The sequence below is a fragment of the Opisthocomus hoazin genome, chromosome 4, assembly GCF_030867145.1.
Source record: "Opisthocomus hoazin isolate bOpiHoa1 chromosome 4, bOpiHoa1.hap1, whole genome shotgun sequence".
NCBI lineage: Eukaryota > Metazoa > Chordata > Aves > Opisthocomiformes > Opisthocomidae > Opisthocomus > Opisthocomus hoazin.
This window is the reverse complement of record NC_134417.1, coordinates 8,296,539-8,584,896: the sequence shown is the minus strand read 5'-3', so window position 1 is coordinate 8,584,896 and position 288,358 is coordinate 8,296,539. Positions and strand designations below refer to the sequence as shown.

At 42.7% G+C, this 288,358-nt stretch overlaps 1 protein-coding gene across 2 annotated transcripts; it reads left to right on the top strand.

Moving 5' to 3' along the window:
* The first annotated feature begins 137,889 nt into the window (after positions 1-137,889).
* On the top strand, positions 137,890-245,235 carry EPHA4 (EPH receptor A4). Of its 2 annotated transcripts, XM_075417840.1 has the most exons (19): positions 137,890-138,021; positions 138,748-138,815; positions 143,198-143,861; positions 180,051-180,206; positions 195,540-195,878; positions 216,349-216,473; positions 217,633-217,792; positions 219,731-219,842; positions 225,014-225,072; positions 225,858-225,971; positions 226,152-226,337; positions 230,316-230,377; positions 230,913-231,122; positions 233,629-233,778; positions 236,262-236,455; positions 238,968-239,123; positions 239,405-240,285; positions 242,807-243,408; positions 243,916-245,235. In XM_075417840.1, exons 1-17 carry the CDS (start codon positions 137,928-137,930, stop codon positions 239,517-239,519), a joined length of 2,964 nt encoding a protein of 987 aa, XP_075273955.1. In that variant the 5' UTR covers positions 137,890-137,927; the 3' UTR covers positions 239,520-240,285; positions 242,807-243,408; positions 243,916-245,235. The 2 variants fall into 2 exon arrangements, with proteins under 2 accessions (XP_075273955.1, XP_075273954.1); XM_075417839.1 differs by having other exon boundaries at positions 242,807-245,235.
* The last annotated feature ends 43,123 nt before the right edge of the window (positions 245,236-288,358 follow it).

Genomic DNA, 288,358 nt, shown 5'->3' with positions numbered 1-288,358 from the left:
TGTTTCTGTTTCCTATCTTCACTTATGGACCTCCAATACTTTTTTTGCCTCATATTTTTTTTGGCATCTTTGCGCACAGTTGTGCTGTGCTTAACATGTAGTGAGTGGTTCCTCTTTTGGCTGGCTGTGGGTAGGGACCTTGCTGTGGCTGGTTCTGGTTCCTCCCTTTCTATCTGACACTGCCCTGGAGTGAGATGGGTTTTGCAGGAATTGTCTTCTGGAAGGAGCTGGATCACAAAATATAGAGACTACAGACTACCTGTATTTATTTTAAAGAAATAAGCTTCTAAATGCTTCAGTCATTCAAACTGAGCTATTACTGGTGAACAAGGCCATCAGGCACAGTTTGTGATGATCCTGCATGGTTTGTTAGGTATCTTTGCAAATGGGCAAGATTTGACCATGATGTATGATTTAGCTGCTTGTGATGTGGTGATGTTCATGTTAATGATTTTTTTTTTAAAATGCAAATCTGGGGAAAGAGTCTTACAAATGTAGATGATTACAAGTTAACCTGAAACGTGTCATGAAAAGATTGTGGAGTAGGACTAGGTAGAAATTTCTTTGTGTCAAACAAAATAAGGGTTTGTATTGCAGCTGTACTTGGGGCCCCTTGAGGCTCCTGTGCTAGGCAACATATAGGCACTCAGCAAAAGTATGCTGCCCTGTACTGAACATTTCAATTCAGAACAAGAGAAAAAACAGAAATAGTGATGTGATGTGAGACCAGAGGTCCAAGGAATTACTATTGCTGTCTAAACCCGAAGAGAGTAATAACACTAATAAGTCTACATCTGATAAACCCCCTTTGAACTGAAGTGATAGAAACCTGTGATTTTGCTATTGAAAATATTTGCTGCTGCCAAATATAGGTTATCTGGTGGTCATGGTGATGAATTGTGTACAATGATCATGATTTAAAAATCAGTATTCTTATCCACGCTGGGATTTTCTCTAAGTGCTAAAGTGTGAAGCATTGTAGAAAGTACTGAGTTTGCTGATGACACAAAACTAGGAGGAGTGGTAGATACACCAGAAGGCTGCGCTGCCATTCAGCATGACCTGGACAGGCTGGAGGGCTGGGCAGAGAGGAACCTGATGAGGTTCAACAAGGGCAAGTGCAGGGTCCTGCACCTGGGGAGGAACAACCCCGTGCATCACTACAGGCTTGGGGCAGAGCTGCTGGAGAGCAGCTCTGTGGAGAGGGACCTGGGAGTGCTGGTGGATGACAGGTTAACCATGAGCCAGCAGTGTGCCCTGGCTGCCAAGAAAGCTGATGGGATCCTGGGGTGCATTAGGAGGAGTGTGTCCAGCAGGTCGAGGGAGGTTCTCCTTCCCCTCTACACTGCCCTAGTGAGGCCCCATCTGCAGTACTGTGTCCAGTTCTGGGCTGCCCACTTCAAGAAAGATGAGGAGCTACTGGAGAGAGTCCAGCGGAGGGCTACGAGGATGGTGAGGGGACTGGAGCATCTCTCCTATGAGGAAAGGCTGAGGGAGCTGGGCTTGTTGAGCCTGAAGAAGAGAAGGCTGCGAGGGGACCTAATAAATGCTTATAAATATCTGAAGGGTGGGTGTCAGGAGGATGGGGCCAGACTCTTTTCAGTGGTGCCCAGCGACAGGACAAGGGGCAACGGGCACAAACTGAAGCATAGGAAGTTCCATCTGAACACAAGGAAGAACTTCTTCCCTCTGAGGGTGATGGAGCACTGGAACAGGCTGCCCAGGGAGATTGTGGAGTCTCCTTCTCTGGAGGTATTCAAGACCCGCCTGAACGCAGTCCTGTGCAGCCTGCTATAGGATACCCTGCTTCGGCAGGGGGGTTGGACTAGATGACCCACAGAGGTCCCTTCCAACCCTGAACATTCTGTGATTCTCATGTACAGCTGTAGTGTACATTTATACATCTTATTTCAGTGGGCTCTCATACCACATATATAAAATATCATCACCTGGGTATAGAATATCTTTGTATTATGACAAGGTACATGCCTTTCCCTTCTGTGCCTTTTAAAGTTGTGTCTTGAACAGAATGATATTTACCAAAGTTACTCCAAATACAATGAAGCTGCCAGTAGATCTTTAGCAGCAGAACTGGTGGCATTTCCCCCAGGTGACTCGGGGCTCTAGCAGACGAGCTGAAAACCATGCTGCATGCTCAGGAGACAGGTTTCCTGTGTCACAGACTTGCTGTTATGAGCAGCACTAACAGGCATCCTTTTCTGCCATCTCTGCAGAAGTATGACACAACAGTCTGCCCCAGTCTTACAAAGAGCCTTCTCAGAGACATGCCCAAGCACTGGTGGTGGTTGTGGAAGAAACCTTACGTATCTCCCACTCCAGATGAATAGATAACCTGCAGGTGGGAAGTGAGTTTTAGATTCCAGCACTGCTATTTCAGTGCATAGCCTAAACACTCCAAAGACTTAATCCATGTAGGTTTAACGCACGCAGTATTTAAAAGAGCTAGCACCAAAGGCATTTTGGTCTCATTTCCAGGGTTGCTGTAAACTCACTAATTTATTTAACTCTTTTAAACTGAGGTTGCAGACTGTAAACAGTCATGAGCATTTCCTTACTAATTTCAAGTTCCCTTTGGAGCCATGTCTGCTTTTAGGTCTAAGTGCTGCAGTAACACCAATAACAAAGATAAGAAGATAAACTCTGCAGTAAAAGTGTGATGTTCTGAAGGCTGGGTGCAAACTATCAACAGCTGCTATCCATAAGAAATGCCATGATTATACTATCAAGCAGATTTATGGTTCAATCCAGTCTGATCAGATACCTGAATAATTTCAGGTATGAATAATTTTTCTCTGTGGAGTGCACTGAACTCTCAGAATAGGGGTCAATTTTCTCTTGCCTTCAGAAAGCAGAGGGAAAAGCACTGTGCAGTTCGTAGTATGCTGGAGAAAGGCTGCTCTCTAGTGCTCAGTGATGGGGTAGTTCTGGGAAACGCTGGAGTCACGTTTTCTGTGCATTGCAGCAGTCATTGCTCTTGAATTTGATTTAGGCTTATTTGACATGCAAACGCGGTATCAATTTGATGGAGGGCATTTCAGAGCATATATTTGTTGAGACTCTGAGACATTTTGCTCTTTCGACTTGATTTTTGCCAGCTACTTGATACCAAACCATCTCTGAATGATTAACAGAAGTTAAATCCTCCTGCGAGTCTCAACCAGTTGCTAGAATGTGACTGGCAGGTGTGGGCCATGCCAAGATGGGATTTTCTTTTTTTATTTTTTTTGAATAGGAGTAAGCAAAAAGAAAAGCAAAATGTCACATCATTCCTGTGAATGTTGACAGGGATTAAAAGTCCTGTGGGAGAGCAATCGCCTTCATCAGGGCAGGGAACAGCAGAGAAACAGAACTCCAGTGGAATCAGAAGTTCAGCAGTTCTCGCAGCAGAAAATCTGTTGCATCCAAAGACCGAGATTATACTTAGTGTAAGTTTTCACTTGCGTCTCTGCGATGTCCTCTGCAGGACGCGATTTAGTTTGGTGCAAGCATTTGCTGCTATATTGATGGCTGTAAGCTGATAATGAAGAAACAAGTTACGAATAAAAATGAGAAACGATTATCAAACAATAGCCATAATTAGCACACAGGTCTCAGATTCACGGTTTCCCTACCCTGTGTTGGGCCAGAGGACACTTTGAGGCCCAAGCAGAAATTAGGCTGAGTTTAGTGGAGTGATGAATTGCGCACAAGGGTACATTTGCCTTGTCCTTATTCTAACAGCACATCAGTCTACTTCTCCCATGACTTCTCAGTACCACTGAATTATCAAGTATTAATTAATCTGATGATGCTTCATATCATACTTGATGATACTCCATAATACCTACTAGATAAATTGAGGTAATAGCTGTGGCTTCTGTATCCAAATACAGGGACACAGAGTTGTAGAATGTGGGATTGGCAGTGGCAGACCATCCCTGTGAGATATTGCCTAAGCTGTAATGAAAAACCTCCAAGGACAGGCACATCACCATCTCTTGGTGACCTGTTAATTATCCTCACCACTGTAAAGCTTTTCCTAATGACTAACTTAAGCCGTCTTTGCTATACATTAAGCCTGTTACTTCCTGCAGATGTAAAGATCAGTTTATTCTCTCCCTTTTACCAGCAGTCTTTGCAGCAACATATCAAAGACTATCTGAGGACTTGTTCCATGTGTTCCATGTTCCAGGGCTTGATCCAGTCAAACAATCAGGATGAACAATTATGCGGTTCAAGTCAGACAGCCAGGTTTATGTACCTCACTAGCAGACCTACTTACCGAATTAGAGTAGTATTTAAAACTTCCCTTAAAGAGAAAACTCTGTATGGTTTTAATGGAAAGGACACACCCTTTGTAACTGATAGTGTTATTTCTTTTTTCACCTTTTTTTCTGCTTTTCTTCTTCTTACTATTTTTCCTCTTTCTGTTTTTTTTTTTTTAGTTTTTTAATACCATGTACCAAAATGGTAAAAGACGTGGCTAAAATGGTCATTGAAACTGTGCTAATTCTAACACTTTAAAAGGTGTCCATTCTGAAAGGATGTTAGCTGGAGGAGTAATGCTTTTTTATCTGGGATGTCAGATGTGTGAGGTCAGGTATTAGAAGTTAGAGGTCAGGTATGTTAAAGAGATTAGCGGTCTTAGATGAGACTGTAAACATGTGTGGGATCCTGTCTGGTAAAGCCAAAAAAAGAGAGTGGGTTACTTTTTAGGACAAGTCAAGGAAACCTGTAGATTGATCCAGAAACAGATGTGCTGTTTGCTTTAATTTTGTTTGTTGGCTGGAATACGTTAAAAACAGCAAATCTCTCCTTTTAAAAGAATAGAGCTCATCAAACTGCAGCTTGGTTCAAGTGAAGCAAAATATTTGTGTAATGCAGTGTTTTCCTGGCTGCTGGCCATGCACAGAACAGAGGAATCACTTTTTGATCCTCTCAGTTTTTGCCCTGCAGGCTCTGAAGGTATAAAGACACATGTAACTCAAAAATGTCTCTATCTTTGAGAGAAGAATCCACAGGGAAGAGCTGCTTCCGACTGCTTTCCTCCCTGCTTAGAGCGGAGACGGGTGCTCCTGGGAGTCAGCCAGGTGCAAAATCTCAGTCCGCAGAGCTCTGTCCAGGGGGAATTCCTGCTGCTGACTGACAGCTGGAAAAGCAGAAGGCAGCAGAGGTTGCTAAGGCTGGCCCTCCTTCTGAAGGGAGCCCGAGGAGTGTGGACTTGTTGGGTAAGTAACATGCAGAACCAGAGCTCTGGGAGAGCACGTCTGAGCAGCTGCAGGGAGTATAGAGTATCTTTACCAAAACAGCACAAATGTTCTGCTGAAATGAGTTGACTAATAGTTTCCCTCTGTCCTGGTTTCCCACACAGAGTCAGCTTTTTATTTAAGATTGTGTGGCCTGGCTGAAGTTGGCACCACTCATCAGCAAGGCTGACGCTTGTTATTTCTACACTTGTAGAAAGTAAGTTTACCCCTTGCTTACCTTCAGGAGGTGGAGGGTGAATCCGATTCTCTTCAAGCAGCTCAGTTCAGCTCAGGCAGAGAAAACAGAGGACCCTCTGATGCTACTGGTACCACAAGTGGTAGGTGGCAAAGCTGCTGTCATTGATGGCTTTGGTGGTGTGTGGGGTGCAAGTGTTTTTTTGTAAACCATTTCAGTAATTCTTCAGAATCAGGGAAGCTAATGAGCAAAGCTATTTGTCTTATCAGAAGGACCAAAGGCCTGGCTTATCTTAAGTAGGATATGTGATACTTTTCATTCTCATTTCAAGGATGAGAGAGTATATGGAATTAGTGGATGATGACATTAGAATTAGCAGTTCTATGTCTCAGTGAGTATTTGGTGGGAAAGTGCCAGGAGGAAAATGTTTACTTCTGCTGTAATTAGAAAAGCAATCCATAGAAAACCTGAAGGTATCCAGCTTCAGATTAGTTCCAGGCTCTTTTGTTGCCTCTTGAAACCATTATCTGTCCATGGAACAGAGTCCAAGGACCCCACTTAATTCTCCATGTGTCAGAAGTGTGGCGAAGCAAAAACAGTGCAGAAACCGTGGAAGGTGTGTATCAGGAATATCTTGGCTTACAGTCGATGTAACCTAGTAACCTTTTGCAGCCCATGGGGAAAAGTATGGGCAAAAGGGGAGGATAAGGGCATACCATAGAGTGAGTATGGACTACAGGGATTTCTGTTTCCTTAGGCAAGCTATAACAGCATTTGCCAAATGTTGACTGGTCTGATTTTGTTACCCTAGTGTAGAAAGGTAAACTTCTTCCATGAGAATTCATGAAACAACTTTTGGAAGGATCTCCTAGGCAAACGTAATCATATGCCACAGTTTGATTCTTTGCCGCGGAGCAGAGATTAATGTGCAGCACCATGCCAGTGTGGAATGAACATGCTGCTTTGCGAAGGATGCTTTCTCTTAACTCTGCTCTCTACAGTGTACAGAGGGCTTCTTAAGAACGGCAGACTCTGGTGACGCACCTGACTGTGGTGAACTGTAAAAGGAATCTAAAAATTCCGTAGTAAGGGGACATTTCACCTAACTAAATCAATAGTCACAATGGTGATGTGTATGTTACCCTTATTTTGGCCAATGTATATAGATTTCGGGAGGAGATTGCTCCCAGCTGACTGTGTTATCTGAGCACACGAAACATATGTTTTCCCTCTGTTTAAGCAAAATATGCTCATAAGTTAACCCATAGAGTAAAGTCTTGGTTTATGCTGATATCTAATCAAAACCCTCTGCAGATGCTGTCTTTGAATGGACTTGAGATCATACCTTAGTATCATCAGTAAAATTCATGTTCTGAAAGAAGGATCTCACAGAGTCAAAAACCCACTGAAGTCTAATCTAGCTCTTAATTTGAGGGTGCATACAGAATTTGAATGCTGTACAAGACTTGTATTCACTCTGTGAATAAAGCATATATAATATTTCTGCCTGGTCCTACTAAAGACTATTTTTTCCACCTCCATTGCTAAACAGGAAACAATCGGTCAATAATTAGAATCTAGTGTTTAACTACTGAATGAATGTGTATCAAGACAATTTTTTCTGTTGAGTGTGGCCTACAAATAGGGCTTGTGATTACACAGGCCATCAGAATCCATAGCTTTTGCTTTATTAGATACTTTCAAGTTGATATTTTCTGTTTTAATAGAGCATAAAGGTCAATTGATTTAATTTATGTTGACAGTGGAGATACGGTTTAATTTGCTGTTCAGTAAGATATTTAAAAGTGGTATAATTTCAAGGAGTAACTACAGCAACAGAATTCCAGATGAATTGGCATAGTCTTGGTATTTTTGTCTTGCTTAAACTTGCACATATTGATCATCTTGTGCATGTTAAATACCAGCACACATTGCAACAATTAATAACCCTGTGTTAAGAAGATGAGAAACAAAATGTAGATGCTTTTTGGTTTTAGAAGTAATTGATGCAATAAATAAATAAATCCTCCAGAGACTCAATAACTTCTTGTAATTTGAAACACATTTATCTGGAGAATGTGCTATTTGCACATTTATAATAGATGAATGCTTATTATTTTAGACAGGCAAGTTTTTGGCTCAGTGTCTATTAGAAATGAAAGGGCCATCAATGTCTGTGATTTTGGGGCATTTTTCTTCTATACTTGTGGGGTTTTCTTGTTTTTTTTTTTAGCCTGTATCAATATGGAGAGATCTTCTTCCTTCCTACTTTTCCAATTAAATTCTAGATAGCTTTAAATGCAATCAGAATTAGTACAATTTTTGAGAAGCAAAGCCAAATGCACATTTTCAAGCTAGAAAAGATGTGAGCCTTGATGCAATGAAGAGCTGCTCAATTTTTTTTTTTTTTTTTTTTTTCTGGATCAGGGATTTTGGCTTAACATCAAGAATCCTAATATGTTTCTACACTTCTTCTACAGCCTGCAAAATTGGGAAGGAAATTCTTAAGAATGAGCCCTGTGAACTAGCAGTGTTGTGGAACAGACATTTTAATTTTATACTTCTTTCCTGGTTGGAATGGTGGTTTCACACTTCTCTTTCAGTAATCAGATTAAACAGACAAAACCAGAAACACTATTGAGGGGTGCAGTACAAAAGCATGACCCTGATCGGACAATTCTTAGTACAACAAAAGCCCCTGCTGCATTCTTACTATATAAGCTAAAGGCTAGCTGTAGTTGTGCACTGTACGCTGGAAAGCTGTCTGTGCAAGTATAAATATTTTCTCTGTATGTTATTTGGAAACATTTGTATCAAGAGTAAAAAGAAGTGTTTGCCTTGGGTTGTCTTCATAAAGGTTGTAGTAGTTTGTTCTTTTATTTTTGAGTTAATTGCATCTAATTCAAAAGATTTTGTTGATTGTATCCACAATTCTGCTTTTACCATGTAGACATTTTCTTATGGAAATGGTAGTTTTTCAGTGTATGAAAGAAAATGGAGGCTGATGGCAAGAAGTGCACAGATTCCTCTGAGTTCACTGAGAGGAGTATGGCAGGGTGTGCTGGGCCAGAAGTTCGCTTTGGGAAGCTAACTGATTGGGAAGAAAATGGTCTGTTGCTTTATGGGACTTAAAGTTCAGGAGTCATGATTCAGTATAAGGTTAAGTCAGTTCATCAAAATGTCAATGAAATACATGGATTTAAGAAATGTCAATTGCTTGTTTTTCATGAAATATCAGAGCACAACACTGTTTCAAAAACAAGATATTCACCTTTTCTTGGCCTGCAGTATTATGCAATACTTAGAGAAAATTAACCTTTTAGTCTCCTATTTTGGGAATGCAACAAGATAGCAAGATCTTTAGCTTTTTCATAGACCTGGGAATTCCAATTAATGTGTGAATTTTGTAGCATGATACAATAATTGTCCATATATATTTTACACATATGAAAAAGACTGCGGTGCAGTACAGGATAAACCATGATTCCAGCTCAATAGCTGCATGGAAACATTTGCTGGAATTGCACAAACTCACAGTAAAGAATCAGGTGTCATCAGTGGACTTCTTCCAACAAGATTCATGTGTCTGAATTTCCTTTATGTTGTGCAAAGTACATTTGCATCAGCATCGCGTTCATGATTTTATCTTACTAGTACCAGTGACCACACCAGGTAAAAACCATGTTTGAAGGATCAAGCCCTTAGTATCTCTACTACTAGATAGCCTGGGGTTGAGGCAATGTTAGTCCCAGTAATGATGCTGTTCTTTTTTTTTTCTTTTTTTCTCTTTTTGGCTTACTACTGTTTTCCCTATGCCTGAATCACACGTGTTAGGACAGCATTGTCTAATAAAGTTAGAGGACATGGATAGGGATTCTTACTATTTTCTTCTTTTTTTTTTCCCACTACCTACAACTTGCTGCATTTAGAAGCCTCTCTGCCTTCATTTCTCTATTGCTAAAGTGGCTTTTAATACTTCCACCAAATAAGAGAAATTTATATAATGTTTTCTAAGTGCTTTGAAATCTTCAAAGAAGGGTGCAAAAAGAACTTGAAATGAGACAAATTCATTTTTAAAGGGATCCAACATCGCCTGTATGATACAAAGGGTTATTTTGAAAGCTGATGGTGGATGCCTCCTGCTGCTGCCTACAGGGAATGCACATCACTAAGATCTATGAATGTTTATTGAATTATAAAATGAATTTGCAGTGCAAAACTGCACTGGCTCATATAGCAAGTGGCTTCTGCTGTGTTTCAGATTGCCAGCCTGAGCACACTGGCACATGCAGGAGATGTTTGAACAGTCGTGAAAGCAGGGACACTTTCAAAAGAGTTGTCTGACTTTTCACCAATTTCTGTCAATAAAGATGCCTGTATTGCAAAAAACTTGTAATATTGGAGCGAAACTGGGGAAGAGGCAATTCTTGCTTTCTAGCTTTGGGCGCCTTTGGTAATAGCTGTCTTATGAAGTTCACTGGCTAAGCTCACAGTAGAGGCCTCAGTGTTTCCCTCCATCTGAAAGTTTTTAAGGCCTTATTGATAGTGCTGCATCTGAAGGGCAATGCAATCCCATTGGTTTGAGCTCAACATTTCCAGCTGACTGCTGGCAGCACAGCCATGAGGAAAACTGCCAGGATGTAATTTGTGTGTTGCTCCTCGAGAGAAGGAGACCCAAGACATGAAAGCAACAAACCACATATGCACCAAGGGCATATAGTCCAGAGGCCAGACTAAATCTGATGGAAAGTAAATCTGAAATACATGTAGCGGAGATGTCAGGAGGCCAAGCACCAGCGACTTTCACCTACTGATCCATTACTAGTGTGCCACAGTACTTGCTGATGTGGACCTAGCCTAATGCTACTTAATCTGAACAAAATCTAGGACAGTTTGGGAATGGTGGATGAGAAACTATGTTCTTGTCAGTGCTGCATGAATGTTATGCAAAGGATAGAGAGGAAAGCATCTAAAAAGGTGGTTGTTTATTCAACCTTTCTCCTCCATGAAGTCAGGCTTTCAGTAAACAAGCCGCTGAGAGAATCACCTCTATTATTTATAGGGTAGTTGATTTTCCAACGTGTGCTCTCACCAACAAGTAGAGATACACAAAATGACTGTATTCTGGTGTGGCTGCTTCTCCTGTGTGAACTTCAAAGATAAAATGCCATTTTAAAAACAGGTTAACTAAGTAGGTCAGTATTTATTCCAGGATGAGCATGTGTGGTCTTTAAGACAGCTGAAGAAATTCTTCTTTTTGAAAGTCTGCATTTTACAGCATTGAAGAGTTTGGCAATGCTGGTTTAGCACAGTTCCTTTTTAAAAGCTGCATACTTCGGTGCTAAGGGGATTAGAGTTGAGCGCACTTTAATGAACACCTGTGAAGAGAGTGAACCTGTTTAAAAGAATAGACATGCTGTGCTTCAAAGTAATCCACAGAGAGAAATATGGAGAGCCATTTTAGAAGAATACTGTGCATTTTAACTAACTAATCCAGTTAAAAGAATAAATTTTCAATGTACAGAAAGACAAAACACAAGAGAAAGCAGAAGAGAAGGGCTATGTTATACAGCTACATCTTTCTCTGCTCCATTTTTTGTTCCCAGTCTGAACAAAAGCAAGAACACTTTGAACCACCTACCTGGAACAGATATTCAGGGTGCAATTTCAGTGGGGTTTCTCAGTAGCGATGGGATTATGCATTTAATGGGTGTCAGTTGTGCTTTTTAGCTAATAGTTGTTCTGATCCCTCAGGAAATGAGAAACTTTTGAGTGAGGATGTAATGATCACATTTGCTAAGGGAGAAGTAATAGAATTTTTGCTGACTGCTTATTTTCTCACTATTAATGCTTCCTTATGATGGTAATGAAAACGTTGAAATATTCAGCTGATGAAATGCTTTATGATGAAGACTGAGCTGGTCTTTTGCAGGACTGAATTTGTGACCCAGTAATGACTTTAGAAGGCTGGTGGTAGATGGCAACAGTGGTAAAATATTCAATGAATGGCATAAAAATACTGAAGTGAAGGTCTCTAAGGCTCTTTTCATAGTACTATCTTGTGCTGAATGTCTTTTGTATGAGAAACAAGTAGAACCTCGTCTGCCTAGGCAATGCTGCTGGAAAGACCCATGTATTGTGGTAGGAAGACCAGTAATAAGAGTCTGTTTTTCAAGATTTTTGTTTTTAATTAGATGCCCTTTAACAGTGCTGCTCTTCACCCAGCAGTTCATTCCTTCTGCTGTTGCTGATGTACCAAAGCTTTTCCTGGAGTGGAACCTTTTCACAGATGTTTTGATTAAAATCATTACATCATCGTGGCCTCCCCACATAACTTTTTGCATGGAAGGTATTCTGTTTCTTCAAGCGTAACAAATGTGCAGAGATATCAAGTGAACACAAGGATAAGAAAATGAAATTTTGTCCTTTGTTACCCTGACTCTCTGAGCCTTCTGAAGCACTTCACAAACTCTAGGCCCTCCTTGAAGGGAGCGTTGCTGTTTCTGTTTTGAATACTGGGAAAGGGGGAATGAGGGGCAAAGGAACCGAGACCTAAATAAATGAGCTGGACTGGAGCTGAAGGCTGACCTTCCACTTCTGCACAAGGCAAGGAGAACTGAAGCTCTCTCCTATGTTTGAATGCACAATAGAGAAGGGAATGGGTGCAAGCGAAGACAGTGTCAGATCTACGTCTGGTTCTCAGCGCAGGCCCCTCTAATTCAGTTTAACCTGGTTTCCTTGGTAAATTCTTCACTAGTAGGGGACTGGAGTGATGAAGTTGTCCCTTGTCAGCACCTCACTGGGCTGTCACGCTCGGGGCGAGAGAGGGTGCCTGTGCAAAGGGCGTGAGGGTGCCGTGCCCCTGTAACAGCCCTGCTGGCGTGAAGCAGAGGGACTGCTGTGCTGCAGCCCTGCGGGAACCCCATGCTCTGCTGCGCAGAAAGGACCGCGCTCCACTGCGGAGACCAGCTCAGGGCGGAGGCTCACTGGCCCGAGAGCCACATCCCTGCCTTTCTCTTTGCTCATAGAAACAGTGACAAAACAAGAAGGCTCTTTGAGTTAGTGCTGAAGTGCTGCAGGTTTCCTCAAATGCAGTTTTGAGTTGAAAAGAAGAATTTTGAAAGAGTTTATCTATTTTGCCTACAGGATCTATTGCCTTTCAATGCTGCAGAGTGAAAACATTGATACATCTCTTGCATCTGGATACATTGATGTCTCTTAGAATACTTTGTAAAAGGAATTTCTGCTATGAGGACCAACTCCTTCAAAAGTGTATTTAGAGTGATTTAAGAGCAGATTTTTCCCTTATTGTCAGGTTTCTTTAAGCTATTCAGATGAGACCCAGTTCACCAGACACAGAAACAAAAGAACAGTGTAATCCAGAAATGTGTAAAATGAAGGGAATGAAAGTCTTTTCTTAGTCTGTGTGGAATCAGCTTAAAATGGGCCTAAAATAAGTAGGATTTAACTGAAGTACAGAAGATCAAACCTCAGAACAAATTGTCAGGTAATTTTAAATAAATCCTCTTTACTCCTTGTGCTAATAATGAGACTGCTCTGGAAACCTGGATCACTGCTGTTTCAGAGCAAACATCTCTTTATCCCTATAGTTGCTCTTCCTCTCACCTCAGCACATCAAACTTGAGCAACCTGTAGTGTGGTGTGACTGAAAAATGTCCCCTGGAATAAGGAAACAGATCACAAAGGTAATTTGAGGTCTCCTGCTTGGTAACTTTCTTTGAAAGGGGGAAAAAAACTCAGTTTCCATACTCAGTATGGGGGAGAGATCCTCTTGCTGAGGTCGAAGTGTGCCTTCTACTAGATGCCATTGGCTTTTATTTTATATTTTTAAAAGGTGTACCCTCCCCCCTCCCCCCTTAGTGCTTGTTAAAAATTATGTAAATAACTTTCAGCCTTCCAAAAATGGGGGCAAGAGTGGAGTTTGGTAGAAACCAGGGAAGAAAATCACGAATATGATCGATCTCCTTGAAACCTTCTTTCTAGTAGAGGAGAAATTCCTTGCAGAATGTGAGGGTTCAGTTTGTGCCGTTTGGGTGCTGGGAGCACAGGGATAGTCTTGTTTCATTTCCAGTCATCTCCTCCTCTCGCCTGGGCTAACGTGAGCACCCCGGGCACTCGCTCTCCTCTCACCAAAGTCACCCGCAGGCAGCACAGGAGGCCAAGTCCTGGGTGCGTCTGATGGCAGGGAGGGATATGAAGTGCCATGGGTAAGTTAATTTGCATGTCAGCTGCATGTTACAGGAAATTAATTACACCTGGTGAATGGCAGGGACAGGTTGATTAGCAGCCCTCAAAAGCTGAGTTCAACAAACTTTATCAAGATTGGGAGTTGTTTGTGCTTGGTTTAGAAGTGAATCAGAGATTTGTGTAATCATTTGCTGAAGAGCTTTACTTTGTGCAAGTCTGTGAGGTGGGGATCAGAACTAGATTTCATAAACTGTGTGCTCAGGGAGCGCAGCAGAGGAGAGCAGCGTGTGCTCCCTGTGGTAGTGCCACTGCGGAGGGGCTGCTCTGGAGAACGCGCAGGTCGGAGTCCCGAGGGGCTGCCGATCCCACCCGCTGGACAAGGTGTCATGCCCGTAAGGCTGCTTTGTGTTGCACGCAGTGCTCTGACTGCTGATTTTCTCAGTTAAAAAAAAAAAAAAAAAAAAAATCTGTGTTAGTCACAGCCAGCAGAAGATTCAATATATACGAATCAAATTTTTTGAGAGATTAGCAATTATCAATGGGGAAATGCAAGAAGTGGCTGCTTAATGTAGATTTTTGGGATTTTTTCTTTGGGGCAGCAGGGCGCGCAGAGGGGAGGTCGCTTTCCAGCTGTGGTCTGAGACATTTGGAGGGGTTGCAGGTTTGCAGGTGGCGAGGTGTCTCAGAAGCTTGTTTTCCCATATGGTTTGACAGCCAGTCTCTGACCGGATACCCAGGAAGGAGATGTTCTGCGGAGGCTTTCGAGCCGCTCTTCCCATCCCTCTCTCCCTCCTCTCCCCCTTCCCTTTTTTAGGGGAGAGGCTAGAAACGCCTCAAGCTGTCGCGAAGCGGCCACCCCCTGACGCGGCCCCGGCCGCTTCCCGCCTCCCCGCGAGGTGGCAGCCTCGCGCCGCCGGGAGGCGGGCGGGGAGCGCCCTGCGGCCGCCTGCTGCCGGCGCGCGGGGACCCTGCGGCGGGGCGCGCGCGCGGAGCTGGCGGTGGGGCAGAGCGAGGGGGAGCGGGGAGACGCCGGCTCCGGCTGCGGCCGAAAGCCCCGCGTCGCTCTCTGGAAGGTTCTGTAACAGAGCAGAAGTTAAACGTTTGGCAGGTGCTCTGGGTCTCGGCAGTAGCGTTGGGTTTGCTGCTGGTGGTGGAAAACGCCTTACCTCTACGCAAGGGGCTTTCTCTCCAAGAGTGGGTTCAGCTGGGGTTATTGTGGGTGTTCTGGCGGTTGTTAGGAGATGGATGCTGGCGAGCTGTTCGGGGTTTGCTGGTGCTGTTCGTTTTCTGACGTGAAGCAGTCGTTTTGTTGCAGCGTGCGGCTGCGTGCCTGCGCTGCGCGCCGCCGGGCTGGGGAGCAGGGCCGCGCGGGGGCTGTGACCTGGCCCCCGTGTCATGGTGCGGGTGTCGATTCCCCTGTCCCTAAGGACGGCGAGGGGCCAGCGCGAGCTGGGCCCACGCGCACCCCTCACGCGGCTGTGGGTGCCCGTGGCGGGGCTCCCGCCAGGGCCCGGGACAGGCCACGCTGGCTGGCGTTCTACTCTGCAAGTACTGCCACTGATGCGGCCAGGCTGTGACTGCTGAAGGGGAGCAAAAGGATTGCAGTCTCACCCTTACAGTATTTCTGGAAGTATTCTACGTATTGCAAGTGTGTGTGTACATTTTGGTGTTTTTTTTAAAAAAAAACAAAAACGCACTAACACTGTGGTGATTTAGTGCTGTGGTTCAGGACCAAGTGTTCAGAAAAAACAAATGTAGCTGTTGTGATTAACTTCTTGAAGTGAAACTGTTACTAACCAGGAAATTTTGATAATTATTCTACCTACATGTCTATCGTTTAAAAAAAAAAAGCCCAAACAAAGCTCTTCTGTTTTGCTTACAATATATATATTTTCTGACATTGCCTCCTCCCCTCCCCCATTTTTGCCAAGGTAAGTGAAGAAAAGATGTTATGGTGGTTCCTGCCTTCATATGTAATAGCGTAGAGATTTTTGTCAGTGAAGATTTCCAAGAGTCTTACGTTTACATACAAATACCTACTTTTTAGAGATTTTGCCAGTGCATAATTCTGCATTTCTTTTTTTAAAGTACTAAAAAAAAAGAGTAAGGAGAGGTATTTTCTGGGCTGCTGTTGTTATAATAATTCTGTCAGGGGTGAAGGAAGAGGCTGCAGAATGAAACTTTGATGTAATACATATGTTGTGCCATACATGGGTGCATGAAAGGAGAGGATTTTGCTGCTTGTTAACACAGTGAGTCTCTCGCAGGTGGCTTTTGAAAGTATGATAAGGTTGGTTTACTATGTAAAACATGAAGTACAGGGTTGTTTGACTAGGCTGCTCAGAGTTTATCTGGGACCTCATGCAAGTATGGAGGAGGCTACATTCTAAAAAATGAGTGTAAGGGGAATTCTTTGTTTATATGGAAAAATACAGACTTAAAGGAAGGAAGAGCATTGGGTTCTGCGTGAATCTGGCTATTCTCAGGCAATAGGAGTGCCTAGAGGATAGAAGTGGAGGAAAAGCAATATAATCTTGCTAGCATGGTGTTTTCGCCGGCGACTCCCTGAGTGTTTGATTGTCTTGCAACTCAGAAAGCTGAAATGAACTTTCAAGTAGTCTTGTAGACTCAGAATATAGAAGACTTCACTTTAGAAGATACATGCTAGAGTTTAGCCACAAATCTTCAGGCTTAATAACCTGGAAGCTATGCTTGTTTAAAAGTTTCCTTAAAGCTTGTAAACTTGCTCTTCCAATGAATGTAAAAGAGGAGCACTGGCCGAACCAGGGTCTGGCTAAAACCAGTAGGCAGAATCTGCATCAGTAATACGGGTTTGAATTCAGCACCTAACTTGCAGCACTCGATAGTTTGGAAGAACTGGGAACAGATTTGTAGAAATTCTGAAGGCTTAATGCACAGGGAACAGTGCAAAACAAAAAGCTCACCTCACCTCATCTCTAGCAAGCAGATGCAGGTTCTCCTAAGTACAGCAGCTGTGCCTTACTCTGAATCCCAGTCTTTATCCTGATCTCTTTCAGGCTTAGGCATGGCAAAGTGTTCGGATGATCAGTGATACTGCTTGATGAAAGTGTAATTTTTTTTTTCCTTAGTTGTTTTTATTAGGTGTTGGTTTTCTGGGGCTTTATGAGTGTGTATGGTAACTTTAGCAGTCAAATCTCTTCTCCTGGACAGTTGACTAACTGCTTGTAATAGTCATGTTTTTCTATATGATAAAGCAAAATATCTGAAGTTACTTTGCAATCCAATGTACTCAAACCTGTGCTAAGGAACTGACTTCAAGTTTTGTCGACAAATGATATTAATTGACTTTGTTTTGTTAGATAGCATAAATATCACAACTGTCAATAAAAGCTTGAAAAAAACCCTTGAGCTGAAGCTTAGCTGAACTAAAACAGACATTAGGAATGACTTGGCTACTACATGGATTTCTAGCTTCCATGGTTGAAATTTAGGCTATTCTGATCAATTTATCTGGTCTCTAAGTTCCTGCCTACCTTTATTTTGCCCTATCAAGAAGATACGCCTAAGCCGCCTTGGACATGGAACTCTCTGGGACAAAAGTATTCCTGATGTAGGTTCATCAAGTTGGTTGCACAGACGAGAGAAATACCTGCGTTTTCTTTCTGCTGGTGAACTTAGTACCTGGATGCACTGTTATTTGCATGAAGTAAAGCAGCAAAAGGTCATTGACTTTAACACCCTAGAAGTCTTGTCTGATCATGGTGGAAGATGCAGTTTCACATGTCAGGTACACCTGTCATTAGACTTGTGTAACTGACTTTGGTCCAATCTCTTTCCTCATGTTTTATCTCGGCTCATACCTAAACTCAGCAGTCAAAGACTGCCAGAGCTGGCCAGTGTCTGCAAAGTGCTTTGGAAAACCCTCCTCTCTCAGATTCACTCCTCTCCAGTAGACCAGCACCACCACATCTGCTACCTTCAGGGCTTGATTTTCAGTTCATGCTTTTTGTCATCAGCGGAGCAGTTCTTTTGTTGTGTTAGTTAATACAAATTCAGCTGACAAAGTTTTGATTTTTGGAAACTGAAAATAAGCCTTTCGGCTGTTAATAGATATTTTTACAAACAGAAGGACAGGCAGACGTGATTTTCAGCTGAGAGGGATTGCACTGTAGCTTTAGAGGAGAATATTAGAGAAACATGATTTTACAAATGTATCATACAACAATACACTAATTCTTTGTATGTATCCAGAGGCCTCAGCCCGAAGGTGGCTGAAATTCTATACCATAATTGCATTCTTTCAAAATTGCAGCTATAAGAGACCATAGTTGTTTCCAGAGAAATGTTAAAAATGGGATGTGCATTTTTCTGTACATACGTTGCATATGTTAGCATTCAGTCATAGATTACTTCATTAACCTTTGCTCTTCAGAAGCCTTGGAAAGGAAAAAATATTTGAAGGAAAAATAGATTGGGGGGAGCAAGCTGGAGGGATTTCATGAAAGGTCAAAATCTGCCAACTTAGATTCCCCTGCCCCCCGCTCAACCAAACAGCTCCTGCTCCATGTCTCCACAAAGAAACAAATAGGTCTTGCAGGTGCTGCAGAAGCAGAGGTTGTTTCAGTGCTTATTCCTTATGTTTGTTTTCATGTCTTTTATAGTGCTCTTGCGTGATTTGCTCACTCAGATTTTTTTCTTGTTCTTGAATGAAAGTATAGTAACAACTATAGCTTTTTGTTTTAAAGACAGTGGAACAAGGGGTACCTGAGTTACTTGAGCCTGAGATGCCTTTAGCATTGATAGCTCATCAATGCACCTAGTTTTGATTTAGCTGTGTCTGTTTTTTTTATTACATATTTTTGGTGTTGACCTGATAACAATAGTATACAGAATGCAGCTAAAGTCACTCTATATTGTGGATTCAATTTTAAAAGTGACTTCTCATGGCCGAGTTATAAGCCTTTGAAATATGGGATCATAACAGAAACAGTGACAGTATCTTAACAGTGTCTGTAGTAGTGTGTGTTTCTCTAATGTAAACAAATGGTGTTATTGGGCTCTGTTTTTCCACTCTCCCTGCTTTCTTCCGAAGATGGTTTTATCATTCATTAGCAAGAAAACATCATCTTTGTTGCTTAACCTGTGACAGGTTTTTTTTTTTCCCGTTTGAATCTGGGGTGGAACAGGACAGACAGGGAAAATTTATGTTGTACCTGTTCCATCCTTTTTGTAGCTTATCCAGAAGACTTCACTGCTATCTGATGCTATTGCGTACTTAGGTTCAGTAAGTGTTAAAATAAACACTTTCAATATAAACCTTGAAGGAAACAGTCTTTAAAGAAAGTGTCATGACAGTGTAATTGGAAGAATGGTCATTTTAAGATGCTATATATCTAGTGTGTTGTAATGACAGAAATTAAACCCTTTTCCATAAAATACTATCTCTAAAAACCTGCTGCAGTTGTATGGAGAGATGAAGGTAGAAGGGGCATGTCCTTTTCCATTTGGGTGATAATATTGGGGCTGCCCATAAACTTTTCCTAGAAAAGAAGGAAGAGGACAGAAACGAGACAGGAGCAATGATCTGCAGACACGCAGGGGTGGTGCCTGGGCTTCCTTCTTTGTGCGTTCTCCTGGCTGTGTAAGTACCCAACAGAGTGGAAGCCGCCCTTACTAACTGCAGGATGTTGCTTAGCTTCCTGTAAATACTGTTTTAATTGAAGTGTGTCTGGGTATTCATGTGTTTTAAGTAGTATTTTCTCTTAGAACATCTACCACACACTATTATTAACTGGCAGTTGTTGTGGATTCCTGTTCTTCAGCTATTTCCTTTAGGTAAAAATGCAAAATGGTGCTGCCCTGAAGGGTTATTTAACAAGAGTTTTAATGAAATAATAGAAACATTGCACTCTAGTGATTTCCCCCATGCAGGGAAGTGTCACAGTCCATTGGTCTTTCCCAGGAACATTACATGAAATTACACCTATTTTCATTACTCAGCTCAAGTACAATATTGTTAAGTAAATATTTGCACAAAAATGTGGCCATCCTAAGGTGTGAGCTGTCCCACAAGGTAAATAATTAAAGCATGTGCTTTATCTAGTAGCAGAAACCAGTGCTTGATACAGGTTTGATCATTTCAGTTGTCTCTCTGTAATCCATAACTGTCTTCTGCAATTATTTTCATCGTCCAGCCAGGCAAAGATAAAAGGTAGAACATGCCTCTTTCGCCTGCTCCCAGGGAAACTCTGTTATCCTTCAAGGGTCACGTGGCTGTTGAAAAGCCAGTCTGAGTGGGAAGAGGCAGCCCACAAGGACAAGCTCAGAATGAGCAGAAAATGAAGTTGTTACCAGACAGCAAACTGCAGCCCTCGGTTCTTATGAATATTTGAATGAGTAACTAAAAACAGCTCAGTGGACTCTAAGCAACTATGACAGCTGAAACTGCCTGGGAAACTAGCAGTCTACAAGGACCATGATGAAAAGATCAGCTGTCACGTTTCCACCTATACCACCACATGTATATTGTAAAACATGAGCCGGTTCATAATCCCCAAATATTGTTTAGAAAAAAATCTCTTACCCCCTATGAATTTTCATAAGCAAGGTACCTACGGAATCTGTCAAGAAATTTTAAATTCATTAAAATACAATGATTTCTAACAATCTACTTGAGGCAAGAGAATAGCCACATTTTCTAGACGTTGAAATATTGATGTTGCTGTTGCTTATACTCATTGAAAATTGGCCCTAGTGAATCTTTCATGAATACCTTTCAGCTAGTTCCACGTGGAAAGAAAGAAGATGAGAACAGTTTCGCTGACACTAAAACGTTCTGAATAATCTGCAACAAAAAAAGAGGGGGTCATAATCGTAATAAGCAGACTAGCTAAAGACTGGACTTTGTTTTATAGCAGTCAAAAGGTGTATAGCAGTCCTCAAAAGAACAAAGCAGCTTTATCTCTTTTATGAATAAAAGAAAATAGAAGGAAAAGTCTGTTACACTAAAGTGCAATTTTCTGACGCTATTTTTTTTTTCAATGCATGTTATAAAGCTGTGTTTAAAGATGTATTTGGTATGACCTTTCTGATCATATAGACCACAGTTAATGTGTCCTCTGCTGTGTAACTACCCAGCAGTACTTCATAACATGAACATTCCTCACTCAGTTGTTTTCACTGGGACTGCTTACGCAAGACAAGGTTGCAGAATCAGTTTGGTGTGGTGTTTAAGATGTTGGCTTTATAATAAAACTGACATCTTCCTCACTTTTTTATTACGATTTCAAGTTTACACTATAAATCTGACTTGAGAACCAGATGAATTGTTCTGATAAAATGTAACTGGCTTGCCGTAAATGAATAACAAAGAAAGAAGTATGATTTTAAAATAGTAAGATGAAGAGCCTTTTTAACAAGAACTGCACTTACATTTGTAAAATGGCACTTCATTCTGGCACTTGTGCCATTTAGTGGCAATGACATTGGTTTCAGTGTAACATCTGCAGTGCTGGAATAGAGTGCTTTGAAAAATTGTGGACTTCCCACTAAAGGAGATCTGTCTAACCTGTTCTTAAACATTCATGAAGAATGATGGTGGAATAATTGTTCCTGTAATAATGAAACACAGAGATTGACTGGCAGAACTCTTGAACTCCTGCCCAGACCTCTTTTCTATGAGCTCAGGAATTAAAGATCCACAGCTGAGTCATGTTTCTTAAGGGAGTGATGGCGGAGCAAACTGGAAGGCTTAGGTCGGATTCTACCTATTCTGTTAATACCATCAAGTAAACTTTGAAATTTCCCAGAAAAAGTGGAATAAATCAAAATTCAGGCTACATGAGTTAGCTACAGACCTGGCTTAAAAATTGTGTGCACATTTGTCTTTCAAATTTTACATCTGTTATGATTTTTTTAATTTGTTCATTTGATCTTTTTATTTTGATTACATCACAAAAACCTTACCTGGTTGTGATTAACTGGTAGAGTGTATTTTGCATTTTGGCATAGTTACTGCGTTTTGTTCTATATTGCATACAGAAGGTCTTGAAACTTGCTCACATTTTTCCTGTGCCTTATGTTTTTAGTAATATTTTGTTCCTGCGAATCTGATGAAAGATGCTGTAGACAAGAGGGATGATTTTACAAGGAAGAAGAAAAAGAGAAAAAAAGAAAAAAGCAAATCAGGAAAACCAGAAGATCTCTAAAACTATTGGAATTCTAGAGAGCGTGCCACTATTTGGGCCCATAGCACAGCAGATGTGTAAAGGGCAGTTTCTTTATTCCCAATACTCTTGGGTAAGTATAGAAAGATCCTGTGCTTTGCAGGCTGCAGTGATCTGCTCCTCTGCTCACATGTTAGTTTTGGACTGGTCTCTTGGACTGATCTCTTAAATGACAAGGGTTTGTCATTTTGGTTATACCTTTATAAACCAAAGTTTTTATTAAGCACCACAGACAATAGGCTCAAGGAGGTCTGGAATGGAACAGGACTTGCCTTGAAAGACCTGTTTGTAATGCAGCAATATCGAAAAACGAGCCAAACTGTTCTTGTGAAGGATGGCTGTAGTTCCCGTCTGTACTTGTCTTAGGTTCCTGACTCCGTGGGGAGCGTTAAAAGGAAATGCTATTTATCCTCAAGAGCTGAGGGCTTGGAAAGCTCTGGCTCAGTGCAGAGGCAGGAGATGCCAATGGGCATCCTAAAGACCTGATGTCCCCAGTGAAGGATGGGGCAAAGACAGAAGTGTGATGCTGACTTCCAAAGGATGGTCCCTGCCCTCTGCTTCCCACCACAGCCAAGAAGTCTGAGTCAGCAGCTCAGGGCTGCTAGCCACTAGCCAGGGCTACTGTGGTCCCAGTTACACTTCTGTTTATTCCTCTGTCTTGTTGCTGACTACTGACTTGTTGCTAGGCGCCCTTCTCTGGAGGCAGGCTCAATGGGGTCCAGAGTCATCTCTGCCTCTAAGTTTAAATGTGCGCCACACGGTGCAGTGAATAGGCCCAGAAAAAAATCCACATTGTCTGGTGTGGGTGGGTGGGAAGATGCTGCCTTTGAGGGTTGCGTGACTGAGACTTCATGGCCTGGCACTTGGTGGATGTGGGAGCTTGAGGAACTGAAGTACTTTGTGGCTATGTGCTGGCATGCATGAATAGCAGTAGCCGAGTCCAAATTTCACAGCCTAATTTGCCAGTGTCATCTGCTGTTTAAAGAGATACAAATTGTCTTGCTTCCTCATATTACTCTCACACTTAGAACTTTTTCATGGCTAAACATGATAAAGAGTTATGATTCAGACAGTGGCATGTCACAGGCAAAGGGATATACTTATCTGGCTGCTACCTAATGTTCTCAAGTCCTCTAGTTCTTCTTTCTCCTGTCCCTGCCTTTGATTTTAGTAGGAAAATAAATAAGTAAATGTGAATATGGCGCAAGTTCTGCCCTGCAGCTAGCATCTGTTAAGCCTCTGAAAAGAGACCCAATAAAAAGTGCTAAGATTGATCAGATGATTCCCAGTTTATTTCTGTGTGTAAAGCAATAGTTTTCATCAGATAATAGACATAGCTATTTTCTTTTTAGGTTTCCTAGGTGGGAATTTCAAAATTAAAAAAAGAGAAAGTTTATTTCTCGTTCAACCTGGATTTTGCTTAATGCAAATGCAGCCACTCTGAAAGCAGAATGATTTCTAGCATTGCTGTTCTGTCTGGGTCTGTAAACAGCCATAAATCTTCTCTTCTCCAGAAACACTATGTCAAGACTAGTGGCCAAATCTGGTGGCTTGAATAGTCCTGCACAAAAAAACCTCTGTAGCTGTCTTGATTTTTCCAAAATTCATCCCTTCTCCAAACCTGGAAAAATCAAGCTCTGCAAAAAAAGAAGAATCATTTATTAATCTGATGATACAACTCTTTAAAGACCACCAGACATCAGTGTTGCAACTTTATGTAAAGATTCTTCATTCTCTTAAAAGCTACAGATTATTCAGTTAATCAGCTGTGGGTCATTTCTTTTATCAGTATTTATGTCACTGCCTACATAGAGGACTGTACCCCCAAAGAGACTGTTTTCTCGATTCACATTACTGTATCAGCTCTGACCCAAGTTACAAAACTCTTTAAAGAATTAGGGAAGATATATATTCCTGGCTTTTATCTGCTCAGCTATCTTTCAGCATCTCTTTAACTGCGTCAGCCCAAGCACAGCAGGTACAGGTATGGTTAGCTGCATGCGCACTTTGATGGATGAAGACTGGAAGGAAACACCAACAAAGGCTTGATCCATTTGCAGGTACCTCTGTGAGTCAAGGAGTGGTAGGGTGAGAGTTTGTTGTGATGTGCAGTGAAGATGAACTCTGTAGGGAAGCCATGGGGTATCGAATGGTTTCTTGCCGCCTTGTTCAGGCACGTGAAAGGAGTCTTGCCTTCAGCATTGCTCAGACTGGGTGAAACATCACAGATCCCAAACCTTTGCTGAATTTCTTGTAGGCAGAAGTGCACTAAGTACACAGCTGAATGTCTGCCACAAATAAGAAAGTATTTGAAGCTATTTGTTGTTGTTTTCTAGCATTTTGGACAGCAAAGGAAGCTCTACTTTAATCTTGATGCTCTCCCACTCTCACCTCTCCATTACTGATGTTCAGTTTCCCACCAGGAGGTTGCAGGCAATGTTGATCAGAGGCTGTGGCTTCACAAGTTGTAGCAGCAACAACAAATTGGTCCTTAAAAATAGTCTTTCTTTCTGTTTCATGTTTTTCTGGGAAAATAACTCTTTGCTTAATTTTTTTGCTTCCCGGGTAAATGAATGCACCAGACTGAAACTGGTTGTTGTGCACACAGATACCTGAACCGCTACCTAACAAAGGCTTGCGTCAATGGGCGACTTTCATTTAACCATGAAAGAAAAGAACCACTCCCGAGATCGTAGTGTCTTTCCTTAGCATTCTGCTGGAGAAGGGTCTGTTTTGGGCACGCATTAGCAACCTCTTCACCTACAAAGATTTGTATCCTGCTCTCCACTGGAGAAACATTTCAGCACTTACCAGTGACTTTGGAAGTCATTTCCTCTGAGGTTTTCTGGCTTTGCGCACAAAAAACAAGACCTGAGAATTGTTTCATTGCTACTTCCCCCCCCCCCCGAGTAGGAGACAATAGCCTGTTTCCTTTTGTTATCCTCTTACTAAAGTCTAGGTGGTTTTGTTGTGGTGGTGGTGGGTTTTTTTTTTTTAATAGCTCACAACTGAAAGCTTTTCTTTTCTCTCCATGAGTCTTCACATACAGTGGGGACTTCTGTTTTTATGATTCAATTGTATATTTGCCAGTGTACAATACTTGATTCTTCCATAGAAGTCAGTCACTCAAGGCTCATGTCTGAAGCAATGTAATTCTCATTAAATAAGATGATGTAACAAGATACGTATATCATAAATCTGCTTTCTATGGAATTTTTTTTTTTTAGGATTTTATTTTTTTCCTCTTCTAAATGTATAAGGAAATTCTGCTAAATAAAAGCCTTATTTTCAAAGGTATTCTTTGCAGGTTTTTAAGGACCAGTTCAGAGTCCCCCGAGTCTGAATGACAGTCTTCATAGAAATTAAAAATAAACAATGCACAATATAAAGCCAAACACATTCTATGGAACCCCCTGATATGATTAATATTCTCAAAGAAAGTTTGGGTCCATCCTCTTTTCTGACGATAAAAGGGAGACTGATATGTCTGTTAGAAAAGGAAATTGGGTCATAGTCCTGAATGGCAGCTTTCTGGAATACTGAGAATATCATATTCTTTAATAGTTGGTATATGAATGTATGGCATTCAGGGTGCTTTTATCCTTTTCTTCTTCTCCGTTGGAATTATTTCATGACAGTGTTACTGAAGACACTTGGGAGGGGAAATTATTCCATGAGAAGTCGTGTGGCAGTGGAAAGTGAATAACCTGAGGCAAAACAAGAAAGAAATCGGAACAAGTTCAGGTTGGGGATTATTACTTTGGGAATTAACAGCCGAGAGCAAGGCAGTAGTAAGGTGAAAACAGGCTAAATATTTAAGAGCTGCAGTCAGACCATACAAAAAGACTTGTAGAAACATGGCAGTCCTGGCATGTTAATCAGGTTTTTGCTAGGACTGATGGAAATGCTTGTATAGGAATGATAAAGAATTTTTTTTATTTCGTATGATGTATGCCAAAAAAAATGAAGCTGGTTTAACAATTGGTGTAAAAACTGATCCAGTTAAACTGGCATGGATCATTAATGTCAGTGTATTTAAATACCTTAGCTTTTTCTGGCAAACAAATCCAAGCTTGTTTCAATCCTATTTAGGTGCATCTATGTTTACACAAGTTAACTAGTTTGCCTCTTAAATTACTGGACTAAATGGATGCAATCATTCAGTCTTCAGTGCTAAGACTGGCCCTCAGGAATCCCAGGCCCCGGAGGTAAGAGAGGAAGCCTACAGAGAGGACGACTTTCCCTTGGTCGAGGAGGACTGTGTGAGGGATCGCTTAAGCGATCTGGATGTCCACAAATCCATGGGCCCCGATGGAATGCACCCACGAGTGCTGAGGGAGCTGGCGGATGTCATTGCTGAGCCACTCTCCATCATCTTTGAGAGGTCCTGGAAGACAGGAGAGGTGCCCGAGGACTGGAGAAAGGCCAATGTCACTCCAATCTTCAAAAAGGGCAAGAAGGAGGACCCAGGGAACTACAGGCCGGTCAGCCTCACCTCCATCCCGGGAAAGGTGATGGAGCAGCTTATCCTGGAGGCCATCATGAAGCAAGTGGAAGAAAAGAAGGTTATCAGGAGTAGTCAGCATGGATTCACCAAGGGGAAATCATGCCTGACCAATCTGATAGCTTTCTACGATGACATGACTGGCTGGGTAGACGAAGGGAGAGCTGTGGATGTTATCTACCTTGACTTCAGCAAGGCTTTCGACACAGTCTCCCATGATATCCTCCTGGGGAAGCTGAGGAAGTGTGGGCTGGATGAGTGGTCAGTGAAGTGGATAGAGAACTGGCTGAATGGCAGAACTCAGAGGGTTGTCATCAGCGGCGCTGAGTCTAGTTGGAGGCTGGTGACAAGTGGTGTCCCTCAGGGGTCAGTACTGGGCCCAGTCTTGTTTAACTTCTTCATCAACGACCTGGATGAAGAGTTAGAATGTACCCTCAGCAAGTTTGCTGACGACACCAAACTGGGAGGTGTGGTAGATACACCAGAAGGCTGTGCTGCCATTCAGCGTGACCTGGATAGGCTGGAGAGCTGGGCAGAGAGGAACCTGATGAGGTTCAACAAGGGCAAGTGCAGGGTCCTGCACCTGGGGAGGAACAACCTCATGCACCAGTACAGGCTTGGGGTGGACCTGCTGGAGAGCAGCTCTGCGGAGAGGGACCTGGGTGTCCTGGTGGACGACAGGTTAACTATGAGCCAGCAGTGTGCCCTGGCTGCCAAGAAGGCCAATGGGATCCTGGGGTGCATCAAGAAGAGTGTGGCCAGCAGGACAAGGGAGGTTCTCCTTCCCCTCTACACTGCCCTGGTGAGGCCTCATCTGGAGTACTGTGTCCAGTTCTGGGCTCCCCAGTTCAAGAAGGATGAAGAGCTACTGGAGAGAGTCCAGCGGAGGGCTACAAGGATGGTGAGGGGACTGGAGCATCTCCCCTACGAGGAGAGGTTGAGGGAACTGGGCTTGTTCAGCCTGAAGAAGAGAAGGCTGCGAGGGGACCTTATAAATGCCTACAAATATCTGAAGGGTGGGTGTCAGGAGGATGGGGCCAAGCTCTTTTCAGTGGTGCCCAGTGACAGGACAAGGGGCAATGGGCACAAACTGAGGCACAGGAAGTTCCGTCTGAACATGAGGAGGAACTTCTTCCCTCTGAGGGTGACGGAGCACTGGAACAGGCTGCCCAGGGAGGTTGTGGAGTCTCCTTCTCTGGAGATATTCAAGACCCGCCTGGACAAGGTCCTGTGCAGCCTGCTGTAGGTGACCCTGCTTCGGCGGGGGGGTTGGACTAGATGACCCACAGAGGTCCCTTCCAACCCCTACTATTCTGTGATTCTGATTCTGTGATTCTGTAATCCTGCTGGTAGACCCATGTTGTAAAGACAACAGATCTGGCAACTTCAGCTCTAGAAAGTAACCCTGATGGTTTAAACTTCTCCCTTACGTGATACTAAGTATGCCTGTGTTCACACGTTGGGTTTCTCAGGAATGTGATGTTGCAAGGTGTTTTAATTTGTTTGCTCTCTGCCCTGAGTAGATGCAGGCCAGCTGCTTCACTAGCTGTTGTTTCAGACCCGTCCAGACCTACCATCAGCCTGGCAAGGTACCAGCGGGTGCTGGGCTGTGTGCTGCATTCTCCTCCAGCAGCAGAACAGCGTCAGGGTCGCACGCTTGTGCTGCTGCCTCTGCTCCAGGCATCTGTTGGGTGCTGTGAGAGAGACCGATTCCTACCTGGTACAGTGTATTACTGGTTCTCCTCTCTCAAAGTTGTGGAAAGGTAACATCAGGTGGCCTTCCTTACAATGCTTTTGTGTAGGAGGCGAAGACACAGGCAGTCAGAAGTTGTGTAATAAACAGATATGCCTTCTAATGGTGGGTGCTGGTAGAGGCATCCAGCCATTGCCCTTGTCTTAGCTGCATTGCGTATGAAGAATTGTAAGAATGAAACATTTCCTTACCCTTTAGCATTTTCTAGTTGTAAGAAAAGTAGGTTTCTTCAAAAAGAAGAAACGTGACTCGTGCCTTTATATCAAAACCCAGAGACCTTCAAGTGCCAGGTTTCAGGAGGTTTGGAAATGTAAGTTACTTGGGATCTGGACGGTGAACAGTTCATACCAGATGTAATGTCATCAGCGCTGCGGTGTACAGCACACTGGAACTTCACGCTGTGAATGGTAGCACAAGTAACATCTGCCGCATAAGGGGAATGATGCGGTCAGTGAACCAAAGGGAGAAATTCTGTCTGTACAGCCTGTGCCCATCTGTAAGGACTGTCATTCTTGATCAAAAGGCTGAATTTTCTCCCTTCATAGACTTTCTCATGTTATAAGTGGGCATACTTTCTTTTGTGTAAAGGGAGAAGTAATACCAAACCAGCATATCCTTGTTTATGAATTTTAATAGTGTCGGTAAGAAAAACATCAGGCAAGCAAGCTAGCTTGTGGCTGAAGAGTAATCTAGTACTCTGTATACGTGATTCAGTATTACATATCCAGTGTTTGAATCTAATCTTCAATGTCTTCCTTTTATGTGCAGATTTCCTAAGTGTGACGGTGGAACTGCTATTTATTGTATTTTTACTCCTTCAACTCTAGTACCATGTGAATACAAACTGCAGTATTCAAAATTGTTTGCCTTTTATCACTTACTGTTAATTGAGTCAGTTCTTACAAAGATTGCAGATCAGATGTTCTGTCTTTTTGAACATTAGTTTTCTGTGGGAAGAGTGAAGGAGGGCAAATGACATTAGATTTAATTCAGAATATTCTCACAGTGACTTAGTCTTGCAGCAGCATTGCTGAGTACCTGCTAAAGCAGTGCTAAGCCTTGTATGTGTAATGGGAAGCCATCAAGCAGCTTGTTACAAGATGTTTGTTTGCATTCTACGCTAAACAGCTGTAAATAAACATCTTGCAACAAGACCATGTTTTTGTCTTTAATTCGGGAAGGAAGAGAAGGAGGAATTCAGGCTGTTGTCTTCAGGCTGCTTTTATGGTACAATCTGCCCTAAGTGATGTACTGCTGCATGTGCCTAGGAGCAGACCAGAGCACACTCCTTGTCTCCTTTCTGACTTCTTGCAACTCCAGTTCCCTCCAGAAACCCCAAGAACTCCTCACCTTGTTCTGGGGAAGAGTAAGACATTTCGCCGTTTTCTTTTTTGGACCAAGATTCTCTTTTTATATGACCTGAATTGATATTAAGGGAGAAGATGACTCCAAGGCCTCCCCTGTTGCCAAGTCTTTGCCAAACCCCATCTGTGCCTACTTGCAGGGCTGAGTTCTTGGCAACCAGCCGTACGAACTTTCTTCTTCCTTCTGCTGCTAGTCTAAAAGCCAAGCACAATGGAAAGAGATCACTTTTTCCGTATCTTTTTATTGCTTTTTAGATCACATGGGGATTTCTGCTTTGCCAACATCACTGAAAAAATTTTAAGAGCTGTTAATTCAGCCGTAGTTAGTATTAGGTAGAACTTACACTGTGATGTTCATTCCCTTTGCTTTTCACTCGCCTCCTATCCCCCCAGGGTAAGGAAAGTGACATTCACAGAAAAAGAAAAGTTAGGTCAAAACTACTCAATTTTCCACCGGAGCTAAACTTGGCTGCACAAGTCCTGAAGGACAGGTGTCTACTTTCTGGAAAACAAATGATATATTGATTTCCTATTAAAAGAAAGCACTGACAGGAACTTTCAAAACAAAAGCCTTCTTTCAGTAGAGCATTTAAATATGGGACTGCTTAAACTGCAGAGTCTGAAGTGCTCTGCTGGAACAGCCTTTCAGTTGCCTGACTTTGAATCCCTGTGTCAGCCTTGCCTCAGCCCTCACCTGGGCTTTGCCCTGTGCTCGGAGGTGCACAGAGGGGCCACCTGTCACACTGGTAACATGCATTTTGCATACCTGGGCAGACTGCTGAGATTTTGAATTTCTGAAGAATGTCAGAGTCCATTGAGGGTTTTCTTTCATTTCTCTCTTTATTTTCTTTTCCCTTCTTCTCTCCCAGTCACATACAGTGTGAACTTCAAGATTCATTTCAAGTATTCCTTCATTTTGCGAGGACAGGGAAGAGGTTAAGGGAGTTAGTTTTTTGTAGAACCAATTTTATTTCCTCGTTTTCTGCTATTAACTGCTTACATGTATTGCAATGTTCATTTTCCCAAAATCCCAACCAAAATGTTTCCCGGATGAAGGCAAATGGGAGTAATGCATTTTTGTTTTTTAAATTACTTTCTCAGATGAGTAGCAGCAGCTGTGGTGTTCTTTCCCATTGAGACGGATATTTGTATCTTGGTGTATGGTTAGTCTACTCATATCTTTGTACATGTGCAGGTACAGTGGTTACTGCTAGTGTAATTGATGACAGTTAATTGCTGCTCATCCTGGAACAAAAAACAGGTGACTTTACCCCTTCCTAAATTTATTTTTTTGTAATTTGAATTGGCTGTACTAGCACTGTTTTCTCTGAGGGTTGATTCAGCTCACAGTAGTGTTCCCGAGTGACTTTGCCCGCTGCGTCCCTCCCAGGTGATCCCAGCTGTGGATGCCTTTCCTTCTCCCGGCCGTTTGGGACGAGGGGCCGGTTCGTGGCTGGAGCTGTTGCTTCTTGCCCCGGAGTGGAAGAGTGACACACTGATACAGTGACTCACAGAGAAAATATCTTTCAAGTACAGGAAATGAGGAGACAAAATATCAATCTTTTCCGATCATATTTGTCAAGAGCTGTATGAATAAGAGGGAGATGATAAACTTTCAGGTATTTCTAATTTGAAAAATACCTGTAGGACTTGCTCCAAGCAGACTGATATTTTACTTATGATTCTCAGGAAGTTATAAAACACAGCAAAGCGATGGCAGTAAGTTCCCAACAGTTTCTTAAACAGATGAAAGGATGCTTCAAAGTCTATTTATTTAGACGGTTTCTCTTTTCATCTTTGTTGAGAAGGATGAAGTATCATCAGCATGCACAGCTTGTGAATTATAATCTTTAAAATCACCTTAATCCTGCTTTCTCATGCACATGTGTTTACTGATATACTTTAAAATGTAGTGCCATAATAATAAAAAAGAAAAAATAAATGAATAGGTTTAGAAATTGTTTTAACTGAGAGGTCCTAGTTTCAGACATCCATGTCCCCACTTTTTTTTTTTGTTTAAATCCATTATAATATAAAATATATAATGTCAATTTGGAATGCTCTTACAGTTCTTATAGTAGTTCATTTGGAAACAATTCATAAGTTGTACAATTTTTGTACTACTTTGCACTGTGCTATATGCAGTAATACTTGAAAAAGTGATGTCTCTAGTAATGCAATTCAACTTTTGAGTTTCACATGTATATCTGGGAGATCTTATTTCTGATCCTCCAAGTGTATTCATGATAATCCTAATCTTTAAATTGATGGTGGGAGGAAGGCTTTCAGGTTTGGGCATCTTTTTTATTCTATTTGGGGATGTGCTGGTGGAAATGACAGGGAATGATTAATTTGTATAAAACATTCATTCTTAAGATCTGAGTCATATAAAATTAAGCAGGCATTTTTAAAAGTAATTTCTGTAGTTGTTCCAGAAAGCATTCATCCATTCGCATCTGCAAAACAAAAATATTTTTATTTAAATTATGTAACATAACTGTAGCAAAAAGTGCCTTGATGTTCTGGCAGAACGTGGACTGCCACCAGAGCTACCTGCCTTTGCTAGTGAGCTGCTCCCACTTCTATGCTTGTATGCTTATGAGCAAACTGAACAAATATATGTGTAATAGAATGTGGTATGGCTGAATCACAGTGTGTAGCCAATAGCATGGTATCTATTATGTCCAAATTGTTATAATGTTATTTCTTGTGTCTGAAATGAAAAATAATGTGTGAACTCGGGCTTGGTCATCTTCAGAAATTGGAATACTATATGGCAGGTAACTAGTTTAGCATTGCGATGTTTTTGAAGTCACTCAATGTCAGATATACTAGTAAAAAATCAGGGTAAAATTTGCAACTGGAGATGTGTCAGAGTTGGTTTCTTAGAAGGTCTATTTGACATGTACATTGCCAAACTGTAAAAGAATTTATCTAGCCTAGGTATAGTTTAGACTGAGCTTGTTAATGGCTGGTGTGCGGCAGTGTGTTCTCACCACAGCAGCAGCAGTGTGGAAGCAGTCAGGGTGGCATTATTGAAACAGAGATAAACCGGGGGGGTTGGGGGTGTGTGTGTGTGTGGAAGGAGGAGGAGAATGAACTTGGTTGTCGTTACACACACAGACATACAATTTTCTCAACCCCACTTAGCCAAAAGCTGCCTGGAGCTGTAACGTTCTACATGTGTCAAGGACATAACAGTTTGGCTGTATTACAAATAACATCTAGAGTAGCAGAAAAGTGATGAGGGCAGGGCTGTGTTCTCTGGTAAGCTTGTTTTTTGCTTTGAGTGCTTTCCAAAAAAAAATTTTTTTTTTAAAGAGTGATGTAACCTGTGGTAGGCAGATTAGCAGGCATGTGGGAATCTTCTCCAAAAGGTTATAGTAGCTCATTTTCCCTCTGTACCTAAAGAATCGTGTTGTTGTGCCCAGATCTTTTCCTTTCATCTGCTGGCCCCTCAAGCACTCTTAAAAATGCTTGTTTCCACCTTCCTTTGTACAGTGTCTGCCTTCCTGGGCTTTCTGCTGCATACAGACGAGCACAGTTTATAAAGATATAGAGCCCAGCGACTATAAAGGAGATCCCTCTGTCAGTTTGGCATGCTTTAAAGGATTTTGGGCACCCTGAAGGGAAGATTAGTGGAAGATTGTCCAAATTGCAAAGGTTCTGAATTCTTCTCTAGCAACCATTTTCTTGCATAGGCTTAGAAAAGATAAAAGAAAAAGGGAAGTCTGTTTATGGGGGAAGGTGATAAATGGGCAGGAACTGTGAAATTCCCTCTGTATACGACACTGATTGCAGGCCATGCGGAGCCCAATTGTTCCGTTCAAGACCTAAGTATCTGTCCCAGCCCTTTGACACCTAAATCATGAGCTTTGAATATTTTGTGCTTTGTACTTGCACAGAACCTGAAACCACCACGGAGCCCAAATATTCAATGGGGTCTTCTTTCTCAGTGGTGTTTGCTCTACCTTTAATAAAACAAACTATGTATCTTTTCATCTTCCATTGATTACATGGATGCTTTCTGAAGACACCTTATTTTGTACTCCATCTGTGAATTATTTTCTCTCTCTTGATAATCCAAACTAACATCTGACCAGTTTCTCTTATTTTGCCCTCAGGGTTCTGCTCATTCGTCCTCTGCCCCCGGCAGTGATGCTTTGGCATGCTGAGGTGCGATGTTCCCCCTGATTAAGTAACTGGTCAAATATGCAGGGAAAGGGCCAGGATTACTGGTTTCCTTTTATTAAGAGGATGCTCCACTGCTTGCTCCTTGGGCTTTCAGGGGAACTTGTAAGGTTGCTCGCAGGCCTGGGCCCGTTGTAAGTGCAAAAGCTGTAGTTAGCAGCAAGCCATGTCTCTGGAGGAAATGACAATCAGGTTTACTTGCTGGTGATTTGATCCAGTGCCTCTTGGTTTAAGTCATTGCAGCTTGTTATCATTCCTCTGCACTGTATGGCTCTTTTTGCCATCGCTAGTACATATGTCTAACTTCGTGCTTGGAGTGACAGATGGGTGAGGAGGACGACTGGGGCTGCTATGTCCAGGTATTTCTGTACGTGTGCTGTATAGCTCACTCGTAGCAGACCTCAGCCTTCCAGGGAGCACTGGTCTCACTGTCACACACTACACATATGGTTAACACGTGTACTATGAATGCGATGCTTTTTGGGACACGTCAGGTCGCCGCATTCACATGAATCATCTGTCTAGCACAAGCACAGTAAATCCACTGCTTCTGGACAGGCTCGGGTGTACTGTGTGTGCTGTGTGCAGGTGATCTGTGTCTATGCTGTAGAAATAGCTGAGCTTTCGAGCTCTGTGGCAGACCCTTGTGCAGGCCAGATGTCCAAAAGTCCCAACCAAATGTCAAACTCTCAGATTTTATTGGGTCAAAATTTTCCCCTGGGAAAGCTGGCTGTATGACAGGAGGTAAAGTATCGCTTATAGTTGTGCTGGGGAAGGGAGATCTTTGGTGCACTTGTTTTGCAGACCTGGAGCACAGATAAAAAGGAGCAAAGCTGCATATGGTAGGTGTTTTGTAAGAATTAGTAATTCTAAAAAAGCTGATCCTAGAAAAATATTGTAGGGCTGAACTGCAGGACGTTACTACAGGGGTTTTTTAAATCACTACTGAAAAGTTGCCATCCCAGTAAGAGTTCTCTGAGCTAACAGCTTCTGCTTATAGCTACTACACATCCTATTCACAGTGCTGATTTATTTCAAGCATCATTGCTTGTTATGCTGCGGACAGGAGCATAACCCAATTTACTACTCACCAGTTTTGTAAGAGGATGGGAAGTTAGTGATGCATAAACTTGGCTTTGGCCACCTGCGCAAGGAGGAGTCCTTTTTGTCTCCCTGGGATCAGCAGGGAGAGCTTAGGCTTCTCTCCCTCCCACTTTCACCATGGTCATGCTCACCCTGAATAAAATGGTGTGAACCTTTTCCTAGTCTGAACTCAAAGAAGTTCAGGCAAAACATGACACATTGGTATATGTGATGCCTGGAAGAAGTGGAAAAGTGTTTGTGGTTGAAGAAACTTGGGCCAATAGCTGAGAAGCCATGGCCTCTGCATTCACAGCCATGCACAAACTTGATGAGTCTTTTATATACTTTCAGCAGCTTCAGTATTATCTCAGGTGCATTTAACTGTACAGCAGTCACTATAATTTACAGTGGCTACGAGATTCAGCCAAACAACCTGTTTTGTGGTTAATCTATTCAGGCTTTATACCTACAGGATGTTATCTGATGTTACTTAACGTAGTTATTGCCTGTGGGAGATGCTACTTCTGAGAATACATTTCTGGGTCACTAGATATTGCAAGGATACACAGGATTAGAGAGTTAACCAGCTATGTGTCTACAGTATCATTTGTTCCTCGTCTCAGCAGGTAATAAATAGTTTCACAAAACACAGCAATGGTCGATATACCTACTAAACCATCTGTTCAGGAGTGCTCAAATGGAGTTGGTTAAGTAATTACCCCCTAGGCGCTGTTTATATTTTAGAGTATCTGCTTGTCCTTTAGATCCTTAACCTTTAGACATACCCACATAGCGATGCCATGATTTATTTTCTTTGTGTGGTCTTGACCTTCTCCTGGCAGATTTAACATTACCTTCTGCAAGAATGTAGCTAATGCTACAGAAAGAAATGACTATATATGAATTTTTGTACTTTCCAGCTGCTGCTTTTATATGTGAATTTTCGTAATCTCTGCTATTAAGCTATCAAATTCAGACCTAATAATCCACTGAAGCTGGACAGGATTTGTGCAATACTGTAATGTAAGAACTGTGGTTTGGGATAATACTATTCTAAATATGCTAACTTTCCTCCTTGCCTGCCTTTTCTTTTCATCTTCTCTGCTATTGGCTCTTTTCCTCAAGTCTTGAAAAGCTGTAGAAATCACGTTCTTAGCAAATGTTTTCTGCTTAGGAGCCTAGACCCTCTGTATTTGAAATTGAGGGAAGAAATCTTATAGACTGGAATAAGACACAGCAAAAATAAAGTGGGGTTTTTTTTGATTGTTTCCTGTTAAATTAATAGTGCAACTGCCAGTGGGTAAATTTAGCTGGGTTTACAGTATCTGAATGCCCTACATTTCTAACAGAAATGCACCACATACTGCAACTGCATTAGGTGGCCATAATGAAAAACGACTTGTGAGACTCCACTCCTGGCGGCCTCAGGAAAAGGATACTGTGGTTTGGGAGAGGCATGAAGAATGGGTTAGCTTCCCTGCTTTAGAAATGCTGATCCCTTACAGTTCACAGCTGAAGCGTATACAGACGGGGCCATGTGGGAACACTTGCCCGACTGCTGTCAGTGGTGTTCTGTTCTTTGGATAAAGAGAGAGTTTTAGTCCCTTCACTGGGTGCTTCCAAAGTAGTGAGGCAAAGGAAGATTGTGCTGTCAGTAAGACAGCTTTACAGATCTTGTATCTGTGTGTTTGCAAAGAAGTTAGAACTGTTTCATATATACTATAAATAAGCCCTATGATTTATTTGCTAGGGTCTTAACTTGCTTTGTGGCTTCAACTTTTTAGTCACAATAAAGGTTTGATAGCCTTTAAATCCATATCTCTGGGCTGCTTAGAAAGATTGAATCAGTTGTGACATCTGCAAAGTAGTCAGCACTCTAATAGTCAATCACTGGTGCAAGACCCTTTGTGCCTTTCAGTAAAGATTTAAATTTTAACTATTTTTAAAAATGTTTATAAAAAGAGAGGTTATAAAATGCCTGACAGCGTGTCCTTCTGTGTTCATGAGGATTTTTCTAGTTCTGGGCCTGTGCTGAAGGGAAATCTAACTGAGGCCCTGGTCTGCAGTGGATATGCCCCAGGGCTGCGTGATTTGCTTTTGGGAGATGTTTCTAATAATCTTTGCCCTGATTTTGTACTCGTGAAATGAAGGGTAATGATATACTAGCCTCTCCTCTTTTATCTGTCCAGTAAGAGGCACAAATCTTATGTTACCTGCTGGGGGCTGCTGTAGTTGCAGAAAAGAACAGCCAACATCTGTAAGTTTTAAAATTTAAGCATTTGCTAACTATATAGAGAGCTAAAACTATGAGTCATGAGCTGCTGTTCACTTTCAGGCTTGTTTAGGGAACTGGAGATGCTTCAGCACTGGTAGTGATGGAAGCTACCCCTGTTGCTTGGTTCCCAGTTCGTATTTGTTGTTTAACAAAGAATATCTAAATTCTCTAGTAAGATGTTTTCTTCTCTGTATGCCTTGCCTTGTTCTCAAGGACAGTCTCTGTATGTTGGCACAGAAAAAGATGACGTTCTGGTTGCTCTGTTGCGTAGAAACTTCACGGGATTATAGTCTGAGAAGAAAGTGTATTTATTATGGCATCTTTTTCATCAGTAGATGTCACAGGAATGCACAAAGAAGGTCAACACCATTATCTCTTTCGCAGATGGAGAAACTGTCTCTGTATTATTGCAAACAAGGAAGCTGTCTGGCCTTACAGACGTTGCCTGGAACCTGCTCTGTAGCCCATAACTGAATTTGAACTTGCCTAAGAATTTATTCTTTTCTGTTGCACCTTTGGAGCCCATTTAACCTTTTTAAGAGATTATTTCTCCAACAGTAAACATGAAATATTATTGCAGAGATTGCCACATCCTTTTTATTAATTACATTTGAGCTTTATTACGTGAAATTAAAGTGGTTTAATTAAGCTGCTCAGAACTTCAAAATTGGCAGTATTTTCCTACCAGTATCATAGTAGCCAATGATCAGAAACAGTGTTAAAGTGAGGGTTCCGTATGTCTGCTTTTTCTGAGTAATTTTCTCTTTCTCAACACAGAAATTTTCCTGGAAGAAACATAGGGATTATTTTTTCATGTTTATCTGAGCTCTAAATGTCCAGCAGCCTCAGTAGAGAAGCATTGTGGGGCAGGTGAACGATGGGAAATCCCACATCAGGCTACTCTCTGCGCATGCTGAAACATGAGGCTGATATGCTCTAAGCAGCTGGAGCTTTTCTGCTTTCTATTGGTGATTTTTACACATGACTTACGTAGAAAACTGATGGTTTGTTTAGGGTTGGCTTAAGACACAGCACTTTAAATGGAGAGTAGGAGACAAGTAAGATTAAAAATGCAATTGGATATAAATATTGGTGTGAAGGTTAACCACATTTAGCATTTAAAGGACAGGTTTTGGAAAGAAAATTAACTTTCCTGCTTCAAGATCCAACCCAGTCTTTGTTCCAAAGGTAGGACTTGCTTCAGTAGCTGCATGACCTCGCTTTTGCCTGATGGAGGCATTTACACTTTCTCTTCTTGAAAATCTGCCTTTGAGTTTCGAGAATAAAACATGGAATGAGAGAACCACCTGCTTGTCTGGTCCTTTCTGAAGCCATTTTCTTCTCTGTGCATGTGCAGGTGCATGTGGAGTGAAGGGAAGGAAAAACACACGTAGATGTGAAATACAGACAACCAGTTAGTGGCTCTAGTCTTGGCCTTTGTAGCTTAGTTCACTACCTATAAAATGATCTTTATATTTTTTCTAGCTATGGTAAGCACACCAGTATGTTAATGCATCTCTTCTCTGTACAAGGCTGTGAAAGTACAGCTATATTTGTTACTTATCTGGGGAAGATACGAGTCCCCTCCCTGGAGTGGAAGCCAGAGTAAGGGAATCTCAAGGAGGAGCTCATTTTGTTGAGGAAGCTGAGGCAGGCACAGGAGCAGGGAATAAATCCAGGAACTGACTCAGAGTTTCTATTTTCTAGTAAGGGATTCAAACCATAAATGATTTAAACTCATAAAGTTTGAATCCCAGCCCAAATCTCAGCAAATTTTATGCTGTATTTCTCTCTTGCGCATTTAAGATAAGCAATTAGTTTGCAACAGCATGATCTCTTCTGTCTGCTCTGAGACTACTGAAGGAGCCTTCACAGAGCCCATCCTTGGTAAAACATCTCTGTTACCACCAATGCTGTTTATGTATCATGTTCCTGTTGCCTGCCTGTCTGCTGCCCCTTTGCCCCAGAAATGACCTGAGAGCAACTTTAATTTTAATAGTAAATGTGAAGTAGCATGTAAGGAGAGTTGGGGACTTTTGTGAGGAAGGGGCTGTGTACATGTAAGAAGAGATCATTGCATCTGAAGCCTGACAGCCTTTTCAAAAGGTTAGCAAGCATCTCCCACTCACGCTTACAGGGAGTCTGCCAGATTAGCTATTTCTGTCCTGGCATATCTCTAAAATCATAATGACTTTTATTTAGCACTAATGTGGGTGCCTTGAACATTTCTATGGGACTTCCACTGTCAATTCAGCATTAAAGTGCCATTAAAGCAAAATGTTACTGTAAGAAGCAGTATCTGCCAAACATTTCTCAGAAGAGCACTGTGCTTTACAAGATGGGTAAGCATTCACTCTTTCCCATTTGCATGTAAAAGTCAGAGATAAGTCTTTTTATTGATTAGACAAAACAATAGAGATGTGTGAGAACTGTTGGTGAGAATTTTTATGCCAAGTGGCATATCAGTATATATTAATTTGCTGTTCATTGGACTACAGTGACCAAGATGAATCTTCATTGGTATTCAGGAGAACATAATGTGAAACTGCACAGGAATATTGGACACTTCCTATAGAAAACTGCCAAATTGGTCAGACTGAGATGGTGACTCCGGGCTATAAAACTATATTGCAGAATTCTTCTAACAACTTCTAAGTGAACTGTGTTTGATATTTCTATGTAGCATTGACTATATCTTTATTCTGAACTCCCTTTTCAAAAGCAACATTAACAGTTAGACACAAGCTGCACTGAAAGCTGATGGGGTTAGGCTCCCATGTCGCTTATGTGACTTCAGAAAGCTTTAGCTGAAAAGATCAAAATGACCAAAGAGGGCTCATGTTTCCATAGGAATCTTCTGTATTCTGCATCACAGAACCTAATCCTGCAAAAGCAGTGTAATAAATCCTAAGATCATTTTACAGCCCTCCTCCACTCTGTTTAGACAATTTACAGCAGAATTGGCCAACCGATAAAGACGGGAAAAAGTAAGCAATAACATCAGTGAGGTTGTGAAATTGACTGAATAAATAAATCCTGCTCTCTTTGTTTGCAATCCTGATGTTGCAAGCTTTGAAGTTTAGTGGGGCAATGCTCTCCAGCTTTTCTCTGCATTGTTTTAAAATAAAAGATGGAATATCTCACCCCACAGCAAACCTATGAAATATGTGACAAAAGTGTGGGCTGACAACAAGCAAGATGTGGAATTTTAATATGAGGTGTTTAGGTGGAAAAATTGTGATTTGTTAAAATTATTTGCTCTCAGTAGGAGCTAGGAAATTATAAGATTTCTTAGTTTGAAATTAGAAATTTGAGAGAGGATAGCTGCACAGAGACCTCTGAATGACCCAAGTGAGAAGCTCGCCTGACTTGTAGAACTGAGACCTGCTCTGCCCAGTTCAGGCTGGGAGTTTGAACTCTGGATCTCCCTCATCCCAGCTTTTGGCTAATTTGGTAAACTGGTCTTTCTCTTTTCTTTTGCGGAAGAGGTTTGAAAGGTCGCTGTTAAATCCGGTTGTGGGAAGGGAGTGTTTTGAAATCTTAGTTTTGTGAGACAGGAAATCCCTTTCCTCCCTACCTGTAAGTGCCTGATGGGCCTGCTCTCTGCTGAGCTGATGCATTGCGAGGATTGGAATGGGAATATCAGACAAAAGAGCCTCTCATGTTTTTGATAGCTCTGGAAACTTCATGTTTTCTACCCTAGGAAGAATACTAAATGGGGTTCTTTTCTCATGCCGCTACAGCATTCCCAAGGAAGATTCATGATTGGATTATGTTCCTAGGCATTATAAATCAAAGCTAATGGCAGAGATAGGTTGATGGCTTGAAGTAAGTGGAAAAATAAATTGAGCAATGAGAAGGTCTAGGGCTGAGAAGACATAAATATAAAATTTACACCACCCACCCCCCCACCCCCCGAAAGAAGGTGGCAGACCTTCAATTCTTAAAACATCACTTAAATACACAGGAAAGAAGTCTGTTATATGTGGTCTTTGCTCAAGAGATGGCAAAGTTGAAATCTGGGACAATGCAAAACCTGTGTGAAGCTTTTGAAGAAGCAGAATTTCTGTGTTTCCTGAAAAATAGAGAGATATGTAACATGAAACATTAATTTTGAAAGAGAGTTAGGCTTTTTCAGGGAAACATCAGAGGACATAAAAATCTTTGTCAATATCAGATTAGAATGAAGCATTAAAAAAAGAAAAGCTTATATTCAGTCTCATGGGGTTGGACTGCCAGAGCTGAATGTCTCTGTTTGGCCTTGATAATTGTTCTTTTATCCTTTGTGCGGTGTTGGTGTGTTTTCACCCATAGCCTGCTGCCTATGTCCCAGTCCTCTCAACTACCAGCTCCCCTGGCTCAATTCTCAGCTTTGTTCTGCTTTATGACTCAATCACAGACTGTAAAATCTCTGCTGAGGTGGTGATTCATCACCTGAACACACTCCCTTTAAAATAAAGTATCTTTTCTGTGATGCAGGAAAGATTAAAAATTAGTTTTCAAAGTAATTCCAGAGGTATTTTCAGTCTAGATATCATTCCTTCTTGTTTTTTTTTTGTACAAAGCTATATAACAGTCTTTAAAAAGATAAAGAATATGTAAAAAGCTATTTAATTATTATATAGAATGCAAAATAATACTCCTAGAAGTAAATAATTTAATTCCAAATGGTTGTTGGCACCAGTCTGTTTTGTTGTTCAATAGCTCACTGTTTCTGATCTCATTTATATTGACATGCATTATAGCAACTTCTCTGAAGGGAATTGAGTTATTCTGAGGTGCAATTGCCACAGGTGAGGTGAGAGTTAGGATGTCGGTACAGCCATGAATGTGTTTTATTTGCCTCTTCTGTAATGAAAGGGGTGCTCACTCTGTTACTGTGCTTTTTTGGATGCGTTTAGAAGAATCTGCTCTTTTGTTAGTGCTTGTGAACGAGAGTCTTCTGTTGATTTTAATGGGAGAAACATGGTCTCTCTGATAATGAATAAAGATGGCAGAAGACATATCATTTGCTACAGAGCAGTTTTCTTTTGGAGAATGCTGATCCCTGATGAATTAGTACCGTTTGGACATGAATGTGGAAAAAAAGTGGTGATAGCCCTTCATTTGGTGAACCCTCTTGTTTCTTTTCCTGGTGTTACTCATGGGATGGTTTCCCTCCAGTCAACTGAGGAAAAACTGCTGAGAGGGTAAGAAGTTTTTAGAAATGGTGTTTGTCTGCATGAGGTATTCTGTGGCTTTTGTAACCAGGTACAGTCTGCCTTTGACCAGTGAAAAGGTTTGTTACTAATGACTACATAAGCATTGTAAATAATCAAAACCACTTCATGAATACGAATTTCCTGGAATACAGGAAAGAGAAGCTGGCTCTTCCAGCCTCAACAGCGTTAACCTGTTCAACACATACCAAAGCTGGGTGACAACCAGCTGTGACCTTTGCCATGACACTGCCAGTGCAGGGCAGAGAGCGTGCTAACCACAGGGGAGCGGAGCTGGCCTGCTTTGCTGCTGCCTCTGCGGACAGTCGTTTTTTCCACTGCTGTTACCTAGGTGTATTGCATGGCTCAGTTCAAAGGCACTTCTTAAAATAATGCTTGTGCTAATGCTGGATTGAAAATAAGTGTGTGTGTGGTACAAAAAGGAGCAAGGAGTACATACACAGGTTTTTCTGATGCTTAAGTTGCTTTTCCGAGTCTCTCAGTGGAAAATTACCCATGGTTGTGCTGTTCTTTGATTTCTTCAGCTGAGGAGGCTGCTTGTGAGTTGAATGAGAAAGGTGAGCTGAGCTTAGGAAGGAGGGAGAGAGGAAATTCTGTGTTTGTATAGCTTTGAACCACTGCATACTTTCTCCTGCTCCAGTATATTGTGTATTTTGAGTAACTGGGGGCTCTGTTGCCCTACTAATGGCTAGAGATGCAGGTGCATCCTAGTGCTGAATTGAGTCCAGTGATCTGTGCACCTTTTTGGAAAACCTGCAGCATTTTCAGAATGGCCCCATTGACATTAATGGGGCTTTTGGTGAAATAAACTTGTATTCATTGTCCAAGTTCTCTTTTTTTTGGATAAAAGTAGTTTAAGGACAGTGACCGGAAGAAGATGGAGTTTCTCTTCAAGAACTGAGTCTGTGGCACTACTGTGGTAAATAATTGATGTAACATGAGGAGAATCTACAGTTCTTTCAAATTGTTTACACCCTGTGAAATCACAACACAGTGACTAAAACTGGCAGAAATTCCTAGGTTCAGTATATGTGTTTCACCTGCTGAGGTTGATCTGTAAGTGTTATGACTTATGGATACTCTCTAAAAGACGTGAGAAGGCATAGAATTAGGATAGCCTTACACATAGAATTAGGATAGCCTTACACAGGTCTAACAGTATTCTGTAGATTTTCTCTTTTTTTTTTTGTTTTTCTTTTTTAATCAGAGATCTGTGTTTTGGAAAAGCATTTTACTAGGCTTAAGGAAATGGGTTCTACTCCAAGCTCCCTTCAGTCCTATGCTGGACCTTGATAACTTCATTACACTTCTATTTACTTACCTGTAAAATGAGGAATGGTGATTTTTCTTTTTATTAGGTACTTTGAGATCTAGGATTGAACAGCCTTTAAAGAGTTTTCTTCCTGGGATTTTTAAACAAGATTTTTCTTAAAAACAACTGAATACGAATGAAGGATAAATGTTTCTTACTTTTACTGTTCTTTACTATGACACCCTAGAATAGTGTTGCAAATATTTTTGTTTTCAAGTAGTTATGTTTGTGTGTTTTATGTATACTTGCAGGTTCACAAAAACATTATTGGAAAGAGTGGGTTTTTCTGTCTTTGTAGTGATGGTGTGATAGCAAGTTGTACTCGCTTCTCCAAAAACTGGCACTGGTAGATAATCTCACATTTCTGAGAGGCATGTCCTGACAAAGCTCTGCAGAAGTCAAGCAGAGCTAAGACCATGAACTACTGACTGAGAAACTGCCTGAAAATCAGGGTGAACTGCCACTTATGCAAGCTTTTTATCTGGCCTGGAGCATTTCTACCTTCCGTCTCGCTCCTTTGTGGCCACAGGAATTCACAGAATCACGGAATGTTCGGGGTTGGAAGGGACCTCTGTGGGTCATCTAGTCCAACCCCCCTGCCGAAGCAGGGTCACCTACAGCAGGCTGCACAGGATCGCGTCCAGGCGGGGTTTGAATATCTCCAGAGAAGGAGACTCCACAACCTCCCTGGGCAGCCTGTGCCAGTGCTCCATCACCCTCAGAGTGAATTACCAGGGAGCAGGGCTGCAGCAGCATCATAGGCGGTGGGAGCACAGCTATCCTCAGTCATATGGCCTGGGGCAGGGGGACGTTTCCTGTTTTCCCATTATTATTGTAATTGTATTCTGATCAGCCCTAACATCTATGTGAAATAAAACTAATTGTAAACACCTGACAGCTGTAATGGAGCCACTAACCAGCCATCAAGGTAGCCCATTATGATTGGCAGCATTTTTCTGATGGCCCTAAAAAGTACAGAGCTGTCAGTATCATCTTGTAGTCTTTCCAGGTGCAGTACTTTAGGAATTAATCTGACAGGAATTACAGTAGTATTATACAGTGGGAATTTAATTACAATATTGATTATACATATGTATTTATACACTGCACAAATCGAAAAGCAGCTGCAAGGGAACCTGGAGCTACCAGTTTTGCTCGCTGTTTACAAGACTGCTGGGTTGTTGGCATGATTGATTACCTTCACAATAACCTTTCTGTATTCCAGAGTGCATACCCTATATACGGAGAAATCTCTGTGCCCTGAGGGAGGTCGGAGCTCGTAATGCAAATGTCAAATAATTTTTATATTAAAAGCTAAATAAAAGGCCTGAACGATTTTTATTAGGAGCTTCTTTAATGAATTCACTGTCCTTTGAACTGAAACAATTTCAGTTTCAAGCACAAACCCCCAAACCCGTATTTTATAATCTCTGAGAATTTTCTAATCTAGATTTGATAGACTTAAAACTGTTTTTTTTGGTTCTTATTTAATCTTTCAGACTAGAAAGCTTTCTTTTTAAGAAATGCAAACAAAAGAGGAGAAAATGGACCTTTAAAGTTAAAGGGTGTTTTTATTTTATTTTTGAGCTATTTATTGACTTGAAAACATACAACGGGTTTATTATTTTACTGCTGGAAAACTGCCAAGGAGAGAATGAACTACAAATGATATAGATTATATATCACACTGTATAATTAAGACAGCAAACAGTCTACTGGAAAATATTTTATAGACTACTTTATATAATGGAAAGTTCACAGCAGTCTAAAAGAGACCACCTAATATGTCTTTTAATATGAATTCTATGAGAGATTTAAATTAAGGTTTGAACACTGGTGCATTGCAGTCTATCAGTCTTGGTAATGATTACACCTGCCTGCACAGCCTAATTTTGAAACTCTATTATCATTCAGAATTAACTTACTGGAAAAACTCAGCAGAGATTTGATGTGTCTTTCTCCGTTTTCTTTGCTATGTGAGCAGATCTTCTGGACGCTGCCTTGGACTTTCTTCTTTGCTTCTTTTCAGTAACTTGTAATGACCAGTTTATCATGTATTTTGTTGCTTATTTTCCTGTTCTATGACAAGGAAACTGTTATAATGCTGTTGAAAGATGGCAGGCAAAAATAAGCTCTTTAAATTTATGTGTATATTCATTTTCAGCATGTGTGAAACATTTAGAATTTTGGTAGAAACCTGTTCCCACTGAAATAGTCAGCAATATTACTACTGGCTTGACTGGGACTAGGGTCATTATCTCTGTGTGATGTTTTATTTCAATGTCCAGCACCAGTTTTCACTTAATTGTGCATTCCATGGCTTTCTCTAGAGTTTCTGATCTTTGGCATACTGTACCTTTATTTTTGTTTCGGGCCTTACCAAAGGAATGTTGTTCTTGTTCCCAGTTAGTACTCCCAGTTTAGTTTTAGGTCTAGTTACACTGTATTTCGCAAATCGAATGGATGGAATGAAGTCTGGTTTCCCCTCACTCTACGCACGCTGGTGTTTACTTCATATCTTTTTGAGTGTTAATAAGAACTTTGTGCAAAACCATGGTCCAGAAAGGGAACCCACAAGAGAAATGTCATTTGTTTTCACTCTTTTCCATTTTACAGCCACATTTGATGGCAGTATTCTTCTTGCTTTACTGGAAAAATGCAGCATGGAAAGAATTTGGGTTTTAATGAAAAGGGTTAAAGAAACCCTTGTGGCTAGGTTTCCTGATTCTTGATAGTCACGAGACCTCTTTGACCGCTTTAAATCCATACAGACACACTAATGCATCTTGTATTTGTCGTAACACTGAGATCTCTGGACTTGTTGGCTCCAAAGGGCTAATAAAAGTATTTATATTAGCTTTAATTGTCAGGAGGGGAGAAAATGGCCCTAACAGATTGAAAAGTGAGGTCTAGCTTGGTACAGCTGCCTCCAAGAAAGAGAGCTCCAAATAGAGACTTGGTGTTTCTTGACTGTCCTCTCAAGCAAACGCTGTTGCTGCCCTTTCCTCCTGGGCTGTCTGGGACTGGGTTGTTCAGGCTGATAAGGAAGAGGAGCAGTGCAGTGGTATGGAGAGGCCGTTCCTCCCCCAGCACTCTGCGGAAGATACATGCCCTGTGGTGGGTACTGTGGGCTGCATAACAGGAAGCGATAGAAATTTCTGCGGTGTGTGCTGATGAGTGCTCAGGCTAGATCTATGATGTTGAAAGCCATCTTCATTCCCACCGAGTCATCAGAACCAAGGTTTTCAGGCAATACACGTTAAAAATACAGCTCCCTCACATAATGTCTGAACTGACCCGGCTGCTTGAAAACTGACTGCTGAGGAGGTTTGAAGCACTTTGTGACAGTCGTCTGAGAAATCCTGGTCTGACAGCCACAGCGGTGGTGTTGCCATTTCTGATCAGGGTCTTTCTGGTAAATGTTCTCTGGCCAGCCTGCTAATAATATTGGAAAGCTCTGAATGTGATGGATGAAGTCGATTAAATGCAACATGTCTGTGAGAAATACTCAGAGATTAAATTCCCTTAAATAACACCAATGTTTGGTTGTGCTATTTATAAAAACAAATGAGAATTTGAAAAGACGGGAATTAAAAAGAATTATTTGTCTATTAGCAATTCCCAGTGCTAATTTTCTTCATGAGATGGAAATGTATATACCCAGGAAAGCTTTAATACACATCTATATAGATGAAGTTATTAAAAAATCAAACCATTAAATCCTCTGGCATGGATAGCTGCTGTGTATTGAGGTTTCTTGAATCTTCTTTCTTTTTAACCCCCCCTTGCAAGTCTTCTTATAACACTGTCAGAAGTAAAAAGGTAGGATGCTTGCTGGGCTTGTAGGACCCAGTATGGCCCTGCTGCGTGCACCATTATGTGGTTTCTCTGGTGGCTTCTTGCTCTGTTTCTTTGGCAGTGTCTCAGTGAAGGCAGGTAGCGTCCCTGACAGGAATGGCAGGCTGTTCTCTGGCCACTTGACACAGGGATGAGTGGGGTCTCAGAAGTGGGACCTGTGATTGCTTTGGGAGGCTAGGAAAAGAGGTGCAAGACCTGGAAGGCACAACATGCGTGGTCCTCTGCTACAGGCTGAAATTGCTAGCAGCTCTCTCCATGTAATCAATGTGCAGTTGTGTGTGCTTAAACTGTGGGGTGACACTAAGGAAGGGGCAAGAATCTTATGAATAGAAGTAAATGCTAGTTACTGGTTATGTATCGTCCTGCCTAGCTGCATAAAAACTCTTGAGACAAGGGAAAAGCATATTCAAGTGGCAGAGAAAGAAAGAAAAAGACCAACGTGGTTCAAGAATTGAATGAAAGTGAAGGAAGATGAATTGGAGATTATAATTAGAAAGCAAAGGAGCAGGCAGGTTTTCCAGCCTCAGTGGGAAAAGATGATTGACCTGAGCAGCAGGAGAAAAGAAGAGGAAGTATTGCTGACAGCTAAAATGCAAAAGCTATTACTTGAGAGACTGACCTCTGAAGGAGAGGGGGGGAGGAATTTTAAAAAGTCCCAACCAGTGAAACCTGCAGTGTTCATGCTGGAGTCAGCTTGCTCAGGGAAGCTGGAGAAGCAGCATTTGAAAGCTAGAGTATATTAAACAAAATTGCTAAGTTTATTACGTACGTGTTGTTTCATGCATTGTACCAACATATATTTGTAATGCTTGTACTTCATTCCTTGTGTTGATCAGAAGTTGTCAAAACACACTTTACAGTATTTGGTAAAGATGCTGAAGACGCAAGATGAGCATTGTAAGGCAAGGCAGAGGACAGTAAAGAGGATGGTACCAGCTACCTGGCGCTTCCTCCTCCCGTGCCTACTTCCCCCATTCTTTGTTGGGCTAATCAGTGCATGAGGAGCATTTGTTCACGAAAACCCTTCTTGTAGCCACCAGGTATTTCATTCCTCCAAAATACCTTTTGGTGATGGATAATATAGTGTTTTGTTTTCTTGAAAATATGAAGTAAAAGGTCAGCTCTTTAGCCAAAGGAGACGGAATCATGCTGTAAAATCATGCTGGACAACATGTTTCTTTCCTGATACCTGAAGTACCCCTGAGAATCCTCAGGGCTTGCTGTAACCTTCGATTAGTAGTGTGAAATGGTGTGAGTTTTCTGAAGAACGAGGCTGGGTGATTTAACCTACACCGTTGCAGGAGGTTGAAGGCTAAGCGCACACAGCTGGACACGAGCTGGTTTGCCTGTCTGGGGGCTTGGATAGACACAACCGTACTCTGATCTTGGGCTGGGTGTTGTCTGCCTTGCAGCCATTGCCTCTCTCTGTGGACTGCTATGCTTTGTACCAGATCTGGACCATTTTTCAGCTGTTCTTCCCCCCCCGACCCCCCCTTTCTCATTATGAAACTTCATTGATAGTTACAAATTACGTATCATAAAAGACTGTTCTGATTACTACTAATTTTCAGACTTTCTGCTTGTTTCATATCGCTTTTAGTCCTATTTCTTTTGTCCTTTCCTTTCCTAGTCAAGATTTCTCTTACCTGAAAATATGTCTCCTGTAAACAGACCTGTGCATTTGGGTGTCTAATAAGGCACTTTTAAACAAATCCTAATTATGAGTAACAATTTTGAGTGTTGCTAATGATTGCCTTCTGCTGTGGAAAATTGGCCTCCTGAAAGACCATGTGAATATGTGGGTGTGTAAAATAATTACATGTCATATTAGTTTCTTTTTTTTCAGATAACAAATTAAGTTCTCATAATTAGGTCTTGATCACTGACATCTAGGCAGTGGTCCTACACCCCCCTCTTTTTTTTTTTTTCAGTGTGATCAAATCACTTGCAGATGTAATGGAAATTTACTCCAAGCATATGTTCATCTAGATGACAGTCAGATAGCAGAAGCATTCCAGAACAGAGCATGGACAACATTCAAGATCACAACTGGCATATTTGCTTCCTTAGGACGTGGTATTTTGAGGCCTAATGATGCAAGAAATCCTACTAGCTGCCTATTAGGCCCCAAAATACCTTTAACAATCAGTCTGGCCTGAGATTGCTTTTTAGCATGTCTCTTTCCTAAGGTAACTCTGCACATTTTTGATATCGTAAAATCAGTTGCTCTCTTTCTTCAATGCCTGTATACCACCCCTAGTCTTCTACAGTGCTTAATACCTGAGAATCTTCAGCTGTGGTATGGTTTTTGCTTTTGCAAATGCATGGCCTTGATCTCCATCCAGGATTAATTTTCTTGTGGCAGTTACATCATTACGGTGAATAATGTTGATTGCCTTTAATGTAAGGGGGGAAAAAAAGAGTTTAATAAGGAGCACGGGACCTCCAACCTCTGTGCAGGCCATCCTGGAGGTGCTTGTCTGAAGGTTGCTGTGTTAGAATCGCTCCATTGTGATTCCAATACATGAAGTTATCCTAAAACTAAGCAACAAAAATGTAACACCTGAAAATGACAATAACTTTTTTTTTCCCCACACTATAACGAGAGATATTTGCCGGTAGAAAGATGTGATGCTTAAATCCTCACAGCCCTCTTATCTGTCTGCAGAAAACATACAGCGCAATCCCTGTGGCATTCCCTGTGGCTCCAGCTCAGCAAAGTAGCTCAACGCGTCCTGAATTTGAAGTGCGGCTCCAGAAGGACTGCTCATATGCTTAATGTTACACAGCGCATGCGATTATCTTGTTAGGAGATGGGGAGAAATATTAATCTTGCAAGATTGCAGACACAAATCTATTTTCTTCACTTGCAACCTGTGCATAACCAGCACTAAACTGAAGCCGGTACTAACCCATGTCATGGAGGCTTCCCCACTTTGTGCTGATCTGTTAGTTTCACAAAGATGCAAGATGGTCTTTTCTTTTTTTTTTTTTGGTCTCCTGATAAAAATATTTGAGTTCTGAAGTGAAACTATAAAGTGAGCAGCTATTATTTCTTGTTTGTCAAGGGCCTGTTTTTTTCTGTTTGTCATTAACATTTGTCAGCTGGTAAATTATGCACAGTTTTTTCTTCTGTCTCTCCCATTTTTTAGCCAGCGTAATTATGCTAGCTGATTCCCGTGTAGACTTGTTTTCAGCTGCATTTCTTACATGCCTCTTTAATAGACTGTAATTTTTGTTAAGTAAGTTATGTCAGATTAACTACTTCCGATAAGATGTGGTATTATACTTGGGTTTTCTTTTTCTCCCAGCTGGATGCACAGAATATATCACTGTTGACTTGCTTTCTCCTGCCTCCCTCTAGCTAAATGGCAATATGCCACTGCAGCAAAACTTCTGTTTGAGGATTCATCGGCTTTTTTTGTTGGCTAGTAATGAGGCTTTGAGGTAGCTCGCTGCTCCTGATTAGTGGCAGAGCGCACAAAGAAAGGAGTAGTGCAAACCAGTCATTAACTCATAGTGAAAACCTCAGCATTTAAGTTCATAAAGATGAGGGAAGATTCTGTTAAATTCTTTCCATTCACTTTGGCTGTCTTGGGTTTTTTTTGGTGCCTGCCTTGGTTTGTGGAAATAACTGGTTGAAGTGTTGATTATACTTCTCTTCTTGCTGAACTTACGTTACCTTTGTGCTCCTGGTACATCACTCTGGGCTGTGCTGCAGGCCCCATCGCTGGTGATGCTGCTGAGGGTTCAGGCTTGCCGGAGTTGCAGCTGGGCTTTGTCACTTGGCTGATGGCTCATGGACACGGGGGGCCTGGAACACCCCTGAGGCTTGGACCGAGGGTGGCACTCGCCTCGCGCAGGCAAGGTGGATCCCGGCTACAGCACTGCCAGCAGAAAGCTTACTGCTGCTGCCTGCAGCCTCTGCCCCGTCTCCTCTGGCGCAGGACGTGCAAGGGTACCGGTGTGGGGCTTGCAACACAGTACAGAGGAGTTCTGCGCTTGTTCAGTGGGCTGCAATTTCTCTGCTCTGGGCTGGCTGCCACTCCACGCTGCAGAGTGTCCTGGGGGCCTCTGAGTGTGCTCGTAGCTGTCTAAAGCAGCAAAGCTGTAGACCCAGTAAAGAAAGCTCCAGCTATTACCCTTCCTTTGTTTTATTGCTTGAAGAGAAAATGAAAGGTTGTGTGAATCTCTGCAGGTCGAAATGGCTGTTTCACAATACTCTGTGCAAGAGCTTCAGCACAGTTCTTTTGCCTTACAACAGTTTCTTTATCTCACAGATTTCAGTTTCAGTCATGCTGTTAATAGTTTTACCAGATTTTGTTGTTTTAATGCAGTACAGTGAATTATATTTCTGGGTGCTCATATGAAAAAGGATTAGCTGCTGGAAACTGTTTATTTGTCTTGCAGTTTCTTTAAAGAAGTAAATAAAATGTGAAAATAACGGTACTGTACGTTGCAAATGATAGGCTATTTTCTGCCCTGGTTTCATGCTGGAATGGATGTTATTTGTCAAGTGTGAGGATGATAGAATGAATCGTGTAAGTCATCTTAAATGTGATTTGCGACCTGCCTGATTGTTCAGAAGCATATGCATGCTTAATTAATCTAATTAGTCAACGCATATATAAGAAGCAAATTTACAGGCTCTCTGTCACCTTAAATAAAGCATTTTTGTTTTCTTAGGATAAATAATTCATTACAGAGCTGAGAGCTAGACTGTAATGCTGGAGAGCTGGCTTCTTATATAATAAAAAAAATGAATTATTATGTTTCTTCCTTTTTCCCTTTGGCTTCTCTTTAGACAAGGATTTCATGGAAAGAAAGGGGAACATCTGCACTGGAGGAACATAAATTCCCCCACAAAAGAGAAGCAGAGAGTACACTAGCTTTTGACATCATGGGAATTTTCATGTGAGAGATGGTGTCAGCTTTGGCACAGATGCAAACTGCAACATGTGCATGATTATTCCTGAAAGTGAAATAATTAACATGCTGAAAACCATGTCATGCCGAAAACCGTGACAGAGTTCATATAGCTTGGGGTTTTCTGCTTCAGAGGTTGGCTTGCTACTTAGGACAGTATTGTAAACGTGCCAAGGGACAACAGCTGTATCTCTCTGGTACGAAAAGTGCTTTGTATCCCTACAGTAGAATGCAGTACAGCCAAACTGTAAACATTTGGCTAGGTGGGCAATCTCAAAATTATAAAACCACATAATCACTAGCTGCATAAAAGTGCTGTGAGAAAGGATGCCTGAATCAGAGGAAGTCCTGAAAGTTAACGGTAGACCAGAAATTGCAGATTTTAAAGAACTGTTGTCTATTGGTATGTGCCAGCCTACAGAGCAACAGCTTGCCCAAGTGTTCAAACCTTGGCCTGAGAAGGATGTCCATAACCATGAGATGCTGCCGTTAGCAGATGGGGACTAATTCTATGAATTGTAGCTATTCCCTTGCAGTGATTTCTTTAGGGACCTGGTATGACGTGGAAGTCTCTCCATGAGGTTTTTGCTGCTATCTGCTATTGGGAAGAATGGAATTTGGTGTGAAGATGGGAAGAGAGTTTATCAGTTGATTATATATTTTAAAACAATCTGTACTATCCAGAGTGGAATTAATTCAGTATTTCGGTTTTTACTGGCTCTGTATGTAAAAATACAAAATTAGTTAAATACATGTTCTTCAAGCATAACTGGTGAACTTTGCTTTCTGAAAACATGTAATGACAATCCACAGGAAAATTCCTTAAACCTGATTATCCATTGAAATATATGACTTGATAATGCCAGGGCCAGTGGAATTATTGGTGGTAATCACTGGTTGGAGCTGAAGTAGGATCAAGGCTGTTGCCTGGATGAATTTGTACTGCTGTAGTATTTACCACTGCTTTTTACAGTTCTCTTCACAACTCCACGACAGGTTTGACCACCAAAGCAGAATCTGTGGTAAGGGGATATTTAAAGACATTTATTTTGCTCAGTTGGCACAGACAGATTAGTGAAGAATTCCTGCAAAGCAAGTTAGTATGAAACTGCAGAATTGATGCCTTAGATCCATGAAGATTGATGTGACTCTAGAAAATAAAAGCAGTCTGTTTCAGGGTGCTGTGGCCCTGTCCTAGTAATCCTGCTTGATTTAGTAAGCTTTTCAACACATGATGATCAGAAGGGCACTGTGTTCCAGGGTCTCGGCTCCTGTGTGCTGAGGTCAGTCCAGTGGACTCGCTTGTTTATCTCATTAGTGAGGTGAAGGATGCTCTCGTGTCTGTACTGTGCAGTGTAACATTGCTTACCTGCCTGTTTGAGCTCTCTTGTGGAAACTTGACTTGACCAGTCTATAACAGTCTCAGCCTGTGATGGAACTGCCTGTTTACAAAGCTTTCTGCAGGTTTGGGGCTGAAGACTTTCTGCATTTTATCAAAATGTTTTATCAGCTTCCTTTGGTGTCTGAAGAGTTTTCATTCCTACTCTGTCTGCATGGACCATAGTCTTTGAATATATATCTGTGCCACAGACCCACTCAGAGATAGGAATAGAGTCACTCCTACTTTCTGCTTGGAAACTGAGGCAGAGGTTGGATCTCAGACTGACCAGTGTGGGAGCCGCTGACTGTTAGGCAGTGGGGGCTAGTGATGGGCTTCACGGCTCCGAGTCAGGTGCTGGCAAGTAAGGATGAGGGTCTGGGTGTTTCAGGATGGATTTCGTGGGGTCAGAGTGAATGCTGATCCCAAATAACTACATGGGAGAGGGTGCATTGGGCTTTTGAGGGATGGGACATACAGGTGCTTTTCTCAGTGCTGCCAGGAGGTGCCTCTCTCTACTTGGGATACGTGGCCCAAGAAGGAAATTGCCTTAGCCTTTTCTTGCAGAAATTGCTAGGGCTCACTCCTTGTTTCTCTCCAGTAGAGTCACATTGGTGCTATGGGCCTTTTACACAGCAGTCCAGCGGCTAGAAAGTTAGGTTGAGGAAGATGAATGTTTCTCTCTTTTTGGTAGGGGAAGTCACAGAACCTCACGTTTCAGGGATTTGTGTGGGTTTTCCTGGGCCAGCCCAGGGCAATGGGGCTGTGCCTGCGATCGCTCTGTTCTGCTCCCCACAGGCATCCTCACAGCCATACGTTGGGATGAAATCCATCCCTTTGCATGTCCTGGTTTCCTTCAGGGGGGAATCCAGGGGCAAGTGCAGTGAGGGGGCTGAGGTGTGTTTCAGCAGGTCTCCTGATGTGGGTCATGTGGAGCCAGGAGCTCAGGGAGCACTGCACCCACCCTCCTCAGCCTTGGCCTGAGCGCCTTAAACTAAAGTGTGCAAGAGATGATTTGTAAAGCACAGGGGTAGGCAAAGGGTGACAATTGCTCTGTGCCCCAGCGATTTGGGATTTTTCTTTGGCAGGGGGCACTCTGGTTCTTGCTTCATGGAGTAGAGGCAAGCTAACATCCCAAGGCATTGCATTCCTTGGTTTATTGCTTTATTTTCTGACTTTGTTGTCTTCACCATTATATTTTAGGCCAAATTTTGGACTTATTCTGTTTGGCAATGTCACTTTCCAAAAGTGAGATCTCTCTTTTACTATTTCTGTATCCCCAGTGCTGAGTGCTTCCTGTGTGTCTGATCCCATTCACTGCATTTAACCTATCATAAATGCAAATAATGATAATTAGATGGTGAATAACGCTATTACAGATGCAGTTCGGTGCATATTTCACTGATTGGGCCAAATCAGGAAGCCAGGCAACGCGTGCTGGCAGCTTTGTGAGTAAAAGTGCTTATTACTTATCTCAGATTGTAATGCGCTATCAATTAATTGCTCACAAATCTCTGGTGTCAGTTTGTGTGGGTTGTGAGGAGTGGTAAATCATTAACTTTCAGTGGCACAGAGTTTGAATTACAATGCCAGTCCTGCAAGGTAGGAAATTTGCAAGTTTAATCTGGTGGAAAGAATCTCTTTGTCTACCGGGATCCTGCTGGCGAGGCCAAGAACACGCAGTGGCAGCCCGGTTTCTTTATACCCTCTCCTCTCCTGCCTGTGTCCATGCGGTGGGTCTCAGCCCCTGTGGATGGGGCTTTCGGCGGCGGCTCCCTCCCGTGCTCCTCCCTTATCTGGCACATGCCTGCTGGGCTCCTGGGGAGCTGGTACCTGGAGGAGGAACCCTGTCAGCCATGTGCTGCTCCTCGGCCCCTACTGAATAGCAACAGATGCTTAAATCAAACAATGCGCTCCCAGACAGCAAGCTGGTGTGTGATCAGCAAACACGGCGCTACAACAAAGCCCAAACCAAAAAAAACAACCATGACAATAAAACGAGATGGAAGAATAAAAAGTGTCTATGATTTGTCAGACAGCTAAAATGCAGTGCAGCGATTATGCTGCCATGAGAATGGGAACAAATCTAATTCTCTGGGCACTGATAAACTCTAACTGTACATTTGTCTCTAGATGGCAGTGGGGGCAATAGCCATGATTAACTTGCCTAAGAACTGCCTTAAAGCATTAGTATTTTTTATTTTTGTATCTAATGTTAATTGTGTTAAGGGTGCCAAGGATTGATTTATGTTTTACGAGAATTGGAGGCACAAAGGGAATAAGAAACTTTTCTTTCCCAGAGCCTAAAAGGGATCCTGTCACAGAACTGGAGGAAAAAAAATAAAGCTCATGAGTATCATCCTCTTGCATTGACTAGAAAACATTTTATCATTTAATGCTTTGAAAGCAAGTATTGGAAATTAAATAATTAGCTTTATTGTTCCAAGTATCAGTGTTATTTTTAGAATGGAGAGCCTTGCATACTTTTCTTTTATTGTGGGATAACCGGTATGTGTCAGTAATCTTCCTGCTAAACCCAAATGAAAACAAGGCACTGTCATTTTAGCATAAAGAGGAGGGTACAGAAAAGACTCTGATGATATCACCTAACTGTTTTGCTTCGTCTCTACAATAGCATCTTGCTATATGTGCCTGTCTTAAATTAATCATCTCAGGCTAAAAATGTTCTACCATAGTAGTAAAGGCATTGGTGTTCATCTGGTGTAAACCATACCTGGGATGGCAGTAGATCAGTAAATTGATGGGCTTTTTTGGTACACTTTTTGGCCTATGATTTATCCAGCTGACAAGGACCATTGGCCACCCGGCAGTTAGAAGCAGCTTGCTAGGCACATATATGGAGATAGTGCTCAGTACCACGCAGCTCGGCTCTCTGTGATATCAGGCTCCTTCCCTAACTGAATTAGCGCAGTGCAAATCTCCCTTTCCTTCTGCAGTGGTTACCCTTTCTCTGTTATCCAAACAGCGATCCTCTTGTGCTCCCCCTGAATCTGCAGTGACTGGTTTCTTTGAAACTCTGTTTATTGCACTCTATCCCCTTTGCTCTTCTCCCGGTATTATTCAAGCAGATCTTACAACCTTGGACGGAGTTTGGGTGCGTCTAGGGTAATCCTTCTTTGACACATCCCATGGTGGGTACAGGGACTGGCAACAATTCTGCTCTGCCTTTAACAACGTTCACGCTAGAGAAAAGTCCAAAGTCCACATGTGGCATTTCAGAAGGTAAAAGATGCTCTGTTTCTGAGTCCCCAGATAAAAAGCAATCTTTTTGCTCAAACTTCAGTTCTAAGTAGAAAATTACGTTCTTTCCCACAGGTCTGACCTAGACTGCTGGACTCATGTGCAGCTGTGCAGATGTGTTTTGTTGTATTTTAACCATGACTTTCCTTGTAATCAAGAAGAGGTCCCTTCAGTTTGAGAGGAAAAAACTTAGAAAAGAAGCCAGATGCAACAGGTCTGTAGCTGCAGAATCACTGTCTGAATCTCTAATATGTAAAGCTCACCAAACTGCACACATGCAGAGGACTCTCTAGCCTGACTGTCCGTTGGGTGAGACTCCAGAGTTTGCTGCTCTGTGTTTACCTATGTAAAGCATTGCTGTGGAATAATTGATTTTGCTGAGTTTTTCTTGCCAAACCATACATTTGTGCCCTGTGTCATTGGAGTGTTGACACGAAGACACTGTTGCAAATTACACGCTATGGGTGAAGGACTTCAGACCAAGCATGCTTTAACCTGAAGTAAATTTCTGTAGAAATGAGGTGGGAACATATGAAAACTATACATTTCTACTACTTCAGAAATGTTTTGTTGTTATAGGAAGACATATACTGAGCCTTCTAATGAAATGCAGTGGTGCAGTTTATCACTGCAGATAAACTTGCAGGAGGACAAGCAGAGCTGAACCTTCAAATGTCTTTTCTGTTTGTGTGCAGGTATTTTCAATATTATCTGATCTAAGAATAGGAAAAAAAAAAGGACTAATCAGGATAAGGGCTGCTTAGCATATATGAAAGCTGATGTGCCTTTCAGACGTGCCAGTCAAAAGGGAGTGCTTAGTAAAGAGCATCAGTGATTATTACAGAATTTGTGCTTGTAAGGGATTTTTTTTGTGTTTAACTACAAGGAAGTTTTCAGTACCTGCAAAGGGAAAAGTGTGTTTGCTGGAGGAATTTTCATCCTTTTCTGCCCTTCTCCGTAATCTCATCTCCTAGCACAATCATGTGTTTAGTTGGGTAAATTCTGTGGGCACTGTATGGTCTGTCAAACTTGGTGTAGTTTTTCCCCTTTCTTCAAACAGCTTTTGGACCATGTGCCACCATCAGCAGTGAAGGTCAGGTCCTCCCGTCAGGAGGAGCAGTGGTGGCAATTCTCACCTCTGGTCATGGGGCTCATGCTCCTGACTCTGCTGGGATGCAAACCATGATGAATTGCTCTGCATACGGGTTGTAGTTCAAGTACTACAGCTTGGGAAGCTCTGTCGTACGCTGCAGAAGCTTTTGTCTTGTCCTTGGTCCTCTTTAAGCTGAGTGTAGGGCAAAGCTGCTGCAGCCTCCTCAGATGGGGAATGTGAGATCAAATGCTCTATCTGCATTAAAGAAAGGTGGGACCACTCATAGCGAGTCCAGTACTGATTCAGATAATAGAGACTTTTATTAAAATGTAACTCTAGCCCCTCTGGTGCTATTAACTACAATAAAAATGTTTTATTTATTCTGTCTGCAATATTTCCACTTTATGATACATCCTAGGAACTCTGATAGGTTCATTTATTTGTCATATGAGCAGTGAAATATGAAGGAAGGGTTGGAATCTATAGTGTTATTATGTGGGAATTATTTGTGCCTTGTGTTCAATATTGCAGATCATAATGACTCCTTTTTGGTTCCAGTCTTTCGTCTGGCATGAAGGTTGCTGAGCTTTGCAGTCATTTTCTGAATGAAAGAAGGGGAAGGGAGGAGTGCTGATGTGTCATGCTTAATGTGACCATGAGATAATAATACTTGTGCTAAGCAAGTGTTGTAAAGTAAATGTAAATGGTTAAATTCAGGTGCATAAGAACCTTTATTTTAGTTTCGTCTGCCCCACTGTATAAGCTAGGCTTCTTTCTCAGTCACAACTAGTTTAAGCAGCCGACTACTGGGGACCAAACCACAGAGTTAAGGCAGGTTACAAAACTGTTAACTAAATTCTCACCCAGCAGGAAAAAAAAACCCCACAACCCAAAACTAAATTTGCTAGATAAGTTATTCATTGTGAATCATTCACTTAATTCTCATAATAAATGTTTTCGTACCCTCGGTTCTATTGACTAATTACTGTGTTCAGTGTTTTTGCTGGCTTTTTGTTTTCTATGCAATTTAATTTTGCTGCGATGAGATAGTCTGGAAAAGTCCAAGTGAGGGAGTGAAAGCTCTGTGTCTGTGCTGGTGCAGCTCCCGTTGAAAGCCAGGAATTCAACCACGGGTTCTGCTGCAGCCATTCACAGCTCAATTATGCTCAGCAAAGATAGAGGAAGAATCGTGTCCTGAGTAGTGCAGCCTCTCCTTAGGCTTCTTGCTGTGGAGAAGACCATGCTACTATGCATTAGATGGTTCTATTTTCTGCTGCCTCTGATTGACCAGCTTCGCCTTGAAGCTGCAGCCTTGCTCCCTTCTTGCTTCTCTTTCAAAGCTCTGTAGTGTGCACACTAATGTGTATGCAGAGCCTCTGCCTCCATGGGACTCCTGGCTCCCTCTCTTCTCCTTCCAGACTCTGGCAGAACTTGTCCCAGGGACTATCCAAAGAGGTTGGTTTGAAGCTGAAGAAAGAGATGGCGGAGTGTGGCCAGAACAGCCTCTTACATGCTTCATACCCCTGCCTCCCGTAACAGTTGTGTTCACTGTATAAAACTTGCTATCTGTGAGGCTAACACTGATATAGTTTTCTTAGCACTGGCAGGGAATAGCAGATTGAGGTTAGTTTACAGTTATGAGAATATACTTTGGAATTTATCTACAAAACTGTTTTATCAAAAGAACTTCAATTCTACTGATTTATCAGTGTCAAAAGTGTCATCAGAATTGGCATACCTGGGTAGCATTAAAATGCCCTGTTCAGGATCCTGGATATTCCTCTGCTGTGCAGTCACCAAGCAGAGCTGTGTCCTGTCCCAGAGGCTATGGCAAGGCATTTCTCAAGTGTAGTGTTAGAGGTGGTTAAGGAGAGATTCAATCCTGTGCTGGGTGTCTATACTCTGTAGCTGATAATATTGGCGAGCAAGCTAGAAAACCTTGGAGGAAACTCCGCGAGTGTGAACTCAGTCTGACACTTGAACAGCTGAAGGTGATGCTACAGCAGTTATAGCTGTCTTCCTCAGGAAGCCGTAAGGAGGATGGGTAGAAGAGGAGAGTACGAATCACAATTGCAGTGCTGTGTTTGTGCTTATAGTTACTGTACAGATGGATCTATTCAAATGAACACATGATGTGACTGATAATTGTCCAGTAATGAATATTAAAAAAGAATTCCTATTTCCCTCTAAATGCTGACAATGCTGCTTTACATCATATGAAGCAATGAAGCTCTAACTGGTATTACTGAAACAATGCTGAATTTGAAGAATTTAAAGGAATGTGAAACTGGAAGTGCAGTTTGAATAAATCTTATCAAGTGCTCTTCTCACAGAAGTGCCTTTGATTTCTGTCACACACAGATTATTTGCATGACCTGAGGAAAAGTCTGGAGATTATTTACTATCTAGGTTATAGAGTTTTGTTTGAGTTTCCAGCAACATGTGCCAAAATAAGGCAGATACAAAGTGAAAGAGTAACAGATATTTTCTTTTTTAGCTGAATAGAAGCAACCTTTGTAGCTTGTTACAAGCCCACTCTAGCCCACTTCCAGGAACTAGATTAGCTTTTTTGATAATTTAACATGTTTTGATGATTTTTTTTGTTTGGGTTTTTTTTAGTCTTCTTATGCCACCTTTACAATTTGATGTTGAAATCTTAATTTCTGAAGTGTGGTGTTTCCTTTCTCCTTCTCCCTTCCATTCTCCCTCTCTCTGTTTCCTCTCTAAATCGTAACATGATCCAGGTTAAACCTTTTAAATATCATTTTATGGTACGTGGACAAGTATTGAAGCTGGTCTTACCTTCTGGAAGTGTTTGAGAATGGGCTCTGGAAGGTAACCAACTCCTGCTTCTGTGGTAGTAAGGTTAATTCAAGTAACTGTGTCCCCTGCATAGTGATGAAAACAGGAGCTGCCAACACTGGACCGTGCTCCCATCTGAACTGATGACTCTGTCATGGGAACAGAGCTGAGAGCCTCTCTGTCCTCGGTATTTTAGGCCGCAGGAGCTCTTTGGAAGACCTGGGGAGCTGCCCGTGCTTCCTGGGGAGAAGAGACTTGAATTTTGCATTGTTAGCAGCACCTCGTTCCTGGCATAGCTTTCTGTTCTCTGTGACCCAAAAAGCAAAATCCCAGCAGTGGTGCTGATTTACTTCATTTTTATGTTGATTTTAATAGATCTGTTTCCTGGGTGAAGTACTGCTTAACATCAGAATGGCAGCAGGATTGAGTGTTTCCAGTTTTTGGTGTGTATGAGGGTAAAATGAAGCCAATAATAGTTATTTAACACAAGGGGGCATTGAGAAGCTCATCAGGTAGAGCACTTTCCAGCTGTTAGCAAGAAGCTATTAGGAAATATCCATGTAGTTAACTCCTAAGACTGGAGAGTCGAGGAAATTCCAAGAAAAAGAGTTACTGGTTAATTGTAATAAGCAGCAGAACAGTACTGCAAATAGTGCACCAAATCAGAACTATTTTAAAAGCATGCTCTGGTATGTCTATAAATCATGAAAAGAGAGAAAAGCAGTGCAAACCTTCTGAGAATTTTCCTAACATCTTTACTGTCTTCCCCTTCTTGTCTCAGGCTCTATTTGCAGTGATTCTTGAAAAAAGCCCTGAAGAGCTGACATTTGGGCTTTGGTCCTTGACACTGAAGTAAAATACTTTAAAGTGTAGTTTGGGAGCTTTAGACTCGGTCCTTCCACTCGCTCTCTCAAACACTTTTGAAATAAAAAAAGCACTAACGGATGTTGGTTTTCAGTTTTCCTTTCTTCTGACTTAATCTGTTCTCAGGGGTGCTTGTGGAAAGCGGATGATTTCAAGGCAGCGTTGCCAGCCCACTTGTAGGTTGTAAACCCAAGGGGTTCAGGACTGTGGCAAACACTGCCACTTTGTTCAGCTATTTGAGGAAAGTCAGTGAATACAAGGGCAGTGTGAACAGCCATGTTACCATGAGGAAAAAACGGGAGTGAAGAGTTAACATGCAGGAATGCACAATAAAATTACTAGGGCTTTTCTACTGCAGACCTGTCTATGAAACTAATAAAGATAGCACTTAGCACCTATACAGGCCTTTGTTTTCAAAGATCCCTACAAACATTACCTAATTCCCTTACGATACAGCTGTGGGAGTGGTTGAAAATAATTCAAACTCTTTGTGCTTCATATATGGGGAGGAAAAGCTTTTGAATCCATAAACACAGACTGTTAGGCTTTACGATGAACGGGTAGCAGAGCCAGAAGCTCCCAGGCTCTCACTCAGCCTTTCTGTTTGTATCTGTGCTTCTCTGCCAGATCTAACTATGTGCACTGCATGTAAAGCCCGAGCAAATAGAAAGCTGTGTTCGGTAATGTATTCATACACACAAACCAGCCTTACTGGAAATAATTAATAATAATGGACCAGACCATGATCCTGGTTATACTGATGTAACTCTATCGTAACTCTATTGACTGCACTATATACATTTCCCAATTAGCATTTTTTTTTGTTTCACCATAAAATAGCATGATACGTTGTAAGGGTCAGTAATGTCTCATGCTGACGAAGTGCTTTTTCAGCCCATTTGATCCATAAGGTTGTGGGTACCAAGTTTCAACATGTGCATACTTCAAAAACGCCTGCATCTCAGCAGGAGCTCTGGGGAATAGCCCTTGATCCAAGAGCACTAAACAAAAAATACACAAGGGTAATTAGGTGGCAGCAGCTCAAGCTTATATTAAACATCCTGCAGCTGTATCAACCAAATTCTTTTGTCACTGTTGGCTACTATAGCTGTCTAAGCTATTCACAATATGGCTTTTTACATAAGACAGCCGTAGTTCTTGTGCTTGTCCACAGTGCTGAGATGCATCTAGTTCTGTCTTCTGCAGCCCAGCGTGACTTGGGCTTCTGCCAGGGAGAAAGGATTTTTGGCTTATGATGATTCCTGAATTTCACTGCTAAACAGTTGTAGGCAGAAAGAGAGAGGTGTCCTGTCTGATACTGGAATTAATGTTTTGTTATTGCCAAATCGCTTACCTTTCCCAGGCAGAACCCAGAACCTTATTCCCACTGATCTGTTTCTACAGAGATAATAACTTTTCACTGTAGATTCAAAGAGTTAGTAAGCAAAACTGAGGTCCCCTCAAAGGGTCATGAAACTATTCAGAGGTGAAATGACTAGTCCTAGGTGAGGCAAGAAACGAAACCTGCTTTGTCAACATTTCTGAAGTGTCATTTTCAAGTGATACTGCTGAAAATAAGCTTAAGAGAATACATCAAAGTGAAGTGATCTGCTTGGATCACATCTGTTTGCATGCTTGTTTGTAGTCATTCCCTTTCCGTCAAAGATATGAATCATGTGAAACCCAAAAGAAAAATCAGAACAGGATATTTATTCTAAATGTTTTTCAACCAAATTCTACCATTTCCCCAGTTTTCCTGGTGTGACTTTCCTTTTGCTGCTCAGAGGTTTTGTATGGTTTATTTCATTGCTAAAGACAGATGAGACAAAGATGTACATGGATTTTTCTATTTGTAAATCAGTACTACAAAGGAGAAGGTATGACATAAAATAACATCTCCGTCTTATAGTAAACAAAACAAGCTTCTATAAAATGAAGGGAATGACAGGAGTACGTTGTATGTGTCAAAATGAAATAGAACATCTGTGTAGTAAAAAGTGCTGCTAAGAAAGCCTTTCAAGTGTTTAATGAGGGAAAACAGATCGTTAAAGTATGGATTTGATTTTTGGAAAGAACAATGCCTGCTGCTTTTGACAATGGCTCTGAGGTTGTTTATAATCAATACATTATCGCACAGTTCTTTCAGGCCCTTATACACTGTGCTGTTGTGTCAATACCTGATTTGGAAAGAAGCTGAACTGATTTATCAATTAACTGCTTTGTAGTGAAATCATCACCTATCAAACTCCAGCATCTAGAGGTCACCAGATAAATAACGTGCTGGGAGATGTTGGCTGTGCCTGGGGGCCATTTGCAGGAGTGAAATGAGAAAGGAGGGCCAACTCTCAATACAGGATCCCTGCGAGTGCCTCTTAGGACTAGCATGAAAGAGAAGAAACCTGCAGCCGGTGGCAGAGCAGAGACAGGAGTGGAGTTTGATTTGTTTTGGTGTGTATACTTGGATGGGCAGGAGCTGGGCTGGTGTTTGAATTACTTGATTTTGAAGAGGGTGATGCCTCCTTAAGTTCACTGTCTACCTGCAACCTGACACTGCTGTTACAGCAGGAGAGTGGTGTAGCTGGGAATGAACACAGATAAGTAAAGTTTACCCAATTCCAGTCTGTGCAACAGAGGATTTACCAGCATCTCCCCTTTAAGCCCAGAAAAGCAGGCTCTCGGCTGAGCCTTGCAGTCCAGCCAACCCTGCCAGTTGACCTTGCTGCCCAGTTCTGTGCCCAGTGACCTGCAGCCACTTCTAGCTGATGCTGCGACAGGAATGGCCATTGTGCCCCTTTGAAGGAAATTCTTCCTTATCAACAAGATTATTTTATGCCCTTCGGTTGTTTTTTATGGCATGGAATACATCTCTAGCTAATACCCTTAGTTATGGATTTCCTTAATTATTTGATTTCCCAGTGGTTTAGTAATCTAATATGACTCTAGGGACAAATCCTTGCCTGAGATCACAGCCTAGCTATCTAATGTTATATGGGATCCAGAGATTAGCAGAACTAAATCCTAAATCCTCTGGGGCTAGTGAGTGCCAGTGAAATTGATGGGGAACTGCCAGTAGATGGCTGAAACCACAGGGAACAGAAGTCAAATAATGGTGTATCCAGGTAAGTGGGAGTGCACTGTCTTGCCCGCCACCCCAGCCTTTCTCATCCCCAAGTCTCTGTTATTATAGGGTTGCAGGGATTTGAAACAGGACAAAATCAGAGTGAGGTTTGTCAAAGTATCATCACAGGTCACTTGTGGTTGGAAAGGGACATCTGTGGTCATACACAAAGCAATGGTACTGAGGGTGTGGGAAAGGGCGAGGAAGAGCCTCTTTTTTGGGATGCTTTGTTGCTATTCCCTCCTGTTTTCTGGCTGCCGAAACACACCCATTATGTCAGGAACTGTTACTGTTATTTGTCTGATGCAGAGTAGTGAATCACATCCCAGTCGAAGGGCGGGTCCCAGGTTTTGATGGATTCCCAAACCAGACAGGTCCTATTATTCTTCTTTTTGTCTCTTATTCAAATGTGCCTGAATCATTACAGATTTTAGCTTAAGGTACTGAAAAATATGCAAATTTCTGTAGGATTTCAAGCTTCTGAGATCAAAATTTTGCAAAACCAGCTAGTAGGTTTCAACATCTTATCTTAATGCAACCCTGTACCCGCAAATCTGATCACTAAAATGTGCCTTTTTTTTTCTCACTAGGTCAGTTTCAATTATAGTTTCATTATTCCAGGTCTGCTAACCTTTATTTTATCTATACATATGCAGTCTATTTTTTTTTTATCCCATCCCCTTTGATAGTCTGGGAAAAAAATTGTTATGGAGTTCAAAATTTTCATCGCAGTACTTCTGAGGTTAGAGCTATGTCACCCTGCATGTATACAGAATAGTTACAGATGTGCACTGTACGTGTATACATGCTAATCCAGTATGGTCCTTGCCGTGAATTTTGACATTTTAATCATACCAACTATTGCTGGTTTTAGGGGTCACTTGAGTCCCTCCATCTCTTGGTAATACAGTCATCCTCATGTCAGTGCAGTATATATGCAGCTTTGTCCCATATAAACTGCTTTGTATTGGAATTATCATTGTAGCGACACTAGTATTTTTAGGAGTATAATGAGGTGCAAAAGGATGGAAAAAAATAGCCTCCCTCCCACTTTGGTTATTAGTGTAACTTTTCACAGCCCGTTCTAGCAAACTTTGCGGCTATCTTAAGATTTCCTCTACAGCAAAAAGAGAATAAAGCATTAGGCACATCAAACAGTCTAAGAGCTACTGAAGTGTTACCCTTTGCTCTTGCGTTAAAGGCTTGTTGTTGCTACCTGTTTTGAGAAAATACTAGTGTTGGGTTTTTCAAACCTAACGAGTACCAGCTGGGACACATTTCCGTTTGTATAAAGGAAAGTAGATTTAACCTTTGTACAGTGGTGTTAACCCAAATTATTCAGCCTTGGGGATATTCCGCTGAGTGGCAGGATCTTGCCAAGCTGTGCATTGCTTATTTCTGCCCCATTTGTCATTGCAGCGCAAGGATGTCTCAATAAACAACATCTGGAAAGTGACTTGAGAAGTTCCTCGTTAATCATTTATTGGTTATGGGCTGAAGAGCATTTGGTAAACAGGGGCTGATGCCAATTACCTGGCAAGAATTTTGGTTTGCTCAGAAGATCTAAAGGACGCTGTGATCATTATATTCTTTCAGTCTCTGCTCTGGGAAAATATTAACTTGAGAGAGGCAGAACTGTTAAGTGAGAAATTTTAACAATTGACTAATGTATGTGGCAGGCTCTTCACAAATTTGTCTGCTGAATAAAATGTTTGCACTTTTTATCACTGGTATTGAAAGCCTGTGCTGTAGAGTTGTTTGCTTAGTCTCCAGAGAACAATCAGTTCAGATCAGTTACTTTCAATCCTTGGATTGTACTCTGCACACCACCTCAGAAATGTGACTGATGTCTAGCCAGCAGCGTGGCGAAGAATCATTCTACGAAGGCTGTTTTCATACTGTATTAGGAGCATTTCTCTTTGGCTTCCCACAATAATGCTAATATTACATGTTGTTTTTCATAACAGTATGACATTGCTCTCTTGAGTCTTAATATTTCTTAGAAAAAGCAGTGGTGCAAATGGATTTCTACTGTGTCACAGAGGCTGCCTACAGCAGGGTGAACATCCACTGGAAAGCTAACTGTGACAAAATGCTTTCCTTTCGGGGTCTGTGCTAGCCTGCTTGCTGCTGGGAGCTTGGGTGTGGCGGAGCAGAGGCACACTGGAGCTAGGGACAAACATTTTCTGCCATGAGAACTGGCCATATTTTTTTTTTAAAGGAGAAAATATTCAGAAAATATTAAAAAAGCCACACAACTGTTGCAGTTTTAATTTGGTAGAAGTGCAGACAGGATAATCCTGATAATGGTGAATTCATTTAAGCTCTTTGTATCAGCAGTTTTCTTAATGTGTGATTTTTATCACAAGGGATGCTCTGTCTCCTTTGGCCTCTAAGGACTACTGTAATACAAATAATCACTCACTGAGAGTTAGTTGATAACTTTCACCTTTTCATAATCTTTGACCTTTTCTAATTTATACCAGTATATAAATTAGAACTGTATACCACTGATTCTGGTGGACTTGCTCTTCATCTACACTCAGCAAAGACAGGATGCTGTTGATTTCTGAGAACTGCTCTGTCCTCTCTTTTCTAAAACTGATTGATAAGAAAATATCGTCAGCAGGGCCTGTTTGGGCATTACTGGGCTTAACAGAAGATGTCAGTGCAATTGATTGAAGAAAAACTGCATTAAAAGAAATAAGGAAATATTTTAAGATTATGGCTCTTTTGAGGGGTTTTAGTGTTGTTTTTATGAGTGCTTCATAAGGTCTTTACCAGAGAACTATAACTATCCATTCAAATAATAGTGAATTGATCGGTGCCTCTTTAAGATGAAGAATAGCCTCAATAATTGTTTAAATCCCTTCTCAGTCCTTTCCTTCTGTAGAAATTGTATTCAACTGTATGTGGATGCTCCAAGGTTATAGCTTAGGTCTTCAAATTACAGAAAGAGGAAAAGAGGGAGGGTGGCTAAAAAGCAGGGACTTAAGATAGCTAATTTAGCATGGAGTTAGTCCAACTTAATACCCAAGTAACACAGTTAGTACTCTATGCTGTCCACACTTAAGCTATGTAGAACTCTGCTTTCTCTATAACTAGAATGAAATGCAGAGCTGTGTGACTGTCTCGCCTACATTATGCAAAGTCATATTTTTCTCTCTTCTATAATTAGTGCACAGCTTACGTTACGGCCAAGTGCTGAGAGCAGATTTAGCTTACGTTGTAGTGCTTCCCAAGAAGATCACATGGACTTTGGTTTCGATTTGAAAGTACGTTGTGGAGGTTGGGAGGTGATATGGAAATCGAGTATTATATAACAGTTTTAGTGAAAGTTGAAATTCTGAGAAATTTGCACATAGGACTTTTCTATTTCTATAGATTTTTTCAAGCAAGGAAAGGACTTTAAGTAAAACTGTAGAGATTCTACCAGTCCCTGAATTTGCAGCAATTCAGGAGCTGGCTGGGTAAGTCAGACTTTCCTAATGTTGTAGCAGCATTCTGGCTGCTTTCATTTTTATGATAATGAGATAAGTGATAAATTGTGATAAATAATTTTGTAGTAAGTCTCCACACAACAGTTTTAGAAGAATATTAGTTTAACCAGATCTGCCAAATCTACTGTTGTAACAGAATGGGTTTTGATGGTGTCAGTTAATCACCTGCCTTTTCCCTACATTTCTATCAGCCTCGGATGTTCAGAGGACTAGATACTGCTCGTGTGCATGTTACTCATGCTGAAATTGTGAATCCATGGGGTGTTTTGTGCCCAGTGCACCTGCTCAATTGGTCACTCTGACTGCAAGGCGGCCGTGCTGAAGTAGGTGAGATTGTGTCTCCTTGGCCTCTGGATGCCCAACGGTGTGGTGTGAAGAGGGGCTGGAGAGGTCTGTGCATCCTTTGCCTTTGGAGGAATTCACACTGCCTTTGGAGTCAGCTGAAATGTAATCATCAGAGAGTGCTTACGGTACTTCCTTTCAGGCACAACTTGTTTGCCTTTGGAAAGGCCCAAAAGGCACCAAAAGGCACTTATTTTCAAAGCATTCCTAGGGAAAGATAGAACAATTCTTCTGTTTTCTTCCTTACTTGAGTCAGAGTCTCCATCCCACAAAAATAAACAGACAGACCGACTGACAAGTTGCCTGCATTCAGCATTTGGCAAAGCTTGATCAGTTTGCCAAATGGCGGCGGCTCTTTCCAGAAATGACTTTGCAGGGGAGAGGGTTTTTGAGTTATTTCAGATGACTAGACTTCATTATCCCTTGTGGCTACATACCAATGTAGCTATTTATAGTACATTAAAAGATTTTGCACAGGGAATGGAGACAAGATTTTGGTGTTTTTGATCGAAGTGTTTGCTGCTTGTAATGTTGTACTCTATTTGACTGTAATTTGAAGTGCTCTGCATTAGTACCCTCAAAAAGGAGGGGAGCTCATTGGTGTGTGGGGAGTCCCTGGTGCCTGGCTCCAGCCTTGGGAGAGGACACCTCTCAAAGGGACATCACTGCTTACCAAGGGAAAGTGGGTTCAGCTAACAGGGGGGACAGGAAGGTTCGGGTCTGGCTCCTGATGATTCTTCCAGTGAGAGGGAGATGTCCAGAAGAGGAGTGCTCTTCTGTGCTCAGTGTAAATACTGAGCGAAGGGAGAGATCAAGTGTAGCTGTGGGCTTTTTAATAGAGAACTGGGAGAAGGGAGGCTGTAGTGACAGACCCCACTGGGCATCCTCTCCTTGACGAGCGCTGGCTGGAGCAGGCAGGAGTTACTTGTGTGTCACAGTCAGGCTGTGTTTGAGCGAAAGCAGCTCAGTTATTCAGGAGAACCTCGCCATGATGTGCAACGCGGGAGGTGAGAACAGAGAAGGGTAAGCTGGCTGACAAAGCGAGGTGTGATAGGAGGTGCCTCCTGTTTCTGACTGCAGCCTATATGGATGACTAGACGTTTGCACGTCGTTGCTTGTAAGTCCTCACTGGGCAGTGACATGGCCTACGCGTCTCTGGCTGTGCAAAGGAAAAAGCAAGAACCAGAACTCCCGTTGCTGTGTTCTTCCCATACAAACAAGAAGCGTGTATGTGTGTGTATAAAGATTTCTCAAGCCTCTGATAGCCGCTTCTACAATGAAAAATCTTCACGTGCGGTGCAACTAAAGAAGATGTGTGTGTCTGTGACAGTGACCCAGCTGTCTGCCAGCCAGAGCGAGGCTGCTGATTGAGATTTCACGGATCTGTGTGGCTTGCAACAGCTGCAAAATTGCTTTGTGCAGTCAGCAGATGTTGCCTGCTAGAATTCAAGCCCTCTTTCCCTCCCATCTTACCTACTAAGGTGACCTCTATAGCTGAAGTGCTGAATGTGGGTGCTGTATTGATAATCAAGGCTAAAGATCGTTATTGCCAGGCTGCAAACAGAATAGCCTATTGCCTTGGGTGCAGCACATCTGCTGAGCTTGCTGCAATGGGACGGACATCCTAGGGACCAAAGTCAGATCAATAAAATACCTGCCTTGATTCTGCCAATTCAAAGTGGTTTTCCACTTTGTGATTCAGGTTCTCTGTGCATGCTGTCCTTCTGCCTCTGTCAGGAAAGGGAAGAATTATGTCCTCTGTAAATGTTCGTTTTTTTTCCACTGAGTTCAAGGGAACTGTAGTAAATGGGACCAATTAAGAGTCTTTCCTAAAACTTATTGTGTAATAAGGTGGTGGTGGTAATTCAGTCATCTCAGAAAGCATAAACCTCCCCAGTGTCATCATATTTGGGATAACTTCAGTATCTCCAAAGCTCAGGATTATGGAAACTTCTGAGGTCCTTTTGCACGGGGGAGAAGAGGGATACCACAGTCTGTCTTTCTTACTTTGGAGTGCAAGGCACAGTCCCATGAAACCAAATGTTTATCTTCCCCTGTGTGCCTAAACTTACCAGTAGCTTCCAATTGCTTTTGTGTGTGGACAGGTTATCTTGAGAAACCTGCCGTGATCTGTGAGATTTACAGTGTCTGAGCCTTGTGGCTATAGTCACAGGTGGTGGTGGTGGTGGAGGAAGGGATGGGAGGTTTTATTCTGTTCATTTCTCTGAAGTCCTCCGCAGGCTGTAGGCTGATGGGAAGCAGCCCACAGGTGCACACCGTACTTCAGGTAAACTGGTGTGAATCCAAAGTAAATCCACTGAGCTGGAGTCAAGGGTATTGTGGCAAACTCACATGGGAAGAGCTGAGCGTGGAATCTGTCTCACAAGCGGATATCCAAAGGTAAATAAAGTTTACCTCTGGACTTCCTTACAGTAACATAAGTCATTAGACAGAAAAGTGACAGTTTCGCCACTATTCCTGGGCAGATGCACTGGGTGTGTCAGTGTTGGTGTGTTGAAAAATAATATCCAGTAATGCTTTCCTACAAACGAGATTCAGTCGTCAGAGTAAATGCAAGGAGATCATCAGGCTCAGAGTGTGGTATTGTGTTTAACCAATGTAGGCAGGTACTGGAAGTGTGAAATTGAAAAAGTCAAGAATGCTTCCTACCTTATTCTTTTTAGACAGGTTTCTTGTACTTACTTAAAGGCCAAGAGTCCCAATGGACAGCGTTACCACCTTCATTACTTTCTCTCTAATGAGATTTTTCAGATTTGTGGCAAAGCCACATCCCATATCACAAATGAGATACCAGCCTTTGCTGCATCGGTCAACTTGCCTTACAGTGAAGAAGAAGCTGTAACTCTTGCCATTCCGTATTTTCTCAGCTTTCTTTGATATTTTAAAACTTAACACAGAGATGCTGCCCTTTCTGAAGGGGAAAAATTCAGCCTTGACAAAAGGTCCTCAGTAAGAGGGAAGTTTGCTCAGAATTTTAGAGACGATTTAGGATTAAACTGGGCAACCTTTGCTTGCAAACAAAAGCCCATTAAAATTAAGCAGAACTACTCTTTTAAGTCAGTACTTAAATCAGATTACCTTTAAAGGCTTTAATTCACTATTGCTTAATCTCCCAAACATTTATATATTACAGTACTTCACTTACAACTTCGTACATAACAACTTCATGTATCTGCAGACTTTGGTACCACTATTTTATTTTAAAGCAAATTTAACATATGAGCCAAGTGAAGCCAACTGGAGCTTACTTCTACGAGCTAAAATAAAGTTTTGTGAGCATGATGGCCACTTAATATTCTTGGAGGTATTTAGCACATGGTAGAATGGCAATTTGAAGTACTAGAGCCAGGAAAAACAAATTTGATAAGTCCGTTTTTTTTCCTTTCAGAGAGCTATGTATTTTAAGGATCAATAGTGACTTCTACAAAGCCAGACTGGGTCATTTACATATTAAATCTATTTTAGTTTTTGAAGTCCAGTTTTGCATGGCAGATTTTCCTTTGGAATATCCAAATGGGAGGTGGTTTATTTTCCTTGTGACTCTCTGTTTCTCAGGTGTATATCTCTTGCTCTTGGAAATGTTGCTGCATTAAAAATCCCGTAATGACTTTTACCTGCTGGCATTATTCTCAACAACAGGACTTAGTCTTGCTGTTTTTCATGACCCTCTTTGCCTCACTGCTGTCACCTGCATCACCCTGCTGATGAAACTGTAAGAAATCAGATTGTTTAAGAGCTCAGTTCTGCAGCTCTCAAAGGCAGTGCTTCTCTCCTGTGGTCTATGTAAACACTACAAAAGAAAAATGCCAACCCAACAACCCTGAATAAACTTGCCCTGTCAAGTAGACAAGCAACAAAAGTGAGAGGGGAGGACAGTAAAATAAGTAAGTGAAAATCCTGGAGGCAATACAATTTGTCATTTTTTGTCGTGTATGTTAGACGTGAGGTGGACGGATGAAGGTTTTGGAGGGAACACTGCCACAGTGCTTCCTGGGGTCTTACAGAGGTAGTTGTTCTCCCCACAAGATGTAAATGTGAGCAAAGTAGGTTGTAACTCACTTCCTCAGTCAGGCAAGTTGCCTCTCCCAAAGTCAGTTGCTGCATCTGATGGTCCTTCTGTTCTCTGGCTTCCTTCGCTGGCTCAAGAGTTGGCACCTCTGTCACCTTGCTCGCACAGGCTGGGTCCATGGAGGACACTGGTTGCTTCTGGGTATGCATCTGTGAGGTCTGGGAGCCCCTGCACCAGATTGCTCTGGGCTTCTCGGTCAGGGTTAGAGCTTGTACTGACTTGGAGGTACTGTTGGTGTAACAGGGAGCCAGTTAGCAGACTGACTGCTTAATTGGTGCTGTAAATGCATGAGTAAGTCTTTTAGTGTCCATGAAATCAACAAAAATGCCACAAGAGGAACATTTGTTTTTAACAGCCGCTTGACTGCGGAAACATCTTGCATTGATCCAGGGCTACTGGACTGCCAGACCTTTTTTCCAGTGTACTTATCAGTAACGAACTGATGGTCAAGAGAAGTTAGAAGGACTGAAACGACTGCAGCCCTCTAATGTTAGCCTCACCAACAGAGAGAGAGGACGACTCCAGCACCCATAAATATAGAAAACACAGGAGCTGAGAACAAGGTCTTGTTGCTTGAAATGCTGCTCTCAGAGACTTCATCTCTGTTCGTTCCAGCAAGGTCCCAGGACGAAAGTCATGCTAGAAAGTGTCACACTGTCCTTCTCTGAGCTGAGAGGGGAATCTTTCATGAGAAAGATGAAAAATTGAAAAAATAGAAAGATTCCATGACTGAAAGAAGATCAGATAATTGCAATTTGTCTCTCTGAGCTTTTGTGAGCAGATATTGAATAGAAAATTGTTCATATAATTGTATTTTTGGGAACCTAGTTGCAACCAGAGATTTATAGGTTTTTTGCCTGCAAAACCCCTGCTCTTTTCTATTTTAAAAGAGGGACTATCACCGAGTGTCACCCTGAAGAATTGGGCCCACTACAGCATTTTGTTACATATCAGAAAACAAAGTGCAAGGCTGGTACACTATTAAGCAACAGCAGCGGAGCTGCCACTCTCAACCTCATTATTCAAGCCTCTCTTTAGTTCAATTATACACCTCTACAGCTAAGGAAGATAGATGAAGGTCATTTGGGAGCTGTAAACCACGAGGCATTGAATGCAGAACTGTGTTCTTAAGCTGATTTACACCTTGTTCTCCAGTGTTGTACAGCATGGGGCTTCGATTGAAATGCAGAGGCAGTGATTGAAAAGCCTTTTTCCTTTTCTTAGCTCCAGATCCACTGCCTGCAATTATTACCTTGATTAGATGGTGAGAGACAATGGCTTCTGCTTTCCATACCTGGGTGGTTACAAAACCCAAAATCTTGGGACTTGGGCAAGGAACCCACCGGGGATGCACGATGGTGTTTACATCTGCAGCAAGTTAATTCTTGGTTGTGTGTATTGGTCCAGCAAGGACGAAAAACTGTAATTGAGAGAAACAATTTGCCTTTCCAGGAGAGACAAAGAACTACCATCTCATACTGATTTACCTCCCATATATCTCACAGCATGAGGAATGTTGTGTATATTGAAGACAGTTAATTAAACAATGCAAATGCACACACAAAGGAACGCTTTCATGCTATTGACAGATAATTGTAGGCTTTACTCATAGGGAACAGAGACATTTTTAAAATAACTTAGTCCAAAGTATACTGTACAAAAACATCTGGGACCAGATTCTTAAGGCAGTGAGTCTGTGGGTACAAATACTAACCGTCAGACATCTGGTTACCTGGTAATGCCCCAGTGGGAGACCAGTTTGGCTTCTCTGGTGTTTTGTTTAGCTGTAAATCAGCCTCACCGTCCCTAAACATTGTTCCAGAGCTTATGCAATGCAAGCACCTCGCTTTGTATGTTAAGGCTAAATTGCACGTTATTTAGGACTTCTACTAAAGTTGATGGAAGCAGATGCCAGCTCTGACGGAGTTAGGTCTAACTAAATATCACCTTGTATTCCAGTGTGGTCTTGGGAAATGTTTTGTCAGTCTAAGCTAACTTAAGAGGGGAAAAAGGCAATAAAACCAAAGTGATTTGAATTATTTTCTGAAATGTGGTTTGCTGAGCATCCTGCATCTCTAGCAACTCATCTTTATTTAGAAATAAATTCTAACAATAATCATGCTTTTGTGCCTTTAAGAGAGAGAACAGGAATTAGCACAGAGCCACATGTGCTTTTGATAGAGAAATAAAGACTACTTTAGCAAGACTGTGTTTTTATCCATAGACCAGAGCTTGCTTCATTAACATTTCCTCTCTTTTTATATTAAGCTGGAACATTAAGCACCATGAATGCATTTTTATTTATGATGTTTTGGAATTTATTTCTGGTGGAGACATTTCTTCTAATATTTTTATTTAGTGGAAATAATCGCAGAAGACTTTCAAACATTAATGCGGTATGAAAACGTTTTACTCTGAAATATTTAAAGTTTTTATCATAGATATATATGCTTAATTTTTAGAATTAGTCCTTTCAAATTAAAAAAAAAAAAAGAGCTGCTCTCTACTTTGTCCTCATTTGGCCCTCATTTTAGTTCTAGGGAGACCATTCATGAGACCCCCATGATTTCAGTGTTGTGGCACTGTAAAAAATAACTAATTCTGTCCACAGATGTGCAGGTGATGCCTACTAGTTTCATAGTACCTTCACCTGAAGGCCAGCATTCAGCCTGTACTGTTTGCCTGAGATTTCATTATTTGCAACACCTGGTATCCTTAAGAAAAGAGCTTTCTGTCCATGTGCACATCAGGTTCTCCCTGCTGAGTTTGGCTTAGGAACAAACATGCAGCTCCCACTTCTAGCATGGCCCCGCTGCAATTATACGTTCATCTAGTCCTGCTGTTATTGAAGTCTGTGGGAGCACTGAAAGGGCTTGAGGTTGCTGAAAACTGGAATCTGTAAGAAAGAGTCCACCAGGGGTAAATGTAATGATAGATACGTCCAAAAACAATAAAATCATAATTATATATAATTTGATACTAACTTAATTATAGATATTCTAAACGGAGATCTGGAATCCCCTTTTTACACAGGAGAAATCCTACTTTTGTCAATGAGGCTGTTGTGTAAAAGCAAGCAGGACTTGGCCCTGGTGCACACGACTGCAATTTGCAGACCTTACCTGAGATTTTGCATTGATTCTTTCCTGCAATGAAGATTTGCGCTGCACGACTCAAAGTCTTTTATCTTCCTATTAAAAAACATGTATTTTTAAAGGGGAAAATAAGTCTGTTGGAACTGTCCCTTAACTTCAGTGTACTTTTGCTATGGAGATGCAGGCTCTGGTTTTGGTGGATGTACTTCCCGATAATAATGTCAAATTATATCAACATCAAACCTGGAATTGTTAAAATGAAACTTCTTTAGTACTCATTCAAAACTTTCAACATAAACATTTAATAAAAATTTGGGCAGCAATTCCCTCACATAAAATTAGGGTTGTTCTCTGCTAACTTTTTGTTTGTTTGTTTTGGGTTTTTTTTCCCCACAAATAATAATTTTGTTGTCTTCTGATCTATCCTCCTTGATTGTACTGATGCAATTATTTGCAGTGTGGCCTGGTGAACCAGATATAGGAATGATCTGGATTAAAAATATCATCACAGGGCTCCAAAACCTGTGGCAGTGTGGCAGCTGTGAGGATGGTGCAGGGGTGGGAAAGCCTGGCCTGGTATGAAGAGGAGACCTGCTTACACCAGTACTGATGCTGACTATTTTTAACCTCAGGCTATGTATCAGCTGACCCAAATGCCAGGCCAGGTATTGGCATAGCCACTCACTATTTGTGAGGATGGAAACTACCCACATGTTGCAGGCTGGTAAGCATTGATTTCTTTCACCTTGTTATTCCTGTCCTCCTGCAATTAGTCATTGTACTCATGAGGCAAAATTAATAACTTTGAATAATCCTGGCTTTTTAATTTTTTCCTTCTTCTGGCAGTGAATTTCAGATCTACCATACATCCTTTTCTGGTTGAAATACTGTTCAGAGTCTGTACTGGCAAACTGTCTTGGAAAGAGCAAGGCATGGCTGTACTCCAAAAAGAGGGAAGCAGGGAGGAAGAGAAATAATTGCTCCGGGGTGCGTGTTCTGTATCCTGCATGTAGAAACTCCCTGCGGAGAGCACTTCTGGGGTAGGCTGGTGCACCTCATCTGCATGACTTGGCTTGTATTTTAGGTCTTTCCTTCAGAGGAACTTTGGAAACCCCAGGATGCTGCTCTATCTCAGATTCTGCTATTCACATATATGGTCTTAAAAGTAATTGTTGTTTTAATTTGCCAGGTAAGATGACAAATAAAAGATGACAGGCCTTAACTTCAGGGACTGGGAATGCAAGATATCATTGAGATTTCTACAATTTCTGCAAGCCGTGGATAAACCAAGTCTTTTTGCATCTTATCTTCCAATTTTTTTCCCTGTTTTTTTTTTTTTTTTAATGCACCATGAATCCCAACAATGTCAGCTCCAGAAATTATTGCAAGCCTTGTAGAGAAGGCACTGAGTGCACTGCACAGCTGGCAAGCAATGGACTATAGAAAACATGCTGGTCCTAAGAGCACCATATGTGGATCACTGTAGTGCTTTCACCGTCCTTCTCTACCTCTCTTACAAGTGCAGTGTAGATGGGGCAAATTTTGTGTCCAGTTTCTTGCTCTGTCTTTTCCTTCTGTAAAAGTCCTTGTTTTTCTTGTGTTGAGAGGGACCAAAGACTGAAATCATCTTGCCAGTTTATTGGAACACATGGCAGGGAGGAGAACTTTTTCCACTTGTACGTCTGGACCTTGGAAATACTGTATGTGCCAAGACGGGATACCCACTAGCTCTTAGCTGAAACCTCCCAAGTAGAGGATACAGTAGTATCAGCTAATTCCAAGAACTGTTGGAAATAACAATCTCATGCAGGTGTCTAAGTGCTTAAACAGAATAGTTAGGTTTTTATTTCAGTCTTTTATGCAATAATCTTCTTCAGGGGCAACATCTGATAGCTTTATACAACATCATAATAAAGTACTCAAGCAGATTATCCAGACAGACTCTCAATTAGCTAAGACGTCTTGACCTATGAATCTGAATAAAAGGTGCTGAGCTTATTGGCGTGACCTTTCTAATAAGCATGAAACTACCATGGGTAGAGGAGTTACTGAAATAGCCATACTGTTGGGCAGTAATTCTGAAAGAAGGTTACGTCTACTCAGTTTTCTAATTTGCTCCATGTATGCTGCAAGAGGGTTTCTGAGCTTTGCTTAATGATCCCAGCTGTTCCTGAGGAATTCGGAGACTCAGATGCAGATAGGCTTGGACTGAGGCATGTATCATAAACAAGGAGTAGCTCTGTGTATCCGTATCATTTCTTAGTCAAACTGACTGTAAGGCATTTTATGAGCATATGCTGTACACGTCATTGAAGTGCAGTGCCTTGTAGGCTCTAAAAAAGCAGTGAATGAGCCCAGTTAGTGAGGAAGGATATATTATTAACCAAAGACATCAGTGTAAACTTCTTCTCTAATCATAAATACAACAAGATCTTAAGCTGAAGGGCTTAAGCCTTAGGCTTCTCAGGTCTCATCCAAGAGATTTGTATGCACTGTATTGTTTGGTACTCCATTAATTTTTCTTGGAAGGTGCTGAGCTGATCCTTCCAAAGCCTCAGTCTGTTCTCAAACAGCTACTCTGTAATAGTGAGGATCTGTTAATTTGAACACGTACGTCTGCTTGCATGCACCACCATCCAAAACAGAGCCTGCTCTGATCAGAATACCTGGTGCTACCTAGTGTTTTTAATGTAAGATAGAACGAGACTCATACTTTTTCTGCTTTTTGGACTCTTGCGGTCCTGCCTAGAGCCAGTTATCTTAGAAATGACAGACCTCTGTAACAGAGATTTATTAGATGCCCTTATAATAGAGCCAGAACAACCAGGGCTGTTTTTTCATGTGTCCTGGCCCTAGTTCCCGTTTCCTCTGCCAGCCGTTGAGGTCCAAGCATCAAAATGTATGATTCTGCCCCAAGTAATTGAGGGCCCTGATGATGGGACCCTGCTCCATCCTGCATGTCCTCTTACACTATGAACTGCACCATCTCTTCTGCACAGTGCCACAGCTTCTGGGGTGGGAATGAATCTTTCTCAGCCTGTCATTCAGGGATTACAGCTCTGCTAAGAAATGTGAGATCTGGGCTTAACATCCAAGTCCTGCAAGTGCTCTAACTGTTCACCTGCTGTATAAACTACAGATGGCAGCAATACTACCTCTGCTCTAACCATGTTTGTTTTTAAAACAAAGACATTACAGATACATTTAGTGAAGGCTTTATTCCTTAGACCTGCTCTGAATGTGGTTAGTGGATGGGGCACCTTGTAGAGGACTGGCATGATGCTCTGTCTGCCTTTGGATCTTGACCAGACTTTATCCAGACTTCGATACTGAACTGTTCAGGCTGGGTCAGTTTTGAGTAAATGCAGAAGTAAAACTGCAGAGAGTGATATCACTTGCAGGTGAAATAGAGAAGTATATACTTCATTTAGCTGTCCTGTGCTGAGGTGTTAGTTCATGTATATAGAAATACGCAGGTGGAAGGGACCTCTGGAGCTCATCTGGTCCAGTCCCCGGCACAAAGCAGGGCTAACATCAGAGAGTCCTGAGTTTCAGTGCTTATAGCCCACAGATGCTTGTATCAGTTTCCACAGCCTTTGCTGGACCTCTGCCAAAGCCCAGCTGTTGGGACCATCATGTTACCTATATACTAGCAAGTAGATGGAATGGGGTATTAACAGATCTATAGGATGAGCTTTATGTAGCACAGAAAAGGAAGAATCCGTACTGAGTTACATGGAACACAGAATTGCAGCAGCATGTAGTCTGGATGGTTTTAATGAAGCCGTAGACTCTGAGGCCAGAAGGGACCATTACTATCATCTGTTCTGACCCTCTTCAGGATGATGCAGGGCCATTGAATAGTCCTAATGCTGGAATAAAAGAGTCTGCTTAGCACTACTTTTCTAAAATGATTTCTAACTATTATAACATTTTTCTGAGTTATTCTCTAACCCCTAAATTACTCTTTTTCATATAAGACTGTCTGTCAATCTGTTCTCTACTCCTTCTTTGACAGCCTCATCCCCACCTTCCAGTGTCTGAGGTGCCTTTTTTCCTGCTGTCAAACTCAGGCTAATTCATTTCCAGTTCCCTTAAGAGACCTGTCTGAGTACTGAAAGATCTGGACTCTTGCTATTTCATTAGCTCTCATTATTTTTCAGTTAATGGTTAGCTGGTAGCATTGGTTTTGATTTTTTCTAATGGAAATGAAGCAGGTTTGTATTTTATAGTCATTTCTCATCAGTCTTGCAGAGAAAAAATAGATCTGTCTACAATGTCTATTGTATTGTCTAATACTGTCTATTACAGTCTCCCTAAACACAAGCTGTATTGTTATTTGCATCACTTTCAGTTATGAACAATTTTAGTGGGAAAAGTACATGAAGTTAGAGTGCACGCAGCTGTTCATGAGTGCTAGCAAATCCTGCCACAGATGCTCCCTTGCCTGCTTTGTTACAGGACCTTAATTTTACCAAGTAGCTGAAAGGGAAGCTATTGGCAGAGACAGAGAAACAGCATTTTGTTTTCTCACAGTACTGTATGTTTTCTGATACTTTAAAGATATAACAGAGCTTTTAGGAGTAACATGATTAATTTTGCTACTCTGGAATAGAGAACAGAGAGTTATTGACTTCAGAATGTCATTGTTCAATCTGGCTCTGCACTCAGCTGATGCTGAGCTGCAGTTTTCAAATAGGGGAGGGGGAGCAGCATACTCCCCTGATTAGCCTTTGCTGGGGTTATTAATTAATCAAGCACAAGCTTGTTACAATGACTGACTCAAGAACAATCATACCAGCTCTTTTTTTGTGGAAGAAGCATGAGAGAGATGTAAAAAATATAACAGTAGCATGTGAAAATATTTTCCTGAAGACAGACAATTCACAAGGAACGAAACATTTGAAATATTCAGGTCATTAGCCTGAAATTTTAAAAGTGAATTAGAGTGTTGGGTGCCCACGTTTTCTCAGCAGCTTTGGTAATCTCAGCTCACACAAAGTCCATCAGAAAATCAGCTAAGCATATCTTAATTCAGAGCAGGCTTAATAGTCCCATTGAATTTACCTGCTTAAAATTATGCGTGCAGGCTGACTTGCAGTTGCTGGTCCAGTGAGAAACAGAGCTTTGGAGTCTGAGATTTGATGACTAGCAACAGACACTAGTAATAGCTGTGGTCTAGAGCAGCAATTGCATATGAGCAGCTCCACTCAGATCAAGATGATTGTCACTCGTGATTATTTTATCAATAAACTGAGTGGTTATCTGTAAAAAAATGTATTTTACTCTCTTCCACCCTAGTCTGTCCCAGAATGTACAATGAACTCTCTATTTTTTATTCATTCTCTTGTTATATATTATCTGTCAATCTACCATCGACAAACTGTCTTCTCCATAACTGAGTTTACACAGAATGTAAAACCTATGAAATTAACATTAGTTATAATTATGCTTTCGTGCTGATGGGGGAAATGACAAGAAATTTATGCTTAATGGAGAAAGGAGGAGATGGAGAAAGGATTATAAGAAGTAGTGTTTGGTAATGCAGTTAGTGACATAAAAGAGTTATCCAGAATTAGCAGCTGGATCAGCATTAGCTTTCCTGTTTTTCCCAGAAATGGTTCTGCTAATAAAACAAACACAGATGTGGAATGGTTTTATAGCTCATCCTTAAGTATCCTCATGCAGCGTCTGAAACCTAATCATTACAATGTTTTGCATGAAAGCCAGAAAGTGAGCAGGTCATTATGTTGCTACGTGTTGACATGGTTCCTCAGTATCTTCTCCTGAAATAAATACAGTCTCTCTGTAGATTTGCTATAATTGGATTCTACTGCACTGTAATATGTAAATCATAAACTCCAATTACCAGTGCATAAAAATAGAAAATCATGTAAGCGTCTTAGGAAGAAGTATATAAGCAACTAAGAATGTTTAGGATAACCAAAAATAAATGTTATTTTGTTACAGTCATTGTCATGACCCTGAATCTTTAGGGGTTTATTTGTTTTTTTTTTTCCCCAAACAATTTTACAGTTCTTGGTTGGGCCAACTGTGGCAGTTAGCTATATCTCACCCACCTTGTACCATACTGCTGACTGAAGGTGCATTGGCTATTTAGTCTGCTGTGATGTTTTGATCATGAAATACCCGCCTTAAAACAAATAAGCAAGAAGGTGTTTTAATTTATTGTGTTTTGAATTGCACTTAGGGCACTGTTATAATCTGAGTGTTTAGCTTGCCTGTTGCTATTCCCGACGAGTTTGTGATGAATGCCTTCAGCAGTTTGAAAGTCTTGCTTTCTAAACGTATGAGAGTGAGGAGAGCTAATGCAGCACCTCCTGAAAGGGATGTCGGTACACTGAGGCAGATCACCAAGAGGACACTCATGCTTGTTTTTACCAGAGATGATATTCCACAGGTGGGTTTCCACAACACAGCAGACATCGTCACACGATGAGGAAGGGACCATGATGAGAAGTAAGGAGACTGGTTTTCTTTCACATGGCATTTCACAGCCCAGAAGTGCTGGGTTTCACCACCACGTGGTGTGGTGGCTCTTGGCAGACCATTGCTTATGCCAGTGAAGGGGCTGTTGCCTCACGGACCCGTAGCAAGGAACAGATGGGAGCAAGACCTGCAGCGGCTCCATCAAACGATGGAGCCTCATGCGTGAGGCAGAAGACTTGACTTGCTCACATAACTTGTCAAGTACAGTTGTTTAGAGGCAGCCAGCAGGAAAATGGGAGAGGGCTGAGTTCATTTGTGCCAGCTGAGTTATTAGAACAAAAGAAGCAGTCTCTGCTTCTTTCCTCTTCTGTTTTCTCTTGTCACTGAAGCTTACTTGCTTTGGTCCCTTAAATAGGGAAGACCAAACCTAAATTCCATTTTCATCTTTTGCACAGCTCGACTCTCTTTGTTTTCCTCAGGCCTTTCTGCTCCAAACTGTTCCTGCTGCCTGAAGCTAGCTACTGGTAGAAATGTGTTCCACATTTACATTGTGCTGACATTGTAGCAACATGCAGGATCCGAACAAATGGGCTGTTAGGATATGTCTTAAGATGAGCTTTACAACTAGTGTCCATCACCATGTTCCAGAGTGATTGTTCCATTACTGTCAAAATGCATTTACTTTACTGATGTAAGTAACATCACCACTCATTAATATTATCACCAAGCCTTCTGTGGAATAGGTTATTCTACATGGAGATGTCTCAGAAAGTTATAATTTATTTTCTCACCTGCTTAAAGGATTTCAGTAAGAAAGAGATCAAGGAGGAAATGTGAATTTCTTCTACCTGCTACTTAATTTGAGACTTGCTATTTTTATCTTAATGGAATTTAATGTTATGACAAAGAAATCCAGTATTCTCTTGCTATAGAAAACGTATCAATTCAACTTTTGTCCTTTGTTCACCTTATACTCAGCATATAGGTCCAAGAAAGTATTAAGGCAGAAACTTTCAAAGATACCTTGAAAGTGTAATTGCTTAATTTTTGTTGGATTCTAGGGTGATACCAGTGTCTGGTTCTTAAAGACTGTATGAAGCCTATGAGTCTAAACAAACCTGTATTATATTCAGGGTAATTCAGTTCAAATAACTTTAGCAAACTACTATATTTATCCATTATTCATTAATGTTAGATGGTACTGAAGTTTGCACTTTGAGATGATCAAGTGCAATACCTTAAAAAAAAATCTACTAGAAACTTTGCATCCTCAGTAAGAAAACAGGCCAGAAAAGCTTGCTTAAAAATGCTACTGATTTCAAGATACTTTTGTACTAAAGTGAACGAATGAAAAGCCTTGCAGCTATCTTCAGCAGGGTGTACAGATATGTTTGAAGAGGAACGCTTTTATTGTGAAGAATTACATTTTCATGGAAAGGCCTTTGATACTATAAAAAAAAAAATTATTTGTGCAGTGTTGGAAAATCACCATCACTGCTCTCCAGCTAGACCTGAGCCTATAACACAATGGGATACTATCACGATCTTTCAGTCACTGAGCGCACTATATTTTTTCTTGACACAGCAATTACTACTTAATCTCATTAAGATAGATGGTAATGGAGCCTAGTTGTAAAATATCCCTTTGTATTTTTTCTTTTATTTTTAATATATTGCCTTGATTTTTATCATGTTTACGTGCACATCAAAGCACAATTATTCATTGTTAAAGCCAGTCTGCAATCAATGTAATTTTCTGCATTTTGTTTACCCAGATTAGTGGTTTGATCCTGCTCATTGACTTCAATAAGAGCTTGACTTATCCTCTCCCCCTTTTCCCCTGGGTCTCCATTTTACAAAGGATCAGTTTGTCCTTGGCCCTGGCCTCGGTGCATGGTGAAAAGAGCCTGTGATATGGACTCTTGTGTGCTCTGAGGAAAGACTGGTGATATTTACCTACGCAGTTACTCGGGCAGGGCAAAGTGTCACCCCTTCATGTCTCCCTGGCTTCTAATAAAGGGTAGCTGAAGGACAGGGGCTGGAACAGGGTGGAAGGAGAAGTGCAGGAAGGAGGATGATGGTAGAAAATTGCTAGCAAATGAGTTAGAAAGAGACCAAGCCATGGCATCCCAGGGCAAAGGCTTTCTCATGCAAAGAGCTGGGACTGGGCTCCGCTCGCCTGTGAGTATGAGGAACTGCAGGGCTCCTCTGAGCTGTCCTCTTTCACCCAGGAAAGAGCCTCTGGCTAAAGGCTACAAGATTGTCCAGTGAGCTCTCAGAACAGAGGACTGTGTGTATGGGGAAATTTGCTTAATGAAGACAACGAGATGGAGGAAAACGAAATGTTCTCAGTGCTTCGAGGTGCGGTCTAGAAGAAAGGGCAGAAGCAGTCCTTTATGACCTTCAGATATGTCTCTGATTCAGAGTGGTTCCAGTTTCGAGCAATTTTCTGTGCATTCACTGGAAACCTTCCTCTCCAACTGATGCAATATTTGTGCTCTCCACCCTTTCCTGTGACTTTACCACTTGTTATATATCCCTTCCTTAAGTTATGAATAAGTAGTTTTTTCCACTATGAGCTGCATTCCTGTTCTGATGAACAAGAAACTTCATGTAATATTAAGCAAAGAAAGAAACTCATTTTCCTATCTCTCTAACTTGACTCAGGCTATCAGTTACCCTGGAGTAAAGTGGAGTGTGTATTTGCTATATTTAACAATAACAGTCCGCTTGCCTTATCAGTCCCCCTGTGAAAGTTTTGATCACAGAACTGAAGGAAGAATAAGTCTGTGTTGACTCTTCCTGAGGATCTTGACATTTGGCAGTGTTTACCTTGCTGGTTCTGTGCCAAAGCATTACAGCACCAGTTAGCTGCACAAGGGAGTGGGAAAACCAGTAGGAGAAAGCCCCCATTTGGGAGTGCTGGGAGAACAAGCCCGCAGAGGTTGTAGTGTAGTTTTGCTACCCACATTTAGTAGGGAGAAGTTGCATAGGCGAAGGAAGGTTGTCCCTAAGACAGTGCACCCTGCCTGCCACAGGGACCATGCCAACTTAGTCACCATAACCACCATAACCAGGCTGTGATTTTTTCCGTTAACAGAAATATGTTACTTTTACCGCTCTTGTTTTTCTCTAAAGACAGGCTGCTTTCTGGTGCTCCAGGTGAGATCATATCATCCCATCATGTATTTCAGTGTGAGGAATATCCTGTTAGCTTGGTTCTTGCCCATCTGTCTGTACGAAAATGGATGCTCTTCCTTGGGTGATCTGAAAAGTCAGAATTGTCTCCATCTTCAAATCCTGCCTCAAGAAATCTCTGCAATATGCTGTGCACAAGAGGGCAGCTAGTTATCTCTGTGTGGATTAGTGGCACTTGGGACAGAACATGTTTCACAGAGAGTTTTTGTTTAATAAATGATAGTGAGAAGTGTCCTAGAGTATTGCAACTTCTAACATTGCACTTCCTCTAGCACTGCCCTAATTTAATTTACTTTAAAAATACATTTTGAACATTTCAAGGCAATGAAAGTGCCTGACTGCAGGTTTGTGGAGTGTATAGCATTATGGGGCCCTAATTTTGACCTGGACCTTGTAATATTATTTCACATAAATAACGGTAATGACTTTTGGAGAAGAAGGGATCATTCTCAGCATTAGATGTATGACCAGAAATCTGGCCTCAGGCTGTAAGATGTGTTACTGTGATTTTTCACACATAAAGGGAAACTATTCCCCCCCGACACTTTCTCTGTACCAGTTCTGTGGTCAAGATAATCTGCTCTCCATGGATCATCTGTGGAGGGGCATGTACCATGTCCTGTTTGGGAAAGCAGGAGTGCAGTACAGACCTGCCAGGCTGCTGGGTCTCATGGGACCCAAGTGTCATATAATCATAGAATAGAATCATTAAGGTTGGAAAAGCCCTCTAAGATCACCAAGTCCAACTGTCAACCCAACACCACCATGCCTACTAAACCATGTCCCAAAGTGCCACGTCTACCCATTTTTTTAACACCTCCAGGGATGGTGACTCCACCACTTCCCCAGGCAGCCTGTTCCAATGCTTTATAACTCTTTCAGTAAGTAAATTTTTCCTAATATCCAATCTAAACCTCCCCTGATGCAACTTGAGGACATTGCTTCTTGTCCTATTGCTAGTTACTTGGGAGAAGAGACCAACACCTGCCTCACTGCAACCTCCTTTCAGGTAGTTGTAGAGAGCAAGAAGGTCCCCCCTCAGCCTCCTCCAGACTAAATAATCCCAGTTTCCTCAGCCATTCCTCATAAGATTTGTTCTCCAGACCCCTCACCAGCTTTGCTGCTCTTCTCTGGACATGCTCCAGTACCTCAATGTCTTGTAGCGAGGTGCCCAAAACTGAACACAGTACTCAAGGTGCGGCCTCACCAGTGCCGAGTACAGGGGCATGATCACTTCCCTACTTCTGCTGGCTCATGTTCATCTGTCTGTTGACCAGTACCCCCAGGTCCTTTTCCACTGGGCAGCTTCCCAGCCACTCTTCCCCAAGCCTGTAGCATTGCATGGGGTTGTTGTGACCGAAGTGTAGGACCTGGCACTTCCTTTTGTTAAACCTCATACAACTGAGCTTGGCCTATTGATCCAGCCTGTCCAGATCCCTTTGCAGAGCCTTCCTACCCTTGAGCAGATCGACAATCCCTCCCAACTTGGTGTCATCTGCAAACTTACTGAGACATCATTGATCATCCAGATCATTGATAATGATATTAAACAAGACTGGCCCCAAAAATGAGCCCTGGGGAGCACTGCTTGTGACTGGTCACCAGCTGGATTTAACTCCATTCACCACCACTCTCTGGGCTTGGACATTCAGCCAATTCTTTATCCAGCGAAGTTTACGCCTGTCTAAGGCATGAGCTGCCAGCTTCTCTAGGAGAATGCTGTGGGAGACAGTGTGAAAGGCCTTACTGAAGTCCAGGTAGAAAACATCCACAGCCTTTCCCTCATCCAGTAGAGGGATCACCTGGTCACGGAAGGAGATCAGGTTGGTCAAGGAGGACCTGACTTGCATGAACCCATGCTGGCTGGGCCTGATCCCCTGGTTGTCCTGTACATGCCCGGTGAGCGCACTCAGGATGAATCGCTCCATAATCTTCCTTGGTACCAAGGTCAGGCTGACAGGCCTGTAGTTCCCAGGATCCTCCTTCCGGCCATTCTTGTAGATGGGCGTCACATTGGCAAGCCTCCAGTCATCTGGGACCTCCTCTGTTAGCCAGGACTGCTAACAGATGATGGAGAGTGGCTTGACCAGCTCCTCCGCCAGCTCCCTCAGCACTCTTGGGTGGATCCCATCTGGCCCCATAGACTTGTGAGTGTCCAGATGGTGTAGCTGGTCATTAACTGCTTCCTCCTGGATTGTGGGAGCTTGATTCTGCACTCCAGCCGTATCTTCCGGCTCAGAGGGCTGAGTACCCTGGGGATAACCAGTCTATTAAAGACTGAGGCAAAGAAGGCATTAAGTACCTCAGCCTTTTCCTCATCCTTGTTGACAGTATTTCCCCTCGCATCCAATAAGGGATGGAGATTCTCCTTGGATCTCTTTTTTGTTGTTAATGTATTTGTAAAAACATTTTTTGCTATCCCTTACAACAGTGGCCAGACTGAGTTCTAGCTGTGCTTTTGCATTCTGCATGACCTAATGAGATCCCTGTACTCTTCTTGAGTTGTCTGCCCCTTCTTCCGAAAGTGGTAAACTCTCCTTTTTTTCCTGACTCCCAGCAAAAGCTGCCTGTTAAGCCAGGCTGGTCGTCTTCTCCGATGGTTTGTCTTGCAGCACATGGGGACAGCCTGCTCCTGTGCCTTTAAGACTTCCTCCTTGAAGAATGTGCAGCCTACCTGGACCCCTTTGACCTTCAGGACTGTCTCCCAAGGGAGTCTGTCAACCAGTGTCCTGAACAGGCCAAAGTCTGCCCTCCAGAAGTCCATGGCAGTGGTTTTGCTGACCCCCCTCTTTACTTCACCAAGAACCGAGAACTCTATCATTTCATGGTTGCTAAGCCCAAGATGGCCTCCGACCACCACATCTCCCACGAGTCCTTCTCTATTTGTAAACAGCAGGTCTAGCGAGGCACCTCCCCTGGTAGGCTCACTTACAAGCTGCGTCAGGAAGTCATCTTCCACACCTCCTAGACTGTTTCTTCTCTGCTGTGTTGTGTTTCCAGCAGACGTCCGGTAAGTTGAAGTCCCCCATGAGAACAAGGGCTAGTGAGGCTTGTGCCAGCCGCTTGTAGTATGCTTCATCTACCTCTTCATCCTGGTTGGGTGCTCTGTAACAGACTGCCAGCAGGATATCTGCCTTGTTGGCCTTCTCCCTCATTCTTACCCGTAAGCACTCGACCTTATCATCACAATTGTTGAGCTCTATACAATTGAAACACTCCCTAACATACAGAGCCACCCTGCTGCTTCTCCTTCCTTGCCTTCATAATGCAAAGGAGAACGTGGTGGCCAGCAGAGACGCTGCCTGCTGCTTTGGCATTTCTGTGGAGGATCCCTCGTATGATAACTCCAGTCAAAGAAGCTGCTTGCACCAGTTTGCAAAGCTTTTATTTGGAGGGGGGAAGATAAGGGTAAAGGACACTTTTTAAAAATAGTATATTATTATTCATGCTTATTTGATGCCTGACAGTAGATTTCTAGTCCTTTTTTTAACTAATCCTTACCCTAAAATTCAAAATTACAAATCTGTCATTTTCATTTCAAGCTATAGCTATTTTGCCAAGTTCTACTTTTCCCCCTATTGACTTTATTCCTGTCTAAAACCTCTTTCTGTCATTGTGTAATAGAATAAAAATGGGCTAAATCAAGCACTTTATCCAATCGATGACTCTCCATACTTGACCAAGAATCTCTGTGCCAGAAATAACATTCCACAGTCTGCAAGCGATAAGGATGAAAAGGTCCATTACAACATATTAATCATTGTTCTTTCATTTTTCTTCAGGCAGGACAAGTTCCATTGCTGTTTATTCTGTGACTTGTGATGGGTATCTTTGAAGCTTGCTTTACAGCAGCAATGACCTTAGGCTCTACATGCTTTCTTTGACTTTTTAAGCTGCTGTGCTGGAATATATGCCCATTGGTATGCATAATTCACACGTGCAGTTCCTAGGACTGCACACAGTACTGACTGGAAGTCTGCTGTGGGGAGGGGAGGTTGGTAGTTTTTCTATGCTTGACCTGAAAGAACAGATGTATGAAGTGCACGGTGAAATCAGGTTCACAACCGTGTGTGGAAATATTCAGGTGGTAGATACTGCCCATGCAGTGAGAGAAGTCAGGAGGCTACCCCTGGGCTGAGGAAGGCGGCTGCTAAAATCCATCTTCCTCCACTTGTTGCCAAAGAAAGTAAATAGGCAGAAAGAGTTAGCCGTCTAGGGGTGGTGAGAGCTCGTCAAAGAAACGTGGTCCAGCTGCTTCTGTATCAGACAAAAGAAGTAAAACTTGTGCTTGATTTGGAGTAGGGTTGTGGATGCTATAAAAGAAAATGACAAAGAAACAGTGAAAGAAAATCTTTAAGCTGAGCATTTGTCTTCTACCATGCTACTTAAAACGCTTCCTATCATGTCTGTGCTAACTAGGACCTGCAGAATCAACTTTTTAACATATGTTTGCAGCGATTAGTTTGATTTGCATAAACACTGGTGTAGCTTTTCTCAGCTCAGGACTAGATCTGGGAAAATGCCTCAGAGTGGCTACAGTGCCTCTGGCTCCCTGACAGTTCATGGGGGAAGTACACTGCTGCTTCAGAATGGACTCTAAAGCATGCAATATATCGAGCGCCGTTCTTTAAACCAGCCAGCAGGAAAATGGGAGAAGGGTGAGTTTTCAGTCATTTTCTTCAATCGTAGAGAGGCTCTGTGCAATGTGTTACCCAGAGCTTGGAAACCTCTCTGGAAGGTAGGGGCCTCTTCTCACTCAGATAACCAAACAGGTGTGTCTCTCTCTTTCTTGCTTTATTTTTTGTCTTCTAAAAAAAGCAATTAGCAGAGGAAAAGGAAGAGTGATGCTGCTCAATCTTTAGTAGTTTAACAGACTAACCACGATCAATTCCTTCTGCCAGAATAAATTCAGCTGCTCAACTTCTGGAAGGATGCTCTGTAGACAGTTGTGGAGGAAGGTATAATATCATGAAGAAAAGAAAATGAGGTTGTTGGGATCAGGAAGACAGGATAGACAGGGACTGCAGCTGTGATCTGGTGTGGATTATGCAGAGTGGGATCTCTGTTCTCTGCATTTTCCCAGCAAATCTGATCCAGTGAACCCCCCAATTTTTTACTATTGAATTGAATTTCACAGGGAAGAGTGAGCAGTCCCATATCTCTTGTCCCATCCCAATCATATGCATTTGGGATACTTCCAGAAGTATAACCCTGACCCTGGGAGAAGGATGTTTACCCAGGGTTAGGAACTGCCCAGTGGAAGGTAGTATGGCTTGAAATCCCCCCACGCAAAAGAAGATAAGCAGTTGAGGCAAGGCAGTGGGAGAGGCACTTCCTATCCACATCTCCTCAAAGTAACTACCATAAAGATTATATTATATTTGAACAAATGCTTTCAGGACAGAAATTTTGCCATCACCTGAAATGGAATTTCAGTGCTCGAGTCCAAAGTCCTTTGTTCAGTGGATGGCTCATGATCAGTGCATAGTTAATGTGTCTTGCAACTGAAATGGGATCTTTACAAAGACCAAAGTTCTGCTGCACGTACTGAGCAGAGAATTTGGCCCACAGTTATTTTAAAGCGTGCAGAACCTGGCATTACCTGCCTTACTTCAGAGGTTCATTCTCTCCCTCTTTCCTCCTCAAAAATAGTTAGACTTAAAATAGCTTACGCTCTACTTCCTCTTTATGAAGCAGTACTTACAAAGTAAGTAAAATTGAAAATTACATGGTACGTAACTGAGATCAATAATTATAGCTACTTTACATAATCTAAGACTAAGTGCACAACTGTCGGGTGTTTCTCATTAGAAGTTTGTGGAATGTTCTTGCTTTCCTTTGCTTTATGTTATCTGTTTCTTGGTGTTTCCTGCAAAGATTTGCTGAAATAATTTTTTGTGTATTCTGCTGTTTCCCCATTGATGCAGATCCACATTTCTTGTCCATTTAGTTAATCAGAAGTTTTGCAATGACTTATGCAGCATTCAAAATCCAGGTTGAAAATATTTCCAAGGGTTTGCCATTTTAAAACGGTATGGATTTTTTTAAAAAGCCAACATTCTTGACATTGAATCACATGTTATGAAATGGAGACACATAATTTTGTGGCACTTGTATTATTCATGACAGATCAATTTTTTATGGAAGGTTATGGCAAAAAATGCAAAACAGACTGCCACAAGAGTTTATAGCAGAGATAGATCACAGGTGACATTGGTTTCTGGAGAAACTAGAGGCAGTTAAAAAAAAATAAATTAGCAGGAGAATGTTTCTTTTCTGGTGGTGTTGGCAGAAGGATCCGATAAGTTTTTTAGATGTTATTTTACAAATAAAGGGACACACAGAAAAAATGTGGTCAGAAAATATTTTGGTCTGTAGATGTCATGTTCAAGGACTTCTGTAATCCTCAGGAGGAAAACAAGCAGCAATATTCTTAATCTAAACTTGTGACTTATTAAAATAAAACACTCATGCCTGGATTCTTCCATGCTTCTTATGCTGAGCAGAATCTTTAAGGAGCCTTCATCCCTCCAAAACCAAGTCTATGTCTGGAGTATAATGCTGATCAAAGACAGAAAAGTCAGAGATTCTATCCCTTAAAAGCTAATCCCCCACCGCATCCATCAGTCAGCCTCATGCAGTAACAAACTTACAGATTCTTACAAATAAGCAGTCTGGGTCTGTCCATGCTTAGCATCAGCTACCTGCCAGGCTGGTGTTACACCATTACTCTCACTGAGGCGAGGGGTTGGTACGTGCTTTTCCTGGCTAGGAAAAGAAAGAGGGAGGAAAGGGAAAGCAAGCCCCGGGCAAGGAAGTAAGTTGGGGTGCAGAGCTGGCAGGTGAGAGCCATGGTGCTGGGAGGAGCAGTATCTGCATGGCGATGTCCCCGAGCTCTGTGGCCCCAGAGCACTTCCCACCTTCCCGCTCTCTCGCTTTTCCTGAAGACCGTGTTTAGTGGCTGGTCAGGAAGTGCTGTGCCTGCAGATATTATGTGATAGCCATGACTGTCTGTTATTGTTGGGGATGGCAATCAACAATTTCTCCTCCACATCACTTTTGATTATCAGTTCTCCTATGACTAGAGGGTACAAGTTTTGTGAAGGATGTTGCTTCACACAGAGAGAAACAGATATCAAATTGACCTAAAGGTTATTTCCTCTAAATTTCCTTTGGGTTCTGTTTTCTTTGGCTGGCCGAAAACAGGTTATTTCAAATGAAATTAGCCTACCGTAAATCTTCTTTCACTTCCTTTTCTGCCACAGGCTCTTACTTCCATGCCAGTGGTCTTTGATTTTTTAAAAATATATTTATTTTAAGATGGATTTAGAAGAATTTTTGTAGAACTTTAAGCTGATCACCACAAAAGTTTAAATTCAACTTCACATTACAGAAGAATCTTTTCTGGGATGGCTAACACCAGGGGTTGCACCCCACACCTAAAAAGTATGTTTGCTGCGTTGCTTCTATTTGGGTACGAATAGTCATTTTTAGGATGTTGCTATGGGGTATCTTTGTCACTATCAAATTTTCATGATCTTTCTGAAGTAATTCAGAGGAAATTATTGAGTTTTGTAATACAATGTCTTTCAAATGAGCCAGCTATCCAGGAGTTAAGTGAAGATATTACAGTTATTGCTCTATAGGTCATAAGTGCTTGCTTTTCATCAAAGCCTTAAATGTTAGCCTATTCCAAGGGGTCAGCCTTTATATTAGGTATCATTTATCAAGGTTTAACACAAAATTAAGTTTTAATTGTACAGTATGATGGAAAGTTGGATTTGTTTAAAAGAGGTAATAAAAGGAAATTTATGTGTTTAACTGAATAGCAGAGTGGGATTGGATGACTAGAAAACATTTAATGTTTTTTTGAGGAAAAGTAAGGAGGTGAAGGCAGAGAGGGGAGACAGGCACTCTGCTCGCTGATAACCTTCCCAGCCAGTGGAACTGCGCCCGAGTCTCGTGCTTGACTGTTGGAGGATGACACTGCCATACGTTTTCATTTAAGACAAACCTCCCAAAGATTAAAGCCACTTAGGGAAAGGCCAGCTAGCCAGCCTCTCTTATATTTTCATTCGGGAGTAAATCTTACTCTTCACTTGTATTCTGAGCAATTTGGGGCTTGACTGAGATTGAGTTTGACAGTAAAAGAGATAAAACTTATCATTTGGTGTCATGATTCAGTACATAGCCCAGAAGATAAATGACTCGTTTCAGAGGTTGACAAAAACATATTTGTTCATTTGCCATTATATGTTCTGTTATATTTTCAAGCAATCTTACAATAGAAGTAACATCCATTAGCTTAAAACAGCTGTGTGCTGTCTGTAGAGTTAAAAGGAATTAAAGCACAGTTGTGTTTAAAAAACATGTGTGTATTTTCAGATTTCAGCTACAGCTTGATGAAGAGCCATTAGATACTTGGGTGGCCAGAAGAATAGTCACTGCTGAAATGGACACCCAGGCTATCGACGGGGTGCTGAGTAAAGTTCCTCTGGGAAATTATTTGGCGGGTGCCACTGGCAGGTCAGCGCCCAGCCCAGCAGTGCAGGATGGCAGCTAAAGCTCTGCCTTCAAGGAGCACAGCTGTAATCCAGGGGGCAATCCCTGCTGGAGCTGGCCTCTGCCTGCCAGCCTGCGCAGCTGGTACTCAGCCCTTTTGGGAAAGATGTCAAAAAGCCCATGCAAATATGCAGAGATTACAGGAGGATGGATCCCTGTGAGTGACAGTTAAGCAATCTTAATGGGGCTATGCATTAAAATTATCAAGGCTTTGAAGCCTAATTTTAAACCAAAGAGAAAATATTCCTTCCAACAGGGCTGGAGAAAATGGCATCTTTTCCATGGAAGAGCTCTGGGCCAATTTCTTCATCTTTCATGCGCTCCCTTTCTTCCTTTACAGTTTCCCAGGCTGCCTGCCTTAATGGGCTTTTGCAAATCCTCCCTTTGCAGAAGGAAGCAGTTGGGTACTCTTGCTGCTGTGCTGGTTTCCACAGTGGTTAGAATGGGAGACAAGCTGTTCTCTCTCACTGATTGACTCATTTGCACAGTTTCTGAAGCAAGACCTAGCATTGCTCTGCGAAAACCTGCTCTGACCAGTAGTAACCTTGGCCCAAGGATCTCCTCTGTCTCTTTGAAGTAAGAGACATTGCACGGTTACAGAAGAGCTAACTTAAATCATCAAGGGATTTATCACCATAAGACCTTATGTTTAGGTCTGCAGAAGCAAAAGTTACCTTAAATCCACAGTGCATCTTGGCATGCTTTACATAGGTCCCACAACAATATGCAATTCCTTCAACAAAAAAAAGTTAAACTTCAGGTGCCAATTCTGAAACACAGTTAAGGCAGTGCTTAAATTCTTTTCTGATGCATGTCCTAAATCAGCATATTCTTCCCCTTGCCACTGTACTTATGCTAATAACCTGATGTGAAAATGTTTCACAGGATATATTTTTGCACCTGAAAATAATTTTCCTGTAGTCTGTGAGATGCAGTATAATGCATTGCTCCTGATGCAGAGAGGTTTTTTCTGAATGTGCTTAATAAAATTACTATTACAAATGTAACTCCATGACGCAAAATCAGATGACAAATGAGTGGGAATTTTATAGGTTCCACAGAAAATAAAGAACAACATTTCTGTAAGCACATTATTTATCAGTCCTGTGTCGTTGTATTTATACAGTATTTCTCATCATGAGCTGCTTTAATTATCCTTCCAAATACTGTCGTCTAAGTCAGGAAGTACTGTATTTTCTCTTAAAAGAAATCTGCTGAGAATTCCCTTGCTTTCAGCTAGTTCTTGAGACCATATATATTTTTGTTCATTTGAAATATGCTTTCTATAGCACAGAAGAATGTTTGATTTGTTTTGCTTGGTTTATTTACAAGTCAGCACTGGTTTCATTTTCTGATCATGGTTTTGTAATTAAATTTTTATCTTCTTCCTCTGCCCCAAATTTTTTCATAATCAGCCCCCCAGATATGCACAATTAATTATTGATAACAGCCTCCCCTTCATGATTGCCACCTTTCAATGCTAAGAAGTTCAGTCATTGTCTCATTAATAATGTAATGAACAACTTTATTACAAAATATAATAAATAGTTTAAGTTTTCATGTACATAGGTCTCAGAGTTATACAGCATTGTTCTCCCGTAATGGTTGATTCAGACACTGGCAAATGATTGTTATTTGGCACTGGCAGTATGCGAAGTTGGGGACGAAACACCGGTGTGTATTTGATGGTTATGTCTGCAGCCTGAAGTGCATCCCTGGTGCAGCAATGCCTATCTCCTGCTGAGCAGGTACCGCGCATTTCTGGGCTGCTCTTCTGGCAAAAGCCCCCTCCGTACTCTCCCTCTGCCCTTGAAGCAGGCTGGCTGCAGCTTCCTGCTGTGATTTCTGACGCCTTTTCTCTTTTCATGCATTGTGCCACCTCTTTCTTTATGATACAAAACAGAGGTGACAACTGAGGTAAGGTTGACCTTTTGTTGAGCTGCGTTTCTCCTGAATGATTTTTAACCTATTTTTGGATGAAGAGGGATTTTCGTCTACTAGGAAAGGCCTCTGTTTCAAAACTGGAGAAAATATTTCTGAGCCATCTCTGAATGTTCAAATTAACTTTCCAGCAGTTCTTAACTTTTCTGTCTGTCCCAGATTTATCCAGGCAATTACCTAGATGCATAATGAAGCTCTGTATTTAATAAAAAGCAGACTTTTTGCTAGTGGGAAAGAGGCAAACCATTTACTGCAAACTCATTTTTGGTTATTTTTTCAGCTTACACCAATCTGCTGATCCCTGGTGGGTATTTTGTAATATTGAGCACATAATGCATTCATGCCTTTCTCATCGATGCCAAACATGCTCCCTTGAACGCTTTGCCATCTAGCTGCCACCTGTTCGTTATGTTCACCTGTGGTACATCTGCTGGGGAGCGATCTACCTTTTCTATGGGCTTCACAGTGCCAAGAGCAATGCTACAAGGTCGCTTAGGCATTAGCACAGTTTAAATAATACTTAGCAGTCAGCTAGCTGTTTAACTGTGAGCAGCTGATGTTGTCTTACCTATATTCTTTACAGAAGATGGACACAAGAAAGAGGATGTTAGATGAAGCTTTAATCACCAAAACCCCCATTAATTTTAAAGAAAGCAAGGCATGATTCCTGTGATTTACCCGTTATGTCTTGCTTTTGTATTATGCCTGATGAGATATAAGTCCATGCAATGCAGTTCACCTCCATCACCTTACCAGAAAATCAGAACAGAACTTCTTACATCCATTAATCCAGGAAAAAATGTACTTTCATTGATTGTGGCTTGCTTACTGAGTTAAGGCATAGTATAGCCATCGTTGAGAAAGCACCTATAAATACCCTGTGCGGAGGTTTGCGCTGTCAGGAGGGACAGTGCAGACAGAGGAAAAAGACAAATCAAGATTAAGTCTGCCCAAGTGCAGCAGCTAATGTCTCAGTGACTTACTGGAATGATGGTGGGCTGGTTAGTTATGCAAAACATAAGCAGGTTCAGGAGCATTTCCCCCCAGCAGTGTAACGATCCTCAATTAAAATTAGTATAGAGAGTTAGTAGTCTCGTGTCAATCATCCAGTCTGGACCTAGCTACCTGTTTCATTAAAAGCAGCAGCTGACTGTCTTGTATCTTATTCTTACCTCAATCTCTTCTTCTTTTAGAATAAAATAAAAAGAGTAAAAATTGTTCCATTACATTCATAGACTACTACTTAAGTTACGTCAGGGGAGGTTTAGATTGGATATTAGGAAAAATTTATTTACCGAAAGAGTGGTCAGGCATTGAAACAGGCTGCCCAGGGCAGTGGTGGAGTCACCATCCCTGGAGGTGTTCAAAAAATACATAGATGTGGCACTTCAGGACGTGGTTTAGCAGGCGTGGTGGTGTTGGAGTGATGGTTGGACTTGATGATCTTAGAGGTCTTTTCCAAACTTAATGATTCTGTGATTCTACTATTTCACGTATAGTGATTTCCTCCAGATTACAGCAAATTTCAGAAATATATTTCAGTACCAGTCTGTTGCCATGCTTGGTCCCATTTCTGTCAGGTTTTTCTGCGACTGTAAAATGTGGATTTGTGATAGAAGGGAGCAATAATGATTTTTCCCCCCAAAATAGAGCATATAGACTCTGTACTTTAATAAAAACCTGCAGTCCCCCCTCTTCTTAATTATTTTCTTCAAAATTGAAAAGAAATGAAAATGTATACCACTCAGGAACTCACGGATATTTGCCGTGGATCTGTTAACTAGATACAGCAGGGCAGGTAACAGCCATCTGCCTGCTGTGTGAACAGAAAACCTTCGGCAGCAATTGAAAACAGGGAAGCACCCGGTCAGGATTCTTTGCGTCCCCCGAGCCTCCCTGGTCCTCTACTCTGCCCTCGTTTTAACAGTTTGGTTCTTCTCTGTAATACTATTGGTTGCAGAGTCATCGATCAGAACTGATCAGTAGTTGGCAGCCTGGATTTTAGCACATACTGCAAAGTTAGGGAAGTAAATTCTGACATTCACAAAGTGAAAAAACTTAATTTCAGAAAAGCTCCACCTTCCCCCAGTCAGACCTTGGTTTCCACGCAGGATCCATCTCAGACCCTCTTCCTGGCTGTCAGCCTCAAATTCTTGCTGAATTCAATTGTAGCTGCAGATGCAACTTTCAGAAGCACATCCTTAAAAGAGACTTGGAGGGTCCCTCAGGGAAAAGTGCTTTCCCCCCTCCCTCCCCTTCCCCCTACCACTTCTACGTGATGTGTAAAGAGGTCTTGAAAAGATGGAGCAGGGAAATCTTCAAACTTAAACCTTCTGGGTCATCTTTTTATATCCTAAAATAAGCTCAATGGCAGAGACCTTTAAAGGCTTTTCTTTTTGTTAGAATCCTTTAATAAGAAGTGTATAAACTGACATTGATCTCTTCGTGTTAGGGTTTATTACGCTGAGACACTAGAGATGTTTTTAGGTGTTAAAGTTCTGCTCAAGTACTTTGTAAATACATGCTGTAGTAGAGATTTGTCTTATGTCAAGAAGAGATGAGCTGAACAGAATAGAATATAATAAAAAGTTTTTCACAAAAACATTGGAGTATCACAACAACAATGGTGTCCTTGGAACTCAATGAGAGTGAGTTGTGTGTGGTCTTATTTTAAGGATGGGGGAAATTGGATCAGATCTATGAGTGGCTTTCAAAATTCTTCTCTTGGCTCTGCTGTCATCTTTAGTGGATGCTGCTAATGCAGATCAATGTCTCTGTTGATGTAAAGTAATCTTGCCATTGGAAGAAGTCTAATTTAGACACAGCCTAATTTAATTTGCTCTGTTTGGACATGCTGTATAATCTGGTGTTGAAAACCAAATCTTAGAACAGCTTTTCTTGACTGCACTGACAATTACACAAGTTAAGCGGTTGTACATTTTGGGACAGCATGTTTGCATCTTTGTGGCAGGTTTATATTTGTTTTATTTAGGTGCTATTTCAAGTCAGCGTTTATGTGATAACCACTGGGGCAGACAAATTAGCTGTTTCTGTTCTAATTAATCTCAAATAACTTTTATTGGAAGCCTTAAGGAATATTACTAATGAACACATTCAAGATAGAGTACTCGTAAACAAATACTTATGTCTTTATTCCTAAACCATCATTTAAGTCTGAAAATATTATCACACGATTTCAGAAAAGTGCGTTCTATCTAGTGTAAATGTAATGATTACATTACCATCACATTCACAAGCTGTCAGCTGTCAGATTTTACTGGTAAATATATTGAAGTAAATAGCAAAGCAGCATTGCAATTTCTTATGTTAATATGGTTCTGTAGCTATTAAAACCATCTAAATACATAGTAAGTAAATAAAACTCGAATTTATATAAAATGCTGACATGGGAGATGATTTGTTTGCCTCTCCGGCAGTTCGTAGCATTAATGGAAGCGTGCGGTCAGGACACTGCACCGGGATCAGTCTTCTTCTGGCGCGTTATGCACCAGCGGGAGATTCGCCTCGCTGGCTCACAGACCTTACATAGTATTTTGGGTGCAATTTGCCGTGCGCTGGCCTCTTGGAGGGAGGTCATTTCTCTCTTGCTGAGTTTCTTGAGGGAGATGGGAGACAGAAAAGCTTGCACTGCAGAAATGAGAGAACAAAAATGCCATGAGTTTTGTGTTGATCTAACAAAGAGGAGGGGAAAGGCAGGCTAGCAGGGTACTTGGGTGAACATAACTCTGGGCTCTACCTTTCAGTGCGTAAGGAAAACGACCCGTTCTCCCCTCCCCCCCAGCAGACCCTTTCCTTGCTACGGAGCTGAGAATAACACTGAAGTGAACAGTAAAATATAAAGTACACCATCTTACAGTGTGACATATCATTTTTCCTTGACATCTCATAACTTACCCTTTTCCACAGCTTTTCGTTCTGAACCAAATGTCACAAGTTAATGCATGAATAAATGAGGATGGTTCTCACCACTTTCATGATATGTTGCAAAATATACACAGGTGGTGCTTTAAAGCTTGCCATTTGCCTCAATAACTAAATACCATTTGCATTTTACTGGCTTCTATGTGTGTCAGATCCCGCACCTGTTCAAGACCGTTTTCACTGGGCACTATACCAGAGCCTATATTTTACTTCTTTCCAGTGGTAAATAGGTCAGTATTTCAAGACAGAAATCTATTAAAGAGAAAGTAAGTGTTCTGTCTGAAAGGAAACATGGCATGTATGAAGTTAAATTAAAAATAAATTAGGTACTAATCAGTCAAAAATTATAGAAGTGCTGAAGAAATCAGTGCAAACAGGAGGAGTAAAAAAACCCAAACAACCCCTAACTTCAAACTCTTATGCTTTAAATTGATGTTTCCATAAAGCCTTTAAGTATGCACTTAACTTAAATATATGGATTGCCCAGCTGAAATCAGGGTAAAGCCCATATGCGTGAAGTTATACATATTCTTATTATCTTGCTGATCTGTGGCCAAAGTGGTCAAGGTTATTAAGTATCTCTGGAAGACATATTTCTGATTACATGTAGACAAAAACACTGGTATGTTCACAATATTTGTTACATTGAATATTCCTTAAAATACAGCAAGTTTGTCCACGATTAGAGGCATTGTGACACTAGATGCTGTGATACTTGATAAACAGTACCAAGATTTGCTTAAGGGTTATTCTGAATGCATAAATAATGCAAAGGACTAGTGGCTTTGGGAAGAGGTGATTTTTAATATTCCTGTCAACACCAGATGCTGCACGTAAGAAAAACTCTTATGATCTTTCAAGGCATTATAACCTATCTGGAATGATTACTGATGATTTTCAGCTTGTGGTACTCTAGTAAGGTGCTAGGAGTGGCTCCAGTGCAAATTTGAGCAACCCCTGCCTAAAGCCATCCATCATCGTTTGGAGACATTTCATCTTGTGCCTCTTGGCCCCAGCTAAGAACTTTGAATCAGTCTGAATCAGAGTGTTCATAATGTTTACAGTTTACATTAAGTGGCTTTTAGAAAAGAAGAAAAGCTTTTACTTCATGAATTAATCGCTCTTTGTATATTATTATGATAGTACTAATAGAAGCTAGTGTACACAATAAAGGCAGAATCAAAACACATCAGCTCTGGTTGTCAGGAAAATCAGAGTTTTTAAGAGTTGCATGTACACAAATTAAATTATGTTAAGAAATTTATAATGTTATTAGGTGGCCTTTACAGGCTTTAAATTTATGAAGCAGGGCTTAAGTTTTCCCATTTCCCATTGTCAGTGGGCATGTGTGTGCACTGAGACCTGGAACTGGAGAGAGCTAGAGACCACAATGTACATGTGCAGTACAGAACGTTATTCAGCACACAACTAGAAAAAAGCACTCCCAGGGGTTTGGATGAAAAAGTGCTTATGCTTGTGTATCCAGAATTAGTTATAGGCACCTACATATAGGCGATCAGATGTCCAACCGTCCTGTTCAGGGGGTGGTTCTGCACACGAGGCAGGCAGCTGGCTGCGAGGGCAGTCTGGACGTTGATCTCAGCTGAGCTGAGGGGGAGGTGGAGCGCTGGCAACAGCGGGAGGGCTGCGGAGAGCCTGCTAACCTTCTCTTCCTCCACAAAATGCTTGGCTGGTGGGATGTGTGAGCATTTTGGGGGACTTATTTTTCCCTACCTCTTTTGGAGGGAGAAAAAATAGAGGCTAGGCTGGGTCTCTGCTGTTGACCTCTGTTGATATAGCTGGAGGGGTCAGGAGTGTGATGCACTTGGACCCTCACTAGCAAAAGCCTAACAAAGCGTACAAGTGGGCGTTTTGTACAAACTGTGCTTTCCTGAAGTAGCTTGTACAGGGTTTGCTGGGGTAATCTTAAGCTTACTTTGCTGATACCTGCATTCCTATTGCAGAGAGACAGATTTCCCCAGAATTTGCTCTTGCTGTGGGTGTTGGTATGACCAGAGGCCCTTTAAATCAGTGTCAGAATACAAATGTTACAGAAAGGAGCTGGTCACACAGTGGCCATAGAAAAACAGTTATTAACTTTGAAACTGAGGTGGCCTGCTCCGAGACCAATCCTCCACTATCACCAATAGCTTTGTAATAGAAGTCCAGCACAGTCCTCAGGGACATCTGAGCCACAGCACTATCCTTCGTACCTTTCCTCAAGGCACAATAAGCCAGTATATTTGTTCAGAAGAAAAAGTGGAAATAATATGACTTTCACTCAGATGTCTGCTGTTTGTTCTTCAGCACTAAAAAAAATGTATTTCAGAAATGTGTGGCTTTTTCTGCGGGAAAGCGTGGAAGCTGTATCTCAATTAAAAGGACAGTATTTATAAAGAAAAGGCAATGAGAGCACTTGCACAGTATAACATTTTTACTTTTCTTTCCTAAGCCATTATGAGAAACACAAATATTCATCTGGGACTGTTGAAAAATACCATTTATTGAGGTAAAATTACTCCATCTTGGTTGGCTGAATCAGCATCTTAACTGCTGAAGTACATTTATGCCTACAACAAGAGGAAGGGTGTTATCTAGCCTTAAAAAACAATAAATTGCCGGTGTAGAGTTAAGCTATGTTTTTCCAATTTCCCTGTAGTAGGAGGCAGCACACAACTGTGCTGACCCAAGAGCAGACCTGGGAGATGCATACTCCTAGAGTGAAATCAGGGTTATGTGAAAGTTGTGACCATTTTCATCACTGGGGGGTGGTGGTGTTTTAACAGGTGGGTTCCTGCAGCTGTTTGCTACTGGATGGCCATTAATGGCAGACGCAGGTTCCCTCTGCTCTGCGTCAGCCCCTTTGGACTCGCTGTGCATGACCCTTTGCTGTGTCAGAGGTCCTATATCTGCCTTTCTTCCTGAGGTTGCTGCCATTTGCTGCAATGCAACCCTCATCATCACCTCCTTGGTACAATAAATTAATAAAGAAAAAACATCTATAGAAATGAAAATTACGTGGTGCTGAGCTGTTATTCCTAGAGATAGTGTTTGCTAACCCAAGCCCATGTGCTGGCAACCATCTAGACGGAGGTATATGGCTGAGGGTCACTGTGCCCCACGGTGTGCCTTTTCAGTGGGTCTGAAAGAGTTGAGCTGCGCAGCTGCCGTTGCTTGTGACGGAAACTGCACAACCTATGCACCAGTCACTCTGCTGAAGTTTATCCTTTAGAAATATCATAGAGCGAGCCACAAAGCACACAAAGTGCACATCAATCACAGCTGCACCCTGGCTCGATGCCTGCCTGCTGCTCCATTCAGAGAGCTGCAGTGTGCAGTCTCTCTCAGAAGGTATCTGCTCTTATCTGTGTGGAGGAGAGTTACAGCCTGTCTTATACACTACGCGGAGCTGCTGGCGGTGAGTCTTCCTGAGAGGCCATGTAGAGTGGTTTTGAAACACCGTGAGTGAAGTGGAAAGGAATTCCCTCTTTGGGGGCTTCAGGTTGGGAAAAATGTGTCGCTGTATGCAGCACAGCAGAAATTCCGGATAACTTTGCTGTCCATAGGCCATGTTGCTGTGAAGTATGCATTGCTAATGATAGCATCTTCAACTCTCCATCCTGTGCTATTCTTTGCTGTATTATACCTCCAGAAGACAAACTTCTTGGCAGAAGACAGTATGTGCTGCATTTCTGATCCAGTCAATTTACATTCCTGCATGCACCCCTCAGGCCATCCCTGGGTAGTCAGTGCCTGCAAGTCACTGCTCAAATATCAGCATTTGCCAATCCATATTTAAGCAGCTTTAAAATAGGCTTTTAGTTAAGTAGGCTCACCTGTAACTTCTGTTGGCTACAAAAAGATGAGCTCTTGTCGTTCCTTAAAGTTGCGCTACTTTTTGATTCCTGACCTTTGGCCAGTGTTTTCAAATGTAATGTTGCAAAGTGTTTGTCATGTCTGTAGACCATGTAATAGGAATGCTACTGGGTGAAAGCTGAATCATAGATTTCCAACCATGTCTTGCTTTAATCATGGATATGATTGAGCCTATTTGGAACTGTCCCTCCCTTCTAAAAGAGCAAATTCTTTAAGTATTCTTTAAAAAGCAGCTAAAACTAATGTGCATTTTCCTTTGCAAAGTTTGGATTTTGGTGACTTTCCTTTTTCCAAATTAAGTCTTTTTTGTCTGTTTCACCTGCAGATTATGGTGTAAATTTTCCTTGGGCATAACAACTGTTTCGGCTCCCACGTGTGCCTCCTTGCATGTAATGATCATTTGGTGTACCAAATGTGTACCAAACCTCAGCATCCTCAGAGATCCCTGTCATACCAACACACCTGCTCTCACAAATGCTCTCAGAATTTGGAGATGCCAAAATCCTTTTGGGTGTTTATCTATTCTTGTATCTATGAGGCTTTTCACTAAACACACAACATTTCTTATGTGTTTGTTTGCTTTGAACAGTAGCTACTGTTCTATAAGCACTGACTGCTATACCTTAAAGGATTGGCATAGTAATTAAGTTGTATTTTTCTTACCGAGATTTATTGTCTACCTTTCTGCATCAGACTGGAAAACTACAGAAAGATAAGCCCTTTTAGATTGGCTAGTACAGACTCAGTATAGGCTGTGCTGCCATTCAGCATGACCTGGACAGGCTGGAAAGTTGGGCAGAGAGGAACCTGATGAGGTTCAACAAAGGCAAATGCAGGGTCCTGCACCTGGGGAGGAACAACCCCATGCATCAGTACAGGCTTGGGGCAGACCTGCTGGAGAGTAGCTCTATGGAGAGGGACCTGGGTGTCCTGGTGGACGACAGGTTAACCATGAGCCAGTAGTGTGCCCTGGCTGCCAAGAAAGCTAATGGGATCCTGGGATGCATCAAGAAGAGTGTGGCAAGCAGGTCGAGGAAGGTTCTCCTTCCCCTCTACACTGCCCTAGTGAGGCCTCATCTGGAGTACTCTGTCCAGTTCTGGGCTCCCCAGTTCAAGAAAGATGAAGAGCTACTGGAGAGAGTCCAGCGGAGGGCTACGAGGATGATGAGGGGACTGGAGCATCTCTCGTACGAGGAGAGGCTGAGGGAGCTGGGCTTGTTCAGCCTGAAGAAGAGAAGGCTGCGAGGAGACCCAATATATACTTACAAATATCTGCAGGGTGGGAGTCAGGAGGATGGAGCCAGACTCTTTTCAGTGGTGCCCAGTGACAGGACAAGGGGCAATGGGCACAAACTAAAGCACAGGAAGTTCCGTCTGAACATGAGGAAGAATTTCTTCCCTCTGAGGGTGATGGAGCACTGGAACAGGCTGCCCAGGGAGGTTGTGGAGTCTCCTTCTCTGGAGATATTCAAGACCCGCCTGGACAAGGTCCTCTGCAGCCTACTGTAGGTGACCCTGCTTTGGCAGGGGGGTTGGACTAGATGACCCACAGAGGTCCCTTCCAACCCCGAACATTCTGTGATTCTGTGATTCTGTGATTCTATGAATGTGGAACAAACTTTTATATATGCCATTAACTGAGGATTTCTACAGAACTTCAGACTAGCAGGCGGTTGATGGCTGGTGCGAGCGTGTGCAGCTCTGCGGATTGTGCTCTAATGTGCCCTCCTGCTCCAGCCATGAATTTGGCTTTTAGACTTGTGTTTGTCTGAGTTGTATGCTAAAGGAATGTGCAGGGATATGGGCATTGTTTTGTTGGCATGGAAATTACCTAGACTTATATATGTTTATTTTTCTGAACCTATGGGATGAAGTACTTGATCTGGTTAATTTAGTATGAGACATAAATTCAGTAACATGGTAAAGAACTTACTGTGAAATGATGGACAACTTGTATTAGAATTCCTCTACTAGTGCTGTGCAACACTCATTTGTTATTATTATACATCCAAAAGTGCTTTTGGCACAGTTTTGACACACTCTACTAACAGACATCCAGTCCAAATTTATTGCCAAAGATAGATCCCCGTAGGAATAGCAAGCTATCCACACTGTTCCTGTACTGTCAGATACCACGCTCTGCCAGCTATCCAAACAACTGCAGGCAGGGGGCCAGGGAAAACATATTATAACATATTATAAAATTCTATTTTGACTTGCACCTTTGTTAAAAAAATAGGAGGCTAAATTTTAAAGTAATAATAATAGAAGAAATTATTTTGAATTTGGGACCTAGTAATCTGAAGGCAATTCAGCGACCCATCAGACTAATCACATATAAAGGCTAGGCATAAGCATTCAATAAAATTCTGCAGTCAGTGCGGGGAACTGAAATGCTAACTCCTACACCTCACCATTCATTTTTTCTTTCCTTTATGATTTAATATTGAACAACAATGAAATATGTCATCCATAATGGGAGAATTGACTGGAGTGATTTTCCAGTAATTAAAACAATGTATGGAATCTGGGTCAGTCTCCCAGCAAAATACCCAGTATAAATTGATTCAGAGAAAGCCTAATCCATGAAATATACCATTTCAGTTCATTATCTGATTTCTGAAATGTTGTAGTACCTGAGGATCTTGTTTTCATTATCTAGGTGGATGGAGAGTAATCCAAAGTTACTTTAAAATCAGAGGGTTCATTGTAGCTTCCCCACAAAGCAAAGCGTACTGGACACGAAGGAAGTGAGTGTCAAAACTTCAGCAAGTTCAATATGTAGGTAGGGGAAAAGCGTGTTAAATCTCTTCCCTGCCCCTTCCTCTGAAGCAGTTTTCTTTGCTGCTGTGGTGTTCCCTAGGTCTCTTCACCAGTGATGGGCCAAATCATGCTTGCTGTAGCCATGCAGTTAGTTTGCTTGAAGCCAACAGAATTATTTTGATAAGTAAGAAGAAAGGTCTTTAGCTGCATTAATTGCACTGATTTTTTCTGTATTCATCCAAGACTGCCTACTGATTTTAGTGAGCATTAGATGTAGGTTTTATAGATTATTTCTTTTTTACTATGGTGAACTCCTCCTGGCTTCTGAGATGCTTTTCTGGCAGGAAATCTGCAAGATCATCCAGACTGCAAGTAACTCTCTGGTAGGGTATTTATACCTTTTTTTTTTCCTTTTTTTTCCTTGTGCCATCAGGAACTATAATCTTATTTGAGGCCAGACGGTTCCTCTGTTCCATCGTCAGTAATTTTAGCAAAGTAGATTTTGAGATTTTGTTGTTTTAAAATTATAATCCCTGTATTCCTATTTCATTAGAAGAAGTGCAACAGATTTGTAATAAAGGATTTGAAATCACTCTAATTTAATGGAAGCGCTTTCCTAATACGAATGATAGAACTGGTACGTGACTGATCAAATATATTAGTGCACAGACTGGAGATTGCATAGGCTCATTTGTCTTTTTGTCCATGTGTTATATTTTCTATATTTTACTTTTTTTTTTCCATTTTCCCTTTACCTTTTCTTTGAGCTTCAGCTGGACAAATTCACTTAGGGTTCATTGTATGATGGTCCTGGAGTAGACTACATGGATTCTATTTCTGCAAGACCATTTAAATTATATTTATTAGGGAGTTTAGGTTTATAGAAAATTAATACAAATATAAAAAGATTTGTAACATTATATATGTTTTTGGGTTCCATAATTTTAACAGTTTTTGTGTGGAGGTCTAACATGTTTGTAGGCCTAGCAAGTGATATGTCAAAGAAACACATTTGCCACTTTCTACAGAGTTTTGATGTTACACTCCATTCACTTAAGATTTTTAAAAATCAAGAAGTCTTATAAAAGCTAATTAGGTCTTTAAAAACATGAAGTGTAATCAAAGAGTTTTGCTTCGTGTCTGGATTTCAGTGCTAGACTATTGGCATCATATTGCATGATTAAGAGTCACTCTCCTAATTTAGCTATTAGACAATCATTAGCCTGATTACTACATATTGACTGCTGTACTTAGCTCTCAGATCATACTAGAGGAGGGAAAAAAAATATACCAGCAGAAAAGAATAATTTACCGATGACAGCTTTGCTTAACAGTTCTTAGTTCTCAGAGGTGTTCTGGTTTTTAAAACGTTTTCCCTTTCAAAGTAAATGCTCACCTTGGCATTTAGAGATGTAAAAGCCTGTCAGGTTGTTACAGCAGACTGTGTGACCAGGGCCGGGTTTCGTGCTCTGAATGAGGCCAAATGCTCCCTTTGTGTCTCGGGCTCTGAAGGTCGCTCCAAAGTCAGGCTGTGTTTTCATAGTAGGAGAAGGTAGAGTGTAATTCTGCTTCTGAGACCCAGAGAGCTTGAAAGGCCTATTTTAGAAACATCTAGGTTCCCAACTCCTGTTGAAATCCTCCTATGTCACAGCTTCCTCCTTGGAAAGTAGGGATGATGTTAATTTGGTCTGTCTAGTCTAGTTAGGCTGTAAACCCTCGGGGAGAGGGGCCGTCTCTAACCATATGCTTGTGCAGTGCCTGGCACAGTGGGGACCCAACTTCAGCCGAGGCCTCCGAGGACAATGGCAATACAAACAGCAATGATACGAAGTCAAAGAGGAGTTTTTGGCTCGTACAAAGTTAAAGTGATGCTACATGATGCGGAGCTTTCAGCTTTGCTTTTCCCCAGAAGCATGATGGCAGTGGACAGTCAGCCTGCTGTCCTGAGACATGGACCCAGGGACCAGCATCCCACCTGCCTGCCACCTCACATGATGCTTCCCAGGCACTCCTGCCAAAGTCTTACGGCATCTCCTCCCTGCATATAAAGTCAACCCCTATGGGACAAGAGTGAAGAGGAGTCTTTGCTGAAAGGGAGGTGTGAGAAATCTTTTACCTCCCTTTTTCCTGTGCACCTAAGCATCCTCCTCCAGGCTACTCCGAGCTCGTCAAAGTCCTCTCTTGCCTGGGATACCTCACCCAGGGCACAGGCGCGGTTTGCCAGTGGGAGCATGTGGTCTCCCTGGAGCTAGGGCAGTCCTGGGCATAGCTCTGCCGTCCTTACATCCCTTAAAACACTTGTGGAGATGAGCCTTAACTGGGCCTGGGGATGGACAGTGAAACTAGAACTGTTGTTAGTGGAAAAATGAGTTCTGGTGAAATCTAATCAATGCCTTGATTTAATTTGGGGCAAACTTCCCCCTTCTGAGTTTGTTTTAGCATAATCAGGCTTTCTGAGGCTGAAGTCCTTGGAACATTTCTCTGCATCACCTGCATTAGGGCTGATAGCTGTTGGTAATGACCGATATTTTCATTCTTCCTGAGCCCAGCTCCACGACCTGCTTTTGTGCCAGCCTGTTTGGTGCTGAAATGGAGCTCATCATAGCTAGGATGAGCACAGAAAGCATTATCATCCACTGCTGCTGAGAGGCTTGCTCCGTGGCTGCGCTCAGCAGCATAATGAATATCATCCATAGTAAGTAGCTAATTTAGCATCTCTGATCTGAAAATGCGGTAGTGATGAAAAATCAGCGAAGATTTAAATTATCAGAAACTTAAATACTTTTTGATAGACTGAAAGATGAAACTGAGATCTTCTGTTATGATATTCTATGTGTATTATATAATGCTAAGTGCATATACAGATGCTTATGTTAAAAGATAACACGAACGTTGTTGGGACTTAACCCTGTGTAATGCATTTTTATACTCTCACCAAGTAACCTTGAATTATTTTCCTTGTCAGGATGATTGACTGATCTTGATTGAAGAATCTTTCATTGTTAGAGAATACCTTTTTGTTTTATAATTTCCCTAATTAGCTCTAAATCCTGCTACTCTTCTCTGTAAAGAACTGACGTCTGCCAGAAGTAACTGCCCACATAAATGCAGACCCCTTTGAATATCGCCTCACAAAAGTTTCTTTTCCATATCAAAAGACATATGTGCCACACAATAAAGCTAAATCGCTTCAGCTAGAAAAATGAAATTAAGCATAGAAATACTGCCTCGGATAAAATACCAACCTATGCAAGCCTCCTTGGCGTACACAAGCCAGCCCTGGACTGCTGGCACTTGAATGCGTTCTGCTGGCTTTTGAGGATGAACCCCAGCTGTAGGGGCCCCAGTGTGCACCATCGCTCCATGGCTTTGCTGGGAAAACAGCCCTGATTTGCTCTTTGGCCTACGGAGGTTGTGGGTTACGGCTGCTGGCTGCTAGTGGTGCCTATTCTTACATCTCAATCTCAAAGCATCTCACTTCTTTTCTGCTTCATTCTAGTTCCCTTCAGCTTCCTACCGTGCTCCTGAAGAGGTTTTCCCTTTAGGTGTGCAGTGTATAGCTTCAGAGAAGGTGCACGCAAAAGGGAGGAAGAAAGCCGAAGCTGTCGGTGTTAAGAGACGATGCCACAGTCAGAGGCGGCTGGGACTGGAGCGAGCTGGCAGGGTGCAGCCCAGCTGCCCAGGCCCCCCCAGCACAGCGCTGGGCTTCTCTAGGTCATGTCACCAATTAGGACTGCTCCTGTGATGGAGAGGTCACCTGCCTGCAACCAGAAAATAGCACCAGTCTTGGTTTTCTGAGGCTTTCAGCTGTATAAAGGGTTTAGATCAGCTTTGGACAAGTTTCTGGGCTTAAGCTTTTGTGGGGCATGCATCTTTTTTCTACTCACGTCAATGTGTTTTGAATCAGGCCTCTTGTTGGGATAGACCGACTCTTTTGATATATTAGCCTGTTGCTGATTAAATGTATATTACACTTTTTAATTTTCACTTTTTGGTATAGCCATTGCTCTAATGGAGACCCATTTAGCTGTTGCTATAGATCAAAAAAGCCAAGCTTCCTCTGCACCGCTATGGATTTTCCATGGAGCTGCCCATAAGAGCCTTGAAGTTATTAAATCCCTTTGTTTTGCTGTCAATTAAAGACGGGTAAACATCAGTCAAGGAAGGGTGGGTTGGGTTTTTTTTTGGCTTGGTAATTAATCAGCGAGCCCCTTCTCTCTTTCCTCTCCTCTTTCCCTCTCCTTTCTGTGCTTTATTTTATGTCTGTCCTGGTTTCTTTCTAGTAGTAGCAGGCAGCTGTACAGCGTGGACTTCAGTGCTTTAGTAGCAGAACTCTGTGCCTGGATCAGTCACAGCCTTACAAATTAGAACAATCCCTGGTACGCATGTCGAAATATGAAAGAGAATGGTCCCTATTTCATCTTATTTTATTTTATTTTACAGTGCTGCTTTGCACACAGCACACACAATGTCCTTTTACATTAAGAAATTAGTTACATTTCCTTGATGGCTCACTTTCTTATTAGGTCACATTTGGCATAACTGTTCAGGGCTACTTCTAATTATTCGTATAATATCATCTTACGTATGAGGATGGCCCATTTTCTACTAATTTCTCAAGCCTGTTTTTCTTTCTCTAATGGCATATGACCAGTTCCTAACGTAAAAGAAAAGAAAGGAGGGTGAATAAAAGGATAGGAAAAGAAAAAGAACTCTGCTGTACAACCGAAACGGGTAATTATGCTCCTCTAAGCACATCGCTAGAGCCCAGCTGGCACAATTAAAGAAATAGCTGATCAGTTCCAGTTATTGATTCTGCTAACATGTTTGTTCACGGTTGCTTCTTGTCTAATTAGTTTTTTCTGCTTTCTTAGTCTGAAAGCATACCTTTTCAGTCAAATCTGTTTTCAGGCATCAGATAGCAATGCTTTATTTAGACCACTTGCTACCCATTTATTTTAATGCAACAGTACTTCTGCTCATTTTTTTTTAACCCAATGTGGGGCTGATTCTTTGGAATTGTCTTGAATTTCCTAGAGCTTTTTGACATAGTCTGAAATTTAAGATGATGCTTCATAACAGTGAAATGAACAGATCTGAAAGTCAGGGTTAGGGGATTTCTTGGGAGCGCCTAAAAACATGGAGATACTTCTGGCAGATTGTAAGAAGTTACTGGCTGTAGTTGGTAATTAGGGAAGAGCAAACGTTAAGGGCCTGTGCTTTTTATTTTATGCCTTTGCATTTTATTGTGCAGATAGACAATTTTATCTGTTCAGAGACTCTTCTCTTTACCTAAATCTGAGCTCTCTTTTTCTCTTTTGAAAAAACAGCTCCTATGTAGAAAATAGTACTTTGACAAAATGGCCCTTCTTCCCAAAATGGGGACTGGACAAAGAGAAAGGGAATAAGAATTTAGTGGGAATCTAGGTGTACCAGGTTTTGTCATTTCTGAAGTGCGAATGCTTTTGGTTTCAAATGTTCATTCTACATAAAAATTAAGAGGATTGATATATCAAACAAAAAATAATTTCCCTCCCCTAGAATTGCACCGTGTGAAAACATTTAAAAATGCAGCTCTTTGCCGTGATTCAGAACAGCAACAACAATGAAGAAGAAGTCCTGGACTGTTTTGCAGGACAGAAAATCTATTTTCTAACCAGCTCTAGTTTTGGTGTTTGTGCCGCTGAGCAGCTCTCACACTGCACCTCAAACACAAATGCATTGCAGTGGCAGATAAAGCTTTATATATTTCAATAAAGAATAAATAGGTCATTGCAGTCCAAATAACTTTTTATCTTATATTTAAAAACACCAAACAGGAAAGAACATGCTGCAGTTTTCATGACACAATGTGTGTGCCTGCACACATGAACGAACGTAATAAGTCTAAAATGTATAGTAGTAGCCTGGCAGATTTAAAGGTGCAGAACATAGAAAAGACTTCATAACTCTCTAACTTAAAAATGTTGTTCAGGCAATGATTTCTTCAGAAAAGAGAATTGCTTATTGCTTTCTGTATAGAGATTTGAAGGACTGCATTGTCTGGACAGAGAGCAGAAAAATTACTTTTATGTCTGTTCAAATCGTGCTGTTTTTAAGATTTCTTTTTGGGTTATCAGAGCTGTATAAATACAGGTTGCTATTAACCGCTTTCAGCACTCCAAGATGTACACATATTTTAGATATCTCAGTAGTCCTTGTCTTTGTGATTGACATCACTCTTTCCTGATTTCCCACTTTCCACTGAGCGAGGGAAGCCAAGAAGTGTTGCAGCTGTTAGCAGATGAAACCTCTACCCTGCAACCTGGTTGTCATTCCAGGAGCGTCCAGCACAAACATTTAAATGTTTTTGACACATCTGGGCTCCATCACTTCTTCCCTGGCCAGAATATTCAGTGCGGCTTAATCCCAGGTGCTGTCCCAGCCTCCTTCTCTCTGCTGCCTGGGACAATGTGTCCCTCCTGCTACCCAGGGCTATCTTCTGCGGGTACAGCCCTGCAGCTACACCGCTCTCTAGATGTGCGGAAGTGAGGAAGAGTCGTTAAACGTGCCTGGGATAGGTGCTGGAAAAGTCTAGGGAGCCGCTCCTGCGTACTGGGGACATGCTGGTAAGGGACCTGGGGGGTGTGGGGACCTGCCAAAGGTGGCTGAGCTGGGTACAGCCTGTAGGACAGCGTTACCCACTACTGGGGGATTTCCAATGTTTGGCCTGCCCGGGGCACAGGGGAGATGCTGGGACAGCCCAGCCCCCCGCTAGACAAGGGATTTTGGAACCTGAGGTTCAGCTCCCAGCCCTGTCGTGGACTGCCTGGGGGATTTTGAGCGGGTAATCTTCACTCTGCCTCAGTTTGCTGTCTGTAAAATACAGAAAGTAGAGCAAACGTGCTTCCCTCTGCCCAAGGACTTTTGCGAGGACGAAAGCTGCAGGGGTGCGGTGCGTGATGGGCAGCGCAGCTCGAGGAGGTGAGGAAGAAGGGGCTGCCTTTGGCAGAGGGCTCTGGCCCTGCCGTGGCTGCGACGGTGCGGCAGTGCACAGCCAGACGCGGGGGCCGTCTGATCTGTCTTTACTGAAGATGCAGCTCATTGTGGTGAAGCTTTCTCCTCTTCCTACCATAAAACAGATGTAAATTGGAAGGGTACAGCACTTCTCATAAAAACTCTGTGCATTTATATTTAAACACTGGAGTCACACCACTCCCTTTTGAAAAGCCCTCAGCTCTATTGTTGCACATGACTAGCGCAGAAAGAGACCATTATACTCAGCAAAAATGTATTTTCTGTGCTCGTTTTCCTGGAAACAAAACCTCCTGAGCCCTGGTGGCACAAACCTCACCAAATGGTATTGATAAAGAGGGAGAAATGGTACATGGCACCAAATCACCGGCTCCGTCTGAGAGGGAAGGAATAAAGCTCCAAAATAAGGCAACAGATGCCTGTGTGAAATGGCGAGATTGCCTTTGTGGCAACGTGGAACAGTTTACCAATAAAGCTCTCTCTGGCTGTTATAGTTGTGTTCAATAGCAATGACAGCTGTCAAGGAGCTCGGGGACTCACTGTGATGCCTTCAACATTTTAATCTCTCCAGCAAAGGCACCGAAAAACTGTTTGTGTTTGGAGCACTGTTATTGCCGTATGATATTTAAAAGGAATCGGTAATTGTTATTTACCTAAAAATTAGAAGGAGCTTTTGATTGTTGCGATACAGCTCTCATTTCTGTAAACAGAAAGGACAGGTCCTCTTGCATTTTAATTTTGAGCAGTTAATTGGTGATTTACATAGCCTCTTTTACAGTCACGCTCTCAATCCTCAGACGATGAACTACTTTTCCCTGAGAAGCTCAACTGACAGATTTTAATATTCCATTAACTTTGCAGTTTTACTACAGCATTGCATTTTGAGACACTGGGGCACTTTGATTCAAACTACAGGAAATTAATTTTCTGTCTTTTATTATACCACCAGTAACTACCTTAAAAAAAGAAACTTTAAAACTCCTGATGACATGAGTATAATATGTAAAAATGACAGGAAGAATTATGAATTTTATTTCCATAAGAGAAGGAACGGGGGGGTAATTATAGTGCTGAACCATTGTGTTCAATCTGGAATTAAGATACTTTTCTAAGACATGAAATTCGCATAGTGAAGAAATGATCGTGGTGTAAATCTTTGCAGTTGAAAAGCATTAACTGTTGTTAACCCTTTTTGTTGCAGCCAAAATGTTTTGACTGAATATTTCTGCAAAGGGGAAAAAACCACAAAATTTGGTATTGAGAAGACTGAACTTTGTAATCTTGTCTAAAATGACCACAACTCTTCCAGGGGAGGAAAAAAAAAAGCTGCTTCACTTAAATTTTGTTATCATTTGAGTGAGTTCAGTTTCTTGGTAACATTCTATTATGGCAAAGAGCTAAAATTATGTTGAAGTAATTGCAAGTTATGACAGTGTATTCATTAATATTTTATAGGTGGATATAGAATATATAGCTGAATACAGAATATGGATTCATCTATATTATACAAGCAAATATACATTTTAATATACGAGTAATCGGTATATTCTTTGAGCACAGACAAACAGTGGGTTAAAGTTAAAATATATTCAACTGGAAGAGCATGTTGCTCTTACACACACAAAACAGTAAAAAAGAAAATAAAATTTTGTTTTATGTAATTTCCCCAAATGGCAGAAATGCTGTGAAGTCAAGAGGGTTCCTGGCAGTTTTTCCACACTCCCAGCTGCTCTTATCTCTGCTGCCACGCTCTGACCCCCATACCCTCCCGAAGCTGCCCACTGTTTCCTGCCCCCGGCGCCGGGAATTCCCATTGGTATTGCTTCTCCCTCGGTGCGACCCAGGCACGGACACAGCGGTGCATTATTTCCACTGCTAGACACAAAACGCCTCCTTTTTCACATCGAATGCTACTGACTTCGGGAAATGTTACAGCTGGGAGCTTTATGGCCTGAGTGTGTTGTCGAAGCCCTCTCTCTAACCGTAACTGTCGAAGCTGCCAAAGGCAAATTAAGAGGGGTTTAGGCTCAGCACCCCAGGCTAAAGAGGGTCCCCGGCGCTGGCAGCCCCCGGACCCACTCAGCCTGCGGGGAGCCAGGGGCACCCTGTGCAGCTTCCCCCCAGGGACCGGGCACCCTGCGCCAGGAGGTGGCTGCTCGGGTTGTCTCTGGTTACCGTCATCGCCCTGATGGGTGAGCGGGGTCTGCAGGAACGTGAGGAAGGCTTGTGTGGATCTGGGAGGTGTTTAGCCCCAGCTGCTCAGGAGAGGACATGTGGGACAGAGGCTATGTGGAGAATACGAACCCACACACCACGAGCAGGTCTCCGTACTGAGGGGAGACGAAATCGCAGGGGTACTAAAGCAGCACTTTGCTGGGGTGGTGCAGAGTTTCAGGAGAAAACGTAGCAACGTGTCTGGAATGGTATCCTGCTTTGGGGCAGGGGTCTCAGTTTAGACCTCTTAAGATCCCACTTGTCCTATTGATTTTTAATGATTCAGTGACTAAAATGGGACAAGAGGGATGTATCTGACTGAGCAATGACTGAGAATATGGAATAGTTTCTGAAAGGCTGTAGTGCAACCCATATTACTGGGATCATGGAAGAACATGTATGGAAGGATTTAAAACATCTTTGTTCTATTGTTGTTTTAATTTCAAATCAAACAAGGATTTACAGGCTCTCATGCCATAGAATTGTTTTTTAAATGGGGTTATACACATGGAAGTTTCTTTCCATTTATCTTAAATTTAAACAGAAAGGATTTTCCCGTAGAGTATTGTGTTGGGTTGCAAAAGACCTGGGATGTCTGCGCATCATTGAAGACAGGGAAAGGTATAATCGCTGCACAATTTGCAGCTCAGGTTGAGAAGGCACATCAGTTGCAGGGGGAGGGATCCTGCCAGCAGAAGGGTGTTGGTTGCAAAGTATTCACTTGCTCTGCTTTAAAAAAAGATGAGACTAGCCTGCAAAATGCTCATTCACAATAAGAAAGTGAGATTTCTGATACGCTTTTGGAAGGCAGAAGGACATACAAGCACTGCTTCCGAGGAGGTCAGGATGAATTCCAGCCCAAAGGAAACAAGCACTTGCTCTGTGTTGCTGGAATTACAGCGATCAAATAGAGACTGAAATTACTTGAAGCTTCTGTCTTCTCTTTTTCAAAATAGTAATATTCTAATAACATCGTATTTTGTTAGCTCCAGCCTTATGAAATTTTTGTCCACCATCTTAATCTTTTAATGAACTCCTGTTTATGCATAATTTAAAAAAATTAAGAACAGGTTTTGCTCGTACTTTTTGTGACACCTGTATCGGATTAGAGATGACCTGGGAGTTACAGTTTTGCCTGCTGTTTTCACAGGGCTTTTAGCAATCAAAACCTGCACCTTTGTATCCATGGGAGAAGGATTAGTCACATAGAGAGGAACCTGTGCAAAGTAAGCTATGTGACACTATATTCCCTGCTGAGATAATAACTCTACTTTCATGACAGGATGAGTAGAGAGGTAATTGAGATCTCGGAGAAATTAATTACATGTACATTGCAAGCAGAGACTATGGCACTAGTAGCTTTATGTTACCATAACGTAGTAGCTTTACCATAACTTCCATGTGCTTCAGAGGAAGCCAAGCAGGGATTTATGAGCTTTTCAGTGCTGGAACATAGTATGAACATATGTGGTGCCTGAGAATTGCACTAAGATTTGGTAAATAGACTTTGGCATTTAGAAACAACTTCCCCAATGAACTCTTCTGCCCTTCATCCATGTGTTTTCCATAGCTTGAGAAACGCTAGCGCAGAAGTGTTGATTAATCTATATAAATTCTCAGATGAAAACTGTCATTCATCCTTAACCAGCCCTGTAGCCTCCTGTGATGATTCTGTATTTATTACTGATATAATATTTTGTCTGTGAGGCGATAAAGCAGAGCAGAGGATACCTGTCATGGTTCTGTCACTTAGATCTGCTCTGTCAGTCCTCTGCAGTTTTAGCCAAGCCAGCACATTGAGGGGGGGAATGATAAATGCCAATTCTTTCACATTAAATAAGTGTTTGTGAGTTTTAACTGAATTTGGTGTTTGAGACAGTTGTTTTATGTAGCTCTTACCTACCAATGCTTTTTCTCTCATAATTGGAGACCCCTCTAGTCTTTCAGCTTAATGCCCGTGAAACACTGTAGTAAATTTAGGTCATCTTACTATAGTGATTCTGAGCTGTGGAAATTTTACTCCTCTGTTCTGCTTTCATAGCTTGTGAAGAACCAGCTGTAGCAAAACAGTATTGCAGTTTTAGTCCCAACCATAAATCTGGATCCCATTGACTGCAAGCGTTAGGGCTGGCACATGCGTATGGGCCCACTGAGGAGCTCCTTGCTAAGCACCAGCACCGCGTGGGATGCTGGCAGGGCAACTGTGAGGCTTTTAGTATTTTAGTAGTAACAATACAAGCACCTAAGAAGTCACAAATATTCATTGCTCCATTTGATTTATTTGTAGATGCCTGTTGTGGGGCAGGTCTCCTGTGAAGGTGCTTTGGAGGCTGAAGCTTTCTGCCAGCGACAAGCTGCGACACCCGGACGGGCAGCGGGGAGGGCTGTGGGACAGCGTGGCCCTGCTCAGCGCAGGGCTCTTGCTGCGCTCCCCCCTGCCACTTGCCCGTTGCCATGGAGAGTGGATTTTGTCATGCACACTAGTGGGTCCCGTGCGTCTCCTCTCTGCCAGGGTAATCTGCTGTCACTGCGGTCATCACAATAACCGGGCTTTTTTTTTTTTTAATATACTCTTCTCAGTACCACATATTCCTTTCAGCTGCCTAGGTGCATTGTTGACATTAGCAGCATGATGTGCTACTGCTCGTTTAAAGTGGGAGACAAAACCCAGATGCGCTCTGCTCAAAAAATGGCTCAGTACTACTGTATATTCTGCAAGGTTATTCAGGATACGTGCGCCAGTGTTTCACCTTTTGTCTTTAAAGTGATGTGGGATGAATGTCTTTCAAATGAAAAGACAGGCGACTGGAAAAAAAGGGGGAAAAACAAGTAACAAGATCAAAGACATAAATAGAACAAAATATGCACACGAGATCTCATCTGAGATCAAAGATGTGAGCGTAATTACCATGAATAAGACCTGCAGAGCTCCACCAGAACAGAATGGTCTGTGTGCCTGGAGAATTCTGCAGAAATAAACCGTTCTGTGGGAAATCGAGCGCTCCACAGGGTGAGGAAAGGACATTTATTCTGCATTGGAGGGGGAATAACCCACCGTTACAGCAGGGTTGCTTATTGCTGGCTGACCCTGCAGGGCTGCAGCCGTTGAAGTAGCTCAAAGAAAACCTCCAAACCTTTTATGTTAAAAATATTCTGATCTGGGGAAAAAACCCCTCAAAACCAAGCTCTTGAACTGTGGGAGATGTGTAGTTTTCAGGCAGACATTTTCAAGGGTAAATGTAGTGATTGCGTTACAGGTGCAGTTGGACGAAAACCAATTGCTTCTGTTAAAGTAGCTGAACGCATAGAGGAATTGTACAGAACATGAAGAATTTCTATTTACTGAGTCTGTTCAGTCAGGGATTGCAAACGTATTTGTGATTTTTATGGCTGTTATGTACACATGTCCACAGGCCCTAACAGAACATCCTTATAAATGGAATAAATAAAAAAGTTGTCTAGAAGAGTACGTAAGGAAAGTTACAGTGACTGAGCTGAAACTGCAAAATGCAGGGAAAGATTTTATGAGCTATATGCTGGTCATACATAACAGAATATTGTTTGATTTTTAGTGGAGTTACTCCAGGTTTATTTTTCTTTTCCTGAGAACACACTATGGACACTGATCAGTCCTTGCTGTCCTTCCAGATAAGACGTCCCTTCTCCATGACTATCTCAAACATGGCAGGAGCATGCAAACTGAGGAAGTTTTAACAGTGATTTTTATTTTAATACCTCTCTCCTTCTGTCACATGAACCAGAAATTCAGAGACAGGTCCGTATGTCAGGCTTATTTCCACTTGGAAGAGGGGACAAAGAGGAAAGCATGTATGCTGAGCCTACTGTAAAGGCCTATTTTCAGAGAAATTTTACTGGAACTGTGTTTAGTGTGTAGATTTTATATATATATATATATATATATATTTACAGTAGCTTCGTCCATCTTTGTATAGAAACACCAGCTGTAGGGAACCTGGAAAGCATGTGCAGTCTAGAAATTAATATTTCCACTCCCTTCATTCTTCTGACTGCTTCATTTTTCAGAAGAGCCCACCCCTGCCCATGGGTTGTGCTGACCGTGACTTTGAGTCAAACACTGAAAGTGCAAGTGCTGTCTATGTCAGATCTCGTATTGATCTGTGAACTGTGCAACCTGTGGTGGCAATCCTGCTTTCCGTGACAACTGACCATCTCCATTGCAAAATCCCTATCAACAGTCATGGTGCAGTACTATGCCGGATAATACCTTCAGAGGGTCACGTCTGCATAAAGCACATTTCCTAATTCCATGAGAAATGTATGGACTGATTCTGCTGCATACAAGCTTTTTGCAGGTACTGTGGAATTTTTATGATATAATAATAAATTTTAAAATGTGTAATTTTCAGCAGGCAAAAAAATTAGTTTACTTAGAAAAAGATGTTGCACGGTTTCTTCTATTCTCTTAAGCAGAGTAGACCCAATTCTATCTTCTGTCATGTCCTCACGATCCTTCTGAAACAGAGGTATACAGATTAAATTGAGAGAAGATTTTGTCCTTTTGCAGGAGATACTACTTCACAAAAGACCACTGTCAACTCTTTAGGCCAAGAGGATTTATGATTTATCATCTTAAGATCACCAGATGCTGTCAGATTAGAGACTGGGGAGAGTCTGTTCTGTGATGTCCACTACTGTTTCTGTTCTGTGAGCCTTTGCTTGGACTTCAGTGCTGTTAGGAATCTGTAAACTCCCTCATAAAATGAATAATGTCCTTCTTTTAGCTTGAAGATGTTGGTGGTATTCACAGATGCTTTCAAAATGACAAATATGCCCACGGTCCTGGGCAGCCTGCTGCAGGTGACTGCCTGAGCAGGGGAATTTGGTAAGATCACCTCCAGAGATCCCTGCCAACCTCAGCCAGTTTGTGACTCTGTAACTCCAAAATAAAGTCACTTCATTTTGATTCAGATGATGTAACAATAGAAACCTCTGTCCTGTTTTATTCTATAAAAGGGATGTGTTCTACAAAATGGGCTCCACAGGAATGGTGATCACAAATTTTGTATGTGCCTAATATATTTATTTTCATTAGATAATGCTATGGGCTTTGGTTCAACTAAGTGCTTAAATGCCAAAGACAGGCACACGAATAATCCTGAGGAATTCAAGAGAGGTGCTTTTATAGTGAATACTTAAGCTTAAGTGCTTGGCTGAATAAGAGCCATACTCGTGATTTTCATTAAAACAATACTGAGAAGAGCATGTCGTTTGTGCAGCAGATAGAGGAAGGGCACTCATTGCATGTGAGTCTCTACCTTTTACATAGTCTTTGAAATGTTGATGCTTAGCCTTGGTGAAGGATGCAGAGTTGTCTCTGAAAACAGAATTCACCATTGCTTAGCAATGAAGTAAAATGGATTTGGGGCAAACCATCTCGCCCAGTAACCAAATGGTTATTTGGTCTTTTTGCTGGTAGGAGTGAGCCGTCAAACCTATTTTCTGGGCCAGTAGCATCTGAAGAAAGGCTCTTCTCCCCATCGCCTCTTCCAGCTATGCAAATATATAATTTATTATTACTTGAGAGTTGCTGTAACTCATGACAACTGTCAAAAGGCAGCTAAAAGGCAAGAAGGCAAAAGAAAGCCATAGATATATTCTCCAAATACATCTCCTTTTTTCTTGACTCATTTAACACAGGTTATATTGAATTTATCTAAACTGTAACTGTAAGATTATTGTGCCAAAGCGCTGGGCCACTACAGCGTGTCGTGGGACACTCAGGGCCTGGTTCTCCCCTGCAAAAGGGTGGCCAGGACTGCGACTGTTCACCATGCGGGGTGCACGGGCTCATCTGCTTTCTTTTGGAAACACTTTCTCTGTCTTTACTTTCATTTGAGAATTTCTACACATCCATAGCATTTAAGCAAAGTCATCCAATGAGAGCTGGGTTTTGGTATGGTAGGGTCAGTGCAGGGTTTTGATACAAGATAGGGTGGAGCCTTTAACTTTGTGGGTGGCAGGGCTGTCTCTGCAGCATGGTACCTCCCGTTTGAATTGGCAATGTCAAATATGTCCCTCCCCTCTCAAAATATTTTCGTCTGCCTTCTCCTTAAGACTAAAGCCTTCCTTGTGATTACAGCAGTGAAAACAGTTTTGCAGTGGGTGTAAAGATAATGCAAACCTTAGGTTAAGTGGGAATCAGGCCCAGAGTGTGTGTATCAAGGACTATTTGAATTACATTCAGCACTGCTTATGATTTCTGAGGAGTTGTAGAGCCTGTTAAAAATGAAATACTGCTTATGGAAAGGGGCTTATGTTTTCTGCTGAAAAAAGAAATAAGGAGGAAAACATATTTGTGCCTGTTCAAAGGCTGCCCAAGGACAGCTTTCATTCTTTATGACCCACTTACATTAAATGCTTTCACAGGAACCCCTCAAACGCTTATTAAAAAAAAAAAGGGGGAAAAAAAGAAAAAGAAAATTCACAGATCAGTGCTTCTAATCTTCACTCTGAGGATGCATCCAGGCTTGGAGCCATTGACAGATATCTTGCATCCCTAGTTACCTGTACAAAAATTAAACAAAGCAAGAGATGAGCAGTACTGGAAATGAGAAATTAACTCTGTCCATGTAAATATTAAATAGTATAGTTTAAGATAATTTTGTTTTAAGAAATAGGCCTATCAATTGTAACTTCCGCTGGCACAAGCTGACCTATTTCTCTTGTCTTCTCTCTACATTCAATTTTTTTTTTTTTTGTTAGCACATTGTGAGTGCTTTGGGTATTTTGTCTGATGTTACCAGACCTCCTGGAGTCCAGCTGGAAGCAGTGCTTTCACTGGTTTTTGATGCCCGTGCTGTAGACACTGCCACTGTGCACATATGGTGAACTGGACTCTTATCAGACAGGGACCCGATATCTTTGAAACCTCTTGAGGAACCTGCAACTGGAAGGATTTCTTGGGGCTTGTGGTATATACCTTTGCACCTCCCAGGGCTTGCAGAAGGGAAAGAGAGAGTGCACAGAGTTCCAAAGAGCACTGGGCAGCAGTACTGCATGTAGGCATGGTCAGAAAAAGCCTTTTGTGGAAACTTAGAGAGTCAAAGGGACAGGTTTGGTAAAACATGTGTGCTTGGAGTCCATTTGGATAGCTTGTTGCCAGTGACTAAAGTAGTAGCCAATACGCTCTTCTTGGTGATGTTGTTTCCTAATGAAAAAGAAAATAGAAACTAATAAAGTCTGCTGTAGTTGCTTGTTGTGATTTGAAGAAGGTAAGATATTCACTACACACTATACTAATTCCCCTGATACTATGTCATTTTAGATCCACCAAAATAAAATAGATAGTAAAAATTTCAGTGTTTTCTTGATATGAGCCCTGAATTCCTGGTTTTCCCATCATGTGAATATTGAGTCATTGATATTTTGTGTCACACAGAAAGGTTGAGATATCATAGAAAACTGATGATTTGCATAAGTGTCCCAGAGGCATTTTTGGCTTTCCAGCGTGCAGAAGCTTTAGCCTGTTGCCTTTACACCGAGTCTGCTGTAATGCTGCATGCCAGAGATGATAATTCATTTTGTGAAACATGATCACAAAAGCCTTTATGGAGGTGCGACAGATGCAGCTCTAGCCATCACTTGAAGCACTTTTCCATAACCTGAAAAATGTATCTCCTTCTGATTTTCTTTCTTGATGACATTTTTAGGCATTGTTGAGTTGCAATGGTTGCATGCAATGAAATTCTTAAAAGAGCAAGGGGATAAAAAGGTTAAAGTGCCCGCAGACACAGTTTCAGGACTTAATTGGACACTAGCTACTCAACTATGAGCATTCCCCCAAAGAATGGTAGAGTTCTTGTAGGCTTCAAACAATGGAGATGCGTGGGTTGATGCCATCTGCAGCCTAGGGCTTGTGGAACAAAAAGATGTTTGAAGAAGAGGGAAATTCTCAGAGATATGGTAGAATGGGAATGATCTGAAAGTAATCAATCATTACGGTGACATAAATCACAACACACAACAGCCCACAGCCAGAAGATGTCAAATACCGCCCGCAGTGCCTCAGTCTCTCTGGCATCATCACTTTTGTGTGTTGTGCCACTGCTCTTTTGTGGGCCATCAATTTTGTTGGGTGATGAAACTCAAGAATGCCGCTATTCCTCCTTCCTTGCTAATGCAAGCTTTATGATTGCGCACCCTAACGTGCACTTAAGGCGCATTCATCCTTTGACCCAAACTAACAATCGATTGTGAGCTGGGTGCCAAATCCGCCAGATGTTGCTTGATCTCATAATTACGTTAGTGCTATTGCTCCAGCGCAACAGCATCAAAACAATACCAGCCAATCTGGGGCACAAAGAGAGTCTGCAGCTCTCATGTGGTCATCTGGTCCACGCCTGACATTTTTGCCTAAAGCTCTCAGATGTTAAATTTCTTTTCTTGATTATAAGCAAAATGATCTGTGCACAATATTAAAAAAACATTTATCAGCTGGAAAACAGTAAAAGGCATGGCATAAACTCATATAAATGTTAATGAAAGGCAGACAAAATTAAGCAATAGTATAGTGTTCCTCAGGCTCTTACACACTTCTACTTTAAAGAGGATCTAGCAGGGGAGGTCAGAACAGGGTTGGAGGATAAGCACAAAAAACATTGTTTTGAAATTTACTCCAATTCTTCTTGTGGTTGAGAACACTGGTCTGGAGGTCCTGCTAAATGGAACAAGCATAATCCTTCTTTAACTCATTCCAATATTGATCATCATAAATTATAAACTCCTTCATTTCAGTAGAAAGGCTCCATCTTTCTGTTGTTGCATGTAAAATAAAACATGAACTACTGGCTGCATAGCTCCTACCAAGAACCTGTACAAAGTAGTAAAGCAATGACTGTGGCAGTTGTCGAATGTGGTCTGTTCCTTTGAGCTAGAGCCATGCCATATGGATGGTCTATAGGGCAAGTCTAAGCACGAGGCTCCAAATCCCAGTGCAAAAAGACCTGAATGCAAATGACTCAAGCTACGTTATCCTTCATCTTGTCATACTGAGCTGTAATTTGCTAACCTAGAGCTGAAATATAGCAAGGACATTTTCATCCCATTTTTTCCAGCCCTCACACTGCGCAGATTGCCAGTGGGCATAGTGCCCCTCTCTCTTTCACCTGCCTTCCAGTCTACAGAGCTCCGAGACCCGTGCTCGAGTTCCTCAGTGCTGGTGGAGCGTGTGGGAGCAGAGGTTCAGGGTGCACTAGGGCACTGTGTAGCCCACTGTAATTTTCTGCTTTTTTAAAAAAAATGTGGGTGAGTTCTTATCAGCAGCAACTGCAAAATTACAGCATTTTCCTTCCCTCTCGATTGTGAGCTACAACACGTATCTCAAACTAGGCACAAGGAAAATTGTAGCACAGGGCACTAACTATCAGCGAAAAAGTATTTCTAGACAATGCAAGCTGGCTTCAGCATGCCCTACTAATATTCTCCATCTTACAGTATTCTCATTTCAAATAAGAATATAAAGTCATACCACATACAAGAGAAAATTTATTTCCTGTAGCGCTACAGTTTTTAAGCATAATGGCCCATGTAGACCAGTGGGCAAGTATGATAGCCGAAAGTTGAAAGTAATTGCCTTCTTTATGCTTCATATCTGATCTGTAATAAATGTTATTTTACATGGTGCAATTAGACTTCAGGATGTAAAACTCTGAGAGTAATCCTGAACCTTTTAGCAGAACTGGGTATTTTCAGGGTGTGCTGACATCTAGACTCTGGTCTAACCAATGGCACAAATCTGAAGCAATTTCCTTGAAATCAGTACGATTACATCAGCACAAACCCCATAAAAGTGGGATGAGAGTCAGATCTTTATTTCTTTTCCAGCCAGCTCTAGAGATACAGTATTTTCCATTTAGTCAACTGAAAAGAACTGTAAAGGGATAGAAAGAAATGATAGAACTAAATTTTATTATTTAACATATGGGAAACTTGGTTATTATTTTACCATAAGCGCAGGCAGGAAAAAGAGCCTGCTGAAGTAAAATGGAAAATATTCACCTCAGGTGTTGTATCATGAAATTCAAGGAAGTGACATCAAAGATTAAACCTGGTCCATTTATTTCTAAGCTATTTTGTTTAAGTATCAGATTTTATGTCTGGAGTTTTTCTCTACTCTGTGAATTTTAATTTTTTTTTTTTTGTAAGCATAAAACTGAAAAAAGATCCAAAAAAATTTATTTTGTCGCCTGAATACTGACATAAGACCCTCATATTGGGCACTCAAATTCTTTGACAGTTTTGGGTGTTGCGCATGGAAAAACTGCAAACTGGGGTCAGATGGAACTGGCTGAATGGCAGAACTCAGAGGGTTGTCATCAGCGGCGCTGAGTCTAGTTGGAGGCTGGTAACTAGTGGTGTCCCTCAGGGGTCAGTACTGGGCCCAGTCTTGTTTAACTTCTTCATCAATGACCCGGATGAAGAGTTGGAATGTACCCTCAGCAAGTTTGCTGATGACACAAAACTGGGAGGTGTGGTAGATAGACCAGAAGGCTGTGCTGCCATTCAGCGTGACCTGGACAGGATGGAGAGTTGGGCAGAGAGGAACCTGATGAGGTTCAACAAGGGCAAGTGCAGGGTCCTGCACCTGGGCAGGAACAACCCCATGCACCAGTACAGGCTTGGGGCAGACCTGCTGGAGAGTAGCTCTATGGAGAGGGACCTGGGTGTCCTGGTGGACGACAGGTTGACCATGAGCCAGCAGTGTGCCCTGGCTGCCAAGAAAGCTAATGGGATCCTGGGGTGCATTAAGAAGAGTGTGGCCAGCAGGTCAAGGGAGGTTGTCCTTCCCCTGTACACCACCCTAGGGAGGCCCCATCTGGAGTACTCTGTCCAGTTCTGGGCTCCCCAGTTCAAGAAAGATGAAGAGCTACTGGAGAGAGTCCAGCGGAGGGCTACGAGGATGGTGAGGGGGCTGGAGCATCTCTCCTATGAGGAGAGGCTGAGGGAGCTGGGCTTGTTTAGCCTGAAGAAGAGAAGGCTGCGAGGGGACCTAATAAATACTTATAAATATCTCAAGGGTGGGTGTCAGGAGGATGGGGCCAGACTCTTTTCAGTGGTGCCCAGTGACAGGACAAGGGGCAATGGGCACAAACTGAAGCAGAGGAAGTTCCATCTGAACATGAGGAAGAACTTCTTCCCTCTGAGGGTGACGGAGCACTGGAACAGGGTGCCCAGGGAGGTTGTGGAGTCTCCTTCTCTGGAGATATTCAAGACCCGCCTGGACGCGGTCCTGTGCAGCCTGCTGTAGGATACCCTGCTTCGGCAGGGGGGTTGGACTAGATGACCCACAGAGGTCCCTTCCAACCCTGAACATTCTGTGATTCTGTGATGTGGTGCACTGGTGGTTTTAGCCAGGCAGAAGGTACTCACTTGCCCGTGGAGAAGCCATGGCTTGCCTACTGCCTTTTTATTCAAAGGACAATCTTCTGAGACAATCTTAATTTTGTGTTAGGTAACACTACCTGTTGGTCATACCTCTTTCTTGAAAGGAGAAGCAGGAGCGCCAGCATCGCTGGGGCAGTTGGAGTTGTGGCCGTGCCACCCCTGTTGCACCAGCTGGGGAAGCGGTGTCATGACCAGGGCTGCTGTGTTCTCCAGGCTGCTGGGGATTTCGTTTGATTCCTTCCACTAGTGTGGAAGAGCGAGAGAAGACAGCTTGCGAAACCACAGGAAAACTTCTGAACTCTTATGGGAAGAAGAATTAAATGGGCACAAAAGGCCTTGTTTTGGTTAACGGGAGCCAGTAGGAAAAACATATCAGGGAGAGGCGAGGCGGGGACAGTGGGAGAGACGGCTTCCAGCTGCCCCATTCCCTGCAGGCAGCAAGGTGCCCTGGACGTCCTGGGCATGTGGAAGTCTCCTTTGGGGCTCTCCGGCATGGGCCAGCCCTCACCCCTGGTCTAGTGTGCTCTGGAGTATTTACCAGGACTTTGTGGAGCTGGGGAAGTTCAGAGGAGTGTGGAAAGCTCGGTACGGATAAGACGTGTATCTGTCATGCTAATTATTGTTCCAAGTCCAAAACAGAAAACCTTTCTGTGGGAAGAAGTTAACTGGAACTGCTGAAGTTTCTTTTCGTGGATTATTTAAGCAGTACAAGATGTTGTTAATTATGAGTTTCTTCCATGTTATTTGGGAAAGTATGTCTGATTATGTAAATTAAAAGTAGCTGCTTAAAAATATTTTGCTTGAGAGATTGCAAAGGCAACACAATAAATGAATTAAGATCAGAGAGTCTTGCTCAAGTGAGAAGATTGCAGAAGTAACCACACGTGTTATTGAAAAATACATATTGTTTACAATGTATTCTTGAAGATCCTTAAATATTTCACTTTGAGGTTTGATTGATATAAGATTTTGCATTTGTTGAAGTTGTCACACAGGCTGGGCTCTAAACTGATTTGCAGCTACATGCAGATTAAAACCACTATGCTGTCCCACTGCAATTTTGGATTTAATTTGGTTACTTTCCGTCTTTTTAAGAGAAACAAGAGAATTTTCAAACCAAAAGGCATTGACTGCTTACCTAATTGAAAATGTATCCATCTGCTGGTTTGGTGGCTGACTTGTTATTCAAAGCATGCAGATCTAAGTAGGTTGATTTATTTATGAAGACCTTATGACATTGAGAGATCCGCACTCAAAAACATGTAAAAATAAATGTGGCTGCAGATGGGTAGACACACACAGACCTTTATGGGGTTCTAAACAACAGATAGAGAAAATTTGGAAAATGCGCTTTACAGGGAAGATCCTTTTATGTTCCTTCCATGTGTTTAACATTTAGAGCTCAAATAACAAAGCAGCCAGCTCACATGTTGTGAGATAACTCTAGTCTAAATATCCTATAGGGCCTTTTAAGTTGCAGCAATTGCTTCTGAAAGCTTCATGTGAGTGATAGGCTCTTAAGGAGATGCTACATTTTAAGCAATGTTTTATTTACAGAACACTTTAAAGTGAATTTTAATTAAAAGAGAAAAAAATCATCACTCACAAACATCATGCATCGGAATCAGCGTAAATGCTGTCTTCTCATATTTAATTTCTTTGACGCATTTGTAAATCTCTCCCAAATTAAGTTTCTTAGTAACTATGCTCAGCCTTTGGAAACATGGAGTTCTAATGCATTAATTCTCAATGCTGTAAGTATTGTCGCAGTCCTCCAGTAAAGTTTATTCATCAGTTTATGGGCTGTAGGAAATTCCCAGTGTAATGAAACCGTCATGGTATTTCCACGTGGGGTGTGGAGCTGCTGGTGTTAAACCTCACATCATTACTGGTGCAATTCCACTGGCGTGAGCTGGCTTCTTAAACTAATACAAATGGAATAAAACCCATGTCTTGTATGTAACGGTCTCCGCGAGGCTGAATTTGTAGGTGGTCTGCACAGGCCACCTGAAAGGTATGAGGGAAATGGGGAATGATGTGGCTGGGAACAACTTTGGAGTAGCTTTACGGCCTCTGTTTCTGTTTACAGCACGGTTCCTAGTGGGTCCTTCTTGGTTTTTCTTCCACCCGTGTGCCTGGCAGCATGTTTATTCAGGATTTGTACACGTTTGCATGTGTGTTTGCATTCACAAGTAATTTTGTCTAAAACAGACAGAACTTATTCCTTTATAGACCACCTGATCTCGCTGGTGTCCTCTTAAATTGAAACTGTCTTGCACCAAGCGATAAAGCTCCTTTCAGCAGAAATATGTTTTTTACTGAACCATGCATTGACAGTCGTGTTCAGCTTCACAAAAGATATTTCTCTAATCCCAAATTCAGTTTAAACTGCTTCCCCAGCATATACATTTTCAGATTCCCTGTGAATCTCTTTTTGTTTCAATGTCAAGACAAGCATGTGGGTATTTTAGCGCCAACAAAATAGAGAAACACGGTTTGTGTGCAGCTTTAGCCAAGGAGGATACTAGACTGAGCTGCCTTTTGGTAGGAAGCCATCCTGGCATTTCTTTGGAAAACTCTACAGATGTTTGAATAATCCTTATACTAACACATGTCACCACTGGGAATCTGTTTTACTTTTACAGCTCCTTATTTGAGTATCTTGCTAGCATTTTTGGATATTGTGGAATGGTAGGGGAAACTCAAACAAATCTACACTGTCTTTTACTTTGATCTCTCCCAAAGATATATTTTGATGAAAATTTCAGATAGTAACCAAGCGAAGAAAAACCATAAATTTTCCTATGCGCATTCTTTTTGTGCAGAAGGGAGTGGACAAAAAAATGACCAGTAATTCTTCTTTTTCCAACACACTGCAAATGGCTGTTTTCTGTTTTCCTGGTGCTATGCAAGCCCTTAAAATGGGGGACAAGGGATCGCAATGGGTCAAGGCAAATAGTTAGTCACACTCATCGTTAGAATTGAACCCATTGTTTGAGTAGGGTAAGCAAGTTTTACACTACTAATTTTAGTCTGCTTTAGAAACTGGCTAGTGTGGCAATGTGAAAAAGGAATAGTAATGGTGATGGGCAGGGGAGACAGCTGAGGGGAAGGGTGGCATTTTTGTGCCTGTAAAAGCTGTAGCAGTTGCACATTTCTCCTCAAACATAATATTTTTGCTATTTACGTCAGGATACTGCAAGAGGAAATGTTTAGGAAAAAAACATCATTGGAAATACCAGCTGCATATGTGTTAGGAAAGTCTTACAATTGACTGTCTCAGTAAAGCAATACCAGTGAGTCATTTCTAATGGCAACCTTGCCTGAAGGTACAATTCAGAGAGATGTGTTCCTGCTCTTTACTGTTGTTACGGACCTGTGTACAAGAAAATACTCTCAGGGCTTGGGGCTGACTTCCATTAAAGGAATGAGATGGTTACTGCTGAAGGAACCATCAGAGGGGAATGGGACTTGACAAAGAGTGGTTGCAACTGAAGAAAAATTGTTTCTTGGTTTCATCAGTGTACGAAATAAGAGGAACTAATTTGTATGTCATAGACTAAAAAAATTCTTAAAATGAGGTCGATGTCAGTGTAACACGGGAGGCTGGTACAGACCTGTGCGCATCTTTCGTTTTAATACTACAGTGATGCTCAGATCCCTGATAGTGCATTTGAGATCTGGTTGTGCTAGAAGCTATACAAGAATATCTCAGTATATGACAAGACTCAGCAGGTGGGTATAAATAAAAAGAGAACAAGGAAATACGTGGCTGTGTTGCCCATCACAACAAACTACCATATTCTCTGAACTCTTCCAAGATCTGCAGCCAGTACTGAAGAAAATAATGGTTGGCACTTTTCTAACAAAAAAAGCAAGAGGTGGTTTTTTTCCATTGCTCTTCCTTCAGGTTTTCATTGCTGTGCCTACTATTTTACTTCTATGCATTTAATCCAGAAACCCAAAATTTGCAATATTCTGCTGTAAGATCAGTGCAAATACCGATCTAGAACACACATATATGCAAACACTCGCTTTCCCCGGTTAGTGATTCCCCTAAAAAAAGACAAATAATTTCTTAGGTAATGAACAACCATTCTTTGGTATCTATAGCTTCTCTGAAATCAGGACAGAGAAACACAGGCAATGCTTCAGATTCTGAGGTAAGCTCACCTTTACTACTTTAAGGCTGGCCAACCTACAGACCACAAGTCCCTCAGTGCCTTATAGATGCTACCAAACGAAACTGTGTATCTCCTTTGCAAGAATGGAGCATCAGGCACTGGATGCCTACAGAGCTCTCTGACTTGGTATTTATTTAGCATCACTGTTTTAAGGTGGGCATTTGAGGTAACCATCTACATCCAACTTCAAAAGTTTTGCTGCAGTGGCTGCTTAAGGTCCCTAAGGAAGTCTGTGCAGAACTCAGAGCAAAGCCCTGCTCCCAGGTGTAAATTCCCAACCTTAATCTCTCCTGTCCTGTGAATGTATTGGTCGTGCCTGTATGCACAGAAAAAAATGTGCAAATGCTTTCCACTTTTTAGAATGAAAAGCAAGGATCTTGTATTTAATTCTAAAGAAAGACTTCCTCTACCCTACTGTTAAGAAAAAAGCCCACATTGAAAAAGAAGGAGGGATTGGTTTTGTTTCTTACTTTAAACACTGTTTTCTTTTATAGGGTTGCATACATTTGTTTATACTAATGGATGGTCTGTCTCAGATTGGATGGTTTAATCTGAGTTAATTAGGATTTACACTCTGTTAGAAGTGCCAGAAATCTTCAGGGCTCTGTAGGGAACCTGTCTCTGGTGCAGTTTGATTGGTACCATCGTTGCCTAAATAATCTCTGAAAAAGATCGCTGTGTCTGAACACACAGAATAAAAATGAATTAGAGCTCTGACACTCTGTTCTTTCAATTACTTTACCAAAAAGACAACTCAGAGACTTTGCACAAAAATTATCTTTGTTTATACAGAACACTTAGTGGTGCAATAAAAGTAATCCTGTACCTTTTTATTTTTTTTTTTTTTAATAATACCAGCAGTAAATTATGGCAGAAAACCTAAAATTCCAGTATGAAAACCAATCTGGGAAACATTTCTTTCCAATTATATTAATTTTAGGTTTATTCTGTTTCACATGAAGGGCCTGATTCTGCCTGCCTATTAAAGCTTAGTAGCTAAACTGCTACTAAAATTCAACTTTGCCTTAGTACAGGCCAGAATCTAGTTCAGAAATCTTAAGCTGTGACCATATTCTTGAAAGAGGAAAACTAAGTCTGTCAGACTAATTATTTTTTCCCTCTGCAGAAAAACGGGTGTGTGCTTTTAAAGAAATCTGGATGTAGTTTGCAATTCCCTGTGCTTAGATTTAGCTTTACCCTTCAGATCCAACTAAGGCTCCTCTGAAATCGCTACAGACAGATTCCCTACAATTTTTGGCAGAGGCTATTCCACTTACATTTGTTCCGTTATTAATGGAGCACGCTCCCTTGCAGCAGCTCCGAGGAGGAGGAGGGTGTTGGGCGTCCTCCCCTCTGGCTGGTGGCCCTGGCCGCTGCCACAGCAGCCTCCCTCAAACCGCCGCTTGCCAGCACGCGCGCACCACTCCTACCTCTTCACCCCAAGAACTTTTCTTTTCTGGAAGCTGACGCTACTCCCAAATGATCGTCAGTGAGTACGGGGCACAGCTGCTAAGGACTGGCAGCACAAAGGCAGCGATATTCCAAAGTGGTTTGTAATAATTAAGGTGTCTGTTAACCTCCACAGCTTTAAAGAACCGTTCAGTGAAACGCAGGCAGGCACGTTCCTCTCCGGGTTGCCAAGCATCAGTGCTAGCAGCGCAAACAACCTGCAGCCTTACACGGTTATTTGCACTGGTTTATTGGTCACACCTTCCCAGGAAAAAGTCTGCCGGTGGCTGCTTGCCCCTGGCCCTGATGGGGTGCCAGCCGCAGTGAGCTCCCGCCTGCCTGCCAGGGGTGCGCACGTGTGTTCATCGCCTCTGATCTGCTGTTAGGTGGAAAGCCATAAGACCTGGTTTGGCATCCTGGTGCGTTTGTTTCTCTGTTCTTTGCTCCGTCTGTACTGCTTTTCAGATTTTACCTTTTGCCAGTGCCCTTTAATGTTTGTTTATTTTAGGAAGCATAAACTGCATCATAAACACTTCTGGCTTTGTAAATAGTTTTGGCGATAGGATTTCCCGTAAGGGACTTGATAATGGCATATTATAAATTTTAGACTAATGATGAGATGTGAGTTGTGTTGTCAGGAGCAATCTAATAAAAGGCACTAGTTCAGTTGTCATTAAAATCCTGTTACATTTCACTTGCGATTATCTAGTTTTCCTTAACCCTGTTGGTTAGAAAAGGCAAAAAAATCTGTGCATCTGTCTGCGTGCTGTCAGGTCGCCACGCGTGCCTAGTCTGAAGGAAGACACTGTCACAGGTCCTGTAATCAGCATCAAGGCAGTAATAAATAGGAAACTCATGTGATGATCACGATTAAGAAAAGGAAGTGTAAGTAATCTGCAGCGCCCAAAGCTCCCTTTTTTGCAGAGTGGATTTGCAAATGAGCTATAAACCTGATCCTTTTCCTATTGAGGTCAGCAGCAAAACTCCTGCTACTCCCAGCTGAAACAAAATCATCCTGCCAGCTTGTTGTTTATAGAAATGCATATTACCTTCACATAGATGTGCTCCCGCTATGGCTTTTTGTATTACCGACTGCAACGTCATCTAACCCAAACATGGCCTGAGGAATGAAATCGTACTGATGTCAAATAAAAAGCTGTTATTGTCAAATAGCTAACAATTAATTTTGTCAAGTAATTTATTAGCAAATGTTTAATACTCACACGTCCATTAAGAATCAGTAAATCCAGGGAGGGAAAGGCTAGGCACATCTGAGCACTTGCGCTGGGAAGGAGCGGGCAGTTGCTCCCCGGTGCCAAGCCTGACAGAGGTGCCCCTCCGGGGCATTATTCCCTGTGACAATGAGACCCTGCGTGTGTGTGTGTGTGTGTGTGTGTGTGTGTGTGTGTGTGTGTGACAAACTTCCTGGGGTTATTTCACACTCCTTTGCAAACAGCCCAGTAGTGTGGAAGTTGTGTGGGAGTGGAGTAAGTGGGATTGCATTTTTGTGGGAAAAGGCTTTTCAGAGGAGTCGGGTGAATTTTCTCCTGCAGGCTGTGGAATTGCATACTAAAGGAAGAGCTGCTGCTTCCTCCGCACCCCCCCCCCCCCCAAAGTGTAGCGCTGGGCCTCAGGAGGCCCGTGAACACATAGAGCTTCCTACTGAGGCTGTCACTTGACTGACAGCAAAAAGCTTCCGGGGAGATGGACAAGCAGGAGTAGGCGGACATAGAAAAATGGAGAATGAAAAGATCAAGTAAAAATAGAAGAGAATCTTCATCCAAAGTCACAGCCCTTTCGGGGGCTGTAATGTATTTAACTTCTGAATGTTGCGTTTGCGGTTGGGCAAAATGTAAAGCAACTGGTTATGTATAAGCATCTGTGTATGTGAGCGACATTTAATATCCATTCAGAACGCTCGATTAGAAATGATATTAACTGCAGGAATACATCCAAGACAAACCACATGTGCCAATACCCAACTATTTGTCTACTAATATATTCCCCTTGGTGTTTTAAAATACGAGGAAAACAAATTGTGAATGAGTAGGAAATACAACGGTCTTTCAGTGCTCATGTTTCAAGGTGACTTACAGCTCCTCAGAAACTCCGTGTTTGTGTGTTCACATGCCTGCTTGTCTATACTGTTCGAGTCCTGTAAACAGATCTCTGAATAATTCGGCAGGGGTTGACCTCTGTGAAGCAGACAGGATCAAACATTTAACACATTGTCATAATTATTGCAGTGTGTGCTGCAAGTGGCTGTCGTTTCGTAAGGAGCTGAGACAAACATAGGAGCTGAGGCAAACATCAGAGATGCTGGGTGTGCTTTTTCGAGCTGCATTAAATTGACCGTTTCAATGGTGTAAACTTGATTATGGTGCAAACACGATTAGTTCCCATCGCAGCCGAACCACTCCTGGCAGCGAGTTACAATGACGTGAGCCGGCAGGCTGGCAGCGGTGCAGGCTGCTCCCTTCGTGGGCAGCGACGAGACGTGTGACAGATCCGACGGCTGATCCAACAAAACGTTGAGGAATGAATTTTGATGTCAGGTACCTTGCTGTAGGGTACAGTTACTTGCTGAAGCTGAGAACAGAATTTAGTCCAAATATCGACGGCATCTGTTAAAACCAAGCTAGGCTTTTGTGATCCTTTCAAATGACATGAAGTAAGGAAATTGTGATTATTTTGGCAAGGCTTCTTGAAAAAAAAGCTTTTATTGGATTTGAAATGTAGTGGATTTGGTAGAATTGCAAGCATTTTAGTTTATGACATTTGCAGGGCCTTTTTACATTGTTCATGCTTATTTTATGTGACATTTTTTAACAAATTAAAATTGCATTAGTATAATAGAGATATTTTTAAGGTTTCAAAGAATTCAATTTTTTTTTGACAACTGACTTTTCTGGCATTGCAACAAAAATAACTTCAGTTAAAACAAGAAGATGTTTTGATGCTCCACCGTTCCCATAAAGGTTATCCTGACTTGCGGTAGATCTGTCAGACGCATCAAAGATGTGAAAACAAGAACACTCAGATTGCTTTAATTGAGGACTGCCTGTATTTTTGTGTAAATAATAAAAAAGGAACTAATCCTTTTCTTCCTCTTCATTAGTCCAAGAATTCTCGTAGATAATTAAAGTCAGGAAGTACAAGTCTTGACAGTTGCATTGACTGTGCTGTGCCGTTTTCTAACTCCCATTATCCAAGCAGCCGCTTAAAAGATTTATTTTCTACGGAAAGAGAAAAATACACCAGCGATCTTTGCAGAGTTATCTTTAAGGTCCTGCCAGCAGGTTCTCCAAAATAAATGTTCAAGCCAAAGAAAAACAATCTGAGCCTCAGACCATAGAAACTCATTGTAAGCACGGTGTTAACAAACCTTTTTAAAGCTGTTTTAAAAACCAAGAGATGCATGCTGCTTGGGTCTTGACCAAAAATTAAGACAGGTGAAAGAGGCTCTGTATTTTGAAGCAAAAAGTGCTAGTAAGACTGCGTTTATAAGTATTACGTTTTGCTGATATTTGAATTTGGGAAAAAGTGATTTAAAGCGAAAACAGCTGGGTCACAACAGCCGCCTTCGCTGTTGCACGGAACTCCGTCAAACGTGAAGATGTCGTCCAAGTATCTCCTTCTCAGCTAACCGGGCTTCCACGGGGGGTCTGCGCGGGCACTGAAGTTACTGTGGCAGTGATTCGGTTTGCCCCAGGCAGAAGAAAAGCCTCCAGAGCGTCGGGGTGCGGTGCCCGGAACCCGCGGTGCCGGGTGCGGGTGGGGTTCGTCTCCCGCGCGGGGCGGCTGCGGGGCAGAGCCGCCTGCCCGGGGGGTGGACGGGACACAGGCGGTGCCGGGGGCCAGGCGGGGGGACGCCGCGGCTGCCCGGGCACAGGCACGGCTCCCGGCTTCAGGGCAGCGGGGTTTGGTCCGCAGGGGAGGGGGCAGCGCGCCCGGGCGCAGGGGGCCGCAGCCCCGGTGAGGGGGTGATAGCCGCCCTGCTCCCGGGGGAAGCCGAGCGGTCACAGCGCTCAGAGCAGGGCAGGGACGCAGCCCGCACTGGCGTCAGGAGCAGCACCCTCGGCCGCGCCCGCGGGCCTCGCCCGGCGCAGGAGCTGCCCGGCCCGCAGCCGCGCTGTCCCGGGGGCCGCCGCACGCCGTGTCCCGCGCAGAGCGGCCGCGGGTGCCGGCACGGCCTGCAGAGGGAGTCGCGCCCAACCCCGGCTTTTTCCTAAGCCCCCCCCGCCGGCTGCCCTCCTCGGTGAGAGCATGAACGATTTGCTTGTTCGCGGTAAACGGGGGCTCGTCCGCCGCCGCCGTGGGCGGGGAGGCTCCGCCGGGAGTTGCTGCGGGCACGCCCGAGTCGCCCGCTTCTCCCGCGGTGTTGCTGGGAAAGCCGCTTCCCGGCGGTGATCGCCGCCGCCCGCCGCGCCCCGCGGCCTGCCGCCCGCCCCGGCACCGGGCACCGGGGGGCGCGCCGGCCGCCCCAAGCCCGCCAGGTGTCGCTGTTGCTCAACGGTGGCGCCGGGCCGGGCCGGGCCGGGCGGGGCGGCGGGGGGCTCCCGGGGCCGCCCTGGGCCGGGCGCGGGGACAGTCCGTCTGCGCGGTGCTCCCGCGGCCCCCCCGCCGCTCCGCGGCCCCGGCGCAGAACGTGAGGGCCACTCATAACTTTCTGTTTCGCTTTACTGTTTTTTCTCTTTTTCTGTCGTTTTTTTTTGTGTTCGGACGCTGTTGACGCTGAGGGCCCCCGCGGAGCGCGCGCCTGCCGGCAGCACCGCGACCGCCCGCCCCGCTCCGCCGGCTCGGGGCAGCGCTGCCCTCACCCCCCGCGGGCGCCGCGCCCGGCCCCGCTCCCCGATCCCCGCTCCGCGCCGCCGGGCGGGCCGGGGCGGGGCGAGCGGCGCGGGGCGAGCGGCGATTGGCGGCGGGGTCTGACGGGCAGGCGGCGCCCCGCCCCCTTGGCAATGTCTATCGCCCGCCGCGCGCCCCATGTAGGCAGTTATTCCACTGGGATAGAGCGGCGGCGGCATGGCCGGGGTCCCGCTCCGCGCCCTCCTCCCGCTGCTCCTCGTCGGCGCCTGCGGGGCCGTCACCGGCTCCCGGGTCTATCCCGCCAACGAAGGTGAGGCGCCGCGCGCGTCCCGCGGCCGGGCTCCGCCTTCCCGCGGCGGGGCGCCGGGGGGAAGTTGGGTGCCCCCGGGCCCGCGCTGCCCCGGCCGCTGGCTGTGCGGCCGCCGACCCGCCCGGGCCGCGCTCCGGGAGCCTCCCGTCGCGGCGGCGGTGCAGGTGTCGCGGGGTGGAGCGGGCCCCGCGCCGGTGCCGTCGGCCGGGCCGGGCCGCGGGGCGCAGCGCTGCCGCCGGGCGGGCGGGCTCCTCCAGCCCGCTCCGCCGGGAGTGGTCGGCGGCTCCGCGCCGTGCCCCGGGGCCACGCCGCAGCCCGTCCCGCGGGACGGTACGGGGGGCGCCGGCCCCGTCGGGGAGCCCCCCGCGCCGCCTCTCGGTGCCCGGCTGCCGCCGTCCCGACGAGTCGCGATCTTCCCCTCATCGCTAACGCGCGGTTGCGGCCGCAGCGGAGGGCGGGAAGCCGGCGTGCGGGCGCCCGGTCCCCGCTGGCCGTCCCGCCTTCGCCCGCGTCCGAGCCCGCTGCGTCGGGTGGCTCCGCGCCCGGGAGCAGCGGCCCCGAACCGGGGGGGTTTCCAGCGCCGTCGGGAGGGAGCAGCGTTTTGTTTGGGGTGAAGGTGGCCGCGGCCGTGCCCCACGCGTGTGCGGAGGCGCGGGTGGGCGGTTTGTCCTTGCACTGCCCTGTGGCGGCTGGAATTTAACCGGTTTTATTTGTGCCTTTCTGCAGTTACCTTGCTGGATTCCAGATCGGTTCAGGGCGAACTGGGGTGGATAGCAAGTCCTCTGGAAGGAGGGGTAAGTTTTAAACCGCTATCTGATCGAAAGGGTAAAGGGGGTGATTAGTAACTTTCAGAGAGTCCTAATGGCTCGATTATTGTTGATTGTGGTGAGGAGGTCAGATTTCTTCCCTGTCTTACCGAGTGAATTACTCTTTGTTGGAGAAACTCTATACTCCCGTTGGATAGTTCTGTCATGGGAGAAGTGGAAACCAAAAGGGCGGAAAAGAGGTCTCGGAATTAGGAGATTGGTTGAGGCATGGGCTTAGATGCCTATTTAAAACTGAAATACCGGCAAGAAACATGATCTGGCGACTGGACTGGCATTCTTGACTGTAATTATTGTATCTATGGGCTGTCTTGGCTGGGAGATGTTTAGGGCAATTGCTGTCCTATTTCTGGATGAAGGAGCAGGGATCAATGTACAAGGTACCTTCTGGCACGATGGGACAGTTGTCCTGTTTCGGGGTGTAAACTTCATAAACGCCATATGTTTTGGTGTCTGAACAGACAAACCGAAGCACCCAGTGCTTGATGGTGATTGCTTGCAGTTTCTTTTTATGTACTTCTCGGAGACAATTGTAAGAGAAGATCACTTGAATTCGCTGCCCTGTGGTGACATGATGAGGTAGAAAGATTGGCACGTCCATTGCTAGGGCTTGGAGCCCATTTGCCTAGTGAGCTGCAGGCGAGGTATCTCTACTGATTTAGCTTTATATTAGTGGATGGGCACCTTGCTGCTCCCTTGTCTGTGCCCCATCCTGCATGGTGCCCAGGGCCTCTGCGGGACGCTCCTGAGAAAGCTGGACGTTGGGGTTGGGAGGATCTGGCGGAGGCTGCGCTTCATGGGATCTCTTGGGATTTTTTTTTTTACAGCAGTTAGAAAGGCTTTTTCTTGGATAAAGTGAACAATTTAAGAAAAATGCCAGCAATGCATGCTAAACATTAATATATATATAACCCCCCACAAATCCTTCTAATATTAAACGTGTAAAGCGGCTTAGTGTGCTTAAGCAGAATTAACTAAGTCAAACTGATTGATAAATAAAAGTGCTGAAAGATGTTGTGCTGTGCACACCAAAGTGCTGGATTCTTCAGGAAACCTGCAAACTTACTTTCTTGTGTGCATTCCCACTTGTAATTAGAAGAAGCAGAGCTAAGGAAACGGCAGTGAGTGGAAGGAATCCGAGGTTGTGTTGGTTGGTGATGCATTATGCATAAGACCTGAATAACCAGAACGTGGGAGAATGGGGGATTGTTTTGCTCCCCCGTTGTTGTTCTGCGTGAACTTGACTACAGTCCTGCCTTGTGCTCTGTCTGAGCACACTGCGCTGTCCCTGAAACCCGGGTTTTCAAAGAGCGGGGAGGTGATTGGCAGGCCCCTGGCAGCGCCGACCGTCCGCGTTCGCTGCTGATTGCAGGCAATTGCCCTCAGCTTTTGACAGTGTGGAAAGGTACAGCTCTATCTCGGTGAGAGTCGGGCTTCCTTGTTAATCCTGTACCCTGGAAAGGTCAGTTAATGAGACCGGGTCTTTCATACGGCTCTCCAAGGGATATCTGTGCTGTCTATCAACACTTGTATTTTAGGTCCTATTTTAATAAGTCAGTAGTAGAATTGATGATCAGAGGACAGCCGTATGTTATTAATGGCTGTTGGATTCCCCTTTCCCCCGTGTTTTCTCTGAAAGTGCCGTGCAAGCTTGAGAAGGAAATGTGTGCTCTTATTGTGGACGTGATTCGTTTCACTAAACCTACATATGCGTGTTCTATTTTTAAGCCACTAGTGAAAAATTTAAGAGTATGTGGTCTGTCTCTGAGATACAGTGCTTGTAAAGCATTTATTTTAACTTCATATGCTGCAGATTTATTTCAAGCAGCAGAAGTGAGTTCCTTCTTTATCTTCCTGGGAAGATCCTATCTTTTAGTGCTAGTTTTTCTTTAACCATGTGCACCTGATTGTCTGCTACAGTTCCTGAGGTGTGAGAGATGAACACAGTAACCTAGCAGTGACTAGCAGTAATCAAATATATAGTAGGCCTGGAGGAATTAATGAATTGTATTTATAAATGCAATTAATGATTTACTGTTGCATTTCACAGTTGAAAAGCCAGTTTTGTGCTCAGAATGTTTTGCTCTGCATCATTAAACCGTGGGAAGAGTTGAATTATGAAAGTTAATTTCAGCTTGAAAGCAAAAAGTTGCAGTTTTGACCACATACTCAGAGGTACAAATCATTTACAGTGGCTGGAAATTTGGGGCTATAGTTATTTTCAACTCTGGCAGTTAGAAGCACTTAGGTTTGTTTTGTTTATGTGTTGATGAGACAAGAAACCCGTCTCTATGTATTTGTGTGTCTGTCAGGAGACAGGGGCTTGTTGAGAACCTGATCTGAAACTTGCTGAATTTAGCTGCAGTCTGTCCGCTGACCTCAGCGGTCTCTTTATTGAATCCTCTGGCAGCGTCCTCCATTGTGTCAACGTACTAAAGGAAATCCCATCAACAAGTATTATTTCCCTCTGCTTCTTGCTTTCTCTTGTACCACGCACAATGTGGGTAGTGGGGACAGTCTGAAGATAAGCAGAATGGAAAGTGATGGATCATAAAGACAATGTTGTAACAGTAAACTAGCTCTGTGGCAGCTGTAAATTAAACAACTCTGTCTTCTTACTAACACCGTGTTACACTTTACATTGATAGATGACTTTTTTAAGATTTATTTTTTCCTTTTCTGTGAAAAGGAGTGACATGCCAAGTATTGATTTCTCCCCTCCTTCATTTTAATTTGCAGTTATCGCTAGGCAGCAAATAAAATATTACTCTTTCTGGTCCTAGTGACTCATGGTGCTAACTACTGTCATTCTATAAATGGATTCAGCTAAGCTGGAATCTTTTTAAGTAAAAATCACTTGCATAAGAGCAATCCTTGTGAGAAGAATGCAGGATATTATACAAGAAGCCCCTTAATGTTAAGAAGGCTTCTCTTCATCAAAGCCACAGCTTCAGTAGTTCTGAAAAGCACTTTTGGGAAGTCTCTTTAAAGTTGCTACTGTTTTCTAAGGATGATTTTATGATTTTATGTGCTTTGTTGTATTGCCTGCAAACCAAACGGTATATCATTATCTAATATGTTATTTTTTTATGAAGATTTTTTTTCTGATACTGAAGCGCTGTGGGACTTTTGCTGGAAAGATATCTCTCCCTAATGTCCCTACTTCCCCCTCTCTCCCTGCCAGGAAAGCACTGTGATAAACCTTCTTCTGTCTATGGTAATCCTTAAAACTTTTTTTTTTTCTTTTTGAAACTGTTGGCTACGTGTGCTTCCCTTTAAGTTCATCATGCTGAACTACTGAATTAGGGCCAGATCTCTCCGTACCTTCCTTGCTTTGCTTGTATTGTTGTTATTTCATAATCATGTTGCCTGTTCGTTCAGTGCTTTTGAAGGTGCCTTGATCTGAGGGGTGTAGGAGTTTTGAAGCATGCTGCTACTCTGATCTTTTGGCACTTACCCTCTCCGCTAACACTTTTGGGATTTTGAGAATATGAATTTAGCTATTTCCTGACATTTGCTCTAAGACAAGATGTGTAATACCTTCTTTTCCCACCTTCCCACTGATAAGCAGCTTTGTTTGGATAGCAGAGTTGTAGCCATGTTGCTGGTAGGCTGATGATGCTGTCTCCTTACCTGTCCTTCCATCTCTAGGTGCCACCCAAGTCAGGGACCCAGTTCTCCATAGAGAGCTATTTCTTCCCGGTTCTGAAGTAAAGGCTATTTGCTGAGTGTGCCTGGGATACTGCTAGCCCAGGAAAGTAGTTGGCAACTTGGAGAAATAACCAGGGGTGGTCTAAGAGTTTAAAATATGCAGTAGTGATGCCAGAAGTGTGGATGTTGCTGTGTCTCTGCCCCGTGCTTTTTGTGTGACCAAGTTGTGCGATCTTGCTGTTTGATATTTCCACATGCAAAGTGGGGTCTGTGTGTTTCCTGCCTTGTCTGCCACAGGGGAAACGCCGTAGTGTCTGTGATGTACTGTGAGTTTGTGAAGTGCCACCTAGAGCACTGGTCTAGGCAGGGTCCTGTGAGCTGAACGGTGGTGCAAATAAACATCGTCAGTCCCTGGGTATTCTTGGATTGGTTCAGAGGGCCTTTAAAAACCATGCTTGCTCCTTGAGCTGTTGCTTGATTTGGAGCTTGTTTCTCCTGATCAGATTCTTCTCTTAATGTCCACGTAGTTGGGGTCCTGACTATGGCTTGGTCTGCTGGGGTTTTTTGATTTGTTTTTCTGTAATGGAAAAAATGCAGTCTCCACATTGGTTGTGAAAGTGCGGGTTATGTTTGCAGAGAAGCTCTGTAGTTGCTTTTAACACTGATGTGTTTTTCCCCCCCCTCTCTTTCGCTTTTCACAGTGGGAGGAAGTAAGTATTATGGATGAGAAAAACACTCCGATCCGCACCTATCAAGTTTGCAATGTGATGGAGCCCAGTCAGAATAACTGGCTACGAACTGATTGGATTCCCCGTGAGGGGGCTCAAAGGGTGTATATTGAAATCAAGTTCACACTAAGAGACTGCAACAGCCTGCCAGGTGTCATGGGAACTTGCAAAGAGACTTTCAACCTTTATTACTATGAATCAAACAACGACAAGGAGCGTTTTATTCGAGAGAGCCAGTTTGCCAAGATTGACACCATTGCTGCTGATGAGAGCTTCACCCAGGTGGACATTGGGGACAGGATCATGAAACTGAATACAGAGATACGGGATGTGGGACCACTCAGCAAGAAGGGATTTTACTTGGCTTTCCAGGACGTCGGTGCCTGCATTGCTTTGGTGTCTGTTCGTGTCTTCTATAAGAAGTGCCCATTGACTGTTCGCAACCTGGCACAGTTTCCAGACACTGTTACTGGGGCTGATACATCCTCTCTGGTGGAGGTTCGTGGCTCCTGTGTCAACAACTCGGAAGAGAAGGATGTGCCAAAAATGTACTGTGGGGCAGATGGGGAATGGCTGGTGCCCATTGGCAACTGTCTGTGCCATGCTGGCTATGAAGAACGTAATGGTGAATGCCAAGGTAGGATGAGCCATATTGTACTCTTCATTAGGGCTTAGTTGAATGCATAATTGAATCGGAGATGAGAGTAAATGGAGTAATGCCAGTAATTAGCAGCCCCTGTGGGATGTGGTGGGACAGAGGGGTTTAATGAAGAAGTCCACTAGCTCCAGGTGGCAAGGCTAAGAATTATATAATGCAAAACAAATGATACTGCTGTAATAGGCAGAAGGTGAAACACATTTTCTAGCAGGTGCCTAAATTTGAATTGGCTCCCAATAGTCACTAAAATGCGAATGACTGCAAAACAGCGCAGTTGAGCTACTGTTTTTTAAAGAGACAAATCTTTGAAGTTTTATCTAAAGTGAACTTTGTTAAGCACAGGAAATTCTGACAGAGTCTCCTCTGGATAATGCGGTGGGGTGAGAACCAGTCGGGGATGCTGGGGAACGGGAGTTTTGGCTGGATTACTTTCCCTTTTTGGGAAGGGGAAGTCTTTGGTGTTTTACTTGTTGCAAATTTTTAGCACTAAATAACCCTTTGATATTTGACACTGCTGCCTTTGTTAAATATTTTCATTTCTCAGAGGGTCTCTATTGTCAGTTTAATAATAGAGGTGCTAGGATACTCTTAGAAATGCTAGAAGTCTCCACCCCACCCTCCCACACACACACACACAGTCCTGTGTGCTGCAGAACTAGGGATTAAAGCTTTATATAAAAGACAGATTATCCTAAAAAGAAAAAAACCTCAAAACCTATGTTCTCTTCACCTCCCCTTTCTGGAAAAAGAGGCTGTAAAAGGTTAGGGAAGGAGAGAAGGGAGTTTATAAATAAAGTATCTTCAGCCTCAGCTTCTAAACTCTTGCTTGTGTAAGCATAAATTAAGATCAAACCCAAGGGGACTCTTGCACAGGTCAACGGGCTTAATTTTGCTGGTTGCTGAACTGAATGAAGGCACTTAACTCCTTAGCGGATTTGGACCCATCTTTTTGGAAAAGGTGCTTTGGAGCCAGATGACTTTGCTTCACATCATCTTGGTGTGATTTTTCTCATCTTGAGACTGAGAACAAGATAGCAGAGCAAGTAACTGACTGCTTTTGTGCCAGACTCCTAAGAGAACAGTGTCTTTTGAATGTCCGACTTGATTTCTTTTAAATGATACTTTACGGTCAATATGAAGTTCACTTATTATGCGTTGAAATGATGCTTAGCATTTCTGTCTTGCCGAAGCTTGAACTTCAGCCTCCATTTCTAGTGTTCTTGCTATATGGAAGAAGCTGAAGTGTGCTGTATTGACAACAAAATTACCATGGGCTGTAGAGGGAAGTGCAAGATGAGTGTGATGGCAGGGCATCCTGTCTGGGGTAAATGACTCTGGCTTTTTGGAATCCTGTGAGATGGAAACTGGAAAACCTGTCTGTCGTTAAACACACAGACCTATGGCTGTGGTACTGACTGGTTGCCTCTGGGGAGGGCTGTTGGTGGCTGCAGAGATGCTGTTACTTTCTAATAGCTTGATAACTTCTGGGCAAAGCTTCTTGACACCTTTATAGCCTTGGTTGTGAGAAGAGGAAGTGAATGGGAGGGGGAAGCAACTTGCTTTATTGCTCAGAGATCATTCTGCCCTCTCCTAAAGGCCTGTTAGGTCAGTACTGGGTTACTCTGGACACAGATCTACCATTTTTCGACATCAGTGGCCCAGACATGATGAACAAATTGCCTAACAAACCCTGTGTTGCCCAAGGAAAATCTCTTGAGGTTTTGCTGGTGAACAGTGGTGATAGTGGGATGCTTTTTAATTTATTTTTGTGGTGTTGGATTAAATCTTGGGAATGAATGTCAGCTTACCTACTGACTCTCAGCTGCACCCAGGGAAGCTTGGGCTCAGGAAACTCAATTCTCAGTTTCCCAAGTAAAAGGAAGATAAGGCGATGCCATATTTGCAAAGGAGATCAAACGTTCTGTTTCTCGAGCTCTCCAGAGTGAAGCTGGCCTGTACTAGTCATTTTGAGAGGATTTGAGCCAGCACATAATTTGAAAGCACTAAACCCATTTCATCAGCGGTTATTTGTGGTTTCCTTTTCTCACATTTGCCATTCTGCAGCCAGAACAGTTTACCGGGAAGCTCCTCTTTGTGAATTCATGAAGTTTACCAGAACTACGCAGCTTGCTCTCTAGTTTCCAGCAAGGCTGTTACAGCAGTTTTGCCTTTGGCACTCCTGAATGAGGCTTCCCCTTTTCTTACCCCCTTAACTTCATAATTCAGCAAGTATTCTGCTCCGGCAATTTTCTGGAAGAGGGAGGAGGATGAAATGAGGAGGATTCCTGTGGTTTTGGTGCAGAGGACTGAGAGCAGGGGGGAAGACTTTGAATTTGGGAACGGCTATTGAAAGGGTGCCGGGCCAGACTGGAGCTGGTGAGCAGGTTCCACCTCAATTGTTTTTCAGTAGGTTGACTGTGGAAGGACAAATATGAGGAAAGGTCAGAGGCTGTCCATTTCCTCATCCATCTTCCCCTGTGATCCTAGGGTCAGAGTTAGGATTGATTAAGATCTTAAATGTTTGACAAAAGCTCGGTGGGCAGAAATAGTTTAGGCCAGTGGATTGGGGCTTTGCACTTGTTGGGAGATCCATGGGAGATGTCGGAACTCCCTGTCCTCTCCTGGGGCCTGCTGCCCAGTGCTGGGACAGACCAGCTGGCGCTTGGGTTGCCTTAAAGGCTGCTTCAAGTTTGCTCAGCCTCTGATTTTTTGAGTAATACATTTTCCTTGAGCTGCTTTTGCTTAATTTCTGATGTGTGTGTGGGAAGCGTAATGGGAAGCCACTTCACATCTAAAGTGGTTTCTGTAGTGGGAGTTAATGACCCTCTGACCTTGAACGGGATTTTTAAAAAATTGTGTCAGTGGTATGGAAGTGTTTTAATATGATGACAAAAATCTGTCCTTCTGCTGACTGCTATTTTTTTCTATGTGGCTTTATTGATGATAATTGTCCTACTGAACATTTGTGTGTGTGTATACGTATATATGCAAAAACCTGGAGCAGGAAGGGAAAGGAGACAAGTATTTAATCCATGTTTATTTGGGAAGCTTCACAGGTGTGTCACAGGAGTGGTTCTACAAAATTGGTCCTGGTCAGTGGAAGTATTTGGTGAGCACTGATTGTTTTCTTACCGCTGAATTTGTAGCTGTGAACTTGATGCTAAAAAACCCCCAAATTGCTGTCTTTTCTCATTAGTATTTTATTCCCCCAAGCTCCCTGCATTAATGGCTGTCCATTTAGGAGAGTGTAAATGTGGGATACTGTTGAAGGAGCACAAATGTCCCAACTATAGTGGCAGTTCTGAGGGCTAAGGTAATCAGTGCTTTAGGGCAAAGTTGAGACACAAAGTAACTTTAAACTTTGCTTGTATGCATCATTGTTATGTAAATTTGTTACACATTAATATAATGTGGTTTGGATTTAGTTATGATTTCCTTATGATAAAATGCATATCTTTTTAACTCAAAGGAGGAGGGAGGAAAACAAGCAGGAAGGGAGAAAAGACAGATTAAAGAAGCAATAGACTGCAGCCATCTGTGATGATTTTGATACTGTGAAATTACAAATCTCAATTTTAGACCTGCCATTTAGTATAAATATGTGAGACAGTTGAGATTTTTACTGTGATATTGTAAAGGTTATGAGAGCCAACAGCTTTGTCTCCATCTACACTTGCTTTTTTGAGTTGTGAATTGGCCAATTGGCAGAAAATCTAGTGTCATTTAAAATATGTCTCAGTCCTGGTTTCATATCACTGCTGTTTTTAGAATTTTCCTTAGAACTTTGATAAGAGCATCCCTAAGAAATAATAATTTGGATGATAAGATTCTTTTTATCTTGGAGGCTTTGAAGAGTGGCTATGATCATTGAGAGCGGCAGTTCAGTTTACATCAGAAGGGTACAGTCTAATTATATGGTTTTTTTCTGAGATAAGATTTTTGGATGGTGGGTTTCGTAGGGGTGGGGAGGTGAAGTAATTTGTGTGTACTTTCCCATTTTAGTTGTAGACAACTTTTTTAATCAGAATAACACTGATGAACAGTGTGGCTGCACAAAAGGGTAATCAGAAAGGTGACTAAGACTGTGCAGATTTGAGATTTCAGAAGGATTTTTTCAGGTTGATTATTTCTGGCAGGGGAAAAAAAAGGCACAGACTCAACATGTCGTGTTTCAAAAAGGAGCTGAGAAGACAGAAGCTACCAGGAGGGGCATGGGAGCGATACTGAAACACAGTCTGTCTGAACCAAATTTAGTTGGTTTCCTTCTCTGCTGAAGGATTGATATGGTTATGTTAACGTTTTCATGTAGCACAGTAGATCTTCCAAGGATTGCTCCCTCGATGATTTATTTTTTTTTTCTTTGTATGACCAGGTGCATTTCAAAATCTCTGTTTAAACGTCATTGCAGGCTCTGTATTGCTTTCCTCTGTCCTGGCCCCCTCAGGAGTCAAGCTATAGTTGTCAAGCAATTGTCCCTGAACTGCTTCCTTCTGAATTCCTTACAAAATTTCTGCTGGTACACAGGGGAGCAATATCTGGTCCTTATTCTGCATGTTACTAGTAAAAAACACAGTCCTTAGAATCAAAGCCAGATGAGCTGTTAGGGTGGTGGTATGAATTTCATGGCACGTCTGGGTAGTCTTTTGTGGGGCATATAGACCGTCTTCTGTTTCTTGTGTGTGTTCGTTCTTTCAAACAACTTTCAAGACGACTCATCTTGTGTGTGATAACTTCAGTATTTACACCTTGGCTGGATATGGGTTGTTATTATCTGTCTAATAATATGCTCTGCTGAGCTTGGTCTTTATTGTGCTTGTGAGAAGTGATTTAAGAAATGCTCAGCAGTACACTTCAGTCTTTTGAGATGGCATCAAAAAGCCCCCCGACCTTGTGAGATAAATATCGTACCTGGTTTTGTTCCATTACGCCACATCCTTTTGATAGGTTGTGGGGAGCAGGTGAGGTCACACAGTTTTGTGAATCGGAGACAATTAACACTCCCATGACTAAATGTCCATTTTATGAATATTCAGAGCCTGCTTCACCTCCCTGGGAAGCAAACATGTTGGTTCCCTTCTCCTTCCTCCTGCTGGAGACTAAGGAACCCCTTCCTGTGAATGAGGATTGGCAGCTGTCGGCCGCTTTGCCTTTTGCATGCAGCAAATTCCTCATTTACATCTTTTGTATGCACCCTCATGCAAAGTAGTAGCACACCCATTTCCCGATTTCACAAAGGAGATAAGAGCTTCCTTTGGCAACGCCAGCCAAAATCTCCTTCTGCTGATGCAGAGCTCAAAGATTTGGATTTTATGCAAAAGGCTTCTGTTTTGGGGTTTTGGGTTTTTTTTGTCTCTTTTTTTTTTTTTTAAGAGATAGTGTAATATTCGCACAGGGTGCTCCTTGCGCCTTGAGGTCTACTCTTGATGGCGGATTGTCATCCTTTTCACAGTCCCTGCAGCCCGCTTGCTCGCTTCACGCTGGTGCGTGGGAAAGCGCTGTGCTGCGAAACCCTGGCCACCTTTGTGAAACGGTGGCTGGAGGTGCGGGAGCGCCAGGTCGTGTGCCTGGTGGGGCTGCAGGCCCTTGCGTGTTGCCTCCTCCAGATGCTCATCAGTGAGCACGAAGCCCTTCCGTAGCTACAAGCTCAGCGGGGGGAGCAACCCCGTTTGGGAGGTGGGGTACCCCCATGCTATGTGCGCGCACACAGGTGCGGGACAGCGCACAGCAGCTGATGGCACTTTGTGTGCTGAGCCGGGGACCTGCTCAGCCCTGGTGTAATGCCCTTCGCTTGGCTGGCCTGGCGGCAGAAACGGCCTCGGCTCGTGGTTAGAGTTTGGTGCGAAGGGGAAAAGGGGCTGGTAGCACTCGGGTAAATGTGCACAAATGAACTGCAGTCTGTCTTTGTCGAAAGAAAATAATCTGTGAGAAAAGTACTGCTTTCTTAAGCCTCATGACTACACAGGAACCCATATTTTATTTTTTGTTTTAGTGGCTTTCTTTTCTTTTTAACTTTTCTTTATTTCAACTTTACTTAAAATTGCCTTTGGCTTGAAATAAAGCTGAGGCTCATTAAATGCTCCCAAAACACAGGCTTGTTCAGAATGGATTTGTTGAAAGGTTTATTGATATAAGTTAGAACACATGCTACATGAATGTACTGTATTTCTTTAAAGTACTGTTTTTCATTTTGTGTCTGTATAAATCAGTGGCATGAAATTGGGACCCTGGTCGTGTTGGGGCTACATCCCATAAGAAACCAGAAGGAAAAACAAGGTTGTAGGGGGGCTTTCGTTTTAGTTGGATGTCCAATTAGTGTTTAACTTTTAAGGTAATTTCACAGGGGTAGTAAACTGCGCAGTGTGAACCCTGGTGGCATAATTAAATGGAGGAAAGGCTCTTTAAAACAACAAAGGAACGTGCAAAAACTTTGCTTTTGTCCTAATAGTCACCCAGAAGGGGAGGTCATGCTGTTTAAAGTACAATATAGATGGGCTATTAAGCAGGGGGGGGGAGCTATACTGTACAGTTGGTATTTGCTTTGGCTCATTCAGTCATGGATGCCTAGAGAAAACTTAGTTTGCTGGTCTACTTTTTTTTTGGGTGGGTGGGTTTAAATCTCACAAAAGTAATCTGTAAAATGAAGTTCATCTATACAAACCCGCTGAAAGAGGTGTGCTGGGGAACAGGCCTTGCGATGCAGCCCTGTCCCAGCTGGAGGGAGGCTGCGGTCTCAGCGGGCTGGGCAGTGGTGGGGCTGCTGGGCAGGGGCAGGAGGAGGAGGAGGGATGCTCTGGTGCTGCAGCGGCTGGAGGGCAGAGGGAGGAAGACTAGGGTGCTTTCCCAGAGGCACACAGGATGTCTGTGGCTGAGATGAGACCGAAGGGAAGACTCAGTCCTAGCTGCAAGATAGCCCACCCCCATCAAAAGGCATCGGTCACCTTTCTCTAATGAGTTATCCATCTTTCATGCTGGAACTCCTTAAAACATCACTTGAACTAAGGCAATTGATAACTAACTATTGCTTCTGCTTGTATATGTGAACGTTTCATACAGCCACAGTACAAAGCTGCAGTACAGTGTCTTAATTACCCAGATAATCCTGTTTGCTTGTATTTTTAAACTATGGAGTGCTGGGTAATTATTCAATTCTTAATAGAAGGCAAATGGCAATGTAAACAATAATTAGGATGTTAGACTAATGCGCTTCAAAGCAAATTGGATTTTTTTCATGCCGTTCAGCATGAAGTCCCATAAAGCTAACAATTTAGTGGCAAGGAAACAAGTTCCATTTTGTTCATATTTTCTGGTGTTATCTCTGCAAGCCTTGTTCCTGTGAGTAAGTTTTCTCCGATGATGCTGCCTGCCCCAGAGGCAAGGTCAGTTGGACAGTTGGCTCCCCGCTGTCTGCCTACGCTCTCCCACAGCTTCTGGTGGGCTCTGTCCCCTGCAGCCAGGGATTGGAGATCAGCAGCATCCCAGATTCACCTGCCCCCGCAGCGGGAGGCAGTGTGGAGGGGGGCAGCTGGTGCTGCCGGTGTAGCCAGGTCTTGGCCCAGTGGGTCCAGAGGAGCAGCGCTGAGCTGGGCGGCTGAGGGTCTTCCTTCATCTCGGTTCAGCTGCTCTTGCTTGCTGACCAACGCTGACTTTTGCGTTGGGAAGGGAGCCATACTTGGAGGGGAAATTCAAGTTTTTGGCTCTTTAATCTTTGAAAGCAGGGTAAATACACTGCAGGTCAGAGCTACAACTTGTTGTCTCCCTTATCTTGGAGAGCGCTCCTGGTTTTCACAGCTCATCTCTGGTTTAACTAGAAGGATGATGTGAGCCACAAACACAGATGCAAAACATGCAGTTGATCTCTGTTCTGTCTGCAGGTCTTGTGTATGTAACACATTTCAGTACTTCCACAGACTGTTAATGAAATCGTCTCATTGTATCCATTCCTCACATTGTATTTAGCAGTGATCGAAGACTGTGTGTGGTAGCAAAGGCATTGGCCAATAATGCTGCTGCTTTCTGAAATATTTTAATAATACCTCTGTCACACCGAGGGTTTTGTCTGGCCTTTGCCATGCATTCTCAGCGGTCTGAAGGGATTGAACAATTTGCTTTATTTTCGCCATTATCAGTGCTAAGAAAGGCCAAAATGTTCTCCAGTGTTCATGCTGAATTACTGAAATTGAGTTACAGAAATTTAATTTTAACTACATTTTTCTTCTGAGAAGTGGTGGGGGGGGAAATCAAGAGGTTATGGTTGATTTTTTTTTTTTTTTTTTTGGATTCTAGTACAGGCTATCTTTATATTAAAGTGTGCATTTACAGGGTGTGGATTTTCTTGTTTTAAATCCCAGAGGCTTCTTGCCAGGCCACATTTTAATAGCATTAATTAACAAGTCTGCCTTTCCATACATCAAACATCTCTGTCTGGGGAGCTGAAGAATACCGACTAGCGCTTCTGTGAACTTGGTGCTTGAATTCATTTGTTTTCAGTTTAAAGTGTTTTCTGCAGTTGAAAAAGATATCACTGCTTTGAAAACAGTTTCCTTTTGAAGTGTCCAGCCTGGCACTGACTGAAGCAGCCGCTGGGCACATTAGCATGTTAAAAGGACCGGATCAATACCTTTCCCTCGCCGCTCTCTGCTTCGTCTGGGTCCAGGCAGCCCTTGCTCGGGTCTGGTCAGATGTGCTCACGCCTTTCAGGGGAGCCTCCGTAGCGGCACGGGTTGCATCAAGCTGAGACAGCTTGATCCAGTGTCCAGGCTCTTCCAGGGCTGGCCATTTGAAAATGGGTTCAGGGGAATTGACAGCTTCAGGAATATCAGGCAGCTCATGTAATTATGGAGAGGATTAGAAGAAAAATGTAGAGAGAAATGGGAGATCAATCGTAGGGCATGAGTTGCTTGAACTCCAGCTGCTGGAATATTCAGTTTTGTTGTACTTGGCTGGTGTGTGTAAAAGACTTCTTTGGGCTTTTTCAAGAGACAAGTAAACACAAATTAAGAAGAGGGTGTGTGGGTAGTCCCTACTGTTTCCCAGAAGGGCTTGGGGGCAGTGGCTGCTGGATAAGTATAGCAGGAGATGCTCAGATACAACTGTGTTTGCCAACAAACCCAAGAAGATGGTGCTGGTTTCCCCAGTACGCAGTCTGCAGCCCCAGCCTACACGCCGGTAGCAGCAGCACCCTCCAGTAGCTCCGGGGGGGATGCTTTGGCTTTTTGGTTGCCAAACTCCTGTGCTCTGACGCAGCCCCCGGGGCCTTGGGGCAGTGCTCAGTATCTTGTGCCCTGGTGGGAGACGCAGCTCCTCCGTCCCTCCTCGGGAGTGGGGGGAGCACGGAAAGGCTCTCCTGTGTCCAGCAGTGTTAACAGTGAACAAACGATTGCAGTAGTCAAAATTGCACTGGAGCTCTTCTGAAGTGGAGACTATTTCTTGAGCAGCTTCCTGTGGTCTCGCATGCCAGAGATGGTAGAAGATAGCTGAATTCTGTTGCTGTTCCTTTTTAGTGGCTTTGGTGTTTGCGTCTTGCACACCTGCCAACCTCCCCTTAATCTCTGAAGTACTGTAACACAGTTATGAGGTTGACACATTTTGTCCACTCATAATTAGTTCTTGGATTTCCTCATTTATTTTTGTGGTGATCAGAAGTGTCCAGTGTGCAGCTCATAAGACAGCTGAAATCAGGACCAGGTCCCTATATGCACTCCACCTGCTCATTAATCAAGAACTCTGCAGTTAATGAGAGTACTTTCTAGGTAATGTTTAATCTTGGAGTGGCAATAGTTACACTTAATGTGAATGAACTTTTTTTTGCAGTTTGCTGAAGTCATTCCCATGGCATATTAGAAACTGTCCTTCTTCGCTAATCCCAGATGCAGTGCTGTCACCGACCCAGATTTGGGCTACTTCTGAAAATCCGTACAAGATTAAAACACCGGATCCGATACTTCAGGCTGGACGTGACACTTTAGTGGGTGCTGGGTACATATGCATACATATAGATATGGCTGATAACTTATCATTGTTTTGTAGTGGTTTGAGGTTCAAAGGCATGTGTATGTGGGCAGGAAAGTGGAAGGAATAAACTAAAGAGGTCAGTGTGTATAACTTAAGGTGCATCACTAATCATCCATGAGACTATTTCCGTCCTTTCTGGCTGAATCTACCAATGTGCAGATCCTTTATCCATTTAGTTGACTTGCCTTTAAGTTTTCAGTGGCTCTTTAAAGACACGCGCTTGGTACCCAGTCTTGATGTACCCAGAGTTAATGTACTTGGTAACCTTGAATCCAACACACCCATAGCTTGGGAAAGTGAGCTCAAAGGGTTGTGGGCACTGTGAAAGCACCCATTTATAGCTTTAGGATGGACAGAGCACTTTAAATTGTGAGAGAAAGGAGAACGAAATCCACCTGCAGTCACTTGCAGCGGAGCAGCAGCAGCAGCAGAAGGGAAAGGAGCGTGGCCACAGCATTGCTAAGGGGGGCAGCTGGCCAGATCCAGAAAAGGGCAGGAGATCTTGTCCACTGTGAAAGAGCAGCGCTGGGTCTGATGGAGGCTGAAGGAGACGCACCATGGATCTGATCCAGCACTGCAGGGGCCTGCCCTTGTCTTAAGAGGAATGGAGCAGTCCCAAGAGCACTATGTGACCTTATATGAGTCGTATCTCCTTCTCGACAGGCTGCACTGCAACAGTGACTGTGCAGAGCTGGTCCTTTTAGTTCAAGATGAACTGTAACTGGGGTGTGAAAGTGTGAGAAAAGAGGTTTCCTCTCTTTCCTGTTTGGTTGGGTATTGGTGGATCCTTCCATGCAATCAGGACCCATGTAGCTCTAACTTGCACTGAGTTTTTCGCAGCTGCCAGCTCACCATGGGGATACTGGGGGGAAGGTGCTCTGCCTACCATATTGCTCTGCTTCTTTATAGGTCGCTATTAACTCCTCTTTCTTGTGGCTGTGCATTTAACCAACCTTCTGTGGGGATCATGGTAATTTGACCTCTTCATACACCTGTATTAAAATTTGAGTTAAAAATATATTGTAGCCGAGTAAAGGAGAGACATTTTTCCGTGGGACTGTTGAGCTCTTTGAGAATGCCAAATGGCGAAGTTAACTCTTGTGCAAGCATTGCCTTTTATTTGACTTTGTAGTTTGCCCTTTGAAATACAAACATATTTGTGTCAATCAGCAAGTCTCCCTTCCGGAGTTCTGGTTGACTCTGCGCAAAGAAATGTGACTGTGCAATTATTAAAGGTGAGGCCTTCGTTTTAACAGATGCTGAGTAACTGCTATTCACTTGTCTCTGTGCCTTTGTCGTAAATGACGGTGAACTGCCCTTCAGCCTAGCTACATAACAAGGAAGATCCTTGTTTGGAAGGAATAACTCTTCAGAAATTTGCAATAAGTCAGAAGTATTGTGTCACAGGGATTTGGGGGTAGGGCAAAGAAAATAGTTGCCTGTCCCAGCTTAGAGTGCAAGAACATTATTTGGGCTTTAAAATGCATTTAGGTCAAATATTATACCTACACCACTTGGACAGAGGTAGTAGGGGTTATCAGAGTATAGCGGAGGGCAGAATTTGCCCATTAGAAAATAATCTGAAGCAAATATGGAAATGTGATACTCTGTTAACTTACCTAGTGTTTTTTATGATGAAAAAGATGAAGGCTCCTCCTCTTCCCTGCCATAGTGTTGGCAGGCATTGGAAAAAGGCTCTGCATGTTTCACAGGAGTTCTTCCATGGTCTGGAGACTTGGACCTTGTTGGTGCCACTGTCCTGACTGATCCTGTACAGGAAAGTTGTCAGCCACAGTGGTGAGGCTATGGATGAGTTGTGCCAAAGAAAGAGAGAATCGGACCTCATAACTGTTTTTGGAGAATAACCACTGTCCTCTTATCCTCTTAAAGATATTTTTTTTGTTGTTGTTTCTTAGTAAAAACCATCCGAAGAACCAGAAGCCTGGTATAAAATTAGTTTTATTAAGCATGACTGATGCTTTATAGAGGTACCACCAAGATAGCCCAATGCTGATTTAACCTACCTCTTCTTTCTGTATTAGTTTGTAATTCCTATCTCTTCGTTCAGTCTGTATGTGATTTCTCAAAATAAATTGTTTGTTGCCCTGAGCTCAGCATCATGAATCTGGAAAGCAGACAAGTAAGTACACATGATAAGGGGAAATAAATTTTCTGTAAGAGAGCACTTCTCAATTTATTCCTCAAAGAGGTTTTTCAGAAAGTAGTGGATTCTGTTTTACCTGTTCACGTCAACTAGTGTGTTGGCCTTATTCCAGAAGGAAATAATTGGAATACTAGGCGATGTCTTTTTAACTAGTCCAGACCTTAATCACTGGATTCTGTAGTGCTCATGCAGGCTGAACAGACTAAGGCATCCCTTCTGCCTGTGTTAGCACTTACTGAGTAGCTCACTTTACAAAGTTTGGACTTGGAGTTGAAGATATCTTAAAATGTCTCTCACCTTTCTTCTTTAAGCAGAGGTGTGTAGAAGTTGGCTGTAAAGATGGAGCTGGTAAAAGGGCAGGAAATAATGGGCTTAAACTGCAAAAAGAGAAGGTTAGGCTAGACCTGAGGAGGGGAAAAAAAAAAAAAAATCTGAGATCTGTAGTGCCAGTGCAGATTGCCTGGGGATGTAAGGGAATCTCTGCATTGGAAGATTTTCGATGTAAGTTACTTGGACATCTAGTAGCACGGATTAAGTGCAGGTTATCCTCCTGTGGGGCAGGGAACAGACTAACTGGGATCATCTCCAGCCTCGTCTCTTGTGGTAAATGCTCTTGCACAGTTGCTATGGGATCGCCATTGTCTTACAACTGAAAGGCACCTCTCAGTCTGACCTAGAAATAGAGACTTGATCATGCTCTCTCCTGAACTTTTTCCCGCAAAAGAAACTTTTTCGGTCTGGAGAGGTCTCTTGGCTGCTAGAACTCTTGCCCTGCATTTCAGTTTTCCAGTTGACTAAGCAGCTAGTTTCAGCTAACCAGAACCCCTCTTTAGGCATCTTGGATACCCCTCTGTTTGTTTGAGTCCACTGCAGAGCCTGAGTGACACTGAACAGTCCCTGACTTTTCTGAAATATCGTGGCTCTACGTATGAGGTTTGTAACTTCATTTTACTGGCCTTGGTGTCCCCTCCTTGCTGACCCCGTGGTAATGTTACGGAATGGCAGGGGTGCTGCGGAGCTGCCGCAAGGAACTCTGCCTGTAACTGGTTTGCCCGGAAAGACAAGCAAAAATGCTGCTTCTGTCTGGGTCCTTCCTTTGCCCCCGTTTGCAGCACTATTGCTCTCATCGCTCTGAAACAACATGCCATCTCTAACACTTCAAGAAGCCCAGAGTAGATATGTGTAGCAGATGCGGTGCTGTGTGCCTTGCTTTGTGAGTCTGTGCTGTGTTTTGGCTTAATGTCGCGTTCCCTCCCATGCACCTCAAATACTTGGCAAATTTATCTCGGCTTGTTGAAAGATGGTCCCCCTCACACAGACAGAAACCTTCCCTTTGCATCCAGGTTGGTTTTAATGTGCAGCACATGTACTCGCTTACAAGTTGAATAAACAGGTACCTACTGAGAAGATACTGGCTGCTCAGGTGCAGTCCTATATCTGTTGGGATGCGGAGAAGGGATATTAAAATGGTTTATGAAGTCAGAGCTATAGTGAGCCTTGCACCACCTTTGAGTTACGATACCATTACCTGAGCTGCAGGAACCAAGAAATAAAACCTTTTACTGTGAAATATGAGGAGTGCTTATGACTTTGAAGTATAGAGAGGAAGAAAAATGTATACTACGTCCTAGTACATTTTTGTTGTTCTGTTGCAGCGGGTTTGATTTTACTTACTGGTGACACACACCTAGAATAGATACGGCATTTGTTAATAATGTTTGTGCTAGAGAAATGCTCCTTTTACTAGGTCATTATTTCTCTACCTGTTACCTGCACTGTTGCAAGTCTAGTCACTTGTTTTCTTTTACTACATTGTGCTTCCCATCCTCTACATGAACATTATTATGTTTAGGCCAAATGAAAGTTGCACTAAAACATTGATGGAATAGAACAGAGATTGCTGAAGCAATATTGATTAAGCTGATTATTCTCAAATAGATGAGAGCAGTTAGCAGCTTATTTCTGTTCCAAGAATCACTAGCAATTTTTCAAAGACTGAAAGCAGTTGATATCTGTATGCTCAATAAACAGTGATGCATCAAAACATATTTTGGCAGTTTTAATGTTCTTTATAGGTACTTGTCACATAGGTCACTTCTGTGGAATTAAATAACACTATTACATAGTTAAGTATCTGAGTGAGATTGAAAGAGAGTGAGAAAGAGTGAGAAAATTTAAAAGCCATCAACAAGGGAGAAGAATGTGTAGGTGTAAAAACCGGAATGAACGTGGGATATCGGAACAGAAAGATGTGCTGCAGACAGGGGGAGAGGCAGCAGAGACTGTCCCAGGAGAAGCTGAGAGACAACTGCCATGACTGAAAGCAGTAAATCAGTATTTAGCAAAGTTAACTTTTGGTTTCTTCAGAAAGTGGATTTTGTGGTCTTGCTGGTCTACTGTTATGTCAATAACTTGCATCAAAACTTCCTCGAGTCAGAACATCTGTTGCGGCCAATGGAAAGACTCCCCTTTACTTTTATGTGCTTTGGATCAGGCCCAAAATGCAAATAGTTTTCTCTCATCCTTTGAAGTCTTTAACATTTCATGGGCTCCCTTATGTTATTGGTAATTTGCACCAGAGGTATTTTGCATGCAAATGAAATTTCAGCAGTAACAACAACTGCATTTGTGAATATGCATAGCAGTGCATACACACAAATATCAGTAAAGCCACTTTTACTCTTCAGTATACCAAACCAGAAATTTCTTTGTAACACTGGGTTGTTCATGGTAACTCGAACTGCAATCAGATGTATTGACAAATACATGTAGAAGACTGTATAAAACTGGCAAAGTATGCTTTGGTGTATCTGTATAGAGCCAATTGATTTTTCTTTTTTGTAACTTGTGCCTGTTAATGCTTGTTTTCTATACGAAGCTGGCATTTGTCACTAACTTGTTACAGCACCGTGGATATCATAGATTTAAATATTGTAATTGAACTCGAATTTACTATGGATTTATGTACCAGATCAAAGAGTAACTTCAACCTACAACACTCATTTTGTTTGCTAGTGTAAACTTGTGAGTTTAGTGAAGTGCCAGAGAAGGACTATTCCTTTGAATTATGTGAGTCCTAGCAAATCACAGGGTTTTAGTTTTTAATAAACTGGAAGTGTATTTTTATTTAGCTGAGAGATCCTACTGATTTTAGTATTAACATTTTAAAGTTTCGTAACTCGTGAAGACTATTCTCGTACTCTCACGGGAGTCCATATGTGTTATTCTGCAACACCAGAGCAATAAACGATGAAAAGTTTACGGTGACCCCGTTGACCTGATACTAAACCTGGGTCCGTCGTGTGAGGGGGGTGAAGGTGCTTTGCCTCTGCGGCTCACCGTGTCCGAGGAGCACGGAACGCCTGCGGGCTAGCACCTTGACATCTCCCTTTCTTGCCCACTGCGGCCCCTGCCCCGTTTGACAGCCCGTCCTTCGTGCTTCTCTGTGTCGTTTCACCCTTTCCTGACCCAGCCGTTTCTGCCTGGGCGCTCGCTTTGCTGGCGGGGCCGTCCTGCCCCATCGCGGCCCTTGCCATTGCTTCGCCCGCCCGGGGCCGCCGGCCCTGCCTTCCCGCTGCGCGGCGGCCGGCTCGGCCGTACGTCAGGGGCACAGCCGCCCGGTGCCCGGGAGGAGAAAGGGGAAAGTAGTTTGGGGTTCTGACCGCCCCGAGGTGCGAGACGGAGCGCGTTTTCGCAGTAGAACGTCCGCTGAGCGGAGCGTTGCGGGGCGGGCTCGTCGGAGCCGCTGCGGGCTCGGCGGCCGCCGCGTCTGACTGGAAATGTGAAGCGTCGGTCGCTCTCGCCGCGCCCCGGGCTGTTCCTGAAGGCTCTCGCCGGGCATGTCGTTGCGACGGGCAGGGAGCGGCAGGAGCCGGGGGCCGCGGTGCGCGGCGGCAGCGCCGAGCGGCCTGAGGGGAGCGGAGCCGCCGCTGCCCAGCGCCCGCGGCCGGGCGGGGCCGCTCCGCGCGCTGCCGCTCCGCGCGCTGCCGGTGTCTGGTGTGCGCGAGGTGCCAGCGCTGGCGGTGCCGGGCTGGTGTCCCAGGAGAGAGGCGTCTTGCTGGCTCTCTGCCTTTATTTTGTGCGGGTTCAACAAAGTTTCGTCTTGAGGCAGAGGAAAGACAGCGTAAGGGTGGAGACGTGAGGGGAGGTAGCGTCGCAAGCCGTAGCACGTAGCTGCTGGCTGCACTGGGACAAAAGACGCTGGGCAATTGGAGGTACTCGGGCTGTTACGGAGAGCAGAGGCCTTTGTCTGACACTGGCCCTGCCCCGGAAGGTGCTGCAGGGAAGGAAAGGAGTGGGGCTGTGGAGCGGGCTTTGCTAGCAGCGGGTTCGGAAGCGCTGTGAAAGCTGCCTCCCCCCGGGGGGCCCTGCGCAGCCTGCGGCGGCCGAGCCGTCCTGAGTCAGCCCCTGCGGCCCCGAGAGCAGGGCGGAGGCGGAGGGCCTCGGCGGGTCGGATGGGCCGGGGAAGCCGGTGAGCGCACATCAAGAGAAGCCTGAGGCTGCCTCGTTTAATCCTGGAGCCCTGGGCTCCTTGAGCAACCTCCGACTTCAGGGGGTGTGCGCTGCTTCCTCCTGCTTGTGCTGCAGGGTGGCGTTCCCCCCTCAGCCTTCCTCCGGGCCTTGCTCGGGGAGGGCCTCAGGTGAGCGGCTGGGAAGGGTGCAGTGGCGTTCATGCAAATCCTTGGCTGCTTTGAGCTCCTCTGCTCAAACCCAGGCTGCGGAGGTTTCTGATTCATGGGCTGTTCCATTTGCTTAAACATCCTGCTTGCATTTTCTGAAGGCAGGTGGTGTCCCAAATTACTATGTAGCATGGACTCTTTAATATCATGGGTTTGAGGGGTAGCTTTGATATGAGCTGCATAAGCAGTGAATAATAGCTGCTTCGTTCTTGGCAGAGGCTTGGTGATGGGCATTGGCAGGGAGTATCTAGTTAATTTTTGAACTCTCTTCCTCCATCCGAAGTTAAAAGCAGATCCCCAACTACTGGTGACATCTGGCACATAAACTAGGTTGTTAAATCTCAACCCATCAGGTTTTGTGGTTTGGGGGCACTGCTCAAGCCAAACTGTGACACCAGAGCGTGCTTGAAATTCACCTCTGTGTTGTGTTCCTAATTGACTGCCACCTCTCTAGAGAGTCAAGAAGTGACCAGTCGATGCAGGGAGAGCCCGGGTCTGTCCAAATTAGCATCCCAAAATAAGTGTGAGGTATTGCCCCATTAATATACTCTGCATTACCTAAGGCCGTGAACAGCCTCTTTTGTGAGGGCCAAAGTCATCTTTATAAATAAACGATGCAGAGATGTCTTTAAATATGCATGGAATGCATATTGATTATTTTGAACACTAAAAAAGCTTTCCTTGTTATCTGGGAGACTGAGGACAGTTGTTTTATTGTGTCGAGTCTTACAACATCTCTGAAACTTTTCAGCTGCTTATAAGTCTAGAATGAGAATGATCTTCTAAGTCTGAATCATGTATAACAAGTTCTGAGCAGTATTACTTTTGCCAGTGCAGAAAGGGGGGAAGGAGGGATGGGGGCCTGTCCTCCCAGTAGTGAGACAGGTTTAAAATGCAGAAGTTGGGAGTTTGGATGCTGTTCTTTCCCTTCTGCAGTTTGGGGGTGGGGGGGGGGGGGCTGGTTGGTGGTTGGGTTTTTTTAAACGCGCTGGAGAATATTTAGGACATCGTTGTAGGCTTGTTTCACTGCCAGGAATGATATGCTTCGTCTCTTAGACAAGAGTGACAGTGCCCACTTAATTGTCTTTAGAGAGTGAGATTTTGATAAAACAATGTGTACTGCTCAGATCGTGCAGCAAGCTGCTGATTGCTGGCCTCTGGCCCATAAAGTGACACCTAATGTAACCACACAGATGTAGTGTGGTGCACAAAACTGGTTTCTTCTGTGTCTGCTCAGTGCACAGCCCTTGGGTCTGCTTCTTCTGCCTTACAACTTATCAGTGAAACTCCACTAATGATTACTTAAATTCATGGTGATGTCGATGCGAGGAGACTCAGACTGTGTTATTAGGCTGGTTTTATGAGAGTAGTGATCAGGCTGTTGAGTCATTACATCTACTTTACACTTTGGATTTTAATTGCTTTATGGAGCTTGTTAATTTTTGTTTAGTTTTCTGGTAGCTTATGAATGATAGTTGTCTCTATCAAAAACTGCCACCAGCTCTTTCGTCACTACTTCTATACAGCACCACAGTTCCTAGAAACATGCAGGAAGGGTTTTATCCTAGGTAACTATTACATTGTGGCTTAAAAAAATACCATTGTGTTTTGTTTTGACTTGTTTTCTTCTCTTTGTTACTAGGAACAGGTAACGCTCAGAACAATGTAAGCAATAATCAGAAATTCTGGAAGATCAGCTAGTGTGGGAGATAAAACTACCTAGGTAACATATTTATAAGTGCAAGCAGTAATAAAGCTATATGAGAAGTCATTATCCCCACATTTTTAAATCATTTACTGAGACATATATTAGTGTTTATTTAAAATATCCTTAGTGTAAAGCCCCTGGGAATACACAGATAGAATATGGTATTGCAAGTCCCTCTGTGTGGGGTTTTCCATAGACAGCTTCTTTGACCTTGCCCTACATGAGGAGTTGTAGACTTTCATTTCTGGATTACTGACTGCCCTCTCTCAGTATCACACACTTACCTTAGCTTTCTAAAAATGCAGTGGCAAATCAGATTGCATTAGTGGAAAATGCTGTGGCCTAGAAAACAGCTTTTACTGCTGACAGAATGGGCTGATGAAATCTGGGCTGGTAAAGGTATGCTATTTTTGACTGTAAAAAGTAGCATTTTCTGAAGGTTTGCTGAATGCAGTAATGCGATTTCATGTTCTTCTTTGTTAGTCATCTCTAGCTGCTGGTGATGGTAATGGATGTTGTTAACGTTAAACATTTAATCAGCTAAAGTATATGTCTGTGTGCTTTTCCTTCTCAAAATTTGCCAGGATTGTTACCGGTTCCATGTATTTTATAAAAAGTCAAAAGCAGCTCAGGGAAGGGGAACAGAGATCTGCTAAATCCACTTTAGAAGCCCGTGAGTGCAGATGAATGATTAAGTGAAAAGAATTCAGTCTTCCCACCGGCTAAAGAGGTGCTTGCGGTAACCATTGGCTTGTACTGTCTTTCTCTAGCCTGGCTGTGACCATTTAATGAGCTCTGATTCAGACTAAATCCCACAATCTGTAGGTTTTGTTCCCTGCTGAGGCTGAAATATTTGGATGTCTGTTCAGACATAAGTTTTAATTAGCACATCTAATCCGTCCGTGTGTCCGTCCGTCCGTGCCCCCCCCCCCCCCCCCCCCCCCCGAGGCCACAACCTCTGTCCCAACCCGGGCAGGTGAAATTTCACAAGTGCTTTATCATGGCTCATACCTCAAGCATCCGGACACACCTTTCTAATTGTCCTTTATATCCGCCTGTCATTGCCTCTGGCATTTGCTGAGTTCACATTTCCATGTGATTTACTGCAAAACATTTTGTTTAACAAGTCACTAACACACACCGACAGGGAAGTCCCCCTCAAGAAGCTGAAATGATGATTGCCTTCATCTTTTCTTTCTTGAGATAGATGCTAAAAAATCAATCTGTTGGTATCAGTGCTTTAGACTTGGCACATGTGAAGAATTCTTGAAACTGGAAAAGTCTGACCTTGAATCCATGAGTGCTTTGAATTGCAAGTACTTTTTTCATGGGCTCAGTGTGTGTAAGGAGGTGGACAAGCTCGGAGGCAGTGCGTTTAATCCCCAGTTGCAGAATTCTGAGTGTAGTTGGCTTATGAGTCAGCAACAGCTCTGCAAGCGCTAAGGTAACTATTAAAGTATTTGGATGCTGAGGCTGCTCCTTAACAGCAGTTCTGGGAAACTTTTGAGTATACCAAGGCAGCTGCTCTGTCTTCTGGACTTGGTTTCTTCGGCCCCTGTCGGAGGGAGGGCAGCGCGGGCAGTGGGGAAGGAGCGCTGCCGGGATGCCCTGCCTGTGGCCTTTTGCCGGGCATGCTGCGGCAGCAGCCCGGTGCGGGCACAGCCTGGGCAGGGAGGCTCCTGTTTGCCCTCCATGGACCTGGGAGGCCTGCAGCCAGGGAGGTTGGGGAGCTAGTTTTTAAAGCCATGGATGAGTCCAGTGTAACTGTTCCCACGTGGGAGTGACTGTCCTTCTTTCCTTGTTGCTTTAAGGCTGTCTGGGTAGGGGACATCTAATTTAGGCCTAGAATTTCCTATAGTTAAATATTCAAATGCCATGTTCTTCTGAAGCCCTAAAATTACTGTGCAGATTAACTGGTCTGTGTGTGTATTTCAGAAGAAAGTCACTAAGAGTTTGCAATGTCAAAACCCACTTAGTGTTGACCAAGGTGATTCATATGGGTTTTTCAGAAGATTGCTTATGTCCTGTCATGAATTGGGCACAACCTCAAAAAATAGCTCTGTTAAATGGCACATTCACAACATGTAAGCGAATGCGTAAGAATAAAATACAGCGAAATACCCATCTCCCCTCTTCTCTCAGCTGGTTGCTGATCTCATGCACTCAGGGCTCTGCCTGGCACAGTGCAAATTTACTGACCCATTAGTGGGTGCTGTTTGGCTGCACCTTCACAAAGGAAAAATATGTCTCAAAAATAAGCTTGACACACCAGAAGTGCCATAACCACTTCATTGCAGCCAGCACTTGTCCTCCTGCTTTGTGCTCTTAACTGCCTCAAATTTTGATTATGTACAAATGTTGTGTTTTGGTTCAGTTAGAAAGTCCTGGGTTTGTTTAAATGAGTGTATATTTCTTAATGTGGGCAAAAAAGCATGTTAAGTAATTGCAAGTAAAGAACCTGGAAAACTAATATGCTGGCCTGAGCGCTAGTTTTTGAAAGAACAGGTTCTCCTGTGTTTTTTTGATCAGTTAATATTTTGGTAATTGAGTGATGCAGTGCTTGAAAGTTCAAGTAAACCGTGGTCCTTAAAGGCATTTTGGCTGGGGCAACCAAACAAATTCACAGTGAACTCGGTTTTAGTGGTCAAAGGCAGTGTGCAAATAACTCTTCTGTGGGGCGGGCACACAGGAGAGGCCTCTGGTGGCTGTAGGTGGCTGCTGGGGCTCTTGAGGATCATCCATCTGTAGTTGCCTGGTGCCTTACTGTTTCACAGTCACAGGAACACCACCAGGGAGGCAGTGAAGTTTTGTAGGGTGGTTTCATCTAATTTGCTGATATCCACTGATAGCTCACAAAGTGAGAGTGAAAAAGGGGAACATTTCTGCATTAGGTCTGTTTGGCTGAAATTTGGAAGTGGAGGTTACTCCGTGTGAATTTGGGATCTCTAGAAAAGGGAAAGATATGTGCTGAAAATAGATGGTCTTGCATACCCAAGTGTATTTGTTTAACTGGTGTAAGATCACCTTGTTGACAGTGTTTTAAAACCTCGCTCTCATAAACTATCTTAGATGCAACTTGCATGCTACTGATAGCATTTTGTTAATTGTTGAGGCAAAATTAAGTCTTGATACGATTTAGTGAGAGTAGAGAAAAGTAGCGCTCAAAAGAGCCTTGAACTGATAACTTGCCGTATCAGGAGGAGTGCGGGGTGATCGGGCAGCCATGAGTCACACACCAGCTCCAGAGCCTGTAAAGCCTCCGTGAGACTCGCCACCAGATTTCTTTGCTAGAGGACGTTTTTGTGGCCTGGACTGAAGTCAGTGGTGCTTTTGGCCATTTCTAAATAGCTCCATGGTTACCACAATTAATTTCTTTGTTTCTTATCTTGCACTAGTTTACATATCATGTAGATATTTGAATAAATAGCTCTATCATGTCAGCCATGAGGGCCTCTGAGCCAAAATGGCATGTTATTGTTAGGTTTATTTGCCAATAGTTTTGTTGGAGACGGAAGCTTTTTCAGATTAGAAGCAAAATTGTGTTTGTTTTGTCACTTTCTCCTAATTAGCAGCTGTGCAACATCCAGCAGGAATTTGAAAGGAAGCTTTTCTTGTTCCTCAGTGTTGCTGGGGTATGGGCTCTACAGGGCGGGCTGTGTCCTAACTGGTGTGCCAGCTTGAGGGCTGTGCCCTCCGGGTGCCCGCTCTGGTGGCCAGGGGTGCGGGGGGCTTGGGGTGGGGTGGCAGAGCCCCACTGGGGACAGCCCACCAGCTGCCCCTGCCAGGGAAGGGACTGGTGTCCGGTGATCTGTGTGGAGCGAGCGAAGAAACCCATCATTTGTTATCAGCACTGGCTGGGATTAACCCAGCCACCTGAGAAGTTTTAATCTGCTTTAGCGGTTGGGTCAGCTGTGGGCTTGTTCTTTGTGCTGGAGCTAGTCTTGTCTTGAAGCTGCATTATTGTGCCTTGGTTTTGTGCTTCCTGCAGCACCCAGAAGTGTGAGGTCCATCTCTCACTGGAGCAGTAGGTACCCCCACCGTATGAGCTTCCAGCCAGTGCGGTTTTGCTCCAGTACAGATGGATTCGTTGTTTGGATGCTTCATCTGGAGCAAGCCAGAGGGCCTCTGCCACCCCTCTTCTAATTCGTTGTTTCCACCAGCTCACTGGTGTGTTTGCTGAGGGCCTCCCTGGAGTTGCCTGGCAAAGGCTAAGCTGGGGGAGAAGAGACTTATCACAACTATTTTTGTGCGTGCCTAACAGTTTCTGCAGTTGTTTTCCTCAGGATTTTGTTTCATTTAATATATTTTTTTATGTACTTTCTCCAACAAAGGGAGACTTTCTGCAGAACTCTCGAAGAAAAGCTTGGCTTAAAGCATTCATCAAGTGGCTGCCTCTGTAAACAAACCTACTTTCAAATTTTAGCAGGTGATATGCCCGTTGAACAACGGGGCCAAATCCTGTACTCTTAGAGCAGCAGCGATGTTGTAAATCTGGGGGTTACCTGGACCTTTAAGATGGATGGGCACAGCTGTGATAAAGATACCATACATCAGCTAAAAGGAATTAGTGCATTATGTGTCTTATGAATTCAGGATAGGAGAGGATTTAAAAGCTAAGTCTGACTCAAATTGTCATTCTTCTTATTCAGAACGTGCAGCAGCCAGTCAGAAAACGGGTATCTCTCTGGCTATTCTTTTTCTGAACCTCTTGCTGGCTGGGGCTGCTAAAACAGGTCCCCAAAGCCCCAACCTCTGTACACCCAGTGCCTTTCCTTCACTCTGCAGGGAGCGGTGATGATGGCGAGAGGCACCTGGTGCAGGCTTGGGAGAGAAATCTGCTCTCTGCAGAGCAAGCGCAAATGCAGCACCATGGTGGAAACCATTCTGGGTGCACCTGAACAGGGTCAGCAGCACAGCCTGGACAGCAAGTGTGCTGCTTTCCTGCTCCTTCTAGACTGGTGCAGTGCCACTGCTGGCGTCTCCTTCAGGATGTTGTGATATGGAGCTTAACAGGGGTTCTGCTGCACCGGTGTTTCCGTTCATGACCTAACAGATTGTGCTTCAGTGCTATGAGCGATACGCTTCTCCCCAGATAATTCCCCCTCTTGCTTTTATTTACTGATGATAAAAGACTGTCACAGATAAATAAGCATGTTTTCACTTGACTTGATAATTTACATGGCATTGCTGAAGGTGATTTATAATTTATACATGGAAAGGATTTTCTGATCTCATTAATAACTTTCCAAACATCCAGATAAACATGCTATCGCTCTGAATCAAGTGAGCTTGAAGCAGCCAAGGTATTCACCTGCAAGGGCTTCTGGCACTCCACTCTTTCCCAGACAACAGAAGTTTGACAAAAGAATGTGGGAACTGCCAAAACGCGTTTCTGCTCACAGCCACCCAGATCACCCGAAGGTGGGAGATTTCATCTATTCTTGCTAAATGATTCTTCTCTATTGAAAGCCTTGTTGACAGGAGCAGATTACCAGCGCTTTGATTTTTAAATAGGGACTGTATTTCACAGCTCTGAGCGCTCAGCCCATGCAGGCATTTCTCTGCATCCTCTCGAACATCCTGCCAAAGCCTGTGGTGCAAAAGAGCAGGTAAACAATCTCTGCAAGCTTCCTCTACTGAGGCTGTAAAAGGAGAGTTGAGACAGCCCTGGATATTCCCTGCTGAGTATACCACATGTCCACGAGATTCTGTTTCATCAGAAGTAATCGCCTCCTCTCTTGTACAGGCGTCTTCTTATCTGTAGATCTCCAGGAGCTCTATACGCACTTATTGCTTAATTAAACCTCACAACAGCTTTTAGATGTATCTACTGTGATTTTTATTGCCACTTTGTAAGTGGATAAACTGAGGCAGGGATACTGAAGTTTATGCTCTGGGTGTCTGTGTAGTTACACCCTTCAAATTAGGGAGCCCAAAGGAACAGCCCTGCTTTCTCTTCCACTGCTCCCTCCTTGTTTCTTGCCATTAACTCCTGTGAGAAAGGGTTATCCACGCCTGGGAACCTCCCATGATCCACAGGGAGAGAGGACCTGGAAGTCACTGAGCAGAAGGTGAGGCCAGACTAGCTGGGAAGGACATGAATGATTTTTCCTCTTAATACTGAGATACACACCATGTCTGTGAATGCCAGAGGAAGGTCAGGCAAGCTGTCCTCAGCCTCTGTGGCACAGTGAGGAATGAGACCTGGGTGACCATCTTGGTCTTCGCTGTAGCTATGAGGTCACGCCTCATTGTGGGGCATCAGGCTGTAAGTAAGAACAAATGTAGAAGGATGGCTTCCAGGTGCCTCCCTGTATGTTTGGGGTTTTGTAAGTTAGCCCAGCGAGGAGCAAATCTTCAGCCTGGTTTTCACATCGAGGAATGAATCAAGGAAAAAAGGTATCTAGAGAAATCCCGAGTTATTTGAGTCTTCCACTTTCAGCATGTCTTTGATAGTGAATGGCATGTTTAAACAAGGGTGCACCTGCATGTGCCCCGTGTCCAACGCTTTTTCTGAAAAGGTACGATCAGTGTAGAAGAAAGAAACGTACAGCTTGAGCAAATTAAAGGAGAAAAGAACAAACAATTGAGCTGTTGCTTTCCTTGTGTTGAAATTAAGCTTTGTGCTAAACTTTGCATTGGTAATGAACTAAAAGTGGTCATGCACTCCAAATAGCAAAGGGCAAAGAAGAGAGAAGCAAGTTGTCAATGTATGACCCTCTCTAAAATGTCATGGGTAATCAAGTGTGAAGTACTTAATGGATCATGATTTGCACGCCACTATTTTGATTGATGTACTACTTAGTAGAGGATTGATAGTTTTTACAGTGATGTTGATGGGAACCTCTCAGAAGCCCTCCATCTATTTTCTGTAGTGCTGAGGAGAGCCAAAGCAGTGTTTGTCTGAAGCCATTGTGTTCCCAGTGTCTTTGCTAAATGGTCAGAAATAGCACAGAGTTGTTATCTTGCATAGACCCGAGTCTCACCAGAACTGTCTATATTTAGGCATCTTCCAAAACCTTTGTGTGGAGCAATTCTCTGGGGAGACCAAAATAGCTTTTTTTAAAATAATGTCATACAGCCATTTAGAGAAGATGTGATGATTAAACCATATTAAGGCATCTTGCTGTTAAGGCATCTTATCCAGAGATAAGAGCTTGAACTGTGTTCTGGGCTGCTCACGGTTAACCCAAGAACAAAAAAGCCCAGAAAAACGCTGTAGTTTTTAGTTTGCTGGCATGAGGTGGCTCCATCACAGTCATGACACAAGTTCAAACAGTAGCAGAAGATATTACAGCTATGCTGAGTACTGCTGTGGAGTGAAATTCCACTTGCACAAAGGAGACAGCATTAAAGGATTTATGTGCAGGATCAATCCACAAATTCTTGACAATAGACAGTTCGTTAAAGGGTGTTAATGTAATAATTATTTCAGCCAACTTGCAGTGTCTCATTAGCACGTGTAAAATACAAGCACTTTTAAAATAACTGGAAATAACATGTTAGATGCTCTTTAATACCTTAGGAGCACACTCTTTTTTTAAGTCCAGAACCCTTATCTGCTGCCAGAGGATGCCTGTGTTGGGAGCAAATAGCATTTTAAACAGCGTCGAGGCTATGTGTTAGGCCTTTCCATGTCACACTGCTCAAGCTGCTACTGTGCTCTATCGCAAACTTCATCTGACTTCGGAAGTTTAATTGCCTTTCTACAGAACTGTTAAGATTTAGGAGATGAGAGATAATCCCAGGCTGGCTGGACAGTGCTTTGAGATACACATCTCTGTTCCCATCAGTGCTTTTACATGACTGGGGAGAGAAGCTTGTAAGCAGGTCCCCTGACAAGAGGATTAGAGCTTGTTAATGTGAAGATTCAGGCCGATTAATCAGCTTTCACTGGAGTATATTGTAAAACTTCAGTAGTGATTTATTTTTTTTCTGTAAAATTGAGTTGCTTAAAGAACAAAAATAATGATTTTCTATATTTTGTTTTTTTTATTCTATTTAAAACAACTCTTCTTACGTTTGCTTAAATACGTGTTACTTTTGTGATTCTCCTCTTGCTGCTTCTGTTCAAGGGAAACCATGAACTTGGTTTTCTAATTGAGTAATTATTTGAACTGATAAATTGACTCATCTCTTAAATCTCACAGCTTGTATAAAGGTGATTAAACTTTCAAAGTTAGATGAAATCTGCGATAGAGCACAGTGACAGCTTGAGCACACTGAAATGGAGAACATCCGAACACGTGACTAATATTTTAAAGTTCCTCTTAGCACTTGCACAAGTGTGCTAGCTATGTTAGAACTCTCTGTGCTGAAAAATGACACAGCTGCTCAATTGCTCTTTCTGAGAAATCATACCAGGGCATCTTTTTATTGTTTAAATATTAAAAAAAAAAAAAAAAAGTGAACCATTGAGATGCCGAGTCCCCAGTTCAGCAGTACATCCCTCTTCGTTAAAGCGCTCAAATGTGAAGTTATGTGTGCTTTTAATACTCTGCTGAATTGCATCCTACAGCTGCCTGGAGAGGAAGGGACACCTCCGGGAGACAGTACGGGGACAAACAGTCCTTTGCATTTCCCGCTGCTGGAGTGTCGGCTGCTCCGCTTGCCATTGCCGGTCCTAGCAAATATCTTCCTGTAGAGAGCAGAGCAGATTGGGATTTTCATTCCCTGTGAAAACTGCTGGCTTCTCACTGAGGAAGGGTTTTTGGTGTGGTGGTCTTTTTTTTTCAGTCAGGAGTTGTTTCACCCAGACCCTGAATTTTTAGATTTCTAATTTTTAATTTCAGACAAAACCCCAATGCAGCAAATACTCTGTCGGGGGGCTGGTTATCCTTTTATGGTATCTTGATGAGACTTTTCAGCTGACCCTCCTAGCACAGGGCTGGAAGCAGCACGCACGGGCGGCGTTGACAGTGCTAATGCAAGATCAGGGCACTGTCAAAGATCAGGAGCAATCACGATGTGGAAAATGTCGAACTTACCCCAACTATTTCCCCCCCAATACCACAGCTGTAGCAAAGATGGGTGTTGCATATGTAAGCTATAACTACTAATTAATAGAAATAGGAAATTTTCAAGTTTATGTATTTTTGAGAGGGTGTTTTTTTAGCAGTTGTGATCGATGAACTGTATAGCAAAGTTCAGAATAATTCTTAATAGTTTTTAAAAATAAAAGCTAATTTTTGAATTTTTGGGCTTTTCCATGTACAGGACTATTGAACTTACTTAGCATATGAATTGTTTATGTTTTTATTTTTTTATTTAATGCTTTTGACTGTCTAGTTTCCTTAGAAAAGGGTGCCTGATAAAGTAGATTTCAGCTTTTAAAATGACTGCAGTATCAGCATAATTATATTTCTTTTGTGTGAGATAAAAGTTGGTTTGAAAAGTTGCTGTAAAAAGCAAGCATGTCTCTGTGTAAAACCCGGGGGAACTGATACTGCTTAGGAGTGGCACTCCAGAAATACAAAGTCTGTCCCTGCAGAGAGGATGTGGAAGTGTAACGGTGCCAGCGGTGCCATTTGCATGTGCAGGGCTGCACGGTAAAAATGTCTGGCGATTGACTCTGAAGGCTGTATCAAGCAAATGATACTGGGGTGAACAAGACCTCCTTGGCTGGGATGAACAGGCCGTTCTGGCTCTTGTACGGTACACCTGACAGTTTTGTTTGTGCCTGTAGCGCTCTCTTGAACAGACTGGCAGGTCAGATGTCCTGTCCTGTTGTGCTTGTGCCCTGTGCTAAGCCAGTGACTTCTTAATTTCTCCTGTTTTATTTCACTGGACTTCATGTGTATGAAAATAAATTAGAGCCCTGGACTTAAGGAGAGCACATTTTGGCTGGTTCAGGAACTTGCTTGTCAGGAGGGCAGCGAAGCAGCCCATGTGACCTGGTGGGTGGTAAAGGACCAGCTGCTGGAAGCACACCAACAGCCCATTGCAGCTGCAGAAGGCACAGCAGGTGTAGCAGAAAGCCAGGGTGGATGGGCAGGGAGCCCCTGGCACAGCTCAGACACACAAGGCAAGTGTCCAGGAGGACTGTATTGTCTAGCCATTGCCTGGGGATGCAGTGGAGGAGGTAGGAGAGCCAAAGCTTGGCTGGAGTTGGACCTAGTGAGGGATATGAAGGACACCAAGGACACCTACTTCTGCAGGCACCAAAAGGAGGGCTGAGGAAAATATGGTCCCACCGCCCAGTGGGGCAGGAGATCTAGTGACCAAGGACATAGAAAAGGCTGAGGTACTGAATGCTTTTTTACCTTGGTTTTCATTGTTAAGGTTGGCCACCTGGCCTTCCGGGTCCAGCATAGTCTGTGGAAGTGAAGTGTTACGGGAGAGGAGTGAGTTAAGGGGTGCTTAAGTGAAGTGGGCTTATAAGAGTCTGTGGGACCTGAGGGGACGTGTCTGAAGGTGCAGAGGAATTTGGCTGATGTCAGTGTATGGCCACTCCCTGCCGTCTTTGGTCTTTGACAGCCTGTGGCCATCGATGCCTTGCAGTTAGCAATGAGTGCCCTCATCCCTTTCCCTCCTGAGGATTCGAGAAGAGACCTTGAGTGGTGATCGTGTTTCATTTCCACGCTAAAGATCTCTCTAGCTCCTTGCTCCTCACTTTTAACTTCTGAAACTGAAGTAGACAGTTGAATTTCTTCAGATTAGAAAAAAATTCTAGCCACCTATTAGTGAGGTGATCATCAGCTCCTCACTGTGGATGCAGCGTGCTGTTGGATTGCCAAGGTTTCTGAGTACTGCTGTGACTACCTACAGCCACTGCCTTGGGATGCTGCCTCCTCTTCCTCGTCTTCCTGTCTGCAGCTGAGCCTTTCCTGAGTGCCCAAAGGGCTGCAACAGCTATCTGCAGCGGAGCCACCATTGTTTGGTCCAGCATGGCTGAGTCCTCCTGCAGCGGCTGCTGTAAGTGCTCGGGTCGGTGTAGGGGGTTGATGGAGATTTGCCCCTGCCGTGCTGTGCAGCTGGAGACCACGTGCCTGATGTCTGTCTTCTAATGTTAAGAATTACTGCATTGGGAAGATAAGGTTTCCGTTGGAGGATGTGGACTTTGGCCTTGCAAGGGTCACGCTCAGCACAAGTCGGAAGGAGCAGCCCCATGTGTGCCTGCGTGGCTGCCACCTCCGGCAGTGTGAGCCCAGCCTGGCGTGGCCTCGTCTCTGGGCAGCCCCCAGGGACCCTGCGCTCTCCCAGGGCTGGGTGCCTGCCGCCCCTCTCCCCTCACTGTGCCGGGTGCCTGGGGACGGAGGAAGGTGAGCCTCCAAGCAGCCGAGCGCGAGGTGGGCAGCAGCAGTGGGGTCACATCGCCTGCAGCGAGTGGGTGCCAGACCTCCGGTCCCCGCTGAGGAGCTGCCCGAGCAAGCCGAGAACAGCCCAGCAGAGGAGTGTGCCTGTGGGCTGTCTGGGGCGGCCGTGCTTCCCTCCGCTTCTGCCAGAGCTGCAGCTCTCCTGTCATCGCTGGGTCCGTCCCCGGAGTTTAAAGAACAAACAAACAAACAAACAAACTACAGCACAGGCTGTAGACTTGTAGCCAAGGTTGCTGCACTGGCAAAAAAATAACCAAAGATGTTTTTTTTAAGGTTGTTCAGATTGGTTGTGTGAAAAGCTCCTCCGCTCAGTTTATGCTGCAGCTTTGCACAGGAGGGTCTGTGTGTGTGCCTGCGAGTGTACCTGTGTGCACAGTTTCAGCGGCTTAAACAGAGTTTGGATTTCACATCACAGTACACTTGTGCTCTGAGGTCACTTTATTTCTGTTCTGAACTTCCCAGGTTTATACCAAATCATGGAGTAAAACTGCCCTGAAGTCAAACAGTCTAGGCTCTTTCCCTAGTGGGATTGTGTTTGTGTTTCCTCTTGTCATCCATAGAACAAGAAATACTGATGAGAAGTACTGGTTTTCTCATCAGAGATAGGAGTTAAAGATGGGGAACTCATTTTAATTTGTAGTAATCGTAAGGTCATTATTAACAGAAGACAAAGATCTTACATTGTGAACATGAAAGGAATCTGATGTTATTTGGAAACAGCATTTGGTACATCACACCAAATTCTACAACTTGACTTTTAAGAAAGGCTCAAGAGAAAGCCTTTTTTTTGTTTTTTTCCTCCTGGCTTCTAAGGATCTTTATTTATCACCCTCAGGGGCATTACAGTGAGTAATTAGATTGGACCAGGAGTACGACTTAATTTTACAAGAAACTCATTAATTCATCCTATTTAAAATCTTCTCATTCCACCCGAAACCCAGTTATGCTTGTAGTGGCAATGATCTGGAAAGGCATTGTCTCGTAGGTATCGGGGGGCCACTGGGACTCCTGTGGTATTCATGTCGGGGAGACAAGGGTGATTCCCTTTCTTTGACTTTTAGGTCAAAAGAACGAGTCGCTGGGACAGCTTGACAATTAGAAAACCCTGATGAGCATTTGGAAGTAAAACAGCTGTACAATAACAGAGGGGTTCATGGTGCGGGGCAGAAAGCTCATCAAAAGAGACTATCCAAACAATTGAGTTCCATAATTAACACACAAAAATCTGTTCAGAAATGGTAATAACAGTAAAAGAGAGCTGAGAAGATGCTGCCTACTTATGTGGCAGATGTGGTTTTGTTACAATCCGAGAGAGAAAATCCATCCTCTTAAAGAATAAGAACATTAGAGGGGAAAAATAAAAGTAACTTTTTGTTCCTAAGGGTGCCGTTAAGACACGAGCTTAAAATATTTCCAGCCAGGGAAGAGCTGTAGAGAAAGTAACCAGTGGTGAAAGACATGAAATATGCTATAAAAGTATTTTGTCGAGTGTTTAAACACAAATTTCTTTTCTCACTGAAATTTATAAGCCTGACACTGAAATATCTTCTCTTAAATTGTTTGCTTTGTCGTTCATTTCACCAAGAGTATTCTTTCAGGGTTTTTCATTAAAGTTGGCTACAATCGTTGACTTAAAAAAAGGTTTCCCCTTTTCCGTTGTGTGTGGAGGGAGATTTGATTCAAAATTGCATCTCAGGGAGTTTTGAAATTTTCATGACTGTGCAGTCGATGCATTTTTCTGCTTCAAAAAATGGAAACTATTGAATGCATAGTTTCTGAAATTTCAGCTAACCCCACAGGTTTTTAGCTGTATTATTACTTGCCTGTGATAATAAATGTTCTTGGTGGTGCTCTGGTCCCTTTTGGGATGTTCAGTTTGTGATCCTGTCCTGGTTGAGGGCCCTTTCCTTGCGCAACTGATTGGGAGATCACAGCCTTTAGTCTAGTGATCTATAGGGCGATGGCTCTGCGGTCCAGCGTTCCTGTGCCGTACCTCCCCCTGTACGGGACTGTCATCCCACTAGTCTTTTTTGCTGCTGCTGCAGACAAGCACTTTAGAACACCTACGTCAAGTATTCTTCCAATACGCGTTCATTGACTTAACTAGATTTACTTAGGCAAAACCATGTTTCTGTGCTTGTTTATTCACCCATTCTCTTTATTAGCTCCTAATCTGGAAATCAGTATTGTTCTCCGTTGTGAATTCTCATCTTCTGCAGAGGCTGGAGCAGCAGGTAGAAGCTCTTTCTTCTGGCCTTGGTCCCTGGTTGCCAGGGCTGCTGCAGGAGATCCTGCCCAGTGGCTGTCAGCTCAGGGCTGGCTCGCTTGGACCCTCCCTGTCCCATCTTCTGCTCAGAGCTGAGCCAGCTCCCCTGGCTCCAGAGTCTCTTCCCTCCCTGGGTCAGAGTCCCGCGTCGCCTTCGTGGGGGTGAAGAGCAGAGCGCTGCCTCCGTGGCACAAAGAAGCAGCTTTGGAACTCGCTGAGAGTTTTTTAAGATATGCGCTACATTTTTAATAATTTTTAATAGTTTAGGAACTAGTCAACAAAGAGATTATCCAAGCCTTTGCAAGACGTTACACTTTTTTTTTTTTTTTAAAAGAACTATTAAGCATGTCAAGCCTTTTCCAGACTATGATGGAAAGATTCATTGCCATCAAGGACAAAGGAGCAATTTAAGAGCAAGCACTGGGAGAATTCTTTTAACAACGTTAAATTTGTAAGAGTAATTTTTTTTAAGATCCTTCCCCCAGAAAAAAAACATAGCTTATTTAAAAATAGTTAAAAACAATGCATATATTTTGTGGTAGCTGTGACTACAAAGAATGTGACTAGAACCCCATCCACTATGACATGAGTTTTTAAATTCTGAAATTTCTGGCTAAAATTTTCAAATAGAAAATTCAGCATTTGGAGAAACCAAGCAAGCAGACTTCTTTCCAGCCCACCTTTTTTTTTTTTTTTTTTTTTTTTTTTTTTTGGAGAAAGCCATGAGTCTGAAAATCAGGTGTGAAGTAGAAAATGGAGTTTGAAAAACAGCTTGTGAAAATTTACATCCAAATTTGACTGAAGTTCCATAATTGTTCAGAGCAATTTTTGCAGTTTTAATATGTATCACTCTGGTAAATTGAAAAAAAAAAAAGAAAAGAAGAGCATATAGTGATGGCCAGCAATGTTTGACAAATACTGTCTCACTTTAAGAGAAATAGAAATCAAATAGATTTTAACATTAGAACTCAAAAGATATCAGCATAATTATTTCAAGCCAATATCCATTTAAAACTAGTGTGATTTGTTCTGAGGAAAAACTGAGCTTTTTCATGCTGAAAATATTTTTGTTTGAGAATTTTCCTTGGATCTAGTGCAGATGATTGTAACTTTGTTATGCTTGTGGGTGATCTGAATGCAAGAAAAGGTTTTTTTTTAAAAAAAGGAAAAAATTTGACAGAAAGAACTAATTAAGTCAAAGCTAGGGAATTGAATTTAAAGTTTGCATTGCACATGTGAACTAATCTTTTTACAATGGTATCTTTCGAAAGCTCTGTCAGATCGCCATTCATGCCAGGTCTCACCCAGCAAATCCTTCCTAGAAAAGCAGCCGCATGAAGATTTGTCATGAGCAAGCAATAAAGACTTTCAGGGAACAGGTTCTGTACAGGCTTCTCGTTTGCCTGCTGAATCATTAACCTTCAAAAAAAGCCCATCCGGAGCCTTAACAGGCGCTGGTTGCAATAGGTGTGTCGGCAGTACTTCATGCTAAGAACAGCTTTTACAGGATTAGACTCGAGTTTTTAAGTGATGGTACCATGGAGCTCTTGGGGGCAAAGAACTACTGGTTTAATGCAACACGTTCTCTGATGTCCTTCTATGCCACGTGCTGAAACGTGGTCAATCTCTGAGCACACTAAAATGAAGAAAACTAACTGTTCAGGAGTAGGGCATTTTTGAAGCAAAATGGCTGTGTGTGCTTTAGGAGCAGCCACTCCATTTGGAGAGCTTTCTTCAGGTCTTGAAATACTGATGAACTTGGCTTAATAGAGTAGAAAACAAAATACAGTGTGTGAAACGGGGAAAAAAACCCCAAACCTTCAATTACAGACTGTGGACTTTGCAGTACTCACTGTATCCATCTATTCCCTTTTAAACCACTGAGTCTGAAAAGACAGTGAGGAGGAGGAATGGTCACAAAAATCTTTACCTGTGACATTTTCCTGCCTTTCCAACAGCGTGTTATAGCCCGAGCAGGATCTTCAGCCTTGTACTAGATGGTTTATCTTCTAAGTATTTCATATTAGGAAGATGCAAAAGACAGCTGTTCAGTTAAAAATTTCTGTGAGCTGTGATCTTCATATTAACAGTAATGTTACAGTTTACATGTTTTATTTTAACAACCTTGAGTAATAGAAAGAATTTTGTGGATAAGAGCAGTCAGTCTGGTCTCCTCTTGTGTTCTGTTTTTCCATGCCTTATCTTTATATATGGCAGCAAGATCCCTCCTGTCAGTGTCTGTCCTGGTCATACACAGGCTTAGTCATATTTCTGATCTCAGCTATGACAGTGAAAACCGGGAATAGTATCTCAGATCAGAATCTGCCACTTGACTGCTGCTGTTGGTAAACCAGGCAGCAGAGGACGTGTACCGATAGTACAACTCACCAGATACTGCAAATCACATCAAAAAGTGAAAGGTAATTTTCCACATTGTTTTCTTTTTTCTTCGTGAGCAATTCACATCACAAGCAGAATAAACTGTTTTAAACGAGTTGCCTTTGTGTAGCACGACTGCCTGGCTGAGAGGCTGTACCCAGTGGGTTTGTATTTGTGCTCAGGGACTAATTGTCTCTGATGTGGGGCGTCTGGGTTTGACCCCTGTGATTCTTCCTGCCAAAGCTGTGGTTTATGATTTTAATTGAAACCCCAAGGCCGTTTGAAGCATGGGCAAAAAGCACCTTGCAAGTTGAACCTTGTCTAATAACATCATGCATGTAAACTCTGGAAGCACAAATCTTAGTCACTTGAGCAGTGTGTTTTTATGTGATCCTCTGGTCCAGTGACAGCCATAGCAAGCGAAAGTGGACTGATCTCCCAGCGCTCTTACAGATGGTGCATGGCACGTCATAAAGTTAGGACTCGTTAAGGGAATTTCAGAAATGGCTTTGGTTAATAAGAATGAAGGAATTTGCTGTTTTATAAATGTATTACTAAAATCCCTCTCCGTTTCCCTTTGGAGGGCTTCGTAAGAGAAAGAGGGAAAGTATGAGGGGGACTAAGGGAAGAGTAAAACAGAAAGAGTCCTGGCTGTGCAGGGGGCTGCGCCCTGTGTTCTGGAGCCTGCGCATAGCAGGGAACCCTAAAGGTAGCGTAGGTGATAGATGATGAGATGGCGAGAGTGAGTCACGCAGTAAATACCGGGAACAGCCTTTGCTTTTGACATGTTTCTGTGCCTGGGCACTTTCTCTGTTCTCTGTAGTACTGAAAGCCAGCAGTGATGGTGGGCTTTTATCTGTACCCGAGGGAGAACTTTGTAGGATGACATACCTGTTAGCCACTATTAAAATGTGTTACTAATGATGCTAATGAGTTTTTTCCAAGTGATGTAAAAGTAGCCGTCCATGTAAGCACTGCATTTATGAAGATGATGTCACTGAAAGCTTGCCAACTGCACGTGGGACCTGGTGGCAGTGCTGCAGTTCTACGCCCTGGCTTCGAGGAGGCGAGAGCACTGCTGATTTCCTCCTTGGGGAGAAAGAGCCAAATGAGTCCTGCCTTGCCAGGAGGGAGATGTGCCATTTCCGGGCATGTTCGGCTGCGGGCCTCGCTGCCAGTCCCAGTGGGTTTCTGTCCCACTCCCTCTTAAAAATTGGCAGTGTCTGACTGTCAGCTGCCATTCCTTAAGTGGTCATAGAATAAACCAATTGCACCCCTTTTGTCATGCTCTGTGTGTGTGTGTGTGAATGCAGGTGGACATGGGTTAAGCAACATGCAACTCCACAGTAAGCACAAAGAGGCAGCTGATTTTCTGGCAGTGCCAATAGAAGAGTATAATTTTTTTTTTTATTTTACCATCTCCAAGCCAGCTTTTAAAATGTCTCTTGTTGGTATTAGAAATCAGTATCCCCTGAAATAGGATTATTCATTAAGAGTGTGATGATTGTTAATTCTTCACCTGGGGCTAAGAGGACATCATTAGATCTCTTTGAAATGTCTCTTGCCTTGATTTTGAATAAGTAAGCTAGCAATTTATGATCACAGCCTGGGTAAGTAACACTCTCCCTTCCTGTTCCTCCATCTAGCTTGCAAAATTGGATACTACAAGGCTCTCTCGACAGATGTGGCTTGTGCCAAATGCCCGCCTCACAGTTACTCCATCTGGGAAGGCTCTACCTCCTGCACCTGCGATCGGGGCTTTTTCCGAGCTGAAAATGATGCTGCCTCCATGCCCTGCACTCGTAAGTTGGTCTTTGAACAGTCTCTTCCCCTTTTATCATCCGTTTCTCCTCCTGTCTTTCTTTCACACTGTATGTAGAAAATATTGGCCACAGGTCTGTGTCTCTTATGAAGTGTCCTGCTTCTGAGAGCAGCATTCAGTAGCTCTTACAGCCCTTTGCAGATGCAGTTTGTGTTTTGGCTCCTGATTCTGGGAGAGAAAGCATTGGTTCTCAGCCCTGAATTCCTAACAGTGATGTGGTTGCACTGACCCTGGAGAGGTTACGCTCTAAATAAATCAGGAGGCTGGGAGGAGACAAAGCCGCGAAAGAGTAGTGACTCACACACCTCAGTGACAGAGTTGGAAATAAAATACAGGTCCAAGTTCCAGTCTGAGGACCTGTCCAGTGGATCACATCACCTTTCATCTCTGTAAATATTGATATTTATAGAAATTGTGAAAGCTTTTCTCATTGTTATATGACCTAGGGTAAATATTTATAATCTCATTATATATATGATTTGCTCAAAATACAGCTGGTGACCCTTAGGAACATAAAAATGTTCCTCTGAAAGGGGTGGTAATAATAAATCTTTAAACCTTAATGAAGCAAACACCCAAAGTATGGTTTATTTTATCCTTTGTAGATAAATACATAATGTAGAGAAAATTGAATTTTCAGTAGTTTGACCAAAATGGCTTCAGCAGGGCGAACAAGAGGCGTAGTGCACTGAGCGCACCCACGGGGTTGCTGGAACAACTGCTTCTCCTATGTGTTGGTTAATGGCTCATGCAGTCGAAGACCAGGAATTCCAGGCATGCCTTGGTGTTAAATCTTGATGGTCTAGTTCTTCGGTTTTCAGTTCTATAGGAGGAGAGCAGTTTGAAACAGTAAATGAAAGGGCTGTATTTTACCAGGGGATATCCATGCGTGGCTTTTGCTGAAAGTTGTTGGAAATACTTCCAGATTTTTGGAGTTCAGCTGTGTATTTATGTAGAGAGTGTGTGTGTGTGTCTGTGAGTGAGGGAAGACAAGAGATATTTCTTTTGTAACATTTTAATGTATTCCAAATTAATTTTGGAGAGATGACTCACATTTATTTAAATCTTAATTTCTCCCTTACATGGCAGAAACAAAGTATGTCCATAACTAAGCCAGCACTCATCCCTTCCCCACACCCCGTTGATTCCAGCTCTTCTTTCAGCTATCTGCTCCTTTTCAGCTGTGAGTTTTGCTGGGTGGTGGTTAAGCAGGTCTGGGCATAGCCAGAAGCAGCTGCTTTTGCTTAGTAGGGAAGCAGAGAGGTCCGTATATCCCTTGCCAAATGTTGACTGGGGATGGAGGTCTAACTGTGTTGTGAAATATTGCTGAGAAACATGCATTTTATGATATATTTTACACTAGGAGATATAAAGCTTGCCCATTTTGATAGGAAGAATGTCTTTTTGCAACAGTAAAACTGTTGTTCGGGAGGTACACCCTAAATGACATTATACCAGCAAAAGCTGCTCATAAAGCCCTGGTCCTAGTGAGTGGTATCCTGACCAAATTGAAATCAAATTAGTAATCAACCGGTTGAACTTAAATAGGCACGTGCAGTGAGTGAAGTATGAGGAGAGAGCAAAACAATTCCAGATGGGGGAATTGTAAGCAAATGATATGTGTGTTTCTTGTATTGTAAAATGTGCCCCTGCAAGCTTAGCCCTTTTTTGTCAAGTCTTGGGTCTGCTTCTGGCACCCTTCCACATTCCTGTCTTTGGAGGTCAGTCAAAGTTGAAGTCCCTGTTCTTGGTCTTTTACCCTGGAAATAGGAAGAGGGAAGAAGAGAGGACACGGGCAATGGTGCTGGCCTCAGTCTTCACCTCTGCAGCAGTCTGGGAGGAGTCGGCATGCAGGGGAAAGGCAACACCGCAATCCCTGGTCTTGGAAAACAGGAGATCCCATTTCATACCTATGAATTTTCCTGTAGCTTAAGGGCTTCTTTTTCTGTGATCCAAGGTGAAGGAAGACACAGAGTTTATTTCTGAGCTGGCTTGTGGGGCAGTTTTGCTCTCCCACCTGCTGCTGTGCTTGCTAATATCCCCTCTCTGAGGTCTGCCTTAGCAGTGTTTGAACACTGCTGCGATGGTGGTACCTGCACAGGCACAAAATACAGCTCTGCGTGCGCGGTGCACCTCTGCATTGTGCACGAGGGGTGCAGGGGGCTCCTGGGGGTGCCGTTCGTTTGCCATGCTCCCCACACAAAGTAGCCTTCTGCCCACTCACTTGAGGCAAGTGACAAGAGAGCATGCAAAGGGCCTCTGCTGAAGGAAGCCCCTCCGGAAGAAGCTCCCTGTTTGTCTGCCTTTCTTGACAAGATGTGGAGACAGAAGGGAGCGTAAACATCAAAGGTTCTTTCAGACAGATTCAGACTCTAATCAGTTCTTACCAGTTGGTTAAACCAGGTGACAAACCCAATTCCCTTGTGCTGACAGCCATGATAATCAGGCACCTTCTTTGTTCATTATGCTCTCTTTAACCCTGGTATTCTCATTCAGCCCTGCATTTAGTAATCGCTCAGTGTGACGGCGCACTAATGAAGAAATAAAACACAGTATCTGAGATCCATTCTTCTAGCAAAAAGATAGACTCTGCTCCACTGGCTTGTAAAATCAGGTTTCTGTTCACTTGGAGAACTATTAGACCAGGTGAATAAAAGTAACATTGAGTAATTTGGAGAGGACACCTGGAATGGACTGTGGATTGATCCTTTCTTTATTATTTCTAAACACTTTTTAAGATGAAGAAATTCAGCCTTCTTAGGACATGTTTTTGTAAAGCCTTGACCCTTGGCTATTGATTTCCTTTAGTAATAAACTGGCTGGCCTCGTCACTTACCTCGCCTTCTAGGCTGGGGGAGGAAGACGGTTATGACTTTCCATTAGCCTGATGGTGCTAGCGGATGAATGGGAGTTGGAGAATTCCCCTTCCTTTTCCTTTCTCGCAATTCCCGTGGTAAGTCATAAAAGCAACACCTACTTCCTGATGCGCTCGCTGGTCAGCAGAGGTGCTCCAGAGTTTTCTCATTCCGTGACGCCACTCTCTGACATCTCCATCTGTTGCTGAGTTGTAAAAAACTGTGCCTAACTTTCAGGTAAGCCAGGCATCCAATCTAAACAGATAACTCAAACTCTAGTTTTAGTACTCTGCTCTATTTTAGCTCTGCTAGAGTGAGTAGTTATGTCTGGCTAAAGTCTTGTACAAGTAAGAGCAGAATGTGGAGGGATGTGAGTGTAGGAGTGGAGTGGGCTGTGTTAGAAGGCCAGGCGTAGGCACTCTGACCTTACATGTATTTACTGATGCATCTTTTCCCTCAAGCTTGCCTCACAGGGATAATCATCAATGTGTCTGTCACCACTGAGGAGCAGAGCCGCCCTGGATCTGCGGCTTCGACCTAACTCAGGAATTTAGACTTTCAACTTTGAAGCACAGTGGGCTTGTCAGCTGTGTGCTAGGGCATGGAGATGGTATGATTGACCTGTAATAAGCTTGAGTACAAACTGTGGAAAACAAGGATGCCTCTCCCCTTTGGAAGCATCGCAAAAATAATGTTAAGGCAACTATTCATACCTTCATTATATTTCAGTGCTTGCTGAGAGGATGGGTCTTTCAAAAGGTTAGCAATCTAATAAATTGCCTTACCAACACACAAATCCATGAGGCTGGAAAACAATCGGTTGCAATCATGGTCCTCAACCCTGAATTTCCTTCTCTGTAAGGAGATGCTCTGTGAATTGCAGCCTGGTGCAGGCATGTGCAGTTCCCACCCAAGTTAACGGGTGTTGGTCCTACGTCCCCACTGTTAATGAGTCGCATTCTCTGACTGTTTCTTAACAAACAATGCTCACATTATGAATGAGTATGGGGCGGTTTTGTATTGTTTATATTGTCTGTTTGATTCAGATTATTAATGATTTGTAACTGGGAGCTCTTTACAAAAGAGACATTACCAGCATAGACTGTCCAGCTTGAAATCTGTCTCAGTAAATGACCCTGAATAATTTAGTCACCCAAACAGTGGCTGATTGATTGATATTTTGGCGTGGCATGAAATATTTCTAAAATGGTTGCATTTAAGACAGTTTATACCGGAGAAGCTTGGAGATAATGAGAGCAAATTTAGTGAGATGCAAGAGAAAAGTGCCTGCTTTAAAAGAGCTTTCTCCAGTTTAGGTTATCAAGAAATCGAAGAGCCTGACTTCAAACAGCAAATGTCACTTACTTGTCTTTACATTCGCCTCTTCTAATTGAATTTAGTGCACTGCTGTATTTCCTCCAGAAAGTATATTGTTTTTAAATTACCATTTCAGTGCTATTACTCAAGGCTCCTGCTTCTAATGCTTTCTGACAGTTATCAGCATAATGAACCATAATGAAATGATGAGCAATCTACAGTGGAAACTCAGTGTGGATTCCACTAGAGCTGTGTGACTATGTTGTTAAAATTTGAATGCACATTAAAATAACACTGTCCTTATTTGTTTCCAAGGTCAAGGCTTTAAAAAAATCTCTGAAAGATCTAAACACTTGAATTTTGTAAATGTTACAGTCTAATATACGCCCTTAGCACAATCTCATATTGCATTTAACGTATCTTAGAGATAAATACTTGACCTGTATTTTCAAAAAAGAGTGAATTTACCTACCTAATAACTGTGCTTGCAAATGAGTAATTACACAGGAGATGATTATTTGAGGGTAGTTTTATTATAATTGCTTAGACTTCTAAATAAACAAATGTGCTCTTTTTCCTTAAACTAACTTGTGCCTCTTCTAAATTTCCAGACAGACGCCGATTATCACTGTTCTAGCTTTTAGAAGAATAGCAAAGTAGGGTACAACACACGGTTATGCTGGCTAGTATGCTGTAGGTAGCTTTGCATTGGCTTTGCCATGCTACCTTCCTTGGGCTTGCATACTTGCTCTGGCGCTACTTCAGTCTAACCTCTGCTGTTGAAGCCTGTTCTCTGTAATATGAAGTATATGCCAATACAGCCTCTGATCTTCAGATGTTAAATTTATGACATAATAATTCTTCCAAGTCTTTATATATGTCCGTACCTGAAATAAATAATTTTGTTCTTAGAACAGCATATAAGGTTGTTCATTATGTAAACAGTACGTCAAAATGCCTCTTAAGGTGCAGTTGCAAGAGCAGAGGGAACAGTAGGTAGGCAGTATGGAGAGAATGATTTTTCTTCTCTGCGTAGGCTGGGAAAATAGACCATCAGTTGCTGCCAGACCAAGAGAAAGGGTTTGTGAGTGATGGGGATCTCAAAGGAGAAGGCTGTCTCCCCTCGTCTGTGGTGACGGGCTGGAGGAAATGAGAAAACGTTGAATAAGAAGGGGAGTGGCTATGGCTTGAAGAGAAGAGACGGGAGTAATTTGACAATGCGTGCTTTTAATCAGTAGACTTAAAATCATCACTACTTTAAATACAGCAGCTGTTTATTAGCTCTCTTCTGATTTTCTGGCCAGACCCTTAAATTAACAGAGGCATTTACTCTGTTAAGTGGGGTCTTTGATTTGGTTAGTCAGGACCCAGTTCTGTAGACACATTGAAGTAAATTAGAGGACTAGCAGAGTAAGTCATTCAGCAGTTGGGCCATTGACAGAACAACTTATTTTTCCGGTTGAATTTCCCTCCTGTCAGACTGTCAGACAACTTTCTGGTATCTGCAGTGGAATACTGCTTTTTAATCTCAAAAGACTGAATGAACACAGGTATATTGTCTGCAATACAGCATATTAGAGTAGATGTGATAATGTGTCTTAGCACATGTGGCAATGCAAAATGTTCTTACATGGCAGTTTTTGGAAGAGAAACCCAGAGCCCACAGGGGTGATACCTGCAAGTGTCAGTTTTCCCACACCTCTGCCAGTGGTTAACTGGACCTCTTTGCTTAGCTCCCTTGGCCTGGAAAGAAGAGGAAATATCAGTTGGATTGTTCTCCAGATGAAAGGAACAAAGCCTGCTGTGAAGATGGTAACCAGGGTTCTTTTGGCAAGTCAATAGGAAATCGTACATGCCAGTAAAATGGGCATTTTATCACTGGCACTGGTCCAAGATCCCTAGCTTGGCAGAACTCCCACTGAAGTCAAAGCAGTCTTGCCTGAGTAAATAAATTAAGAATTGTTTACCAAGTCAGTTGCCTTATTAAAACCTAGTTGTAATGCTAACTGTTCACAGAAAGGAGAAGGGGGATGGAAATAGAGCAGATGACTGATACTGCAAGTGGCGGCTGCATCTTGCGGACTGTTGACTTTGGTCTCACCAGTTGAGAAAACACATAATCTATAATGATAAATGGTCAGGAATAGCCAGGCAGACAAGAAGCGAGGGTTGTCCAGACTGTCAGTGCTTGTGTAAATTAGCCCATAGCAACAGGAGATCTGCCCACAACTGCTGAAAGAAGTAGTTAGTGGCAGCAACATATACAACTGCCACAGGCAGGTGTGGGCTTTATTTCTGAGCCTAAACTTACACAGGGCAGGTGTTTACTCTGCGTTATAACTTGTCTTTCAGATGGTTAAAGATCAACAGCAAAGGCTTATCTGAAGGGCTTCACAGCTCACATGCTGAAACATTATTGACAGCTCCACAGTTGTACATGTTTAATGAAGCTTTATGAGATGGAAAGAGGAGGCCAAGGTGCTTTTTCTTGACGGCTGTGCCTGGCATCGCTTTGCCAGACGTTTTAGTGAGAGAACTTAAAGAGTTTAAAGACATTGATTATTTCATAATTACTTTCTTTGCATTCACTCTGAAAATAGTAAACTCTTTATTATACACTCAGCCCTGCCTCCAGGGAGATAAGTTTTAGGATCATGATCAAGTTAAAGAGTATTGATTAGAACTGTTAAAGGCTATCTGTAAAGTATCGGCATCGTGAGACCTTGTTGAGAGAGTAGCAGTATGGTCACATTGGCGAGGCTGGCAACACAGCTGAAAGCCTTAGCAGAGTCGTACTCCCTCTTAGTGCTTGAGCTAGCCCCTTCAAAGGTACTTGATGCCCTTCCAGTCATGTTTCATTGCTCTCTGTAGATATGCTCCAGAGATCTTGGGAGCTGATCATTGTATGGATCTTTTCTTTTTTCCACCTCATTATTTGTTCCCTTTATTCTTGTCGTGTTGTACACAAAAGCTGGCTTTCAGGCCTTGTATAGCAGAAGATGTGCTAAACTTGTCAGCGCTTCTGATAATGCATTTCTAGTTAGGTTTTCTTGCTGTTAGACAGTTGCATGCTTACTCCCAGGTGCCTGCTGCTCCTGTAACTTAGCAAAGACTTAACTGCTCCTCTGTAGTGTAGCCAGTGCCAAGCTCCCGACTGAAAACAGGCCAGTTCATACTAGGCTCCTTTTAAACAACAGCGAGGCATAGCAATCTTCCCTGTTGTATGAATCTTGTTTATTATGTAGCAAATTAGCTCAAGATCTCTGAATACCCCGAGTTCCCTTTGAAATCACCGGAGATGAAGAGGGTCAGTGTCTCTGGAGCAGGCTCATAAAGAGGATCCTTTTGTCAGTCCCGGTCCAAAGCCCATTGAAGCCTGCTGGTCTGCCTGATTGACTTCCACAAACACGTGTAGCTGGCACTCTCCTGCATTTAACAGTATGTTTGTAGGTGTTTGGGGGTGAAGTTAGAAAGCTTCTAACTGCAGCAGGTTATTGTATTCTTTTTACTGTTTGTTAGAATAATTTTTAATCCTTATCAAGCTAAGGTCTACTTTTTCTGCCTCAAAAAAGAGAGGTGGTATTTTCCTCAAGGAGAGTGCGGGAATGGTTAAAGAAGATTAAAGTCTTTTCTACATGCTGGAGGTTTTCTGATGTCTGGTGGGAATTGCTGGTGAAGCTTCCGATTTCACACTGTCAGGCAAACACAGACTGAATGCAGGGTGACAACCCATTTGACGATAATTATCCATTGCCCTGGCTGCAGAGACATCCGTTACCTGATAAAGAAATGTACTTTTACACACATGCACACACAGACTGAGTAAAGTATTTTTTAAATCGTTTTGTCCTTCCAGGGCTCAAAAGCCTCATCCTGCTTGTTACTTAGCTGAATACATATCTTTTGAAAGCATCTTTCTTTTAAAGAAGGGTACATTTTAAATGCACTGATCTGGCTACTGACAGGATTCTCGTAATGAAGGCTTGCCTTCTTGAGCACTTCCATGGAGAGTGTGGTTTTCAGCTTGCCTTTTTAATAGATCTCCTCCCACAGATAGATCTTTCAAGGTAATAAATATCAACCATACCATAGGTTAGTAGTAAACAGATGTGGTTACAGTCCAGCTACTGATAATATCAGTTTAGTTCTTCATGGGTAATGTTGCTGCCAAAATAATCCACTGCCACTGTTAATGGCTGAGGACTCAGCTGGCACAAAAAAAGGAGCTGCTGGTAAGGAGCCCTCTGCCAGGGGAAGTGCTAAGACAGAGGGGTGAGGGCAGGTGGCTGGACAGAGCTTTATTTTGGATGCGGTCAGAGTGGGTTTCTTGTAAGTTCTAAATTCGCTTTAAACGCATTGAGTGTCAGAACCCTGTGCTGAGGTGCTTTTTTGGTTTATTTTGGCATGTTTTTGTTTTTCAACCTAAGAAAATAGCGTATAATGGCTACTTGGGTCTGATAAAATTGGCCAAACCAAAGCCCAGGACTTTACCTTCAGTACTTTTGTCCTTGGGACCACTGAGAAAAGGAAAAAGATTTTTTTTTTACTTGCCTGTAGCTGTTTGGCAAAAATTTGGAGCTGCTCATTGTTTAAAAGTGGGATTCTGGCATCCTGTCAACCTGGGGCAGCAAAGAACCAAGCTGCAAGGTCCTCCTTATTTCTTGTCATTTTATGGGACTACAAAGTCACTTGGGAGCTGCTTAGCTGGGAATAATTTCTTTCTCTTCTCCTTTCACTGTCCTTTAATCCACGCCTCCTGAACATGCACTGTTGCTGAACTAAATTAACTGGTTTAGTGAAGACAGTATTCTGTATGTCAAACAAGTCTGTCTGGTCCAGTTCTAGAAAACTGTAATTGAATTTACTGCATACGCCCACAGAGACTTTTAGAGAAGCACCTTGCTGGGCAGATGAGTAATAAAAAAAGATGTAAACCCAGGGATATTAAAACCTTTGTTATAACCATTAAAATGCAGTTCCCCAGCACAGTGCACTTACAGTTCTACCCTCAGATCCCAGGGTTAGTTTCCAGAGGTATTTTTCAGTTGTGTAGATCAGTTGGATTTACAGCTGTAGGGAGAAAGGGTGGACTGACTTGGTTGGAGTCTATCTGCATACCTGACAAATTGTGCCTGTCTGCCTGTCTTGCTGCAGTCCCTCCAGCTCAGGAGCCCAGCTACAGCATGCCCTGTAGTCTAGGGAGCTTGTCGAGGCAGAGGCACTCTCCTTTGGACTCGTGGCCTGGCGGCAGTGCTGAGCTTGCAGTCCTGGTGCAGCCTGGTTAGACCCCGTCCTTGGGCACGCCAAGGGTCCTGGTGTCTGTGCTTTCCCTTTGGCGTGCATGAAGGGCAGGGCGTGACCAGTCCCTGAGGGCAGCAGGAATATTCACTCAGTTACAGCTAATCATCTTTGTGCTGTTTGCCTTTGAAATTGTTCATTGTGTTCAGGGTAGGCTTTCTTTTTCCTTGGCGGAAGGATTTTGCCAGTTGCCCTAGGCTGAACCTCCTACAGTTGTACTGTTATCCTTTGTGGCAGGAAGAAAGGGACTTTGGGATAACTTCCTCAGCAGGATGGTATCCGAACAACAGAAAGACTTTGAGCCAACAACCTCTGATGGTCCCTCAGTGTGTAGGGCAGCTGATGTAAATACCAGATATTACTTTCCTTGCAAATAAACAGTTTGCTGATGAAATGTCATTATGCCTAGTGTTAGTCTGCAGCCTGCTTCACAGCCGTGGCCCCTTGCCATCTGCATCCCACAGGTGCTAGTTCAATCCCGGATGGCGAGTTCATTACAGGGTCTTCACTTCGGAAGCTGTATGTGAGTCATTTTGGCGCTCGGACCGTACTTGATCCCTGATATGAATCACAGAGACTCCTTAACTATGCCCACAGACACCTGTAATCCACAGAGAGGTGGCACACAGGTAACGTAGCACACGGAGATGTCCTGTGGTCTGGAAGGTAGGAGGGAGCCCGCCAGGTGTTGATATGTGCCCTTGTCATGGTTTTCATCAAGCTTCTTACCAGACTTGCAGTGGCGTTCCGGAGGCTTCTGATTGGAGAGGGACTTGAGTATTTTGTGGGAAAGGAGGGAGAGAAATATTGATGGATGAAATGTTAAAGTGCAGCCTGAGATTGTGGTCTCAGTCCTTTTTAGTACAAGTAATGATCATGCTATTAACCCCTTAAAAGCTCTAGTTTTCTTGAGTATTCTTTTGGCACAGGATACAGCATTGTCCTTCAGACAGACAGATCTATCTGTGGGTGACAGAAACAGATAGATATAATAGCTATAGCTTATTGCAGCAAGAGAAGGCCAAACAATCTACATTGCCCAATACATTTAAGTAAATCTAATAGAAGGGTTGAGGAAGATAGCAAGATTAGCTTGACAAAGATTATTTGTTGCTAAACACACTCTTTAGTGTTTTCCTCAGCCCTGACACGCACAGTGAACTGCTCCACCCAGGGCCTTTCCATTTGCTTCATGGCTCAGTTCATTTTGATGGGTTTATTGTGAAGCAAGATTTATGGAGCCCCAGGAAGGAATAAAATTTAAAACTTCCGTTGCCTGTGTTCCTACAGAGGAGTCCCCCGTGTCCGCTCACGGTGCTGGTAAATGGGCTGGGTGAGGGATCCAGCTTTCAGGCCCCATGATCAAACCGCGTCCTCTCTGCAGTCCCTGACAGGAGACATACGAGCGGCTCTGCAGATCCATCTCTCAGGTTTTGTTGTCTTGGGGGAGGAAAGTGAGAGCCCTTGGCTTCCTAACATCATAAAATGAACTTAAAAATTAGTGGTCTTACAAAATAAAAATGTCTAGATTTTTTCTGTTTTTTTTTTTCCTCTGTAGGGACTGTCACATTTTTAAGCTCTTCTGGGCTGTGTGGCACTATTTAGCTCCATGCTTCCAGAGTGCCGAATGGCTTATACAATAGCACGCTTCCATCAGCAGGAGTTTTTAGAAAAATGCTGTAAAACATGGGGTTTGGGACAAAATCACAGGTGCTGGCACCAGTTTCCGTGGCGCAGCTCCTTGTCTCCCCTCTCATCCGCCCCGGAGACAGATTTTTTCTGCAGGAGCACAGAGGGTTTGTGTGAGGGTGGTGGTCTGGCTGGCAGGATGCTGTTCCTGTGGGATCCTGCTAGCTGGGTTCATCTTGAAACAACACTGGCATTTCCAGCCTGCCGTGGCCCTGAAAGGATTTTTATCTCATCTATCCGCAGTGACTCTGTTGTCAGAAACAAAGCAAATCCTGATCACCATTGAAGGAGCAGATACGCCCTGTGTTTCAACATCTGAAGCCAGGCCCATCAATCTGAAACTCTTCCCCACTCCCGATGCCAACAGCTCCATTGATGACTATGCTCCAGAAAGAAAAGAAATTGCTTTTCCCCTCACTGTAATGTCAGCCCACCATTTGGAGACTCCCCCGTATCTTCCTTTTCATGCTGGAGGTGGTGCACTCATCTCTGTGACCTGCAAGCATCTGCTTCCCTGGTTTTCCGCTTCATTGCGTCTCTGTTTAGACACTGCAATGCCCTGTCCCACATACTAATTACTGACTTCTTGCTTCTGAGGAGCTTGATTCATTCTGGCACATTTTCCCACGTGAAACTGGACCTAGAGCCTTGGAAAATATCTTAATGGACATCAGAGTAAGTCTGAGTTTAACCCCAAACTGGCTGCTGTATCTGAGCTAAAAGGCGTCTCTTTCAGACCGTAAGTGTGACAGTGTGAACCCTCCTCGCGTGGCGTACTTAGCTTCACGGATATCCCCCTGAAACGAGGGCAGCCCTGGCAAAGCCAGGCATTGCTCAGAGAGGGGAGATGTTTGCACTGGCACCTCCTTATCTCGGCTCTCCTGGCCATGCTCCGAGTCGATGCTCTCGCTTGTGTGATTGCAGCAAGTGGACGCTCTGTAAGAAAACGCCTTTTGTTGTTTCTCACTGTAAAGCTCTTGCCGTTTCCCAGAGGAGCAGTTTCTGTTCAGGGCTTGCTGCTGCGAGGTGCTGAACGGCCTCTGGGAGGATGGACCTCCTCAGCTCCCACCGGCTCCAACATCTGCTCTGGCAAGGTCAGACCTTCGCTGCACAGCATGGATGTGGGCTTGCAGTCTACTGAGGCTGCTGGTTTCCTCCAGAGGCTTTTGTTTGTTCTCCTGCCTCCTTGCCAGTGCGGAGGGACAAATGCTGTCACCTTGTGCAGCTGCCTGTCCCGAGGAGAGAGCCCCGGTGCAAGGCAGTTTGGGGAGTTTTGGGGCAGGTGGGGCTGAGATCAGTTCCTGCTCAGCAGTTCCCGTGCCGCCACTCGAGTTCGTGATTTCAGGAGTATCTTCCACCTCACTGCACTCACAGTGTGTTTTTGGAAAAGAGGCTTGTGTATTTGCAGGCTAAGCAGAGACCGCTTTCTCCTGCCCAGGGAAGCTGGCAAACCCAGCTTTTGAGGGAAGGAGAGCTGGTTACAGGGCAGAGGCATTGGGCTGAGTCTTGGGAGAGTTATGACTGATGCCCAGATGTGCATGGCATGTCTTGTGTGCCCTTGTCGTCTCACCACATCCCTCTCTGCCTCAGTTTCCACGTGATGAACAGAGATTGAAAACAGTTTCTTTTCCTTTTCTTTCTTGCCAGTTTCTAAGCATTTTTGGAGCAGGAAACGTCTCTTACTGTGTTCGGTAACTGATCTTTGAGTAAAAGGGCTTTGTACTTAGGAGTCCTAAATGCTGCCAGTGTATAAATAAAAGTCATGAATGGCAACTCGGTGGTGCAGCAGGCGGGAGGGCTCCTCGTCGCAGGGGCTGGCCCAGGCTCTCTCTTCTTGCAGTAATTCTACCTGTCAGCCCCGATTAACTCAGAGGCTGTTTCAAAGGTTTGGCAGGAAGGGAGGATTTCCCTCTTTTCAAAATGAGTGTATTAATTTCATTATTTCTGATGTGAGCACAGAGAAACAATCCTTGCTCAGCTACTCTTGCAGCAGAGGCCTTTCATTTAGGTACTGAAGATAAGTAGATATATTTGACCTCTCTGTAATTTAAGACTCTTTCCTTAACCTACCTGGCTCTCCTAAAATAAAAGTCCTGTCTCCTGTTGAACATGTGTAACATCCTGGCAGCTTCAAGCACAGACCCAAAAATATGATGCAGTCCTCGAAACCTTGTCCTCCACAGTGTACTCAGGTCTCAGGCTTCCTTTTAGATGCACCTGATGAATTGAGGCAGCCAGAATTAATCTTCATCATAGTCACCTCTTAATGGTTTAACCTCTTCGCTGCTACACTTGAGTCATGTAGTAACTTCAGCAGAATTTCACCATAATGTATTTGGTTCCCATTTTACCTTGATGGCTGTTTTTGTACCTTTGGCATATGAGAGATTATGATTATACACTTAATGAAACCATTGGTACTGGCTGATTTTTTTTCCAGTTTCACAACATTTGACAAATAACAGGAATGGAAAACCTGGAATGAAACTTGCCAGAACTTTCCCTTTCTTTTCTGCCAGGAGATCTGAACTTTTTTTGAATTCCAACCATGAAATGTATTGTGATAAAATTTAAGAAGCTTTCACAAGCTCTCTTGTGTCTTGAATGGAAATTGAACTTGTGACTTTCTACAAAATCATTTCCAGTATTTTTCTGGTAATAATACATTTGTATTTAAAGCTTTAACTATGAGTAGTTACTAAGGACTGCTATTTTTGCTGTATTCCTGTTTGGATCATTACATTTTGCAAGCTTAGTTCATAGTCTCTGTTACCTTTCTGTTCGGTACGGTGTTTACCTTATGTCCTGTCCCAAAGTGTTGTGTGCCGTAGTCAGAGCACCCTCATGCTCCACCCCAGAACAGGCTGCCTTTTGATGATCAGTGAAGCTTTTTGTGATGTATGAAATACCAGTCTGTTTCATGGAGTTGCTCTGATTCGTCCTTGTTAAATTTAAGGGTGCAAAAAGTGTGTCTCACCTCAACTGTATTGAAATTAGATTAAGAGCCACGGGATTAGTTTTTCTGCATTTTCAGTGTGCTTGTTGGTTTTGGGCCTGTGGGGATTTAAGCATGTAAATAAGATTTCTGCCTGTGCATTGGTTGCAGAGCGAGGCAGGGCACTGCTGGAGGCGGTTTGCCCGGTCCAGCAGAGCCAGCCATGGCAGTGGCGGTGGGTTGCTGAAGGTGCTGGGAGGAGCTGCCTCCTGCGGGCTCTGCTTCTGCCACCCCTTCCCTGCGCCCAGCTCTGCCCTTCTTCTCAGGGATGGCCTCCCCAGCCTGCCTGCGCCTCTGTCCCCAAATTCGGCAGGCTCCGTGCTGAAACCAGCTGGGAACTGGTTGGCAGTGTGTTTACGGGTCTTAAAGTCTCCTGTCCCTGTGGTGCAAGAGCTGACCTTATGTCTCTGATTCAGCCTTATTTTCAAGCTTTCTGTATGGTCTCTTGTTCCTGACCAGTTTTCTTGTATTGGCTCTTCTTCAACTGCTCACCGTATTTTCCTCCCCATTCTGCAGCACTACCCTACTGTCACCTTTGTTCTTCATCCTGCAAAGCCTTAGTTCTGTGGCCGGCTTTCTACTCAGATCTCCTTCCTGCATCCCAAAGGGTCATGTCCAGCTCCCTGCTTAATGGGCTTCAGTGTTCCCTGAATGCAATCTGACATCAGCTGGTCTGGAAAATACTGCACTTCTGTTCTTGAGAAAAAAATATCGGGAGATCAACAATTTCAATGAGAGTCTGCCTGTAGGTAATAGGGGACCTTGAAAATCTCAAGTGAAGCAGGGTTTTGTGCATTTGATGCTTTTCTTGAGAGTTCATGGAAAAATGAATGTAAAATATGTAAATTTCAAGTTTTTCATAAGAAGTATAAATAGTGAAAGTGAAAAAACCCCACTCTTGTTTAATTGCAATATTGGGCTTTCAGGCTCATTTAGAGCTGGAAAATACTGTTAATTCATCAGATGAAAAGATCAGTTTGACTTACCAGTTAATTTTTCACTTTCATTAAGAACATGGAGAAGTAAAATTCTGTGTGGTCTGGGCTGTGCTTGGCTTAACTGGGTGTTGCACACCCTCAGTATCACCCAGGACCCTAAATCTGAGACAGTGCGTATGTTTTTCCAGTTACTAAAAGAACGTGTGGACTTTTTCTTCTAGGCCCTCCATCTGCTCCCCAGAACCTGATTTCCAATGTCAATGAGACATCGGTGAACTTGGAGTGGAGCCCACCCCAGAACAAAGGTGGCCGGGAAGACATCTCCTACAGTGTGGTATGCAAGAGGTGCGGTGCCGGTGACCTCAGCCGCTGCCGGTCCTGTGGCAGCGGTGTGCACTTCAGCCCCCAGCAGAATGGCTTGAAAGCCACCAAAGTCTCCATTACTGACCTCCTGGCACACACTAACTACACCTTTGAAGTCTGGGCAGTGAATGGAGTGTCCAAGCAGAACCCCAGCCAGGACCAAGCTGTGTCAGTCACCGTGACAACTAACCAAGCCGGTAGGAACCTAAACACAAATTCTCTTCCTCTCTCTTTTTGCCTGTTTTTTAGGAAAGCTGTGATTTCCATTATGTTTAGCATTAGCAAATGAATGCAAGGAGCCCTGAGACGCATAACTGGGTCAAACCCTTATTTTCTGGTTATTTATATGGATAGTTTAAATTCTTTAGGGCTGGAAAAACAGGAGGGTTTGACTCCCGTAGCTGGGAGCAGAGCCCTGCTGCAGCACGCTGCGAGGACACTGGGAGGCATTCTGCAGAAGCAGAACAGCACAGCTGCCCTGGGCAACAGACCCAGGGCTGCCGGCAACTCGGTCCTCGGTAGGGGAGAGGAGACCCTGCACATGGACATGAGTATGCCCTGGGTGTTTACAGAGGGCAAAATACCCGTTCGGGGAGCACAGGACTGTGCTTCTGCCTCCTTCCAAAAAGGGCTGTGCAAGATTCAAAAAGAAGGATGAGTTGGTGCTCGCTTGCCTGCCTGCTGTCTCTCCTCTCCTCCAAAGTCAATTAGATTCTGTCCCAGTGCTAAATAAATACCTCCTTAACCTGCTGCTAACAACGTTTCAATTGATCAGAGCTGGCATTACTTGAGAAATCCTATATGAGCTTTCATCTTCATGCTGGCTGGTTTTTGTGTTTCACTCATCTGGGAGAGTGAAATACCATTTCTGTTTATACCTGATTATATCAGATACCCTAGGCAGTTCTGCTTTTTTCACCCTGTGCTTGACCTAGTAAAGGCTGCTGCAGCGGATTGCAGTTTAGTTGCGATGATAATTTGTCTGATTTTTTTCTTAAATTATATGAAAACATCTCTTGTTTGCAGCTAGATAGGCTTTCAAGCACAGGGTTCCAGCTGAATCTTTAATTTAATGCACAAAATTATATATATTTGAATATGACACTCTTCTATATGCAAATTGGATATCCAGACTGTCAAACTGGCTACCAGACCGTCAAACCTGTTATCTAATCGCTCACAGCGCTGATTGCCTTCAAATCCCACAGACATTGCAGGCGTTCAGCACCTTAGAGCATAGCTTACAGGGTTATGATTTATCGTCAGACTTACGGTGTATGGGTCAATATTAGTATTTTATATTTGGATAGTACTGGACTATATAAATATTTTGAATTCTGTTTCCTAGTAGATGTGTGTGAAAAATAGGTATGCAAAGTCTAAATCTACAAATTTTAGTTGTAGTCCAGTACACTTCAGCATTAACCGTGAGAGATACATTCAATTGTGCAGTGACAGTTACAAGCAAAATTGTCAAGTTCACGCTGAAGCTCCTTTGAAAATCTGGTCCAGTGTTTTTTGTTCTTTACACATACAGTTGACAGCATCCCTTTTAAATTATGATTCAAAAATTCAAACTATCGCTTTGGCTAGTGAAAAGACGACTAATAGAGAAAAGGGACTATTACAGAGTCTTGGGAGAAAGCTGCAGGAGGATGCTGTCATACACTATACGAAAAGAGAAGGTTGAGAACAGCAGCAGGGATAGTGTTTTTGTGCTATGAATGCCTAGCAAAGAGAGTATTTCTGACTGATTTTGGCATGTGTAAGGATTAGGGGATGCATATATGCATGAATAAGTGAGTGGGATCCATCTACCGTGTGAAAATTCTACCATCTTATGCTTTAATATGCAAAACGAAATCTGATTGAATATGCAAATAGGAATTGATTTTGTTTATTATCCATGAGTAGCAGTTCTTCACATCAGGAAATTTGTCTTTTTGCCAACATTTCCAATTATGAAACATGCCCAGTCTATCAAATGCTTCAGAGGGCCGGAGAAAACTGTACGGGTACAAATGAAAATTAACTCCAAGGTGCTGGTGTTCTCCTGTTGTTCATACGATTTTGTGTATTCTGCTGCGTAGAAGATCTAAATAGAAATGTGTGGCCTAAACCTAGAGGTCTCAACTGAGATTAATAGTCCTTACATATGCGAATAATCCCATTGATTTCAGTGAAACTGCTTGCTTGAGTAAAGGTTTGTAAAGCTGGACCCTTGAGTTTTACAAGTACTGATCTGTTTAATCATTGTAAATGCGTGTCTGGAGTGCATTAAAATTCTTGTGCCACTCATTTTCTTTCACTATATTTCATTATAAAGGAATCATGTCATGATCGAGCACTGCCACAGGCTTGGTTTTGATCTTGCACCTTTCTTACACTGATGTAAAGCTACCTTTGTTTCTTTGCAGTAATTTCTAAATAAGATTAGAGCCAAGCTCCTCCTTTAATAACACTCTTTCCTTGTTTTGCTAATAAAAATGAAACTGTCAACACTGAAAATCTGTAAACGAGTTTACTGTTTTTGCTATCTATGCTTGTGCTTTGTAACATTTGATAGAAAAAAATGTTGTTAGCCTGGTGCTTTAGATATGAGCAGTGCTTTGGGGTCCTATTCTGGGGAATTTGCTGGAACTGTTTGCAAGAGGTGCATCTTTGATTTAAACTCAGTAGGGATGATAAGTATGTGAGGGACCAGAAAATGCTTCCTCTTAACAGCAGTCTGAAATTGACCTTCCAAATATGCAGCCATACAATCTGAAGAAAATATGCCGAAATTTTAGAACACGGCTTTTGATGTCAGAATCAGAAATCCGTATATTTGTACGTTTGCTTGCATTGGTGCCTGCAAGGTATGCATTTGGAGACGGAAAGAAAGCAATGGGAAATCAGTTACTGGTGTACTCAGCACAAAATTGAAGAAGTGTGTTGCAGTGACATAAAAGGTACAGTTGAAAGGCACAGGTGTTTTTTTGTTTGCTTTTGCCATTTTACTCATGGAGATAGTGAAATAAGGCAGATGATTTCCCCCCTTTGTTTAGAAATTCTTTTCAGTTTCCAATACTATAGCAAAATGTTTAAATGAAAATAACATTTGCTATTCAAAGTAGGATCAAAAAGCATTTGAAAAAGTATTTTTCTTGCTTCCTTTGAAAAGGTCATGGTTTTTATACCTTTTTTTTTAAAGAGGGAAGCTAGATTTCAGGCTTTGAACCACATAAAAATTTCTGTCTCCTAGTGAAATAGTTCAGTCTTGTTACATTTTAAGAATTTTGAATGGTGAATTCAGCTCACTATTCTGCATGTTTAGTATAATAATTTTTTTTTAGTTTTTTGAGATGGGAACTGCCATTCTTTTCCCATATAAGATTAAAAAGAAATTAAAAAAGCAAAGGATGGAACACTGAGCTGTTGAAACTTGGAGCCAGCGCCCTTAGCACAATGAGTAGTAGTGGGAAATGCAGATGTTAAGGCTCTCCACCAGCAGTGGTGACTTTTGTGGCTGTTTTGATGAAATGAAATCAGCACTTTGTCCATCCTTTAAAAATGTGAAATGACTTGTGGAAGAGATGCAAACCAGCAACTCTCATGCGATGCTGCTAGGAGAAACTAATTTCAATGAGAGACCCTGCCAGGCAGTTGACTGAATAGCTCAAAAATCTCTGGGCTCTTTTTTTTTCTGCTATGGATAATGCTGCGAAGCTGTTCAAAATTAAAAGTAAATCTCTCAATAAAGAGACCTTGTTCACAGCAAGCAGGAAGCTTTTGGTTTTTTGAAGAGGTGCTGCACAGTTTATATTTTTATTAAAGATTAGAGCCTGGCTGTTTGGGTCTCCAGCATAACAGCCATGTTCAGTGGCAAGTCCGTCTGTCTGCGTGCGTGTCCGAGGGCTCAGCACTGCAAGGACAAGGGTGTGCACAGATGCTGAAGGCGTTCCTAAGGCAGGGGAGCAGTGGAGTGGGGGAGAGCCTACACGAGCTCTAAATGAGATTTAAAATCCATATGCCGCTCAATTTGCTCCCTTTTTTTGTTTGCATTTTATAAGGGATGGGTGTCTGTCTTGCTCCTTTGCTCGTTGGAGTTAACACGGTTGATATTTTGGAATAAACAGGCTGCCTGGTGATTTGTTACCTTGTTAGGTTACCTTTGGCTCAGTGTTTCCTAAAGTGGACCAGCACAGCTAGGTGGAGGCAGGATGTGCCAATTAGGATGAAAATACAGTATAAATAAATAAACTTACTCTTTCTCCCATTGCATCGGACTGGATGTTTTCAAGCTTGCCTGTGCTCAGAATCGAGAACTGATCTCTCTTATCTCAGGCTCTCTGTCCCATTTTTCCCTCTTTCAATTCTCGCTCCTCTCCCCGGCTCCTTTGTCTCTGCGATCCCCCACACCTTGTCTGTCTAGCTGTCTGTTCGCCTGTCTCAAAGCTGCTTCATCTCGGAGGCAGAGCCGTGTGGCTGGCTGCGCTGCAGTCCTTCCCCCCCGTCTGCTGTGGGCTCCCCCGGTCCCTCACCATCACTCAGAGCCCTGCGGTTGTTCAGTATCCATTTCCAGGGAGGAACTAAAGTGGGTCACGGTTCCACCAGGACTTGAGCTCTGCCGAGAAGACCCGTGTGAATCAAGTATTCTTCTGGGACAGGTTGCAATTGTGGTGACCAAACTGTGATGAACCCGAAATACTCACATTCAGTGCAGGGAAGGAAAATGTCAGATGTTACTCAGGTTTATTTAGCCTTTAGATTTGTTTGTTATGTTCTTAATTCCATTACTAAAGGGAAAAAAAATCTGAAAGATGGTGATCGTTTGAGGATGCTTGTGTTTTAAGTTAGAAACGGAAGAGGCAGAAGTAGCAGTTACTTGCTTCCAGATGACTCACAAGTTCTAGTGGACTTTTTGGTAGGGGAATATATATTCCCATTTTGTGTTTCTGTGGGTCTTCTTTGAAAGCCCACGTTCCCTTTCAAATGCTGATTAGCATTCCTCACGTGTTGTACAGAACAGCACAGAAAATGCATATAAGGTCTTACATTCTGGCAGTGTGCTTTAGCCTGTGCAGAGCTAAATTTGCAGCCAGGAAAAATTCATGGACGTACATTGCCCTTGGTCAGTGTACGCTCCTCATATCGACAAAGTAATAGTTGCTTAGGCAGATGAAAAGCGGCACATGCCAAGACTGGCAAACCTAAGGTTATCAGTATTTTCTTTTTAATGTGCTACTTTCCTGGATGTTTATAACTTCCATAAAGAACTGCTCTGTAGTGAAACATCAAAAGACATTATTAAGTAGATTTCAGTTGCAAAGTTTTCTTTAGGTGACTGCATGAGCACCCTTAAACGACTACTGGAAAATAAAATTAGCAGATACCCTGAAGATTGATCGGTCCATCTGATGCTCTAAACCCCGTTACGTACTTCAAGTACAGTCCTGGTTTCAGTAGAAATAACAGTAAATGATTTCTGTTCTCTGAGAGGGCACAGGACATTTTGTGATTTTGTATGTGGGAATATTTATGTGCATACTGAGAATCTTACCAATAGGGAGGTAGCAAAAGAAGTTAATTCTGCTTTCAAAAATAGCAAGGTCTGTAGTTGTTCAGAGTGCTATAATTCTATGCTCAGCTCTTGCAAAAATTTTCCTTTTTTTTTGCTGCAGTCCTGGTGATGAGCCGTTTATGGTTGTGTTGAAACACAATTTTGAAGGGCCATGTAACCCCAAGGAAGATGTCATTTCCAAATAGCTGGGGAAGGAGCCCTGTGAACTTGAAGACAGGATTCATCATACAGTTGTGTCAGAGTTTCACAGACCCTCTAAAATAGCGTAAGCTGGCCAAATAAGTGATTTTCTGTTCTGACATCACCCTTCGCTGGTGCCTGCTGAGGATGTTGGGAGGCTCATGCGAATCAGCTCCCCTTTTGCAGCTGGTGAGTTCTCCAGCTCAGCTCCCCACCCAGCTCCCTTGGGCAGTGCGAGGAGCAAGTAGGCTGCTGAGGTTTACGGTGTTGTGGAGGGCAGGATTAAGGTTCTGAGACAGGCTGTTACTAGACGAGTGTTTTAGACCAGCGGGGAAGTATTGAGGTTTGCAGCAAGTTAGACGGCCCTTGATGCTGTGAAGCTGGGTGAGTGCACGTCTCTGCCCAGACGGCAGAGCAGCAGTCCTGATGCTGGGCACGGCAGTACCTGGCTGTAGCCTTCCCAGACATCCAGCACTCAATTCAATTTTTTGTGTTTTTTTCAAAGTACTTGCTACCAGCATGGTCCCACCCTTTCCAGTTACTTGTTCCCTGCAGTCAAAGGGTACAAATAGCCTGTTCCAGGAGTCCCCTTTACAGGCACACAGACCCGGGAGGAAACTCGTGCACATAGCTGGGTGTGTATAAACAGTCACAGCACGCTGGCCACCCAGTTCCCCACAAGCCTGATTTAAAATAATCTCTTGGTAAACATCTGGATACATGCCAGATGTCGAGAGCATGGGATATGTGTGTGATACTTCTAGCTGCCGTATTCTTTTTTCTGCAAAATGTCGAAGTAATGGAAAATGGGAGTTGCAAAAGGGTGTTTTTATTTTGCTTTAAAGGTGTTTGTACTAAGGATGATGGATCAGCAATCTCCGTGTTCCTCAAATGGAGCTGTGTCAAGCGTGAATTCAGTAGGGAAAGAGATGCAGAACTAGTAAGCAAGGACTTGAAAAAGGGGTGATCCATGAGCGTGACACTCCGAGTGATTTGTTGCAGCATCTTGCAGAATTCCAGGCTAATTGTATGCAACTTCCTCATTTTGAATCTAAACCAGCGTGGTTTCTAAGGCTTAGCATTTATCTGCTAGACATAAGCAGCAATCTTCCCCCTCCCTGTACACACATTTTGAAGCAGAAGGATTGGGACAATTTGCCAGGTGCTGTAGGGTTTCACCTGCCATAATTGGTGAGGTGACCTGCCAGGTTGGGCAGGACGAGGACCTGCCTCGTTCTTCCTTTGCTTTGGCTCTCCGAGGGAGTTGGTCTGGCTTTTGCTGTCTGAGGATTTACACTGAAGGGAGTTACCGCGAGGACTTCTGAAGGAAACCAAGTAATGTATTTTGGGAAACCACAGACCTTTCAGATATAAACGCAGTGGGAGATCTACAAAGAAGATAAGTGATCCCAGCACAAGAAAGTTGGGAATTGCATGGAAGAATACTTCTGGATTGGCAAATTTCAGTATTTAGCATGAGATTTCTTAGAGCTTCAGAGATGTCATGTGTTGACCACTTCAGATTTCTTCTACTGAATGTTTAATTACATGTGTAAAATAATGTGTCTGAGTAAGGAGCTTCTCCAAGCTGGCAGATGCAAGTGGGAGTTTCTTATTAACAGCTCTGTGTTCTTGCACATGCTTTAAGTGACGGTCTTTAATAAATGCGTAGCTGTAAGCATACGTGCTACCATCTTAAAAACAAAACTGGGAAAACTGTTGTTGGGAGGGATTAAATTATTATTTTAAGGTAACTACAGCTTTCCACAAAGAAATAATAATTAAAATAACAACTGCCTGCTTGCTGGCAAAGCTGTCTGCACCACCCATTTCCATGAATTTGTATTCAAGGTGGGGGATACAAGTCTTGGTCAGAAGGAAAAAAAAGTGCTTTCTAAAGATCCTTAGTAAATAACCAGCTTCAGGGTTCAGTGAACAGCTGAGACAAGTTGCATGTCAGATAGTGCCAAGAAGTAATTGCAGCATTTAAATAAAAGTTTGGTCACATTTTAAAAAAGATCTTATGGTTTGCTATGGAAAATGGAGGTTAGTTACATATCTTCCTGGTGAAAAAGCATTTAATTTCAGGACTGGGTAGTGTTGACCATATAGAAATTATATAAATATACTTTTAGGAGGCATCAAATCTGATCAAATTCTGGTCTCAGTGATGTTGGTGCAGATGAGTAGTTACCAAACTGACCGAGGTGAAGATACGGTCCTGCAGCTTTTATTTGCTCTGGACTCTTTTAACTGTGCGTTTCCTTCCGTTGGCAGTGTACTGAGATGTCACATTTGTGAAGCTTGCCGCCCAGTCTGAGCGCTTCCCTTAAGCAATTGCAAGGAGGTTTTTTCATATGGAAGGAGACTTTGCCCAGGAATGTTTGTGGCTACCAAGAGTTTAGATGGGCATCTAAATTTTTCTAGTTGTTTTTACAGCTGACTAAATTAATTGGAAGGCTGCCAGAGAGACAGCAGAGTCCGATCTGTAGTTGAGCAACAATAAAAGGCTTTGGAGAACTTTATCAAAGCTTCCATTAACCCCCTGCTGGTGTCCTCAAACAGGATTTTTTTGAGAGAGTGGAAACACAAAAGCTAGGCTGCACAACTGCCCCTGTGTGTCCATTCAAAGGTTTTAAATCCGCACAGTTACTAATTAAAATGCCATGCAGAATAGCATAAATAAACATCTCTAGTCCTTGAATACCAAAGTTTCTGCACTGGCTCATGGTTCGGAGGGCAGGATGCTGAACTGACCCCACAGGGGTGGGTAAAGCAGCCCCCTTTGGTTCAGATGTTCTGTCCTTGTACGAGGAGTTGCAAAACGTGTGTTGAGTCCATGCGTGTGCATGAAATCATACTCCCAAAATGCCATCCCAAAGCAGCCTGTTATTTTTTATTTATTTTTTGTATAGCGTTGCATTGAACCATGAGGACTAAATAGAGCTGTGGCATGCCTGCTGGATCTCTATAATCACGTTTGCCAGATTTTGGCGGACATCAAAATGCGGAGCACACGAGTGAATACTGCTCCTTTCATTGAGAAATGTCACTTCAGATTTAGCCCCACGTGTGAACTGGTGTGCAGGGAGCCTTTTATTATTATGGCAAGGCTCCAGTGGGCTTCCCCTCCCCAACAAAGCAGGCAAATGCATAGCCTCTATCTGCATCTACTTGAAGGATTTCATGGCGTCTCCTTAGATTAAGGTAATCTGCCTTCATTACTAAATTCAAGAACCAGAGTCCCAGAACTCTTAGTAGTGCACTCCTGGGAACAGATTCAGGGTTTCTGAAAGTTGTGTTTTTTAAATTGATAATAAGAAAAGCTGATCATGGTTTTGGATTTTGTTTTTTTTTTTTAATACAGTCTAGAGAGATGTAGGAAGCTCAAGCATTTCTATTTTATTCCTCTGGTCATTTGTTTTTCAAAACATCCCTTACGGAAAAGTCCTACTGTTAATTTAAGAGGAAATGATAGCTTTTGTCTCAGCCTTCTGAACTGTTCCTGCAGATTTTATTAGGATTTTTATCCCTGCTATAGAATTCTATCACCTAGTCTTAAAAAGATGATTGACTGATTCTTATTTTTTATTAAATACTTTTACTGTTCCATAAAATCTCTTTGGTTTTTTCTGTATTAAAATCCATTGGAAGTATCCATGGATTATTAGACAGAAAAACCCTTAAACTGTAATGTGCTTTGGATCTAAATGTCTTTCAGTTCCATAGATAACTGAAACCTAAAGGAAAGCACTGAAATTTTTAATTACCTTTTTATTATTTTTAATTTTCTATGTGCCATTAAATGGTCCCATCAATAAATAATAGAATTGAGACAGTTTTGGCTAAGCAAAATAGGAAAGTATAGTGGGCTGGAAGAGATGTCTCATATATGAATTGAGTTTTGTGTGGTGTCCATTTATTTTAGCAAACAAATAAAGGCAAGATCTCAAGACAACCCACTACAACGGCTCCCTGGGAAGATTGCGCTTGTCTCAGTAACATAGTGCGTTCTTTAAATCTGTCCTCTGAATCAGCCTCAATTTATCTTTCTTAGCATAAAAGGGAATACAGATGGAATGGCTGCAGCCTCCCTTCTAGTTTATCAGGATATTGTGTGTGCACATAAATAAGACGGAAAGTGACTGGAATATGCAAGTGGCTGAGTGTTAAATCCTGTGTCTTTCAAGCTCCCCAGGCACTCTGGGACAGCATGGCTGGGGGGAGTCCTGTAGGAGCTGCAGAGATTTGTGGGCTCTCCACCATACTTCAGACATGATGTGCAGACCCAGCGGTGCCTTTCCAAGAGCGTTTCAGCTGTTTGCTTTCACTGCTGCCTATGCTGAAGGTTAGAACTGCAATTAATGCAAGTACTGGGAAGAACTGATTTGAAGAGAATGGACTGGGCTCAAAGGGAAGCTTCTTTAGCACCGTTGCAGATGTGGCAAGTTTCTTTAACCAGAGAATATTTTTATTTATATTTGTTACACCAACAAGCTGCAAACATCACAGGTTAGAGAGGCTCTGTAGCACAGGAGTTTCCTAACTTATTTTCAGACTGACTGATCCTTAAATGGAAGTTACCAGCTTCAGCTGGATGAAATGAGAAGATAATAAAATTTTTGGACCTGTGGATGACAAAACTGAACTAAAACCAAAACCGTGAGCCTTGCAAGGAGGAGAGACAGAACACTGAAAAGTGCTTTGCATGCTGTTGGAAGAAGACATTATTTTTGAATTGCAGGTTTTGAATGAAGATTATATTTTTCCTTGCAGTCCCCATCCTGCACACTTCTCAATTCCATCGTATAAGTACCCTTTGGGCCCTGGCCTCAGAGGGGAAGAGAGATCTACCGCAGAGATCTGCTCCTCAGGAGTTGGCGTGGGCTCTCAGTGTCCTCGTATCTGCTGTGAATCTGGGACTGAAAATGAAGGTCCGGACCCATCTGTGCAATTGCTGAGCTCCTTTGGGATTGTTGTTTTCATGGGCTTTTATTTGCCCCGACTATAGCTCAGTATTCCTCCAGGGAACAAACGTGGCTGATTTTTTTGTACAACTCCAAATTTTCATAACCTCATGAGGTTGAGTATTTTATTTTTTTTTTTTTAAGATTGAAATTTTTCAGACTTTGTAATGGCACCTGCACAGGAAAACTTACCAATTATCTTTCTGAGTATTTTCCACTGTGGCAGCCACCTTTAATATTTAATTGCTTATTCCATTTGGGGTTTTTCTAGTTGACACAATTTTTGAATGAATAATGCACTAGTTTTCAGTATCCGGCATAAAACTAAAAATAATGAAACCCCTTTGTAAGTTTAATTATGTGCCACCTATGATGTAATGGGTTACTGCCATCATGAACTAGGATTTTAATTTTAAAGTTTATGTGTTTCAGGAAGCTTAAGACTCTTCCCCAGTTTGTCCTTCATCACTTTTTTTTTTTTTCAACTGGACAGCAAACTTCAGGTAGCTTTGCTTTTTACAGCAACGCTGTGTGCAGAATATAGTTTTCTCTCTCATTGGCTCTATTTATGTTTTTTAATTTCCTGAAGAAATCTGCCCATTGCGGGTGAAGGAAAGGGGGCTTAATTCAGTTGCAGTGAGACAGCCTGGTAGAAGAGCTCTGAGTGTGGGAGTTTGGTGTGCTGCAGTCTGGTTCTTTGTGGGACTTTTCCAAAAGCACAGAATATCTTTTTCCCCTGAAGAAGAGGAATGTTGGTGGGGTAGTATAGCAGGGTGTCTTGCAGCATGCTGGAAAAACTGAGGATCGCCAAGTGCTGTCAGACCAGTGTCCTTCACAAGGTGCTGCTAACGTGAGCCCAGAAAACCTAAACCTTGATTCAATCTCGAGAGTTTCTCAACAGCCCAGAGGCAGAGATCATATCAGGTCGAATCTGTCTAACCTTTGTACAGAAGGTGCTTTACCGGAGTTCAGCCGAACGCTCTGAATATCAACTATAATTAAAATTTATAGGTCATTCAGCTGAAATGTAAATATGTAAATGCAAACCTTCTGCACCAGCCTCTTCTGTGTGATGGAGCTTAAATAAAGGTGAAGTTCCTTAACTTTGGTGACTTCGAAACAATTTATTACTCTCAAATGTTAAGACAGGAATTGTGATTTTATGGTCAGGCGAGTCCTGGGTTTTGATTCTTTTGGGTGCTGCAGGCTCAGGAGCGCATAGTTGAGAGTTGCAGTTGCTGTTGAAGCCTTTCAGTTCTGTGTATCACAGTGAAGTAAAATGTTTATAATTTTATTATCTTTTCTTCTTCCAAGATTCTTGCCGTTTCTGTTGTTGTGTGATTTATCTGAGAAACCCAAATGGCAAAGTCTAACTCTCTGCTATTACCGTAGCATTTCAGAAGCCAGGATGAGACAATGTGGCCAGATCTATTTATTAAAATAGCAAATACTGCTTTAGCAAAATGAGTCATTACATTCATTTATTTATTTTGTTTAGAAGATACTTCAGTGTTTCTGAAGCATAAGTGAGGAGGGCAGAGGCTTTTATGTGTCTGGATTTCAGAAAGGCTTTTCAGCAGTGCTTTTTGCAAATTCTAATGTTTGTAATGCTGAAAGTAAGTGACAGAGGAAGTTATTTAGCACATATATATATCATCTAGACATCCATGTTTCAAGTAAATAAAAAGTTACTGTGTGAGAATCAAGGCAAACAGCATTGCAGGATGTGTTGCCTTGGGTACCAAATCACACATTTGCCTCATAGTGGATTAAGCTTTACGCCATCACTGTTGGGGTAACCACATGCTCAGGTGGCTTGGTGGTAAGTATAAGTAAGGCCCAAGGAGCAGAAATGAGTCTTTCTGTTAATAGATATGGCACGAAGCATAGGTGAGAGCTGTCCTTTGCAATGGGAGACAAAGGTTTGCCTCTTTGGGGTATTAATAGTGCATGGTCAATATTTTTGGTATTGTTTTATTTATTGTTGATACACTATTGTAAGTGATTGGAAAGCTGCATACAAGAAGTGGTTTGTAGGGCTCAGATAAAGTAGGTTGTTGCATTGGTCCTGTACAGTTTAAAAACAGCTCTACTCCCTTCTTCTGTTGACTTATCAAGTGTAGACAGACACATCTTAACTCCTCTGACCGTAGGCAGAAGGATGGGCAAAAGGGGAGGATTAGGTGGACGGTTGCTTGACTTGAGGAAGGGCTTAGAGAATGGGACAGTGGTATCTTTTGGGGACATCTGATACGTCTTTGAGGGCAGCTTTGATTTCATTGTGGAACGGGCTGGAGGGGAAGTGGAGGAGTTTGTTTTGAAAAGCAGCTCAGCAGATCCTCCTGTGCAGCAACACAAAGGTGAGGGACAGGCTGTTTCTGGGGAGGATTAGCTCTTGGTGGCTACCTCAGGCTTTCCGGGAGGAACAGCAGGGCATGGGGGTGAGGCAGAGTTGCCCTGAGGGGATGGTGGTAAGTGGGTCAGATTGTTCCAGACTACTTTGAGCAGTTGGGGAATGCTCCATTTCCAACATTATTATCTGTTTTAATAGCTAGAGGTTATGGTCCCTAATTTCTTCTAGTTCCCCCAGAGCCACTGTACCCTGGGGTGCTATACGTTATGTCCCAGCATCAGTGGTTTCTGGCGGTCTGTGCTTGCTGGACCAGTGTCTGGGAAGTAAGAGGATGATTATATCAAGTGCTTCACAGAAGTGTTCAACTCGAATTTGGGTCGTGGGATCCTGCCTCTGTGTGTGACTGGTCTGAGCCCTAAAGGAAGGGCTCCGAGAGTTACAGCAATCTCTCTCTGTCCAGGCTGCACAGCCCATTTTTTTTGCTTCTCTCAATCCAGTATAATGAAGTGGAGCATCAGTGTTGGCTTCTTTAGGCTACAGAATTTATTGTTGTTTGTATTGGGTGAGATTCTAACCTCAAGTAGAGGGAAGAGTAACTGCAACGTGACCTGCTTTGTGACCAGCGGCTCCAGACCTGCTCAGGTCAAGACAGCTGCTGACTAATTCCCCATCTTAACAAATTGCTTGTAGCTCTAGAGTTTCTTAGAGCAATTCACAGCGCTAAGTATGTTCACCTTTCTTGTGTTAATCATTCTAGTTTAAGCGTTTAGAAATGTTCTGGTGCTGGTTTTTTTAAGTGGTTGTAATATTCAGACAGATTTTTATAAATTGCCTTCCAACTGAAAGATTTGTTTTCCTGTTTGTTTTAAACTGGCATTCATATATACAGGAAATACACAGTATTCTGCCATGTTTCTGTTGGCAACTATTAAGTTATCCCTGTCAGAACATGCCAGCAGGATTTCTTAGCAATCTAGCAGAAAGAAAACAAGCCATTGTCAGACTAAACAGACCTCGTGATCCAGTCGTAATACAGATCTCTTGCTAAATGCTATGTAGATTCTGCAGTCTTTTGTTTTAAGGCAATCTATGAGATTGCAGGTTGCAGATTCAGATCTTTGGAGTTACTCCATACCTACATTGCATTAGCTGACATCATGATTTGGCCTTCAGAATTGGAGGGCCAGTACCTGAAAATAATGTATTGCTTTCAAGAGCTGGTCCTCAGAAATTAATAGCCAGAACGAGCCATCTCCTGAGTGTGCAAAATCTTACTCATCACCCCTGTCTCGCTGCAGTTCCTGATGTAAGCAACAGGGAGCTGTGATCAGACCTGAGCTCCTATAATTGGTTTGATCTAAATTAGAGCAGTTCTGATATGCTGAAGTAGCCTGCGCTAAACCTGACATAGATCTGGAGGTGCGACACAGAACATTCACAGCCTCTTCGTGAATCCTCAGCAGCTACTGTGAGTCTCCAAGAAGTGAAGCTGCAGTAGGGTGGTAAAAATACAGCACTCTAATAATCCTCAAGTACTACTATTTGTTGCTGCTAACAGCCTGGGTTTTCCTTCAGGCTTTTGATTTGATGCAAGTCAGAGCCAGCTTTTGTGGTTTGGCAAGATTCGCAGCACAGGTTCTTTTGGGAGAGGCAAGAAATGAAAACTTTAAAATAAAGGAAATGTTTAAAACATAGTAATGCTGTGTTAACAATCTTTAAAATCTCATTTTCTAGCCCCTTCCTTTATGAACGCATCATTACAAACAGAACTGATGTGAGCTGACCCCTAGGTGTGAGAGCTTGTAATTTTTTTTTTCTCAGAGCTCCTTGGCAGTGACTGGGTTGTGGAGCTGGAAAGGGAAGACCACTTGTGCCTGTTGTTTTGGGATGAAGGTGTCCTACGAGAGTACCCTGTAGCTGAGCTGGTGCTTTTCCAGAGCAGCATAATTTCTAGTAACAAGGAGGGAAAGTTTAGTTGTAGAAGTATTACGGCTGATTCAAGGGAATGAGAGAAAGAGGCAGAGCTCAGCTGTCACACTGCTTCACATTACGTCAGCCAGGATTTTCAGATGTGTGTGGATAACCTTGGGTGCTTTACTCCAGTGGTGTAGATTTAAAGTCTTTGCTTTAAATCTTAATGCTTGAAAATGCTGGCCTGAATCTTGGTGTGTCTTGGTTTCCAAGCTGGGAGGTGTTCCTCACCAGTCGTCATTCCTGGGGGAGGGAGAGGCAGACGGTGGGAAGACGGAGGACTCAGGAATGTCTTGGGATGCTTCCAGTGGCTCGGTTGAGCAATCACGCCTCTAGATCCTTGTCCAAGTCCTAACCTGGCCCAATCATCACTAGTACAAATGTTTGCTCCATTTATATAGAGGGAATAATGAAAAAAAAATAAAATCTGCATGTTGTTAGTTTTTAAAGTGCACATCCAGCCCACAGACTCTTGCGGGTCCGTAGGAGAAAGGCGTAGCTGTCGTACCAGCAGTGAAGAATGGGAATGCCGAACTCTAGCTCAGTTCTTCAGACGTGCACAGACATCTAATCTCCGTGTGTGCACATAGGTTCACATGTGCAAAACCCTGTCATGTGCTTATCCTTATGTGCATGCATGGCTTATACACATGCTGTGCATACGTTTGGAAATCTGGTCATGCTAAAATGCATTCCCCTTTGTTTGCGAAGCCATTTGCCAGGAGTGCTCAGAGCACAGGGGTGGTGGTACTGGGAACAGGGGTCCTGGAGCACTTCTGCCTGGACAAGAGCAGAGTGGGTAAAAGGCCCAAGGGACCAGCAGGAAGCAGAACCGAGCACTGACATTTTTGGAAAGACCAGAACTGGTTTCTTTTTAATTTGGTCTGGTACAGGTAACTGAATGTGGCTGGATACTTCTTCCTTCACTTGATTTGGAGTCAGCGTGACAGCTGGTGGAGTAAGTTGCTGTCTTACATGAATAAAATTACCAGAATCTGGCCTGGAGAATGTTGCCTTTAGAAATGATTAAAACCGTATTTGATTCTCTGTGTTGTACGTCCTTTTCCTGCTGTGAGATTATTTGATAGTGTAATTTACAAAAAATTGTGTAAAAACCCACAATATTACAAGGTAAATATTCAAAGGGAAAACCTTAAATGTCTGGGTTCCCTTAAATGTGTTTTGTCCTAGTTAAGAGAAGACCTGTTATTGTCTTGTTTTGATTTCTAAGAGGACTTTTCTTCAGTGTTAGATGCTCAGGGTTTTTTTTTAAGTAATTAATAATGGAGCAGGCTTTTAGTATCTACCCTGTAAGGTAAAAACCCTTAATCACAGTAACATCATTAGTGCTTTCAACCATTTAATTTTGATGCTTGACAAAGCACATAGCCGTTTATAAGAACAAATAAGTGTTGTTGTGTGCAATTGAGGGAAAAAAGAAAGCATGAAAACCCCTAAGCTTCAAGTAATTAAATTTAAATATGTTATTTGAATTTAGCTGAGATAATGTACAAACTGTGGGTATATTTTTCAATCAGTGAAAGACCCCTTGAGTAAACATGATCCATTTAAATTCAAATCATGGGGAGTGGAAAGTAAACCCTGCTGTGGGATCTTCACTAGAACACTGGGCGTTGTGTATCTTTGATATCTGAGTACTCATGTCTTGTAGTTTTATAAAGGGCTGTTTTCACTCATGGATGCCTACATGCCAGAGACTTTATTGCATCTATTTATTTCCTGTTTTTTTCCTCCTCCCCCTCTCCTAATTTGAACCAGTAATGAAAAACTGACACTCTGCTTCTGGCATCCTTTAAAGTGCCTCAAAACAGTTACAATTCAGCACTTACTAGCCTTGGGATATGGCTTTGTGGCATCTGGGTGAAGTTTTTGTAGTACCTCTGTGCTCTTTCTCTCTCTGTAGGCCACAAGCTCAGAACCGCAGTAATAAAACTACTAGTAGGTGTTTAATGGCAGGTTATTGAGGAAGTAGATAAAAGAAAATTGCAACATTCACATCAGTAGGGAGTGGGGTTTTTAAGGGAGAGAAACTGCTGAGCTTTGAACTAGGGAAAGTTACACTCGGTGCTTTTTTTGAAGGGGAGGACCCTTTTTAGACACCAAAATATCTCGTCATTCTTCCCTGTGAAATGGGCTGTTCTGGTAGAATTGGTGCTTGGCATGTACAGTCTGTGCATGTGTGGCAGAAAATCTTGATGTTGTAAGCAATGATGATTGAAAATCAAATTCTTGCTTGGTGTTCTTTTCCAAATGTTAGGGAGTAGGGAGGAGGAACGTGCAAAAAGTGAAGGAAAAATTGATGTCCCACTCTCTTCCAAAAGTATTATGTGATCTTATTGTGAACATCTTAATTGTGTACATTACTCTTTTTGGTCAAGCTGTCCTCAGTATGTTTTGTGTAGCAATGTGTGTATATAGTGAACAGTTAGCCCATGCACTTAGAAGATTCTGTCTGTTATTCTGCTCATGATCAAAGCATCATTTTACAACCTGTTACATGTTTATCTTCACATCAACCCTAAGAGCAATTTAAAGGCAAAAGGGAGAAGAACAAAGAATATAAATATTTTGCAGAAGCTCACCCAGAAGGCTGTGACTGCTGCCTGGATTGCCATGATGAGCTCGCAGTGGCTATGTCCTCTTTGTCCCAGACTCTGCTGACCGGACTGTTACGTCTTTTTGGTAATACATGTCCAAGGAGACCCAGACCTTTTCTTCCAGAAGCCCAGTCTTTCAACTCCTCAAGTCAGCTGGTGGATCCTGCAGAACAAAGGAATAGATAAACCTGATTTGTAGGGCTATTTGCAGAAATAAGAGAGAATTGGTAGTGGAGGATTTTACCCATGCAGTGGGGTAACTGCAGTACCCCCTGTGGTTACTGAGCCCAGTTCCTCAAGGCCTGCAGAGTATGCAGATCACCATCCTATTACCTAGACCGTTACAGGTCTGTGCCGCAGAGATGTTGAAGAGTTCCTGGACAGCCTCTTTTGATTCTGATACTTGATCCTGTAGTTGAACTTTGGCACTCTTGGGATTTCTGTATAGCGTATGGAGAGGCAGGATGTACAGTCAAAACAAAAAAAAAACTCAGAAACAAATTGCTCATCTGCAGAATACATGACAAAAGAAGAGATTAAAAGTTAAGTAGGATAAATTTGCATATAAAGGTCAGGAAGGACGAAATAGGGCCGTTCTTCCAATTATAATCATAAGGAGTATCAAAGGAATTCATGTACAAGTGCTGTATGTGTCCTGGTGGCAGATTGTTTATTCCGGTCTGGTGTAGTGCCTAAGATCAGCTGTCCATTTTTGAGAGACATGAGAAAGCACTTCCTAAACTCTGTAACACTAAGCATCATTCAAAAGAAGGGGTGGTTAATATGTATTCTTCTGCTGCAAGTAGCCATTTTACAATGGAGAAGAAATGTGTTTTCATACAGCACCTACCAGCCTAATATTGAAGGGCTCTCTAAATTCCAATATAAATGCTTGCAGAAATGAAATGGGAAACTAAGGAGGTTAAAAAGGGGATAAAAGAAAGAAAGTGAACTTTCTTGCTGCAACGCTTGATATCAGACCAGCATAACTGACAGATTCTCAGTAAAAAGAATTGCCTGTCTGCCCTGCGTGAAGCACCGATGAACTAAATTTCTCTCCAATTGGTTTATCAGTAGCGTCACGCATGTGTGTGTTTTAGGGTAACAAATCTGATTTCTAATTTATTAGCTGAGCAGTATCCTTACTGCAAAGGGGAAGGAAAAAAAAGATCTGATTCTCTGTTGAGGAACTGTGAGGTTATTAAGCAGGTTCTCAGTCATGCCACAGATAAAACTTGATGGAGCACACCTGGATCCTCCCTGCTGGCAGTGTTTATAGTCTCCTCTGTCATCCAGTATTTGCCTTTGCATGTGAGAGGCAGACAAGGAAAAAGAGAGAAAGGTTCTGGAGGCATTTCTAACAGAGATGCCAAACTGTCGAATAGTAAATAGGTAAGCAGCTCCCTGATGGTTTCACATCAAGAGGAGACACCCTTTTGTGACTGTGCGGTGTCTGCTGGTTATTTTCACTTCCATCAGAACTGTCTGATATGGTCAAGTAGGTTTGAGGCTTTCAACATTCAATTTTCCTTTCATTTATTGTGACTGTTTTATTTATTTGTCTTTCTTGGTAGTTTTCAAGGATACATGTTTCAAGGATACTTTTTACTCTCTAACGTTTTCATGGATCGTCATCCTAAAGTTAAGGTTAGAAAAAGAAACAAAAAGAAAGGGAAAGGGGGAAAAAAAGAGCAACATGGCTACAGCTTCAGGGGACAAAAGAGGAAATACATTCAATTTAGGAAGACCTCTAATCTCTGGTTATACAGGACAGCTTTGTTAGATAAGATTAAAAATTTCATGAATGTCCCTTTTTATCCCTGGAGACTCCGCCATTTATACCAGCTATTGTCAGCATCAAAAGAGCTTGATAACAGCTGGCTAGAGACGTGACCACACAGCAACACAACAGCAAGAAAGGGGCAGCCGGGTTCATAAATCTTCAGAAAGCCCGTTCCCCCAGCGCAGCCATGAATCTGCTGCTATCACAGTCAAAGGGAGAACGCATTGTACTCCAGCCAGTCAAAAACCTGAACTTCAGCATTAGCAGGGGCTCTATTGAAAGTGTGGGGTGCACAATGAGATGTTTTCCATTATCTTCTTCATTGCAGCCCTTATTACTGCACACAGATACAGTTTAAAGGATCTTTGAGTTTATCTTGTTGCTAGGTAGAGTTTTTCTAAAAATCGCACAGCCCTTACCCTTGGCAGTGTAATCCTGCTTTTTCTATTCATTGCATCAATACAGCGGCACTTGGGACAGGGTCAGATGATGCCAGTTTGGTACACAATGGACCAATCTCTGATATCTTCTGGCTGGGAAGGAGCTATCAAAGCCAGAATCTGACCCTTTGGCGTGGAGCTTCCCCATTCTTCAGGGACTGCTCACAGACTCGGGCGTAAGCAGGGCAAGTTAGGAAGCACAAATTGGCTCAGGCTCTTGAAATACAAGTTTCCTGGTTGTTGTGGGAGGGTCCAAATTCATATGTATTCAGCTTTATTCTGGTCTTACTTGATTCAGCGGCAATATTTTCTCAGCTTTAGAGAAAACTAGATTAGTCCCTCAGGAATTTCATAGTTCCTGTAAAGCAAATAGCTAATGAAGCAACATCAGTTAATTTTAGGAGATGGAAGAAGAGAATGACTGTGGACCAAAAAAAAGTACGTTTCTGTGCACTGTGCCTAGCAAAGAACAAAAATAAGACAGAATCTTTTAGTACTTTAGCCTCTTACAGAGGGTTGTACCTTGGCATCATGAACATGGCAGTGTTCAGACAACTGTATTGTTAATTGAAACCCACCTGTCCAGTATTGCCCGGAATCCAAGAACAAGCTTTATTAGAGAGGATTAAACGCACTTTCATTAGGGAAAACAGGAAAAATACTTAATGCTTCTAACCTCCCCTCTGCAAGAAAAAAACAATTTCTGAAAGTGCTCATGTTGTGAAAGCTCTGATTAAAAATATATTATTCTCATTAAAACTAAATTATCGCTTACAATTTTTCTTCTGGCAGCTCCATCTCCAGTTGCTTTGATCCAGGCTAAAGAGATAACAAGGCACAGTGTTGCCTTGGCTTGGCTGGAACCTGACAGGCCAAATGGAGTCATCCTGGAGTACGAAGTCAAATACTATGAAAAGGTACTGTAAAAAAATTTTTTGGGTTTGGGGAGAGCTTTTTACTTCATTCCATTACCATTTATTTCCAGATAGGATTCCATCATATAAAACCAAATAGATTAAGTTTAATAAAATCCAATTAAGGATTTCATGCACTTGAATGGTTGCTTGAAAGAATAAGACGCATAGGCTGTTCCAGCTGTATGGTACAAGTTTATTTTGTTATTTTTTCCTACCTAGGAACTGCGCTTTTGTAGCAAGCATATTTATAATGTGAATCAATAATGTTGGGCAGAAGTGAGCCATTAGCTTTACTTCATAGACAGAAGTATAATAATGAAGTATATAATAGTAATCATAATAAGATCTGTTTGCCGATAGCTTCTGCCTAGACTGATAGCGTGGGCTGGATTGCTTTTAATAGAGAATAAGGAAAGAAAATGACATTCTTCGTACTTGCCAAGTTAGAGGGGGATGTTATTCCTACAAATCACTTCTCAAGTATGGAACTATGAAAAGAGCTATTTTCTTTGAAGGTTCTCTGCAAAAATGAACAATTACCTGCTCTTGCTTATGTGCACTCTCTCTCACACGCACATGCATACCTCTAAATTTTTTTCATAATCACTTGTTTTTGTCCCTAACATATACAGAAAAAGTCATTTGATTTGCAGGGAAGCTAGATTATTACATTTTCTGATGGATTTTCCAGCCAGAAATAGAACAGTTTAAGACTGGACTTTTTGGAAGACATTTTCTAAGTCTTTCTTTCTTAAAATATATATATATATATTTTTTTTTTTAATCGCTTCTGGCTGGTAAGAGCAGAAAGAAGGGGCCAGCAAGTGTGAGTAAAACGTTGCTTGTTTGTCAAGAGGATTCTGTTCGAAGGCTTGGCTCTTTTGAAAAGGATTTCGTTGTGTGACTTCTTTAAATAATCGGTGATATATGAGCATCATACCTACGACCTCATCATCCTTTTTTGGCCTGCTCAGAGCTCTGTGCAGCATGCAGTGCTAGGGGTATTGAGCAACGCCGACAGCAGGAGCCCTCGGCACGTATTTTGAGAATTCCATCATTGTTACTCATCTTCTTTCATCGTGACAGTTTTGGCAAGGAAGTGGGGTTCCATGGTTCATGGTGCATTTTTACTTGATCACCACTGTTCTTCTGTTGTCAGGACCAAAATGAGCGCAGCTATCGCATTGTGAAGACAGCCTCCAGGAATACTGACATCAAAGGCCTGAACCCTTTGACTTCATACGTATTTCACGTGCGGGCCAGGACAGCAGCAGGATATGGAGACTTCAGTGGACCATTTGAGTTCACAACGAACACAGGTAATGACATGCCCACTGATGTCTTTTGCTTGAGCAGAGTGCAAATGTAACTGAGCTGTGTGTTGGGAGTTTCCTGTTGGTTGCTTCGACTGTGGTTTATCTGTTCTGGGAAAATATTCTTCCATCGCTGCATGACTGTTAGTGATGCCATGAATCTGACCCGAGACATCTGTTTGGATATGCTATATTCTAGATTATAGCAGTGAAAATACTTCAGAGTGGCATAAGGAGACACACGCCCTATAAACACTTGGAAGCCGTTGATGCTTGAGAGATAAATGTACCTATTTTGTTTACTATACGTGTAGAAGTTTGCACATGTTTTTGGAATATCTTAATTTGCAGAGGAATAGAACCCTGTTGCTCACCTTTACAAGCTACTGACATAGAATCATAGAAATCATAGAATCATAGAAAGTTTTGGGTCAGAAGGGAGCCCTAGAGGTCATCTAGTCCAACCCCCCTGCAGCGAGCAGGGACACCGCTAACTAGATCAGCTTGCTCAGAGCCCTGTCCAACCTGGTCTTGAATGTTTCCAGGCATGGGGCCTCCACTACCTCTCTGGGCAACCCGTTGCAGTGTTTCACAACCCTCATTGTAAAGAATTTCTTCCTTAAATCCAGCCTAAACCTACCCTCTTTTAGTTTAAAACCATTACCCCTCGTCCTGTCACTGCTGTCTCTGCTAAACAGATTGTCCCCATCTTTCCTATAGGCTCCCTTTAAGTATTGAAAGGCTGCAATCAGGTCTCCCCGCAGCCTTCTCTTCTCCAGGCTGAACAAGCCCAACTCTCTCAGCCTGTCCTCATAGGAGAGGTGCTCCAGCCCTCGGATCATTTTTGTAGCCCTCCTTTGGACCTGCTCCAACAGCTCCATGTCCTTGTGCTGAGGGCTCCAGAGCTGAACGCAGGACTCCAGGTGAGGTCTCACCAGAGCAGAGTAGAGGGGCAGAATCACCTCTCTCGACCTGCTGGCCACGCTTCTCCTGATGCAGCCCAGGACACGGTTGGCCCTCTGGGCTGCCAGCGCACATTGCCGGCTCATGTCCAGCCTTTCGTCTATCAGTACCCCCAAGTCCCTCTCAGCAGAGCTGCTCTCGATCCTTTCATCCCCCAGCCTGTATTGATAGCAGGAATTACCCCGACCCAGGTGTAGGACCTTGCACTTGGCCTTGTTGAACCTCTTGAGGTTCACACAGGCCCACCTCTCCAGCTTGTCCAGGTCCCTCTGGATGGCATCCCGTCCTTACATACATCAATCAGGTGTCCTACATCAGCTCACGTATTTGCACTGTTCCTTAGACAGTCATATAAAGACAGAATGTTCGAATTATGTTGTCAGTAGAGCTTTTCACTTTGCTCAAGGAAACATGCAGATTCAGCCCCCAGAATATTTGCTTTTTGGTGGCAGGAAGGCAGTGTGACCAAGCCTATTTTATTTTGGGCATACAGGTCTGTTTAAATCAATTTAAGGTCATGCCAGTTAGTGGCAGCATCCATCAGGATGTTAACAGCTGAAAATAATCAATCCAGCGGGAAGAAGGAAGACATTTTAAAATAACTTACTCTCTTTGTGTCAGTTGGGGAGTGATCATCTGGCCCCACTGAGAGAAAAAGGAGGAGGAAAGAAGAGTGGAAAGCAATTAGAAAGGCAAAAAAAAAGCCAGCCATTACACTCTCTGAGCAACACTGAAGGGGAGAAGGAGAGGGAGTCCTTGTTCCCAGTGAACTGAAGTTCCCCAAATCATTATCAAGCACCATGTCTTCAGCTAATTAGGGCCCTGTCAGAAAATTGTGTCAAATGACTATATAATAAAGGTCTGAAAGTAGATTTGAGTGCTACTCTAAACTGCCTTCACAAGCCAGAAAGCCTCAGTGAGTGCTACCTAGGTTGAATTTTTGAGGGTGTCTGACACTAATGCTCCTTTTTCTCTTTCCAGTTCCTTCCCCCATCATTGGCGATGGTACCAATCCCACAGTGCTTCTTGTTTCAGTGGCTGGCAGTGTTGTTCTTGTGGTCATTCTCATTGCAGCCTTTGTCATCAGCAGGAGGTAAGAACTTAAGCTTCTCTCTCTCCCTCTGTCTTTCATGAGGGAACTTTTTGTCTCCTCCAAACAAAGCTAAATTCTTTGATTAGCATCATAAACAGTGCATTTGCATTACAAGCCTTCTCCCATGTAGCTTTGATCTTCTCAACATTAGTACCAAGCAGCATGTGATGTAATGGCAATAGTTCCAGCTCTATTTGCCCTTCAAATGCAAAGCCGATTCCAATAACTGGCATTGAGAAGCAAGCCAGCTAGAGATTTGTGGTTAGTATAATTTGAAGTTAAGTTTAATGGGTATGGGTACAGTAGATTTTCTTGGACTGACTCCTGATAGAGAATAAACAACTGCGCCGTTGTGAACTAAGCCATCAGACTGCTATTCTTGTGATTTTTTGTGTTAGTCTGTATGAGTCCGCATTAGTCTTTAGGGTTAGTCCTTCCAGTGTGAGTGGATATGACTGTAAAACAGAAGCCACAGTCGTTCAGCATCATATGCAGTAACACAGCAGACTGTATTGATAGTTATTTCATCAGAGCAGGACCATAATCTTCTACCAAGTACTTGTTCATTCTCCCAAATTCAACCCAGGCATCAGGAACAATCCTGTGAATGGGAGGATAGTGTAGCAGAAGCACGGTGTGAGTGTTTCTGTCTTCGTCTTTGTGTTCAGTCTCATTTAAAAAGATCAGCATGATTTTGCTTCAGTGCAATTCTGAGATAAAACTGGATGTATCATTACTGTATCTGAAGCCTGGGATCTGAGGAATGCACGTTTTGTTGTTCTCTGTTGATAAGTTTAATGGCATCAGCCATAAATGTGCACAAATTCCTCTTGATTTGCTCTCTTACTTTAAATGGTCTTAAAGAGCAGTTAAGTCACTATATTGTAATATCTGGGAAGTAGACATGCATTGTTACAGCTTGCTGTGGGTGTTCGTCTCAAAGCCTCCATGCTGGCAAGAAGAGAGAAGAGCAGAACATATGAAAATGTAATGCAGAGAGACAGGTTTATTAAAAGCCATTGCAACAGAAAATAGCATCAATGAGCTTGATGACTTAATCTCCTCTCCGCTTTTATTGATCACTTTATTATTTAAGGCAGGATTGATAGCAGGATACATTGGATTTCTAATTACGAGTTGCCACCTTGGAGAATTGAGCCTGTCTGGCTGCTTTGAGATGATTCCTTCCCTTCCTCCCCCTATAAAAAAATGTCACTTCCCAAGGCTGATAAACACTGCTTGGTGATTGGCCCTCAATGGATCACTTTTTAGAAAATGAAATGTCAACCCCTTGGCCTCATATTGATTCTCTTCAGTATCGGCCATAAAGCTGTCAAAGGAAAGGCTTCCTGGAGCCAGGTAGGTGACAGACTCACTGATGTGGGTGCGCACTCAGGCAGGTCTCTTCACCACTCAGGCTGTCTGTTCAGTTATCTCTGCCCACAAGTGTTCAGCTTGGATAAAGACAAGACAAAGAGCAGATGGGCAGCAGGGGCAAGAGGCTGGTTCAAGCACTGATGGGAATGGAGATAAAAGTATGCTGGTGGCCGTGGCTCCAGAGATGCCCCATAGCTCTGCACTGGTAGGTCTCGGAGGGGCTGTGGAAGGGGGAAGACATAGCAAGATGAATGAAATACTAGGACAGTGAAACTGCTCTGTGCATACTAATGCATGGTCCCTTGCTAATTAATAGCCTTGCTCAATACACAGCTCTCCAGTAGCTGGAAGTAGCTCTCAATAAACAGAATGTACTTAAATATTCACTATTACTCTAATGATTGTAACCACTTTACCATTGTCATTTAGAGCTGTGGGCTTTGGGGATATTTTATGATGTTCCTACATCAGTAGAAGTTAATAGCAAAATAATTATACTTTGTTCCAAAATTACTTCAGATGAGAAAAAGATTTTCTGTCCATACAGTCCCTGTGAAGAGGTTTTGTAATCTAGCCATGACCTATAAGTTGTATTTGTAGAATCAAACTCGTGCTGTGGCCTGCAGACATGGCCTCTCTGCATCTGTGAGCCAAGTGTGGGAACTGGGCATATGCTGTAGATGCCCACTTTTGAACCCTGGGTTATTATTACTAATTGAGCATTACATTTCTTCAAGTCATTAGTCAAATCCCAAAATTTGTCTTTACAACAGAATTTGTCAAAGGACTTTGCCTTCAGGAAGCTCAAGCTGTTTGGTTCTGTCCTGCGACCACGGCATTTGTGTTAACATGAGAACTATCTGCCTAAATGTTAGTTTAAACTTACTGAGGTTGAGATGAGCTATGGGTAGAGCAGAGTGCAGGGGGAAACATGAGTGTTTCTAAACCCTGCCCCGCAGGAACGCTCAGTAAAGTTACAGTATCTCTGATAGAGTTGTAAAGGATTTGGGAAAGCACAGAACAGAAAGAACCACTTTCTAAAAGGGCCTGGGTGGAGCAAGATGGCCTTACAGAATCCTCTGGTCATCTGAAAGTTTCTGTCAGAAATTCTTCCCATTGATAAATTGGTTCGTTGATCTTCTGCTCCGTAAACAGCGGAACGTGTTTGCCCACGCTTTGGCGATGGTGTTGGATCAGGTGTTCCATCAGCCTGGTGCCGGAGCACTGCAGCACCCCAGCCCCTCTTTTGTCTGGGGAGGAGGAGGTGAGAGCAGTGGTGCGGCACTGGGTCCGTGCTGTTTCACCTCGTTGCGTGCTAATACCCTCTGTTGTTGCCTCCTCTTCATCGCCAGCCCCCACCTGCAGATCTGCCTGTGTCTCAGACCCCACAGCTTCCGAAAGTTTCTGTGTTCTTTTCCTGAATACCAGCTATTTAATCACCACTGCCAAAATGCCTGTAATTATGGGGTTCAGATCTGCGACAAAGGCTTCTTTCTGCCGCTCAGGTGAGCTGCCGCGAGAGGCAGTTCCAGCCCCGCAGCGCAGGGTCCCCGGCTGCCCCCAGCCAAGCAGGAGAGGTCAGCAGGTGACACAGGGAGAAGTGGAAGTAGGTCGTTAGTTGGGAAGGTATTATTTGAAGTTAATTAGCTACAATTATATTACTTGAGCAGTAATCCCTTTGTTTCTCTTTGCTCTTTGCACGTCTTTGGGTTTTAGTGGGGAAAGGTTTTTATCTGTTAGGTGTTTTTTATCTGTTAGGGTGTTTGTACCTTTTTAAAATAAGATAAAAAGCATTTTTTCATACTTAAAATTCTTTCATGCAAAGCCTGTTGGTGTTTCATATTTCTCATCTGTGCTTGAACATTAATAAAACGAATTGGAAGGGGTCCTGCTTAAAATGCAGAATTTCTTTCCTTTTTTTCTTTCCTCTTGGAGAAGTTGCGTGGTACCTGAAACCATCTCTGCAATCCCCTTAGCTGAGATGGTCCTGTATGGCACGAGGTGAGATTTGTGCTGCCTCTTCCTTCTTACTTGGTTCAGTAACTGGGAGCAGAACACAGTCTTTTTGTTTAACTCGGCTCTGTTATACCAGTGCTGGAAGTCCTCAGGCAAATAAATGGTTTAAATTGATGTTTGGATTCAGTGTGGTTTTTAATAATGCCGCTCTTGTGATTTGGAGCCATTTGTGTTTAATTGACTTTCATCAAGAAAAGAAGCTCCCAACCATTTATGGTTGGATGTGTACCTGCTTTTTATGACTGAACACAAGTGCTGTCGATGTTGTTGGGAGTTACGAGGCTTGGTTCAAAGATCAGGTAGTCTTCACAAGTCAAACAGGATTTTTTTTTTCCCTTCTGTTTCACAGTTAATTTATAGTTTTTATTATTGGCATGGTATGTTTACCACCCAGCACTAAAAGACTCTAAAGACAAAGGCTGGGAAATGTCCTTTCAGCTGACAAAGATGGGAAGCTGCCATTCCCCTCAGGCCAGGTGCAGGGTGGGAAGGGAGAGGCTTTCTGCTAATAGGCAGCAGGGTTTTGCTGATGGGAGGAGAATGGTGAGACTCAGGAAGATTTGCTGCAAGCCAGGCTCTCAGTCACATGTTTCCTTCCTGTTATCTGCAAGATTTTGACACCTTTTAACTCACGTCTCCCAACAGGTTTTTTCTCTCACTCACTCCCGTTTTCTTCCTCTACCCATTCACCATTTTCAGACCTTTAACCCAGTCTCACCACAGTGTCCATGGCAGGCCTGGTCGTCTCCTGCCCCATTCCAGACAGCGGATTGCACATCGCAGGCAGTGCCTTTCTTGCATCCTGTTCTCCAGGCTTGATTTCTACTTCTTCCTTCCCTCTTCTTCACACCAGCCCAGACACTTGCCAGTTAGCTAACCTGGGTCTGACACACTGGGAGACTTGGGCTTCCACAGGAACAGACAAACTGTGGAGTAAGCAACGATAAGCCCTTGTCTTTCAATGTCTGTTCTTACATCTGGTTCTGAACTTTCAGTGAATGATGGGTAGAAGCCCAAATCAAGTCTCTACATCTGCTTACCATTAGATTCTAGGGAACTTCAAATACATAAGTGGATACAGTGTCATCTGTGCAGGTGTAGAAATAGTAATCTATACAATGAACATACTATACTACAATATTGTCTCCAACTCAGAGGGTTAGTAGAGGAGCTCTGCCATCAGGAGCTCTTCGCCCCCTTCAATTATACAGTGATTAAAAGAATAAACAAAATCCTTGGAACCTGCATTTTTGATAGCCACGGGATATTTTTTGCTACCATCCAGATTTCTCTGCTAATAGACTGTTTCCAGTTCTAAATCTGCAGTTAGATAGGTGTGTTGGTATTGGTATTTGCCTAATTATGTCTGAAAATCAGTCTACCAAAACGCTTCTGTTGTAGCTTTTAAATCCATATAGGATAGGGCTAAAAAGCAATTTGACCGCTTTTTGCACAGAATTGCAAATGCACGTTTGAAGAAAACGTAGCCAAAGCGCAAGCTTTCTTTTCTTTCTTTAAATGCTGAGATGCAAATATGGAGATTTGTGTTTCCCTTGATGCTTTGTTGATGCAAATAACACTTAGAGCACTTTGAGCAGAGGAGTCTCCTACGCTGCTGGTAAGTGTATGTTGTGTAGTGGGCTGTTGTAGGGTTGGATTGCTGCAGAGCACAGGTCGTGGCAGGTGCAAACAGCTCAAGTCTGAGCAGGTCAAGACTGAGCTTGTCTCAAAGAAAGATACTTACTTTGAACTGTAATGCTCTTTTTTTGTTCTGACAGGCGCAGTAAGTACAGTAAGGCTAAGCAAGAGGCTGATGAGGAGAAACATTTGAACCAAGGTATGAGGCAGTGGTGCTTGAGTGTTTTGATTTGGTTCATAAAACATGTACCATGTTTTAATGCTTCAGAAATAACAGAAGACATTCCTCTTCAGATGAATATGTCTCCATTTTCCTCTCTTGCAAACATCCTTTTTCAAAACTATGCACTTTAGTAACAGGGAAAATAGAAGTATCTGGGTAAAAATTTTGGAAGAGACAGGAGAAAGGTTTATCAAGTTTTTCTGTTGTTCCGTTCCACTGAAAGATATCTGTTCTTGGCTAGTGGTATCTAGGCATGATTTTTCCCCACAGTACTCTGCTAAGGCAGTTTCTGGATGGGCCAGAGTCAATCCTGCAGGAAAGGAAATGTCAACTTTGCTACCTTTTTTCCAGGGCTGAATCCTACTGTTGCTTCCATCTCAGTCATCCAGGTACCAAATCTAGGACCTGAGGTCACAATTTCTTGGCTCCCAAAAGGGAATGTGATGTGTTTTATTCTCACAAGTCCATAGACAGGCTATTGGCCTGTTAGTGATGGCAGTGATTTGTGAAGCTCATTTATTGGCAAAAACCTGATTCTTTACATCAATATTGGGAAACATTAAATGTTTACATAAAAAAAAAAATCACATCGGGGAGAAAAATCCATTAAGTCCTGTCTTCATCAGTCATTCCTGGCTTACAGTACATTTTTATTGTATACTCTCTTTGCTGTTGTATATCATTAAGGCTTCAGTCTCATATGCTCTGTGTTCAGCAGCATGTAGATCAGTGATTTCAAATAAAACATTTCTGCCTTGCAGGTGTTAGAACATATGTGGATCCTTTTACATATGAGGATCCGAACCAAGCTGTGAGGGAATTTGCCAAAGAAATTGATGCCTCCTGCATAAAGATTGAAAAAGTTATTGGTGTGGGTAAGTGCCAGAACTTCTGCATTTTTTTCTGTAAATATAGTTTTGAATTTGCTTTTAGGAAACATGGGATCCTATGATTTTTGTATGACAGTTCTCCCAAATGAACTGACATAACAGTTTGACAAAACAAGTCTGTGCTTCGTGTTCATGACCATGGATTCTTGTGCCTTTTTCCTTAAGGGGAATTTGGTGAAGTATGCAGTGGACGTCTCAAAGTACCAGGAAAAAGAGAGATCTGTGTTGCTATCAAGACTCTAAAAGCTGGTTACACTGATAAACAAAGGAGAGACTTCCTGAGTGAGGCCAGCATCATGGGACAATTTGACCACCCCAATATCATCCACTTGGAAGGTGTAGTTACTAAATGTAAGTAGGTCATTTTCATGACAAGGCCAATTTGTAAGTCACTGAGAAATTAAGTCTGTGGTGGTGTGGCTGTTTTTTTTTTTTTCTTTTTACCCTCTTTCCTGTGAAATGACAGATGGAACAGATCCACTGATAGCTAATAGGAGGAAATCAGTGCAGGACAAGTCATTAATCTTGTTGTCAGCTATAAATGGGTTTATGGTTTCAACTGATACTCTATCTGTAGGCAGCTTGTACAAGATTTTGTAGGGGGAATTAATACTGCAGGGATTGGCTTTTTTTTTCCCCTTCTTGGTATGCCAAGCAGGCATCTTTCACATCTTTGCTAGACTGAGCTGATTGTTACAGGATAGGCAAAAGCAGATGGTGAGCAAAGAATTTAAAATGGTTGGGGGAAAAATACCAAAACAAAACTACAGAGTCGTATGTTTAAGGTACAAAGCACAGATGTAAGGAGCAAGCCTTTGAAATGAAGTAGACTATTTTAGTCTGAAACTTGTGTATTTGTTTTCTGTGATTTACAGGTGTGATAATTTCACACTGCAGAATTTACCCGGCCGGTTATTTTGCTTGTTTGGTTTGGGTGTTTTTTAAGTCTGTTACCATTGTGCCATGTACCCTGCTTCAGAAAGAGCATGACAGTGTTCATTGCGTGCTATTTCTGAGCGAGAACTGAAAATACACCTGTGAGACAGACAGGCTTGGGTATGGCTTGATAAGGGGCCACTGCTATGGTGTAGGTATTGTCCCTACTCTGACTGCCCAAGGTAGCGTGTTGGCAAAGCCTGGCACTGATCGCTAATCCTAAAACACCCTTTGGATGTAGGGGCTCATGCTCAGGGCAGCAAAGAAAACAGGCAGTGATCTTGAGAGCTGCTAAAGGGTGGAGTTTGTGATGCTTACCTTCTGTAGCTGATGGTGTGCAGGATGAACATGAATGCAGGGTACAAATAGTGTAAGGAATTAAAATTAGATACAGATGAAAAGTTAAAAAATCAAATACTACTAGAAGACCAAAGTATCTCCCATAGAGGGTTGTCAAAGCCATCAACACCACTGAAAACCCCTGTGCCTCTGGAATGTTGCTGGGATACTTACTCTACCACTTGTGTTTCTGGAAGTCTTACTCATTTGTATTTCCCTCTCCTAGTCTGCCTTCTCTGAAAATGGCTCATGCAGTGTGTCGCTGTTTGCTTTTCAAGACAAATTCCGCTAGGCAAAATAGGGGTTTGGGCTAATTTTGCACATCGTTTACTGAGGACCTCCATCAGAACTGAAATTGAAAGATAATACTTTGTTTAAATTTTGCAGGTCTGATTTTCTCTTTTTGTTGTTGTAACAAAGAGAGAGGGCGGTTGTGCTCAGGCCAGTGTTTACTACAGACAGGGGTTTTTCTAGCACCACTGTAAAAGAAAGGTGACAGGGGAATCTTTGTGTTGGAATCTCACCGAGGCTGGAAACCACTGAGCTATTACAGCTCTAGCAGTTATAAATGGCTGTATACATTTGCATAATGCAGTTGCCACTGAATTAAAATGATTTGAAATGTTCACAGAAGATGTGGTAGCCTGACCCGAGAACATTTCATTGCCTGGCTTGCAGTAAATGATGCTTCCAGCAAGCCAGCCAGGTTACCTCAGAGCTGGTGTGTTTGGTAAACAGGGCTACTTAAGAAGACATTTATCTCAATTTCGCCAAAGGTTTTCTGAATGCTGTGATAAATGAATGCATTTAATAAACTGAAAATTAAAATGTGAGATAAATAGTGGTGTAGATCAGGGTTGAGGGAGGCAGCAAAAAACCATGAATACATTATTGGCTGCTAGTCAAGTACTTTAATAATTGACTTACTGATGGTAACTTCTCCTCTCTCTGTTCCCCCTCCCCTACTAAAGAAGTGCCTGAGTAATGAAATTACATGTTAATGCACTGAGTCTTCCTTTCTACGTTGACATAGTATCTTTTGATTGAGGAAGGTTAATTAAAACTCATTTAGCTGTGTTTGTTCAGTGGAAGGGTTCCGGTCACAGTTGCAAAGGATAAATGAAACAGTGACATACGCACGTTTGCTTGAAGTGTTTTTTCTTTCTACCGAAGAGTGCTTGCAAAAGTGAATTAGAGGGAGACTGGTGTTTTACCATATCCTTTTCCTTAAGGGACAAGTACTCAGCCAGGGTCACTAAGCCCTTCATCCAGAACAGGTTGCTTTATGCAATACCATCGCTTCTCTGCTGTGTTCATGCAAATCAGAAAGGTTTCAGCTACCAGACTGGTATTTCACTGGGTGTGCCAGTTTTCATGGGATCAAAACAGTAAGAGTTTTCGTATCATTTGGGAGTGGAAGGAGAAGCAGAAATCATAAAAGGCCTGCAGAAGAGAGGTTAGGACTGAAAAGGTGAAATAAGTAACGATGGATGAAATAAGTGATGTATCACACATAGATGTTGTCCTAAGTGAAACAATATAAAGTTTTCAGTACAGTCAGTCCTTATAGTATGTTGTTTTCTAATAAAAAAAAAGGTTACTTCAAAAACAGAAATCCCTGACAGACGAAGAGAGAAGCATCTTGGTGAAAAATGCATGGAGGTAGAAATGATATGGGGAACTTTCAAAGCTGCAACATTTCATGGTAGGGTAATTGTCATAGCTGGTTTTTCTGGAGCACATACTTGCTGGTGACAGAAGCAAGGAAAAGTTGAGTAGTTCTCATACCTCCGGTGCCAAGACAGGATGGAGCTATCTACAGTCTAGGTGACATGTCCATTGAACCGTTCTTACGCCTTAATGTTCCCTTATTCAGAGCTGCTTCTGGAAGTACAAAAGCAGAGTGTTTGTGGGACGCTGTCTTTTATTTAAGAAGAAACTCTATAGATCCTGTAGCTAAAGCCTAACTGGGAGGAAGGGTTACCATGCCAGCCTGGTGCTGATCATCAGGTGCTCCATTGACTGCAGGTGGTCTTAACAATGCTCACCTTGGGACCAGGCTTTTGCCATTTGACCTTTGATAAGTAACTTCTCTACATCTCCCATAGCTTACGTTTAGAATGGAGATGATACTGGACCTTTTTCTGCAAATAGCTAAATGCTGGATATCCAGCATGATTTAACCCTCTAAAATAATTAGTGTTACTTCTATGTATGTGTTTTTAATTTCAGCATTGTATGACTTTGTAAAGCTCTTAAAGACAACATCAAGCATGATTTATGTATTTGCTGTTGTTTAGGCAGGAGGGTGCCTAGAAAGCATCCCTGTGTCAGTAACATTACATTACATTTCTCTTCAGATCGCCCAGCTTGGTTCTCTGTATTGCAGCATGGAAAGCTGAGTGCTGCTGAAGCAGTATGCCCCACATGTGACACAATTCATTGAGTCATTTGTCCTGTGGTTGACTTCATGAGGCAAATGGCTTAGGCTCATTTATAAATAACGAGAGACACGGGATACAAATTCAGGACAGAGAAAGTTGAGAGAAGCAGCTTGTATTTTGCATTCTTGAATCCAGTTGTCTTGGAATACCTTGTAGCTGCTGACAGCTTCTCACTCGCCTAAAGTGTTGATCTTCCAGAAGAGGCAGAGAGGCCAAAGCATTCACAAATTCCATTTTGATGGAGGAAGGCTTTCTAGTCTGCAAGCAATTTAATTACACTAAAGATTTTCGTCAAGTTTTGAGCAGATCGTTTCGTAGCTCTCAATTATCAATTCCTATATTCCTTAGAGAACAGGAGCCGCTTTAGTTAAAGACCTTGTCAGTGAGTCAACCGAAGGATTAACCTTCCAGATGGGGCCCTTTAAATGTTTCTGTCCTATAATATTTCTTCTCTTGCTTCCCACAGCTGAGGCATAAGCTTGGTGCTTTTCAAATTAAATTAGATTGTGTAAGCCAGGTGTCTTGGCAGTAAAATCATGTGCAACCCATTTTTATCCCATTAACATCGGTGTTCATCAAGGAATTGTGTTTTTCTTTCTGCGAACTCTAGGTAAACCGGTAATGATCATAACTGAGTACATGGAGAATGGCTCCTTGGATGCCTTCCTCAGGGTAGGTGATTTCTTCATAATAAGCTAAGGAGATTTTATACTGGGAAACATTTTCTGGTTTTCATTCTGGCTCTTTTTTGCAGAAAGATACTGAACATTCAGCATTTTTAAAGAAATTGTTTGGATGTCAGAAATTCTGTTTTCTGGTGTTGCTCTTAGGGAAAACCAGAATAAATGTAAGGTGAAAGAATATAGAATAACTGTAGTGTTTAAAATAGCAGAGTCTTAAATCATGCATGTTTAATGGGAACAGTTCTGATTTGCTCCATTTTTGAGAGCATCGCAAAGCTATAGACTCATTAAAACAATATTCATTGCAAACTGGATACTGCATCACTGGAACCTGTGACAGAACCTCTGGGTTCTTACTTTACTGGTGAATTATAGACACTAGTTAGAAGAGTGAGGAAATAACGTTGCATTTTATTTAAGAGAAGATAGGAATCCAGAGATATGCTCTTCGCCAGTTTCAGCAATGACAGTAATGTAGCTTTTAGCTTAATGCTCAGTGATTTTCTTCCTTTCCTCCTATACAGAAGAATGATGGCAGATTTACGGTCATCCAGTTGGTGGGGATGCTTCGTGGCATTGGTTCAGGAATGAAGTATCTGTCTGACATGAGTTATGTGCATCGGGATCTAGCTGCTCGAAACATACTAGTCAACAGCAACTTGGTCTGCAAAGTGTCTGACTTCGGCATGTCCCGGGTCCTGGAAGACGACCCTGAAGCAGCTTATACCACACGGGTAAGGAGGGAAAGAAAATGTACAGTGGATTTCCTTGCCTACATATTGGTTTTGTCTGACTGTGTGGGAGGTGACAGTTTGTTTTAAAGTAATGTCAGTCACAAGTGAAAACCTGTATCACAACTTAAAAATAAACATTGGCCTGGACTCTGTAGCTAGTATAAATTGATGTAGTGTTATTGCTACATCAGTATTTCTTCTCTGAGGATGTGACCCCTGTATTCCTCTGGTTCCTTCAGCGTGCTAGAGTGCGTGTCAGGAATCTGATGCCAGAAATTAGCGCTTGGGCTTCTATTCCTTCTGATATCTATAGACATGCATGATGATTTCCAAGTGGCTAGTCCCACTGAGATTTGATACAGCAAGTGTAGATATGCCACTAAACAAAAAAAAGATAAATCCACTTTTGCCCATCATAAAGCTAGTCATAAATTTGACATAAATAATTTGGGCTGGGAAAAGAGTGAGGCCTGCATTCCCATTTTTTTTTTTCCCATTTTATCTATATTTCAGCATTCTGCTGTTAACTAATTTTGCTAAAGCCATTTTAATATGCTGCATGTGAAATAGTACTGATGCAAGTACTTCTGGCCACAAAACAACATCCCGACCATTACCAGCATTTGTACCAATACCTCTGTAATTAACATGCACGTAAAAGAAGAAAAGTCAGAGTTTATATAGTCTCCTTTTTTAATTGCTTATTTTCTTCATTTTTAAATATCTGCCATTCTCCATCTGTTGTCCCTAGTGCAGAGCTGGTTTGCAGCACTTGGATTTTGCAGCTTAATCCCAACACATCCTTTAATGGATTCACAGTTCATTACAGGGAAGGATAGACTCATGTAGTATTAAATGCTGGCCAGCCTTGGTGTTTCTCACTCTTAAGGGTGGCAAGTGGAAGAAGCAGAAGTAGTGGTCTGAAAAGCTGTATTCAGGTAAATCAAAGTTTAGACAAACACACAAGGGCAAGACAGAAATGATTGAAAAGCTTCCCTTTGAATTTAGTGAGTGGAGATATAGTATAATGTTTGCTCTTAAGAGTAAGCTACAGGGAATCAATGGCATTTGCTTTACAGTTCATTGTCTTCATATGATATCAGTAATGAATCAGGAAAATTTGGATGAACTCCACTGTACTCAAGCAGCTAAATAAAAAGAGCCTATTGACAATTTTTAGAATGACAACCACGTTTAAAAAATGTCCACGCATCTGTGTCTGAAAGGAGGAATAGAGCTTTTTCATAATCAGAGATGATGCAACAGAATACAATTTTTAAAGCATCCTTTTTTTAAGAGGATGATGTGTTCTGCTCCCCGTTAGTAGTATAACTCATTAAAGTGAGAGTATCCTGTAGCCACACAAGGCACACAGTGCTGCAACCTGATTCACAAAGGGCCTGATGCAAAGGCCAAAGAAGTCAGGAGAAGGACCCTGTTTGATTTCGCTTGGCTTCGGAACAAGTCCATATTAAACACTTGAGAGAGATATTAGAACAATAAACCATTAAGTGTGCACATGCTGCACTCAGTTATGGATCAAAACTATCTAGAAGATTGCTGAGAAAATCCCTACCAAAATAAACTTTATCAAAAAAGCATAAAAGCAAATGAAAAAACCCTAAAACATTTCTTCAGCTGAAGTCGTTCCCCAGATGGAACTGCAGGAAACCAAAAACTCAATTAAAACCACCTTGCGTGTGAGCCTAAACAAAAGGAGAAATCTTTGGCCTGGGATCACTCAGCTAAGGCAAAATCAGATAAACAGGATGGAGTGAGTTCCTTTTAAAACAGTGCAGGACCTCAGTGGCCCAAATCAGATGCCTGAGTGTGTTTATTTGTTTAAAAAGAAGTACTGTAGCAAGAGGCAGCTCTCTCCAACAGGTAGCAAAAGCAGCCTTGTACCATGGTTTAGTGTTGAACTCCTCCCACAGAGGCTGGGAGAGCCCAGAGGCTTGCTTGCCTTCTCACATCTCTGGTAGGATTTGGGGTATTGCCCATGGGAAACACCACAGTATTCATAAATCTTCCTAGTTTATCTTCTATTTATTTTACCTTTTTGAAAAGCAAAGTGTTTATTATCCCATTTTTCTGAAACAGGCCAAACAGGTCAAACAGGAAAGTAAGGAAATAGTAATTAACAGCACATACTTATTTGTTTTGTCAACTAAATCTTTAATATATACATTGTAAAACCCCTGTCTTGTTCTCATGCTTCAGCATAGCCCTAAGCAGAGATCTCTTAGAGGATTGGTAAAAATACGTCTAACAATTTACTGGTTCGCCTCCTTGTGACTAAAGAAAACAAATGGGCAGCATTGCCTCCTGGTTGGATCTGACAGTTTTATGGCAAGAAAAAGAGAAAGTGGATGCCTTTTTAAGAAGGGTTTTGGAATTGTGTGCAGAAAACCATTTTGTATTTTTAATGGCAGTGTAGATCAGTGTTAGCCACGCACATTACTGGGTCAGTGACTCACTAGTCTGTGGTTCCTTTTATTTGTGACAGGGTGGCAAGATCCCCATCAGGTGGACTGCACCAGAGGCAATTGCCTACCGTAAATTTACATCAGCTAGTGATGTGTGGAGCTATGGCATCGTCATGTGGGAGGTGATGTCCTATGGAGAAAGACCTTACTGGGACATGTCCAATCAAGATGTGAGTCTCCTGAGCCTCTTGCTTTTCTCTCCCTTTCTCCCCTCTGCCTTCATCTTTGTCCCTAGATGTCTGCTGATGTGTTTCTGTGTTATCTGGTATATGGTTGTAAGACTTTTACTGCAGGTTTTTGAAAGGATGTCATGGGTGGTAGATTTCCATTTTCTCAGGGAACCTGTCTGGAGCTAGGACTTCCTTTAATACTTCAAGTCCGGTCTATGGTTAGGGAATAGGGGATTCTCAAATTAGGGTCTATAATTTGTGCATGTATCTTTTTTCGTTTCTTTTTTTTTTCTTTTTTAATTTTAGGAAAAATATCGTAAGAAAAATATGTGAGTACTGTCTGGTGTTCTCTAATGTCTTCCTAAAGTAAGAAAGAAGAATGGAGGGAAGGGAAACGTGTATTTAAACTGTCAGATTGTAATACTGTCAAGAGAGGGAAGATTTGAATGTTGATATTAAATCTCAACTTTATTGAAAGTCTTTAAGAAAAAGCACTTGAATTTAATGGGGCTTCCTATTAGTTAATTCTTCAAACCCCACTATGCTTGTAATTCTTCCAGATGATTTTATTTCTTGTAGGATATCTAAACCAACACATATGAAACCCAATTCTGATTATCAGTCAGAGCATCCTTGCGACAATTGCATAGCTGCCCCCTGAGGACATTAAAAAGCAGCTTTCCTAAATGACCATTCTTAAATTATGCATGTCCTGTTTAACTGTACCATCTGGACTACTTCAGTGTATTCCAAGAGGGAGCATGCACAATGGCTGCTATTCCAGAAGAGTATTTAATAATGATGCTAATAAGAGCTTTTGCTAATAGACTTTTTATTAAATGAAAAAAAAAATCCCAGTGAAAATGAGGCATAGGTTATCCATAATGCATTTCCCAGGGGATTTACAAACATATAAAGGAAGAAGAAAATGTTAATGTGAATATATGGTCATGGGAGTGGTTAAGTCATTTTACAAGTCATCTGCTTTCTTATGTAGAGCTGAACATTTTCAAAGAGTGTCTAGATGCGGATGGCATTTAATCTAAACAGGGGATATAATCTTAATTTCCTTCTGATGTGAAATGTCTCTTCTGGCACCCAATCTTGCCTTTCTTTGCTAACAGGAAATCATCAAGACTTAGCAAGAAAATAAAACACCAGATGTGTCTCAGTTATATCAGGCATGTCTACATAGCAAAGTGGAGCTCAATGCCACAGACGCAGAGCTGGCATATTCGGCTGGTACGCACTGCTAACGTGCAGTGCTAGACCGTGTCAAAAAGCTGCCTTGAACAGGACAGTGAAAGCCAGTATTACTGTCTTTGCGTGCTCTTTTTGGTACATGGCATAGCCATACTACTTTTTTTTTCCTTAATGGTGGTGAGAGCAGTGCTTTTCACAACAAAGCAGAAGTGGATTTCAAATTATTCCCGATGTTTGTTGAATCGAGAGAAATCAAAAGGATCTTCATACTTTCTGGAGCAGTGAGAGACAGTTTGTTTGTGGGCACTGAATAGCTGCTAATAGGGCCAGCATATCCCTTGCCCTGTCCTCCCAGTGGATTTTAGCCACTAATTGGACAAGACCAGAACAAGGGAATTTAGTGCAATTCAGTCTCTGTACACTCCTTGTCTCTAGTCTCATGGTGAATGCTGCCAGCAAAGTCATATTGATTAATTAAGATCTGAAGGCTTCTGGGCCATATCCCTGTCATATCAGAATTGAGTCCTGGTCACACATCATTCTCCTAAGAGAGCTAAGAAGCCATCAGAGTACTGAGCTCCGGAGCCCTTTTTGAAGGGTTGGAAATGACTTCAGCTTCTGAGTTTTTCTGGTTTCTATTAAATAAAAAAATGCATGCTTAAGCTGCTGCTGTGCTGGACTTCTGTAACTTTCTTGATAAAGCTGCACAGAAGTGTTCCCATCTCTGCATTTCGTGGTTCGAAGCATATGATGGTCAGAGAAGAGGTTCTCTACAAAGCCTGTATTACTGGTAGAGATGAGCTAGACCAGGAGGATAGGGTTGAGGGGATGATCTGCTGTACCCTAAAAATCATGGAGAAAATTCCATCTTCAACTTATCGCACCCAAAACTGACAGATTTGCTGTAGAGCTATTGCTTCTCCAACCCTCTGTCTAACAAGGATAGTTGCTTAATTCTAACAAGGCAATTTTGTCATCCCTGCATCCCATGTACTCATCCCATGTACTCTTTTGTGATACATTGCGCTGTTGTATCTATTGTCTGCTTTGGATGATTGTCTGCTTTGGACGCTCTACCCTTTTAGTTTTGAATTGCCGAGGAGAAATGACAGTTCTGAGACCACCAACTGCCCGAGTCTGAGTGCAGTTTTCCATGTGGTTTCACTTAATTCTGGATTTGTTTCCATGCTTTGGATTGCCCTAGGATAAATGATACTCAGCTGGAAGATGTGAATACTGTCTGATGTTCTCTAATGTCTTCCTAATTGTGCCATTTGTAGGTTATTAAAGCCATTGAAGAAGGGTATCGGCTGCCACCCCCAATGGACTGCCCCATTGCTCTCCATCAGCTGATGTTAGACTGCTGGCAGAAGGAACGCAGTGACAGGCCTAAATTTGGACAAATCGTCAACATGCTGGACAAACTCATCCGCAACCCCAACAGCCTGAAGAGGACGGGCAGCGAGAGCTCCAGGTCAGCTGTGCTGTCGTAATGGTGATGCACGAGGGAGCACAGTGGAGATGACAGGCAAAGCTGCAAGTCACCTACACCTCTGTGCTGGGATTAAAGCATGCCCTGTAGCTCTGCAGAGCCAGACTGCGCAGCAGACATTGCACCATGCAGAAGAGTCAGAGGGGTCGTGCTGGCACACTGCTGAACCCCACTGGGGACCCCGGACTCTCCTGGCTCTGTGAGAAGGAAAACTGAATGAAAAGAGCTGTTGCTGTATCACACCAATGCTGATCAAAATTGGTAGCGTAGTCTTAAGCATGTCCTGAAAAAGTTCTGATACAGGCAGGCTCTGTTTGAAGACAAAGTTTGCAGCCTCTTTTCCTCCTCCCCTCTAGTGAAAGGGCTTGAAGGGGTAGCCTTAATGCAGCGTAGCTAGCAGGAGTGATGTGGTTTTCTGCAGGAAAAGTACATCATCAAGTTTTATAAACCCTAGGTTTGTGTAGGATTTGCAAATGAGCGTTACGGCATCACAGCCAACGCCTTGCGGGCATTGGGAAGGTGTGGATTAATTTTTATGTGAATTTGAATTTAATTTTGTGGAAAGCCAGTTTCATGTCTCCACTGATCCCGCATTACATTTGTGTTTTGTTTTGTTTGCTAAGCATGGTATACCTGGTACGTGCAAAAGAAGAGCAGTAGGAAGGAAACTCCCAGAGTTGTAGGTTAAAACCAAAATGTCTTTGTTGGGGCAGATCAGCAGTTTGTTTAAGCTGATGAAACACTGCTGAAGTAATAGGAGCTTTACTAATTTACACGAGGTTTGTTGTATTTTTTTCAAATGTCTTTGCTTTGTCAGGTAAATTTGCTTACAGCAAATATGGAAAAAAGCTTAAAAGAAAAGAAACGAGGAATATAATGGGAAAATATCTTTAGAAGGGAAGGTACAAAAATATCCATTGGGCAATACAAAATTAAGATTCTTGAATCAGAGAAGGAATAACAGAGGTTCTGATTCAGCCTCCAACAGAACAACATCCTGGAAAAAGCTATTTTCATTTTTAAACTTGTAGGTCCCTTTGTTACTCTGGCTTACAATGTGCATTATCAGAAGAGAGATTATTAATGCTGTGAGGCCACTATCACTGCATACATTCCAGATTGCCCTAACTGGATTGGTAGCCTGGCAAAAATGTATCCACCCTTGAGGCTTAAATAATTTACATAGTGAGAATCACAATATGATCTGCTGTGATAATTTGATTTGAGAATCACAGCATGAACTCCTCCATTTTGCTTTCTTTCCAGTTTACAGGTACTCTCTGAAAATATGTAGATTTTACAGAAGTTAATAGTCTGTTCAAGGTCATTTTGCATATGTGTGTGTGTGTGTGTATGTGAGCTAATAGCCTATTCAAAGTCATTTCATGTTCATGGCTATTTATAGATCTTTATTTTTCTCCTCTTTGGAATATGAATTTCATGTATGCATAACATTATTAATAAATGACTTATACGTTGAGCATAATTGTTTATAATTAGGTTGCCATCATTGGTCTTGTGTTAGATAGTACAATGAAAGTGTTGTACCAAGTATTAGCAGCACATGCTTGGTGCCTTAGGCAAGACAGAACTATGCTATTGCACACCTGATCTTTGGTGATACGCATTTTCAAATAAATGGCTAAAAGGTAGTTGTTTTGGTTAGGTAGTAGTAATTTACAATGGTTTAATGCAACTGTGATTTACAATATACATGAAGTAATAAATGAGTAATAAGAGAAGCAAATTTTGTAAAAATAATTATTCGCAAATCTGTGCAAGGGAAGATGGGAAGCACATTCCACAGTACAAACAAAGATCAAAGCGCGCATGTTTCCCGCCAGTCCTGGCACACGCGCCCGTCAGGAATGGACTGATTAAAGAGGGGATTAACTCCCTGCTGTCCTGAGTTTGATTGAATGCACTGAGCTTGCCTTCAAACCTGGCTAGAAACAGGACTTATCTGAACCCGCCCTGAGTTTTGCCCTCCAAACCAGTCTGGCAGGTTGTGAGCTCCAAGTTCCTTTGCGCATACTTCAGTAGTGTTTCTATAGTTGCTGAGCTGAGGTCTGACACATGCAGGATTGGCAAGGTCTTGCATTGCTGCCTGTGAGATACAGACCCAGTAGGCTGAATGCCTTCCAACATTGCCATCACCTTTGTTTTTTGAAGTAAAAGGATTTTCTATGAACTTGGTCACATCTGAGGTGGAAATTGTAAGTGGCAGTGTGGTTCAAATTAGATCTGAAAGCAAAAATAGAAACCTAAGGTCGAATTCATTCTTAGCAAAAATTGGCCTATTACTTTGCATTTTGTGAAGTTTCTTGCATTGATCTACGTTGCTGTGCAGAGAGCCACCAGTTTCGCTGGGCACAACATCTTGTCCCTACTTTCCCTAATCATTGAGGATAATTGTTGCAGAGACCAAACTTTGGTTTGTGATTCATGATGCAGCTGACACCATTTCTCTGTCCTTTCACTGTTTGGCATCCAGACCTAGCACAGCCCTGCTGGATCCCAGCTCCCCCGAGTTCTCGGCGGTTGTTTCTGTTGGTGACTGGCTCCAAGCCATTAAAATGGAGCGATACAAGGATAACTTCACAGCTGCTGGCTATACCACCCTAGAGGCTGTGGTGCATATGAACCAGGAGTAAGTACTCAGTGATATAACAAAAACCTGGTAAATCTGGATTTAATTGGCCTCTTGCTTTGTTCTGCATATCATTACACTCATTAAAGGAATGGAATGCCTTTCATTTGGACAGAGGATAACTTTAAAATGCCTCCACAATGCCTTCACTTATTTAATTAAACATTTCTGTACATCTGCCTTGCTTTTGCTACGTTGCTTGCGGTTGACTCTTAATACTTTTCTTTGCACTAGCATCTGATTCACAGTTCTCAGCCTCCTGCTTCTCTTGCTTTCCACAGGGACCTGGCAAGGATCGGGATCACTGCCATCGCACACCAGAACAAGATCTTGAGCAGCGTTCAAGCAATGCGCACCCAAATGCAACAGATGCATGGCAGGATGGTTCCTGTCTGAGCCGGTACTGAATAAACTCAAAACTCTTGAAATTAGTTTACCTCATCCATGCACTTTAATTGAAGAACTGCACTTTTTTTACTTCGTCTCCTCGCCCGTCGAAATAAAGATCTGCAGCATTGCTTGATGTACAGATTGCAGAAACCGAGCGTGTGTGTTGGGAGAGGGGCCTCCAGAAATGACAAGCCGTCATTTGAAACCAGACCCGGAACAAATTGTTTCTTGGAACATACTTCTCTGTTGATCAACGATATGTAAAATACATGTATCTATATAAATATAAAGTCACATTCAAGTTTTGATGCTATGTTTGCTGCCAGATACTGTGCTTAAAAAAACAAAAACAAAATTACTTTCTTTCTCCCTATGACCTGTAGGATTACTACCATAGTGTTTTATTTGTGGGTGAAACCACCGTTGTGCATCTTTCACTGGAATGAAGAATCTGCCCTAGGATATTTTTTGCAGACTTGATGCATCACTAATACCTTGCAGAAACCTCAGTGAGAATATCATTTGGCTGATCAGTGCCTGCCAATTAGTGGTCTACCCGTTCATGGGGATGAGACATGAAATGACCCACCTCGTGGATTACTGGGCAAAACTGGACTTCTGGGGAGAATTGGCTGTTGTGCCATGCTGAATCCTACCACTTACAGACATTTTGTGAACATCTTGCCAGTAGTCAGCTGTGACAATCGTGGCTGTGGAGCTTTCAGACTTCTTTTCTCTTTCAAGAAGCAATTCCCTTTGCCACATGGAGAAGGTCGGTGGAAGTACAGTGTCCAGCATGTTCATGGTGCTTTATTTCTTAAACTGGGGGGGGGGGGGGGCGGGAGGGGAAGGTGCTGTGCTATGTATTAATTGGGCTGATTTGTATGAACCTGTGCTGGATTCCCAGGCTAATTGCTTAGTGTTTCCCATTGTTTACTCTATTTGATGACAGGGAAAATTGCTGTTGTTTCAAAACCCCGTCTTCCTCTCAAGCTGTTGCGTGTTAAGATACGTGGACAAGGTGTAGGAGTGTGTCTTGGGGCTCACTCAGTTCAGTGCTAAGAGCCTGACCCCACTTCACACTCAGAGCAATAGGGATGCCCTTATTTTTTGGCTGGAAAACCCCACACGTATGGATCCCGTAGAAAGTAAGAATAACCTTGTAAAGTACAGTTACTCATAAATACACCAGGAAGAACCAAGGACCGTTCCTGCACTGTCACGAACAACAGTGGAACCAAAATTTGTGTTTTAGAAAGATCAGTCTCAGTTGCTATGTCAGTGGTTTTATGGGAGGGGGAGCAGAAGAAAATGGGGCAAGTGTGGCAAACGCAATGGAGCATGACCTGCTTGAAAAGCTTCGCTCCAGCTCCTCTAAGAAATAAATGGAAAGTTGAGTGAAAGCATCCCCAGGATTCCTAGGTGGAGGTGACTGCTATAGGAATGTGGTTGTCCTCATTAGGTCACATTGAATAAAGCTTTATCCAGTAAAGCTCTGAACACATTTAGGCTTACATTTTTGTAGAATCATAGAATGCTTTGGATTGGAAGGGACATTTAAAGATCATCTTCAGCTAGACCGGGTTGCTCAGAGCCCCATCAAGACTGGCCTTGAAAGTTTCCAGGGATGGGGCCTCCACTACCTCCCTGGGCAACCTGTGCATGTGTTTCACCACCCTCATTGAAAAAAAATTTATTATGTATATTAAAGCTTTTATTACTCTTTTTGATCAGAGTGTATAAATAAGATTCCTTTTTGAAGTCCTGTGATGAGGATGACCTTAGAAAAGAGACAGGATCAGGCCCACTTGTGCTGGGTAGGAGGAGGTGCTTCATGACTCATCCTCTGGAGAAAACATTGCATTTCAGCTGTGCCAGAAAGGTGATTTATATTGGCACTAAGAGATGGCATTAAGACTGGTTCTTGGGTCTATAATATTCTGGTCCCACTCCGCACCTGATAGCAAATTCAGAAATGATTTGGTGATTCTATATGTCAGATTTTTTTAATAATTGCATTTATTTTAAATCCAAAACAGCTCACTCAGTTGGACAAGTCACACTTACTGTATTGTCACTCACGTCACTTTCTGTCACTTAACAATAACTTGCTGATTTTAACCACCAACTCCCTCACCCCCAACTTTCTCAGAAAACAACTTGTTCAGAATATGGGATGCTAAATTTGGATCCTGTCAAGTCATGACAGCTTAGTAAAAACTGCTTTGCAGTATTACTTGTAAAAGCTTTTCCATTTCAAGAAATTTAAGATTTCTTGTAAAAAACTACTTAAACCAGCAGGTTTTAATGCCGTTTTGCCAGGCAACATAAGAAGTGGTTACTCATTTTAAAGGCCTGACACTTGCACTTCCAGCAGCAAAAATTCTTTTGCTTCTTAAGTGCAGAGACACTTTATGTTTTCCCTTGCTGTAAATCTGTTGCATTCTGTTGAGATTGTCTCTTTATGTAAAAACAAAATACACCCAATTTTCTGGCCTGTTTGTAAAATTGCTTTCTTAGAGTCTAGTAACGGTAATTCAAAACACTCCAGTATTTTCCACACAAAATGAAAAACTCTGTCCCTACAGCATGAAAACTGTGAAGGCAGCTCCGATGCCAGGTTTTTGGAACTGCCATTGGTGATTGTGTTCCCTGTGATAAAATATGGCCAGTCAGGGGGCATCCACTTGAATGGGATTTTAGCTGGAGGAGAGCAGATTAAAAAAAGTAGGTGACACACACATACACATACACACACACACACACACACACACACACACACACACACGTTACTTGTCCATTTATAAGATGTGTCATGGAAGTGAGACTTCAAAATAGTGTGAGGGTAAGAAAGGGGACAAGGAAGGCCCAGGGTTGTCACCCTTTGAGAAGTGCTCATTGTACTTGTCTTGCTGGCTCAGGACGGCCGAAGCAGCCAGCAGGACGTGGCAGTGCGCTGCAGCCCCCTGCATTTGCCGTTCAGCCACCCTGGTGTGTGAGAATTGCATCTCTTCCTACGTGCTCCTCTGTCCTTTAGGAAATCCTTCCCCCACCTCTGGGGAGAGGTTCAATTCCTTAAAAATTCATTGACCCTGCTGCCGTATAACCTGTCCACCAGGGCAGCGATTCAGGTCCTTTCCTTTGGCGTGAATCAGTGATGGCACCAGCCAGGGAGGGGCTGGCTGCCTGCAGCAGTGCTTCTGCTGGGAAGTCTGAGGGGAGGCATTTGGGTGGGTGTGCGTCTCTGTCTTGTTGCATGTTGTTTAATACATTGGTGTTTGCTTTTTGTGCAGGGAAATTAGATTTTGCTTTCATGGCCTCGTAGCGCGTCCTATTGATCATATTGACCATGGAGGAACATAGACTAGACATGAAGCCTTCTGGATCCACAGTTGCGTCTTCCATAGCACTGATTCTGGAAAACACACACTGAACAGTCATCGGTCCCTGAAGACAGTGTGACTTTTACTTTCCTTTTTTTTCTTCTGTGCCACCCACTCCGTTTTTTTTCTTCGTTGAGAGATAACTAACTTGTTAAGACTCAGCACCCCGTTGTCACTTGAGGAATGTACTGTGTCAAAGCCCTGCAGACTTCTGGATTTTTTTTTTCCTCCCCTTCTGCTTTCTCTTCCCACCTTCGGTTTTATTTATATGTTTTGTTATTTTCTCTCCTCATTCCCCTGGCTGTCACTGCTGCATCCCGGACAAATGCGGGTGATGGAGCACTACACATCTTCCCATGGACGCCAGGCCAGGCGCCGCAGCAAAGAACCCAGTTCCTGTGAGCTGCCTGTATACATTGGTGAAGTGAAATTTTACACAAAACGTGCCATTGCAGTGATATAAATATATTTTTTTCCTTGAATGGATAATGGATTATTATGTCCTCTGAAAGGTGCGTATGTGTGCTTGTGTGCGTGTGTTTGCGTGCGAGTCACCTCGTGTGTAGAACTGCCTATGAATGTGCCGAAAACATCTCTGGAAGCGCAGGAGTCCGCTGTCGTATGACAGCAGGCCAATAGCTCATGTCTGCAATGGTAACAAGAACTCACATTAAAAAACGTTTAAATTTCTGTAGAAGTGTATTTTTTAGCTGCCACACTAACCTTAATGAGCAGTTCTGCAGCCTGAAACGGGCAATTTCAAGTTAGTTTTGGAGTTGTGGGTTGCAGGATCTATAAGGGTGCTAAAGATTTTCATAAGTGGTGTTTATTCATACTAATACCCTGTTCATGATCAAGATCAACCAGTTTCTCAGTGGCAAGGTGATGGAGGCAACACCTGCATATCCATCCACTGGTAACCCTGAACTGAATTCTTAAGTAGCCTTTTTTATCTGCAAAAATAGGATTTTAAAGACTTGTTGAATGCGAACAAATATATGCAATTCTTCCATTCGCAGAAGCACCTTGCTCTGTGTGCAAGCTGTGACATCTTGCAACGTAATAATGAAAACACTTCATTTGCTCCCAGCACAGCTAAGGAACAAAAATGTAACAAGACCTGTAATGTCACAGTAGTTGGCAGGAGAGTTGTGGAAAGTGTCGTGTTCCTCGTGAGGGGGACGAAGAGCTGGTGAAGTGCAGTAGAAGGCATTCTTCCATGGGCCAAGGAACAGTGCTGCAACTTGCTGGTACTACCTGGAAAAGCTTTCTGTGTTTGGAGAATTCCCTGTCAATGTATCGTAGGCTAGTTTCTGAGTGGGGCTGCGTGCCGGAGCCCAGGGAGTGTGCGGTCGCCAGGTGTTGGGAGTGGGGCAGGTGCTGCTCCCTGCTCGCTCCCTGGCCGGAGGGGCTGGTGTCTGCTGCCGTGCCCCGGGCGCTCTGCACAGCAAGCTCTGCGGGACCGGGGCTGGCTCCGAAGGGCGCGCGGCCTTGGCCGGAGCCGTACAGTGATGTCCCAAAGCTGCTCCTGCTTCCTCGTCTTCTCCTTGCTCACTGACCGTCCAAGTCCTTTGTTAGCCGTAATGCTGCCTGCTGGGGTGGAGGAGCAGCAGCAAATCTATGGAAAGGCGGCACCGGGAGGTGCCAGCTGAGCCACCCGGCGTGGGCCACCCGTGGGGCAGCTGCTCCGGATGGCGCTGGGGCAAAGGGACAGCCCGTGCCGTGGCGCTGCGTCCCCTCGGGGAGAGCTCCTCGCTGGGAGTGCCGCGCACCATCGGCCGCTGCTCGGTAGCAATTGTCCTGCTCACACACCACTGGTCAATGTTTGTCCGGGTTTCTTGGTGTACTGATTTTGTGATGGATCTTATGTATTAAAAATATATATGTATAAAATACAAAAGGCTGGTTAGTAACCAGTAAACGGGACTTAAAAAGCAGTATTTTTCTTTTATGTGACATTTTCATAACCAGAAAAAAAAATCTGAAATACTAATCAGACAAATAAAAAGAGAGTGCATTTATTTTTTTGTATCACTGCAAGTATGTTGGAATATGCAAGGACTGTGGTTAAAATTAGAATGTATGAGGCATATTATAATTTAGTTCATAGTGAAAAAATCTAACAGCATTTCTTGGTTCGTGCATTTGAATGATCTCTGGGTTAGATACATAGATTTTTCTATTTTGTTTTAATTTGTAATTTTTTCCCCCTCCATGAATTTTAGGTACACATAACTTATGTCATTTATTTATGGTCTTTTATACCTAGTTTGTAAAATTGTAAAATAGCGAACAATGCAAACATTTGCATCTGAAAATAATAAAGTAGTTGCTGTACAAACCTGAAATGGACCATTTCTAATTATTGCATGTTTTTTTAAATTACTGTTTATCCACAACAGATACAAATAAAGAACTCAGAGTAATAATTCTGGTGTTTGCCCCAAAGGGATTCATTCTCTTCAGCAGATTTCTCAGGACCGCACTCCCAAAGTTCATTTAAACTGCATAACTCCCGCATGTGCCTTAAAGCACGTTACTTTTACTTGTCAGCATCCTGGATTGTGTGCTGTGCTGAGTATTTGTTATGTGGGAAGACGCTCGGAGAAGTTTTACAAATTATTTAGTTCTATTGTGATATGAAAGCAAAACCTCCACATCTTTTTAAGAGACAACTGTTTCAAAATGTCCAGTGAGGACTGAGCACTTGGGTACTTTCCCTTCTCTTTCTGATTCTGTTCATTTTCCCTGTTAGCTCCTAAATCTAAGAAATCATCCTATCAAAACTTTTTACCCCAATGGTTTAATTTTCTTCCAAGTACATGGATTTTACTGAAATTTTTCCTTACCAAAAAGACATTTATTTTCTACTTATTCCTCACTCTCTCCACATATTTATACAGTGGCATGAGGCAAGTGGGTCTATTTTCAGATGAAGCCTGTGTATTTGCATCTCGGTGACAATGTACGTGGCTGTCAATGGGCTGAGCATGGAATAGTGTGAAGAACAGACATGGTTTATGCAGAGACATTGGGGCCATTCTAGACATGTCAAGAAAAACAAAATGGGTTTTGACAATTTGGAAGGAAAAAAAAAGCACGTTATGCTCTAAATCAACAACATGATTAAAACTAGAGCTGTGTTTGAGGCCTTGACCTCAGTTATTTTACCCCTTCCCTTGCAAGGAAGTATGCTTGAGCCGTTGACTGATCCTCTGTTGAATGGGTTACAGACCTCTGACATATCTTATTTCTGGCAGTGGCCCTGAACATAATTCTTTGTTTACAGGAGCCTCTGAGAAAGTTACATGAATATGTAGAGGTTTTCTTTAAAAAATAAAACCTAAGGCATTGCATTTCAATCATTCCATTTCAATCAGCTTAGTAAAATGTGTTCTCCACAAGTGAAGGGAGAGAGTAGTCACAGTAATCTGCTGTGGGTTACTAGCCTGTAACCAGACCAACAAAAGATAAGGAAATTCTTGTTTTTATAGTCCTCTCGAAGTTCCTTGTGATGCTGTTCTATAAAATCTTGTAAGGAATTAAATGGTCTGAGGCATTTTGGTATTTGTTTTTTGAGGACTGTTTTAAAATCTAAAGAAAAGCGCTGCTCTGTAGAGCAAAACCCCCGTCAGCAACCCTGCTCTTCTCCCATTTCTGCCAAGGAAACTTGCGTCCCCTGGGGTCAATAGCTCGAGTCTCAGGGCCGGGCAGCGTAGGGCTGTTGGGCAATTACAGGTGCGTGTAGGTACCTACTGCCAACTGCTTAATGACGCTTTGGAGCTGCTTAGCCAAGGGGTGCAGCAGCTTGTGTAACGAGCTCCCACTTCCCAGCTGGATTTTCAGCCTTGTGTTAAGTGTCTTGCTGACAAAGCTCCGAAAACATCTCCATCATAGTCACCTGGGGGAGGGATATTTCAGAAGCCAGCCGTCGCAGCGAGAAGCCATATAAGCTCAGAGTTTGGAACACTGTGGCAGGACCTGCTGTGCCGCTCTGGTGCCTCTCACACCTTGGAGCCTGCAGCAAACCCTGCCCTGAGCCCACCCCTGCGAGAGCTGCCCGAGGCAGGTCCTGCCCTTGCAGGCCCTTCCTCCTTCCTGCCTCTCGTGGCCTTCGCAATCAGTCCTTCTCTCACAGTACAAGTGTTACTGGGATGGTGGCTTTCATGAAGGGTAATGCCTTGCCTTCTCACCAGCAACAGACTTGGGCCTCCTGTCGCCAGGCCTGAGCAGGGTCAAAGATACGGGAGTGTCATTCGGTGAGTGAGGGGACGGGGTGGGTGTCCCCTGTCCTCGGAGCTGCTCTCTGAGCTCCTGCTCATTTGAAGGCTGGGGCAAGGTCATTGGCTCTGGGACAGCATCAGCATTTCGGCTGTTCAGCAACTGCGGCTGGCTGAGCCACACATGCTTTGAAGATGCAAACATCTGGGCAGGCATCAGGGATAGAGTTTTCAGTAGGTTTAAATCCAGAAGTCCCTTAAATACTCTGGCCTCAAATTTTCAGAAGTTCTGTGGAGCTCGGTACCACCTCATTGCTGTGTGCCAGTGGGATCACCTGGAAACTCAACACCGAATAATTCAGCATGACAATCCCCAGGGAAGCAGGGAAGTGCCTGGCTCATCTGCTTATCTCATTTAATCTGTGTCTGAGAGCTTATCTGGCACTTGCCAGCCTGCGGATTCTTGATATATGGCAAATATTAAAGAGCATTTGCTTTCACCTTTTTGAAAAATTGGTTAAAACTCCCTTGGGAAAAAATGATTCTGGAAAAAAATGTGAGGTTAAAAATTGAACGACAGTGTTCATCCACAATTAAAGAGGCTGCTGGGTTGATTGAAGCAGCGTAATGTGAAAGGCCTAGGATAGGTGACACTGACAATAATAAGAAAATAAGGATAAACGAGTTGATCTGGTCCTGCAGTTGGTGTGAACTGACTTCACTGGCACTGCCCTGACTTGGCGTCAGCTTAAGGACCTAGTCCTTAGCTCACATGTTACATGAAACTTTAGGTAATTTTTATTTATATTTTTCACCAGCAAATATATTTTAAAGCACATTTTGGTGATGACTCAAGTAGTGATATCACATTCAGGTTGGTCTTTTTGTCTATTGTATTTTTTTAATGTAAGCCATTACTCACAAAAATATTTGAAGTATGTGTTTAGCAATACAAAATAAAGGTATCTAACAACAGACAGGAAGGTCTCTGTGGAGTCCCACAACTCCTCGCTTTGTCAGCTTTGTTTTCAGGTTCATGTTATGATGGCAGATGGGTTTTGTTTGGCCAAATGGTTAGGATTGCAGCACGGCATCCTCAGGGACCTTTTTTGTCCGTATTGCAGGCTCTCTCACGGTGCTCCACTATGGCTGTTAAAGAGGCAGGACATCTATGTATCATTGACCAACTTTTGATCTCTGGTATCCGCAGATGGAGGAAAGAAACAGAAAACTAATCAGCCGCCTCTGCCATTAAATGAGTTTCAGGCTTGGGCAGGCGCACACGGACACGACATGCTCCCAAGCATCCAAGTGTGTAAATGGGCAGCAGCAGCTCAGCTTTGCCTGGAGGAGCCATGGGAATGGCAGAGCCAGGATTCAGGGTCTTGCTGACTTTGCTGATCTCTCACCTCATGGAGGGGAAGCAACCCAATAAGCTGGATGTTATTTTTTCAGAAGTACCAGCAGTGCCGTTTCTGTTGTTTCAAGTTTTGGAGATTCACTCATGATGATGCCATTCCACGTTGTGTGTGCTTGCGTGGTGGCTTCCTGCTGCACTGGGTGAAGCAGGGAGGAGAGCCCAAGCCAGTGGCAGCCTCTCAATATTTGCAGGCAGCATCTCCGCTCTTCCCGTGCCCCGAGGACACTGCTTTTGTAAGTGTTACTGGCCTCAAAAACTGATGTCTAGAAACTTGTCTTACACAGGTATTGCTTCACTTTTCACCTGCTTTTGTCTTCATGCCATGGCAGCCTGCTAAGAGCTACTTTTTACTTACCCAGGATTTTGGAGGTGATTAGTTTTGGAGCTGATTAGCTTTGGAGCCTGTTTATTGTCCTGAACAGGTGGAAGAGATCATCAAAAATTTTTAATCAGTGTTGAAAGTGGGTGTAGTTGATCCAAGAACAAAAAACATTCACCAACTGCTAAATCCAATCAACCGTGGGTGACTGACTACTTTTAGCTTTCTTAATTGATTGACTGTGGCATTTCTATGCAGCAGCTATTCTGAAACCCAATGCAGTCGACACAACTGTTTCAATTCTGGGAATAACTTGTAAGTTATGTGTTAAACCTGTGTTTGAATTCAATAGTACTGAATATTATAAGCAAAATATACAGATGGGTGTGCAAGAGCTGTGCTGGATTAGACTAAGTGGTTTTTTACTCTTGCTTACTAACAATTTAAATGGTGGGAGGAATAAGTTTATGGTTCCTTTGAAAAGAGTTTGAGGAGTTTTTCCCAGTAAAAAGTTCGTGTCATATTGCCTGGTAGCATCTGGCAATGGAGTTTCCAAAAGAATCACAGAATCACAGAATGTTCGGGGTTGGAAGGGACCTCTGTGGGTCATCTAGTCCAACCCCCCTGCCGAAGCAGGGTCTCCTACAGCAGGCTGCACAGGACCGTGTCCAGGCGGGTCTTGAATATCTCCAGAGAAGGAGACTCCACAACCTCCCTGGGCAGCCTGTTCCAGTGCTCTGTCACCCTCAGAGGGAAGAAGTTCTTCCTCATGTTCAGATGGAACTTCCTGTGCTTCAGTTTGTGCCCATTGCCCCTTGTCCTGTCGCTGGGCACCACTGAAAAGAGGCTGGCCCCATCCTCCTGACACCCACCCTTGAGATATTTATAAGCATTTATTAAGTCCCCTCGCAGCCTTCTCTTCTTCAGGCTGAACAAGCCCAGCTCCCTCAGCCTTTCCTCATAGGAGAGATGCTCCAGTCCCCTCACCATCCTCATAGCCCTCCGCTGGACTCTCTCCAGTAGCTCCTCATCTTTCTTGAAGTGGGGAGCCCAGAACTGGACACAGTACTCCAGATGAGGCCTCACTAGGGCAGTGTAGAGGGGAAGGAGAACCTCCCTCGTCCTGCTGGCCACACTCTTCTTGATGCACCCCAGGATCCCATTGGCCTTCTTGGCAGCCAGGGCACACTGCTGGCTCATGGTTAACCTATTATCCACCAGGACGCCCAGGTCCCTCTACGCAGAGCTGCTCTCCGGCAGGTCTGCCCCAGACCTGTACTGATGCATGGGGTTGTTCCTGCCCAGGTGCAGGAACCTGCATTTGCCTTTGTTGAACCTCATCAGGTTCCTCTCTGCCCAACTTTTCATCCTGTCCAGGTCTCGCTGAATGGCAGCACAGCCTGCTAGTGTATCCACCACTCCTCCCAGTTTGGTGTCATCAGCAAACTTGCTGAGGGTACACTCTAACTGTTCATCCAGGTCGTTGATGAAGAAGTTAAACAAGACTGGGCCCAGTACTGACCCCTGAGGGACACCACTCGTTACTGGCCTCCAACTAGACTCAGTGCCGCTGATGACAAACCTCTAAGTTCTGCCATTCAGCCAGTTCTCAATCCACCTCACCGACCACTCGTCCAGCCCACACTTCCTGAGCTTCCCTAGGAGGATGTTATGGGAGACAGTGTTGAAAGCCTTGCTGAAGTCTAGGTAGACAACATCCACGACTCTCCCCTTGTCTACCTAGCCAGTCATGACCTCGTAGAAATCTATCAGATTGGTCAGGCGTGATTTCACCTTGGTGAATCCATGCTGACTACTCCTGATAACCTTCTTTTCCTCCACTTGCTTGATGATGACCTCCAGGATAAGCTGCTCCATCACCTTTCCCGGGATGGAGGTGAGGCTGACTGGCCTGTAGTTCCCTGGGTCCTCCTTCTTGCCCTTTTTGAAGAGTGTAATGACATTGGCCTTTCTCCAGTCCTCGGGCACCTCTCCTGTCCTCCAGGACCTCTCAAAGATGATGGAGAGTGGCTCAGCAATGACATCTGCCAGCTGCCTCAGCACTCGTGGATGCATTCCATCGGGGCCCATGGATTTGTGGGTGTCCAGATTGCTCATGCGATCCCTCATGCAGTCCTCCTCGACCAAGGAAGAATCATCCTGTCTGTGGGGTTCCTCTCTTACCTCCGGGGCCTGGGATTCCTGAGGGCCTGCCTTGGCACTGAAGACTGAAACAAAGAAGGCATTCAGTAGCTCTGCCTTCTCTGTGTCCTCCATCACCAAGACACCCGCCTCATTCAGCAGCGGCCCCACATTGTCCCTAGCCTTCCTTTTGCTGCTGGTGTAGTTGAATAAGCCCTTCTTGTTGTTTTTGACATCCCTTGCCAGCTTCAATTCCAGGTGGGCCTTGGCCTTCCTTGTCGCATCCCTGCACGCTCTGACCACATTCCTGTACTCTTCCCAAGTGGCCTGCCCCTCTTTCCACATTCCATGGACCTTTCTCTTCCACCTGATCTCCGCTAAAAGCTCCTTGTTCAACCATGTGGATCTCCTGCCTCCTTTATTAGAGGCTCCTTTCATCCCAACAAGGTAGTACAAAGTCCATCTGTATCTATGTGTACGTGAAACTGCCTCGTACACCCACACGCGCAGGATGAGAGCTTTGTTCTTGCTGACTGTTGCAGTGCAGCGCTGAGCACCGCAGCTCTGCTCTCACCGCTGGTCCACCCCTATCTCTCTGGTGGAGCTAGTGCTGAAGACAGCTGCTGAAGTTACGTCTGGCACGGTACTGACACGCCAAGCCTGCCGGTGTGCGAGAGATTGCTCTGGAGGATGTCACCGTAAGCTCACTGGGATTACCTCTCCCAGGACCACCCTTAGGAGACAATCAGATAGGCTGTCTAATACCAGTGTCAGATTTTTTACTGGCATTTTTACTTTGCTGGCAACTACTGCTACTTGCACAACTGAAAATGGCCCTGTCAGGCACTGAAGTATGATTTCCACAGCAGTGCTGCTGCCAGTGTGTGTTCTAGGGCAAATCATTAATATCATTATTGTTTATTTTCAACACAGTAGGACAACTCCAGCTGGCAATGAATGTGCATAATACACAGGGATGCTTTTGGTATGACACAAAGTAACCTGTCAGCAGGTGACTCAGCTCCCACCAGAGGTACAAGCCCTCAATCAGCAGGACTTGCTCATCACTCTCGGCTTTCAGCCGTGTCTGGTGATGGGCTGGGACCAAGGCTCTCATGGGATGGATGGAGAACAATTTAAAAAACGCTTCTGAACTTGTGGGAATTTTTGCCACGAGTGATCAGAGTCCCTGGGAGCAATCACCTTCCCCGTAAAGCATAGACTTCTTTCTGGTTCAGCCTCTTTTCTCTAATAACAATAAGAAATATCTTGGGAACATTTTACTAAAAAAAACTCTATTTATTCTTTCAAAAGAACATAAGTAAGTCACACCAATCTGTCCCTGAGCTTCGGGTGGGACGGCTTACATGTTAAAATGGTAGACTGGGTTGGTAAAATTCTGTCTCTGGGGCCACTTTTGATGTGTGCATAGGGGCAGTCTGGTTAAAAAGAAAAGGCAAATACACTACTGACACTGCATTTTTTTTGCTCCCCTGACTTCAGCTACGTTATTTTTGCTTCCGAGGCAAATGCAACTGGCTGCCCTCAGCATATCCTTTGCAAGGTGCATAAAACCACCAGTGGTCATTGTGTATTTAGCCTTTGCTGGCTGTGGAAATTATCCAAGGTGTAGCCCAGCGCTGGGCATCTCTTTCAATTGCAAGCCACAATTACTGTGCTCCTGTGCTCTTGGCTCCCCAGCTAGTCAGCAGCCGCTTGAACGGGGAGAAGGAACTCAAAAGGAGCCAGTCCCCTGAGGATACGAGGTCATTTTTTCCTCTTTGGGCTGGGAGGCAGGGCTAGGAGTTGTTACGTTACCAGGAGATGCAAGTGCTGTCTCTATGTGAATTAATTGTGGAAGCGGAGCATTCCCTTCGTGACCACAGCGTGCTTCCAGGCTCAGCCAGGGCTGCACCCGAGTCCTGCACATCCCGGGGCATCCCAAGCGACAGTGTTTCTCAGCTCAGAAGCTGGGGAGCAACAGATCGATGCCTTGGCTGGTGCTTTTGCAGCGGGTATGTTTTGTATCATAGCAAGACTTTAGCTTGTCATTTGCTTACGAAAGGGGTGGGGGAAAGCAGCATACAACAAAAAAGTGTGGCTTAAATCAGAAACACCTGCAAAATCATGCAAAGTTTGTGTGTGTAGGTATAGTCACTGAAAGCAGGGGCTTTTTTTTTTCAGGTTATAATGTTGCAGTTTGTTGAAGAATTATATGGTCTCCATTCCCTTCTCCCAAAGTTAATTGTTGTCAAACACTGAGCCAACTGAAACAAGCCTTTGTTACTCACAGTGGAGGAAGAAAAGCTGAAAGGAATTGGTTTGTGTTCCAGAAGTGCATGCGGCCAGTTCCAGGCCTGAACTCAGTTTTGTATTGCGTTGATCAAAGAAACCAGATAAAGCAATAAATAAAGCAAAGGCCTAGTCTGGACTGTTGGCAGAGTCACTAGGTATACTTGGCAGGTTTTACCTGAAATTCTCCTTCTCTCTCAAGAAACCTGCATGCTTTCATTTGAAAAATGACATTACCTGATAATTACTCCACACATTGTTATTAGCAGTGCCAGTACTGGGTTTCTTCAGCCGTGCTTGGGTCTTCAGTCCCTCAGTGCACTCATTCTTGACACGGACAACCTGAAGTCAAAGTTTGTCTGACAAAGTTCGGATTTATTGTTTTTTTGATTGCTTCCTGCTTATACTCATCCCAAATCATTTGTACTTCCTATTCTACAGCTTGACTTATGTTGGTTTTGTTTCTTTTCCACGATTAAAACCCCCTCATCCCTCACTCTTAAATTGCCACTGGTGAAAGGATTTTCCGTTTTCCTATATCCTGAATGCACTGTGATTTCCTGGCAGCCCCACTCTCATTACAGGACTGGAGAGGCTTGTGCTTGCCATAATGACACACATCCAGAGAGCATCACTACAGTATCTAATGCAGATATAAGCATATTTCAGGAATAAATCAAAAGCAGCTTTACGTAAATTATTGAGGAAATAAAGACAATGTGCTGCTGGGTGCTGGAATGTTACCTCCCTTTTTTCACAAAGAAAGTAGTTGTGGAACATCATGCGCGTTCCTATAGAAGTGCTTTGTGCTCTGAGGACGAATTTGCCCCTTGTGCGTGACTGAGAAGCTGTGGGTGTTATTGTCAACAGCCACAGGACTGTCCAGGCAATTCCAAGTATTCACGTAACCCAAACGGCTGCCTAGCACAGGACAAGTCACCAGATGATTTTTATAACACTAAGTCTTATTTTCTTGCTGAAATAGAATTATTTTGTTCATCCACCATTTTCCTTATTGGTTGTAATTTTTATTGACTGTCAAACAAACTTATACTAGTGCTAAGCCCTTTCTGCCTGGATTAAAAAGGGATTTCCATGGATTTATAAGCTTACCTTTTTGAATCGGAATGACATGTTGGTTTATCTCATTATCAGCAGGAACAGCATATGGAATCTTAAATTGAGCAACTGGAGGTCTTATTTGTAAGCAAATTGTGTTCATTGTAATGTCTGAGTCTGTGCGAAAAACCCCATGCCTCTTCCATACATAACCGCATGGACTAGCATTTATCCGCATAGATGAGGTGACTTGCAGTTGAGTATTCACCTAGGGCAACATTGGGCTGGTGGGATAGGAGCTGCATTGCTTCATTTGTTTCATTTTGCAGCTTTTTCTTTTCTTTTTGGTCTCGGTGTTGCGTACTGGGGCTTTGGTTCAAGTGGAACCCAGTTAAAGCAGCTGCATTTCAGTTGTATGCTCATTTGTAGATGATATGTGAGATATATATATGGTGTTGCTCTTTTTGTTTATATATCATGTTGTAAACTAAACTGACTCACTTTAATGGATTTGCTGAAGAGTACAGCCAAGCATTCAGCTCATGAACTCTCCTCTTTGATTCATGGCTATTAGAAATTCAATGTGTGACTGGGCAGCTGAGCTGCATGGGGGTTTTTTTTATGTTGCCTGAATCGATCAAAGTTCCTCAGTGAGAAACCATAATTTGAAAGAAAAACACACAAAACTGAAAAGCCCAGTTCATATTATAAGGTCCAGATTTCTAGAAGTGCGAAGCAGCCCTAAAGATGGGGTTTTCCTAGTGTGAAACAGCGCAGAGCTAGCGCAGTTTGTCTTACAGCACTTTAGCTCAGACCAAGCATCGTAAGCAGGTATAAATCTGTGCAGCCCTGGTGAATGGGGAGGTTGTCTTTGCTTCAGCCTGGGCTCCAGGCTGTGAAGAGTTTGAAAGTAGAAGTAGGCAGCTGGAGCAGATCTACAGCCAGGCTGGGAAACAAAAATGAAGCCAAGAAAAAGGAGGGGGAAGAGGAACAGAAGAAAAATTTATATCACAAAAATGTGGAAAAGAGAAAGTTACAAAGTTTTTCAAAGAGGAGAATTTGCTCATTTTTAGAGCTGTCATAATGAAAAGTGAAGTCACAAATTAACAAAGTTCACCCTGTTCTGATGACTTAAATCCGCATAACTGTATTTGGTAATTATTGAAACAAAAGATAATCTAAGGATGCGAATTCTGTTGTGTGTTAAAAAGTTCAGAACATGGGCAACAGACCCAAGAAGTTCCTGGATGTGGCCTGCGATGTGAAGCGGATGTTTGTAATGTGATGCCTATGTCCCTACATGCACAGCTGATCTGGGGCTGGCAGTCTGTGCTGTTATTTCACTTGATTTGTATATTTTAAAATGCCCAGCTCCTTCCTCGCTGAAGATAAAGAGATTACTTTTTATCTTTGTTTTAATTGCATATGAATAAAGCAGATTCCTGAGAAAGCAAAAATCCAAACATTTTTATTTCTATTACTTTTTAGAAAGCATATATTTTCAAGGGTTCAGAGTGCTCTGCAAGTGAAGTGCCAGAACTGGGTAACTGGAAAAGGTGGGAGATGGAGGGGAAATTGTGGTGAAGAAGCATGCCAGAGTGCTGGCTGGGAAAAACAATAATGGATATTATTGCTTTCTGGGTACAATGAAAGGGCTGTGCCCTTGGCTGGTGTTAATTGGCCTAACTCCTCTAAAGCTGGTAGAGGATTGATTCACAGCAGCTGTAATCCTCAAGTTAAATCCCAGCCCCACTGGGAGTTTTATCATTGTCTTCAAAAGAAGAAAGATTTTAACCTGTGTGTTATTTCATTCAGTCACCCAGTGAATCTCTTAGCAGTAAAACAACTCATCTCAGGCGGTGCTCCCCTGCAGGAGGGATGGGGTTCAGGCTGCTTAATGAACTAGAAACGTGGAAATAGCTTTCTGGAAAAATTGTCAAAAGCTTTCTGAACAAGCCTTTGTCTAATTTTAGTAGTTTATGTTTTTTCACAGACATTATTCAAAACTGGTGAATTGCCAAATTTTCAAATTCAAGCCAGGTGAAAATTTCAGGTCTTGGCTTGTTTCCTAAGAAGGGTTTGGGTTTATGTCCAACCTGTGACAGTGAATAATGTGTTTTCACATAGTCATGGTAGACAACTGAGCTACTGTTAACAATACACAGCAGCACATGCATAGACCTTGTTTTTACTATGTGTTATGCATAGGAAGCAAGTGCTTATCCGTGCTTATCGCAGGATAAGTTCAAGGAAGCCAGAGAGTACTGTAAGGTGTGAACCAGGCCAGCGGAGTGAACCAGGCATGATGAGATTTAAGGACAGGAATGACAAAAAGCACAGTCCTCAGCTGGATTAAATCTCCACCTGATGGAGTCAACACGGGACTGCCCTTTAGCTGTCCCTGTGCACACTGAGGTGATTTCAGAGCTACCGCAAGGCCACACAAACCCTAAGGGACAGGAAAACAGCTTAAAGCTCCTGTTTTTGCATCTTTTATGTTTTTTCCATGGTTTGTAATTTTTGAACGATCAGAAAGCCGCATTTAGATTGCTCTTCAGGCTTGTTTGTGCAGTTTCAGAAATGCCTCCTCTTCTATTTAACTATGTGCAGTCATAACCTGTGTATACAGAGTATCGACACATTCCTAATTATCTTACTCATGTATGGTGAATTTAAGGTACTAAACTCAAATTCCCTTAGGAAAAAACTTAGCTCTTTTCCTCAGGCTCTGAACGAAATAGCACAAGAAACAGAAAAATCCCACTGTCAACACTGTACAGATACACACAAAGCCAAGATAAACTCCCCTCACAACACAGCAAACATCCGTACGCTAGTGCACGGGAAGTAGACACAGAAAAGCAGTATATACATGGTTCAAAGAAGAGGGTATTCATGGTGAGGACCAATTTGCTTGGTCTGAGTCTTTTTCCTGAAAATGTGTTTACTTTTTGTTGTTGGAAAGAAGTGACTGGATAAAAACTAGCCCTTATTTTTCATAGAAATGTGATCTCTGGGTGCTGTTATCAAAATGTCTAACTTTTGGGGACATCCTGTTCAAAAGTTGATTCAAAATTAGAATAGCAGTTTCTGGAAAGACTTCACTTGTTTTTTATTTTTTTAAAATAAGCCAGGAGGTAACTGCTATACCAGGACAGTGGTTTAAGAGCTTTCAAAAGGCAGAAGATAATGGAGAATCCATACTTCTTTTGCTTTCTTTATGTTTTCTCTGTATTTTTTCCTCTGCTGGTGAACCTTTCCCCTGAAATTGTTTCTAAGCTGCTACTTCGTGCAGTTGTGTTCTTCTCAGCTTTGCTTTAGTTTGTGTTTTTTATTTTCCTTTTTTTCATGCACTGACTTTATAACTATTTATTCCTTTCTTTGTGAGACTGCTGCCAATCACTGTAGTATCTAAGAGCTTATAATATTTCATTCTATGATTGTTTTCTGTAATTGTATACCAAATACAGCCTGCTGTTTCGTGAGAAATGAACAGTGGCCCACAGCCATCATTATGGGAAAGCTCACTATAGACTTCATAATATTGGCAATGTTCTTGCAGAAGCACTGTTAGCAGAGGGGAGGGCAAAGCTCCTGTCTCCAGCTGTGGCTTTCCAGCTCTAGCCATATTTGTGGGCAGGAGAAGGATGGGGACTAGACTCTAGCAGGAGAGTAAGACAAATAATTATGGTGGGGAGAGCCTGATTGCAGGGGCGGTGTGGAGGGTGACTTTGCTTTTGGTCAGCCTGAAATGAAAGCCTGTTTTGCCTGTCAACCCATATCCCTTCTCCTTAAAGCTCTTAACTGATTAGTCTGTTCTCAAACAAGCAATTGTTTTTCTGTTTGAATATTAAAATGAAAAATAATCAGAGACATGAAAATTGTATATTCAGATTCCACTTTTTTTTGTTTTTCATGAGTGGTTAAAGTCACAGCAACCCTAAGTTTGTGAATAGATGGTTTGAGACCGCAAAGCTCTCTTTTATTTGCAAATGTTATCTGGGAATTTTGTTTAGGAATTATTAGCAAAGGGCAGTCTGGGGGCTTTGGCTGTGTAACAGAAGTGTCCGAACATCAGATTATCTTAGTATGGGGACGGGAGGGTTGAGGAGGGAGCAATTCCTTGTAACACCCCGTCCTTCCTCTCTCTTTTCAGCCATTCCACCAAACTACCCGTCTGCATGGGGCTAGCCGTAGTCTGGTAGAGAAGTATTTACTTAGGGTCTTTTTCTTGTAATTTAATGTATATTAACACCATAACCCCTGACAATAAATGTGGGCAACCGTAGACATTGAAACCAGCAGCAAGACAGATTTCAGGCTACGAATGCAAAGAGTGGAAGCCATTCAATATCAAATTGCTACACACTTTAATAAGCACAAGTGAAGAGCTGAAGTCAAGAGGCTGTAACAGGAGAATAGCTGGGCACACTGATACGTGGCTCTCCTACTTAGCTGTCTCTTGAGAAATGGGTCGCAAAATGCTGTGAAGACTGCTGCAGCTATCAATGCTAGTAAATAGCTGAAGCCCGTTTAATTCTGTCCAGATTAGGGGAGTTAAAAATTCCATCACATCATGCCACGGCTGCCTCTTCGTGCTGCGTAGGCACTCCATAAATCCACACAGCTCTCTCCCTCTTATCTGAATCGCAATGCAGTTATTAAACAAATTGTAAGTCTATTTCATATCCTTTTTAATACTTTGAAAACTGCACAATATAAGGCTTAATAAAAGCTGAATGCTCCAAAACTGCTCTTAGAACTGAAAATATGGCTACATCAAAAGACTTTACAAGGGCAGGATTTTAATGGCTGAATAATACGCTGGAACGGAGCAGTAATTTCTTCTCAAATGCTGGGATGAATTATTTATGCTTTGACAACATTATGTGTCTCTAAAGCAGCTTTTAGTTATTCGCCTATTCGAGGACACAGCTGATCCTGCTGCCCGCTCTTGTAATTACATTAACCTCTTGACACTACATGACAAGCTTTTCCTGTGAACTGCGATCAATAGCCCATAACTGCTACCTATTTAATAGGGCCGTGGTTACACTTCAGTTCAGATATAATTAGCTCTTTTCCCCTTCCTCTTTTAACAGAGCGTGGAAAAAAACCCATGTTGTTTAAATTAAAAAAAATAAAAATACACACAACAAAATAAAGGCTGTTAAGGAAAAGAATAAAAGCATTCAGATCACTGAATAGGCAAGTAATATGTTCCCTGAGTTTCTGTTCACAAATAATGCAGCCCTTCCATTAGTCCACATCTGCATTTAAATGGAACTGGAAACCATAGCATATGAGGACTTGTAGGAATCAATTACAGAAGTGTTGGTACATGTGGGCAAGGCTGTGACCCGGTACAGTTGAAGCACATACTGATAATGAGGTAAACTAGCTTCATTTCCACGCTGTTTTCACCTAGCTTTAACAGAAGCATAACATTTTGTTGCATACCATTGGAACTTCTTTGTCTCAGGGATCTATTTAGACTCAGATAAATACATAGAGGGTTTGAAATGAAGAAGTTTGACTAATTGTGTTAAAATTTTAAACAAGTAATGCCTTCTTGCAGCTAATCTTTTTGCTGTTTGGGCTGTATTATGGACTATCTGAACAGACTAATGAATACTGTATGAAAGATGAAGGTTGATCTTTGCCTTTATGTAACAGATATTATCTGTCCAGTAGCCTCTAAAACAGCTTTCCAGTCCTTGATCTGTAGATAGACGGCCATGCTGATGGTGTTGGCCCAAACAACATTGCCCTGGTTGTAATTGAAAATTTCATATTCCTTATTCCAAATAATTCTTAGTGTTTTCATGTTTTACTTTGCAAAATGGCCTTTGGGAACTGAAGAAGTTTTGTGGGTTTTCTGATTTTGTTTTTTTGGTTGGGGGGGTTGAGTACTTTATGCCACTGCCCATTTTAAAAGGACAGGATAAGTGCTTGTAATTAAGTTTAATAACTTGTTCTAAATAGGCCATTTCCAAGAGTTCACAGAATCACAGAATGGTAGGGGTTGGAAGGGACCTCTGTGGGTCATCTAGTCCAACTCTCCTGCTGAAGCAGGGTCACCTACAGCAGGCTGCACAGGACCGTGTCCAGGCGGGTCTTGAATATCTCCAGAGAAGGAGACTCCACCACCTCCCTGGGCAGCCTGTTCCAGTGCTCCGTCACCCTCAGAGGGAAGAAGTTCTTCCTCATGTTCAGACGGAACTTCCTGTGCCTCAGTTTGTGCCCATTGCCCCTTGTCCTGTCACTGGACACTACTGAAAAGAGCTTGGTCCCGTCCTCCTGACACCCACCCTTCAGATATTTATAAGTATATATTAGGTTCCCTCGCAGCCTTCTCTTCTTCAGGCTGAACAAGCCCAGCTCCCTCAGCCTCTCCTCGTAGGAGAGATGTTCCTGTCCCCTCACCATCCTTGTAGCCCTCCGCTGGACTCTCTCCTGCCTCCTTTGCTAGATTTCTTTCTCAGGGGGATGCACCGCTCCTGAGCGTGGAGGAAGTGACATTTAAAGAGGGACCAGTACTCTTGTGTTCTTTCACTGAAGATCCAAAGAGATCAAGTCCATGAGGCTCTTTCCAGCTCCTTCAAGGGATCTCCAACAGGTCTGCACCAAGAACAATCAATGCTATCAAAGCATTACAAAGCAATAGGGGTGGTCAAAGAACCTAGATGGTTTCCCTCATCTGAAATCTGTCTTTTTACATCTATGAACACTTCAGGTTGGGTGCCTCCATGTTTTTTAGGAACCTCATTGAATTTCAAACTGCTTGGGCTTAGATGCTTAAGTTCGTGTGAGATCTGGGTCTTGGGTCTTGCTTCCCCTTCTCTGAAATTACTGGAATATATTCTTTACTTGCTTGGCTACGGTGGCAGGAAATGGTCTTTTGTTAAGTATACCTGTTGTGACAAGTTTTTTAAAATGCAAAAATTACAGACTCTACCTTCAGCTTTCAAGTGTTTATTCTCTAAAGAAAATACATTAACTTGTAGTAAAAGTAGTAGCTTTTGTTTACTTGTGTTTGTACATGTTACTTAGACGATGATACAGACTGTAGACATTGCTGATGCTACAGGAGGTCTCGTGAACCTGATAATGCCTTGCTCTCACTGAAACAAAACTTCAGCTGCTCTTTGACACCGATTCTTTGGAGTAAGGGTGAGATTTGATGATTAACAATGTGTATTCCCAGGAAGGCTTACCTTTGCTTAGTAAATATGTTATTTCCTATTTCAAGACTATAACAAAGCCACAGTTTTATCCTGCCCTCACAAGCTCAGAATAGAGTAACAGATATGAAAGCATATTTCTGCTATAAAAACTTCCTTATCAGTGTGTGCAGTTACTATCTGGACACTTTTTTTGCAGCATAGATGGATTAACAGAATAGTTAATACTATTCTAAATTAGAGTAATAATGCTGTTTGAGATGGTAACTAGACGCTCCTGGGGATAGCACTGAAGAAATCAACCATAAGGCACAGGTTCCAAGGAAGCTCTGAAACACCTTCCAATTTCTCCCAAGAGACAAAAGACAAGAAAGAGAAAAGCTGAATTAGCAGTTAATAATACATAATGAGTTAGAATTTTGAAGTTTATGATGATTCATAATTATTATAAGAAACCAGTTTGTCGATTCATGAATTCAAGACAAGCTTGTTTTCCTGCACACTGCCTATTGCCACTCACTGTTGTGGTGAGGTGGTGTATCACCTTTCAGCAAAGCTTCATTTCTGGAGACATTTTTTCTTTCCTACAACATGTCTGTCAAGTAAGAAAAGGGTTTGGCCAGGTTTTCTGTTCCTCTTCCTTAAATAAATTAAAAAAAAGGACGCCAGTCAGATATTCAAAGATATTTTTGGTAACAGCATTTCCCTCTCACAGATTTGTTGATCCCAGTGCTGACGAGGTGTGTTAAAGCAAGTTCTTATAAACCTGCTGTCCTAAGAAAAATGAAAGATTATCTGCTTCTCTGCAGAAGGCAGACATCCTCTTTTTATGACTTCTGAGTGCGTCAGAGGTTCTCAAACGTGAACCTCTTGTAGTCTTGAAAGTAGAATGAAGGAGACATAGGAAGGAGACAGAGGTAAAGGTCCTGAGGGGAGGGCAGGGAAAGGAGGAGGAGAAGAAAGGCTGGTTCTCAGAGCAGGGCAGAAGCGAGTTCTGCAGCTGCATAATGGATCAGTCTGCCTGAGACACTGCCATTTGGGAACGCATTGAATAAAAAAAAAAGTCATTTAGCACCTTACTAACTTCTACAGTTAGCAACCCTTCTGCCTCAGATGAAAACAGCCATAATTTTCTTACTATTTTTATAGATATGTTCTATTAAGATGTCAGAAGATTTCGGTCTTTCTTTGAGGCTCCCCTTGTTTTATTTAAACTCTTTGGTTACAGTTTCTCTAAGAAAGATACTCTCATCTATTTAAAAAAAAGGGAATGTTTCATTATCCCTTGTTTACAAAGTAGGAATTGAGGCAAACTTAGAGGTAGGTATTTCACTAAAGGTCACCCAGGCAGTACGTGACAAAGCCAGGAACAGAAGTCAGACCTTTAGGATCACAAACCTGTTCCTACATTGCAAGGATATATTTCCTCCTGCATTTTTACTGTTTGAATTGGGCTGAGAAATCCTTTATGACTGTGGATTTGTTTAATGGTATTACAAGATTAACACTAGTCATCTGGCTGGAATTTTTGCTAGCGAGTCATATCACTATGTATTTATTTAGTATGAGATAACCTTTCATTTTCCTGCTGGCAAATATTTCAGAGATACTAAGATGACTGAACTTACAACTTGCATGAGTGATACGGAATTTGAAGTTAAACAGCAGACTGTTTGTTATAACTGATAGGAAAAGGGATTTCAGTTCATAATTAAAAATAAAAAAATCAACAGCTTGTCAGCATTAAAGGAAGTCTGCATTGGGAAATGCATAGCATAGCTAAGGAATTTATGCACCTACTTATTTTCTTGCACACCCATGTGATTAATCTATGTGCTATCAACTGGGCTTCCAAGCAAGGATTTCCTCAGCTGTGTATTGCACAGAGCAAGGCAGGTCTTGAAACGAGTTGAGAGCTGCTTCAGTTTTCCTGGGCTTTTCTTTTTGCTACAGTAACTGGCAGATTCTGAATTGTTATGAGCAGGGTGTTTCTCATCCTGCCAGGCCTTTTCCTTGAACCCCTGCCAGTTTGACCTCATAGTGGCGTACATTGGTTTTTGAAGGCTGAATGAGCTGAGAATGTGGTTTCCATTACTATCTTTAAGCAGATTTGGCACCGTCATATGACATGAGGAAGTGGAAATGAAAATCAAACCTGGAATCACCTGTATGGCAATGCAAAGCACTCCCGCTAGGCTGGCAAGACAGAAAATTAGAGGACACATCTTGAATGTAGGCACAACTCCATTAAAGCAAATATGACCCTAGTTCAGGAGTTTCTTTTCAAGAGGACACTTGTTCATTCTTTTCTTACCTGGAGGAGTTCAGGGACTTTTAAAAGCACCTAAAAAATAAGGTGTTTGGATGTTTCACTGAGCTACACTGGAAGTCATGGAAAAAGATATTTTTCCCCCTTGTATGACAGTCCACCCATTTGCCTATACATTATTTAACAATGGTCACCTAAGAACGGCAAGAAAGTGATATCTCATGTCCCCTTTGAGATGTTAGAGAAGTAGTATTCTGTTACAGTATACAGTATGCATAATGGCTTGAGAGATACGTTCTGCATATTCAGTGTCCATTTTAAACAGGGAAGGAGAACAATGGTAACATGATCACACGATCCGTATGCTGGGACTTGGGATGCAGCTGGGCTGCTTCTGTTGAAAGAAGAAGCTGTCTGAAGCAAGCAAGCTTCAAGTCCACCAGCTTGTTGAAGTAAGCAGAACACAGGCATCCTGAAGAGAAGGCATCCGGAAATCTGAGCCCTCCATCTAGAAAGAAGTTTGAGCTGCCTGTGTCCAGAGCAGGTTCACCCCTGCTTCGACGTCCCAGGCAGGAAGCAAGGTCAAAGGGAAGTAGTTGCAGGATCCCTGCAATGTCAGTGAGGTCAAAGTAGCTGCTGAGCATCTCTGTGCTACTTGGCATGATGGCACTTGGCTGGCCATCTCTTGTGGTTAGAAAGCTCCCTATGGAACTGCTTGTCCAGACTTCCCATCTTTTCCTCCCATCTATTTCTCCTCACACTTCTAGTACAAATCAAGTAGGTCAAAATTATTATTCCCCATCTTATCCTTTCATACCTCACAAGTCTTCTCACCTGATTGGTGTCTAACACTGCATAGCCCAACTTAAACTCCCACAGACGGAAGTATGTAAATCTTCAGGAATAGTATATTTCCAATGTCTCTTTTTCTTTTCCTTTTCACAGTGTTTGTATATAGGCTCTGGTTATTTTCAAAACTCATTAATATTTTTCAGTGGTTTGATTGTTTCATGAATTTTGCTTGCACTTTCATTAACAATTTCCATACTTAGCAGTCCTGTCAGGCTGTTTGTTCACTTTGTTTTCAGTCTTGCAGTCATGGAGATTGACTTCCATACTGCTCTGCATGGGTCTGTGGCACAGATTGCCACAAAGCGTGAGGTATTGTTTTTGCTTTTTAACTAGATGAACATAACCCTTCTGATCAGATTCCTGTGTGAATGATCGTGTATAAGAAGTTAAGATCTGCTTTCCTAAGCATTCAGAGAATATCTTCTAGAACTCAATCGCAATGGTATTTGTAGGAAGTGAAGGTATCATGGATGCTAATATAACTGGAGCAGTTTGTGTTTAAATTTGAATGAATATTCTTACAAGATTTCTTTATTGCTTGAGTGTTTTTGTATTATCCACACCACTCCACTTTTGCCTATGGACAAAATCTGATTTATGTAGTGAAAATTATTGATGCCACAGGTAGATTTGACTCTTCAGCTGAAAACAAAATGAAATATGCTGTGGAAAAATGCAAACTACTCTATAAGAGAACGAAGCCTGTCTACAGCATACTCCAAATTGGGAAGGATATAGCAAGAAATGATGAGGTATGAAGACTTGTGATTGATTGTTTTCGTAAAATTGGCTTTGATCTGCAATGTGATGTAATCAGAGGAAAAGCTAGCACAGTTTGGGGCTGCATTCATTGGAACATGTCCTGGAGCAGAGAATAAATAGATTGGGTCTTGCTTGAACTCCTTGGGTTTTTAGTGCCAACTATTTTTCCCCAGATTAACTGCCCTCAGTCTTTCATAGTGGTATCTTGGGGCCTTGATATCTCAACGTGCATCCTCATATACTTGTCTGGGATATCTTGTAAAGATATCAGTGACCTGAAAAATATTGGTAACTGAGAAATAAAGTGGACTGGAAGGACTGCTGTATAGAGGTAAAAATAAGGCATTCTGGTAAATATTACATGCTTAGCAGGATACCAGCTAAGGAGCAAAATACGCAGAAGAGTGTAATTGATGTATATAGAAGGAAAACAAGGATTCTGTCACACCATAGAAGCTATGATATAATTAGGAGCAGTAGAATGAACATAAAAAGAAAAAAATAATTTCAATGTTAGGTGAAATATTTTGGGCTGCCCTTAGCCTTTCAAATAACATCCCAAATGAGGTTGCGGAGGATTCTTGAAAATTGATCCTATAGGAATTAATTAAAGATCCAATAAACCTGCAACAGACAGCAATCTTCTCTCTCCTGGAGGGATTGCCTGAATGATCTGTGCAATATTTTTTGTCTCTACCACCTCTGACTTAGGCAGATGAAAGAGCAAAAGCAGCAGCAATGTCTCCAGTGCAGGCAGTAACCTGGTTGTTGGTGAAACATCAGGTCAGCGAAATGGAAAATGACAAAGAGAAGAGGCATCTAGAGGGGAGACAAGTATAAGATACAAATGCAGAGCTCTTCTAAGAGGTGTGTCAAGGAAAGAGACAGCAAAGTGGAGCAGAGGCTTTTACAAGGGAAGGAGCAATGAGTGACAGAAACCTGCTTGGGAGTAAATGACCACGTGTGTGCTCCCATAAATGTCCCCACCGAGGCTGCCTGGAAGCCCCTGGGGAGCGGGCGCAGGGGTCTGAGCTTTGGGGATGCCCCCTCCCTCCGCACACACCCCGTGGCTGCTGCTCCTGTCCGCTCCCTCGTTTAACCCGTCCCTTCTAGCAGAAGTGAATCACAGATTTAGGAGATCTTTTTTTACTCAGTCATCCTGCTGCTGACAAGTTTGACCCTGGCAAATGCATAGCCAAGACAGTTTCCGTGGGGCTGGGGAGGTGGGGTCAGGCTGTCCAGGGCGTCCCGTCCTCGGGAACCAAGCCGCGGGCACTACCGCAGCCCGGGGAACCCACCCAAGCCTGGCAGCCTCTCCCCTGTGAGCCCGGTGGCCCCACAGCTGCCTCGCCCAGTGCTGGATGGCCGTGGCAGGCAGTGACAGGAAGACTGATTTGACAGCAAAAAGCAGGAGAATCTGGTGGAATTAAGAGAAATATATTCTACCCCAAATAAACAAAGCTAAAGGTGGAAAGCTTCCGTCAGAAAGGTGATGGCAGGTGCCCTGGACAGCCATGGCTGCTGGCCCAAGTCTTGAGGTGCAGCCCACTGTGGCCCAGCCCAGTGGTGAGGGGAGCTGGTGCCTCCTGCAGCGCTATGTGCTTCTCTGTGAGCTGTACTGTAACTGCTGATGGGTGAATTTCCTTCAGCTGGGGTTAACCAGCACAGTAAGCATCCTTGTCAAAAAGCCTTTGTGGGGCAGGAGTGTGCTTCCCTCCAAAACCCACTGCCCACCCTTCCGGAAGGCTCTGTCCACACTGCTGACAGGGTGCCAACTAAAGGAAAGGTAAGCAGTGATTTCATCTGCACAAAGCATCCTTTTTTTTCCAGGCCTAGTAATTATTTTTTTTTCTCTTTTTTTTTTGAAAAAATAGTGGCTGTTTGGGAGGTTGTATTAATTCCATAAAACTGACCCGACTCAGGGAAATCTCGCAGCAGCCCTTTAGCAAGATAAACCGCAGCGCTAGGGATCAAATGGCGTTCAGCAAAGTGCTTGGGTATTCACTGAAGGTAAAGGGGATGCTTCCCCCGCCCTGTTTCAGCTGTTTTCAGCAAGTGGGAGTGCGGGCTGCGTGGAGGAGTGCTGAACCCCCATACGCCTCTGGGGCTGCCCGTCTGCCTCTGCGAGGGCACCGGGTCTTTGCCCAGCAGAGGATGCCTCTCCTCAGGCTGGGGGGACTTGCTCCCATGTGTATTCCTCCTAGGATTTGATGAGAGCAGTGTTGAAAGCAAAGAGCTGTTTTACAGACATGCATACAAAATGTATCCATGGATATGCGTGTGCGTGTATTTGAGGGAGTCCAGCTGAGAGGAGTGCAGATAATAGGTGTTTTCTGAGTGCGTAACAGGAAATCCAACAAATATATTCCCAAATGTTACGTTAGGTAAAAATCAACAGCTAAAGTAGTCATTGTATCAACTGCTGGTTGATACGCACTTTGGGATTCAGTGTTCCCAATATCACTGTAAGGGAAAATGCCCGTTTAGCCAGAAACAGCATGCAGCACCTAAGGTGGCTCCTCCGATTCTGCGTCTGTGCGTCGCATGTTCACTTCTGTCTCAGCAAACACAGAAAATGACAAGATGTCTGTCCCATAACACTCAGCAAATCTTTTCCCTATTTAGAACTGGGATTTTTGTCTCCCTTAAGAAACACCAGGTCCAACTCCTGGCGCGCATATTGCAAGAACTCCAGTGACTGGGGAAGGGATTTCTGTCTGTCTGTGTCTGCAGACGAGCCCACTCTTGCAAATTACTTCAGACTGCAAGAGGATAAGCATAATTTTGTGTGATAAATGTGTGGTTCATTTTGTGAAATGATGACTTCGTGATGTCCTATCTGTTCAAGACTGTATTTTTTGCAAAAATACATGTGATTTAATCTAATTTTAACAATACTTAAAGGAACTGAAATTGTAGCACTCACTGCTGACTCTTTGGAAGTACACAAAAAATTGCAGCTGTTGGTTTACTTCTTGATTAACATTGTAGATATTCTCCTTAATTTTTCCCATTTTTTATGATTTATTTATTGTATATTTATTTGTGTGCAGGTGACTTAAGTGTTCTACTGGTTATGGTCTATTTAATGTATCTTTACTTGTGTGGAGATTGTACCAGAGCTCCTGTTATATGGATGAATAATGCAGAAATGCTACTACTAATGCAACACTCCTTTTTTTCCTGCACAATTTTCTTCCGAGTGGTGGACTTCTATTGATATCGCTTTTCTTTGTAATCACATTGGCAAGTGTTTGATGGTGTGATGGGAAAGCTTTTAAACATGTGAATGCTCCAGTCAGCTTCGAATATCAGTAGTGGAAGTGCTTTTGAGGTCATTCAATGATAGATCAGCAGTAGTACAAGGTAACTTTTCTGACCAGGCAACAACTAATTAGTGTTACTTGAACAACGAGAAATGACTTTCCACAGCAACTGTTAGGAATCAACCTATAATGTTAAACCAAAGAATTCTGGGAATTTGCCAAGCAGGTGAAGATCGCACACTCTACAGATATTTTGCAAAAGAAAGAAAGATTCAATTTCTCGGATATATGACCTTTGTGGATTATTCATCTAGCTCTCATCAGAGTGGGTGCTCAAGGTTTCCTCTCTTGATACTCCTCGGAAGAAATTTGCTTTGTTTTTCCCTACCGCATTGCTATATTCCTTTAGAGGATATTTATTGTTAAGCCACGGCCTCTGTTATTTCCTTTGCTGCCTGAGCTTAGTCAGAACTCTGTGCCTCAGACATGCTATAAAGCCCAGTAGCAGAGGAAATAACAGTGCAGTTAACCTCCTTAACACTGATAATAAATAAGCGCTAATAAGATATGTACCAGGGTAGGAATTGCCCTGACATAATGAAATGCACTAGTTTAAATAAAGTGGTAGCTGGTGTCATCATGATTTTTAGTAAGGAATCTATGCAGGCACTATATTTTCTGGGTAATTTACATGTCAGATTTTTCTGGGCAGCTCAGATGATGTTAAGACATTTAGTCCAAGTGGCCCAGTTTTCATAAATTCTTGACGCTGAGCAGAGCCCTTTGTTTTTTCAGGTGCCTATCTTGATCCGAGCTGTTGTTTAGAAATATTACCCCAGCTGGGGGTGCTGAGCGTTCTTGGAAATCTGGTCTCTGTCTCCTCCCTCTTTATTTAAGCTTCATTTCACTGGATTAAACCCATCTCGATTGAGAATTTTGCTTCCCAGTCACTACCGTGACTCTTGATTGAACATGGTATCTCTGCTATCAATTTACTTCCCTGCAGATCAAATAGCTCTCTTCTCACCCATAGAATGATAGGTTGGAAAAGACCTCTAAGATCATCGGGTCCAACCATCCACCCAACACCACCATGCCTACTAAACCACATCCTGAAGTGCTACATCTACATGTTTTTTGAACACCTCCAGGGATGGGGACTCAGTCACTTCTCTGGGCAGCCTGTTCCAATGTCTGACCACTCTTTCAGTAAAGAAATTTTTCCTAATATCCAATCTAAACCTCCCCTGATGCAACTTAAGGCCATTGCCTCTCGTCCTATTGCTAGTTACCTGGCAGAAGAGACCAACACCTGCCTCACTACAACTTCCTTTCAGGTGATTGTAAAGAGCAAGAAGGTCCCCCCTCAGCCTCCTCTTCTCCAGATTAAACAGCCCCAGCTCTTTCAGTTGCTCCTCATAAGACTTGTTCTCTAGACCCCTCACCAGCCTCGTTGCCCTTCTCTGGGCATGCTCCTGCTGACAAAGCTATCGTGACAACTCCATGGTGAATATACACACTCTGGAACTGGAGGGGATGTTTGCTTTATTGTAAAGCAATTCTTTGGGGTGGCTTAGTGACATGTTTTGAAGGAAAGACAGGTTCTCTTTGCAGCAGGCCTAAACCGGGAAAGTGCAAAATGTACCCACCACCCATCTTGAATACATTTCACTGTCTCACAGCTTGGGCACTGCTTAGAACAACCCGTGTGCTGTAATTGAATTTCAATACCTACGAAAAATATGTTAATACAATATAACCAGGAGATGTTTATAAGTACCAATATTAAGTAGACAATCATAGTTTATAAAAGCCACATGAGGATATGATTTGTGAATGGTAATTAAGTCTGAGAGATTGTGCTAATTTACTACGGTTTGGACATAGAAATGTAAATTTGTAAGCCTTGTGCCTCATTATTACGATTTTTTTTTTTTTACTCCACAGTTCCCCTGACACTTATTGTGTTACTAAAGACAAAAATATTAATACCAGAAAATAGTCATGTTTTATATCTGTAATCTTGCTGGCAAATTGAGACAGCATGGTAGCAAAATCATAGAGGAAGTTTTCTCTGAAGTGCCCATGTCTTTAGTTTAGGGAACTTGTCAGATTTTCGTCATTGCTTGGTTGCAAAAAAACATCTGTTCCTGCTTTTGAGAAATATTTGTAGCAGTTTTACAGCAGGATTTAATTACTGCCAGTGAATGGTGGTTGGGTGCCATACAGTACTAACAGATTTTTGTCTATACTCCTTTATATCTATGAAGTGTAAATGACAAATAGGAACACTATTTAACTGTGACTTTAGTAACAAAGGCTATTTGCTGATGAACTATGTGGTGAGAGAGTTCAAAAGATGTGCAATGCTGGAAGGATTTAGTTTCAGAGTTGCTCACAGAGTGATGTGATATGTTTCTTCTTGAGCTTGGTATCAGAATGCAGCTCACAAAATCCTAAAACTGTGTTAGCCACAGGAGAATCTCTAATATGTGACTTCAGTGAATCTGAGATGCTGCGAACCTTCTGAGGAGCTGCAGTTATTGTTGCTTACGTGTTTTTAAAGAGCTGATCAATGTTGGCTCTGAATGTTTTGCTTTTGACGGAGCTTTGTTTTAATAAATGATTTTGTTAGGTTTTGGTCATCCATCTGCTGTTTGGGAAATATCTTCTTAGACACCTATATTATTGTGAAGATACGATCTGATTTTTATAGTATCCAGAAAGGAGGGCATCTCATATACCTAGAAATATCAATGCATAAATATGACTGATGGCATTTACAGATAACAATTTCTCTGGTAATTAGAGAAGCACAACACCTGAGGCAGCAGTAACGCCAGCTTTGTCTCCCTCCCTTTTCTCCAAAAGCTTACGACATTCTGATTTTTGAAAGTCTGCTTTCCTCCTCTTCTGCTAGAAAAATAAGACGTTTTCCACATCTGATGACTTCCCTCATTTTAGTTGTCTGTAAGTTCTACGAACTATTCATCCTTGTCAACTGTATTAGCTCTGGAGAGAGAACCCACAGCAGGGTCTGCATTCTGTTACAGGGTGTGCGTCTTCAGCTGAACAGCAAAGAGGATGGCTTTACAGCCATAAAGCCAGCGGGTGTCGCAGATGTTAGTGAAGCTCCAGTTTGGCCCGGGGAATCTTTCTCCCATGGCTCCCTGCTCTGCTCACACCCTTTTCGTACAGTATTTGCATGAGAAGGAAAGAGCCCAGCTTGGCTGGTAGGGGCAGGCCTGGGAATTTGTGGAGAAACTCTTCAGTGCTTACATATGGGACATTATATATGGAAATCATGATGTTGTTATAGCTTACAAGAAACATTTATATTAGGGTGGCACCCACATGCTCTGCTCTACATTTATGTATGCAAATAAGTGACAAAACATTTGCAGTTTGTAACTGAGAAATGTCATTTTTCTTTAATCTGAGTCCTCCTTCAGTTCCTGCAATGGTCTAGTTGTGGCAGAGGTTCGGACTGTGGTATTCAAAAATAATTTCAAGTGCCTTCGATGGTTTTTAGCAATACTGACATGCCTGCACAGGCAAACAGACATAGTCTGGACTCTCTTTATACCAGCAAGAAAGTGCATTTGCCAGTTTATGTCGTGTATGGTTCTGGGATTGAAACAACCTATAGCTCTAGAAATATTTTATATTGTGTTTGTATGGGGCTTTTCTCAATACAGAAACTTAGAAACCCAGCAGATACTCTTATGCTGGCAAAAGCTTCATGTGTCAACATTTATTTTTTTAAAACAGTTGTTGGAATTCAAAAAACAGTCATCCTGTCCTTTCCCTTGCTTTTGGCTGGTAATGCTTTGCAGAAGGTTTGGTGATGGATTGGTTTGTCTAGGTGTTTGTTACACACTGACGTAAAATAGCGTATACAGGGTTAGAGCTGTGAGTTTCAGAGAGACTGAGAAATCCTCCCTCAGCTCTCTCCTGAGCCTTAGGAACTCATTTCACATCTCATTCATTAGACAAACTAGATGATCTGAAAACAGCATGCAAAACACTCCAGATTACTCTGATGCAAAGGTTTAGTAGCCTGTTCCCCCGAGAAGTGCCAATAACTCAACCTTTAAACCTCAAAGAAAACCTGATTTTGAGGGTCCGATTCGCGGTGGCTGGAAAATGAATGTAGGGTCCTGTTTTTGAAGAGCTGGGTCCTGTTTTTGAAGAGCTGTAAGCTGAAGACAATATGCATTTTGTTAGTTTAAGATGGCAGGTTTGCCCCCTCACCTGTAATCTCTGAAGATTACCGGCTCCTGCTACACTCACAACACTGACAATGCACTGTTCATAGTGTACTGGCCTGGGGCAGATTCATAACAACTCACATTTCTGCTTAAGGTATATAATTTCATTGCTTTGACACAGGCAATATTTATAATAGCAAAGGATGACGTTTTTGCCCTACCTCAAAGGAGTGACAATTCTTATATTCTCTCTCTCTGTTGGGCCTGTTGCTATCAATTCTAATGTGATTTTTCAGTCTCGCATATATCTATTTGCAAAGTTAAATGACATATTTCCTTGTATGGATGTAGACAACTGACAAGGAGGTTTACTATGGCAGTGTTCAGTGTAAGCACCTGGAATTCAGATAGCTATACAAAATGTGAGACACTGTCAATCTACAAAGTTGAGTGGAAATTTTTTGATAGCGTATTTTCCTACTTGGCCACTGGAACTTCACTCGGGAATTTATTAGGAGATTCCTAGTTTCTGAAGTGAGAGGAGACCTTCTATAATGTGTACCTGGAATCCTGCTGACATAGGTCAGAGCCCCTGAACTACCAATTTTGGCATCAAGATTACAACTTCAATTTAAGTGATACTGCATCAGAAAAGATTTGTACATGGGGAAATGTACTAGAAACATATTAAAATGTAAAGAGTTCAAAGACCTAAGTGACTGAGAAATGAAATAATTCCTCTGGTAAAGTCTTCTAATAACTTAATTAGCATCTCTGTTTAAAAATAGGCATTTTAGGTCTAGTCTGAATTAACTGAATTACTAATGTCTAGATGTTGCATTTCACTATGTCTTTTTTTCTACTGTTATTACCACAAGTTCTTTTCTTCCTGTAGGTGCTAGCTAGGGTATATCCATGCATGCTTGAAACTCATACCCGTTTGTAGTGTAGACAAACACTCTTCCTCTCTGAAGAAGTACCAATCTCAGTAAGAAAACCCAGTACAAGGAAAGTGGGGACCCAAGTGCAGAGAGGTTGATGACAGCAGAGGTACATCTGAAAAAACCTGGAGCCAAACCAAGCTCCGTGCTCTCACCCCGTGAGCTCTAGGAATTGCTTTTGCTGAAGTCATTTTGATCTGTTACTAACATAGCAGTCTTTTACAGATGTGATTATCCTCTGTGCAACCCTGCACAGTAAAAGACTCCTTTCAGTACCCTTAACAACATAGGTTTAGGAAAATGCCAGCAATAATAGATTTTATTCTGCATTCTCTAAATGGGCCAAACTCTCCCATTGATCTTAATAGCTCTTTTGCCTGAGTAATTTTTATGCGAGCAGGTCACGATTGAAATAGCCTAATCCCCATTTACAGGAAATGTGTATGAAATAGAATAGAAATATCCAGAGAACACAGCCAAGTGATCACTGTGTGTGTGGTAAAAAGGGTGTGAGTGTGGCAGAAAGTAATTTTAGCTTTAAAGGTAAAGCTACCACACTGAATTCCTTGTCTCTTCTTTTCATTTCCTTCCACCTTAGTCTCCATTGCTGCTTACAGGTCTTTTTCCTCCTTTTCTTGTCAGGTTCTTCCAGGGACTTGGAAGCTGAATGGGGATTCTGCCTACAGCTCTGTCCATCTCAGGTTATGATTCTGAGCTGGTCAAAAGTAGTTACACAAATCCTAAATACACTAAACAATTTTCTCTTCTAATTAGAAAAATAGCCCAAAAAACAAACTAGCCAATAATCTCAGGTCCTCTTAGTCCCACCCAAAGCCCTTGTCTTCTCCAACAGACTGAAAGAGAGAGATTTAAAAAATATGGTAAGTGACATTTTACCCCTTTGGTGCCTCAAGTTAATCAAATCCTCTTGAGATTCCTGAGATCTATTTTCTTTTTTTGGGCATTTGAATCAATTTTCATAGAGCAAACAATCTAAAGTTCTTCACCAAAGTGACAGAAAACATTAGCAGATATCTGTAGTATTCATGAGTATCCTCATCCTGCACTTGCAAGGACTAAGATTTATTGGTAAAAACCTCTCCCTGGTTCTGTGACACAAGATGCCACTTGTATCTGTCAGGGAAGCACTTAGCCAACTGCAGATAATGCTGTAGCTGAAAGATTTTCCCCCTGAAATTCTTGCTGCAGAAGAAAGTACATTAAGATAAATATTCCAGTGTCAGATGCACACAAGGAGGCCTCTGTTGAACAATGTCATTAGATTAAAAAAATAGAAACATGATGCAATCTGCTCACTGTTACTCCAGTGTAAATCTGGTATCCTCCACCTGCTTGTACAGAGAGCCATTCTAGCTTTTTACCAAGGCATGTGACAGGAGAGTTTGACGCCTGATTGCTCAGTATTACTTAGAAAAGATATTTTTATGCCTACATATTTATTGCAAGAACCTTTTTTTTTTTTTTTTTTGGTGGGCAGAATGGGAGCTCCTTTATTCCCTTGAAAACTATGATTTCAAGTTAGGGCAATCAAATTCCAAGCTACTGATTTGCATGAATCTAGGTAGAACATAGACACTTTGGTGTGTGACCTGTGTGTGAACCTGAAGGAGGGGGAGAAATGCGTGCGCAAGAGAGATGGTTAAGGGAGGAAATGTTCATGTAAGTGGAGTAATTGTGCTTGATCATCATGAGAGAACAAATTCTCCAGGGGCCAAAGGATTACCATGTCTACAAAGGTCCAATAAAGGGAAAGGCTGAGCTACTCATAGTGTCATCATGGCTGTAATTCTCAAGCCATAATAAAATCCTGGTGTGTTATTAATTCAGCTGTTCTGGTTGCTGTAGAGATGATATTCAAGTACTGCCATTCATTCATCTTTTTACCCGCTAATATATTATTTTCTACAGGGATTCATTGTTTTAACCCTGAAAGTGAATTAGCCTCTGGCATATTTCAAAGGTTTCTGACCAATTAAATCAGTCCATGGACATGCATGTTGCATCAGAGCCACTAGCACTGCATTAGCAAAGATAAAACCCCATTCAAGAGGGTAGGATATCTTTAATGGGACTTTATCACTGAGACTAGAAGTTATATATGTGAGAAGCAAAATGTGCTTGGTTATTCCCACAGAGATCATGCACTCTAAAATTGCCTTAAAATGCACAGTCACTAACAGCAGTATTCGTCACTCTCATTGCTCATTAGTTTAGTCCAGAAAATTACTTCTGAATAAATGCTGATTCACCGAAAAAAATATGTAAAGCAGTAATGTGTACTAAAAAAGATCATCAAACTCCAGCATTGCTGGCAGTTGATTTTGACACTTGTGAGTGACGAAGAGTTTTTAGCTAAAAAGATAATAAGCATTCATAGTGCTGACAGAGAGAATGGGAAAAAGCAAAGTGAATGAAGAAGAGATGAGGACTAGCTGAGCAGGAGCTAAGCAGCTTTGGTGGACCTGAGCTTGTCTGGGGTCTCGGCACCATGTTCTGCAGAATATAGCACCTATATTGTTCATGCTTTTGCATTATCTACCATATCCAGGCTTCCTGCTACTCTGGATTATGGAAAGCTGTCTGTGCACAGCCCTACCACTTAATTTTTCTGTTCCCTGAACAGCAGAGTGGAGAAGTGGGTGTCAGGAGGATGGGGCCAGCCTCTTTTCAGTGGTGCCCAGCGACAGGACAAAGGGCAATGGGCACAAACTGAGGAACAGGAAGTTCCGTCTGAACATGAGGAAGAACTTCTTCCCTCTGAGGGTGACGGAGCACTGGAACAGGCTGCCCAGGGAGGTTGTGGAGTCTCCTTCTCTGGAGATATTCAAGACCCGCCTGGACAAGATCCTGTGCAGCCTGCTGTAGGTGCCCCTGCTTTGGCAGGGGGGTTGGACTAGATGACCCACAGAGGTCCCTTCCAACCCCTACTATTCTGTGATTCTGTGATTCTGTGAAGATAGCAGATAGAAATAGCTGTCCCAGATCAAACCCTCTTCTTTTCTTCCCTGCACTCTAGGTGGAGTAAGCACACTTATGTGTTCAATTTTTGCTTGTTATTATTTGCGAAAACTAGGATGAGAGTAGGTGTGAGCCTTGTATACCTACAGTATTTGAATGTCTGTCCCCAAAGTCTTAGTGTACCTGTCTATCACTCTCATAGAGTTCAAGTACTTCCTACTAGTGGTGGTTTATGCAGAATACCACTTATTCTTATTGGCACAGTTTGTTCTAGAAATTAAGGAGAAACATTTCAAAATATAATTTGTTTTCATGTTATTAGTACCTGTTTTTATGACACTGCCCTTTATAAGGATCTGACTCTGCTCAGATGCAGAGTTCACTGGGATCGGAAAACAACAAAGCAGCACATAAAGACAGGACAGATTTTTACTAGGTATTATACCACACGAGGGAAGATATTTAAAACACAATTAGACAACATGTAGCACATGTGCTATTAAGATTTTACAGGGCATTATGTCACTTGGGGGATGCTTGTGGTGTGAAAAGAGAGGAAAAACAACACAGGACACAGTGAGCAAGACAGATCTTTAGATGGAATTATCCCACACTGGGGAGGCTGCTGTTGTCAACAGAGGAAAGAAAAACAAGGTAGGAGGTAAAGATGAGTGATTTTACTGGCTTTAACGTTTGCCTCTGTGATCTAAAGCAAAACTGGTAGCACTGGATGAAGAATGGACACTGAAAATCTCATCCTAAAATCTCATTCTGTTTCCCTGTCTGCTAATTGTGAAGGTTAAACTTGGCAATACTTTCACCCACAGAAGTTGTTCTGTGGATACTTTTTGTCTCAATCTATAGGATAAGATGGCCAGTGAGGCACTACTAAATGTAGTGAGAACAGTTATTTTCAGAACTGAGGTTTTTCAAATGCTGTGAAATAGAGTTGTACAAAAATAGAAAGACCAGTGGGATGTTGCTGAAAAGGGAGTTCAAGAAGAACAAAAATAGTTGCGGAGTTAGGGTCAATACAGGCAAATGGTTTCAGACAAACGAAAGCACAATTTCAAAATACCACTTCTGTTGTGAATCCCTTAAATGTCTTAAAATAAAAAGGTTTCTTTTCAGTTTGACACAGAAATTTTTTATTCTGTTGCTGAGAACCTCATGATGTACAATTTTAATTTTGAGTGATTATGAGGGTTGTTTTTTTTTTTAACTTTACTTGTTTAGACACCAGTTTCAATCATGCAATGATCTGAGTACTGACACTAGTAAAGCCTCAAACCTTAAGGAGTACGATCTTACAGTTTCCTACACAAGCTCTTCCTCTGGCATCTAAGAAGCAGGAATCCTTCTTATGGCTGGACATTTATAAAGTTTCTGTGCATTCCCTGGTATCTAATAAGGAGATACCATGGTGTAGCCCGTCTCAGAATCGGGTCTCATGACATCCTTCTTTTTAGTTGAAATGAGATGACTATCATAAAAGGTACAATAAGGAGCAGAGCAGAAAAGACACAGCATGTTCCTATAGCCCTTTCTCCCAGAGCAAACCATGAAGTATGCACGTTTGGCGGAATTATTCCCCGTGCATCCAGCGCTGCAATAAAGAATGCCTGCCTTTTAACTCTACATTGGTGTTACGAGGTTTTATTCCCGGATTTTCAATGTCAGTTTCCGGCGACTCTGGTGGGACTTGAACCCACAATCCCCAGCTCCGGAGGCTGATGAAGTTGGACAAAGATCTCAATAGTTACGAGAACAGTAGCAACAGAATAAAGAAATACTAAGGAGGGTGGAAATCAGAAGGAAACCCGGAATGTGGAAAATGTCCGGTAGGTGGGAAAAGAACAATTGTTATGATTTATGCACTTTGGCTCGCACAAACTCACCAGTATGCAGTTGCTAGTTTCTAAGTCTCCTGTGACTAGTGGCTTGTTCTCTTTTTCCTGGGTTTTGTGGGAAAAAACCTCAAACCACCACAACTGCACCTTGAACAGTGTGGCTGATCAACGGGAATTGGAATGTAGTCATATAGAAATGAGCCAAGAACTGTATTTTAGTATTTATCTTTATCAACATATCATCCCTCTACTCAAGTGTTTATATGCTGCTGATCAAGAATGTTTCTGTTCAGGGCACGTTAATAAGTGTACATATCATTTGTTTTGCTCTAAATGAATCTTGTTTGCCTGTAAGTATTTTTTCTTTTTTTTTTCCTTTCCTATGATCCATGCATGGATTGCAGGAAGAAGACCTATAATCTGTCTTTGTTCGTACAGGCCAGTACAACTTCCTAAAGCAGGCTGGTCCTGAGAGCTCATCAACCAACAGAATATGCCATTGTCCTCGCTAATAAAACTAGGGGAAACAAGGAGCTGCATTTTGCATTACACCTTGTAAGTGGTACAATTTAAGCTTTGTCAGGATTTTTCTGGGGTCAAAGTCCAAGGGACTGCTACTGACAAAGAGAAGCCTTCCTTCGCCGTGCCTAGCACTGCTCAGGGCCTGCGTAAGTACAATTAGAGCATTCCCATCTGACTTGGAGCTGCTACAGGGCAGACCCTGCCTCTAACACTGGTAAACCCAAACTGCTTTAGCTTGAGTTCTGGAATGATACAAAATGAATTGATTGCAGAACTTTCTCCTAACTGTCCTGTTACTGAGTTGCAGGTGTAAATGGGTATTTGCCAAATTTTGCAACTGAGTAAATAACCCTACTCCTTTGAGTAGACACCTTGTCGACAGTGGGACTACTCACAAAAGCACCTGCATTAATACTCTCACTGTCACGCTCTTCTAATTACATTTGCCTGTGAGAATGCCAGAGCTATCTGGCAGTCTTGCTTGCCTTCATCCATGAGCTTTTGCCTCGAGACAGAGTGAACTATTCACTGTAACAGGTGATAAACTCTCTAAAATGTTGTAAATTATGGATCTGCTGTGTTCTCTTTCTTTGGTGAAGCAGACATAAGTAGTCTTTCGCCCAAGATAATTTCGTTCCTTCCTTGAGAAAGAGGGTGGAAGTTGTCCAGCCTCCCTCCCCTACTTTGACTTGCCCAGAAGAAATTGGTGCTGTGTACCTTGAGAAGCAATGATTGTGAGCCATGTGACTGACCAGTACACCCTAAAGTGGAAGAATGCTCAGAGGAGATGTGCCTGCGAATCTCAATGAATAATGCAGGATATGACTGACGACAGCTCTTGCAATGATCTGCCTTTATCTCTTTATATCAGACAAAGGGGTCTGGAAGGTGGCCTCTGTTTTGGATAAACTCCTTAAGTTCATTAAAGGAGTGTGAATGTCTCCCTGAGTTAGCCAGACCAGCATGGGGGGAGGTAGTATGTTGCTCAGCACAATGTATAGTATAAAAACGGAAGAGGGCAATGTGTCTGAGCTGGCTTCCACCCACACATTTAATCCTGTCCAATTCAGGATGCCAGGCATTGTGATGATGAGCATAATCTAGAGACAGGTAATGGGAATCATATTTGGATTATGATTGAACTGTGTATTGCAATTACTATATATTATTTCTCTTACTATATATTATCACTCTGCTAAATCAGAAATCCTGTATAACATCATATTGAATGTTACAGCCGCGAAGTATGGAATATTTAAAAGAACCTGGTCACTGAGTATTGGACTCTGGTACCACCAGAGAAATCGGATGTGAAAGAGACTCTCCAACTCTGTGCTACACTATGGCATACAATAATTATCCTGCCTGTTATATTATACTTCCTAACAGGTGCTACCTGTGTCCAGATTAGATTAAGCTGTGATTCTGTGTGTGTGTGTGGTTTTATTTAGCAAATTCAGGATTTAGGCTTCTGGGTCTCACACTGGTGGTGTGAAAGAGAGGAAAGAACTCATTTTAATGTCTGAATTATCTAGTTATATCTTTCAGTTTGTGACTTACTGGATATTTGCATGTTCTCTTACTAGCGATTACAATAACTTTTCTACTCTGGTAGGAAGGCTTTTTTCACATAGTTTCATTATTCCTGATTTTTCTCTTTCTTTCACAGAATCACAGAATAGTAGGGGTTGGAAGGGACCTCTGTGGGTCATCTAGTCCAACCCCCCTGCCGAAGCAGGGTCACCTACAGCAGGCCGCACAGGACCCCATCCAGGTGGGTCTTGAATATCTCCAGAGAAGGAGACTCCACAACCTCCCTGGGCAGCCTGTTCCAGTGCTCCGTCACCCTCAGAGGGAAGAAGTTCCTCCTCATGTTCAGACGGAACTTCCTGTGCCTCAGTTTGTGCCCATTGCCCCTTGTCCTGTCACTAGGCACCACTGAAAAGAGCTTGTCCCCATCCTCCTGACACCCACCCTTCAGATATTTGTAGGCATTTACAAGGTCCCCTCGCAGCCTTCTCTTCTTCAGGCTGAACAAGCCCAGTTCCCTCAACCTCTCCTCGTAGGAGAGATGCTCCAGTCCCCTCACCATCCTCGTAGCCCTCCTTATTCTTGCTTACTTCTGGGCTCACAGGTAAATCTCCTTAAATAGCAAATGAGCATCTGAAAGTAACCTGCAGGCAAGGAAGAATAGGATTAGGTTGCGTTCACCCTCCCCTCACTCACTCCTCCCCTGGATTCAGTGGAGAGGGGGTCTGCATCTCTTTATAGCACCAATGTTCAGTACATCTGTTCAAGTGGAAGATCTGTGAGCTAAAAACAGGAGGCCATCTAATACTTCTTTTTCTTCCAGATATTCTATGCTTACAAATATCAATTAAAAGGTATGTGTAAATTACAAGGAAGAAGAACTTGGAGTAGCTACAGTACTTTTAAAACATCTGTACAGAGATACTAAGGAGATTGTGAAAATCTGCTTTAGGAAGTCTCAGAGACATTTCCAGATAATTAATGCAATGTGTGCAAACCTGAAATCAGCACTGGTTTTGTGGGTGGTGTTGTTTTTTTTTTTTTAAATAAACTAGTTATTTAGGAGTGCATTACAGAAGCACATTAAATTAACCATTGTTAGATGAGGAAATGTTGAGATTATTAAGATAATCAAAACAAATTAGTGTAGGTTTTTTTGTATAACATGGGTATCATATGGAAAACCTATTATATAGGAGGGACTACAAATATTTGAGGGATATTTCAGGTTGAAGCCAGGGTTTAATAGTCTTGAGATTCTTCCAGCAGGAAAACAGTGATTTATGAACAATATATTCTTTGAAACACAGTGATGTGATGCTAGGATTGAAAAAGTGGTTACCCCAAAAGAATTTCAGGTAGTGTGTATGAAGTTTGTCCATTGGTCTTATATCCTTTGGAGATATGTTGTGGCAGCTTGAAGAAGAATATAAATTTGTTTATTTGCTCACATAATGTTGGAAACCACTTGTCTGTTTGTCTATGTTTAAAACGTTTAGATATCATTCCTGGAAAGTGAATGCATCTGATTTTCTTCCAGTCAAGCTGTAAATTAGAACTATTTCAATTGACATTAAAAGGTTGACATCACTGTAAGGATACTAGAAAGGAGATGAAAATTACTCCCAGTTGGTGTGTCAATAAAGGATAACATGATTTTGTGAAACTATTTACAGTGAGCTGTGGAAGATGTCTTTAGTATAAAGGCAATGCATTTTCATAGCTGTACTAAGCTTCTCAGACAGTATGTATCCTCACGTTATTTTAATTTTACTCCTGTGGCTGTGACAAATGATTAGAAGTTTATCACCACTTCAGGCAGAAATTATACAAGGTTAATAATTTCCCCATTATAACTTTATGACATCAGACACCTTTATAATCCTTGCATCACATTCATTTAGCTGTTTCTTGCGCCATTACCTGAGTCACTACTATTGATTCTTGTTGGTTGGTTTGTTGCTGTGTCCAAACCCATTTTTTCAGATTAGCCTCAAGCTGGAGCCAATTAAGGGCACCTTCATGACAAGTGTGTTTCCCATCTGGTAGTTTATTCAAATGATCTCTCCTCATTTACTAATCCCAAATAGCAGTTCTTCATATGGCAAATTGTTGTCCTTCAGAATGACTTCAGTCCCACAAAGCATAGTTGTCAACCTAAATTTCATTTGATTCTTCCATGTGATAGATCTCTTGGAGATGCTATATCTAGCCAACATGGTATGGCCTTCACTTACCTCCTACTTCAGGAAGAAGTTGCAGTAGTGTTTGTTTTGATGTGACCTATAGGCTGAAAATATAACTTCAGCGTTACATGGAAATGCATAATTGCACTTCCTTTGTACATATTTGGTTGCCTGTCTGTTGTTGAGTCAGAGGTACTTCTATAGCATATCTGACCTAAGCATTTTGGAAATTATCACCTTTTTTCAAAGAGAAAAGTAAATTCCCTGTCCCCACACAGTTTCTGTCTGCTGTTTTCTGTCTTCCTTGGACTAGAGGTTTTCATTCTGAAACACGTTCTTTGGAAAGGCTACAAGCAATATCTGTTGGTTTGTTTTTTTTCAGACTTTCACAAGTTTTGTATATGTCAGGGCCCTGGGTGCACCAATAAGCCTTAACTGTCCTGATCAGCCTCCACCACTCTCTTGTGCATCCAGCAGCCTTATTTAAGCTCAGACCTGGGCCTTGAGTCCTAGTCTAAGCTGGAAGAGCGGAGCAGAGCAGTTAAGGCAGCAGTCCAGCCATCATCAGGTGAAAGTAAGGCAAGAGGTCTGGTCTGTGGTCAGTGTGGGAAGTCTAAACAACAGCAGCTCAGGTGCAGGAATAGGAACAGGTACACCTGTGACATAGCTCAGGCCAGGACTGTGGGCCTAGGTCTCAGTTCAGTGTTCCTGGATGTATGGGCACAAGGTGTAGGTGCAGGTCCTGGGCGAGCCTGGCTGGGGCAGGTAGGATCCATTGGTGCACTTGGGACACTGACTGTATGTATTAAAATGCATGTTTTTGTGAGTTTCTGTGGGGCTTTATATGCTAAAAGGGCATCTCTGTCAGCTGTGAAGGCAATCTGAGCAGGTGTCTTTATGAGTTCCAGTTTTTCCTATTACTTTCAGCTAGATCATTTCCAAAAATGAATGTCACTGTTCAGGAAAAGCCTGTGAGTTTCATCTGGTTTGATCTGGGAGAAACTGATTCTGTACAAACCCCTTAATCAACCTTTGTTTTATTGAAATTTGTACCAAATTCTCTTTAATGTATGAATCTTATGCTCACCTTTGAGCAAACTCTGTCTGAGCTTCATGCTTGTAACAAAACCTGAAATGAGGCCAAGGCTCTCAGTGTTTGGTTTCATTGCCGACATCTCGCAACACACCATTACATATTTGTGTATAGAATATCTATAGTAGTCATTAACGTGGGCTCATTACAGCCTGCCATCTGTAGTGGTGACAAAATGAGCTACATTATTGCCTCAAAATGCTGTGATCTTGAAACGATTTTGCCCTGCATCTTCCTCAAAGCATGTGCAAATCAGTCAGGGAAATTAACACTACAAGGAACTTTTCTTTCTTTGCAATTTCTGTTCTGTTCCTTTCACTCATTCCAAAACTTGCTGTCATTTTAAATTCCCCTCCAGGTAAATATAAGGAGATGTGTTGATCCTTGTCTCTTCATAATTTTGTTTTATTTTGAGGCCCCATCTGGAGTACTCTGTCCAGTTCTGGGCTCCTCACTTCAAGAAAGATGAGGAGCTACTGGAGAGAATCCACCGGAGGGCTACAAGGATGGTGAGGGGACTGGAGCATCTCTCCTATGAGGAAAGGCTGAGGGAGCTGGGCTTGTTCAGCCTGAAGAAGAGAAGGCTGCGAGGGGACCTAATATATGCTTACAAATATCTGAAGGGTGGGTGTCTGGAGGATGGGACCAGCCTCTTTTCAGTAGTGCCCAGTGACAGGACAAGGGGCAATGGGCACAAACTGAAGCAGAGGAAGTTCCATCTGAACATGAGGAAGAAATTCTTCCCTCTGAGGGTGATGGAGCCCCGGAACAGGGTGCCCAGGGAGGTTGTGGAGTCTGCTTCTCTGGAGATATTCAAGACCCGCCTGGATGCGGTCCTGTGCAGCCTACTGTAGAAGACCCTGCTTCGGCAGGGGGGTTGGAGGTCCCTTCCAACCCCCAACATTCTGTGAGTTTGTCTTACTTTTTGGGTGTTTTTTGGCCATGGGTGACAGATTTTATTGCCATCCTTTTTTAAGTGATGCTAAATATTGCTCAGACTTTGAGCGAAGGGTGAACTATGTGCCTTTGAGTCAATATCACTCACAAGAGAAAATGCATTGCAAGCCCCTGCTTAGATGCAAAAAAATGCATTTGTTCAGAAAGGCAGAAGACGTGAAAGCAAGCTAGGGTAAGGATAGAGGCAGTTTCTGGGCATAAACAGGTAACCTGATCTTGTAAGATTATGGAAGATTAGCATTCTGTCAAGGAGCAGAGAATTCCTTTTGGGAGAATAAAACCAGTGGATTAAGCTGAGAGGTACCTGTCTCTGGCTGTGCATGGCAACAATGTTAAGGTCCTGCTTAACAGGGGAATTCTATGAAGAGGCAGCTCACACTTTCTGAAGTCTTCCATATTTGACAGTATTGCAAGCATCAAAAAAATTCTGGATACCTCACAGAAGTTTACATTAACGTCTGGGTTAGTGTCTGGGGGAGTGTCTCACTCTCTGTCATAGTTTTACAAAGAAAAAGTTTTAAATGCAAAATTTTTCCAAGCATTGTTTGGAGATGATGAGAGAAGGAAACCCCAGAAAACTTCACCAAACCTGTTAGTGTACCAGCCTCTCTCTCTCCCCTTCTATCTTCCTCCTTTCTCAGGGGAAGAAAAATTCCTAAATTTCTTGTTTCTTCAGTTCTAGACTTTTTTTTTTTCTTTAGGAGTCAAGTGCTCATTTTTGTCCTCTTCCCACTAGTGTACTGTCCTGTTTGCCTTTTCTCCAGAAAGATGCTCAGTCTTGGCAGCATTGCTTATTTTCCTGAAAACTGCTCTGCACTTTGCTGCCTTACTGCACTTTCTGCTGTAGAGCTGGATTGCTAGCTGGGAGTTCAATATCCAAAGTTTTTGATGGTGCTGTGGTAAATTGCAAAAAAGGTAAATTCTCCTTGCTTGAGGTACCTAGGAAGAGTTTCAACTTCGTGTTGCCCCAGTCAGAAACTGATACCCTCCGATACCTATGCTAACACATATCCCCATGGAAAAGTATCATGTTATTATCAGCGTAAGTGGCCCCTACTTACTACTGCAGCTACTTTTTTTTTTTTAAAGACGTTTTACATTGGTTTTCAAAACTTTACCTCAATAAAAAGTAAAAATGAAGATGGAAGAAATTAAAAGGGACATGAAAAGCTAATTCAGAACTAATTTTGAACCTTTAAAGTAAAGCTTAAAGAGTGCAGCTGGAATGTATTTGTCAGTATAGTTAGTGGGGGGTGGCAAAGGCAAAGATATAGCTTGTATGCTTGTGGGAGAGCACTGCAATCTCGCAGATATGGTGGGAGATGAGACAGTTTTCTAAACTTCAAAACAAGTTAAATGTGGATCTTCCATATGACACTGGAGCTTTGTGCTTCTAACAGAAGGGAGTGCTACCCCCCAGGCAGAGTAATAAACAGATCCACTGACTTTTACTGTAGTCTAGATAATATTTGTTGATTGACCACGTGTTTTTAAATTTTGTGTCTTTTGCCTGTATTGGAATGTCATGAAACCTGTCTTACTGTCTTGAATCTAATGAAAACTAGTGGGTGAATTGTTATGGGGGGGATGTGATATGCTTTCAAGACAAATACACGCAACCATGCTGACAAGCTGTCCATCTTTCAGTTCTCAGTAGCTTTAGAACTCACTGGGCACCTTCAGCCAACTTTGATAGAGGGATATTAGTTTCAAAGGTATTATGCAGTGCAGCTTAGTGGATCAGAAAAGGCTAGAGCGCATGTCCCCCTGAAGTGCAATGGTAATAACTTGGCATCTTTGCCATTCCAGAAAACAGCAGCCAGCTGGATGGCCATCACTCATGCAACTTCAGTTTGACAGCAGCAACAACTAATCACTCTGGTTTAGAAAGCTCTCTGTAACATCTTCAGTTTCTAAAGGTATGTGGCCCTGGGAACTAAGAGAGAAGGCAGAAGTGATATGGAAAGGGTGTGAAGAAGAGGAGGAGCTGTTAAAGAATGTAGGACACAAATGGTTAGGACACTGGCTTTACTTAGCTGTGGTACCCATAGGAGAACTTGTTTAGCTTTTTTACTTTTATTTGTTTAAAAAATATGAAAAATTGCATAAGGAATTATTATAACCTAAGAAAGGGTCTGGTGTGATCTAAGAATAAAGTCATGCACTGCAAATGTCCATACTGGATAGTGACATCTTTAACAGCAAAGGAAGAGTCTGAATAGAATAAAATGCAGTAAAACCTGAAAGGAGGGATTAAATAGAGGAATACAGTATATAACTGAGATTAAACCAACGTTCCCTCCTAAATTGGGTAGTACAAGTGTGAAAATTGCTTGTGGGGCTATTGATAGGAGTGCTTAGCCTGCTACAAACACAAGTGTGTGATAGAACACTTTTCAGTACAATGGTGAATGATCTCAGTTGTGACAGGACACTTACTTTTTTTAAGTTAAGTTGCCATAACTACAGAATGCCCAGAAACTTAAGCTTTTGGTTTGTTTATCCTGATAAGTCAAGTTTTATTGAGGCTGGCAAATTTTATACAAAACCAGGTTTTTGCATGTTTGATTTAGCTCTTTGTGAAACCATAAACTAAAGGCAAGAAAGAAAGATGTCCAGAGAGTCTGAAGCAGTATTCATCTCTGTTTCCAGGGTTTCTGTGGATTTGGGAACCTTTAGCTGGGTTGTGGGACGCATGTTACAGGAAATTATTTTATTCACAGAGCTGCTGAACCGGTAGTAACATCCCCTTAAATGACACAGAAACATTCATTCCTCCTACCCAGAAAATAAAGGGTTTGTAGAAAAGTGCCCAATATGTGACCCTCCTATCCATCGAAACCAGAAAAGCAGGATGGTGGTGAGGAAGGGAGCAAGGAAGTTCCTCTGCTTCTGTGCTGCCTGGTTTTGGAGGAGATAATAACCCTGGCTTGCAAAGGGAGAACTGAAATCTTGCCTCTACCACAGACCTTGTGAATACTTTGGGCAAATTACACAGACTCTTTGTGCTTCCTGTTAGCACAGTAGGGATTATGCCTTTGCTTTACCTCAGGAGTGTGGTGAGGGTAACTGCAGTTAAGGGTTGCTGGGTGCTCAGCTGTTCTGATAGTAAGAGCCAGTTAGCAGCCCAGATAGGCAGAACCTCTCAGCTGCTCTTAGGGAAAGTTAGGCGTGAAAGTTAGGAAACAGCTCTCAGGATTTTATGGTCTCATAGGAGAATTCTCTTTCTATGACAGCATAGATAATGTCTTCTGTAAGAAAGGGTAAAGGAGCTGGACTGCCATCAGAGTTTACAGACTGGGTTGACTATCCATTTGGTCATGATCACTGACACTGCAAATTAAAGACTGGGTGCCCTGGATAAAGCTGTACAGAGAAATAAGGAAGAAATCTTTCTGACCGAAACAA

What these genes read in the sequence shown, in the direction of transcription:
- EPHA4 (XM_075417840.1), top strand. Translation starts at nt 137,928, where the DNA reads ATGGCCGGGGTCCCGCTCCGCGCCCTCCTCCCGCTGCTCCTCGTCGGC. An exon ending in ACGGGCAGCGAGAGCTCCAG is followed by an intron (nt 236,456 to 238,967) that starts GTCAGCTGTGCT and finishes TTTGGCATCCAG; the next exon opens with ACCTAGCACAGCCCTGCTGG. An exon ending in GTGGTGCATATGAACCAGGA is followed by an intron (nt 239,124 to 239,404) that starts GTAAGTACTCAG and finishes TGCTTTCCACAG; the next exon opens with GGACCTGGCAAGGATCGGGA.